Below are 212,928 nucleotides of genomic sequence, written 5' to 3'. Positions count from 1 at the left end.
CTGTAGGAGCCAGGATGGAAATAAAGGACTCTGTCCTCCAAATATGAAGGATCTGTGCTCGGACTGTAGATTGCTATTTCTGATCACAGAGGTGCAGTCCTTGTTGTTGTACCATTCTCTGTTGCAAGCCCCTACCCCTCTGGCTGAAGTGACTTCCAGGGGATTCAGAGGGCTGGCACCTTCCTCCCACCCTTCAGTTTTTTCTTTTCTCCCTTTTGGGAGATAGGCATTGAAAACTAGGACATTTGGGACTCCTGGGTGGCTCAGTGGTTGAGCATCCACCTTTGGCTCAGGTTGTGATCCCTGGGTCCTGGGATCGAGTCCTACAGGAAGCCTGCTTCTCCCTCTGCCTATGTCTCTGCTTCTCTCTCTGTGTCTCTCATGAATAAATAAATAAGATCTTTAAAACAAACAAACAAAAAACAAAACTAGGGCATTCAAAAGCAACTGCATATAAGAAGAAATTAGAAAGTCACTGCACGTGCTCAGGGGAAAGCACAGGCTCATAAAAGACCTAAGAAGACCCTAAGCTTACACCTCAGGCTGATCCTTGGCACAGAGACAGCCTACAACAAAAACGAAAAACAATAAAAACAGCAAGACTTGGGGAAGTGGGGGGATCTGATTCTCAGGGGTATCACATTATCAGATTTAAATGTACTGTTTTCAACAAAAATCACAAGGTGTACAAAGAAACAGGAAAGTATGACCTATTCAAAGGAAAAATAAAACAACCAGCAGAAACTGTCCCTGAAAAGAACTTAATGGGGAATTTGATAGACAAAGACTTTGAAACTATTGTCTTAAAGATGCTCAAAAATTAAAACAAGATGTGGAGAAAATCAAGAACATGATATATGAACAAAATGGAAACAAATAGACACTTTAAACGAAACAAACAAAAATTCTGTAGCAGAAAAGCATGTTACCTGAAATTAAAAATTCGTTAGATGGATTCAAAGGCAGATTCAAACACAAAGAAGAAAGAGTCAGTGAACTTGAAGTGAGGACAATGGAAATTATACCATCTGAAGAACAGAAAGAAAAAAGATTGAAACCAAGCCTGTAGGGCACCATCAATGGATCAAAGAACACATTGTGGAAGTCTCAGAAGGAGAAGAAAGTAGCTAAGAGAATATTTGAAGAAATAAATGGCTGAAACTCTGTAAGAATTTTGGAAAATTCACAAATTTGTAGAAACTAAAGAACTCAACAAGAAATTAGAAAACAGAGATGAATGAATACAAATACACCACATTCCAAAACTTATGGGACACAATGAAAGCAGTACTAAGGGGGGAATGCTTATAGTAAAAACAAACAAAAAACCAAATATCTCAGGGCACCTGGGTGGCTCAGTTGATTAAGCATCCGACTCTTGATTTTGGCTCAGGTCATGATCTTGGGTCACGAGATGGAGCCCCATGTTGGGCTCAGAGCGGAACATGCTTGAGAGTCTCTCTCCTTATGCTGCTTCCCCAGCTCAATGTGCACGTGCGTGCATGCGTGCATGCTCTCTAAATAAGTAAATCTTAAAAAAAAAAAAAGAAAGAAATCAACAACCTCACTTTACAACTTGAGGAACTAGAAAAAGAAGAGCATAATAAACCCAAAGCTAGGAGAAGGACGGGAGTAATAAAGATCAGAGCAGAAATAAACAAAATAGAGAATAGAAAAATAATAGAGACAGAAAGTAGAATGGTGGTTGCCAGGGAGGAATGGAGAGTTATTGTTTAATGGGTACGGAGTTTTGGTTTTGCAACATGGAGAGGGTTCAGGAGATGGATGGTGATGATGGTGGCACAAGAATATGAGTGTACTTAATACTACTTTAAAATGGTTATGATAATAAATATTATGTTTATTTTACCATTAAAATATGAGGAAAAAAAAACTTAAATAAAGGGGCCCAGATGAGATTACAAGGAGACCCTTAGAAAAAGTCCCTGAGAGCCATTGAGTTTGTCACAAGAGAAGGGAAATGGCCCCATGTCACCCTATGGCTGAGTGGCTGGTAATGATCTCCCCATTCTCTGCCTCCTTTTCCTCCTCAATTCCCTTTTCCTGATCTGCTTTTCTGAGAGAATAAGCCCACTTTCTTGAGACCTTAAGTGCCAAGTTTGATGCAATGATTATGGAAAAAAAAAAGTGTGAAAAATCACTTTAATTTTCTGACAGTCACATAGACTAAAAAAAAAATCTCTGGGGACTGGTACCCTAGTAATATTGATACAGGGGCATCAAATAAAAGAGTAAACAATTTTATGGTATTTTGGGATTAATGATCCAGTTTTCCTGAATAGGAATTTTAGGGATAGAATTTTGTTTAATTCCCACCACCCAGCTGCTGTTCACTTATTTTTTCATACAAATCCAGCTTTCATAATAGAACAATTTCTGTTCTTTCAAAAATGAGGGTAATAATGTTACTTGTTTTAGTAACAGTGATATAAAATCTTGGAGAAAAACATAAATGCTTAGGAAAGGTCTGAATACTCCTAAGGTACTATAGAGTCTTTTCCTAAATCTCCACTTAAGTCAGACCTTCCAAATGTATGAATTTTTATGTCTTTACCTTCAACTCTGAATATCCTCTTCCACTACCTCTTCCTCACACCTACTCAGGAAATTAAAGTCATTCAACTAGTTTCATATTTACATACGGGTTATGTGAAAATTGTCACCCTGTCCTTCACCTCTTGGGCACCAGAGGGCAGATAGCATAAATCTCACTTATCCAGGATAGGAATCCTTTTTCCCTCCACAGCAAAGCTTTTCCTCTGGATTTGCTCCAGCACCTTGTAGAAGCTTAAAGGAACAATTCCGTTTTGCTCTTCCTCACAGTTGACATCTTTCCTGTGGCTGGTTCGTTCAACCCACCCATCAGAATCAGAAAGTAAGGATTACTCAGGAGGCAGTCCCACCACCCTTTATCAATCTGTACAATCAAAAGAATCGTCCTTGTAAACAATCAGTTCATAATCTTTTTCGTTCTTGTTAACTTTTCATTGTTTTTAGGCTAAAGACAATCTAAAATTCTATTCATTAGTCTAGCCTTCAAAGCTTATAAAGTAGGAGAAGAGAAGTGAAACTGCTTTAAAAGGGGACAGAAGCGCCATAAAATTGCAAAGTAGGCTACCTCTATGAGATATGTTAACAAGAAGGCCATTTCTTAAAAAAGTAAAGTTAACATTGCTCTGATGCTTGTGAAAGTACTCTTATAGTTTTTTTTTTTTTTTTACTTAGGATTTTATTTGTTGTTGAGCTTCCCTTTTGAGAAATTTTCATTTTCTAAAGCTGTTAACTCTTGTGGACTTATCCTAAACTTCACATTTGGAACAACTCAGATAGACATTTATTCATTTATAGAATATTGTAGATATTAAGAAAACTAGGAATTGGAGGTGGCTGGGTGGCTCAGTTAAGCATCTGCCTTCCACTCAGGTCATGATCCTAGTTTCTTTGGGCTCCCTGCTTGATGGGGAGCCTGCTTCTCCTGCCTCTCTCCCTGCTTGTGCTCTGTCTCTATCAAATAAATTAATAAAGTCTTTTAAAAAAAAGAAATCTAGAAATTAAATTTAAAAAATAAAATAGGATTTTTTGTTTACTGTGAGAAATTGGGTCTCAATCATCAATAAGTAAATAGCTCCAAGAGAAAATGTAGAAGTCCAAATATGTAAAATATCTTTTTTTCTCTAATACCTAATAAGAATATTTTTATTTACCTTTGCACCATCCTTCAATCACAGTATATTTAGAGTAGTTTTAAATTTCTTAGGATTGTTTTTAATCTTTTTGTTTCTTTGACAACTATGATCAGATTTAGCTGAAGGGATGAGAGACTTCAGAGTATCACAACTGGTAGTTTCTAGATTCAACACAAACAGCCCTCACTGGATAAAAAGATTTTTACACTCAATGTTTTGTTGTTTTCTTTGTAAGCAAACTTGGGACCAATATCCCTAGGACGACAATGCTATAAATGTTAGTGAAGCTCCCAGCCTTACCTCTACCTGAAACAAAACAAAATGAAACATTCCTAGTTAAATATGTTGCAGTCCCCTCTGGGATCCCCATTCTTTGTTATTGTTACTTTAACTGTTTTTGTGATTAGTATAAATAGTGGGAAGAGAAATTAATATTTGTACAGCTCTTTATTTATACATATTCATTCATCCATCTCCCAACACTCGCTTGAAATACATCTCCACTTTATGAGATGGACACCTGCCTCAGAGAAGTTAAATAAATTGATAGATTTAAAAATTAAAGATATACATCATTAGAGGAAAATCAGTTTTCTTTGTTTTCCATTTTTTTTAGAATTGGCATGAACCATTGCCTGTATTGCTAATGGCTGATGTGTGAAAAGCTTTTTTTTTTGCTCAAATATTTGAATATGAAATATATTTTTAAATTAATACCAAGTACATGGGAAAATATATTCTGAACTTCGATTCCCCCAACTCCAACCCAACCCCAAATCATAAGTTCCAGACCCCTTCTCATTCTTCAGCACAGCAGTCCCCCACTTATACACAGTTTCATATTCTGTGGCTTTAGTTACCTGTGATCAGCCATGGTTGGGAAGTAGATGATCCTCCTTCCAAGGAATCAGCAAAAGGTCAACAGTAGCCTAACTCAATCACTTCGCTTCATCTCATCCTAGGCATTTTGTCATTCACATCATCACAAGAAGAAGGGTGAGTACAGCACAATAAGATGTTTTGAGGGAGAAGAGACATTGTGTTGACATCACTTTTATTACAGTATACCGTCATAATTGTTCCATTTTATTACTAGTTATTTATTAATCTCTTACTGTACCTACTTTATAAATTAAACTTTATTACAGGTGTCTGCATAGAGGAAAAGGCAAAATATATATAGGGTCTGGTACCATCTGCAGCATAGGCCTCCACTAGGGTTACTAGAACTGATCCCCTGTGGATAACCTGGGAATTGTGTATTACCCTACCCACATACCCTGCTCACCAGAGTAGTCATTCACATTCACAGGATATGTCAAATCTGGATGTTTGCTTGGGAGGCAGTGTGGGTGGAGGGGAAAATGTAGCCCTAGGCATCAGACCCCTCCCTTCCCTACTCTTTGACAGCATGACCTTGAACAGATACTATGATTTGATTGAGCCTCAATTTCCACATCAGCAATCACACAGTAATAACGTATACCTCTGAGAGTTATTCTGAGGATTAAACGAAATACCGCGTGTATTGTCCTGAAGTGTAATTGGTTCTAAAATACTTCTCATCCTCCTTAGTGGTAAATTGGGTAGTGACTATCAGTTAATTGTTTTGCCATTTCAGTTATGGCTTAGAGTAGTGAATACAGTCAGGAAACCTAGGGCTGTTACTATGTTATAGGAATTAGCTTTGGAAAAAAAAAAGGAATTAGCTTTGGATTGGCCTCATATTAACTAATGTCAAATTTTTAAAAATGTCTTATTCATGAGTTTCAAGAATGTGAAGGTGGAGTACACAATCCCAAGTGTGAAGGGAACCCCTATTTTTCCTTTTTTTTTATTTTTAAGATCTTTAAATTTTTAAGTAATCTCCACACCCAACATGGGATTCAAACTCACAACCCCAATATCAAGAGTCACATACTCTACCACAGGAGCCAGCCAGGCGCCTTTGCTTTTCCTCCTGATACAAATTTTTATCAGCAACTAAAACACGCAGCCTGAGTGGTCAAGAAATGGGGTCATATCCTATCACAACACAGGAATTGTTGTGGATTCAGGAAAAGATAATGCTGATGAAATGCCCAGTTGAGGACTGAACATAAAGAAAGCTGTGGCTAGGAGAAAAATCTGACTTGGGGAATGAATTATTAGTGTTTTTGCTCAGTCCTTCTTCCCTTTTCCCTATCAAAGTTCCCAATAGTTCAAGATTTAAAACAAAAACAAAATAAAATCCTGCCTTCCTCTCCTTCCCTTTTCTTGCCTTTCTATTACTTCAACCTTCAGCATTTATTCAATCAAGACATATAAACGGAGCACCTATGGCATGATGGACACTGCTGAGCACCGAGAATACAATACGAAGTTCGTATTGGTTAGGGAGGCAGACAGTAAGTAAGCAACAATAAACAAACAAACAAGCATAAATAATATGCTTTCAAAGACTACTGAATGGTATGAGGAAAATAAACAAATAGAGTAATTGGGAAGCCCGCTTTAGACTGAATAGTCAGAGGAGGCCTCTCGGCCGAGTGACCTTGAACTGAGACCTACCTAACGAGGTCTGAGCCATTTGAAAATCTGAGACAGATGTGGAGGATAGCAGAACTCTAGGCTTTTTGTTGGGGAGGAGCTAACTTTGCTGTTAAGAAACAGAACTGGAGGAGTGATGGGGAGAATGGCAGGAGAGGAGGTCAGAGAGGTAGGCTGCAGGGAAGGACCTTTTGTGAAAGACTAGAGGGTGGTTAGGTTTTAGATTTTATACATAATTATTTTAGCAGGTGGGGCACCTGGGTGGGTCAGTCAACCGAAGGTGTCTGCCATTGGCTCAGGTCATGATCCAGAGTCCTGGGACTGAGTCCCGCAATGGGCTCCCTGCTACTCCCTCTCCCTCTGCCCCTGCTTGTGCTCTCTCTTCTGTGTCAAATAAATAAAATATTTTTAAAGGAAAAATAATAATTATCTTAGAAGGTGACAAGTGTTATAAAAAAGGGAAGGACAAGGAGGATTAGGATTGTTAGGGTGGAGCTGGTTTGTGATTTAAAAAGGGAAGTCAGAGAGGCCTCATTGACAAGGTGAACTTTTAAGATTTCTAAGAAGTGAGGAGTTAACTCTGTGGATACCTAGAAGAAGAGCGTTCTAGACAGAGCCAGTACAAATTGGTTATAGAAACAGCAAGAGAGCCTGGAGAGCTGTGAGCTGGGCACTAGATGAATTCCCTGTGGGCTGTAGGACCCTCCATCTTTAAGAGGTCAGACAGATGGAAGGGAAGCTGTCAGAGAAGACTGAGAAACAGCAGCCTACGTAGTAGTTAGAAAACCAGGAAAAGGCGTGCCATAGAAGCCAAGAGAAGAGGGGCACCTGGGTGGGTCGATGGCTGAGCATCTGCCTTTGGGTCTGCTTGTGATCCTGGGGTCCTGGGATCAAGTCCTGCATCTGGCTTCCCACAGGGAACCTGCTTCTCCCTCTGCCTGTACCTCTGCCTCTGTCTCTCTGTGTCTCTCATGAATAAATAAATAAAATCTTTCAAAAAAAAATAAGCCAAGAGAAGAAAATGTTTTAAGCAAGAGAGACTGGTTGGCTGGTGCTGCTGAGAGGGCAGATGAGAAGAAAACCAGAAGTGACTGTTAGAGATGGGTTTTGGTAACCTGGGTAAGAGCAGGGTCAGTGAATGATCTGGATGGAAGCCCAGCTGGCAAAGTTGAGGGGGAGAAGGCTGCAAAGGACAGAACTAGTGGTCACGTTGTGTACGCCCAGGCTCTGAGGTAGATTTTTCTCTAGGAGATAAAATAGCAAGTTCCAGTGCCCGTCTCTCACAAAACAAACGCATCTTGTAGCTCTCTTGGGTGTAACTGCACAGCCTTTTGTGGCTCTCAGTGAAACATCTGGCCAAGCTGAACCACTTTCATTCAGAATGACTACATCACCAAATTTATCCATGAGCTCATCTTCATGAAAGCCTAGAGTGTATTACTAAGTCTCTCTGAACAAGTCACTTACTTAATTGTTTTGTGTAATTTCCCCATGCGATAAGCAGGGTTGCCAGAAAACTTGTTAGCTACTTCTATGTGTGTTTTTTTTTAGAACCATTGCTATAAAGAAACTTAAGTACTGAGCTTAAAGCTGTGATTTATTTGTAAGACATTATTATAACACATCCTTTTCCCTTCACTTTAGGCATTTATTTCTTATGAAAATGGCCTTCATATAAACCCCTAAGATGGGAAGGGAATGAGAAATAACTACATAGTGAGTGTCACGTGGCTGGTGAGATGGGTAGAGTTTGGACGCAATCATGTCCCCCCACTTCCCAGCACACATACCCCCCTCACACCCCCAACCCTACTCATAGACACACCCCCTACAAGTTGCTGACACCTGGCAGCTCAAAATAAACAGAAATGAATCTACTTGGTTTATATCACTTCTAACAAGTCATGCTAATAATAATAGAATTATTTGTTGTGATTTTACTACTGATCTCCTATACTTTTGTCAGTATATATCAAGATTTTGGTGGTTCTTTTTTTCTGGTATGTAGGGCTCCCTCCCCTCCCCTCCTTAGTTTTCCTCTCAAACTGTGCCCTTATAGGTGAATCAGTACATAATCAGCTTAGGTGGAGTTCATTTGTAAAAGTGTCCTAGAACTGGGAAGTGAAATCACTTTGGCACAGTAGTTAAGAGAACAGACTTCAGCCCTGAGCCTGGGTTAATATCCTGGCTCTGCTCCTTAGGAGACATGAGAACTTGGGAAAGTTACTTAACTTCTTTATGCCTCACATTCTTCCTTTGTTAAAAAGGGATAATTATAATGTTTTATAAGTGCTTTGCAGCTATTAATTCTTCTAATCTTAACAAAAACCCTACAACATAGGTGCTATAATTAAATCTATTTTACGGATGAGAAAACCAAAACACAGATGTTAAGTAATCTACCCTAGGTTGCAATCTATTAAAGATAGATTTACCGTGTAATCCAGCAATTCCACTTCTGGGTGTACATCCATAAGAATTGAAAGCGGGGTCTCAAAGAGACAGTTGTATACCCTATTCATAGAAACATTATTAACAGCAGCTAAAGGTAGACACAACCCAAGTGTCCATTGACGAATGGATAAATATATTGTGGTATACACATATAACGGAATATTATTTAGCTTTAAAAAGGAAAGAAATCTGACACATGCTCTGACATAGATGAACTATGAAGACATTATACTAAGTGAAATAAGCTAGTCACAAAAAGACAAATACTGAATGAGGTACATAATACTGTATGAGGTTCTTAGGGTAGTTAAATTTAGAGACAAAGCAGAATGGTGGTTGTAGAAAATAGTAGGGGCTCAGGGGGAGAACAAAATGGGGAGTTGTTTAATCAGTACAAAGTTTCAGTTTTACGACATGAAAAGAGTTCTTGGGGTTGGTTGTACCACAACGTGAATGTGCTTAAAGGCCAATGAACTATACGCTTAAAGATGGTTAAGATGCTAAATTTATGTTATGTGCATTTGACCACAATTAAAAATAAAACAAACCGATAAAAATCAACCGACCAATAAAACCAAACAAAAATATGAAAAACTAAGACAAGGAACCCATCACAGTGGGGCTGAGAACACTGTGATTCTCTAATTGTTCAGAGGAAGAGAGAATTTAAAAGGCTGCCTGCCCATTGGGTAAGGAAGGCCTGGGTTCAGTCATTGACAAGCTCAGGTACAGTTCCTGAGTGAACCAAATAGGAACGTTTGGGCATCAGCTAGGGATGCATATCTGAGGCTGCTGATCTGTGCCCATGGAGGAGCTAGGAAGATAAAGCAGTAACCCTTTCCTGCAGGGTGGATTTGATGGGGGATGGTAAAGATGAGGACAAAAGAAACATGAAGGATGACTGCCCTAATTCTAGTTTAGGAGGATGGTGATGGTACTGCCATTACCCAAGGAGGGGAAGCTGGAGCCTGAGCAAGTGGAAGAGGCGATTGTGAGTTCAGTAATGTGTGTGTTATGCGGAGCTATCCAGTAGGTGGTTAGTTTGGCATCTGAGAAGGTGATTGGGGCTGAGAAGCCACATCTCCCGTTGTCCAGCATTTTCTTGGGGGACTGTCTTCTGAAAACTGGTTCCCTCTGACAGTGCCAGTGCCTGTGAGCGTATCAGAGGCCCTGAAGCTTGGGAAAGAGAATTGCTTAACTTTGTTTAACCCAGGTTTTTCTAAACTCATTTGACTGCCCAACCCTTTTTTTCGTTAGACATCTATTAATTTACTGAGGACTACACATTGGGGAATTGTTCTCTGGTCTATGCAGATATTTTTCAGTTGAGAAATTAGAGCAAAGGAGAAACTGGTTAAAGGGTTGGTAGATCTGTGGGTATTCAGTGTGGATCTATTAAGTCACCAAAACAGAGTGAGGAAACTTCCAGAAATCCAGTCCTGACCTGGGAACTGAGGACACTGACCTTTCTGTGTAGGGAGTGGTGGTGAAGGCTGCTGGGGGTTTTGATCAAAGACAGCTTGCTATTTTGGCTTTCTACCTACATTACATGTGCCAGTAAAGCCCTGGTCCAATCCCTCCCCGGGTTCTTTTTTTTCCTCTACATTGGCCTCTCTTCCTTGCTTTGCCATTTGCATAACTAATGCACACAACACAGAGTTCCTGCAATTTTAAAGACAGCTGGCCAGCACATCTTGGATGCTGATGTCAGGAAACATCTGGAAGAGGGCTAAAGTTACTGCAGGCCCAACTGAGAACAATGGAAGCACATTAATGTGGAAAATTCAGTATGGGGGGGTGTTGTGTACATGAAAATGGCTGCCTGGCAAACTTATAAAAGCCTTGTGCAAAACACTCTTATAGTTTGGGCATTAATACCACTGAGCAATTGAGTGGTAGGCCAGCTAAACCTGAAATATTGCTACTCTCTTCTGGACCCTTCTCTCCGAGGCTTTCCTTTTCTTAAAATTTTTCCTAGAAATCCTGCTAGCTAACCAAGATACTCCTTTTCTTTTCTTTTTCTTTTCTTTTCTTTTCTTTTCTTTTCTTTTCTTTTCTTTTCTTTTCTTTTCTTTCTTTCTTTCTTTCTTTCTTTCTTTCTTTCTTTCTTTCTTTTAAATTTTATTTATTTATTCATGAGAAACATAGAGAGAATAGCAGAGACACAGGCAGAGGAAGAAGCAGGCTCCCCACAGGGAGCCCGATTCAGGACTCAGTGATCACACCCTGAACCAAAGGCAGACGCTCAACCACTGAGCCACCCAGGTGTCCCAATATTCTTTTCTGAAGAATCATGAACGACTATGTTACTTTGTAATAGTTTTCAGTTAATCTCCACCTTTCCTCTTTGTTCTCTCTCAAAATATAAGGATATAAGATAGAGTTCTGGTACACACAGTTTTGCTGTCTCTAAGAAGTCGCTGTTGGCAGGAACAATTATAAAAATTGTGACTGAAATGTTTAAATATGAACTTTATTCCCCAAGGCTGCATGGCATAGCCATTGAAAGAATGGGTTTTGGAGTTTGGATTCTAGATGCTAGGTTTGTGTGACCTTGGGTAAATTACTTAATTAGCATAACTTAGTCTGTAAAATTGTGGTCATTTCTGCCTATTTAGATTTTTATAAAGAGTATACATGTTGGGGTGCCCTGGTGGCTCACTTGGTTAAGCATCTGACTCGATCTCAGCTCAGGTCATGATCTCAGAGTCATGATCTCAGGGCCCTGAGAGAGGGCCCTGTCCCCCATGCCCCCCCCCATGTAACCTGCTTAAGATTCTCTCTCCCTCTCCCTCTGCCCCTCCTCCCCACCAAAAAAAAAAAAAAAGAAAGAAAGAAAAGAAAAGAAAAGAAAAGAAAAAAGAAAAGAAAAGAGTATACAAGCTAATAATGCGTGTTACAAGTGCTTAGTGAGATGCCTGGCCCAGGGTAGCTATTATGATTGTGGTTTTGTTGATATCCAAGGATCAAGAAGAAATCCTAGCCATAATCTATTTCTCAATCCAACTCCAAACATTGAGCATTTGCTTTCAGTTTCTGGCCTACAAATGTAGGTTTTCAAATGAGAATTTCTCCCCAAGTATTTATTCCTCTAGAGTTCTACCTACTGTTCCACTTTATTTGGTAGAAACTAAAGTGATATTCTGTCTCTTATATGAATTAATAATTACCACTTCATGCAGTTTTTCAATATTCAGACTCCTGGTTCTTTGTATGACACCTGCTTTTCCCCGCTGAAAGTTTGTTGGATTTTCTCCTCTCTTTAGGGTTCTGAAATTTCACAATCCTGTGCGTTGGTGTTGGTCTGTTTAAACCATTGCACCAGGGATTTGTTGGACCCTATCAATCTGTGTCTCCTGGGTTTGGAAGTTTTCTTGAATTGTTGATTTATTATGAATTCCTCCACGTTATTTATTTGTGCTCTCTCTTTCTGGAACCCCTATTTACTAGCATAATGGGCCTTCTAGACTAATTCTCCAGTTGTCTTCTCTCTTTTTCCTCTTATCCTTTTCTTTGTCTTTCGGCCTTATTTTCAGAGAGTCCCTCAACTTTATCACCTTAATCCTTCTGTTAAACTTTTTAATTCTTTTACCATACTTAAATTTTCAAGAGCTCTTTTTTCCTCTCTACTGATTCTCTTTATAGCAGTCAATTCTTGTAATATCTATTTTATTTCTCTGAAGACATTAATATTTGCCTTTCTCTGTTCTTTTTTTTTTTTAAGCTTTTAGTTTGCTCCATAGTCTCTGTTTCCTCTCTAGTTTTTTTTTGTTTTGTTTTGTTTTTTTGTTTTCTGTTTCTCATTGTGTTTTTTGTCTCTATATTTCCTGGTAGAGACTTTCTTCAGATGTCTGGTGATCCTGTAATATTTTAGATCTGATGGGAAGTTCTGTGCCATGGATGAAACTTTAGGATTTCAGTCTTTAGGATGATCTGCGTGGGTCATTTATATGGGGGTGGAAGGAGATGTCATTGTCCTTAGGTCTTTTCTTCTTGGTCTGTTTAAGTTTTCCATGGGTAAACAATGACTCTTTTTCTGTCTACAGGGGGTGGGTTATACCAAGCTGCCAGCATTCTGGAAGTGGACTGGGATCATAATAGTTCATTATATAAACCTTTTTTCTCACATCTCTCTGTTTTCAATATAGTATTCCCATCTTAATCATACTTAGTGCCTCTAATTCTGGCCTAGGGACCTTTATTATACCCTCCTTAGAAGAAAACCTCAAGTCTTCTGGTGGGACGGGGGAGAGGCAGTCAACTAATCTGCCTTTGGGAGGGGACTTTGGTGTGGCCTATCCTGGGAAGGGGTTGCTTCCTGGTTTTCCCCTCTGTTGGTTTAGGATTTAGCTTTCTCAATCTGCTAAATCAGATAACAATTGTCTTATTTTTCAGCTTCTAAAATCTCGTTACTATCATTTCCTCCTTTTAATTTTTAAAAATCTCTTTATTTCTATTTTAAAGAATATTTGGGGGAGGGACACAGATATTTGTTCAATCATCTATCTTTATTCAGCATTTTTCATAGAAGATATTCTTAATTTAACAATTCATTTGAAAAATTAGATTTTTTTTCCTGTCAGAATCCCAGATCAAAGAATTCTGCTGAGATCAACCAATCTATTTGAAATGTATTCATTAATTTCCAACCAGTATTTAATATTTTGGCCACTACAACTGCTGTGTGGTAAATGTTTCTATTTGTTGGCAAAACCTTCTTGGGTTGTTCACCACCTTTTATGTGGTTATAGATGTAAACAACATGTGTGCCCCAGATGGGCTCCGAAATCCAGGCTCCCACTTTGTGACATACTCCTTAACAACACCCGAGTCTTCCAAACACAAGTCCCTAAATCTACTCATTTCAGCTCATGTCCTGGCAACTCTTAAGGGAGAAATCTCCAATGATTCAAATCTCTATAATGAGAAACTTTTACATTTCACTATCTATTTTGGTAGGGAACTTTATATTCTATCATCTTTCTATATAGTAAAGTGTGGGTGGATTTGGACTTAAGGCATCAGAAATGACCAGGTGACTAATAAGATGAGCGAGGATTTAGGTCCATGGTAAATGTCAATACCTTCTATATTTTAAGCCTTGACTTTATTTGCCAAAGTGAGGACTCTTACAATGGATACCCTCCTAGCAGAGCTGATTTTAGGGGTAGGGAACAACTCAGGCAGTGACTTGAGTGGCTCTGGATTGTGTGGCACGTGGCCAGCCTCACAGCAAAACAGAATCAACAGCCCCTGTATTTCAGAGAGGCAATGGCCAGCCTGATAAGTAATAGTCAACACAGAAGTCCTTTTTTTTTTTAAGATTTTATTTATTTTTTTCATGAGAAACACACAGAGAAAGGCACAGATACAGGCAGAGACAAGGCAGAGGGAGAAGCAGGCTCCATGCAGGGAGGCTGATGTGGGACTCAATCCTGGGTCTCCAGGATCAGGCCCTGGGCTGAAGGCGGTGCTAAACCGCTGAGCCACCCAGACTGCCCAACACAGAAGTCCTTTAAGCTAATTTTTGGCCTCCATAGTCAAAGAAAGACTGATCTTGCTTGTTATTTCATTAGACAATCAGAATGTGTTTAGTAGTATTTTTCTGGTTTACAAGAGCAAAGTTGAGAAGAAAACTGCCTTTGAAAATCAAAGAATCATAGTAATTGTTATTACTAGTACCTGCTATTTGCTGGGTGCTTTATATACATGGTCTCATTTAATCTTCCCAAATAATTCTGCAAGTGCTATTATTATATGCATATGAAAGTTTGCATATGAAAAAAGATGAGTCTCTGAGAGGTTGATTAACTTACCTGAGATTACAAAGTTATTGAAACCTGAAGTGCATTTAAAAGCAAGATTTTTAGAATTTTTCTCCAAAGCACAGGTTCTTTGTATTGAGCAAGCCTGCCATGCCCAGACAGACAATGGCCAAAAGACTTTTTGCATCATTTGTTCAGTGCTTCTTTTTGGATGTAGGGCACATTTAAGATGTGCCAAGAGGAAATGTGTCTATTCTTGCTGATATATAACAAAATCAAAGGCAAACTTGTGTATTCTATAATACAAGTATATGTGATTACATGACAAAGATAATGAACCCAGCAAATCACCTTCTAATCCAGGCACACAGATGATAAACACAGGACACAGAAGGGATCAGCAAGAATGCTACTTTCCTGAGTTGCCATTTTGTCTAAAGTTATCCCTGTCTGGTAGAGAAATTGCAAAGACTTGGAGTCCTGTGTTCCAATCCTGGCTTAATTTTTTATGGATTCTCTCCATGATTGATTACAACACTGCCTTGTCTAGTAATTCTACCTTTTACTCCACCCACATAATGATAGTGGGAGCAACCTTGTATATATATAATAAGACTTCTTCAGCAACATCCATTTGTCCTGCCATTTATGATAACATGGGTGAAACTGGAGGGCATTATGATAAGCGAAACAAACCAGAGAAGGAAAGGTAAATACCGCATGGTATCACTTCTATGTGGAGTCTAAAAAACAAAACAAAAAGTTTTAATTCATAAAGAGTAGAATGGTGGTTGCCAGGGTCTGGAAGGTAAGGTTAAATAGGGAGCAGTTAGTGAAATGGTACAAAATTTCATTTATGAGATGAATAAGATCTGGATCAAAAGTATATAATGATGACTATAGTTGATAATACTATTTTGTATAGCTGAAATTTGCTAAGAGAGTAGAACTTAAATGTTTTTGATAACCGCCACGACAAAAGTATACATGTGAGGTGATGGATGTGAACTTGATGGTGAGATCCTTTCACTATGTATACATATGTCAAATTGCCATATTATACATGTAATATTAAAACTGTAATTGTTAATTATACCTCAATACCACTGAAAAAAATTTTAAGTCAACTAGACAAGGAATGACTGCTTGATCCAAGTTGTGTCAGTGAGCCCTTTCATCTGGGACCATGGAACTAGTATTAAGAAACTTCCACTTCATCCATTAGGTGTAATCACCTTCACTTATTCCCTAAGTGAGTAGGGAAACTGAGAAAGCTGACCTTTAAGAGAAAAATAAAACAGAAAAGAAGAGAGGTGAGAAAGGAATTTGGGGGTTCCCTCCAGCACTTCAGACCTTAGATCCAGAGGGGCATGGAGGCCTAAACACACCAACCAAATGCTCTTGGTTTTTGTGAGTTAGCTATGAACCTATGTGTTCATTCCCTGGTTTTTAAAAACTACTCTAAAAATAAATTATTTCAGTCAGAGCAAGTCCAAGTTTCACAAATTTAAGTTGTGTGCCATGATGCAAAAGAAGGTTTGGAAGCATAGGATTAGCGAGATGTTTAGATAGTAGAATTGCATTGGAACAGAGGATGGAAACTGTGAGGATGATGTACAAATTCCAGTTTTCAACCACCAGTTGGCTGTAACGGCACTTCTCAATAGAGGAAATGTAAGGTGAAAAACAGATTGAGGGGAGAGTGAAATGATAAGCTCAATTTTAGACACATTGTTTTTGAGGTGCCTATGGGAGCACCATGAAGAGATGTGATGTCTGGAGCTGGAAATGGTTCTATAGCTATACTTTTGGGACTTGTCAGCATATGAAAAGTAGTAAAAGCCATGAAAATGGATGAGTTTCATCAGCGAGAAGACAAGAAGTCAAGGACAGAACTCGGACCACCAACATCTCCAGTCCCAAGGCTGTTTGCATTTACAGTGGTCTCTTTCATCAATGGTATTTTGGGGGAAAGACATTTTTAGTAAATATGAAATGGCTCCTGAAGTGGAATATCATATTCCCTTGGGACTGTGCTCTCTACGTTTAAGCATCTCAAAGTCAACCAGGTGACTTTGGAGACTGGATAGTGGTGATAAACTTTCAGGTTTAACAACCTTTGGTTACTACTTCTCTGACTTTTCTGCAGATTTCTTCCATTAAAAAGTGTACACACTTCAAGGCCCATTGCCTTCCTACTCTATACTCTCTGCCTTAAAAAAGTCAGTGGTAGGACACCTGGGTGGCTCAGTGGTTGAGTGTCTGCCTTAGGCTCAGGGCATGATCCTGGGGTCCTGGGATAGAGTCCTACATCGGGCTCCCTGCAGGGAGCCTGCTTCTCCTCCCTTCTGCCTAGGTCTCTGCCTCTCTGTGTCTCTCATGAATAAATAAATAAAATATATATTTTTTAAAAGTGGTATGTGGCAAAATGGGTATGTGCCTTGCTAGCAGGAAGACTTGGTTTAGAATTCTAGCTAACTGTGGCCTTGGATAAGTTAATCTAATTCTGTATTTTCCTCATCTGTAAATCTAACAATATCTCCCTGGCAGGGTTGCTGAGAGGACTGGCAACAACATGCAAGCATTCTGCACAAAACCTGACATACTAAACCTAGGGCTATTATCATCAAATAGGGCATCTACTCTAATGTTTTTTTTTTCTCTTGTTTCTCTTTAATGAGAAAAACACACACAAAAAAATCTAATTAAAGAATATTCTGTGATTCGTTAAGAAAGAGACTGAATTTTCTTTCATGATTGGGGATCTTGAATGTTCTTGATCTTCAAGCCCTCTGGTTGTAAGATGGTTGCTGGAGATCTAGGCATCACAACCAGACACCCTAATGTACAGATAAAGAGAGGACACCATTTCCTATATGTCTAATAAGAATGACGAAATCTGTCCTAGAAGTCCCTTAGCAGACTTCTCACATCTCATTGACCGAAACTGGCTCATAGGATCATTTCTAAAACAATCAATATCGGGCACCTGGGTGGCTCAGTGATTGAGCGTCTGCCTTTGATTCAGATTGTGATCCCGGGGTCCTGGGATGGAGTCCCACATCAGGCTCCCCATGCAGAGCCTGCTTCTCCCTCTGTCTGTGTCTCTGCCTCTGTGTTTCTTATGAATAAATACATAAAAATTTTTAAAAATTAGAAAAATAAAACAATCAATGTCAAGGAGTATAGGATTCTCATGACTGATTTAGACCAATCAGGATATGTCCCTGAGCCAAGGATGGAGTCATCCTCCGTGAGATGTGGAAACACAAATAAAAGTTCTACTAACAAGAAAGGAAGAAGAAATAAAAAGAAGGAAGCTATGTCATTCTGGTTTCCTCCTACCATTTAGTCCTTGTGACCTCCCTCAGGGACAAATATAATAGCTTCCTAACTGGTCTCCCAACATTCTTTCCCTCACAGCCCGCTTACACAGTGTTGTCAGATTCATCTTCCAAAAACACTAATTTGCCACATAACCCTTTTGTCAAAAAATGTCATTGGTTCTCGCTGACCTTCAGAGAAACATTAAATCTTACCATAGAATTTTTTAACATCTTTTTTTAATGGAAAGAGGTCCTTAATTAATTAATTAATTTTAAAAATATCTACCCCCAACATGGGGCTTGAACTCATGACCCTGAGACCAAGAGTCACATGTTCTACCCACTGAGCCAGGCAGGTGCCTTTTAACATAAAAATTTCAAAGCACAGATCATAAGAGTTGGAAGGCCTGGGGAGATTGGAATGTCAAATGCTGGCACCAGGATTACTGGCTTTAAACTAGACTAGAAAACAGATGTGTGTGGTCTCACCTAAACATTTATTTTTGTCCAACCAAAGACATAATCTACAGAAATCTCCCTAAAGGAGCAATCTTCAAACTGAGTTAAGCAACTCTCCAAGAGGGTATATACACATGGGTTTATTTTTTTAAGAGAATCATTTCCCAGATTTCCAACTTGTTCTTTCTGAAAACTAGCCATGAAGTAATACAAATTTTTCATTTTCATTGTGCATTTCAAAACAAACAAACAAACAAAACCCTCCCTTCTTCTTACCCATCTTAGATCTTACCTTGTAATATTACCTCCAGGATCTTGAGAACCTCTGGGGAATGGGGGAAAAGAAAAACAAAAACAAAGGGATAATTTGAAGTATTGGTTTGGGGAAAGTCTCCTTTAATGATTAAGCAAAATCACCAGGTAGATCTTTGCATTAAGGGTGAAGTGTGGCTTTAGACCTAGGGTATTTGGGCCTGTGCTGGGAGGCTCTGAATTCAGATATGTTGTGAGAGTGTAGAGGTGGCGTGATCCAGTATCTTTTTCCCTGATTATTGTCAAAGAATGCATAACTCTTGAGAGAGACTCATAATAGCAAAACAAAGGATACTTCAAGTACTGAAAATGGTGTCTTGTTTTTGTTTTCAGTTATTCTCAAAATTCAGCCATAGGAGGTACTATTAGTTGGAAAGAATCATCTATGCATAGTAGAAGTTGTGCAGATTTCTAATGCTCAAACAGGGCTGAGTGGCACAGCTAGATGGGACACATGTCTGATTCTCATACACATTCCTGAGTGTCGTTCACCTTCATTAGAATACGGTGTGAATGATGCTCTCTAAACCTCTGCAACCTGAGGGGGTGATATGCAATTTTTAAAATTTTAATTGAAATGTTTTCTGAGACTACTACATTCTCTAATATACTAAATAAAGCTTATGGACAAAATTTTCATGTGCTTTCTTTATATTATATGGGCAACATTGAATAGAGTAATTAAAACTTACATATATGAAATGACATCAGGGAATATTTTTCCAGTGGTAGTCAATTCTCATTCTTTTAAAACATTATATTTTCTCACTCTTACTAACACAGTATAAAATTATATGCTAACCATCAGGCTAGTTTTTATCTGTTCATACTTTCTCTTTTTTATTGAACATTGGAATGTAATAAGTTAAAACATTTTTTTAAGATTTTATTTGTTTATTCATGAGAGACACAGAAAAAGGCATAGACATAGGCAGAGGGAGAAGCAGGCTTCTCACAGGGAGCCTGATGTGGTACTCGATCTTGGATCCCGGGATCACGCCCTGAGCCGAAGGCAGATGCTCAACCCCTGAGCCACTCAGGTTTCCCAAGTTTTAAAAAACTTAATGGATTATTCTCTGATTTTTTTATGTGTGATTTTTATTTAATCCCCCCAGAATTCATTACCTGCAGACATACACATTTACCAAAGGAGCACCAGGATAAGTCACTTAACATTTCAGCTACTTTTTTATATTATTATAAACTAAGAAATGAAAAATAGTATTTTTAAATTGTTTTATACATATTTTAAATGGATACATTAATTAATTACATTAGCTGTATATCCTGACATACGGCTTTTAGTAATTTATCTTATGTGTTCCGTGATTTTTCAGTGATTTCATACTATTCCTCAAATTACATTTTAGCTTACTTATTGGAATTTATAAATAAATTCAGACTTTTCCAACAGAACATAAGTCTGATTTAGCTGATTGCTTTGACAATGAGGACTTCCTTTTCCAATTAGTCTGTATGGAAAGTATTTCCTATTAAGTTGAAAGAGCTAAATCAGTAGCCCAAGCTTCTGACAAAAATATTTTAAATGTCTTAAAATAAAAGCATTTAAAAAGTAATGTATTGGGAAAAATACATTAAAATCAATATTTTTATTTACAAAGTAAATGAGGCACTTTTAAAAAAGATTTTTATTATATTTGAAAGAGAGTGAGAGAGAGAACAAGCAGGAGGAGGGGCAGAATAAGAGGGAGACACAGACTGCTCGCTCAGTGCGGAGCCCGATGCAGGGCTCTATCCCAGGACCCCAAGATCATGACCTGAGCCAAAGTCAGACACTTAACTGACTGAGCCACCCAGGCGTCCCAACAAGGCACCTCTTCCAATTGGAAGAGAACAGAAGTAGTTGTTAGATAAATCTTTGTAGAAATTTTTAACAAACTCCCTGGAGATTGCAGATGTGAATGGCTTTTACAATTGGCTACCAAGTCATCCTGCAAGTCAAGTTCTTTCTAATAAAAAACTTTCATAAAATTAGAGGAGTCTTTAGCTGGGTTGTTAGCTGATGATTTGAATAAATTTAAATAATTTAGTTAAGACTGCCTTTTAAAAAAACTTCTTCCATTCCTATTTTCTTATTCTTGTGCAATTTTCTTGGCCATAACATTTATAAAAATGAAAAGTAGAAATAAAATTGATGCTCTAATTTGGGACATATGAACTAATTGAAAACACAACACTCTCATCCATTTGATTAAGAACTACACCTCTGGAGTGACTGGATGGTTTAGTCCGTTGAGCATCTGACTCCTGATTTGGGCTGAAGTCATGATCTTGGGGTCTTGGGATCAAGCCTTGAGTCAGGCTCCTGCTCAGTGTGGAGTCTTCTTTTTTTTTTTTTTTTTTTTTTTAAGATTTTATTCATTTACTCATGAGAGACACAGAGAGAGAGAGAGAGAAAGGCAGGCTCCATACAGGGAGCCCGACGTGGGACTCGATCCCGGGTCTCCAGGATCACGCCCCGGGCCAAAGGCAGGCGCCAAACCACTGAGCCACTCAGGGATCCCGTGTGGAGTCTTCTTGAGGAGTTTTCTCCCTCTCCCTCAGTCCCTCCCCCCACCGTCACCGTCGTGCATGCTCTCTCTCCTCTCTCTAAAATAAATAAATCTTTTAAAAAAGAACTGAATCTTTAATAAAATTTTCCTTTTTATGTGTAATGTATGTATGTATGTATGTATTTATTTTTAAATAGGCTCCACACCCAGCATGGAGCCCAGTACAGGGCTTGAACTCATGACCCGAGATTAATACCTGAGCTGAGATCCAGAGTTGAATACTTAACTAAGTCCCCCAGGCACCCTTGTTTAATGTTTATCTTAATCCATCATATATGTGGGTTATTTTGATAAATTTTACACAACTGATAATTATAATGATAACATTCTTTTTTTTAAAGATTTTTTTCTTTATTTATTCATGAGAGGCACAGAGAGAGAGAGAGAGGGACAAAGACACAGGCAGAGGGAGAAGCAGGCTCCATGCAGGGAGCCCGATGTGGGACTCGATCCCGTGTCTCCAGGATCAGGTCCTGGGCTGAAGGCAGACGCCAAACTGCTGAGCCACCCAGCCTGCCCGATAACATTCTTTTTGATGCGTTAGAGCCTGACAAAGGTAGACTCTATTAGTTGCTTCCTAAACTTTGTTCTCCCCTTTTTTGGTGCATAGCTAGCCTACATTTTCCCAATTTCCTTGCAGTAGGGTATGGCCAGGTAATTGTTCTAGCAATCCAATGTGAGTGGAAGTGATGTGGGTCATTTCCAGGACTGTCACCATAAAAATCTCTTTCACATACTCTTTGCTTCTTCTACCAGCTAGATACAGTGAAGAATGAGGCTCTAGGAAAGGGGTTGGCAAACTTTGGTAAAGGGCCAGACAATAACTATTTTAGGCTTGACAAGGCCATATAAGGCCTCTGTCTCATATTCTGCTTTTTTTTTTCTTTTTAAAATAGCCCTTTAAAAATATAAATCTATTCTTAGCACCCAGGGCATGTAAAAGTAGGCCAGCAAGCTAGATCCTTGTTCAGGGCAATGGCAAAGCCATGTAATAGGAGATTGGGTCCCTTAATCACTGTGTGGAGGAGAGCACCTTGTTTATTTGAGCATCACACCAAGACTATCATGTAAGAAAGAAGTAAACTTTGTGTTGAGCCATTATATGCTTGGGCCTACTTGCTACTGTAACTCAGCCTAACAAAAATACATAAAGTTTAAAATTAAATTTACAAACATTTTTATTGCAGAAAAATATAATAATGAATAAGAAGATCTTTGGACACAATAATATAGATAAAAGTACATAGGAGAAGTGGTATAAGAATATAAGCTTAAGGAGAAAAGAGAATGATATAAAATTTCTGATTGTTAAAGTAGTTGTTTATATATATGTATATGCATATATATGCATATATACATATATAATATATATGTATATTAATATTATATATTAATATATATATATTAATTATTATATATATATTATATATATTAATATTTAATTTGAGAGAGCACAAGCAAGGGAGTGGCAGAGGGAGAGGGAGAAGCAGACTCCCTGCTGAGCAGGAAACCCAACGTGGGGCTCAATCGCAGGACCCTGGGATCATGATTTGAGCTGAAGGCAGACGCTTAACCAACTGGCCATCCAGGTGTCCCTATATATGTTTTTAAATGGATGATGATGGGCATCAAATTGTTTGGATTCTAGATTCAATTGGATATTTTTTAAAAAGTATAACTATAATTTAAAATACATATATTAATAATATGCTGGAAATTATAGCCTTTGCAATTACTTAAATCTATGAAATATTTTAGATGTCAACTAGCAATTTGGTGAAGGGATTCATGGTTTTAAAAAATTCTTTCAGGAGGGACGCCTGGGCAGCTCAGCGGTTGAGAGTCTGCCTTGGGCTCAGGATCTGATCCCAAAGTTCTGGGATTGAGTCCCTCATTGGGCTCCTGGACGGAGCCTTCTCCTCCCTCTGCCTATGTCTCTGTCTCTGTCTCTCTGTGTGTGTGTGTGGTGAATAAATAAAATCTTTAAAAAAATAAATTCTTTCGGGAGACATGCCAAAACTCTTTGAAGAGAATTCCAAGAACCTTTAAAGAAAGCCTCAGAACCAAACCTCTTGTGAAAAGCTTCATAGATTCATTGGGCTGGAAGAACAAGCAGGGGCTTTTTGGTCCACCTCTGCTCTTTTCAAAATCCCGTGTCCAGGTCACTTTAGAAAGTGTTCAAAAAGGAATGTGTTTGCATGTCTAGAGTCCTGCTGGTAGTGTCTCTCAGCTAGGTGTAGGAATCTATCTGACCTTAGACACCTCCCTGAATCATGAGAATGAGAGCTGTTTTCTTCCTTCCTTTCAGAAGTCTTCCTTTCTTGGTTGTTGAGAGGATTCCTGAGTTAAACATTTGTGAAGTACTTTGCAGTATTTGGCTGAAACTACAAAGTTGCATTTGTTATTCTTGGAGGGATGAGAAGCATTATGCAAGTGCAAAGTATCATTTTCTTTCCAGGCCTCGCAGCATTACCAAGCTGAACCCCCAGGAAACTCTTGACCCCATCCTCTTGCAAGGCCTCTTCATTTACATAACCGGCCACACAAATTAAGCTAACAAAGGTCTCCTGGGAGAGGATTTGCACTTTCTCCTTTTCTTCAGAGAGTTTCAGTCTGTCTAAGAGGTGTGATAACTTTGTCCTCAGGCACAACTGATAGTAGTCTTTACTTGGTCTTCCTACTCCAGGAGTCAGTAGGAGAGAGGACCCTGGGCAGTGAGTACATCTTGAGGATTGAGTTCTTATTTTGATCTGTCCTTGTCTACTCACAGTGACTCCTAAGTCACTTCACCTCTTCGAGCTTCATTGTCCTGATCTAAGAAATGAAAATTTGGAATTTCTAGGAGTCCTTCACACTTAAAATTTCCTCTTAGCATGTCAAAATGCTGAAAAACCAGCTCTGAAAATTTCAGTACATTTTACCCACAAAACGGGGTGATACGGGGTGCATATCATTTGGTGATATGGAATATATGCCGAGAGAAATGCAACTGAATTAAATGAATGAGAGATCTTGTCCAAATTACTTTAGGGTTAAGTTCTTTATTTAATTCCAATTTTTTAATAAATGTGTTTTAGGGATCCCTGGGTGGCGCAGCGATGTAGCGCTTGCCTTTGGCCCAGGGCGCGATCCTGGAGGCCCCGGGATCGAATCCCACGTCGGGCTCCCAGTGCATGGAGCCTGCTTCTCCCTCTGCCTGTGTCTCTGCCTCTCTCTCTCTCTCTCTCTCTCTCTCTCTCTCTCTCTCTCTCTGTGACTATCATAAATAAATAAAAGTAAAAAAAAATTAAATGTGTTTTATATTGTTAGATCTGTGTGGCTGCTGGTGGTGGTGGTAGTGGTGATGATGGTAGAGATGATGGTGCTGTAGGTGGTGGTGGTGATGAGGGTGGTAGTGGTGATAATGGAAGTGATGATGGTAGAGGTGGTGGTGAAGGTGGTAGTGGAGGTAATGATGGTAGAGGTGGTGGTGGTGGCAGTGATGACGGCAGTAGAGGTGATGATGGTGGCTGTAGTGGTGGTGAAGGTAATGATGGTGATGGTGGAGGTGATGGCGGTGGTGGTAGACACAGTGGTGTAAACTTCACAGTGACCTTGGATGAAAATACATATGTTAATGTTTTCATCACAGAGTCAGTTTATCTTTATAATTCCCACAGTGCTTTAGCCCACTGCCTTGCAAAAAAACCAGGTGATCCATAAATGTTTGATGAAACAGTATCTAGCAGATAACTACAGATTCATCTTGTTCTAATATCTAAGAAAAAAACTAATACTCTCGTGAAGATCTCAGGTTTAATTTCATTTGATATAATAGACTTTCTAAGAAAGCTGTGAAAATATATCACTGAAATTAATTTAATTTTAATGTTATTTTAATACATCTCCAGAGAAGGATGAAAGCTTATGCAGATTATAGGAAGGCTATTTCTCAGTAATGGAAAAAAAAGCCACTGAAATCAGTCCACTCAAAAAGGGTTCAAAACTTCACAGGAAGAAGTTTGACTTAGACTATATCTGATTATTAGAACTAAAAAATTATAAAAATAATTTTATTTTATACATAACCAAATTTAGGTTATTATAGAAACGAAGGGCTAGTCCTTGAAATCTATAAAAACTGGGTCAAGTATTGCTTTTTAAAATTTTTTTTAGGGCACATAATTTTTCTAGCAAAAATTAACAACACACAGAATACCCTTCACTTTAACATGCAGAAATAATCAAAGGGTTTCAATAATTTTCCCTACTGTTTTTCTTAATCTTTGGATTTCCAGGTAATTCCCCTAACATATGATCATTGTTGATTTTTTTTTTCCCAGTTGTTAACTGGTCTACCAGTTACACAAGATTCCAAATCCAGTAGTTTTTCTGGGGTTTCACTTATCCATGGTCAACTGTAGTCCAGAAGCAACTGATCCTTCTTCTGACGTATTATCAGAAGGTCAATAGTAGTCGACTGCTATGTTATTATACCTGTATCATTCACCTCACTTCATCTCATCACAAGGAATTTTATCGTTATCATAAGAAGGGTGAATATAGTACAATAATATATTCTGAGGGAGAGAGACCATATCCACTTAACTTTTACTACAGTTTATTGTTATAATTGTTCTGTTTTATTAATAGTGTTGTTGGTAATCTCTTACTGTGTCTAATTTATAAACTTTATCATAAGTATGCATGTAGAGGAAAGATATAGTATATATAGGATTTAGTAATATCCTTGGTTTCAGACATCCATTGGGAGTCTTGAAACATAGTCTTTGTGAATAAGTGGGGGCTACTGTATACTCTAAAAATAACTAACTTAATGAAATCTTTTATTTTTTGCAAAATTTAACTTTTCATTTTGCATAGTGTAGGTGGATAAATACCACTTCCGATAATCAGAGATACTCACACTGTTAAATGGAGAAAGAGGCTTGAGTATGTATTAGTGAATTTTTTTTAAAGATTTTATTTATTTATTCATGAGAGGCACAGAGAGAGGCAGAGACATAGGCAGATGGAGAAGCAGGCTTCCAGTGGGGAGCCAGATGAGGTACTCCGTGATCATGACCTGAGGCAAAGGCAAATGCTCAACCACTGAGCCACCCAGATGTCCTAGTGAATATTTTTATTATGGTGGCTTTTGCTTTCCTTTATCACAGTGTTGCAGTGAAGCTCCTGAGAATTAATATTCAGATAACAAAGATACCTAGTATTCACTCAAATAGCATGTACTCAACATTATCGAAAGAAACTTACTGTGACAGGTAATATTTTCCAAACGTGGCAGTCTCATTATTTCTCATGCCATCTGCTCATCTTACCATGTGATCTTGCTCTTTTCTGATCAAGAGTTAGCCAGACTGCTTAGGTGGCTTAAGCATCCAACTCTTGATTTCAGCTCAGGTCGATCTCAGGGCCATGAGTTCAAGCCCCACATTGTGTTCCATGGTGAGTGTGGAGCCTACCGAAAAGAAAAGAAAAGAAAAGAAAAGAAAAGAAAAGAAAAGAAGAAAGAAAAGAAAAGAAAAGAAAAGAAAAGAAAAGAAAAGAAAAGAAAAGAAAAAACAGGTGGCATCTATATCCTTCTCATTAAACTTGTGACCTTTTTGCCAACAGAATGTAGCAAAGTGACTCTGGGTGGTGGTTTCAGAGGTTAGATCATAGGATGTTTGTAGTTATAGTTTGTTCATTCTACATTCTACATTCTTTTGCCACATAGTGCCTCATCATTTATGTATTCAATATATCTTGAAGAATATCTGGGTTTTTCAAGTTCCAGTTTTCTCTTCTCTTTTTCTTTCTTTCTTTCTTTCTTTCTTTCTTTCTTTCTTTCTTTCTTTCTTTCTTCTTCTTTCTTTCTTTTTTGAATTTATTTATTTATTCATGAGAGACACAGAGAGGCAGAGACACCGGCAGAGGAAGAAGCAGGTTCCATCCGTCCGTACAGGGAGCCCGATGTGGGACTTAATCCCAGGATTCCGGGTTCACACCCTGAACCCAAAGCAGACGCTCAACCACTGAGCCACCCAGGCATCCCTCAGGGTTCCTTTCTTTCTCCCTTCCATTGGACACCAGTGGTAAGGATCTTGTTTGTTTCTTTAAGATCACAGAACTGCAAATTCAAATGACATGACATTTTGAGAAGAATAGAAATTCCTGATTTAAGTGAGGCCCTCTTGAGTTCAGATGGATTTGTGATAACTGAAAGAAAGAGCAGTCTTGTTCCCAGAGCAGCTACACACTGCTGCTCCATGATGTGGATTCATGAATCTGGCACAGGAATAAACTTGGTTGGGATTTTCTTTGGTGGGATTTTGTGGCCACCAAGAAGTTTCCCTTGCAAGTCTGGGTGGCTATATGCCTATATGTGGGGTTTTTATTTCCTCTCCCAAACCCCCCTGCCCCACACCCCCTGCAGTGATGAAATAGAAAAGATTGACTCAAGGGTAAAAATCTGGACTTCAAACAAAGATTTTTTGGTGATTTTAGGTAAAATGGTCTGGTCTCTTTCATACCAACAGGCTTGCTTTGGAGGCTGTAAAGTTTGGCCTCCAAACTTATTTGGCCAAGTTGTCCAGAAAGTCAAAGGGAGGATTCATGAGCAAGAATGAAATTTACCACCAGATTGTGTCTGTCCTTTTAGCCAAACAGACTGAAACTTATTTCCTGGCAGTCTCTTTCTGGGCTGTTCAAACACTAACAAAAAAGTTTTTGAAAGCCTTGTGATGTCTTTTGGTGTCTAAAGGAGCTTATGTGAAGGAGTCAATATAACGACAGCTCCTGAGTTGTCAGATAATTCATCAAAGGGTCCCCCTCTATTGGTGACGAGTTGTGTTCTAAGAATGGAATCCATCACTTCTAATTTAGGATCTTTTTGTGTCATGTGACATAATAAAGGATCAGTTCTGGGATGCCTTAATATACCTGTCCACAGGACCGATAGATCAAGTTCTCCTTTAAGAATGTGCTTCTTTTTCAAAAAAAAAATGTATTATTTAATTATGTATGTATGTATTTTTTTTATTTGAGAGAGAGAGGGGGAACAAGAGCACAAGTAGGGCGAGCAGCAGGCAGAGGGAGAGGGAGAAGCAGGCTCCCGCTGAGCAGGAAGCCCAATGTGGGGCTCATCCCAGGACCCTGAGATCACAACTTGAGCAGAAGGCAGAAGCTCAACCCTCTGAATCACCCAGGCACCCAACAATGTATTTCAATCAACATCACAATTTGTCCTTTCTCATTGAAAGGTCTAAGTTGCCATATTTAATTAGTGAAGGCAGTAATAATTACAAGAGAAGTGAAAGAATTAAATTCTAGAGCTTTTTTCCTTGAAGGCCATTAACCACTTTTATTTTTGTCGATGCAATGCCAACCAGCTAGTGTCTAAGTTATTATGATCTCTAATATTGAACTCCTGACTCTGCAATCTATACAAGGGAACAGCCTCAACTGACACTTTCATAGGCAGTAGTTATGGATTTTTTTTTGGTAAAGTGGTAGCTAAATCTCAGGGATCTTCTCATTCAGTTTGTCCTTGGCATTTTATCAAGGTGTTTTAAATCTCTTCTCAAATATCTTCAGATTGTTTTCCCTTCTGTGAGACACAAAATTTTGATGGGGGAGGAAATAGAGTGAATGTCTCTCGCCTGAAATCTCTGCTCACAAAGTGGGAGATGATGATTTAGTAGAATTACAACTTGCAGCCTCTAGGTTGGTGACCAGGTAGCCCTAAAATTGTTCAGCTGTCAAGAGCATCATATGGTTCCTCCAAGTATTTTGTTGTGACTCACTTCTAAAAGGTAAACGCTTAAAGACTTGTGTTCATGCTAAAAAATACCAACCAGGGGGATCCCTGGGTGGCTCAGTGGTTTAGCGCCTGCCTGTGGCCCAGGGTGTGATCCTGGAAATCCAGGATCAAGTCCCACGTCGGGCTCCCTGCATGGAGCCTGCTTCTCTCTCTGCCTCTCTCTCTCTCTCTCTCTCTCTCTCTCCCTCCGTGTCTCTCATGAATAAATAAATAAAATCATTTTTAAAAAATAAAAAATAAAAAATACCAACCATATGACCTCAGTCAGTTGTTCCATCTCTGAGGCTCTCTGTCTGCATCTTCTTTTCTGGGAGCTTCCTGTCTCCCTTTAGGGTTATGCTTATTGCATTTATTCTTGAGACCTTGCTCTTCCTCCTCCCCCACCATCAAAAGTGATTGGTCCAAAGATAGACACCTAATTCAAATTAGGCCAATCAGAGACCATTCTCTGGGAATTTAAATTTGAGGCAAAAGTCCATTTGTCTTTCAAGACGAACTGCTTGTAGGGGCACCTGGGTGGCTCAGTCGGTTAAGCATCTGCCTTCAGCTCAGGTCATGATCTCATGATCCTGGGATCAAGCCCCACATCGGGCTCCCTGCTCAGGGGAGAGTCTGCTTCTCCCTCTCCCTCTGCTGATCTCCTCCACTCATGCTCACTCTCACTCATTCTCTCTCTCTCTCAAATAAATAAAATCTTAAAAAGAAAAGAAAAGAAAAGAAGAACTGCTTGTAATATGTGAAATTGTGTGGCATAGAAAACCATGTACCGTGTAGATTGAAGAGCAGAAAAAAGGAGCAGAGAAGGAGAGGGAGGGAGGTATACACTTCCTTCCTTGTGTTCTGTGCAGCATCCTCATAACTGCTCCCTTTTGCTTAAGTAAACATAACTTTTTACCTGCAGCCATGAGGAGTCTTAACTACTTTTCCTCCCACTTCTTGACAAAGTATGATAAAGAAAATGCGAATTTGCTCAACCACATAGTCCTGAAGTCATGGGAAACGCTTTGACCCTGCAAGAACCTCCTCTTGCTGCTATGGTGGGAGAAATCTGCCTGCTTTCTGTGTTCTCCTTCTCCCACACCAGTGTTCAAAGGGTCTAGAAAGACTCCACTTGAGGACCAGGACATCCTGAGGTTCTGGGGCTCCCAAAGATGGCTGTGATGCCTAGCCATAATTTGTAATGTATTTTTCTATAATAAAACACATTCTGAATTTCAAATGACCTATTTATAAAATAGCTCTAGAAATAAAACCCTTTAAAAAAAGTTGGGACTGCCTATTCCATATTAATTAGTAGTGAGAATTCATGTGACAGAAGTGTTCTTTTTTTTTTTTCTAAGACTTTTATCTATTCATTTGAGAGAAAGAGAGAGAGAGAGAGAGAGAGAGAGAGAGAGAGAGAGAGAGAGAACAAGCAGGGTGAGCAGCAGAGGGAGCCTGAGAAGCAGACCTCCCACTGAGCAGGGAGCCTGATGCAGGGCTTGATGCTAGGACCCGGAGATCACAACCTGAGCCAAGGCAGACACTTAACCAACTGAGCCACCCAGGCGCCCCAGAAGGGTTCTTTAATACACGCAAGTACTCCATTAATAAGGGTTTGATTGCATTTTAAGTATCCTCCAACACATTTGAGTTTTCATTTATTTAATGAGAGGGTGGAGACAACTACAATTTAAATTTTAGGAGCCTCGGTGCACTGAATGGCCATTAGATGACAAAGCAATTGTGAAATTACATTAGAGGAATAAGTCAATGGAGGAAAAATAACAAAAAGTATCTTTTTTCTTTCTCTTTTTGAGGGACAGAATTCTGTATCCTCACAAAGGAGGAAGCCATTAAGACTGATTCAGTTAAGAAGTTATAAGAGAAATAGGGGTGCCTGGGTGGCTCAGGCAGTGGAGCGTTCAACCCTTGATTTTGGCTCAGGTCATGATCTCAGGGTCGTCAGATTGAGCCCCACATTGGGCTCTGCACTCAGCGGGGAGTCTGCTTGAGGTTCTCTCTCTCCCTCTCCCTCTGCAAACCCCCCCCCCCAAAATAAAACTTAAAAAAAATAAGTTACGAGAGAAATATAATATGAAGGCCTAAAGTCACTACAGGGTTTGAGTTCTGGCTCTCTTGTTATACATTGATGACCTTTGGCAAGGCACAAAGTTTTATGAACCTTTGTTTTCTTCTGTATGATAGGAGGTCTAGCAAGGTTTGTCTGCCAATTCTCAGAGTTACTGTAAGATTCATGTATAATTGTACAGGTGAAATTGTTTTGCAGTCTGTAAAATATATAAATGTTATTTGCTCTTACTGTGATAATTGAAGTACTAACAACTTTTAATTATTACAACAATGTGGGAATGGTCAAATGGTCAATGGTCAAATGGTCAAAGTGGGACTTATCATGTGGCCGACACTACATGAGACTAAATTCACTCTTTAAGATTATCTGTAAATATATATATATATATATATATATATATATATATATTTATTTTATTATTTTTTAAAGATTTCATTTATTTATTCATGAGAGACATACACACACACACACACACACACACAGAGAGAGAGAGAGAGAGAGAGAGAGAGAGAGAGAGAGAGAGGCAGAGACATGGGCAGAGGAAGAAGCAGGCTCCCCGCAAGGAGCCCAATGTGGGACTCGATCCTGGATCCCGGGATCACACCCTGGGCTGAAGGCAGATGCTCAACTGCTGAGGCACCCAGGCACCCAGGCATCCCATGTAAATATATATTTTAAAAGAAAACTTTTATCTTTTTTAACTGTGACCTGAACTCACATCTATTGGGTGAGTGCTTGTGGAGAGCAGAATTTGTGTCCTGGGCCCTCTCTCCATCCCACAGTGGTTTGACTGCTCCTCTCTTCTTCTTGGCTCCAAAAGGGATTGACCTTTTCCGACCAGGCATGAAAGGTGGCCTCACTTGAGTCTGGACAACGTAGAGACAGAGGGATACGAGTAGAGCTTGTATATCCTGGGCTCCTGTCACCATGACAAATAAGACGGGAGAAGAGCAGCAGGTTGAACAGCTGGTGTAACCAGATCTGGGACTTCTTTGGGTAGAAGGAGGAGTTCAATGACATCGTCAACCAATGACTATCCCATCTGGTGGCAGACTTTTCCAAGTTTAGCTTGAAAGACCACTTCTGGTGTTGCGTGTGGTGGCCCTTCAAACAATATATATATTTCTTGAATATATAAATACTGAGAATCTTGAAATTTACCCCCAAACACTGCTAATTAGTTCTCTCATCAAACCCCAAATTATATTAATAATACACTCTGTGCTTCTGAGAGTGGCGATTCAATTTCTCTATCATGTAATGCATTTATAGATTTACATAGATCTAAGTACATAGAAACATTTATCTTTTTTATTTTTTACATTTTATTTTTTAGCATTTAGCATTTAGGTATCATTTTTAGCATCTTTTTATTAATTTTTTCCCATGTTTTTGAACAAAGTTGTAGCTATAGTGTTCACAGGTACTTGTCTCTGGTTATATTTCTTCAAAAATAATTTTAAAAATACCTTTTCCGCATTAGTTCATGGTCTTCAGAAGTTCTATTTCATATTTTTTTAAATTTTTATTTATTTATGATAGTCACACAGAGAGAGAGAGAGAGAGGCAGAGACATAGGCAGAGGGAGAAGCAGGCTCCATGCACCAGGGGCCCGACGTGGGATTCGATCCCGGGTCTCCAGGATCGCCCTGGGCCAAAGGCAGGCGCTAAATCGCTGCGCCACCCAGGGATCCCTCTATTTCATATTTTTAAAAAGATTTTATTTACTTTAGAGAGAAAAAGTGAGCGGAGGGAGAGGCAGAGAGAAAGAGTGAGAGAGAATCTCAAGCAGACTCTGTACTGATTGAAGAGTTCAATGCAGGGCTTGATCTCACGACCCTGAGATCATGACCTGAGTTGAAACCAAGACTCCGATGCTTAACTGACTGAGCCACCCAGGCGCCCCCAGAAGTACTCTTTCAGATAGCTGCCCAAACCTTCATTCGATGTTAATCTTTCCGAAATACTTAGCCAATCGCTTGTTAAATATTTAGGATGCTTCTAATTTAGATTATGCTGGAATTGACAATACAGCTTTGCAGTATAGCTTGATAGTAAATCTCTATTTTTCTTTTCTAAAAAAAATTATTAATTTATGCTTTCCATTTAAAAGTATCTTCCCCAGTACAAAAAAAAAAAAGGTAAAAATACTAGAGCATAAACCACTTGCACACAGTTACCCAAGTAAAGACTAAATCTCAGAAATCCCCCTTTCCTGTACCTTTCCTGTAGTCCAACCGCATTGCTGAAGCAATAGAAGATAGCATTAGAACACATCCTTCATCATTATCAAAATTACTTTCCTTATGATCATGCCAATGATGCATTTATTAGGAACACCAAAACGAAGCCTGACAATGAGACCTGTACCTACCACCAGTAAGTGCAAAAACGTGTGGCAGGACCAACTCATCTTGAATTTAAGTATTTGTAAATGTGTGGTGTACTAGACATTTGGGATGGAGTAAATTATGAATACACTAGTGTCACCTTTGATTTGTCAAGAAACTGTTCAAATCCTCCTAGTGAAATAAAGAATCATCTTATGCAACAGTTTTCTGGACTCTTTATTATTCAAACCCTTATCTATTCAAGGTCCTTGTCTGTTTTGTTCCTCTTCAGTTGCTAATGGTGATTTTCTCTATACAGGTTCAGCAAGCTCAGGCAGGCTCCGCCTCAAGGGCTTCTGGGCTGGAGTCCTCTAAGGACTTACCCACCCCACCAAGTTTCTGACCATTCGCCTCAGCTGGAATCAGTCACCCATACCAAGTCAGCAATTCAGAGGGGTAAGGCTGAGAAAAGCAGCCGGTGGCTTTCCTGAGGCAAATATGGCAGGTGACAAAGCCAAGACACCAGCCATTGGGCTAGGTGACCACCTGCAGTGAACCAGGCTGTGTGGAGAACACCTTGTGAGGTGTGGGGAAAAAAACAAAAAGAAAACGAAGCCCCTTTTAGACTTGTCCTCAAAGAGCTTGCAATTCTCTTCAGGAGCTGATTCCACATGAAGTGCCAAAACGGTAATGAATGGTGAGAGGCTACCTTACAAACGGTTAGGAGTATGCCAGTGGGTGCTAGAAGAACGGGCAAAATCGTGTAAGGATCATCCTGCCCTCAGTAAGGAATTATGGGCTTCAAGGGAGCACTTCCATACAGAAATGTAGGATTCTTCTAGACCCAGCAGCTGTCGTTGAGGAGGCCAGAGATAACTGAGGTGAAAGTTAGAATATAAGACAGTGTTGTATATGATTATGTGTCACAAAGAAAAAGACAAGAATAATGTGAATTTAGGGGAGAGAGACTAATGGAGGCTCAACCATGGAATATGGAGGGTTCAGCTAGAGATACACGCAGCGAAGGAATAGGCTAAATAAATATGCTTGTGTCAAAGCCTGGCTGGAGTGGATGAAGACACGTTTGTGTAAGAAGCAAGGTCAGAAAGCAATGACGATGGCAGTTGGTTGCAAGTCCTTGGGTGCTAGATTGATAGCTCTGACCTTTCTTCCTGTGGGCAGTTGTTGAAAGCTTGTGAGCCGGGGATGACATCATGAAAATAGGCCAGGAAGGATAGACTGGAGGCAGAGAAACCAGGTAGGAGGCCGCTGCAAGCATTTTGAGATAAGGTCTTGTTGTGGGAGCAGGAAAGGAGGGATGGTTTTGAGGGACACCAGGATAAAGAATCACTTGCTATTGGCTGGATGTAGACAGAGGGGGAGGGGGGATGGGTGCCTCAGGGGAACTAGGAAGTGTATTGAGGGCAGGATGAGGAAGAAGGAATCAACCTCTAGTGGAAAGTCTTTGCAAGTGGAGAGAGAGAAATCGACTTACTCTCAATTATCTTATATCTTATAGAAACTGTGGAGTTTCTCTCTGAGATAGGCAAGCAAGAGGTAGCACACTGATTTAAAATGACAATACCAGGGAACAAATGCTGACTCATACAGGATGGGAGAGTAGAAAAAACACTCTGATCAAGGGTAAATCCTGGGCCGAACTGAGGGTTTTTTCATGAATTCATTTTATGTACTTGGACAAAATAAAGTTCTCTGGGCCAGATTCCTTATCTGTAAAAATGGGAGATTTGAAATATATTATCTATTCTCTGGGTCTCCGTGAGCCTTAAATCATAGTCATTACTTGAGTGTGTTACTATGGAACAGAATTTGTGTGAGGAACTTTATTTGCATTTTCTTTTTTAATCCTTAGCATGTTCATTGTGCGCTTAAAAAAAAAAAAATCCAGGGACGCCTGGGTGGCTCAGCGGTTGAGCGGCTGCCTTTGGCCCAGGGCACAATCCTGGAGTCCTGGGATCGAGTCCCACGTCGGGCGCCCTGCATGGAGCCTGCTTCTCCCTCTGCCTGTGTCTCTGCCTCTCCTACTCTGTGTCTCTCGTGAATAAATAAATAAAATCTTAAAAAAAAAAATCCAAAATTTAGTGGCTTAAACCAATAGCCATTTTATTTGCTCACAGTTCTGCGATCTGGGCTGGGCTAGGCTCTGTCGTTTTTATCCATCTTAATGGTGGTCACTAATGTGTTTGCAGTCAGCTGGTGGGCCGCCAGGGGCTGGGCTCAGCTCAGATGCGGGGTGGCTGGACTTCTCCCTCTCTCCACATATCTCAGGGCCTCTCCCTCTCCATGTGGTTTCTCTAGGAGGGTAGTTGGACTTCTTACCTAGAGCTTTAGGTGTCCCAAAGGACAAAAATAGAAATGTCTATACCTTCCTTGGGGTTAAGGTGGGGGGGGGTGAGGTAGGGCGGGGTGCGGGGAGCCAGCACATATTCAATGCTGTATTTTCCTGCTTAAGGCAAGTCACTGTCCCAGATTTAAGTTGGAAGGGACTCTATGGGGTGTGACTAACAGGAGGGTGGTCCATTGAATGGCAGCAGTGTCACGGGGCTGCCACCATATTATCTCCAACTTGTAAATGAATAATCTGTGACTTCAGGAAGCTAAGTTACCTGCCCAAAATAAAGAGTAGAGCCAGGCACTTCAAAACTTGTGTTCTATCACGGGCCAATGGATAAAATTTGTAGTGTCGTAACCTAGAACCCTGCGAAGTGGGTACTGTTTTTGTACCTCGTTTACAAAGGAGGAACCCAGGAATAGAGAGCTCAAGTGTTTTGTTTGAGGTGACTCAGGTATTTTGCTGCAGGGATTATACATTTAGTCACTACACCATGCTGCCTCGTATGGGTAGTACCTGACACATATAAGGCACCTATAAATGTTGTGTCATTTGAAGCTGTTGTTTGAAGGATGGAGCAAATGTCTTCAACCACCCACTATCGCATCGCAGAACCTATTTGAGAACTGGGAGTTTCCCGTTGAGTTATCCTGTGATCTGGGTAATTTCCTTTCCAGGCATCTACTTCTCTGTCTTCCACAATCTATTTCTTGAGGCTTGGCAAGGAAGGAAGACAGCATCTCTGCTCATCCAGTCCTAACCCAGATTCTCACTGGCTGATTCTCATGGCTCCCTTCAGCATTTTCGTCTTGTCTGGTAGCTGCCAGGTACTCTTTACAAAGCAGGCCTTTCCTTCTTGGGTGAGGACCTTCCTGGAGTAGTGCTGGACTCAAGCTTCCATCCTTTATTTATCAAGGTAGCCTTGTGACTTCTGATTAGTAACCACTGGGACCCTGTCACTTCCTCTGGTTCCATAAGCCAATTTCCAGTGTAACTGTGGTGGCTTCTGATGATAGCTTGCTGACACTATGTCCCGTGGAGTGACATGTAGCTTCCCCCTTCCTTCTGCTGGTCCTATGGGCAGAGGACTTTGCTATGAAGGAAATCTGGGGTTCCAGAGTCTCTGGAAAGGAGCTATGCTCTGCTTATCTTTGAAGGTGACCCATGTGGCTGTCTTTCTCCTTAAGGCAGCTCTGATTTTTCCCACCCTGTGGGGAGTCTGGAACGAAAGCACACCCCAAGTACAGATAATAGGGTGATGGATGCCTCATTTGGGGGGCTCTGTTCTATTGTAGGCAACGATAGGGAGTAGCCATTCAAGGAGTGGCCTCAAAACACTCCCATGCCTTTTCTATGGGGTGGTCTTGTCATTCCTGTAAACTTTTCTCCTTCAAGGCAACTCCAGATTTTGACTTTATTTCACTCTTACAAAAATACTGAGGGGCAATACTTGTAGTTAATACAGTTCTATCTTATTTAATGAAGAGATATACGGATGGGCTCCATGTTGTTCAAAGTGTTTTACAGATCTTCCTCGATGTAGGTAGGATGAGTTCCTGATAAATCCACTGTAGATTGAAAATATCAATTGAAAGTTGAAAATGCATTTAATACGCAACACCAGGGGTGCCTGGGTAGCTCATTCAGTTAAGCATCTGCCTTCGGCTCAGGTCACGATCTCCGGCCCTGGGTTCGAGTCCCCGCACTGAGCTGTCTGGTCAGTGGGGAGTTCGGCTTCTCCCTCTCCCTCTGTGCTCTCCCTCTCTCTCAAAGAAATAAATAAAATCCTAAAAAAAACAAAAACAAAAACCCGATCATCATAGTTTTGCCTGGCCTGTCTTAAATGTGCTCAGAACACTTACATGAGCTTACAGTTGGGCAAAGTCATCTACCACAAAGCCTATTTCATAACAAAGTGTTGAATATCTCAAGTGATTTATTGACTACTGTGCTGAAAGTGAAAGACAATTGTTACATGGCCTCAGAATGGCTGCAAGCCTAAGTAAGTTGTTTGCCCTTCTGATGGCAGGGCGGACTGGGAGCTGTGGCTGCCGCTGCCCAGCATCAAGGGGGTGCCCTACCGCATGGCCCCGGCGTGGGGAAAGGTCAAAATTCAGAATCCCAGGTGAAGTTTAAAGGATATTTGATATTTGATGATATTTGCTATTTGGATGTCCCTCGTGCACCATCGTAAAGCCGAAAAGTTGTTAAGTGCGTCCACCTCTAAGTCCGGACTGTCTGTGCATCTATTGCTCATCTGGCTTAGGCCCGAGCTTCTCTTTGAATCAAACGTCGTGGGGTAAGGGGCTTTGTGAATTGTGACTTACCTCGCAGGCAGCCGCCGGTGGGAGAGGGGACGGGGGGAGGAGGAACTGAGCTGCTCCGAGGGCCAAGGCCGCCGCCTCCTCCCCGCAGCTGTCTCGCCAAGCTACATCTAGGGGCTGGGGGTCTCCACCCCCGTCCTGGATCCAGTCGGTGGGAGGGTGGGAGGTTTTTTCCGGGTCCCTGGCGCACCCTCTCTGCTCCCAGCCACCTGCTCGGGTTCCAGCCGGGCTCCAGGCTCTCTGGAGGGCGTCGGGGACATTCCAATCCTCCCACCACCCGCGCGGATGTCGCGGGGGCCGGGGAGGAGGGGGGGGGGACGCGATTGCTGTCCCTTTCCCGGACCCGGCTCTGGCCAGGTTCCTTCTCCATTTCTAGTGACCCGAGTCCCGCGTAGAGGAGACTAAGGATTGATGAATGGTTTCGAGGTTGTTTACAAGGCTCCCGCCGGCGAGGCCGCAGCCACGGTGACGGGGGCACGCTCTGGGCACCGTCTGCGCCCCAGCAGACAACTGCAAGCCCGACAGCCAAGATGCCTCCTCGCCAGACCAAATATGGTCACAAGCGCCGAGCAGCCTCCCCGTGGGAAGGGCTGGCCTGGGTCCCCGCGGCAGGCCGGGCCGTCGGCTCAGTGCGGCGCTCCGGGCGCCCCGGGCCTCGACCCCGGGCACCCGGCCTGGCCCGGCCTGCGCCCCCGGCTCGCGCGCCCTCCGCCCCCCGCCGCCCCCGCCTCAGTTTCCGTCCGCAAGCCCTGACCGCACGGGCGCAGGCCCCTGGCCCTGGATCCCGCCCTCGGTCGGCGGTGGACGCAGGGACTGCGGGGCCCGGCTCCGCGGAGAGGCGCGCGCCCCCCGGAGCAGCGCCCCGGGCGCCCGGCGGCTCCGGCCCGGCCCAGTACCTGCGGGGCGCGGGGCCTCCGGGAGGCGGGATGGGGGGGAGGGGGGAGGGCGGGGGCAGGGCCGAGCGGGCGCGGGCGGGCTCGGGCGGACTCGGGCCGCGGGGCTCATGCATAATTCAGCAGCTCAGCTTTCGGGCCCGCCTCCTCCGGGCGAGGGAGTCCGCTCCTAACTTTGTTTATGGGACAGTCCGGGAGCCGCGGCGGCCGCGCTGTCTGCGTCTCCTCCGCCTCCTGCCGCGCAGCGCGAGCGCCGGGGGCCGGTGCGGGGCATGTGAGACGCCGGGCCCCGAGTCGGGATCTGCCAGCCCGGCCCCGGCCACAGCCCCGCCAGCCCGGGAGGCGCCCGAGCCACTGAGGCCCGACGGCGAGCGCGCCCCGACTCGGCCCCGCCGCGCGCCCAGGTAGGGCCGCCGCACCCCGCCCCGCCCGGGGGCGCCCGGAGAGGAGGGGTCGCGGGGCGGGCTCGGGGCGGGACCCGGGGGTGGGGGTGGGGGTGGGGTGGGGGGCTGCCCGGGAAGGCTGCGCCCTGCCCTCGGCGCCCGCCGTGCAGGCTGCGCCCGGAGCGCAGCCCCCGCCCCCGCCCTCCTCCTCCTCCTCCTCTCCTCCTCCTCCTCCTCCTCCTCCTTCTCCGGCAACTTCCAGGCTTCGAGAAAGTTGCATAATTCCCCAGGCCGGGAGGGACCCCTCCCCCACCCGGCCGGCCTCACCCCTGGGTGTCTGGGATCCCGAGGCGGACACCTAGCCGTGTCCTCTAGCTCTTTTGTCCCTGTTCTGCTCCCCCCCACCCCCACCCCTCCGCCCTCCACCCCCCACCCCCCACCCCCGCACCCCGGCCCCTCTCCTCCGACTCTTCGTAAAAGCCTCATCGGACCTCGCGTCTCTCCGCAGAAGATGAATCCGGCCTCGGTGCCCCCTGCGCTCCCGCCCCCCGGGCAGCAAGTGATCCACGTCACGCAGGACCTCGACACGGACCTCGAAGCCCTCTTCAACTCGGTCATGAACCCCAAGCCCAGCTCGTGGCGGAAGAAGATCCTGCCCGAGTCCTTCTTCAAGGAGCCCGACTCCGGCTCGCACTCGCGCCAGTCGAGCACCGACTCGTCGGGCGGCCACGCGGGGCCCCGGCTGGCCAGCGGCGCCCAGCACGTCCGCTCGCACTCGTCGCCCGCGTCCCTGCAGCTGGGCCCGGGCGCGGGGGCCGCGGGCAGCCCCGCGCAGCAGCACGCGCACCTCCGCCAGCAGTCGTACGACGTGACCGACGAGCTGCCGCTGCCCCCGGGCTGGGAGATGACCTTCACGGCCACTGGCCAGAGGTACTTCCTCAAGTAAGTCAGCCCGAGGCGGGGGGGCGGGGGGCGGGAGGCGGGGGGGGGCGCACGCTTGCTGCTGGGAGCGTGCATCCTTGCACGCTTGTCTGCGAAAGCCCCGGGAACCTGCAAGCAGGGAGCCTCCGGGGGCTGGGGTGGGAAAGCCTCACCCAGCGGAGCGCGTCGGGTGAGCCGCTTCCAGGGCCCTGGGAGTCCGAGACATTGGGGACGTGCAAATGATCACCGCTTTGGGGGCGATTCTTAGGAAACCCACAGGTGACTTTGCCCCGAATCTGGAATAGTTGCTATAGACTTGCGGGGGGGGGGGGGACTTACGCCCTTACCTGCCCCTTCCCCTTCCCGGTCAGATGGACCAGAGCTTGCTCCATGGGGAGGGGACACCGAGATACATTCTAGAAAACTTTTGAAGCCTGGGAAGCAGAGGGACTCTTGGTTGTGTAGGTGGTCTGCACTCTCTCCGTTCTTGGGGAAAAGCAAGCTGGAAAAGTGAGCCCCGCCGCCCGCCCGGCCCGCCGGGTAGGCCTGACTGCTCCCAGCTGAGTGATGTAATGACCACACAGCACAGTGATGTAATTAGCGACTCGGCCCGTGAAGTGGTTGCGGGCTGGAAAATCAATTGTGTTGGAAATGGGGTCAGGAGTTTTTTGATGTCACACTTAGTAACCGAAAACACCTTGGGATCCGGAGGCCGCTGTGTTATTATTCTTCCCTTCCACACTGTCAGGGCCTTTTGATGGAATGATTTTTACGTCAGATTGACAGGAAGCTATGTTCACAGACATGAGAAAGATATTGTTTCCATGGTGGTACCCTAAGATAATTGTGTTCCAGAGGAGAAACCAAGCTGGAACTTGAAGTGTGACCAGTGAGGTCAAGGGGGCGGGGGTCAGGCTGTTGATGGCCTAGATGGAAGTTGTGCCAGCTGGACCACTTGGTTTAGGGTTGCCTGCACTGGCTGGTGGCTCACTGCCATGGAGGGAAACTCCTCTTCTCAGAACTTGCCTTAGAGTTGATTTTAAAGCCCATATTTCTTTGATGAAGAAGAGCTTTAGTTTAAAATTTCTCCGGAGACATGATGTGCTCTTTTAAAAATATAATCAAGCCTTTCTTTGGCACTAATATTTGATACCCTGATCGCTGTCGGTTGGCTCTAATAACAAATCCGCAGTAATGGATGAGGTTACTGTAGCCAAGTCCTTGACTCATACTGGTGACCAGTTATTCCTTCCCCATCCCACAGCTGTTGACATCTTGTACAAGGAGGAGTTCTTTATTTTGTTTCTGGGATTGGTGTGATGTGGAGAAGCACTTGTCCTGAAGCCGACTTGATGGTCATTCCACAACCGGCCTTCTCCCAGGCTTTGAGTGTTAGTGTAGACCATGTACTCAGTGCTTTGACTTCTAAATGGCTGGTGCAATTCAAGTATGTGAATAACATGACATCTTCCTAAATGTGATGACACTGTTCTGAAGGATGACATTAGTTTCTATGGTACATAAAGCTCCAAAATAATCTTAAGTTTGCTTAGGTAAATGGGGTTTTGAATATTAATTGTGACTTTTATAGAGATGGACTTTGTAATGAATGCAAATACAAAATGGTCTAATTTACAGTAATTTAGGGGGATCTTTGGTGGTCCCAAATGACTTTGGGACCAAACACACGAAAATATATGATACGTGATGAGTATAACTGTGGTTATTTTTTTTTTAATTTTTTTAATTTTTATTTATTTATGATAGTCACAGAGAGAGGGAGAGAGGCAGAGACATAGGCAGAGGGAGAAGCAGGCTCCATGCACCGGGAGCACGATGTGGGATTCGATCCCGGGTCTCCAGGATCGCGCACTGGGCCAAAGGCAGGCGCCAATCCGCTGCGCCACCCAGGGATCCCAACTGTGGTTATTAAAAATACGAAATAAGAGCTAGGCTTGCCTAATATCAAAGGAAAGCTAGGAAAAAAAGACACCCCCCCCCCCAGAAAGAAAGCAAAAAAAAAAAAATAAATCCCTTTTGTGCACAAGTTTTGAAAGATGAAACTAGGACAAAAATGGAAGTTAGTGGGCAGCCTGGGTGGCTCAGTGGTTTAGCGCTGCCTTCAGCCCAGGGCGTGATCCTGGAGACTTGGGATCGAGTCCCACGTCCGGCTTCCTGCATGGAGCCTGCTTCTCCCTCTGCCTGTCTCTGCCTCTCTCTCTGTATCTCTCATGAATTAAAAAAAAAAAAAAAATCTAAAAAAAAATGGAAATTAGCTTTGGGTTTAGAGAAAGTTGCTCCGATTCATTGTCCATTCCCCCAGCTACAACCACTCTGCAGCCCAAGGCAGGGCACCTCTTCAGTCACTTTGGATAGTCAGTGAAGACCACAGCTGAAAAACTGTGTAGGTAGTAGGCTAGCTTGATTTGCTGCAGCCCCTGGAAACTTTCTGGCCAAGTAGCTAAGGGAATTTAAGAAATTAAGTCAGCGTTAACTATTGTCTTTCAAGATAAGCAATCTGCCAGGAGTTCCCTGAGTGTTTTGGGGGGCTTTGTTTAAAGTCGGAGTAAGCTAAATGTTGTATGACATAGCCTCGAAAGGCACCCCGATTAAGTAGAAGCTTGAAAAATCGTGACCACGGACCCTGAATTGTCAAAAAATCCATTTTGCTCCATCATCTGCGAAATGGGATTAGCAGTAGCATCCAATTACCGATTCCGTCAGTCAGGGCCTTTATAAATGAGAAGTTAAAGGATTTTAGATTGGACCAGGGTCAGGTTTGTTTTGTTTTGGCTAGAAAACCCAAGAGCAAGGAAGGGTGGCCACGTGACTTTGAGAAAGTCATATGGGTATTTAATGGTAGACCCTGGACTGGACCTCTAATGTGTTGGCAACTACTTACAGAGCCCTTTTCCATTTTCTTCACTCCTCCCTCTCTCCTGCATGTCACTTCCCCAGCTTTATGGGAAACAAAGCCTGGATAATAAGAGCTTTAGAAAGCTTTTCGTGATTTTCTTAGGTAAGGTTGTTCCTAGGTATATGATGTAATGACTTTCTGTTACCTTTTAAAGGAAGCCTTTCCTGAGTGGTCTCACCTTTCCTGTCGTGTGATTCTTTCGGTAGCGTGGACAAGTGGAGAGGGTTGATGTTAAAACACATGGCCCCTGAAAATTACTGCCCTGTTCCTGCTGCCCTCTAAGGCTCATAAATCAGGCTGGGGGCGTGTAGGTGTTGGGCTCTTAGCCACCTGGCACGTTGACTTTGACTGCTGATCACATTAAAAATTAAAAAAAAAAAAATCCTGGTTATATATGGGATACATGTTTATTACACATAAACCAGAAAACAGAGAATTATAAAGAAGAACATGGCTTGGCTTTAGTGGGACTTTACATTCTAATAGGAAAATTTTATTTGACTAACATTCTATGAGAAAAAAATATTTAATCTCCACTCTTAAATATAATTTCAATAATATTTGCCCGCCACTCCCAATTTTTGGTAATAATTTTAGTGTTTTGCCTTTTCTGAAAAGTGTCATAGAAAATTATTTTTGTCAAAGTGATCTATGCACTTAGTAACAAACCCAATAGTACAGAAGGACTTTTGTTGAAAAACAATGGTTTCCTTCACCTCCTCAAGGCTCACAGAGGGAGCCTTTTAGGTTTTTTTTTTTTTTTTAACTGTTTCTGTATTTAATTCTTAGATTGATACTTCCTTAACCCTAAAATGCTTTTCCCATAATTTTTTGATTTACCAACTTTTAACTTCTGATTGAAAATGAGAATGTAGCTCCTTAAACTGTTTATTCCTCCCCCATTTTTTATATATATGTTATTTTTAGCTTGCCTGTTAGATCACCTTTGTTATTCTTTGTGAACTTTTGATGGCATTTCTTGACTCCCCCTCTTGTAAGTCAAGGAGGTTTGGGTTTCTACAGTTTTCTCTTTTTGATGCTACCTTAACGGTCCAAAGCCCAGAACCCATAACCAATAAAGATTTTGTGCTTTGCTCTTAAATTGACCTTTTTATTCATAAATTATTATTAAAGTTGAAAATCCAAAGACAATATTTGCATTATTACATTTCTGTATATATAATTCATGGCTTCTTATATTAAGATTAAATTTTAGACTTGCTTGTTACATTGAGTCTGGTGTCAGGATTCCTGGGGAATCAGAGGAGGATATATCTGGCATAGAAGCCAAATGGATTCTTTCTTTCCGCCAACCCCCTTTTTTTTGTTAAGGATTTAATTTTTTTAATTTTAGAGATAGAGAGTATGAGAGTGCAGGTGGGGGCGGGGGTGGTAGGAGCAGAAGGAAAGGGAGAGAGAATCTCATGCCTACTAAGCGCTGACCTGAGAGCTGGATGCAGCTCCATCCCACAACCCTGAGATCATGACCTGAGCCCACTGAGCCACCCAGGTGCCCCTCAAACTCTTAAAAAAAGAAGTTGTTTAACTTTGTGTCAACCTTTTTTCATAATAGACCTTCACTTTTGTAAACATTTTTTCTAGTGTTTCTAATTGCCTTTTTGTTTATATATTATTTGCCTCCAAAATGCTTTAGACTCTAAATTCCATCAGTTCTATAAGTCTTGTTTCCCTAAGCCTTTTTGCCCGAATTCCTTTATCTTTTTGTGCCATTCTGGATTCTGATTGTTTTCTAGGCCTCCAGTGGAGCTATCATCCTGGTACTTCTCTTTACTTCTCTCCATGGCCAGAAGTAGCATTTCCTTTTCTCGTATCTTCCTCTGTTTTGGTTTATGCCCTCATTTTGCTGGAGTACATGCTTAAGTAACTTATTGTTTGTGGGAAGTAAAATGTTCAAATCCTTTTTAATTTGAAAATATTTATTTTAGGGACACCCAGGTGGCTCAGTGCTTGAGCATCTGCCTTTGCCTCAGCTCTTGATCCCAGGTCCTGGGATCAAATCCCATATCAGGATCCCCACAGGGAGCCTGCTTGCTTCTTCCTCTGCCTATGTCTCTGCCTCTCTCTATGTATATCTCTCTATGTATATCTCTCATAAATAAGTAAATAAAATCTTAAAAAAAGAAAATATTTTAAAAGTTGCTTTAAATTTATTTTCTGAAAAAGAACTCTTTTTTTCCTTTTCTTTTCTTTCTTTCTTTTTTTCTATTTACCTTTGACTGGCATTGTAATGTAGTTGTTTTCATGAGGGCCTTTTGTCCTTAAAAAAATATTGCCAACTGCCTCAGTTTCCTTGTCTGTAAAATACCTATCAGTAAGAGTAATACTTATTTTATGGTATTTTGAAAGATGAGATAACATATTTAAAGTGTCTGGCACAGAGCAGACTTTCAGTACAAGTTCATTCTTGCCTCCTATTGCCTCTTTCTCCACACGCATGTGTTCTTTACCTGGCCAAACTCAGATGCAGAAACCTTGGCAATAGGATAAAACCTGGTTGAGACTCTTGATTATATTTATGGCTCTGAATGACAACCGGATCTGGAATTGAAAGTCAGCTTTGTAAGTTTAAAATAAAGACTGAGTCAATTTTCCTGTTAAAAAAACCTAAATAGAAATGCCCACCGTGGGTACCTTGTGACTTCACACAGGATACTGTATCCCTTTTGAAGAGGGTCTGCTTTTCATTTTTTTGGAATCTGGCTCATAGCTGCTAGTTGGGCCAGTTTTGTGGGTGTGAGGTGGGGAGTGGGGGAGAGGGGAACGGATCAGGAAGTGGAGAGAGAAGAGGAGGGGGGAGGTAAGTGACATCTATTGATGACCTGCTCTGTACCAGACAAGGCAGGCTGCTGAGTCAGTGCTTTCCGGAGAGGCAACACCAGAATCACCTGTGGAGCACACTCCCAACACGTGTGTGTGCAAACATGTTTCTTTTCCATAACCCTGGGCGCTTTCACATATATTCATTTTTTTTTAACCCCTGTAGTGACGCTGTGAATAGGTACATATTACCTCATTATCTCATTTTGTTCTTGAGGAAACTGAGGCTCAATGAAGTTGAGTAGGTGGCCCAGGGTCACATATCAGGTGAGTGGCAGGGATGGGATTAGAATTACGTGATTCTAAAACCTGTACTCCTTCCCCTGCACCATGATGCCTCATGCCGATTACATGCCCCTAATTAGGCCCTGTAATTAGGTATCCTTGGTGACCAGATAACTCTGGAGTGGTGGATGGAGCATTGGAGTTTGCTTCTGACCTCAGTCTGGGTGGTCAAATTTGGAGCTCTTGGTGCTGGGGAGAGAGAGGTGATGAGAACAACAAACAAACCGGAAACGAAGAGTATATCTGCAGTGCCTCTTGATATTTTATCCTTAATTCTTCCATTAATGAATGCACAGCATTTTATAGGGAACACAGATGTAGCAGGGAAGGCAGATGACCTGATGTCAGGATCCGGTACATTGCGGAGGGCTTGTTAAGAGGGTTAATTAAATAATGTTAGTAAAGTAGTGTCAAGGGAAAAAAGAACCAGGTTGCTTCTCATTCATTGCCTTTGTAATTGCACAGATTGATGAGAAATAAATTGCTGTAGAGGCTTGAGGCAGTACTGAGTCTTGGTTTTTGTTTGTTGACCATTAAGACTGGTAGGAATTACAGCCTGTATATCATTCTCTCCTTTCCCTTCCTCCTTCAATTATGTATCGAACTATAGGAGAAGGTGATGGAAGTAAAAGAATCAGCCGGTCCAGGGGACAGTTTTCTTTTTGAAAGGTGGGTTGGAAGACTGAGGACTGGGTCGCCTGGGTGGCTCAGTGGTTGAGCGTCTGCCTCTGGCTCAGGTCATAATCCCGGGGTCCTGGGATCGAGTCCTGCATTGGGCTCCCTGCAGGGAGCCTGCTTCTCCCTTTGCCTGTGTGTCTCTCATGAATAAATAAATCTTAAAAAAAAAAAAAAAAAGACTGAGGACTGAAGTAGTTCGCTTATTAATGAAGAGTAGATTCTGAGAGGTTGGCCCTTTCACTGGTCTGAGGGTGACTGTGCATGTTTTCGTGCATTGAAATATCAGGAGAGCGGTGTTTTCCAAAGTGTATTCTTTGTCCGTTCAGATGCTTTGTGAACATGGGGTTTTTGGACCAATAAATCTGGGATATGTTGCATGCTGTGTCCCTCTCTTGGAATTTCATAACATACATTTAGGACTCTAAAGTTACTTATCAGAAAAACTAGTTTATTTTTGTTTAAGCTAGTATTTCACAAACTCATGTGATTTGAACATTTTTATTCCAGCGATCATCTGTTGCCTTCTACTTAGGAATGTTTTACAGACTATACTTTGGGAAGTCTTTTCTGTGCCTTTCGTTATTATTTTTATAGTTGAGATTTTTCTATCTGCATCAAGTTAGAGGTTTTTCCAGTGTGCTTTGTGGATACGTAGTATGTTTTCACTTACATTTCTTGACTTAATAATTGTTTCTAAAAGATTTTATTTATTTGTTCATGAGAGACACAGTGAGGGAGACAGAGACACAGGCAGACGGGGAAGCAGCCTCTCTGTACGGAGCCCAGTGCAGAACTTGATTCCAGACCCCAGGATCACGCCCTGAGCCGAAGGCAGGTACTCAACCCCTGAGCCACCTGGGTGCCTCTGATTTAATAATTATTAGTGCTTAGAAATAAGAAGTCCTAAATACCAGAAAGTCAACAAATACAAACCCTTGTGATAATATCATAATCCTGATTTTACTTTTAAAGGTGTGTGTGTGTATATACGATTATACCTGCTAGAAGGATAGATATCAAAATCTTTTCAATGGTCATTTTTTGAATTATGGCTGATTTTTCTTGTTTATACTTTCTGCCTTTCTCTGTGTTCCAGATCTCCTACAGTAAACATATATTTTTCTTTAAATTGGAAGGTGGAGGAGTTATAAAAATTGTAGGAGAAAGAAAAATATTAAGATGAAGTCGTTAGGAGCGCTGACTGGTTCAGTCGATGGAGCTTGCGACTCTTGATCTCAGGGCTGTGAACTGGAGCCCCACACTGGGCGTAGAGATGTTTTAAAAATAAAGTCTTAAAAAAAAAAAAGATGATGTCATAGATTTGGGTAGGTGTGGTGGGGTGTGGGGAGATCTTTGAGCCATAGCTCTGTAACTGAAGCCTGGAGCTTCTGTTAAAGCTTGGAGCTTCTGTTACTTAAATGGGTGCTCTTTAGGAACTGCTTTGTTTTTCTTTTTTGGGGTTATTTTCTTTCCAAATGAACCGACACAGTAATTGCTAAACGCTTAACCCAGAATTCTCCATTGAAGTCACCCCAGGATAAGAAGTAGGATTATCGCAGACCCTTAGGTCACACGAACTTCCTTCAGCTTATTCTTTATTTGCGCGCACTCCTTCCTGGACTTCTCATGTTCCATCCAGGCGCAGCAGATGATAACTAAGAACGGAAGAAATGATGCTCACTTGCTTGGCACTGGCTAGATGAAGTGAGATCAGGAAATGTAGGTAAAGTGCTTAGGGCTGTGGCTGGCACAGTAAGTCCTGCTGACAGTTTATTTATTATTGTTACTGTTCCCAGCCGGGTGGGTGGGATGTGTGTGCCATCTCCCAGGACCTTTCCTCCATGCCCCCTAAAGGATCTTTAGCCACTTGAACATCGAGGGTGAAAAATCCCTGAACTTCCCTTGTGTGCTAGCATGCTGTGCGGGGGAGAAATGTGTGGCAGGTTTCCCCAACCTCAGGCAGCTGACTGCCTAGCTGGGGAGGCAGGGAGAGCACAGACGACATCAGGCTAAATAGCTGCCTCTGGACCCCCTGTGCCCACACAGCCTGGAGCTGCTGCTCGCCGTGTGCTGGAAGCTCCTGGGAGGTGTGTCATAATAAGGCACTTGTTTCTCTTATGGTTACAGGTCTGAAACTTGCAGCCGTGCTGAACGTCTCTTAGTTCTCCCATTGGCTGTCCTTGCTCTGGCCTCAGGAACTTGGCACAACCTGTTACCTGTGCCTGGAACATTACTTTCCTGCTTCTTGCCTGGTTAACTCCTGTGCTACCTTCAGGCATCCGCCTCAATGCCACCCCTGCAGGAGGTTTTCCCTGACTCACAGCCCCCACGCTAATTTAGATGCTCCTGCTCTTTGGATAGCCCGGTGGCTCTCCAGCCGTGGCTCTACTGCCACATTCTGCTACTGCTCTTTGTCACTATACTACAAGCTCCACAAGGGCAAGATTGATATTTGTCTGGCTTGTCACTGTATGACTTGAGCACACTGCCTGGCAAATGGGTGGGTGCTTGATAAGGAGGGAATCCTGTAATACTTTCTTGTGGCCGTTTGTGTTGCGAGCTCGTCCCCTAGAATTCCTCTTAGGAATCTGTCATACTCAGGAATGTGATTCCATGTGTCTGTGCCCCTTGGACCGAAAGTTTAGAATCGTAGTTCCACATACTGTGATGCAGGGGAGAAGAAGATGGAGAGAGAGAGTGGGTGATCCAGAGAAGTCTCTGTAAAGGTGCCTGGACATAAATGGAGCCTTGAAAAATGGGAAGAGTGTGGGTAGGTGAGCAAAGAGGCCTTCTAGGAAAGAGGGAGTAAGGAAGAGAAGTTCGTGGGCAGAAACCGTAGCAGGGTGTGTTTTTGAGACCAAGAAAAGTCTGGCCTGACTTGGGTTAAAAGGTAAGTGATGGTTGGTGGGTGACTGTGACCCATTGGGGCTTTGAAACATCAGCTAGGAGGGGCACACTGACCTTGTGTGAGTAAATGTCAATTTTCTCATTCCTTGATTTTGAGGTACACAAGTCCTAGCTTTATCTGAATGTAGCATAAGACCCCCCCACCATTGTCTCCTATGTTGAGATCTTCCTAGTTGCTTAAGGAACTAAAGGATTTTATACGGATTTAAAGGACTCTGAAGCGATAGTGCCTTTCATAATAGTTCATTCATTTATCTGTCCATCCATAGATCGAGTCATCTTGTCATATATTCAATTTAGCACATGCCATTCCACAGTAGTGGGTGGTCTTTGCTTTCCAAGTCAGTAGGCTCTGAGGCTACCCTTGACTCTTGCCCACCATCCCTGAATCTGCCATTTCTGCTTATAAATGAATAGCTTGAGCATCTGGCTGTTCCCAGAATACTCTATTGTGGTTTTGGATGGTTCCTCAGCTTCTCCGAGGCTAAACAACTGGGCAGAGGCAAAATTGAGATTCCAGAAGCGCCGTTATCCCACCGAAGCTCACCTAGGCCCTGTCCCCCAAAGAAGCCTGGCCTGAGCAGCTAGGGGCCTCCTTCTCAAGCACGTCCTTTCTAAGCTCTCAGTGAAGCCTACTGAGAGCCTTTTCACATGGAAGTCAACCCTGAATCATGTGTTAATGTTTTCAGATAGCCTCTTTGAATAACAACAGTCAAAAAGCTTTTGAATAGGTGATAAATACACATAAATGATAAAAATTTTAAGTAATACCAAAGCATATATTGTGAGAAATTTCACCCTACCCTAATCCTCTGGTCCCCTCCCTAGAGCACCAGATTCTTTTGTCTTTCCGAAGAAAGTCTATGTGTGTATAAGCATAGGTAACTATTTACCCACTTAGACTATTTTCAGTATAGTGCAAATGATAGAACACTATACACACTCATCTGCATCTTTTTTCACTTAGTATATCCTGATGTTTATTTTTCCGTGTGTGTGTTTATGTTTTATTACTTAAAGGACTGCACAGCATTCTATTGTATGCATGTAGTATACATTTTTTTAAACTAGTCCCTTACTGATGGGACATTTAGATTCTTTCTTATTTTCTCTTTAATTATAAAAATAATATATGTCCAAACACTACTGGAGGAATGAAAATGGAGGAAATAAGTTCTTCTGGATCGCTGGTTTTAGAGAACCATTGTTAACACTTTATTCAGATACCCCCCCATTTCCTTTTTTTTCCCCTCTGTTCTTTTTTTTAAGATTTTATTTATTTATTTGAGACAGAGAGAGAGAGCGCGCCTAAGGAGGAGAAGGGGGAGAGAGAGAGAGAGAGGGAGAAGCAGGTCCTGGCTGAGCAGGGAGCCCAATGCGGGGCTTGATTCCAGAACTCTGGGATCGTGACCTGAGCTGAAGGCAGATGCTTAACCGACTGAGCCATCTGGGTGCCCCCCGAGATATTCTTTACACAAAGAGCTGCAGGATGGCCCCTTTCTGTTATATATCTAGCTTGTCGTTATCTAATTTATCTATGATCTACTATCCTGTTAATCATTATACCACCCTTCTTATACAAGGGTGATACATGGTCTGGCAAGTGCACACTGGCCAGTGCGATGGATGCCCTACCGATCAGAATGAATGGCACACCAGTGAAGTGACTGATCAAGTGTCTCAGTACTACTCAAAGTATGATCTCTGAACTGACACTAGTGTGCAGATGTATGTAACTTGCCCATGACAGACTAGATACGGAGGTCAAGAGTGATTAGAAACTCGTAGAACAAAATGATATTGCTGTGACATCTAAGCACGTGATCAGTGGGATTATCTAATGGAACATGGTAGTTTGGGTGTGCCAAATTTGTGTGATGAGTCACATGTGGCTCAAGTTATGTGCAAGACATCCACCATAGGACTACATACTAGTCTTGACAGATTGAAAATAGCAAAACATCGATCCTTTTCCACAGGTAATTTAAGAGGTATTGATATCTTTCTCTTAACTTTTTTCAATTCTTTTTCTTTTCTTTCCTCTTCTTTTCATCCATGCATCCATTTAACCTACATATTTTATTTTTCCATCCATCCTTACAACTGCTTTTTATGTATCAACCAACCAGTCAATTCATTATACTTCTCATTAACTTAACAAAAATATTGAGTCTTAGTATGAAAACAAAGTTTTAATTTTTTATTTATTTATGATAGTCACAGAGAGAGAGAGAGGCAGAGACACAGGCAGAGGGAGAAGCAGGCTCCATGCACCGGAAGCCCGACGTGGGATTCGATCCCGGGTCTCCAGGATTGCGCCCTGGGCCAAAGGCAGGCGCCAAACTGCTGCACCACCCAGGGATCCCCCTGCTCATTGTTTTAAAAACATGCTTTGGCACACTTCAATTCCGAACACTGTAGATGGACCCAAATCCTGTTCTTTTCTTTTCTTTTCTTTTTTTTTTTTTTTAGATCTTATTTATTTATTCATTCATGAGAGACACAGAGAGAGGCAGAGAGACACAGCCAGAGGGAGAAGCAGGCCCTCTGCAAGGAGCCCGATGCAGGAGTCGATCCCAGGACGCTGGGATCACGTCCTGAGCTGAAGGCAGAGACGTTCAATCCCTGAGCCAGCTAGGCGTCCCAATCATGTTCTTTCTTGTGGCTAATCTATCTGCAAGCACTGTCAGCCTTAGACTCAGTGCAAAACATGGTCACTGGAGAAAAATACACATGCTGGATTATTTAGTAAGAATATATCCTCTTTTGTGGTGGCTTTTTTACAAATACTGTGATGTTGAATATTTGTCTTTCTCCCAATTTGTCCATGAAAAACAGTTTGTGGCTTAGAGTTCAGAGGTTGAAAGGCAATTGATAACCCATCAAAAAGTAGAAAATGCAAGCACATGATAAATGTAATTAAAATGAACAGACTTGGGGCGCCTGGGCAGATCAGTTATTTAAGCATCTGCCTTTGGCTCAGGTCATGATCCCAGAGTCCTGGGATGGAGCCCCGAGTCTGGCTCCCTGCTCAGCAGTGAATCTGTTTCTCCTTCTCCCTCTGCACCTTCCCACTGCTCATGCACATGCACTCTCTCTCTCAAAAATAAATAAAATCTTAAGAAAAATAAAATGAACAGACTTAACTGTTACTGACCTGATTTTACATTTAGGTTTATTTTTAAAAGTTGGCTTAAAAAAAAAAAAGATGTTATTCATTTATTTGAGAGAGGGCAGGAACAAGGGGAGGGACAAGTAGACTCCCCCCTGACCTTGGGCTCCATCCCTGAAATCATGATGTGAGCTGAAACCAAGAGTTGGATGCTCAACCGACTGAGCCACCCAGGCGCCCCTAGAAGCTGACTTTTTTTTATTAAGCAGAACTGAAGGATATAAAGTAAAAAGTAAAAGTACTCCACCCACTAGTAACCACTATTCACAATTGCTTGTACATCTTCCAGAGATTTTATTATGCATTACATGACTTCATTTATAATGGCATGGGTTGGTTGTTTTGGTGTTGTGGAAAGCACAGCGTAGGTGGTCTTTGTCCCTTGTTCACCCTCGTATAACCATAGGACTGAGAATAGATGTGGATTAAATTATGAAGAACTAGCTGTGATGCCTGATGGAGAGGTCTCAGGGTGAAAAGCTTGGTGACTTTGGTTCAGAACTGGGATTTAGCTTTGTGGTTCAGGAAGTTGATGTGCTTGGTGCTCCAAAACCGGTCAGGTTTTCAGAGAATTTCTGCTACGAGCCCTACTGGGATGAGATGAGGACAGACATTCTAGCTGCAGTTTCAGAATTCAGGAATCTCCCATTCTGGAATGAAGGTACTCATAAGAGTGCTTTAATCGCTAGGAAATTGCTTTGGTGGTTCTAGTAAAGGGAAGAAGTGAAATCATTTGAACGATATAGTAAAGTCATTTAAGGGATATTGAGGTAATTTGACAGGCTTTGGCAATGGATTAAATAAGAGGAGTGAGGAAAAGAGGTGAGAAGGAAGATGTGCAGGTGGCTGGCTGTCCATGGCATGAATGGAGGTGCCTCAAATTGTAACCAGCAGGAAGTAAGTTTTTAGAGATTTTGTTTATTTGACAGAGAGAGAGAGAGAGAGAGAGAGAGAGCACAAGTAGGGGGAGTGGCATTCAGAGGGAGAGGGAGAAGCAGGTTCCCCACGGAGCAGAGAACTTGATGTGGGGCTCGATCCCAGGGCCCTGGGATCCTGACCCGAGTTGAAGGCTGAGGAGTTGAAGGCTTAGTTGAGAGGAGTTGAGAGGCTTAGTCAGGCTTAGTCAACTGAGCATTCAGGGCGCCCTAGCAGGAAGTAAGTTTAGAAGAGGTTGAGAAAATGTTCGCCATGTCGAGTTTGGGTGAGTTTAATATATCCAGTATATCCAATATCCATAAATATATGCATTATTTTCTGAATTTTGTTATATGTAATATATTTATAATTATTATATATAATTATTCTAATCCAGGGTGGATGAGATCCCACAGAGAGAGGTTACAGATGGAGTGAGAAGGAATGTCAGGACTCTGTAAAGGATAGACAGCCAGAGAGGTTGGATGAAATGCAGAAAATAGTACAAGAAATCCAGGGAAGAAATTGCAAGAAGGAGGAATGGTTTAATTGTGTGTCCTGTTTCTTAGGGCTCCAGGAAAATGAGAAGTGAAAAATTTTCAGTGAATGGTTTTTCCACTGAGGCCACTTTCTTTCCCCAGGGTAGGGCAAGAGCTGGAGCCTAGGGTACTAATTCTACAGTCTAGTTGGTAAAGAGGGAAAAATGAAGAAAATAAGCCTCTCAATTAGATAAGGGGCATCTCCCAAATTCTCGTATAGTCTACAATGTCCCTCTTAAGGAGCATGGTTCTCTCACTGTACAGATCCAATGCCATATGGAAAGACCACACATTTGCTTATTCAAACATCCTGTGAAAACAAGCTTTGAAATCAGTGTTTTATAACTAACTGAGATAAGTTAAAAGACTTGGGGAAAATATTACTCTGATATGATAATCATTTGCCATAATGAAAATTACAGTCTTGGATCCTGACTGTGGTAAAACCTTTGTCACAGTTTGTAGCACACAGGACTGTTACTGCTGCGATGTGTCATACTTAATGGCAGCCATAAAAATAGCAGATTATGTTTGATGAGTATCAGTTAAAAATTTATGGTTCAGAATATTATATAACTGTAGTTTCAGATAAACGTTTATCTTTCCTATCTTTGTTTCTCCATTTGCCAGAACTGATTCTGATACGTGGCAAAGGAGATTCCAAAATTAATGCAGATAAACGCCCGAGGCCAGTTTACCCTTTCACAATATCAGGTAAAGAGAACATGTTTGACGGTATCAAACTGGTTTGAGTTGGAGTTTGGGTTTCGATATATTTTGTAGTCAAAAGGTCATTTTGCTCCTTTCTGCTAATTTGGGAGCACCTGGTAGCCTTGTTACTAGTTTGGGGTTTGTATAAACATGTAAAGTTAGTAGCTGGGATCAAGAATCATAAAAGAAGCAGTAAAGTTCAGAGCTGTTTACAGAAGTACTTAGGTTTTCTAAAGACACATTCTCTACTGCAACTGTTTCCACTTTTATGGGTCTTTGTTTTATATACTGCCTGAAACATTAGTCTATGCATATAGAACTTTTGGCAAATATGAATTCTTAAGTAATTATACCTTCCAACATGTATTTGTCTTTCTGTGCATTTTGACATAAAATCAGGCATAAGTATGTATCGTAGAAAAACTCGAAGGAAGAAAAAGCAGGAGGAGAGAAAGGATGAGTTACTTAAAGCTCTACCCAAGGGTGTCTTACAAATATAGTTGCTTTTTTACTTGGACTTTTCTAAAAGTTTAGTTATCTGTGGTCTGAAAAAATTAAATTTGGTTTTATTGATGTTGCATTTCTGTAAGTGTTAAGATAGCAAGGGCTATGCTTTGGGCTTCGGAAAGTGGAGTCCTCAGTCCAAGGGCTGTAACCCATATGGTAGACAGTGGATCCATTGTTCTCTGTATTTGTCTGTTGCTTACATTTTAATAACTATTGAGCAGTCAGTGATTATTAACAGATATTTAACAGTAGGAGCAGATTAGATTGTAGGGTCAATAATTATGGACAATTTGGAGTGTCAACATTAAAGAAATGATTGTAAAGGTTAGATCCAGAGTTGTTGAAACTTTTGCCTGAAACTTTGTCAGGTGAGCAGCGCAGGGGACGAACCAGCACGGCTTTTTTTTAATTATTAGCCATGGTAAAGCTAGTCAGGTTTTACCACAGTGCTTTTAATTTGACCTAATAGTTGGTCAGCCCTAGTTAATTAGTTGAAAATCATTACAGAATGCAGATTTCCCAGTTGCACATGCTTTGGAATGTCCAGCTCACCCTGTGTGTGGATAAGAGGGCCCATGATCTGGCTGATTCAAGTCCTTGTCCATACTCCCCCTATAGCAGAGCATTGGTAGTAACAAGTTAAGTTTTAAGAGTTCTGTGAAGGTCCTTCTGAGCCCTGGTAAACATCCCGGTTGACTGGTGTATATCTGTTTGGAGTCTGGTTTCCAGAGCTGTTGAAAAAGAGTATTATGAACTTCCAAGTGAGCATGGAGGTGTAAACTGATGCCATGGGGTTGCTTCAGCTGAAGTGAAAGATCGTACTTACTGACATTTATTACAAATGGGTTTTTAAAACAATGTCTGTTTTGTACAGTGAGAGTAAAGTCTGCCAAGTGTAGAACAAAAAAGTTACATTGTGGAACAAGATAAAAGGATGTTGCATAATAAATAATATCTCATACCATTAAAATATAAGGTTTCCTTCCCAAAATGTAAGTAGGAGCTTCTAAATGAATGTTTTAAAAACCTGATTTTTCTTTGATTTGTCTAGTGACTTGATACATAAAGAGATTATGGGTCTGAATATGTCCAGATGTAGACTACTCTAATGAATAATATACATGCATAGCGTGCAAAAGATAAATCAACCTCAAATGGCATTGTGTTTTAGTGATACCATCGAAATTGGGTTTTTTAAAAATTATTTATTTAAAAAGTATTTTTATTTATTTATTCATGACAGACACAGAGAGAGAGGCAGAGACATAGGCAGAGGGAGAAGCAGGCTCCCTTGGGGAGCCCAATGCGGAACTTGATCCCAGGACCCCAGGATCATGTCCTGAGCCAAAGGCAGACGCTCAACCACTGAGCCACCCAGGCGTCCCCAAAATTGTTTTTGTTTTTGTTTTTATAATAGGTCAAAAATACTTCACTGGAAGTAAGCAAAAATGTTTCCATCTATCAGTTTCTAAGACTAGAATCTGATCCAGACTGTATTGGCTCTAACCTTTATTCATTGACAAAATCATTGGTCTATGAAAATCAACAAGGAAACATAGGCCAAGGAGTAAGCTATAGAAACATTGAGTAAATCCCTTAAGATGTGAGTGTGTGGATCTGATCAGTAGTTCAGATTATTTTGCTTGTGCTCTGAATGGATTTTGAACTTGAGAAGAGATTGCATGGAATTACAATTTTTTTTTTTTAAGAAACTTCTGATCCTGGTAGAAAGGTACTTATCTGAATACAAGGAGGAGGACCAAAAGTGTTGATGAAAGGGATTTTGTAAGAAAAATAGGCACAGTTCTTGTGCAAAGTGGACTACATGAGTGAGGGAGATCTAAGGAGTCCGATCAGTGCCCCTGTACAAGGGCAGAATTTCACAGGTGAACTTTTGGGGAGGTGGGTTGTTTAGAGGAGAGAAGGATGATGGGATAGGTTGAACAAGTGTCCAGAAAGATAAGGGTTTATAAGACACCTTGAGATATTGTAGATGGCCTTTCTTACAGACACAACCAGAAATAGTGCCTGAGTAGTTTATAGGAAGATAGAAGAGGTAATTTTAGTCTACTCAGAGTAGCAGAGAAGAATGATTTACTCATTTTAGAAGATGTTTTGAAGAGGGGCCTTTGGAGACCACCAATAGAAACTTTCTTGGATGGGTTGACCTGAAAGCAGAGAGAATGTAAGCAGGTGTCTTTAAGTGGCATGTGTGGTGACTCTTCATGGCAGCCCAAAGATAAACTATCTGACTTCATTTAGACTCACTGGATGTGCAGAGATACCCAGATCTCTGTTTGGGCTAGTACTCCAGTGTTTCTGTTCCCAAGCCTGATGGTGAGTGGCTGGCTTTGATTTGCTTCCTGCCCAAAGCCTGCTTTGGGTGAATTTAAAAACCTGTTTGTTTCGCCCATCATCCGGCTGGGCCTTACCCATAATTCCTGCACTTTGATTATGGGGGTTATTATAGGACAAGAGCTTCTTTGTAAAAGAGCATGTTTAATACTCTGGGGTCTAGCGTGACTAGCGGATATAAATTGTATGGAAGCAATTAAACTCGAAGGAAATGTCATGTGGGCTGAATTTAAACGTACAGGCTTGTGGCAATGATTTTTTTTTTTAACTTACACAGAAAAGGGTGGAGGGAGAAAAATAAAGGAAGAGAAAAGAGAAATGAGCCAAGAGAGTGAGGGAAACACACACAGAGACAAGAGAAACGACTCGTTTTTAACATTTGGTTAAAAATCCAAAGTCTGGAGCCAGTATTATGCTAATGCCATTGCCCTTCATATGAACTCTTTAAAGATACAAATATCAAGGAATTATATTGCACTCTACTTGGGACTTATATCCCTTTCCAGGTGTCACCTTCATCTTAAGGCATACATGTATGTACCCGTGCAGTGATTTTTTTTGGAATATGTTAATAAACAGGCCTGAGGGCAGCCCATTATGATCATGAAGGTGCTTCTGTCTCCAGTTTTCTATTTTATGCTCATTTCCTCTGCATAGTTCATACAGAGTGGCTTGTCTTTGGACTTGCTGCTGAAGAGTAGCGTGTCATTTCTCTCACTGGCCTAGAATGTCTTCCTCTCTTGCTTGGGTTATTAATATTCGGGTAACCCCATCTCCTCTCTAACACCTTACTGGGCCAGCCAGCTAGGAAGGATCACCTCCTACTTCAGGTCCCCAGAGTAATTTGATCTGTACAGGTAATTTGGCACTTGATCTTTTCTCTTCTCCATTAAAATGTTGGGTAAAGCTTGTCATTGAGTGAATGGATTTATTTCATTTCCCTAAAAAGTCAGTTCTTAGAGTATGAGCTGGTATTGTCCTTCATGCCTAGCACTTATTGATACCAGGAAATATTTGTTGAGATCATTACTGATGTTGAACATGCTGTTAAAACAGTCAAAACGTTGCTGGGTGGTCAGAGGCAGAAATGGATGCTTTTAAATTAGACACAATAGTACAAGTTTGATTCGAACTTGAGTGTTGGAAATAATAGACAGCTTTTGATATTTTGCCCCAACAGAAAGTGCTTATGCTTTATTTTCATTCTTTAATTTGTAAACTCTTAAGAACAAGCAAAACCTTACCTTGCCTGTAACTCTCCAGTACTAGGCCAATGCCTGGCACACACATTATGAGTTCAGATAATATTGCTGAAAGAAATGGAAATGATGTTTTACTTTCTCCATTATTTAAGTGACCTGGTACCTCTTTCCTATGCAATAAGTCAGTTAATATTTATTGAGAACATACTGTGTGCCAGGTGCTGGTACTGTGCCCACCGTAGTGGGTACACACTTTGTATATTACACTTTGGAATATATTTTGTTCTCTGCACTTAATTATCAGTCTTAGTATAAATTCTAAGAAATCACATCCTCAAACTGGACAGTGATGATCCGAGAGAGCAAAAGTTGCTGAGAATATTCAGTATATTTATCTATTCCTAGATTATTTCCAATTCCACTCAATGCTGGAAGTATTCCCCTCCTCCCCTTAAATAATCATAAGATTTTAACCTTTCCAAAAGAGCTGGAGAGGTAGTAGACTGTTTAGGTTTCAAAGGACTTTTCAGGATGCAAAGTAAATAGGGGAATTTGAGATATCAACAAAACTGTAATTAAGCAGATTAACTGTGTCAATAGTGAACACAAAGATGTCAGAGGAGCGAGTTGGTTGCAATTACTTAAACACAGCCTCAAGTTCATTCCTAGTGATATCACCATCATCCATCCACAAACTTGAAAGGAAGCTTATTAGCCAGATAAACCCAGGAGAAATGATTCTCCTGGGAACATCCCATTCTAAATCATACATCCATTATTAATATCTTTATTTTAATAAGGTTTGGCTTGGGGACTTTTATTCTTTACATGCTCCTTAAGGTCATACAGCATTTAATATTATTTAATCTTAAAAAAAATAAAATAAAATAATATTATTTAATCTTTTCAGACCTCTGAAGAGTGGAAAATGAGCCCCCTCTGAAGAGTGGAAAATGGGCCCCCTTCTGACCAGAATAAGGGGAAGAAGAATTTAAAATTATAAAACAGATTTGACTTTATTTATAGACGATCATATATTTACATGCAACAGAATCTATTGTTTCTCTTCTTTTTTTTTTCCTTTTTTTCTTTAAAAAAAAAAAACTGTGCAAGTTGTACTTAAACACATTCTTGTTTTGAGAAGTTCAGCCAAAGTGAGTCTCTCTTACTCTCTAGTCCTGGGACTGCCTGTCCCTGAGCCTGAGCCGCCTTCTCGGTTCATGGTCTGCGCTTCAGACATACATACCTGTGCGTGTACAAACCTGATTCAGATCTTTTTTTTTTTACATGTTACTTTAACATTCTTTGTTTATCCTACTTAAAAGTATGCTTTTCCATCACAGTAGCTAGAGATCCACCTTAATATTTATTATCTCGTCGCATGTCAACACTCCCAGGTTGTTTACCCATTTGGATAGTGGGACCTCTTCTGAAAGACCTAGTATAAATTGAATTCTTAACTTCATTTGGATTTTTTAATCCTTTGTAAAGGGAGTTTTTTTTGTTTTGTTTTTTTTTGTTTTGTTTTGTTTTTTTTTTTTAGTAGTTACCCAACGATATGAGACCCAAGTTCAATTACTAAAAATAGACTGCATGTGTATGATGGGCACTTCATCCCCAGAGTATGTGTGTGCACTTGGGGGGGTGGGGGGAGGTTGGGTTGGAGAGACACCACCACTTTATCACAACCACCTGAAGCTGAAGGCAGAATGGAGCCCTGTTCTGATTCTGACCATTCAGGGCTCTGCAGTCAGGATCACACAATGGGATCAGAAAAGACGTGGGTCCCTCCTCTCTCTAGTCTTCAAAGCTCTGCCCAGAGCTTCCTGGCCAGCATTGTCAATTCAGGCTTTGGCCTTAGGGTCTTTGATTTAAATTGTGAGGAGCCTGGCATGGGGAGGAGATAGATACTGTGGCCAGGCCCGGAGGGTGAGCCACCAGGAAGCAGGGCAGGGAAGAGCCTCGGAGGTTCCCTGGTCTGAGGCAGCTCTCCGGTGAAGGGTGAATGCCAGCCGAGCATTACCTCAGGGCACTGGCTGCTTTTTAATAGGAGACTGCAGGCTTGCTTGTGGAACAGCAGCCTGTCCGGTCCAGAGTCTTTCACTTGCTTTTTGGCTGCCCACCAAGCATGTTTGTTCAACCATTTCTTATGCGTGGATTTTGGCAAAGAATAGTCATTGTTCTGTTTTCTGGCCTATTTCTCCCCGGGGGGCCCACCCTCCAGGGCAAGGAGCATGCTTTATTCTTCTAGAATTTCCAAACTAGGGATGAATAAATGGGGGGAAAACTGGAAGAGAAAGGACGCTTGATGGCAGATAATGAAGTTTTTCCTTGTTGCTGTTGTCATCTTCAGAAGTTGGGTTAGAGAATGCTTAATATACATTTGCATGTATTTGCATAGCACTCACTGGCTCCCAGGCATTGTTCTAAGCCTTGTCTGAGTTTAATTCTCCCAGCAACTGTTTGACAGAAACACTACTTTTATTCCCACTTTCCCCAGGAAACTGAGGCCAGAACATTTAAGTAACCTGACCCAGCACAGCGAGGAGGGGTTTAAGGCCAGGCAGTCCGAGCCCACAGTCAGTGCCCTGGCTGTCCCTCTTTCCTCTCACAGGTCTCAACACGGTTGCATTTTGTTGTTTTGCCCCTGCTTGTCTCCCTTCCTCCCCATTCCCATCGCCCCTACCCTGGTGTGTCTTCGTAGCTCGTTTGCAGATTACAGCACACCGGCCCTCCCCTGCCTACATCCCATTCCCCTCGTAAGGAAACTGTCTTGTTATTCAAACCTCATCTGAGAGACCTGGTATAAATGGAATTGCTTGCTTGGCAGCGCCTGTCTCCCTTCCCCAGAGCGCCCTCACCTCTTCTCCAGCCCTCCATCCAGTGCATTCCACACTGAAGGCCCCTTTCAGGCCTCACCTCCTGCCTGACTACTCAGCTCCTGGAGTTTTCACCTCTTCTGAACCCACTGCTACCCATGTTGGCTATAACATCGTTGCAGCCTTCAAAAACCTCAACCACATTTAAGCTCTTAAGGGGCCAGGATGAGGGTCTCCCAAGGTCCCTGGCCTGGCCCAGAACCGACTGCGTAGGGGATGGTGAGTAGTAAGACTGGGAGGCAGCGCACCTTGGGACACTGATTTAGACCCCAATAATTGGGCTCACTGCTAGGTTTCCTTATTTTTGAAAGGGAAACTTGAAAGAGATGGTAGCTAAGGGCTCTTAATTTGTTTAACATGACACTTACTTTTTAAACAGCTTTATTGAAACATAAGTTATATACCACACGTTTCATCCATTTCAAATATATAAGTCAGCGGTTTTTCGTATATTCACAGTTATGTGCAGTCATAACCACAGTCAATATTAGAACATTCTCATCACCACAAAGAGAATCCCTTACTAGCTAGATAACTGTTAGCTATCATCCCCACCCGCTGCGCAGGCTCACACACACACACACACACACACACACGGACACACACACGGACACTCACACACATGTGCCTTTATCATCCCCAGCCTTAAGCAGCCACTAATTTACTTCATGTCTCTGTAGGTTTGCCTCCTTGATATTTCATACAAATGGAATGTATATCATGTGGGCTTTGTGACTAGTTTCTTTTACTTGGCATAGGGTTTACTCTGTTCCTTTTTTTTTGTTGTTGTTTAAGATTTTATTTATTTATTCATGAGAGAGGCAGAGACACAGGCAGAGAGAAAAGCAGGTTCCCTGTGGGGAGCCTGATGTGGGACCTGGTCCCAGGACCCCGAGATCACGCCCCGAACCGAAGGCAGACGCTCAACCACTGAGCCACCCAGGTTCTTTTTATAAAGCCACCTCTGTTCCTTTTTTAAGGCTGACTATATGTCGTTGTATGTATATATGCCATGTTTTGTTTATCTGGTCATCAGTTGATGAGCATTTGGCTTGTTTCCACCTTTTGGCTAATTACACTTATTTTTTCAGGGGAGAATGGTCTTCCCTGCAGTGGTTTCTACAGTTGCCAACTGCAGTTTTCCTTTGTTGCTTTAAAAGTAGAAATCTGGGGTGCAGGGTGCCTGGGTGGTTCAGTCGGTTAAGCCTCTGCCTTCAGCTCAAGTCATGATCCAGAGTCCTGGGAGCCCCGCATCAGGCTCCCCGGAGTCTCTTTCTCCCTCTGCCCCACTCCCTGCTCATGCTTGTGCTCGCTCTTGCTTTCTCTGTCTCTCTATCTCTCAACTAAATAAAAATAAAACCCTTAAAAAAGTAAAAATATATAAAAGTGGAAATCTGGGTCTGATGGCTGTGTTTGCCCAGTGTGACAGACAGGTGGGTTGATGCTTGGTCGTCAGTGGCAGGGAGGGAGCAGTCATAGGGTGTACTCGTGAGCTTTTTTTTTTTTTTTTCCTTCGTACTCGTGAGCTTTGTAGTCAGACATTCTGGCTTGAATCACAGCTCTGCCACTTAATGAGCTTGCATAATTTCAGCAAGCTCCAGTTTCCTTGTTTGTAAAATGGAAACTTACCTTGCCTGCTTCCTTAGAGTCAGGGTCACACTAGAAAGGATATGGAGCCTGGGGCAACTCAACCAGTGCAGAAGGATGTCATTATGACTATAAAAATAATAAGTAAATAAGCAAAAATAAAAGTTACAAAAAAGAAGTGCTCAAAGTTGCCAGTATCAGTAAAGTGCAGTGCCTTGCAGCCTTCCTGCCAAGCAGGGAGCCCAGGGCCATCATTTCATCTGCAGTCTCTTGGGGTGGACCTGCTTAGTCTTGTTGGAACAATTAGAAGTCTTCCCTTATGTGTCTTAATGACCTTTTTTGCTCTTGAGTCTGGATCTGTGCTCCCATCACTATTTCATCATTTAAGAAGAATAGCTATAGGGAGTGAGACCTTTTTAGGTTTTACCTGAAGCTTATTGTCTCAGAATGTAGCTGTGTTTATGCTTATTAAGCATCTGTTGGCTCATATATCTGGAGTTTGTATGTGAAGACTGAAAATGCCTTTTTTGGTAACTGGGTGAATAAGGGATAAAATGTGGATATGATCCAGACTTTACTTGGAGGGTGGTGTTCATAATAATATCACTGGTTTGGCTAGTGCTGTTATTAAGAATCAAGGAGCCCGCCAATTCTAGATTTTAGGCACAGCCTGCCTCCACGCCCCGAATCGCAAAAACATTTTTTATTATTTTCAGTAAGTAGGTTTGAGAGACGTCTAATTCTTGCATTTACCACAGCAGATCTTTCGAAAGAATTTGGAAAGTAAGTCATTTTCCTCATCCAAACTTAGCTTCTGCCCCTGTGAGTTCCGGGGGGAGGTAGAGAAGATCAATCGTAGGGTTATGTGAATCTTCACTCATGTTCTGTTCTGGCCCCAGGTGCGTGGGGACAGGTCTAGTCCCAAACTGTGCACAGCAGCTGTGAACAGGTTGGCATTTTCAGGCTGACATGATGACCACATTTTGTGTGGGAGATCTCGACAAAAGAATACTTGTTTCCAGAGACTGACACCCCTTTTTCCCCATTAAGTCTGACCTTTCCACTATTAGATTGTGACTGTTTTCAGAGTTAAGTAGAGCTTAGGAACAAGGAAGGAATGAGTAAAGGAAATTTGGTGCAAAAAAATGCCAACTGTGCAAAAAAGAAAAAAAAAGGGACATCATTCCTGGGTGACCGCAAGGCCTGTGTCTACATCATGATTCTGGAAAAGGAGAGTGTAAACATCTGGATTACCAGCTCTTTTCATTACATCAAGTGTCATGACTCTGTTCCCAGTTGGTCTTAGGGCTCAGGTGCCTTGACTTACATGCAGACTCCTGCCATTTGTCAGGCCTTGGGCACAGGACTAGGGCCTCACGTGCATTTCTGGCCCATGGCTACAGTAAGATGAGCTGGCTGGAGCTGGTCTAGAGGAAGTGCATGAAGAAATTCTGATCACCTGTCCCTCAATGGAGGCGTGTCTGTGAGATGGCCAGAAGTAAGCATGGAGATAGCAAACGACCTCTGAAAATTTTAGATATTTGTGTTTGGCTGTGGGTCTCAGGTAAGTTGCTGACATTATTTTGTCCTGTGTAGAAGACCTTTTCTCTGTCTCTGTTCATTGCTAGAGCATGATTATGATTCACTTAAATATTAGAATGTTATTTTTTGCAAAAATAACGTATAATGATAATTAGAACTTTTTGTAAAGAAGGATAGAAAGACCCGTGGAAAATCTCATTACTCTAACCTCATGCTCTTGTGTTTTCCTATGTGCTTGTATATATGCTTTTTTGTATTATAATATCTTTTTATCAAATATTCCAGGGTAGATGGGTTGGCTGACTTGAGAAGTATTTTTTTTTTTAATATTCTGATATGTATTGTCACCCAATTTAAAACTTTCAGGAGATTTTCATGCATTATTTAGGATCAGTCTTTGGTCTAAAACAAAAGATACTTCTCAAAGATTATTGTGTTGGCAAGGGTGTCTTCTGGCTTTGTTTTGGACCTCACCAAGACTCTGGACAAGAAGTTACTGGTATTTGGTAAACAGAAGAGAGACACTTTTCTTCAGATTCAACAATGACGAAGCAGAGGCAAGATGTTGGGGAAACCACAGTGTGCGATGGGAAGAATCCTTAGAGGTCACGTTCAAGTCCTCCTTGAGATTAATTTGGCTTAGCAAGTTTCCTAACCCAAGAAACATTGAATTTGATCTTAGATGATCTCTGAGATCCATCTCTGTGAGGATGTAAATAGCCTAAATAAATAAGGACGGGGTACAAATATAAGTCCTTTTGTGAGCCTGAGGGACTCTGCTGTTAAGATCAAAGACAAATACTTTAGTTTGATTGACAGGCGGAGTAAAATTGTTTCTTATAAAGAGCATGATTTATTTAAATAGAGAGGCTCAGGCCTTCTTAAGTCTTTAGACTTGAAAGTGCTATAGTGGTTGGGGAATACTTTTTTCCTTTTAAACCTTTTGCACAATTAAGGAAGAATGTTTTTCCTTTAATCTTTCCTAAAAATATTTGGCGGCTATCACTGCTAGAAGAATGATGTGTAAGTATCATCAGATTAAATTTTTTTCCTTGTGCTAAAGTCTGAAATAGTTGGACTTGGCCTTGGTAGTCATTTTTACAAACTTCCCACAAAGCTCACCTGTTATTTCCTGTTGGTAGGGATCCATACACTCCATCGTATGGAAAAAGAGACTCTTGGAGGAAAGAATTAGCCTATCCTACAAAGCAGTGGACAATACCAGGAATCAAAATTTGAATAAAGTGGAAACTATTTGTTCAAATAATGTTTGTTCATTTTAGCTTCCCTGTGGCAAAGCAGAGTGCCCGAACTGACTTAATAGTGGGAAGTTTTTATGGCTCTAGAATTTTTTTCAGGATAATACTTTCTTTAAAAAAAATAAAAAATCCTCACAGTCTACACTATAGGAAGAAAGGGGAAAGACCTACCGTAGGGAGCTTTGTAAATCGTATCAGTGGATAACAAACTCTGTGGTTCATGGGCCACATAGTATTGGCTGTCTCTGGTTGGTTTAGCGCAAAGGTTAACCAGTTTGATTTTGGGATACCTGCTGTAGCCATAGCTTACTGTCCACTATTACCACCTCTCTCTCCTCCCTGGCTTTTCTGCCCTTTCAAAGGGGTGGGGATGGGCAGGGAAGGGCTTGGTTTAAGGCAGCTGGCATACTTCCCTTTGTCTCAAGCTTCCTCATCCCTTGGGGACTAAAGAATAGTTTTTCCCATCAATAGTTGGTGTTTCTTTGCTCCTTGCATTTCGTTGCTTTGCATAAATTCAGGGCTGACTACCCCACATGACACCCCACATGGCTGAAAATGGGGAAAGAAATTTTTGGTGATCGGAAAAGAAATGGGAGTAGATGATGGGTAGAGAGCAACAGATGTTTATCCTAAGTAGGGCTGTGAGATAAAATACAGATGTCCAATTAAATTTGAATCTCAGACAGTACATAAGTTTTTAGTATATTGTTTATATGAGTTTCAGATTTAATCGGGCATTTTGCATTTTTATTTGCAACCCTAAGTCCTTAAGGTACTTCTTGCTCATTTCTCCTCCTCCTCCTCCTCCTCCTCCTCCTCCTCCTCCTCCTCCTTCTTCTTATTTATTTCTTTATTTTTTTGTTAGCCTCTAGCTTATCTGGCTTGTTTGGAGTGGTGCTGGGAGTGGTACAGTGACAGGATATTACACTAGTGTGAACTAAGAGAGGGCAGGGTAGGGCATAAATAAAGTATTGGCCAAGCAGCTGCTTGGTGGCCTCAGGACAGAGTAGGTGTTCAACTACCTGTTCACTGTAGGGCAAGGTTGGGCAACACCTTGTTTTTGATACTATTCTTGGATGCACCCCTATGTTCTCTGGATTTCGTCATCCCATCTGAACACCCATTCCATATGGGCAGTGTTCCAACTAATGCTCTTAATAGGCAAACACCTCCAGTACCTTTTCTTGAAATTTGGAAATAGGAGTAGAATTTTATCGCTAACCAATAATATTGAGTCTGCTTTTGGGTTTTTCATGTGAGTTATTTAAGTAAAATAAAAATTATTTTCGGGATGCCAGGGTGGCTCAGTTGTTGAGTAGTCAGCTCAGGGCGTGATCCCGGGATCCGATGGAGTCCCACATCAGGCTCCCCAAAGGGAGCCTGCTTCTCCCTCTGCCTGTGTCTCTGCCTCTCACTGTGTGTGTCTTTCATAAATAAATAAATAAAATCTTTACAAAGAAATTATTTTCATTTGTATGCTAAACATCTTATTGTTTCTAGTCAATGTTTTTTTTATTTTGTTTCTTTCTACACACTATACAATATGTATATTATTGTATACAAATGTTTTCTTTGAATTCTGGCTCCAATAAGAAGTTACTGGCTTTGTTTTTTTGTATAGTAACTGATATTAACTTGATAGGTTTTAAGGGGGAAAAAACTCATTCAAAGTATGATCATGACTCATAAAGGATACTTATCTGAGATGGTCTGCCCCTGGATGTTGCATTACTGAGTGCTGGGTTTTTTGGCACCCTTCTTGGAGGCTCTGTTACTAGTTAGTAGGTTCCAGTAATGTATGTGGAGGATTGACAGAGTGGGATTAATTTATTTACAATTGTTCGCCAATGAAGACATCACATGCACAATTTCTCCAATTTAGGCCTGTCCCTGATACCTTGGTTTGACTCAGAAAGCCATCTGTGATGTTTTTATTTCTTGGGCCCTGTAGGAAAACTCATTTGTCATGAGTAACAATTACTTTATAGTCATTATTATGTGGTTGCAGCATATTTATTGCTAAGAATGGTTTATGAGTGTCACCTTAATCCATGAGCTCAGCTGGGTGTCAGACATCTAGGAAGGGAGGGACTTGGTAGGTACTTCAGTGGGAAACTAGGGTGCTGTATGGAGGTGTATTAGTGATTAAGAGGTGGCATTTGGTTTGAGTCAGGGCTTCTAGTGCTGCGCTTAGAACAATTTGTGTCTTCCTTATGAGAAAACACTTGTTTGCATATGGTCCTAATTTCTGCTTCATTAAAAACAAACAGTCAAGGGACGCCTGGGTAGCTCAGTGCTTGAGTGTCTCCCTTTGGCTCAGGTCACGATCCTGGGGTCCTGAGATCAATTCCTGCATCGGGAGCCTTCTTCTCCCTCTGCCTGTGTCTCTCATGAATAAATAAAATTTTTATTTTTTTTAAGATTTATTTATTCATTCAGAGAGAGCGAGGGAGAGGCAGAGACACAGGCAGAGGGAGAAGCAGGCTCCATGCAGAAAGCCCGATGTGGGACTCGATCCCGGGTCTCCAGGATCACACCGCGGGCTGCAGGCAGCGCTAAACTGCTGCGCCACCAGGGCTGCCCTAAATAAAATCTTTAAAACAAACAGTCAAACCGAGTCACTGTAACTCTGTCACAGAAGACAAGGATTAAAAAAAAAGGGCAGACTTGTCTATTTCGCTAACAATAATTTTTTCCTGAGAAGAGAATTTCTATGAAAAATTGAACGGTTGTGATTTATTTACTAATTTTCGTAGGAAACAGAATGAGCCAGTTCCTTTCCTTAGCGCAGGCGCTGGCATTTTGGAAGGATGCAGCAAACTGGATCCCATGTGACCCACACTTCCCGGGTGATAACCCAGTTGCCTAGAGGGCTTGGTGGGCACTGACTGGACCTTGCGGGGGTAAACACAGCACAGAATGTAGAGTCCTATCTCTGGCTTGAGTGTGTGAATGTGGACGGGTCAAGACTAGTCCCAGTTGAAAATGACAGATGACCTACTCATTCTAGTTGGGGGCACCAAGTGGGGCCAAGGTTGACTCCAGATCCAGAGACTACCTGTGTATCAGTGGGACTCCCCTCTGTCTCCTTGGCATCTCTCTTCCCTATGACCACATCTCTTCCTCCATTGCATTGGCAGGAGTGTGTTCTCATGCAGATCTGAGTTTTCCATGTCCCAGGTGGGCAACTCAAAGGTAAGAGAGGGCTTCGTTCTACCCTGGCTTCAGTGTATGGCAGTATGTGCTCAGTTGCCATCTTCCATGCCCAGTGAAGCAGGACACTAGGATTGGTCACCAAGAAACACATAGTTGGAATGGAGAAAGATCTGCTTCTCCATAGAAGTGGTCATGGTGGTGGTGGGGGGGGGTTGTGGGGGGTCCTATGGCCAGAAGAGGGGAAGACATGCTTGGCAGACAGGAAGCAGTTACGTTCGCTATAGTGGGAGATAAGGACGCTAGCTTTAATCGTGTGGTCTATCTGGGGAGGTAACAAGCATACATGGGCGAGAGTGTAGCGTCACCCGCACTACATAAAGGTGATGGAGAGATGCAGAGTTTATAGTGTGATCTGTGTGAGCTGATTTCATTCAGAGAGGACTGTGAAATTTTAGCGTCTTATGCAACTTCCTTTCTGCCTTAAGTAGTAGGCCTCCAATTCGTCAGGATTTTACCTCTTTTCTCTATGGGCTCTTAGAAGATGACTAGTCCTGGGGTGCCTGAGTGGCTCAGAGGGTTAAGTGTCTGCCTTCAGCTGAGGTCCTGATCCCTGGGGTCCTGGGATCAAGCCCTGCATTGGATTCCCTGCTCAGTGGGGAGTCTGCTTCTCCCTCTCCCTCTCCCTCTCCCCATTGCTCATGTGTGCTCTCTCTCTCTTTCTCTTTCTCAAATAAATAAATCTTTTAAAAAAAAAAAGATGATTAGTCCTGAAAGTAATTATATAATTTCTGTTTATATGGATCTACATTTACCTGTAGAAATTATTCTCCCCTGTTCAGGTAAGGTGTCAAAATGCAAGTTCATGAAAAGCGATGTTACTCAATGGATATAAGCTTTCATTCATAAAGAAGAAAGAGAACATATTTTGCAAACATAAATAATTTTAAATGCCTTTCAAAGTAATGGCATCACAGCATGCCTTTTAACGGCTGTCCAACAGCCCATTTTATGGTTGTACCCTGAGTTACGCATCGAGGGTACTTCATTGCTGGTTAGTTAGGTTGCTTCCCATTTTCACACTTGTGTAAGCCATATGAAAATATTTTTACAGATTTTTAAGCTACATCCATGATTCTATCATTAGAATTCATTCTTAGAAATGCAGTTATTGGGTACAAAGCTACTATTGCTGTGGATTTTCAGGGGCTAATGGGGAAAGTATGATGATCAACTCAGAACCATTTTAGTTGGCTATTGAATCAAGTGCACGGATTCTTTATTTTCTTTTGCAATGTGGGAAAATGGAATATGGAGGGAAATACCAAAAGATTGTTATCATCATTTTTATATTATTTATATTTTATAGTATACTATTGGTATACATTCATTATTTAATATCCCTAATATATTGACAGTTGATTGTATTTTCTTGGTGTTTGAAAAATAAGTCTCTTATTCAAATACTAGCTATCTTGATAGAAAAGATATTAGCACTTGGGAGAATAATAACGACAGCATCATCCCAAATTCGCTGTCATCAAGCTAGCTGTAATACTTCATTGTCAGGGAAACATCTTATAAGACGAGGCTAAAACAAGCCCCATGCTGCTTTTGAGATGAACAATTTTATATTTACGAACAAGTTGTTATTACTGATCGTGTTATAAGAAAGAGGGGCTGTGAGTAGTAGCAAATAGATCTACTATTTTTGTAGGCAGAGGGTGTGGGGATTGGATTCATGATTTCTACCAAAATGTTTTTTAGGTAAAGATGAGTGAGAGTTGAAAGAATAAAAACAAGGAAAATAAGGAAAAGTTAAATGATTGATCAAGACATTTTGACTCTCTGGGATCCAGAGCAAACATCCTTATAGCTCTAAAGAAGAACCACATACCAATTTTTTTTAAAGATTTTATTTATTTATTTATGATAGACACAAAGAGAGAGGCAGAGACATAGGCAGAGGGAGAAGCAGGCTCCCTGCGAGGAGCCCGATGCAGGACTCAATCCCAGGACCCCAGGATCACAACCTGAGCCAAAGACAGACGCTCAACCACGGAGCTACCCATGTGCCCCCACACCAGTTTTGAAACTGTGCCAACATGTTAAAATGATAGTAGAGGAATTCAAAGAGTTTAATGTCAGATCCCTGGTCTGTCTTCCATGTAAAGCCTTTTGAGAACACTTGTAATACGTAACATCAGACTAGGACATACGTAGTTTTTAAAAAATAGATCTATAGTATAATTGAGCTGAGACTATAACTTCTGTCTTCTACTGAATTGAGGGTTTTATTTGAATTTCTTCCTCTCTTTAGTTTTTGTTCTTACATATTTTTTTTTCTATCATCTTTGGCAAAAGATTGCTGGTGAAAGGAATTGCACCTGGTTATTTTGGTGAACACATCAAGAGAGCTGGGAAACCTGGCTGCTCGGCTCCAAATAGTGCTGGTCAGGGTAACATACAACAGGCTACTGTGGGGCAGCAGGCTCCTTCTCTGTGGGGCCTTATTTCTGACAGCACTTGCTACCAGCATTAGTCACTTCTGTTTGGGTCCTGTGGTTTTCTGCTTCCTTCCAATAACACTACTTGAGTTAAAAAAAAAATCACAGAAATATAGTTTCACAAAGACTTCTGTGATTAGAATTACTGTCTGGAATTTTAAAAAGTAGACAGTGAAGAAGCAAACTTAAGCTTGCAAAGTTTAAAAACAAGGACCGTTTCTTCCTAAGAGAGGCCTAGAGGCTGTCGGGGTAGTGTTTTTCATCCTTATTAAATCACCATATTTAGGGTGCCTGAAAATAGTTCAGACGAGGCAAAAGGCAAGGTGGAAAGGCATGTCATTCTGTGACATTTTCAGGATCGTAAAGTAAGAATGGCAGCAAATTTGTTTTCAGGGATCTGTGGTTCATTCAGCAAAAATTCATCCCGGTCCCTACCAGGGGTGACATGGATTCTTTTATGAGCCTCCAGATTTCTGGTACTTTGTTTGCACTCTCTCTACTTGTGTCACTCTGAGCAAATAGAGTAGTCATTAGGCACCACAGTCAGAAGCTTGAGATCCTTGTGTAAAAAGGTGATGTGTGTGGTCTCTTGCAGCCTGGAGATTGGAGATTGGGTTTTTTCCTGGATGCGGGGGCAGACGTAGCTGTAAGTTTATGCACGGGCAGTGCTGTTAGTGGAATTGGACAGGTGGGATTTGAACTGGATCTTGAGGTGTGGCTAGATAGGATCTAGATATAAATGAGGTAGACATTCATTTCAGCTCCACCAGAAACCACTCCTGTCCGTTGAGTAGATAAGAAGCTGCTCTTGCTGTAGGTGTGGGGCAGGAAGGGTGCGTGATAAGCAGTTGCATGAGACCCATCTCCCCAAAGGGTCTTCCTTAGGGCGCTTGGAACTGAATGTGAAGGCACCTGATCCCCGAATATCTCTTTCATCCAGACTCGTCAGTCCAGCCGAGCTCTGCGGTTAGACCTGCTATCATCTTGGAAGGTGAATTCTGTTGCTTTAATCTGAAGGCTGACCAAACAGGTTCAAAGAAACTCCAGTTATATCCTTGGGTCTCATACCACCGAGGTTGGGATGTCCATGCATGACTTTGTGCATCTCTTTATGTGCCACATGTTGTGCTGCCACTTGTGAGTGTCTCTTTTAAAACACAAAGAAGCCAAGTTACCCTAAACTGTCTTTAGAAGAGTGGGGCTAGGGTAGTAGTTGAGGAAACCGGTTCTGGAGTCAGAATATTTGGGTTGAGTTCTTGACTCTGCCTTTCAGGAACAGTGTGACTCTGGGCACATTGCTTAATTTCTTTGTGTCTCCATTTCTTCATCTCTAAGCAGAGATGGTAACAAAGCACCTATTCCACGATTAATAAAATCGGCCTATGTCAAGTACTAGGAAAGTGCTCAATAGTGCCGTACAGTGGAGCCTAAGACCAGAAGAAATGGAAAAAAAAAATCGAAGCAAAATGATGGTAAATGGATGTTAAGATGGATGCCATCTTAATAGATGTTAAGTGGAGCCAAGTTCCCAGTCCGATGCTTAAGGGAAGGTGCAGTGATAGAACACTAGAAGCTTCCAAAGGACCACCAATTTGGACAACAACATTTAGAAATCAGATCCCTGATACCTTGAGAGAACTACACCATTGGTGTAACACCATTGGCAGATTTCCCCTATTTTGAGCATTAACCAGCAGCCCCAGCAGTCCATATTGCTGGGTCATCTTGTCTTCAGGCAATAAAGGTAAAGTGTGGGCTTCCCTTTGGCAGTCGTTTCACGCCTGAAGTCAGTTCAAGCTTGAACAAAAGTACCTTTGAGTGCTACAGTGGAGTGTGGGAGTTGAGGAAATCATCAAAGAGTGCTGTATATACTTAATTTTCGATTTTAAAAATACCACCGATAAACACTGCCACGTTAGGAACTGCTGTCAACGAGCGTGCAGAGTTTGAGGGGAAGCAGTGCTGGCGTTCATTCTTCGAGAAGTTGCAGGGGGCTGCCCACAGGATTGCCTTCAGGAGAGCCCCTGCTCCATACCACCGGCTCCGGCCCAGAGAGGTGTGACTGAGGGAATTTCAGCTCTTCCTGAAAGGTGCCGTGAAAACAGAGCAGGGCTATTCCTCTTTGCCACGGTTTCTGTCCGCCTCCCAGCAGGATGAGGTCATGACAGCATGGCAGCCTTATCTTGGATTTCCTTGTTTGGCCAGCAGCCTAAGCATCCCTGGGTTTAATGTCTCTGGGTATCACATAGATATCGTGGCTTGGAGGCCTTGTGGGCTCCTGCACTGCCTCTTTCTGGAGCCCGGTGGCTCTTGGGGGGGCAGGGGGAGGAGAAAAGGGAACAGGTTTGTCCTTCTCAGGTCACTGTCCTCTCAGCTGGCACCTCCTCTGCCTTTCTAGGCTCCCGCTGTTTGGAGGGGCAGCCCAACGCAGTGCAGAACCCGGGCAGAACTGGTTTCCAGTCTCACCTCTGCCCTTCACAGCCTTTCTCTGGTCTACATTCCTGAATCCTCCTTCCTTACCCGTCACTGGTAACGCCTCACATCTGACATGAAGTATCCCTGGCTTTTTCAGCCATTGGGCTGTGAGCTCCAGACGTGTGGGGGCCACATCTTTGTACTTCATTGGTTCGGAGCATTTGCTGGAGCCTGACTTGCCTGGCTTCCAGCCCTGGCTCTGCCGTGTTCTGGCTGTGTGACCTTGGGTACCTTATCTCGCTTCTTGCCTGCCTTGGGTGTCATCGTGAGGATTAGAGATAAACATGCATGGGGCCTCTGGCACCGCGACTGGCACAGATGGATGCTCAGGGATGGTGACCCGCCCACTCCCAGCTTGGGACCAGCGCCGAAGTGTCTGCTGACCCACCAGCACGCCCGGACGTATCTGTCGTCTGCATGACATTGTAGCCCCAGGCTTGTGGCCAACTTGGGCAAGCAGCCTCCTGGCTCGAGGAGCCCCTCATGCCATGCTCCAGTGCCTGAAAGAACATGCCTACAAAGGACACAGACTTGGTCTTTCACATCTCTTGTTTCAGTCCATCTGTAAGAACTTGATAGTAGCCTTTAAAAAGTAACTCTTAAAAATTATTTAAAAAATAATCATAGTTCTGTGAGATAAGGGGGGGAAATCTCCCATAACCCATATGTGAATATCCATTGTCCACTAAGGTATATATTCTCATAGGTTCTTCTTCTTCTTCTTCTTTTTTTTTTTAAAGATTTTATTTATTTATTCATGAGACACACAGAGACAGAGAGAGAGAGAGAGAGAGAGAGAGAGAGAGAGAGAGAGAAGCAGGCTCCATGTAGGGAGCCTGACGTGGGACTCGATCCCGGTTCTCCAGGATCAGGCCCTGGGCTGAAGGCAGGCGCCAAACCGCTGAGCCATCCGGGCTGCCCCTCATAGGTTCTTCTATGTAACATGTATTGTCATCATAGTTATTTTTATTTATCCAGTGATGGAATATTCTACACATATTTTCATATCCATGGGAGAGGTTTTCAGAGTTCATGAATAATAGCGATATGGTTTATGGAATTTGAAAGGGCTGCAGGTAAATCCTCTGTTAGATTGAGGCAGCTAGAAATACGAAATGCACCTAATCCATGGAAACCCATTAGCCTCTAGTAGTTGTGAGCTTGAAGAAGCACAGTGGAGTCGCATTGTGTGTGCATTGGACGCACCCATAGGCAGCCATGTGAGCATGGAGAGAGAGGGGGAAGGAGAGGAAGTGAAGATGGGTTGCAGAGTGCTCTACTCTGGCTCAAGGAGTGTATGCCCTGGATAGAGTGTGAAATGAGATGTGAGTCTGCTTTTCCTTCTGCTCCTCTTAGTTCCAAGGAGACCCTTGGAGGGTGACCACAATAGGGTGCCTAAGAGCAAACCAGTTATTTCCCCCAGCTGTCTGTCCTAAAGCCGGAAGGCAAACGGGGTATGCTGGCTTGATTAAAAGATAGAATGTTTAAAGATGGCACAGCAAACTTAAATATTCAGTTAGAGTTTCAAAAGTAGTTTTCCTACCTCAGTTTTGCCTTTGCCAGGTGACCTTAGAACATCTCCCCCTTACTAGACTCATTTCTGGCCTGTATATACAAAGCAACATTTCCTCCCTCCTTCCTTCCTTCTTCTTCTTCTACACTGAGCTGCTGCTATGTGCTGGGACTGTGGAATGTAATAATAAATCAATACATGGCTTTTGCTCTAAATAACTGACATTGAGTTTTAGAGAGAAATATGAAAATGCCTTATAATACATGGTGGTTGAAGGAAATTCGTTAAAGGAGATGACAGCCATCTAATTGAGAAAGTACAGTGGAGGGAACACTTAGTTCCAGCCACGGAATTACATGGGGCCACAGAGGAGCTTGCTTCCTGGGCTGGGTTTTTAAGGATAGGGTAGTTTTGATAGGCAGAAAAGAGAGGTGGGGAGAAGGTGTCTTGGCTGGAGGAAAAGAGATCTCATGGAAGCTTTAAAGCAGAGCCATTTAAAGAATAGCGTTCATGGAGTAAATCTGAGAGGAGATGGGAAAAGCAGTCAAAATTTCAGTTGGTGAGTGCAGACAGAGTAGCTCCTACTGAACGGTGTGGATGTTTATGCTTATTTGAACCCCGTTGGAATATTCCTGGTTTGTTTTATGAAGGGATGTCTCTCACTGAGGATATTGACTCAGGGACGTTTCCTTTTACAGTCAGGATGGCCTCCATCAGACCAATATTGTTCTCGGGCCTTTTTTGTTTTGTTTTGTTATCTTGGATAAACAGAGAGAGGCTGATTCATTTTTCTAGAAAAACAGGATGCACTAAAATACTGCAAGTGACAATGAAACAGACATGCTCACGTACAATAATATTTATAAAGGGACCAAACAATATGTGTAGCAGATACCTCCATGGTGTGGCCGATCTACCTCTTCCATCTCGATTGCCTTGAGTCCTTGGCCAAGTTGCTTGTTTTGTTGGGTCTCAGTGTCTTAAGACATCAGGCCAGGACCAGTAACACCTACCAAGCAGGGATGTCGTGAGGAATAGATGAAGATAAAGTGCTAGGAACAGTGGTGGGCACATAGTCGCCACTCCAGTAAAGCTTAACAATCTTTACGCTGGCTATAAAAGACATATTCATGATAGGAATAGTATTTTCACAGTGATTTATTTTTATTATTTTTATTATTTTTAAAGACTTTATTTATTCATATGAGAGACACAGAGAGAGAGGCAGAGACACAGGCAGAGGGAGAAGCAGGCTCCATGCAGGGAGCCCGATGTGGGACTCGATCCTGGGACTCCTCCATCACGTCCTGAGCTGAAGGCAAGGCAAATGCTCAACCACTGAGCCACCCAGGCGTCCCTTCACAGTGATTTAAGAAAAACTTTGTATTGTGGAAAAATGTTCAAATGTGCATAAAAGTAGAATAGTGTCATCCATTCCCAAGTACCCATCATCACCTCACTTGAGCAGTTACCAGCATTCTGTGGGTGGGGGGCAGAAGGAGAGGGAGGAGCAGACTCCCCGCTGAGCAGAGAGCCTGACTCAGGGCTCCATCCCAGGACCCCAGGATCATGACCTGAGCCCAAGGCAGACGCTTAACCAACCCTGAGCCACTCAGGTGTCCCAGCATTCATCAGTCTGCTTTCTCTCTTACAAACAGTTTAAAGTTTTTAATGATTCATTGCCAGCAAAATTATTTTCAAGCAAATTCCGGATAGCTTATGATTTTGCACCTAATTTCAGAGTCTGAGAAATCAGTGGGCCAAAGAAGAAACTCTTAAAAATGGCAGACACTAGTATTTTGAGCCTGTTTCCGAGCTGAGTTTTAGGTGTTTCCACATTAAATCAGAGGATGTTTGCTTTTTTTTTTTTTTTTTTTTGAAAATATATGCTTGCCTTCTATTTTTTAAAGTGTATTTTGATAGCAAAAGAAATTATTATAACTAGAAGTCTAGAAACAAGCCAAGACTATGACATCTTTGATACTGAGGTTCTTAGGTGGCTAATTATTCTGAGGAAAAAAACATGCATCAACAGAGGAAGTCAGTCTTAGCAGACAACCTGAATGGTTATAAATTTCATATTTTGGGGGCAATTGAATCTGGTGGGTTTTGTTGTTTGTTGAGTGGGATCTGTAGGGTGCTCTGGTATTGGTAAGATTCCTAGAGTGTATGAACGTAAATGGGAACATTTTTGTTTTCTTAATTCCCTTTCACCCATTTGGTCAATGCCCTTCATTCCCCTCCCCTTTGGCCACCACTAGTTTGTTCTCCTATATTCATGAGTTTGCTTCCTTTTTTTTTTTTTTTTAAAGATCTTATTTATTCTTGAGAGACACAGAGAGAGGCAGAGACGTGGAGGCAGAGGGAGAAGCCAGCTCCCGTGGCGAGCCTGATGTGGGGACTCGATCCCAGGACCCCGGGATCATGACCTGAGCCAAAGGCTGATGCTCAACCACTGAGCCACCCAGGCGCCCCGAGTTTGCTTCTTTTTTGTTGTTGTGGTTTGGTTTGGTTTTTAGATTCCACATAGTAAGTAAATCATATGGTATTTGTCTTTCTCTGACTTATTTCACTTAACACATGTTTTCTAGGTCCATCTATATTGTCATGAATGGCAAGATCTCATTCCTTTTTGTGCCTGAGGAATATTCCATTTTGTGTGTGTGTGTGTCTGTGTGTGTGTCTGTGTGTGTATACCATTATCTTTTTTATCCATTTATCTTTTGATGGGCACTTAGGTTGCTTGCAGATATTTTATTCAAGAGTTGTACTTTGAAAGTACAAAGTTTTGCTTATTTCATTTAGTGAATTCACATATTGGTCTGCACATAAAACAGCCCTTAGAAGCATTTTTTATAATGGAAGATTTCAAACATAACATAATACTAATAGAGTAGTATAATGAACTCCCCTGTATCCATCACCTAAACTGTCTCTCTGATGTCTCCTTTTGAAAGATGATCATGTTATTTGTAAAAGACTTCTGGATCAATGGTCTTATTAATTTGAAAAAAAAAGGGTGTAGAATCAAATTATATTATACTAGATGGGAAAAAATTCTTAGTCATCAATGCTATTGGCTTTGAGAAGTATGTCAGTGATAGCCTCAGAAGAAATGATTTTTTTCCAGATGGAGTAAAAGCAAAATCTGATGTTTGAAAGCAGTTCAAGAAAGACCCCCTCAAAAGACACGTAAGCAAGAATAAGCTTGGAAGATAATACTGAAATATTAGCAGTGGGTTCTTCCGGTGGATTTGCTCTATTTTACTTTTTTTCCCCATCCATTCATCTTTCTCTCTCATTTTTGTTTCTCTGTATTTTACAGTTTTTTTCACCATGAGCCTAGATTATTTGACTGGTTAAATAATCGGAGGCAGAGACACAGGCAGAGGGAGAAGCAGGCTCTTCTGCGGGGAGCCCGATGCGGGACTCGATCCTGGGACCCCGGGATCACAACCTGAACCGAAGGCAGATGCTCAACTACTGAGCCACCCAGGCGTCCCAAGCACTGTTTTCCACTTAACCTGTTGTGAAAATTTTGCCACATCATCCATTACGTATTTGAACATAGCATGATTTCTCTTTTTAAAAATGTATGTATAATTACACTGATGCATTTGCACGATCATATCATATGCACCTTAATTTTTCCAGGGCAGTCCTTTATTCTCCCCCCTTTAGTATGGCTCCCCGCCCCCCTTTCTTCTGATTCCACTCAACCACTAAGCCAGCCAGGTGCCCTGATTATTTGTTAAAAAAAATACTTACTTTTATTTTTTTAAAAATGTTACTTTTAACTACAAAGTTTTTACTCTTGGTCTCGCTGCTTATCTCCAGTCCTGTACTTGGTCCGGGGCTCCTGCCTGTTAACTTGTTCAGGGAATGATACTCGCCTACGTGACATCATCTCCTTAGGCCAAGTGGGAGAACAGTTAACCGCACTTCCCAGGCCTGTCCCCTAAGCTGTGTTTCATTTCATGCTCATTCTGTTCTGTCCTGGCCCTCACATTTCCTGATTTGCCTCCTGGGGCTGCTCTGGCTTCAAGAGATGGGTATCCGGAAAGGCTCAGAGATCGCGGATGCTGGGAGACAGGACATTTAGCAGGATGACTGGGACAGGGACCTCAAAGAGCCGGGGTAGTGCCTCCTCCTATTCTGAAAGCATAAAAATGCATCTCTGCTCTGTCGCCAGCCTACCCACCCCTACTTTGATTTTTCAGAAGGATTTTCAGTCTGCTTTAGACCTATTATCTATTCTGCGGTTAACTATAAGAGAAAGGATTTACTTAGAGAGGACCCTGAAGTAGACGGGCTGCAGTAAAAACAAGCAGTTAAAGAAACAAAACATCAAAAGTTGTGCAGGAAAAGGTGTTCTGGGGGATCAGTGGAGGAGTGATCAGTGGAGGATAGGAGTGGAGACACACGAGGAAGGGGTTGAGAAGAGCCATTTATTTATACAAACTCAGTGATTGTGGAACTCTGACCTCCGGAATGACAAAGAGGAGGGAGCAACTCTTTTATTTTCCATGGTAATTTGCTCATCACACTGAATATCCTGCTGGTGGAGAAATTCGGTGCTAGAGCCTCATATCCTCTTCCATAGGAAATACTTAGCGACTCTAACGAGTATTAGAATCTCTTTTATGGCACTTCCCTGAAAAGAAGATATTACTCAATTGACAGGCAACTGGGCTTTCTAAGGGACTTATTCAAGCCCTGTTTATTGTGTACTTGCCTGTATGGAGTGACCGGGAAAATAATTATTAACACTGCCTTTCTCTTAAAGATCCTGTTTGCCAGCGCAAAGTAAAATGATTCAACTGCCAAGGTAGATATCGGTAGTTGGTTTGGTTAGGGGTTCAAGTTAATCCGTGTGGACGTACGCCTAGTGTCTGTCGTTAACAAAACAGTGGGCATTGATCAGAGCTCGTTATAACACAGAATGAATTTACCTCAAACTCTTGCTCTTTGATCTAGATTTTGAGTAGCACCAAGCTTTAGCTAACGCAGCTAGCAGGCCGCACTTTGGGTTTGGCAAGGCTATGTCCAAAAAAATGGATTTTTCTTTGACTATTTGGTGTTCGATTATTGAATTTCTAGTCTCAAATGTAGTCCATGTGGCAACCCCTCCAGTATTTCAGATAGTATATACTAGTATGTGATGGCAGATGGCAAATATTTCGACTTTGCACACTACGTGGTCTCTGCATCTACCCATCTCTGCCACTGTATCATGAAAGCACGCGTGGACAAAACATAAATGGATGAGTGTGACCATGTTCCAGTAAAACTTAATTTACCCAAACAAGCTGCCATCTGCACTTGGCCTGTAGGCTGTAGTTAGCCAATGCCTAGCATATGCCATTGTCCACTGCATAGCCTTTATTGGTTTTTGCACACATTTTTACCTTAATCTGCATTGGTAGTCTTCTTACGGGCGAAGTTCAGGCCTTTTGGCTCTTTGTAATCCCCTGGATGTTGTATAGGTAGGAGAGTGTTCATCTGTTCTGGCAAATGAGTGAACAGTGACTGAATGGCTACTGGTTTTTGGCAAACGAGTGAACAGTGACCGAATGGCTGCTAGATTCAGGCGTTGGCAATTTTCGTGGATGGCCTTATGGATGGCTGAGCTCTTCCAGACTTCTGGCGTCCTGTTCCCTCTCCCTGCCCTTCTGGAAAGGGAGAAGAGAGGCCCTTTAAGCTTTGTGTCCATCCCTTGTCTCTGTCTTTCTTAGCCAGCCTTCCACTACTTTGAGCAACTACTATTTACAACTCAAAGAATTCTTTATTTATACAGTGTTGGAGACTGTTTACCCATGTTGAACTAACATTAGGTTTCTTTAAATGTACTGTTAAAACGAAGAGTGGCCGTTTGTAACTTTAGGAGCATAACAGCTGGGGTCATGATGTAAGAGAACATAGACACCCTTAAAGTTATTTCCAAAGGTCTTGGGAATGGGATTTTCCTAGTTTATGCATTGCAAGGCAGTCTTTTGTATATTGGTGGAGGAAAGTAATGTGAAACAAAATCAAACAAGATTCATTACGTGTTAAAAATCATTTGCAGCACTGAGCAGGTATGAATTTGGTACTTTATTTTCATCCAGAAAACAGGCAAGTCGAAAATTTTAGCATGAACATTGTAATTTTCAACTTTGAGAAGATGCATCACATTATGAGGGCACTTCTCACATTTTAGGGTTAGAAGAATAGCGTCTCAAAGGAAGAGAAAAATGTTTTCAGTTCCAGCTAGTAAACATTTTTTTTTCCCTTAGTGTAAATTCATTTTTGCTAACCTGGCTAATTTTTTTGTGTGTGTGTTCTGTTTCTTTCTGCCTGAATTGGGCATTGTAAAAAGTGACCCACCGGAGTCCTCTGGATTCAACTGGGGAAAATGATACACACAAACCTGTGTGTGAAGCATTGCTTTTAACTTCACTGGAAGTGAGGCAGAGGAGGACCTTGGAAAAGGAAGGTTATTATTTCCTCTGTGGAAACTTTTATCTTTGTGTTCTGAGTAACTGGTAAAAACAATAGTTTGCTGTGGAGTTTCAGTAATCAAAGAAAAGGAAATAGCATGTGAGTGACTGCAGCTGGTTGGCGGGCTCGTTCGGAAGATGAAGTCTACCAAAGTCACATTAACTATCTGCTAGTGCAAGGGTCACCAGCCATTTTTTGTACAGGGCCAGATAATAAAAATGTTTCAGACTCCGATCATGTAGTCTCTGTCACAACTGTCCAGTCCTGCTGTTGTAGCACGAAAGCAGTCATAGACAATACACAAATGCGTGTGGCTCTGTGCCAATAAGACTTTATTTGTGGACACAGATATTTGAATTTTCACTTGTCACAAAACATTATTCGACTTTTCTTTGAATTATTTAACAGGGTCAAAACCATTCTTAGCTTGCTGACTGTACCAAACAGGTGTGGGTGGTCTTTGGCTGCAAGCTGTGATTTGATGACCCTTATGCTGGTGGATTTGCAGGATAATTGCTGGAAGGTTCTGGGGTGGTGTAGTAGCGAACATATTGCATATCCATACTTATAGGAGTTAATCTGATTATGATTATTTAGCACAAGTTTGTGAAGAAAGTCCCTGGTGGAACGTGGATGACTTTTGAGGAGTCTGGTGTTCTTGTCCTTGTTCTACTAATACAAAGTTGAGGGGCATTTCGGGCCTGATGCCCCTCTAGTATATGATAAGCCTGGACCAGATGACATCTAAGGCTTCATGTGGATCTTAACATTTTTAGACCTTTTATCATTTGTACTTCAATTGTTTTTTTCTTATGATAATTTGTACAGTTTACCTACCTCAAAGCTATTTAAATATTTCTTGAGAAACAGATATGTTCCAACTGTACAGGGCATAGTGGTGGTGATGGTGGTTGTATATGCAGAAGGGGACGGAGGGGTAGTCAGATTACAAAAATGTGCATTTTGGTATTCCAGATGAATACTCTTTCTATATTGTATAAAGTAGAAAAATAGTCTTTCTTATAGTTTAAAAAACAGTACAATGGGTAATTACATATGCAAAATATTTATTAAAATAATAAAATTGTGAATAATTCAGAATTCGCCAGAAATATCAGATACCAATATTTGCCATTGTGACTGTAGTTCCTCATTTATTCGTTAGTGCAACATGTATTTTGTGAGCACCTACTGTGTGTCTAGGCATTGAGGACCAAATTGCCCTTACAAAGCTTAGGTTTGTTTTTTTTTTTAATTTTGTTTATTTATTTGAGAGAGAACATGAATGGAGGTAGGGGGGACACGGAGAGGGAGAAGCAGACTCTTTTCTGAGCAGGGAGCTCCACAAAGGGCTCCATCCCAGGAGGGATAATGACCTGAGCTGAAAACAGACGCTTAACCAGCTGAGTCACCCAGGCGCCCCCTCTTTTTTTTTTCCCATTAATTTTTTTTTTTTTTTTAGAATATAAAGCTTATGTTCTAATGAGAATCTTTTGTTAAAGATGATGGGTGGGTGGCTTTATTTGTACTTTTCACAAGTATACTTACTCACCACTTGTTTTTCAGGTTTTTTTGTTTCAGTTATCTTGGCAAATCTCTGAGTAATGTTTTTGAATTATCAGAGGAAATTTTACAGTCACACAGGTCTTTGTTGACTCTCCCAGTCTCCTCAAGTTGTTAATCATGGAAGATAACTCTGATCCTTCAATGACAGAAAACAAATTCATTCTTTTTAGTTATGTTAGCTAATTTGGAAAGCACTTCAGTTAACTTAAAAATTTAGAGAAGGTCAATCAAATAGGTCTTTTAGAAAATCACTATGTCACATTCTCAAAGGACACTTAAGTTAACCCATACTTTCAGATTTCTAAGCAACAATGGTGAATTTATATTTGTGGTATGCAGTACTTCTTATAAAAATATTCCACATGCATTTATTCAATGAATACTAAAAAGAAACATTGGAGGCAAAATTAAAGTAACTGAAAATATTTAGTCATACCTGTTACAGCTTTCTCATGGCTTTGCCTTGATGTCACAAATTCTGTTCATTTTTTTAAAATTCTGTTCATTTTTATGAGAGGTTGGTGTTCTTGGACTTTACAACTAAAGAAAAAAACCATTATATTTATAGTGTGATAATAATAATAATGAATAACCCCAAAATAGTGAAAGCTGTCACTCCCCATCACTTGCCTCTAGACCACTCGCCTTCTGTTCTTCTAGTCAGACTGGTCATTCTCCTTTTTTCTAATAAAGGTAAATCTGACGTCAGACGTTTTGCACACTCATTGGCCACTCCTTAGGATTCCACTCACTCTAACCACCTAGTTAAGTCCTGAGAAGTGTCCCTCATCCCCGCTCCTGAAGTATTCCCTGACCTTCCTGGGAACAGAGGGCTTCCCTTGGTTATATGTCCTTTATCCTCTCCTTCTTTAGAGCGACTATAATTAATTATTTGTCCTTATCTGACAGTAAGCTGCGTGAAGATACAGTCTTATTGTCTGCCGGCACTCGCTATGCGTGGACTCAGTTATGTATGCCCATCCTCCCCTCGCAGAGGAGGCTTTTGAGGCACAGAAAGGTTAAGCAACTTGCCCAAGGTTCACCTCTAACTGTGTTGGAGCTGGAATGCCAACCCAGGTTTGTGTGACCCCAGAGCCTGCCTCTCTCCTGGACAACTTCAGTTTGAAAATTGTCAGTTTTAGCTGCCACTCATGTGATACAGTGAGAAATCTTGATGTTTTCTCAACGAATGGTTCTGTGTGTCTCTTGTGGGTCTCCACCTTTCAGGCCATGTATGTCATTACAATGTTTGCTGGCCAGCTTTGTTCAATTACAGGGGCATCCATTGAGGAGATGCCTTGGAAAAATCAGAGCATATACCAGATACCTCTTTGTCTTTAAACAACTTAAAGGTGGGTGACACAAGAAAATAGATATGCGTGAAATAATTAGTGTGTGACCAACCGTAATGTCTTTCTGTCTGTACTCCTATCTGATCTTTTCCCCCAGTACCTCAGGGACACCGTACAGGCTAGTGAGTTCAGGAAAGGAATCCAGAATAGCAACTGGTGGTAAGAAAGCAGCTTTGTGGAGTGATTGAGGCTTGATGGGCTCCGAGGCGTGGCCTTTCTCAACATTTCAGTTGAGAAAGGGTTTAAGCAGCTGTATGCACACAAGTCCCCAGTCGAAACCCCAGCTCCAAGTCCTGAGGTGCATTTGTCCATTAGATGTGTCCACTTGGTGTGTGCCACAGTCACCTCAAAGGCAACGTGTCCGAAGTGGGGACTCTAAAACATACTTCCCTCCCATTGTGCTGGAGCTCGTACGTGTTGTTCAAGCTGGATCATCACCCAGCATTTCTTCCTGGCCCATCACATCCAGTCCTTCTCCAAGCCTCTCAGTCCCACCCTATGGATTTCCCTGCTCTCATTCCCCAGGTGCTAGGGCTCCGGCATCTCTTGCTCAGTCTTTGGCAGTGCTCTTCTAACTGATTCCCCTCCTTGTGGACAGCCTTACTCTCAGACTCATTCCCATGCTGTGGCCAGAGTCATTCTCTTTAAAGACAGATAGATGTCCATATCAGGCCGTCTGCTTGAAAGTCTTCGTTTGGCTTCAGGATGACATCAAATGCCGGAACTGAGCTTCCAAGGCCCTTTCATGACGTAGCTGCTCCTTCCCAGCCATACTGAGTTTCTTCCAGTTCTTCCCACTCCCTGGCCATGTCGAACTCTCACAGTTCTCCATAGTATATCCTGTCCAGTCTCTGGACCTTTGCAGTGCTGTTCCCTCTGCCTGAATTGCTTGTCTCTTCGAGTAATCCTCAAGTGATCCTATCCTCCTCCGTTGTGCCGGCCTGAAAGCCTTTCTGGGAACCCGAATACCCTGAAATCTAGTGAATAAGGAGAGCCTCAGCAACTCAAGCCTTCACTGACATTTCCTCATCTGTGCTTGGTGGGTGAGAATGCAGAACTGAAGGCCTCAGCTTCTGTGTGGGCCTTTCCTTGTGCTGGTTTCTCCTGACACCTGTCTTCACACCTGCTTTCTGGCCTGCCAGTGTGTCTGATCTAGGAAACTCGGGACCGGGGGGGGGGGGGGATAGAGAGGGGGTGAGGGTGGGTCAGCAACGCTCCCGCAGGAAGGGTAGCATGTGGAGGAGGCCCAGGAGCCTTGGGCTTGCCTGCCATCTGCCCCCCAACACTCCCTACACAGAAGCCCTGAGCAGCTGGTCAGCATGTGGGCTGGGAGGAATGGGGCTGGGCCAGGGACCAGGGATTAAGGCAGCCCTTGTAGCAGCAACTGTAACGGAGGGAGCACCTGGCCCTCCTGGAAGTCCCAGGGCTCTTTCTTTGACCTCCCTCCTTCACTTCCTGCATTTTCTGAATTGCAGCTAAAAGTTGAAGAGTTGGACACTGAGATCGGCTTCTCTTTTAGCGAAGGAGCTCCTCTGGATGATGAGAGCCACGCTTACTCTGGTGCCCTTGCAAAGCCCTGTGGTGAACCCTTTCTTCCCAGCCTGCCCTGAAACTCACACACCTTGTGCCAAGATGAGGGGCCCATCCCGGGCAGCAGGGTCTCAGCCATCGTCTAGCAGCACGATTTTAGGCAAATTATAATTTAACTTCCAATCCTGCGAAGTGGCGATGGTAATACTTATCTTCCAGGGTTGGAGCATGAAATATATAGTAGGAGAATCAAAAGCAGAAATGCTTTGCATGTCATGAAATGTGAAAATACTTTGCATATGTTATTTATAGTCTTATTACTATAGCAATATTATTATTATTGCGTGTAAAGTTTTAAAAAATCTGCCCTGCCCATGAGTATATTTCATGAACTCACAGTCTCAAATTATCCCCGTATATTATGAATGCAACATAAAACCCATGACTGTGGCAAAATACCATCACTGACCTCGGATGTGGGAAATGTGTTCCTTACTGAGATGTGTGCTGCTTCACATGCTGTTTCTTTGTATGACATTTACGTAGCACCAGTGAAGCATTTTACCGTGGCAGCATTTTTTTTTCATTGACATTATCTCATAATCCAATCATTATTAGGGGAAAATGTCAGTTGATTTTCTGCATTACTAAGAACATGAACAAAGAAAACTGTGTAACACAAAACTTTCTGTGTGGAAGGGAGAAATCTAATCACTCTCATGATTTCATCAGTGGGGCAGTTCACAGCTTTCGGGCCGGCTGATGAGCTATGCCACTTCAGAGTTAACCAAAGAAAAGAAGAAACAGCGGAGCATAATAGGGGGCGGGGATTGTAATGAGAGCAGAGAACAGAAAGAAAAACCCTTCTCAATTCAATTATTAGGATTATTATGAAGGAACTGTCTTTTGGATTGTTTTTAAGCTAAAGAACTCATAAAAACAGTATTATTATGTGACCGTTTCTCATTGCATTTGAAGTTTGCATGCCAAAAATTCTTCATAAATCTTCATTAAGATGTCAGAATTCCTTGTGAAGCCTGTCTTCATTTGCATTCCCTTGTACAGTCGTTAACAAAAGACCCTCTATGTCTCCGCCCGGCTTGATTTCAGTCATGAACTCCATTTTCCTTTTATTATTTCATAGAATCTAGTTACTTGACTGAACTTAGTAAATCATTCTTGAGGACTTGGTGGGAAGCCAGGGAGTGATAGTGATGAGGGCAGTGTGTGAGCCCAGGGTGGGTGGGGACCTAGCGGGGCAGGTCCCCAGTGACACTGGCTCCTTAAACTAGGACCAATCAAATGATTAACTCAGAGTCTCGTTGGATTTTAAAAATGTTTGTCCAAAATGAATAGGTTTTGCAGTTTGAGAATAGATTTCTACAGCTGAAGCCTGAAGTTGAATGAAGCTGGGGCTATTATTATTATTATTATTTAAAATGTGGCTTTTCTCATAAATTATCTGAACATCAGCACAGTCATTTTAAGCAATGATGAAAATACGAAACTATTTAAGGAGTTCCATGATCCCTTAAAGGCTGTGTCATGGTAATGCCCTACTGCTGGAGTGGAAGTGCCTCCTGAGATCTTGTGCTTCATACCTTTGAAGTCTGTGAGATTGAGTCAGGGGGTCTCCAGGCATTTAGGACACTGTGCCTGCTGGGATTTCAGAGTTGCTCAGGGCTCCTAGTGAAAGGAGGGGGGGTTGCTGCTACTGAAAGCATCATCCCATTTCAGGTTGCCTAAGTTCACAGCCTTTGCTCATTTTTTAATCCAGATCCTCAGCTCATTCCAAATAATTGTTAGCAAAAGTATATGCAAATGCTCATTTAAGAGTATAACAGGTATATCTTTTTTACACTGTGACTTTGGGAATAAAAAAATCTAACTGGACTCTGCCTTGACTTTTCCTAACATTCTTTCTGAACCCTCCATAGATACGGTTTTCTCCTTTGGAGAAAACTTTTTTATTTTGGCCTCATCCCTCCCCCCAGCACTATTCTAGTGCCTACATAATGCACATTGGTAGTTTTTCTGGTGGAGCCTGGTTTGTGGTTGTGAGTGGTGAATGTGAAGATTAGATGTGGTCCGGGCTCAAAAGGAGTTTAAAATCTGATAGAAATGAGACCTACCGCAACCACTAGTATAAATCTCTATGGATAAATGTATCTGCAAGTATAATGCACCTCATCTCTCCCATCTTGCTGACATTGAATTCCGTCTGTATTAAGACCTCCATGCTATCCCATATGCTTACATGGCTGCTTACTGCCTTTAGGACTGTTTGCTGGGTGTTATAAACATGCATTTCTTATTTCTCAAGTAGACTGGAGGATTCTTAAAAGGTACACAAGGACCAGGATCTTGTAAAAAAATAAATCTACAGAATTTTTTTTTCATACCCTAGGTCATGCTGCTTTAATTTCCAATGACATTATAGGATGAAGAATCTCGGGATCTATTGGTTTGAGGGTACTTGGGCTGGTTAACTGGAGAAGTATTAGGTATTAACTGTGGGACGTTCTCAAGGGAGGATTGACCTTGCAGTTTTAAGAAAAGGAGAAATAATCACGTCTGGTCCTTTTCTGATTGCTTCTTTTGAGCCTTAAAAATCTATATTATTTTTGAGTTCAGAAATATTGATTAATTAGAATGAGCATGACTGTGCTTTACTGAGGTAATGTGATTTTTTTTTTTTTTTTTTTTTGCTTAAAACATACATCATTTATTTTGCTCGGATCTGCAATTTGGACACAGCTTAGCAGAAACAGCTCATCTCTGCTCCATATAGTGCCAGCTGGAAAGGCTTGCCTGGGGGCCAAGGGAATCATTTTCAAGGCAACTCACTCACGGGTCGTGTTCGCTGTCAGCTGGGTCTATCAGTTTCTTTCCTTTTGGTTCTCTCTTGACTACTTGAACTTCCTTATGGCATGGTGGCTGGGTTCTAAGAAGGAGCCTTCCGAGAGATGGAAAGTGAGGCTGTGAGTTTCTTAAGACTTCAGGCTGGAAACTGGCACCATATTCTATTGGTCAAGCAGTTTATAATGGGGATTTTAAGTAGGCAGTTTCATGACTTACAGAAAATCTTTATTTGAACCTCATCTAACGTATCAAATGAATACTCTCCAAGTGGCTCCTGCTATGGGGAAGGTGGCCTTATTTCTACCAAGGAATAAAGGAAGGAGTCAAGTCCATGAGGTGTAGTTAATGCTTCTGATAGGTGAATAGAGGGTCAGGGACAGATGATTGGGTCCCAGCTTGAGCTTCTTAGAGGGATGAAGAGGGCACACTTGTGTTAGGAATGGGGTAGGGAAGTTGGCAGGCTGGCTTCTCTTTTCCCTTTTGGCCCTGTGATTTTAGTTAGCTTAGTTAATAATACTCATAGAGTGCTTACTCTATACTAGGCACTTTACATGTAGTAATTTAATTATATTTCCATAGAAGGCTGTATTATGAGTGGACTCTTAGAGTACTACTGTTGATTCTCAATAATGACATTACTTTTTGAAGATACTACTATTAATAATCCCTTTTCCTATTTTGTTACTCTGTATAATGTATACCTTATTGCTATTTAAAGATGGTCTAAGGATATTTTGAAATTTTTTGGAATTTTGTTTTTTTTGAACACATAACCTAAATCCTTTCTTGTATAGTTTCTCTTAACACTGGAATAGATATTATCTTTTTGTATTTTGCTTTTAAGTTAAAAAAATCTGATTTAATGAGAATCTGAGTATTTTAGTTTGGGATATTACCAGTACTGTCAGAATTGGCAGGGTCTTCCCTTGACTAAGTCTTATTTCCACTCAACACCATTTAATAGTATTGAGATTGAGTATAATGAGCACCAGTGCGGGACTGTCCCCTCTTTTCAGCCAAGGTCAGCTGGCAGCCAGCATACACTGTTTCTTTATTTTGGAAAGGTTTTGCTTGGGCAAAGACTCACTCTTTTAACCAAATCCTGCTTTTCATCTGTTTTTGATGGCAATGAACCATATTTCCCAGCCATTTGCAAACAGTGCCTGTCTGGCGGGATTTCCTGGACACAGAGCCTTGACGACCATTATGGGCCAACTTTTTTTTGAACTTCAGTGATTAACCTGGTTATTTGTTCTGTATTTTCTGCCATGGGAACCAATAAGCTTATCCTTTTGAAACTAGCAAAAGGTCTAAGAATAATCCATTTGCTAATTAGAGCCATTGTTTCTCTCACCCTGTTAACTTTGTTGAGTGAAATCTTCCTTCCAATATCCAGCTTTTAATCCACAAGTCCATACTATGCAGAGTGATGTTAATTTCTGAATAAGATTGCTATGATAGACCTTGGTCATTGAAGTTTTGGAATCCTTACCTTATAGAATGACATTAACAAAACACAGCAGGAACAGAACATTAGTGCAGTATGACTGAAAAGTGGTTGGTTAGTTAAAGATAATTTTATAGTGCAAATATCGTTAAAATGCCCTTATATACAAATAATAATGTAAAAGTCCATATGTAATGAGTTATCCTCAATAATAGGGTGATTGTTTTTTTTCACCCTATAAAATAAGCAAAAAATTAAACACAGTTGCTGCCACTAGTCAACTATGGATAGTGCCAGTCCTTAACAAAGGAGAACAAAGCCCTCTAACAGTGGAAAACTGGAGGGGTCCACCAGTCTGGCACCCAGAAAACAATGATACTCATGCCCAAGTCACATTCTTTTTCTTCTGTGGGGTTCACTGAGATGGTCTGTGAGATGAATGTGATCCTGGTGTGTCTTGCTGTCTCTTGGGAATGTGGTACAATGAAGCAGATGACAGATTAACAAGGAGGTTAGATTAGATGATTTCTATGGTTTTTCCATTTCTTTCTTTCAGCAGGCTCCATGTCTGATGTGGAGCTTGAACTCAGGACCCTGAGATCAAGAGTCAGATGGTCTACCAGCTGAGCCAGCCAGAAGCCCCCTTGGTTATTCCATTTCTTAACACCCTAGGTGGTCATGGAATGATGCATACATTTTGTCTCCTAGGAATACATTTTTTTGATCATAGTGAAAATGAAAGGAAAAGGTACTTTGATTTTCAAGAATTTTATTTGAAGATAGCTTTCGAGAAGCACAGCCTTTCTGATAAGCCATAAACTGCTACATACATATTGCTGGATACTAATAGTTAAACCAATGTTTCAGTAGAGTGAGCCTGCCCCAAAGATACCCACAAGTCTCATCTGCTCTGGAGGCTCCCTGATGGCTTTAGGTAACACAGGCAGCTTGAGGAACATGGGAGTTCTATTGGGAAAAGTTACTTATATCTTTCTTGTAGTAGATGCTGCATGATTTATGGTTGTTGTAGTCAATGACTGTACAATTGCCAGAGATACCTAGGATGTATTTTGGGTGAATATTTAAGAATCCCGATATTTCAATGATCAATATATTTACTGGTTGGGAATGGGGTTGTACAAGGCTTGTTGGGAATGGGGTAGGCTGATCTAGGTTTGGAACATCTTTGCAAGACTCTTTTTTGAAAATGATAATACTGTTGTCTGCATTTGGAAGTATAACTTTTAGTCCTTATATATAGAAAAGTCTGCTTGAATGTATTTTTTCCTCAAGGGCTCGGAAGTTAAATATAAGAATGCTAAGAGTCCTGGCTTTGATAGTCATAAATGCCATTATATTGTCAAGAATGTATCAACATTTTATTTGTTTTTGTTTAGTTAAAAAAGCTAACTTTTTGAATACATAAAACTATGGGGACAGCACAGTCAAAAATGTCATGAAGCCTTACACCTCTCACGCCCTCACTGAGAGGTTGGATCTGCCACTGCAGGTCACAGTGATCAAACACACCATCCATATTTTATTTTGCTGGGGGAAGAAAAAAAAGGAAAAATCCTGGATGATTCGGCTCCCAGCAGCTTTTCCCTTTTGGTGGAGTTTTATCTCCTTGAAGAAGTCTGGGAGGAAAGCCTGCCAGTTGGGAGGTAAAAGAGAACAAAAATGTGGAAAACAAAAAATTTCATCTAAATGCAAGTTTCAGAAATTCAGCTCTGTGGCACAAGGCAGTAGCTAGAAGTTTGGGTTACTTTTCTTGAACTGAAGCCCAACTTCAGACTATAATGGCTGTCAACTGCTTTTCTCCCCCTTGCTGCTCAGCGTTGGAATCACATTCCTAAGTGAGAGGGAGTGCTTCCCGCCTGCCTATTTTTCCCTCTCTCCCTCTCTCTCTCTGTCTCTCTGACTCTGGCTTCCTTTTAATGCCTCATCAACCTCTCCAGGTATTACTGGACCTAAGAATGTTAATCTTAATGAGTAGTGAGGTGGGCCTCTCTGCTAGGGGGCCCCGGGATGGCCAGTAGGAGACCAGAGCCTGTGGTCACCACTGTGACTCCCCCTCCTCCTCCTCACCCCCCACCCCCCAACCGGGCAGGAGGCAACATGCGCAGTAAGCAGAGCACAGGGGCGGGAACCCAGCCGCCTGCATTTGTTTGGAAAGTGATGTCTTGCTCTGTACAGAGCCCATGGGGGAATTCTTGGACTCTGCTGGGCTTAATTCTTTAAAATATTTATTTTCTTTTAATTTTGGATTCGGATTCTTAAGATTCTGAGTATCTTCTTTTTTTTCTTCCAAGGGACACTAACAAGGAGATTAAAGAAAATTTCAGGAGTGCTTGGCTTTGGCGCCAGGCAGACCTGGGTCTAAATTCCTACACTATTTATGAGCTGTGGGGCTTCAGGCAAGTCTCTCATCAACTTTTTGAACCTCTTGTTTCCTCATTCATACGGTGGGGATAATAATTTCTCTTTGCAGGATTATGGTATTAAATAAGATAACGGCGCAAGTAAAATTCTTGAGATTCTATAGGAGACCAACAGCTGGGTGGTAGCTAGTGCTAAGAGCTTCAAGAAGATGCTCTTGAGTTGTCTTCTTGACTTTGGCGTTGTGCTGTGATTTTAGCTCCTCATCCGACATGCGACTGGGAAACCGATGATATGAAGCATCTACTGGGAGAATTTGCCACAGTGGCTTTTCTGGCCCACTGCGGGTCAGGCATGGCATCTGCATTAGGCACTGCCACATGTTATGGGACCATCACTCTGCCTGAGATGGACCAGCAGTATCCACCTGAAGGCACGTGCTCTCTTGAATACAGGTGCTGATTGTTTTCAGTTAAACAGGTACAGAAGAAAGCTTTATCTACACTAATAACATTGACAAAAGGGGGCTTATTTCTTTAGGGAAAATAATCACTCACTTTCCAAAAGGATTTGTGACAAACATTTTTCAAAGGGCACTCTCTCTGTGCATTTATAATGTGATTCAAACAAACTGGCATAGGGGCGCCTGGGTGGCTCAGTCGATTAAGCATCTGCCTTCAGCTCAGGCCATGATCCCAGGATCCTGGGATCCACTCCAGGGGTCAGGTTGGGCTCTCTTCTCAGCAGGGTGTCTGCTTCTCCCTCTCCCTCTCTTCTCTCTTGTGCTCTTCTCTCTAATACAAATAAATCTTAAAAAAAACAAAAACAAAAACAAAAAAACCCAAACCAGTATAAACTTTCAATAGGACAAAGTAAAGGGCACTTCTGTCCACATCTTCCAGGCATCTTTCTCAGGGCAGTCTACAATTATTCCCAGCACTTAATATTTTATATTTTCTTATTATTTAAAAAAATATTTATTTAAATAATCTCTACACCCAACGCGGGGCTCAAGACTATGACCCTGAGATCAAGAGTTGCACACTTTCCCTACTTATCCAGCCAGCCACCCCTATTTTATGTTTTCAACTTAGCTTCAGGATACTTAATGCTGACATCATGAGTATATCTTCAGATGCTATTTTAGTTTTTCTCTCTCCTTCATGGTGGATCCTTGAGGCACAGAGAATTTTAAGAAGCAGAATGCAGTAGTAGACATTGGTGTCGGCAGGTAACAGAAGGAAAATCATTGAGTCTTTTTGATCGTATTTTCTCATCAGTAAATTACTAACACTGGCATTGCTTGCCTAGCAGAGTTATTGGGAAACCCAATAATAATAATACCAAATATTTATAAACGATTGTGATGTGCAGGCATGATGCTAAGAGACTTACCTGCCTTAGTAACTTTAATTTCAAGATAACTTTGGTGGAAATACTCTTTTCCTAATAACAATAAAAATGGTAGCGGATGCCTACTAAGGGTTTTCTACCTGCTAGACTTTGTTTTAACGTCTTCGTATGTCATGGGTTTTGGTGGAAAATGGAGTCATGGAGCACTTAAGTAACTTGCCCATGTTTATACAAGTATTAAGTAGGAGCTAGGATTAGAAAACAGAATGGCCCCAGACCTCTTTTTTTTTTTTTTTACTATTAAATTTTTTTTTGAATTAAAAATTATTTCTAGTTTTATTGAACTGTCATTGACATATACCATTACATAAGTTTAAGGAGTGCAACGTAATGATTTCATAGATGCAGAGCAAAATGATTACCTTACTAAGTTTAGTTAACATCTATCACCTTATAGTTAGACTTTTTTTTCCCTCATTCTGAGAACTTCTAAAATCTCTTAACAGCTTTCAAATATACAATACAATAGTGTTGACTGTAGTCACCATACTGTGCCTTTTATTCTCATGTTTCATTTAACCTCTAACCGAAGTTTATACTTTTGACCACCTTTAGTTATTTCCTCCACCCCTTCCAAATCTATTAACCAGTATTGGATATCTCCATTTTACAGATAAACTGAGAAATAGAGAGGCTGAGTGACTTGACCAAGGTCAGCTGACCTTCAAACCAGATTCTTTCTGGCTCCACTGCCCACACCGCTGCCTGTGTGCAATATAGCCCAGAGGCTGAGGCTGTGGGATTAGGTACTATTCTGAGGACTTTTTCTTGTCCTAACCACAGAGAAAAAGCATTAGAGGGGCATGTATCCCTCGAAGGCCCATTTTACTGCCTATTCCCTTGTGCATTAAAATCTACAATTACTTGATTTCAAGGTTGGAGATCCACAGAGAAATGGGCTCTCCTTTTCGAAGATGATCTGTGTACTGTCCTAACAGCAGGTTACAGAGTGATTTTCCTGGGACTGCGGTGGTGCTAGGTTCTGGGGGTCCAGCAAGGACATTAGAAATACCGGAGCTAATTCCCCAATGGAGAACGATCCAGAAGGAAAAAACAGAATTCCTGAAAGCTGCTGTGTTATGAATGGCAGCATCTAAGAAAGCAGGGCAGGAATGTGATGGCTTGTCTTTGGAAAATGTCCAAAGAATTTTCAGGTTTCAGAACAGATTTGAGAATTTCCTTTAGGGCACTAACCATCCCTTTTCCTATTTACTGTCGTAACTGGAGTTGAGTGGGAAGCATGCTATTTGACTTTGTTTACAAAGAATGAGAATTCTAGGTCCACTAAACTAATGGTATCTCCCCAGGCTCTACCAATTTATGAAAAACTTTGAAAATTAATTGAGGAGAAAGAAATTTATGATGATAACTTGAGACCAAAAGGATGTGGAAAGGATTTTACTGTTAAACAGAGGAGGAATATCACAAAACTTGATATTTTTGACATTTTAGTGTGCAAAATTTCAAACGCGCAAGTAGAGAAAACAGTATTAAAGATTCACCATAGTGATGAATATTAAGGAGGGCACTTGATGTAATGAGCCCTGGATGCTATATAAGACTGAAGAGTCCAAAAAAAAAAAAGACTGAAGAGTCATTGCCCTCTACCTCTGAGGCCAATAATACAGTATATGTTAATTAATTGAATTTAAATAAAAAATTTTAAAAAGGCTCACCATATAACCCTTAACTAGATTTAAAAATGATTAACATTTGCCATATTTGTTTCATATATTTTCTAGTGAAAGTATTTTTTCTTTTTCTTTTTTTTTTAGTGAAAGTATTTTCAAGCAAATAACAGATGTGTTTTAATCTTGGATACTTCAGTAAGTATCTCACAAATAGAATTAGCATTTTTGTGCCTAACAAAATTAATTAATTAATATTGATTAATTGATTTCATTTTGAACATTTTAAAATCCGAACTAGTGTTTAGAAAGTGTATTCTTTTTTGTCTAGATTCAGTCATTCTTAACATTTGGCCACATTTCCCTCTGTATATTCCTTTTTTTTTTTTTTTAAGATTTTGTTTATTTATTCATAAGAGACAGAGAGAGAGAGAGAGGCAGAGACACAGGCAGAGGGAGAAGCAGGCTCCATGCAGGGAGCCCGACGTGGGACTTGATCCCGGGACTCCAGGATCATGCCCTGGACCGAAGGCAGGCGCTAAACCACTGAGCCACCCAGGGATCCCCTCCTTTTTTTTTTTTTTTTTTCTTAAACTAAACCATTTAAAAGCAAGTTACAGGTAACATGAGTTTTTGCCCTAAATATTTCAGCATTCATCTAAGAATAGGGACATTCTTTTAGACAATAACAAATACCATGTTTGCACCCAGAAAATTAACCTTAGTTGATTAATATAACCTAATATGCAGCCCTTATTCAAATTCTCCTAGTTGGTGTGTGCCCTCACTTGTGCCCGCACTCATGCCCAATCCAGGACCCAATCAGGACTCACATACTACATTTAGTTGTTCTATCCCTCTCTCTCTCTTTTTTTTTTTTTGTAAAGATTTTATTTATTTATTCATGAGAGACACAGAAAGAGAGAGAGGCAGAGACACAGGCAGAGGGAGAAGCAGGCTCCATGCAGGGAGCCCAATGTGGGACTCGATCCCTGGACCCCAGGATCACACCGTGAACCGAAGGCAGGTGCTTAACCGCTATGCCACCAAGGCGTCCCTCTATCCCTCTTTTGATCCAGAACAGTGCCCCTCTGCCACTTACCATTTTGTTTCTTTTTCACAGCATTAACTTTTTTTCTTTTAAGATTTAAACCAATATCCCCCATGGGTTCCTGATGATTAGGTTAAAACTTGAACAACAACGTAGCTTAAATCATTTTGTGAATTTCATTTTGCGTCACACCAAGATATATACAGTAATTTCTTAATATCATCTAATACCCAGTACATGCTTAAATCTTTTCAGTTACCTCAAGTGTGTGTATTTTTTTATACTGGTTTGTTCAAATATTGTGTGCTATTTTTTTTAAAGATTTATTTGTCCATTTGAGAGAGAGCAGGGGGAGGGGAAGAGGGAGAGGGAAAAAGAATCCTAAGCAGACAATGTACAGAGTGTAGAGCCCCATGTGGGGCTCCATCCCACAACCTGAGACCACCACCCAAGACCACCACCCAAGTGGAAACAAGAGATGGTCGCTCAACCAACTCTGCCACCCAAGCACCCCGGTTGTGCAGTATTTTTTAAAAAAAGAAGTCAAAAATTAAACTACGGTCTTGATTCTATTCCTTGTAGACACCTTATGTTAACTCATATGTTTCTGCTAGATGTTAACTATGTCCTTTTTTCTTTTGTGGAGGTTAATTTTAAAAATTGGAGTAATTTCTCTTACTTCAAAGATTTTAGTTATTTATTTGAGAGAACGCTTGTGCAAGCAGGGGAGGGGCAAAGGGAGAGGGACAAGCAGACTCCCCGCTGAGCACAGAACCCGATGTGGGGATGTGGGGCTCGATCCCAGGACCCCAGGATCATGACCTGAGCCGAAGGCAGATGTTTATAACCAACAGCGCCCCTCTCTTAAGTACTTTAAAAAATGAAGTGTAATTTTTGTAGAAAAGTGTGCAGATCCTAAGTGTACTGCGTGATGAATTTTCACAAGTTGAGCACACACCAGCGGCTTTCCAGAAACAGGCATTCCCAGCTCCAAGAAACACTCTTCCTTTGCTCTTCCAGACCCTCGTGTCACCACCCTGAAGGTGGCACTCTCCTGATGGCTGGTGTCATGGTTCCGGTTTCATTTGCCTGTTGCAAATCACTTCTAATTTCCCTGAAAAATGGAGCATGAGTTAGAGAAGCCATGAAAGACGATGTAGATTTCAGTTAGGAATTCATGAAACCACCTCCAATCAAAGACATTTTAAATGATATCCTGTATATATTTTCACACAAAATAATTCCCACAACAATGTTTTTACATAATCGTTTCATTCACTTGGCTCTCCCTGCTTCCCGAGAAATGGGATTTCATCCAAAACCCTAAAGGTTAAGTTATCAATAGAACTCAAAGGGCATTTTGTTTCCATTTGTATAAGTCGTTTAATGTTTTTTAAGTCCACGCATATGTTAACAATGGGGGCAGTCAATTACAGGGGAGCTTAGCAAGGCATTCTTAGAGTTCTCCTCAGTTGTGAGCAGTGTCAGGGCAAATTCAGGAAAAGAGCAACTCTCTTCAATGAAGGAAATTATTTTAATTAGTAACTCTCAACGGATAATAAAGAGTCAAATAATTCTGAAATCTGGCTTTGGGACAAGTAATTACAATGAGCATGCAGTTTAAAAAAAAAGAAAACTAGAATGAGGGCATGTATAATCAATTAAATGCAAGTAATTACATTATGAGGGCTTCATGACAATTTTATGGTACATTAACGGTGTGGAAAAGCATGCATCCTGCATTCTAGTAAGAAAGTCGACAGATGGTACAGTGTATGCCAGTCTCCTGACCGGATGTTGGTGTTCACGGTCTTCCAGACTCTAGGCTGTTGGGCTCTGCAGCTGCTAATCGGTAACTTTATAATGGGTTGAAGCAGGGGTGGGGGAGGCGGAGGAGAGATGGAGGCCCTGCGGTTAGTAATGTCTAGTGAGGTTTTCTTAGATCATGTAAATCAGGTCATGTGGGTCCTGCATTCTGCATCGGTGCGATTGTGCTGTAAGCATCTGAGTGTGACTTCGTGTGCCTGGAGTTTTTGTAGTGGGCATAGGAATTTACCTTCACTGGTGTGGTTTTCAGCGTGGCATGCCCCAGTGACATGAGTTGTGAAGTGACTTGCTAAAGTTAGAAAGTGAGATTGAACAGCTGGGTTGATGGCCTAGTCCTAGGTTCCCACCAGTTGTTTCAAGGGGATGGAGAGGAGCCACCCTGAGTGTTTTGCTGCAGCTGTGACCCTGAGCCGAGGGAAACTACATTTTGAAAGCGCACTAAGAATAGACACCCACAGGCTCCCAACTTGAAAGTTAGGAGGAAGGTTAAAAGCTTCTGGGTGCAAACAACTTTTTAAACAGGGAAGCTTAGTTTTAAACTTTCACCTATGGGAATGGCATACATATATGTATATAGGTATATATTTTCACAGATGAAAGCTTGAAATTAAACTTGTGTTCAGCACACACACACACCCCCCACACACACATGCACACCCATATCTGTGTACATGCCAATATATGCCTATGTCTTGATCTCCGATCTCTAACTCTGATTTGGATAAACTTTGTCATTAGGGTGCTTTGGAATCTTGGCGTCATAGCAACATACTAAGTGACTCTCTGTAGGAACCATCTGTAAGTTTTCACTTTTGGTAACTTGGGTATAAAAATATTGCCCTAGGGATCCCTGGGTGGCGCAGCGGTTTGGCGCCTGCCTTTGACCCGGGGCGTGATCCTGGAGACCCGGGATCGAATCCCACATCGGGCTCCCGGTGCATGGAGCCTGCTTCTCCCTCTGCCTGTGTCTCTGCCTCTCTCTCTCTCTCTCTCTGTGTGACTATCATAAATGAATAAAAATTAAAAAAAAAATATTGCCCTAATGTCTGAAGCATACTGTGTGTCCAGACTATGCTGCTGAGCTGAATCTGAAGCTATACCTGCCATAAATACCACAAATGGTATATTCCAGCTCCTAAAATGTATTCTATTGCATAGTAATAAAGTGTAAAAAAAAAAAGATTATGTCTAAAAGAATTTAGAGACATGTTGGGTTAAGCTTATTTAAATCCAGGGCCTTTTACAACAATGTGTATATATTATGTAAATTTTAGGAGGGAAATAGAACTGTTCAGTGTTGGGAACAACTCTTTTGGGTGTGGGTGTGAGGGACTAAAATCCTTTGGATACACTTGAGGCTACTGCCCATAACCCTGTCTCCTCACAGATAGTGACTGAGCCCCAAAGCCTTTGTTACTTGAGGAGTAGATTTGAGGTTGAAGTGCCAGATGAGGTCCTTCCATGCAGTGATGAGACTGGCAGATTCTGGAGTGTCTTTCCTCCCAATTACCTCCCAGCGACTTAGTATCCACTACCCTCTGCCATGCCCCCAACTGAGGGCACACTTTCATCTTTTAATCAAAATAATGATTGTATTGTTATACTATTGGAATTTATATTAGAAGAAACTTTTGGAGTTAGGGTTTACTTCATTTTAAATGACTTTAAGAAAAGTTTCATGTTTGCATAGTCAGACACATAAATATGTTAATACGGAAGTGCAGGAAAATATACAAATATTAATTATCATATAATGTCAGAAAAGATAGAGGCCTTCTAGTGCATTGAAATGTAATCAAGAAGAAAATGATAGAAACTCGACTTCTTGTGACTATGTAAATAAACTGTATTTTCTTCATTTTCTCAAATGTTCCTTTGAACATTTTTTTTTTCAGCATGTTCCTACATAAGGAGGTTATGATAAGCCAGGCAAGTGAGCTTTAGTCTGAAAAATTCTGGTAAGATTAATGTATGTGTTGAATTCCAGTTATAGTCATATATTGTAGTCTAACATATTATAGAATGAACACCTTTATTTTATGGAACACCATCCCTGTTTTTCCTTGTAATCAACATTAATAAAAACTAAGGATTGGGATGCCTGGGTGGTTTAGTGGCTGAGCGTCTGCTTTTGGCTCAGGTTGTGAGCCTGCTTCTCCCTCTGCCTGTGTCTCTGCCTCTCTCTGTGTGTCTCTCATAAATAAATAAATAATATCTTAAAAACAAAAATAACCTAAGGACAAGTCGGACTGAAGCTGTTATTGTCACAGACTTCTTTCCAAAGGAACAGACTTTCCAGGAGGCAGGGCCTTTAAAATCATGCCCTCACCCCCCTCCCAGTTCTGGCTCGGCTTTCCAGCAATGCTCATGGCAGGTGCATTCAGTTGCTATCTCTCCATCTCCAAATCTATCTTCAGGGTCCATTTACCTCTTCCTTTTAGGTCATGGCAGAGAGTTTGGCTTCTGCTTTGTATTTGGTTTATATTTTTAAAGTAGTATTTATATTTCTTCCTCTCCTTTCACCCCAGCATCAACTTACAAGATCACATGGAGCTAGTTTGTTTTACCGTCACGAGAGTCCCTTTCCTTGACAGAATGGGCCTGATTAAAACCAGGCAGTTAAAAGGTCAACCTCACAGGCAAGTTTGCACACGATAGTACATGCCTCAAGGGCTCCTGGAGGGACGAGGAGGATGGTGGTGTGTTATTGAAGCAAGAGGGGGATGAATTTCCTCCAAAGGACTGAGTCTACAGGAGACGGTCTTCAAGGATGAAGTTAAACTCAGCAGCACTGACTGTTCTTACTCTCCTTTCCTTCCTTCCTAATGATCTGAGTTACGCGCATTGGCCTTTTTGGTTCACGAGGCATTTTGTAGAAGAAGCCCCAGACTCAACTATGAGAACAAGATTGTACTCTCTCGTGTGCCTTATAGGACCAACAGGGATCTGAAGCCATTTAACTTGTCTCAACTCAGTTTCTGGATCTTAAAAATGGAGATTAATAAATCTATTATGTAAAGATCAAATTAAGATCATTTTGAAGCTAGTGATTTCTATATAAATGTCAGTTGTTACTATCAGACGCTATATTGCCATCGTTATTGTGAATATTATGATGTCTGACTAATGTGAATTATTGTCCTCTCAGTATTAGTGAATATTAGTACCAGTTCATTCAGTCATTCCACCCACATTTATTGGGTGTCTAGTATATGCCAGAAGTGGTGTACTTTTGGGGCCCGTGGTGAGTGGCACCTGATAGAGGCCCTGTTAGTTTGCTGAATGGAGTAGGGATGGACTAATAGTTTTCATCTGTTCTAGAAGATGTAGCATCCTCTAGCATTCATGTCCTTTGTGGGGGGGGGGGCAGGTAAAGAACAAATCTCCCAGGATGAGCTTTTTGAATATTTTGGAGATAAAGATACATCAGATATGCATAAGATTCATTTGATACAGACACTGAGAAGTAAAATGATTTGCTAAAGGAAGCCCATTCATTCAATGTATTCATTCCTTTCTTTCTTTTTTTAGTCATTTGTTCCATGAGTAGTTTTTGAATTCTCTGCTGTTTGGTCAGACCTTCTACACTCATTCCACAGGGGGAGCTAACTGAGAAGTTGAAGGCATAAAGTCTCGATCAATTTCAACAGCATTTTAGAAAGCCTGGTGGGGGCGCCTGGGTGACTCAGTTGGTTAAGCCTCTCCTTCTGCTCAGGTTCCAGGGCCCTGGGATCGAGCCCCCGCATCTGGATCAGTGGGGAGCCTCCTTTTCCCTCTCCCTCTACCTGCTGCCCTGTCTTCTTGCGCATACACACACTCTCTCTGTCAAATAATAAATAAAATCTTAAAAAAAAAAAACCTCATGGAAAGGAAGAATCTAAATGCATCCTGTAAAGAAAATTCCATTTCCTCTGACAATATCATGATGTGTATCCTGTTCATTCCTTGCGGAGTTCCTCTCCAAGTCAATGGCAATTGCGTAAAGGGTCTGAAGGCAGGAAGTGCCTTGTAGTGGCATGAGAAGGAGGCTTGTGGTTGGTCATCAAACTAAATTTAAACCATTATTTGGAGTGAATATATAATCAACATGGGGCTTAAAAATGAAAAATACAGCTGCAAGGGTAGGTTTCTTCCTTTAAAAAAAAAAAGGAAAAAATTCAGGAGTGACAAGAAGAAAACAAACACGGTTATATGAGTTATGCATTCTCTTTCATAAGAACGATCAAAGATAGTTTCATCGTAATCTTTCTAGGTACAACAGATGCTTCTCCCCCCTGGGTTAGGTAGATGACAGCAATAACAGCGCTGCAGCTGAGAGTCTCCAAAGCGGACAGGTGCTGGATCTAAGATGACTCAGATTGTCCTGTGAAGTGTAGACAGTGCTCAGGATGATAGGCCTCGCTTGATCTGCCCAAGGAGAGAGCTGTTCCTGTCTGTTGTCACCTCGTTCAACTTCTCCCCTTTGCTCAAACACCTGCCAGAGGCAGCCCTAAAATCTTGCTTAATTATAGAATGTTCGTTGATCCTCTTTATCCCTTCCTTCTACTGCTTCCCCCCCGCCCCCTTGTGCCCCTCTCTGGTTCAGAGCTCCTTTAGGCTAAGTACTCATACGAGTATTACGGTGGCGCCTTTTCCAACTCACAGTCAAGGGACTGACGAGATTTTCAACCCTGCACTCCTAGCTGTGGAATTATTTTAGGCCTGTAATTAGCAGTTGTAGGTTCAAATGTGGAATGCCATGTTATTTTTTAAACAGGAGGTTAAAAAATTTGGGGGGAGGACAGCTTTTCTCATTCTCTTTTTCTGATTGAAAAAAAATGATGCTAATTGTATAAAATGTAGAAAATACAAAGAAATCTAAGGATATGAATAACGCTTACTTTCCCCTCATAGATATATATAACCAAAATGGGATTCTGTTCACATTAGTAATATATTGTTGAACATCTTTCCATTTAAACAAATATAGATCTATGTCATTTATTTATTTTTTTAAAGATTTATTGTTATTATTTATTTATTTATTTATTTGAGAGAGAGAGAGAGAGAGAGAGAGAGAGAGAGAGAGAGAGAGAGAAGCAAGCACCCTGCTGAGCAGGGAGCCCGACATGGGGCTTCATCCCAGGACTCTGGTAGATATTTAATCTACTGAGCCACCCGGGAACCCCAGATCTGTGTCATTTATGATGTCTGTTCAGTCTTCTGTCATCTGACTGAACCATAATTTATTTAACCACTTACCGCATTTAAGATATAAACAAAACTACGACGGACATCTCTGCTGATACATTTTGTAGTGATTTGGAGTTCGGTTTGTGATGAACAGGGACATGGAAGGAGATTGCTCATCCATCTATAACATTAAAGAAATCTGAAATAGGGCAGTCAAGGGCTAGTTTGATGGCTCCACATGCATTTATCTTTTTTTCCTACTTTTTTTTTTTTAAGATGTTATTTATTCATTTGACAGAGTAAGCAAGCACAAGCAGGGGGAGAGGCAGAGGGAGAGGGAGAAGTAGGCACCCTGCTCAGTGTGGGGCTCCATCCCAGGACCCTGACATCATTATCTGAGCCAAAGGCAGATGCTCAGCCCACTGAGCCATCAGGTGCCCTCTTTTTTGTACGTTTTTGACCATACTGCATGACTTTCATTCCTCATGATTCAAGAGGGCTGCTGTAGCTCTGGCCATCATGTTCACATTCCAAGCTGGAGGAAAGAACATGGGGAGAAGCAGAAAAGTCTGTACCTCTTCATTTAAAGAACTTCCCTCCAGAATCCCACAAAGCGCTTCTGTTTCTTGTCTAGAACTTAGTCTCCTGGCCATACCTAATACCTAGAAGAAGGGGAAGGCAGAGACTCAGAAGCAGGCAGGTAGCTCTGGCTTATCTATCGAACTGTTTCCTTGGTGTAAGCTTTGTGGAAGTACAGCAGCCAGATCAAAGCTTTTTCAAGGATTTTGTTACGTGTTGACAAACTGCCTTCCAGAATCATGGTACCAATTTGAAGTGTACTAATGTGCCAGGGTGAACTTTAGTGAGGCTGTGGTTCTTTTGTGAGCATCTTGTTTAATAAATTCATTAATTTATTAATTAATTAATTAATTTATTTAAATTATTATTATTTTTTTATTGTAGTTCAATTTGCCAACATACAGCATATCACCCAGTGGTCATCCCGTCAAGTGCCCCCCTCAGTGCCCTCTACAGGCAATTTAAAAGGCATTTTCCTGAAGCTGTGTTTTTTCTTTTGTTTAAATCACACATTCCACAGAGAGTAGTACGTGGATTTTTGATATATTTACAATTTTTCTTCAGAATATATCTATTTACCGTTTTTTTTTTCTTCAAAATGCACATCTGTATAAGTAGAGGATTCATTCCAAATACTGGAAGGACATTTGCCTGAGAATTTAAATGTTTTTCACATGTATTCCTAACTTACTTGTACGTTGAATTAATAAACTAATCAAACTAAGGTGGCTTTCTCCCAGGTTCAACAATCTGGCCAGTTTAAGTAAAAAGCATAGTGAAAAAGCTGCTCTGCCCAAGTCAATGCTTAAAGATAAATGTTTGATTTTGGTTATACCATGGTGTGGCCATCAGCAGCTCAGAAAATAAAGAACTCATCTGCCGGTGGTTTTCTTCTCTTAGGTCGGGTCTATTCTCTCCTTCAGTGAGAGGGTATTAAAGATAACGATTATTGCCAAATCGCTATTGCCTTTGTTTAGATGTTATCAAATGTGGTGTCCCTTTGTTTCTTGACTTGGTTATTCAGACTGGTTATCTTAGCTTTTTTCCCATCTTTTTTTGTTTGTTTGTTTTATGTTGCATGTGTTACAGAACAAGATTCACTTCAAAGTTCAAAAAAGACCTGCCAAAGTACTATCATTATGGGATCACATAAAAACAGATGATTATTCTAGTTCTACTTTTCAGTCAGAACCAACTTTGAAAAAAATACGACAGCTGGTGCCTTAGTAGGTGGAAGTACCTTGAATATTCTTGCGTGTTTCCTGTAAGTTTAAAATCATACCAAATTTAAAATCATGTACACATAAATGGATGCGTATTTTATCTGAGAAGTAATGCCAGCTACTCTAGTGAAGAACAGTAGGATTTGGATGGGGAAATGAGTCATAAGAAATTGAAACAGATACATGTGTCTGTTCTTTGTTAAGAAAAGATTAAAGCAATAGTAGATTTTTTTTATTAAACCTCCTCCACCTGTGGGTACCAAGTTTACTGTCTTTGGAGTTTGCGTAAACATATTTTATCTAAAACTATAGTACTTTTTAGGTTAAATTTGTTTTTCCATTTGTGGAGTCATAGAAGCTTCGTGTCTTCTTGGATTTCTACACCTGACCTCTACCTACATTTTGTTGTGAACTGTGGGGGTGAACCACTGTCACCTTGTAAATTTGATTACAAAACTAAATTGGCCTAATATTTCCTGAGCTTTTTTCTTAGGAAAAATGGAAAGCCATCGGGTATTCTTTTTCTGGTGTTCAAACGGATCTTGCTTTGCACTTCAAGCTAAAATCTCGGTCTACTTTAACCATGGGCAGAAAGTCTTGTGCTGACACGGGATGCTCCTCACCACCACAAACACCTCCCTGACAAAGACACTGAAGGACTGTAAGCTCTGGCTTTCTCTTACACTGGATCTGAGAGTTGATATTAGTGCAACGCAAAACAAACAAAAAACCAAACCAAACAGAAGGAGCCACCTGAGGGCTGTGGTTAACTTGTCCTTTTGTGTTTTTGACAATATTTTTTTCTCTAAATCAATTATTACTTAGCCACTCCATGTGAAATAAGCCTATCTGTAGTTTTTGCCGTGAATTGATGTCTGCTGTTATTTCCAATCCGTTTTCTTGGGTTCATTGTACCGTAGCGTGTTTGCTGATTTTTGTGCATTTGAAATCCTCAGATCCCTTTAAACCTTTGGGCTAGATTTTCATTATATATAGTGTCATGGGGAACCTGGGTGGCTCAGTTGGTTGAGCTACTGGCTCTTGGTTTTGGCTCAGGTCATGCATGGTCTCATGGGTCGTAGGATTGAGCTCTGCTCTCTGTGGACTCCGTGCTCATCAGGAGTCTGCTGAAGATTCTCTCCCTCTGCCCCTCCACGTGCTCTCTCTCAAATAAATCTTAAAAAAAATATTTATAGTGTCCTGTATGTCTGGCACTGACCAGGCGCTCTACTTTTGTCATATTTTTTTTTTTTTTTTAGATTTTATTTATTTATCCATGAGAGATACAGAAAGAGGCAGAGAGGGAAGCAGGCTCCCGATGGGGAACCCGATGCAGGACTTGATCCTAGGATTGCAGGATCACAACCTGAGCCAAAAGGCAGATAGATTCTCAACCACTGAGCCACCCAGGTGCCCCTACTTATGTCATTTGCTGAAGTAGTCAAAACAACCTCCTGAAATGCATGTTTTTATGCCCATTTTACCAGTGGAGGACACCAAGGCTTGGAGATGCTACAAGAAGTTACAACGTTCTCTTAGCTGGTTAATTGCTGAGGCAAAGTTCAGAAATACTGTGGAACACTCTGCCTAATTTGGGTGATCCTTTCAACCAAAGATGCCAAGAAATACATGTAAAAGGATATGTGGGCTGGGTTTAAAGCATGAAACCTAAGTAGTGTTGTGCAGTGATTTTCTAAGTCTCCAGTGGTCCTCTCCCTTCCCTGCCTCCGGAGCTTAACTCAGTCTCTTTTTAACACCTCGGTTTTTGTCTTGGATCCTCCAAAATCATTTCTGGTGAAATGGGACACTAGCTCTGAAAAGCACCTCCGGTCTTTCTCCAGATGGAGGCTGGGGTTCATGCCAGTCTCTTCTCTAGCGCCAGCTGAGTCATGTCTTTCAAACATGTGCACAAAGTGGCTCCGATGACCAGAGCACACTGTGGCTCATCCTCTTCTCAGAATTTAGAAAAACAAAACCAACAAAAAGGGATTGAATCTCTTCGCCTGAATGGAAGTGAAGCTAGACGAATTCAAAGGAATTTTTGGTTTTAAGGAGGCCTTGCCCTCTTCTTTTGGGCAAGTGACATTTAATTCAGTTGGCCCCATTAGAAAGAAGAGAAAGGAGGGCATTTGCAGTTCAGTTGAGCTTTCTCCTGTGCAAAGTGGCTCAGGAGCAGGCAAGCAGTGTGTCAATTAAGACACACTGGAAGACCAACTGGAAAAACAACACGTTGAAACATGTGTTGGGCACGGAGAGCCTGGAAAAACAATTTTCAAAGTATTTTAGCATTTAAAGTAACTCAGTGGCTTAAAAACAAACTTCTTTTAAAAAATGATTGCGAGATTAAAGCTGCTTCCCAGATGTCAGGCGCAGCTGATACGGGGAGCATGTCTAACACATAGCTATCAAGATGGAATGTCAGGCTCTGGACCACTTATAATAACAGTAAAAGTAGGATTTGTGTTCTGTTAACCTCCACACCATTCATTATTTCTTGGCCATACCTCCCCACCAATTTGATTGTCGACTCCTAGGGCCCACACTGGATCATCTTCTGATACGTCCGTGTGGGAGCAGAAGATGACATGGGCACTTAGGGCTCTAAGCCTATTTAAGTGGCACGAAGTCAACACTATGTGCTGAGCAGATCCCAACGTAAGTATTTGAGGACAGCATCACTTCCTCTGGAGCTTGGCTGTAGAAGCAGTACCGTGTCTTAACCCTGGAGGGAACTGGCTGCCTTGGACTTCCTGAAAGACGGTATCACTTACACAAAGCCTAGTAGACTGCACATCATGGGCCATTTAAAGATTTTCAGTTGTACTTTTCACCACACCCTGCATTTTCCAAAATTGATTTCGGGAACTGAGGCCCCATGGAAGATACAGCCCGGTTGTAAACTCTTGTCGAATGAATAAATGGATGGACGCAGTCCACTGCCTATTGATAATTCTAGAATTCACCATTCTTAAAGAACCTCATCTTTTCTCCACTTCTCATTCCCATTCCCTATTTTTGTTGGTGAAAAAGGGAAAAGTGGGATAATATACTTGATATCTGGAAATAATAAAACAGTGAAATAAACTCTTACGCTGTTTGGTTTCAAGAGAAGGAATTTGACATGGTTTATGTAAATCTTTTATTTTCCTTTAATTTTTTTATTTTTTAAAGATTTATTTATTCATGAGAGACACAGAGAGAGGCAGAGACACAGGCAGAGGGAGAAGCAGGCTCCCTGTGGGGGAGCCTGATGCAGGACTCGATCCTGGGACCCCAGGATCACAATCTGAGCCAAAGGCGGATGCTCAACCACTGAGCCACCCAGGCGACCTTGATTTATTACTCTTTTAATAGCATTGAAAAGAGGAAAAAATGCTAAGCGCTGATGATAAAATTGCAGAATAGCGAAGTTCTCTAATGGGGCTCTTGGCCTATGGTGAACAAGCAAAACCCAATCCCAGTCCTTCTCTTGTTCTTGCTTTTTTTAGGGAATTAGGGAAAATAAGGTTAAGTAAGAGTTTGGCTTAGTGTGCAGAGGTGAAGTCAGGTTTGCCCGCGTTGGGTGACGTTGGGGACCTCGGCAGGGACGTCGGGGTGCCTCTGACACAGTGGCTCACCCTCTGGAGCGAGGTGGGCGAGTCACACACCGTGGGGCTGAGTCGATGAGTCACTTGGTGTCCCCAAGTGGCTTTTCTCCTGGAGGGGCACATTCCCGGAGTCCCCTTCTTTCCCGGCCCGGCAGCAGAAGGCTGGACCCAGCCCAGCCGGGACCTGCAGGTGTCACAGTCTCCACAGCGGGGTTGGGAGGGGGAGTGGGCAGGAAAGGCGGGGGCTCGCGTGGATCTCTGGCCACGGCTGGCCGCGACGGAAGCGCGAGTGGAGGTTCAACGGAGGTTCAACGGGGGAGGCTTCTGGGCTCGGCTGTGATGCACGTCGAGGGGTAGAGCCCGGTAGTTCAAGCTACAATCCCTGCCATTCCCTGAGCATTCCAGAGGACTCCGAAAATGTTTTTGAATTGGCAAGTGAATGGTCGAGACCGGAAACATGCACCAAAATAATGCTTCTGGTCTCGTGTCATCTTTTATTAGAGGATTTTTGAAAATCCCCTATTTGTCTGTGAGTTATTATTCCTGGGTCGAAGACTGCAGCGCCGTTTGATGAGCTGCCGAAGTGAAAATCGGACCAACTGAATTCCTTGTGGCTTCAAAGAAGGACGGGCTTTCTCGGCAGTACGCGCACTTCCATCCTGCGAGCAGTCACCTTTATGGAATGGCATGAGACGGCCTGGATGGTTTTGGGATTTAGCCCGTGGATGGTCCGAGTGCTTCGCCAGTGGCCGTGTCGGCTGTGACCCTTGCCGCCCAGCTTGGACCTCGCTGTAGCTTCTCTCCGGCGCCGGGGACTCGCAAGAGGTGGCCCGCTGCAGGATTTGGGCAGAACAGAGAAATAGAATAATCGTAACCACTTACAGTGTTACGAAAGCCGCTTTGTTGTGGCAAAGAATCATCGATTAGGGTGACAACAGGAGGGAGGAAAACCTGGGAAGGAGTTTGAGGGCTTTGGAAATAAAATGTCTATTCAGCCAGGGGAAATGCTGGCAGTTTATTTCCCATCATCAGTGTATCGCAGTTCAAAAGCCCACGTCCCACTATCCAACTGGATGGATAGGGTTAAGCAGAGGGACACTTGCTCGATGGCTGCTAGTCCCCCCTGGGCTGCCAGTTCAGAAGTGGGCTGTGAGCTGTCAGGTGATGGTGGCTACCCCTGCCAGAGGCTCCCCCCTGCGGTGGGGCTGCGGGTGGGGGGCACCTATGTGATCAGTTTCCACTACTTTCTGGTTTTAGGTGACAGCAGAGGAAGTAACTGGAGAGAGTGTACATCTGGGCCTGGGAGAATTAGTAAGTGTGTCCGCCAGCTGTCTTTGTTCCTGTGGCTAGGACCCACCTCTGGTGTCAGTTGGAAGAGCTAAGTACCATTGGCACAAAACAAAACAAAACAAAAGGCTCCTCTCAAAGAAATGCAAGATATGAGTAAGATATGATGTGTCATTTCCTAGGTCTTGAAATTTAAATAAGAGCATACTGCCAGCATGTTTAATGTAACTGAAACACAGGCAGCCTTTATCCCCAAAATGCAACAACAACAAAAAAGCAAACCGACTTCTTGGGTATTTGTATTTTAATTCTAACTGGGGGAACATTTCAGCATGGAACATGGCAGCCCAGGGGGACTAGCAGCCATCGAGCAAGTGTCCCTCTGCTTAACCCTATCCATCCAGTTGGATAGTGGGACGTGGGCTTTCATGTGAGCCTCGGACAAGTCTTCCTGCCATCTGGTACAGGATTAAACACTGGCATGGCGTTTGTTGTCTGCTGACAGTGGGTCAAACTTACTTGGCAGGTCCCCTCTTGGAAATTATCATCGTCACGCAAATCTGTTTCAATTTTCATTGTTAACACTGATGGGTTTAATCAGACTGGTTCCCAGCGAGCCAGTTGCCAAGTTCGTTTAGCGCTTTTTAAGCAAATAGTCTCCGGTATGTCGTGTACGTTTGTTTGTTACAACGTTAAGAGGGTGGTGAATTGGTCTGGTAAATCCAAAGACATTTTAATGTCTGATTTTTAAAAAATAAGACGGTTTACTTACGCCCTAAATTGGGTTTGTGAATATTCCGGTTGCCTCAAGGGTACTGTTTTTGCAAATGCTGGCTGTATGCAGAGCACCTTGCTATGCCCTCTCGGGTCATTTCTGCCATTGAAAGAGCTTCTGTTCCATTGGAAGAGATGGAGCATTAGCACCCCCCAAAAAGAGAGAGTGAAAGGAGAGCTGGAAGAGAGTCTGGGATTGTCCGGGGACTGGAGCCAAGTGGTACTGAATGTGACTTGAGTTTAGAACCAGCCAGCCTTGATTTTATGACCCCAGGCTGCCTTTAAATTCCCACCTCATTGGTGTTCTCTTTGACCACCTCTAGCTGGTTTGTGGTAGAAGAGAAGGGGCAGGTTGGAGGCTACTTCTAAGTCCTGTCCTAACAGCTCTGTTGATGGCAGGGAGCCCTGAGTAACGTGACACTAACGTGAAACTCAAACATATTAAAGTGAGGGTGGTGAGAAGGAGGAGCAAAAAAGGCAAAAACACTTATGCTGAAAGATGAAATCTTTGCCCGTGGAAATAGGCAAGCAGCTTATGTTGCTAAGAACTCTGAATTCTTTCAAAATCAAGCGCTCAGAATCATTTCTATTTTTATATCTTTGTATGCTTCCAGCAATACAAAATGTATTACATAGACCTTCTCTATTTCAGAAAGTCTTTGTTGTGTGGCTTCCTTCCATGAAGTTAGTGTAATAGGTCATGGGCTGGAGGATAAATTCATCTCCAAACACCAGGCCTTTTCCTGGGCTTTAAGATGCTGGTGGGTTCTATTTTTACGGAGAAGATTTTATCTTTGCCTTTAATGGTTCTGCTGCTAGTCCGGGTTTTATATTTACAAAATGCTTTTAATTTTTGTCCCTACCTAGTACATGGTGCACAATAGGCGAACAATTCATGCTGTTGAGTAAACCTGAACCTACGCTGTCAGCCTTGGGCTTTGGGGAGGGAGCAGCCTTCCACACATTCCCTGCTGGGGAGGTGAGCTTGGGAAGCCCAGTAAACTGGTCATGAAATCTGCGGGTGACTGTGGCTGTCGTTAGTTTCCCTGATGGGGAACCCGTGCGTGTTTGTTAGCTTCTTTTGCTCCTGTCCCATGGATCTGGGTGCCGAGACCAGGATGGGAGAAGTGGCTTGTCCAACTAGGTCAAACAGGATCAGAGGTAACGTTAAAACTCAGGTATGCGTGACGCAAGACTTTGATCTTTCCAGAACACACAGTGTCACACCAGTAGGTTGTCGACCTGGAAGGTGCCTGTGTGCGTAGTACTTTTATTGAGACCAAGGACCCAGGGTGACTTGGATCCCCGCTATCCTTGGATATGAGTCCAGAGGTGGGATGGAGAGGGGATTGTCAGACGGGGTGGGGGAAGGGATGACGGGCGGAGGAAAACCACAAAGACTGGAGGAGGGGAAGCCTGGAGGCCCCTGTGCTCCTCAAGGTGAAAGGTCACGCAGGAGGCTGGAGAGGAGGAAATAAGAGCTAAGTTAAGGATTCCCTGGAGGCTGATGGGAGGGACCAGGCAGAGAGGAGAGGGAGACCAGGAGGGTAGAGTGTGGCCAGGCCGCCTCCCCTTCCGCTCATTTCAATGCCGGTTCAGCCTTAAACACAGAATTTCCCTGGAAAATAAGCTGGCTTTCTAAATTCATGTGTCTTTTGAAGAACATATTAATTCAAGAAGGAAAAATTAGTTCACACAACAGTTTTCCAGCCAAACACCTTCTCAGAGAAGCCCCGACCTTTTTTGCCCCTGAGCAAAAACTGTAGCTCCTAACAGCTGAAGCTCTTTTTGAACCTGGAATCTTCTCGGAGCCCAGACTCCTGACATGAGTGGAGGTGAGGAGTTTTCTGTGACTGTGAAATGAGGCAGTCTGGGAAATAGTGGTCAAAAGGGCCCCCAAAGAAAGAGAAGACCACTCCCATTATCTTGGTTAGAGAGGCACCCTTTCTTTGCCACACACACCACCTGGGGGTCTCCCTGTGAAACCCTTACAGGCTCCCTCCCACCCCTACCCCCACCCCCACCCCCAGGGAAAAATACCTTTTGGTGTCAGGAAAGGTTTTCCCTTTCTTGGGAACTGTCATTCTTTTTCTTTATAAACAACCGGGGGCCAGGTGATCAATTCCATTTCCCTAATCCTTGGCCCCATGACGGTGACAAGTCAAATCTACAGTTTATCTTCAATCACAGTTTAGTACCCTGTGGCCTGCATGACCATGCATCATTTTCCTTTTTGTCATGTTGTACCTTCATGAGTATTTCTGTTTTTTCCTGCCCATGGAAACAACACATAGTCACTTACAAACCTAGGAAGTACAGGAGCATTTTGATAAGGGGGGAAAAAAGCGCCAATGGGCCTCTTATTTGCCTGGATCACCATAAATAGTTTGATATCTTTTTTCCCATTTTGTTCCAATTTTCTGAGGACTGTACAGTATATGTAGTCAGCGGAGACACATAGGTAGGTAGATTATATATATATGTATATATTGATATATATAAATTTTCGGGAGAGATTAGACTTTGAAAAACAGCAGAGACATTTGGTTGAAGTAAGACGCGGGCAGCAAGGGAGTGAAATCAGGAAAGAGGTGGGAGTAGCAGGGAAGTGGGGATTAATCCAGCTCAACTGCGGGTCCTGGCAGACAGTAAGGTTACACTGAGAAATCCGAGAAAGGAAATGAGTCAGTAACTCAGAGGGAGCGGAGATGAGACAGCAGTGTGAAAGGGCCGGTGGCTTAGCCTGCATTCGGGAACGGGGTGACAGGAGCTAAATGATTTGAACAACAGCAGAATGTAGCTTTCAGATCAAATCATCAGCGATGTATTAAGTTCTTGTGAGCAAAGGCCTTGCTTTTGCTTTTGGACTGGGAGCCACCCTGGACATCTCAGAAGCCGAGCTTTAGGGCAGAGCTGGTGTGGGGGCGACTGGTGGGCCTGCAAGAGGCTGGGAATTCGAGTGGCTTTCTTCTCAGGGCTGTTTCCGAGCAATGAGAACCGCTCACTTGAGGCTCCCTCTTGTACTCTAGTCTTTGGGGAATACCGTGAGTGACACTTTTAATTAACAGATCTGCTGGGAACAGAACTCCTGTAAAAGCGTTGGCTGGGCATGGGGTTTGAAGGGTGGGCCGAGGAGGCTCCCACGGTCCTGGGGGAGCTCTTGGACTTGGAAGCCACGACTGAGTCGCACCTCTTTGGGGTCAGACCTCTCTGGGATGGGGCCCCCGAGTGTCCTCCCAGAAAGGCCCAGCGCTCTGTTCCAGGGGAGGGAGGCTGGCCAGCTGTGGCGACAGTCCTTAGGCAAGCTGGGCTCATTTACCACTTGGGGGTGCGGGCCTTTCTACTCTCCCCAGATTCGAACAACCCACTGGTTCAGAATGGGAGAGGAGAATGGGGACCAGCTTTTGGGAACACATCATTCCGGCTCCTGGGTCCTTCCTACCACCGACCCGTAGCTGCATGTGTGACCACAGCAGTGACCTTAGATGTCTTCCACCACACGATGTGCATCAACTCTCTCTCACCCTGCCTGTGCCCCTGCTGCCTCTGGTGCAGCATCGAGATCCTCGGTATCAGAGCGTCTAAGGAAGGTTCAGGAAAGAGAGAAAGATTCCTTTCCTTCTGGTACCCTTGTGGAAAGTAAGCAGGACGTCCCTACCTTGGAAAACATGCTTTCATCGTGTGGCACCTGAAGTAATGGTTGGTCAAAGGGTTTCTTAGCTCTAATTACTTTGCTAAAGGAAGTTTACTTAACTCTGACATCCTCATCAATTGGTTCCTCACTTTGAAGGGCTTTGACAAAGCCCCTGAGGTTGGTGATGAGTTTCCACTTGACCAGAAGTTGACAAAAACGGTTTTATGAAAGCTTTCAACAGAATTTGATTGTTAAACTGAAGGTGTAACTAAGACCATTGTTTCTTTCTCTTTCATCTCTTTGTGCTTGAGTCAAGTGTTTCTCATCTCTTTGGTTGTCTTTCCCCATCTTTTTGGGTTGTTCTTAACAAGACAGTCCTGGTTTTAACATTTTTATTCCTCCCAGTTCATTTTTGATTATGTTTTGAAGGCTTGATGTTTTTACAGTATGGAAACTCAACAGTTAAACTTAATTATGCTTCCTTTACCAAGCCTGACTTTTTTTTTAAAATAATATTTATTTATTTATTTATTTATTTATTTATTTATTTATTTATTTATTTATTTAAAATCACACTTATTTAAAGGCCTTCTTGGGAAAACATCCAAGTTTTCAGTCAAGGCAGCGGATGAGTTCTCTGTGGCAATAACTTGCTGTATAGGATAAAGAAATCTGAAAAAAAAAAAAAGAAATCTGAAGAAGTTTAGCAGTGGCAGCATTCAAATGCAAGGAAACAGATGCAGAAGAAAAGACAAATACAATTCCATTGGGGGCGGGGAGGAATTGCACTGATTTAGGATTAAATTTAAGGATTGTAATAGTGTCTTGCTATGCTAACAAGGATTCAAAGGAGGCTATTGTTATTCAAAATTAAGGTGTGGTTAACCTAAAGGACGCTCCTTTTCAGGTGGACCTAGGAGGGTCTCTTAACGTGTGGAGGTTGACAGCCACAGTTGCTTTGAGAGAGGCAAACCTAGTTGCAAGGCCTCGAACAAAAGGCTTGACAGCATTCAATTTCGTTATCAGGGTTTGTTGCATAGAAATCTAGGAAGAACTCCGATAACAGTTCATAAAACAAAGTTATGGCACCAGATGAACATGCTCATCTTTAAAAGAAAAATATAATAAAATCTCAGAAAGGAGTTGATGGCATGGGTATAGAAGGCACCAGGAATGATTTATGATGTGGTTTGGGAGGAGGAAGACAAAGCTGGAGGTCCTGCCCATCTTTCTAAGGACATACGGAAACTCTGCGCAGAAGCTTATATTGTGCCAGTTTCTCTGAGATTAAGTCACAGTGACAAATCCTGGAAGTTGTGTGTAGCGAAAGTTTAATCATGTTTTTCCCTGCAGAAACCTTCATGCCTTGACATTTGGGTTTCTCCACATATCTGGCGCTTGCCTATCTTCCTGCTACTCTGTCCTCTAGCTACACGGTTGTTACCTTGTTGGGTGGAACATAAGCTTCTTGAGGGTTTCATGTCTTACCTATGTGACCCTCACGGGGCCTTCCTTGCTCTTAGTAAGAGCTCAGTAATGTCATGTTTACGAGGTTGGTGTCAAGAGCTCTGTCTTTGGCTGAGATCGGCAGAGGTGTCCTCATTATGTCAATTATGTGAGTGTGGGAGGGCTGGTGGGGCAGGAGAGCTCAGTCCTGCTTTGGGGGAGGAGTTCACACCATGGCATCCCAGTGACTGCATGGTGGGGAAGCACCTGAGGAGCTGGGAAGCAAAGACTCTTTGTCCAGGAGGAGATACACTGGTGACGCAGAAAACCTTTAAGAGGGTTTTTTGGGGAGGCTGGGACAGCTAAGTCCTGGGGTGGTATTCAGAGAGTCCCTGCTGGGGCCCTTGAATGGAGGGCTATGTGGGCAAGTGTGACCTTGGGTGGAAACAAACACAATGTGTCAGCCCTTTGTCAGCAGGTCCTAAGGAAGAAGAGCCAGTGTCATTTAACTCTTGCGCTGTTATTGGTGATGGTGATAATGATAATCACGCTGACAATTAAAAAGATAATTGTTTTCCTTCTTTTAGTCACATAGAAAAAATCACCACATGGCAAGACCCTAGGAAGGCGATGAATCAGTCCCTGAATCCTATGAACCTCCACCCTGCTGCCACTTCCACCCCAGCATCCCAGAGGTCCATGGCCGTGTCGCAGCCGAATCTCGGTAAGCCCAAAGCTTCCAGTTGGACTGAATGAACAAGTATTTAGCCAAGGGGCTCTGGAGCTCGGAAGCAGCTCTGGCTGTCTCCGTGTCTGCTTGTGCATCCAGATGGTTCTTGGGCGCATTACCCTTCTGTCACCTTTGCCTTTTTTTTCTTGGCGCCTTTGCTACCTGGTCATGGTATTGCTACCTGGGTTCACCCTACAGTTTCCATGTCTCCTTCAATTGCCTCAATTGGAGTTTTTTAAAAAAATAACTTTTTAAAAAATCACTCCTTTCATCCAGTCTATTCCCGATTCTGTGAATTTAGTCCTGAAGACTTGCAGAGGTGCAATTCTGACCTCTCATCCCATTCCTTCCTTCTTTTATTACGATTATTTTGCATCATGTGCGACTGACACCAGGCTGGGTGCTTTCATGCCTTATCTCATTCAACTCACCACAACCCTACAAGAAATGATAGCATTCCCATTTTATGGAGTAGGAAGATTTTTTAAGGTCACACAGCTTGCGTTTGGAGTTTGAACTGAGCCTGCCCTGGTTTAAAGGCATTCAGCCTTTACCTAATCTGTGGGAGCCTTCTCGAGATGCCTACCTCAGGACACTGTAGTTCACTCTTCACCTCACTGAGAATGTTTAAATGTGATTTTAGAATTGAGAAGAGATTATTTTCTGCTCATTGCCTTTACTAGAGAGGAACTAAAACTCTGCCCACTAAAGAAATCAGATGTGAATTAAGACACTGCCGCGACATTACTAATCAGCCTCTGTTGTCAGTCCAGACACACACACAAAGGCTAAGAAGAAAGGGTACTTTTAAAGTTTTATAAAGGATAAACTTTCAGATAACATTTCCATTTAAGATCAGATATCCAGATACTGCTTTATACACAGAATAGTTAATTTTAGAGTGAAAAGAATCTCCTGTTGGATTTTTCAGGAATGAACAGGATAAAAATGGAAGCATTATTCCCAGACACCTTCCCTCATACTGTGACTTAGCCAAAGTGAGTATGAACTCAAGTAAACCCGAGTCAGCCTCAAGTAAATATATTGTCTGTTCTTCCAGGAAGTCTGGATCTGCCATTTTAAAGCTTGCAGATGTAAAATATATCCAAAAGCAAACGACTTGGAGTAACTTCTGTGGTGTCCCATATCTAAGAGGCAGATCAAGGAAAATGGTACCAATGCTTCTACCAGCAGTGGTAAACCAAAACTTCCCATGACTCATTTGTCCCAAATATATAAGAGCTCAAATAGAAAACAGTTGCAAGTGTAGTAAAGAAACCACAAATTAGGTAGCATTAGACTAGTTTCGAGGTTTCTTTTAGCCATTTAATTTTCATCAACAATTCTAAAGGTTGATTATTAAAGTATTAACTTTAATTTTATAATTCATTATAATTGGGGGACAAAAGTCTTTCATGGACTCGGCTAAAAAAATTAAAACACTTTTTCAAAGCATTGTTCAAAAAGTAAGTCTTTCTCGGATCCCCATTCCTGGAGTCCTCTAGTGCTTTCTGGTCATGGATTTGTGTTTTTTCACATGAGTGCTAGCACACTCTACCTACTGTTCTGTCCCTCGCCTTGTCTGCTGTAATATCTGTACACACAGAGCTGCTTTATTCTTTTAAAAGATTTCCTCATAGCCTCAACATAATGATATGCCATAATTAGCGTATTTAACTGGCGGACCCCATCTGATGGATATCTAGGTTGTGACTAGTGTGTTGCTAGTACACACAATACTGGAATGAATATCCTTGTTTATGCTGTTTTATGTACTTGCCTTCATTTTTAAAAATTGTGCAATAAGTACAAAGTGGAGTAATTAAAAGGAAACTTGAATGCTTGAAACTCAGCATTGAAGGCATTTGTGAATCCGTCTGCGCTTGTGCTCCACCTCCCTCCCTGCAAAAGCACCATTGCCGGTAAAGGATATCTAAAGAAACTGTGATCTGAATGTTGGAAACATGTTTACCTATTGCTGAGTTAAAATACCTTACTTTCCAGATTTCAAATCAGTTGAAGCAGTAAATTTCTCAACACATTTCTGTTTTTTTCCCTCACGGTATTTGAATATTTGTCCATCACAACATGTGTTGCTAGCCTATGGCGAATCACAGATGTATCCCAAGGATAGACATGTAACAGGGAATGCCAATATCCCAAAGACTGGGGATGATTTAGAGGGTCACAGTGGTCACAGTGTGGTCCTCATAATAAATGATTTATTCAGAATATGTTATTTCAATCTATAGCTCTCTCTGTAGTGTATACTATTTATTATCAATTATTTTTCAATTTTGTTTTATTTGCTTAGATACATCAGTACATACTTGGAAGGTCAGTTTAAATTGCATATCCTTTTTTTCTTGTTTCTTTAAATTCAATTTGCTGACATAAATAAAGTACAACACCCAGTGCTCGTCTCATTGCGTTATTATCAATTTTTAAAACCATGAAGAGCAGATCCTTCTACTTCTTAAATCTGAATTTTGGTCTTTTCATTGGCTGTAGCTAAGTGAACTTAAGTGATCTGTCTCCTTCACAGGGAGGTATTTATGTACATGTGAAAATGTCAAAATACGACTAATAATAGTATTACAAGATGATTAAAATTAGTATCTTTTATAGGCTAATTTTCTATATTTCTAGGGCCGTGATATAATCTATGATATCACTACTTTCAGAAATAAATCCTCTTATTGGGATTCTGTGTTTTACTAGATTGGGTTCATGGATTTTGGGAATCAGACTGTCAGAATTTGAAACCTGGCTTTGCCCATTACTTAGCTTGGTGACTCTGTTAATTAATAATAAACTAATTTTGCCTTAGTTTCCCTATATGTAAAATGAAGATTATTATTATAGCACGAAGAGATTATGTGAGTTTATCTATGTCAAGTACGTAGATCTGATGCCTGGCACATAGCAAGCTGTCATTGTTTTATTCTTATTATTAACATTATTTTTAGTGGGGAGAAAGTTTTATATTTAATTCCATGTTAGATTTGAAGATAATTTCATTGTTCATCATAAAAGCTCTTAAGGAAAAAAAAAGTTATTTGGGGCAGGTTAGAGCGCAAAGCTCTTTAAATTAGGAACAATGTTTATTACTTTCAATGAATATAGTGCCCTCTGGTGGAAATGTTTCAGTGCGTTCCCCTCCCCCCAGGAGAAGCTTCTCCGTGAATATCTGATTTTTTCAGTGCGTCTATTCCTGAAATGTAGCTTGCAAGTTAAATCATATTTTAATTGGCAGAGAAGAGACCTGTCACTTAAAGGTGTCCCAAAGCAAGTGACTTGTAAAGTGGAGTAAACTTTTGTCGGGCTGCATCAGCATCCAGTGAAAAACCATCTATGTAGGACTGCAGATCCGTTTGTATCTCTAAACTCAACTAACTTTTCAAATGCCCAAGTAAAATGAAATAGACTCTGTAGGGGAAAAATGCAAAAAAAAGGTTGTTGGGTTTTTTTAAAAAAATATTTATTCATGGGAGACTCACAGAGAGAGGCAGCGACACAGGCAGAGGGAGAAGTGGGCTCCCTGCAGGAAGCCCGATACGGAACTTGATCCCAGGACCCTAGGATCAATCATGACCTGAGCCGAAGGCAGATGCTCAACCATTGAGTCACCCAGGCGCCTACCCCTCTGTCCCTTTTAAAATTTTTTATTTCAAAGACCCATCTCTGGCTTGGTCTAGTTTTTAACTGAAATTTTTGTTTTTGTGTTTGCCAAATCAGATTTTCTGTCAGGTTTTGTCCCACTTGATTCTGTTTGAGCAGATTGGTGACTTTCGTGTCTCAGTCCCCAGAAATGCCCAGTGAATGGAAGAAGAAAGGAAGACATTGGAGAGCTTCAGGAGTTGAGGGGAGATGATCTCTGGGTGGAAGCTTGGGGCCGACAACTTGCTTAGAGCCCTCGCTTTTATGTAATAGTGAAGGGGGAAAATGTACGTGTGAAAGTTGATTTTTTTTTTTTTCCATAACATGAACCTTTTTGTTTGTTTCATAGTACAAACCGGGTTGGACCTCGTATCTTTGAATTGGCTCACTGGTCTCATTAACCAGTATTAACACTTACTGAATTTTTTTGAAGGGGGAAAAAAAATGAAACAAACAGGAAAAAAAAGGACTCTGCGCAGGCCCTATTCTAATATATAGGACAATGAGCTTGGGGGGTGGGTGGGAATAAGGCCTGTTAAGGAAATCAGTTAGGGTGTTAGGGAAGTGAGGTGGGTAGGGTAGAGGCGGGGCGCCTTTTTGTATAGTGGTTGATGGGAAGAGTTTGGGGTCAGAGTTGAGTTTCTCTTGGGTTAGACATTGACTAGTTTTGTTTGCTATCACCCTCTCTTGGTCTCCTTTGCCTTCTTTGTAAAGTGGTGATAATGACAGCAAACATACCCAGCTGCTGTGATGCCTATCTCCCAAAACATTGTCTTAGGTACTTAGGCCTATAGAAAGCCACCAAAGGTTTTTTTTTTAATTTTTTATTTGGGCAGCCTGGGTGGCTCAGTGGTTTAGTGCCACCTTCAGCCCAGGGCATGATCCTGGAGACCCAGGATCGAGTCCCACATCGGGCTCCCTACATGGAGCCTGCTTCTCCCTCTGCCTGTCTCTCTGCCTCTCTCTCTGTGTGTCTCTCATGAATAAATAAATAAAATCTTTAAAAATAAATAAATAAATAAATAAATAAATTATTTAATTATAAATTATTATAAATTATTTATTTATTTATTTATTTATTTATTTTAAAGATTTTTGAGACACACAGAGAGGCAGAGACATAGGCAGAGGGAGACACAGGCTCCCTGCAGGGGAGCCGGGTGTAGGATTTGATCCCAGGGCCTCAGGATCCCCACCTGGTAGCCTTATTTTTTTCCTCACTTTTCTGGTCCCTGTGTCCTTTGGGGGGCGGGGTGTGAAGAGCTTGTGGTGTGCAGTTTCAGATAGACGTGCTTCCTATAACTTGTATCCGTTTGGGCACTTTTGCTTCTATATGGCAAAAATACGTTTGCAGAGGACAGACAGACAGCAGTCGGGAGGAGATGATGAAGAGGCACGTGCTCTGACCCGGCTCTTTCCCCATCAGATTATTAACAGGGCGTCTGTGACAAGCAGGCACACTCAAGTTCCACATGAAGGACATTTCCGCCCCTGCAAGTGTGCCGGTGGCAAGGTTTTCCCGTTTCTCAGCACACAAATACTGAAATCATGCAGCAATTTAAAATATCCCCGCGTTTTAAAATGTTATTGCCAAGAGAAAGTGACATGCAATTTTGCCCTTTTGGTGATAATCCTAGTGATCATAAACCATGGTGTGCTGGGCTCCTGTCACACATTAACAGACCTCTTTGTTGGAATGAGGCCCCAACCTGGGGTGCCAGTATCCTCCCAGACAGAACAGGAAAAATAAAGCCTGTATAACAACCTCACCAGACTGCCAGCCCTAGCCGGTTCAGAAACTTTTGGTAAAGTGCAGCCAGAGAGTATTTTTAATGCTATAGGAATTTTAAAAGTATCACACACACACACACACACACGCACGCACGCACACTTTCCCCTTTGAAGATGTGCCGTCCACCAGGCCAGAGTCTAAATTCTCCAGGTCTGTCTTAATCTGTACTTCAAATTATAAACACGTGTGTGTGTGTGTTTTTCTTTTTTGCAGGGCCTGCTTTTCAAGACAAGATGGAAAATCTTGTCTGTGCTCAGTTTGGTAAGTTGGCTTATTCCCTCTAGGAAGTGCACAAAGCACTTAAAAACATTTTATCAAAAGCGAATAAAATAGCTAAGGGACGCTGCAACCCAGTGTTGCTTAAAGCACAGATGCTAAGGTTTGCTAAAAGCCAGATTTATACGTAGGCTATTTTTTAAAATTCTTTTTCCAATGGTTTGTTTTGTTTTGTTTTTTCTAATCCAATTTATGTGGTGAGTTTGTGGCAGACACATCTAGCTACTGGGATTTTTCCAGCTTGGATATTCTCTCTACTTTTTGAATTTTGTGTTTCTGCAGCATAAATTAGCATGAGGTGCTTAAGCACACACACACACACACACACACACACACACCCAAAGACAAACTGAAAAAGCGTCACAACTTTACAGGAGTGGGGTGGTTGAGTGACAGGATGTTGGTAGGAATGTGGTGATAGAAAGTGGGTGGATATGGCAGGGAAGGAAGACTGGTAGGCACGGGGAAAAAGGGAGGGGTTCTGGTTAAAAAGCCTTTTTTTCTTCCCTTGGTTAGAAAAAGGAGAAACAGTTTTCTAAATACTGTAGAAATCATTATTTTCATCTTGGATTTGCAGGAAGCTATCAGTTGTCAAAATTCACTCTATCTAAGCAACATTATTGAAGACTGTTCTTTGGAATTTCCAAAAAGAGATTCATTGCACTTTTTTTTTGTTTTTCTTTGAAGGCTTCTAAAGATCTATGAAATGGGAGCTAAAAACATGAAATCAACTGATTCAATTCCTCTCATGCAATAAAGTGAGATGTAATAGTATATAAAGAAATGAAAAAAAAAGAAATGAATTTGGGGTTTCCATGTGTATATTCCATTTATCTTAATGTGGATGAATCTCTTATCTAGATCTGGACAGTTATCTCTTGAACAACGCAAGAGGTTGGGGAACAGACCCCTGCACTGTCAAAAAGCCACACATAACTTTGATTCCCCAAAAACTTAACTAATAGCCTACTCTTGACCCAAAGCCTTACTGTTAATACAGTCAACTAACACATATGTTGTATGTTATATGTATATTACTGTTTTCTTACAATAAAAGTAAGCTAGAGAAGAGAAACTGTTAAGAAAATCACAAGAGAAAATACATTTACAGCACTATTCTGTAAAAAAATTGGTGTTTAATTGGACCCATGCAGTTCAAACCCATATTGTTCAATGGTCAACTGTTTTCATTTGTCTGGATGAAGTAAGATGAGGTGGTAAATGCTTGTAGACTTTATTACATGAAATTTAGAAATTTAGGTGGAAAATCTCTTTGATAGGAAGTCTTAAGAGCCATGAAAGATGTTTGATGCCACATTTTCCTAAGAAAATCTTCTCAAAGATCAAATTCCTGTGTATATGCCCAATAAACACTTTGGAAAATCGTGCACACAAAGATGGGTTATTTATAACAAAGCACCCAGTAAATGCATGCAACACGATAAATATATTTGTAACCATTAAAATAATAGTTATAAGGGCTATGTGGCATATGGAAAACTTTATTATTTCAGTCTAATTTTATGAAGCAGAAAAAATTATTTGTGCTATGACTATAATTTTGTTTTTTTAAGAAAAGACTCTTTAGCTTCTCCTTTCCCACAGACTTTGCTCTCCATCTGTGTATTTCTAAGCCCCAGCCAAGTGCATTATGTATCACAGGTGCACCACTTTGTAGAGTTAATGTGTTAAGTAAGTCAATTACATATTTTTGAATGTTAATAGTGATTTATAGTAAGCTTTTTTGACTGGGGGTGATTCCCTTTATTTTCCCTGTGATGTGGTTATACTCCTTTTACTTTTTTCCTAAAAGAAAAAAAAAAAGGAGAACCAGTTGATGTCTTGAGCTTTTTATAGAAGGAGAGGAGGAAGGGGTGTTGGGAAGAAGGAAGCAGGCCCCATGTGCAGTCCAGACAATACCATGAATCTTCAAACTTCTGCAGTTGACTGAATTTGCCAGTGGCAAACAAGTTATTCTCTAGTCTCTAAGATCAAGGTTTCTCCTGGTGGGGATCCACATCTAGCATGGGGTAAGATCCTTGGGGCATTTGTTAACCGTACATCGCCAGGATCCAGTCATGTGATTGCTCCTTAAAGAACAGTGTTAGGCTGCTGCTGGAATAATGCCTGGGCCCCCACCTCTAGGAAATCCTGTTTCAGATGGTGTCAGTTGGGGTCTTGGAATGAGTGTTTTCTTCAAGTGCCCAGTTGACGCTGGTCATCAGCCAGGTGTAGGAGCTGCAGCAAGATTATGTGTTTTTTTTCTTAGCACAGTGATTTGAGAAAGCCATCATAGTCAATGGCAAAAACTCCCTTAGGCTATCCATTCTTTAACTTGAGGTATCTTAAAAGAACTCTGAACGTGCTCGCCAGCTTTTTGACTGGCTTCTTTGTCCAAAGTAGACATTTATTATTATGGCATTGGCATTTGTCATTTCGGCACTTGTTAGTGCTGATGCACGGGTGAACATTGGGTGCATGATCGCTGAGGCCACTTTCCAGAAAGTTTTGACCCCAGTCATACCAAATAAACTTCAAAAAAACAAGGGGAAACTTTGCGGTTTAAGATCCAGGTTATTGCACTATATTGTCTAAATTCACATGGTAAGTGTGTAAGCTCACCTTGAACTTTGCTTGCTGAGAGTTGACCAGAGAATCAGGCCATTGCAGGCCTAAACTGCAGAAAAATGCCAGAGAGGCACCCCATACCCCAGAGAGGAGCAGAGCCTCTTGGGAAGGAGGTAAAGGCCAGGCCAGGCTTTTCTTAAGTCCCTTCTTTGTGTGTACTACCTCCCTTCTTTACTTACTTTCGATGGATTCTAATTTCTTCACCAAGCTGTGGGCCTTTGTTGAGAGTTTAAGAAATCATTATGACAGTTTTAATAGTATCTTCTGGCTGACTTCCAATAGTATGCCCTCAGGAACTTCCTTGTTGTAGGGAATTTCACCCAGCTAGTTGGAGGTGAAGGGATTCTGGGATGGTTTGTCCTTTGGCCACTTGTTCCAAATTAATAAGTGCTGAGTGACATTTGGACACTCTTCTTTCATCTCCTTGTTGGGGCGCCTGGTGGTGTCCCGGCCTGTGTGTGATCATCACGTCTCCCACCCCATATCAACTGGAAGATTGATTTCTTCTTCCTTTCTGGAAGTCTAAATTTATTCCCTGGGTGTTTTGCAGTTGCTGGTGGTCAGGGACAGCTGTTCCACCATGCTTGACTCTGAATAATTCTCTGTGATGAAGTCAGCAAAATAATACTGTAAGAGAAGCCAAGAAAACAAAGGCCTTCATGGTCTTTTCTCATTAAGGGCTGAGGAGAGGAAGATCACCTCCTCTTCTTGGTTTAAAAAAAAAAAGGCAGGAAAAGATAAGATCCTAAACATATTTGAGGCAACAAGATTCAAAAATCCCCCCCCCTATTATATAATTACTATTTGGTCATTCTAGAACAGCTGATCAGCAAAAAATGAGAAAATTAAAAAAAAAAACATTGTTATCTGATCATCAAAACCACACTAACATTTTCTCATATATTTGTCTTTTTTCAATATAAATGTGAACAAAAAAGGTTGGAAAACCTTCTATATTCTTTTTTTTGTAGCCAGCTTTTCCATTTAGCATGTCATGAGCATCTTTCCATTTCCATTAATATTTGTCTACAATAATTTTTGATTAGCTGTTATTATTGGAAAAGTAACACACACACGACAAAAAATTCAAACAGTTCAAAGACTATTCATGGGAAGTAAGTCTCTTTCACACCGAGACCCCCAGCCTTTCTCTCCTCTTCCTCAAAAACATTGCTACTGGCTTCCTGAGTGTTCTAGAAATACTCTACATACATATGTTTGCTTGGGTGTATAGGTCTTTTTTAAATTTAACATATCCTAGAGAGCTTTCTAAATTCACACTTAGAGATGTATTCATTCTTTGCCAGGATTATGTAATATTCCACTCTATTGATGTACCAAATTTATTTAAACAGTCCCTTATACTGGATATTTAGATTCCTTTTTGATTGTACAGTTATTAAGCTGTGCTACAATATGCATCCCTGTACGTAAATCTTCATGCCTTATGCTGTTAACGTATAAGGTCATTTTGCAGAAGTAGACTTCCTGGATCTAAAAATTACATGCATTTGAAGTTCTAATAGATGTTCTACTGCCCTCCAAAAAGGTTATGTCATTTAACACCAGTCCCAACAGTGCATCAAAATGTTCCTTTCCTCCTACTCTGGCCAGTGATGTCCATTATCAGACATTTTAGTCTTTATAATTCTGATAGGTAGAGACTGGATTCTCATTGTTTATGAATGGACTTGAGCATATTTCTGTTTGCAAACACCCTACAATATCCTATAGGGGGCTATACTATAATTTATTTATCCAGTTCTTCTATAGAGAGACCTACGGGTTGATGCTATTTTTCTACCGTTAATAAATGATGTTGCAGTCAATACTCTTGTACGTAAATTTTTGTGCCTTCCTTTAGCTTTCTCCTTTCTTCCAGGTTCTTTGGAATGTTTGTTAGTGAAGTATAGGAATTCCTTAAGAAGTACAATTTTGACATGGTTTGCTTTTATCAAACGAAACAAGTAATTGCCGATTCACCAGGTGTGTTGCAGGGGGTGGGGTTGGGGGGTGGGGATTTGTTTGGGGCGCTACTTTCTTGTGCAATAAATGATTTAAGGTTGTCATAAAAAGTGTATTTTTCACCAGGCACCTAGTGTTCCCAACCAGCTCGTTTTTCAGCTTGCATATCCATATGTTTTTGACTAAGCCATAAATGGAAGTTTCATTTGAAGTTATTTTGCTTCCCAGTACATGTCATGCATTTCATTCCATATTATTTTAGTCCTTTTCCTTTCCAGCATTCTATTTCTCAGACACCAGTGAAGATCGAGTTGTGAGTTTTCAGTTCTGCCAAGAGTTACAGATTTGCAGGGCTGGAAGAAAATAAAGTAAAAAATATTGTTTAATGTGGGTGACTTCGTCCTGGCTCACAAAACTTTCATTTAGCTGCTTCAAAGCTCACACTTCAAATATCAAGAAAAATATTCCGTTTCTACTTCTGTCAACTGCTGGAATGCCTGAATTAATTAGAATGGAACTCTAATCGCTCCCCAAGTGGAATTGGATCAGCCCATCCTAATAAAATGAACACTCAGAGCAGCCACAAATGGGAAGGCTTCTGAGCTCCTTGCTTCTGTAGTTGGTCTGTCTCTATGGCCTGAGACGCTGCCATCGAAGGATATTCCACTGGAGACCTCACTTCTCCAGTCTACAGCATGTCTCAGTCTTTTGTGCATGGTCTTCTCCTCTGTCTCTGCCCTAGTTTTAAACACAAAACTCATTTTCCCTGCAATTTGAGGGAGTCCCAGGGCCCAAACTGTATTAAAATACCTGGCTTTGGCCTGACACATTTCTTCCTGAGACATACTTCCATATCTGCCTTTGCTAGTGCCTTCTCCAGACCCAACTCTGCCCTTTGCGATTGTCCAGTTTTTCATCTGTCAAGAAGGCCAACGTGGAATAACTCCTCCAGCTCCAACTCTGGAAAGTCAAGGGCCTCAAGCTGTACAGTCAGTTAACTCTTAGGGCTCAGATTCCCCTCCGAAGCAAACTTAATTCTTTAAAGTCCGGTGTCCTGTTGTCAGGTACGGTTGTCCAGAATGTTTCTTCTGTAAGACTGTTCTGACCAGTCCCATAGAGCAATTCCTCATCCTGCCTTCCCAGCTGCCTTGTTTGTTTGTTTGTTTGTTTGTTTTTGAACATGAGATTTTCCCCCCTTTTCCAAAAACTTGAGATAGAATTGACATAACATTATATTAGTTTCAGTGGTAGGATGTGATGATTTGTTACAGGTGCATGTTGCGAAATGCAACTGTAAATCGTTAACATCGTCACCACATAGTCACAAAATTCTTTTTCTTGTGATGAGGACAATCGAGATGTACTCTGATAGCCCCGTTCAAATATATGATACACTACTGCTAACTGTACATTACATCCCATGACTAATTTATTTTATAACCGGAAGTCGGTACCTCCTGACAAACTTCACTCAGTTATTTCTAAGTAACAGTTGGGATCTGGTGTGGGGGTGGGGAGCTGGGAGGAACAGTGGGTGTGAAGTCTTAGAATCCTTAGCACCTGGGGTTCTCTCCCCTTCAAACCCTGGTCAGTTCTCAAAACCATTGTTTATCTGGGGGGGGGGGTTGTTCCTCAAAGATAAAAATGTTACTGTACAATGGCCCATACGTGACGCAGTTTCTCCTGACCCTGCCAGACTGAGATTTTTCAGTCTCCAGGGAGTTTAGGGTGTGGATAGGGAAGTTTTTCTTGTTTTTTTTTTTAATACATTACCTTTTATTTTCAAATAATATTAAACTTACAGAAGAGTTTCCAGTACAAGGAACTCCCATATACCCTTTGTCCAGATTTGCCTTTGTTAATTGTTTATGATTTGCCACATTTGCTTATCTCACTTTCTCTGTATGTTCATATATCTTTTCCTTTCATTTTTTTTTTCCTGAACCTTTTGAGATTAAGTTGGAGACCTCATGCATGCGCTTTTATCCCTCAGTACTTCAGACTGTTATTTTCTAAAAGGGTATGTTCTTACATAAGCACAGTATAGGTATCCAGATCAGGAAATTTAACACTGGGACAAATATTATTGTCTAATCCACATCCGTGTTTGCAAATTTCTTCATTTGCCACCACAGTGTCCCTTTCGGCTATTTTGGTTTGTGGTCCAGGGTCTATCACGGACCATGCACTACGTTTAGTTGTCCTGTTTATTTAATCTCTTTTCACCTGGAATGATTCCTGGGTGTCCCTGCCCCCCATGTTTTTGGATCGTGACATTTTGGAAGAGTATAGGCCAGTTATTTTGTAGATTGTTTTTTAATTTGGATTTGTCTGGTGTTTCCTCATGGTTTAGATTTAGGTTATACATTTTTGGCAGGAATGCCACAGAAGTGATGATGTCTTCTTCTCAATGTCTCCTCTATCAGGAGGCACATAATGTCAGTTTGTCCCAATCTGGGAGATGTTGGCTTTGATCCCTTGGCTAAGGTGGTGTGTGTGGAAGATGGGGGAAGAGCAGCGTTTGCTTGGGTCAACTGGCTCCTCTACTGAGTATGTTCTATAAAGACAATGCAATATGATGAGACCCTTTTTGTTCCACCGAGTCTCTGTAAGGTGTGGCCTTAGGTCAAGTGAACCCTTCTTGGGACGATGAGCAAATGTCACTGCCAGCATGCTCAGTTAGCTTCACGGAACGTTTTTAAATTAACCGATAACGGTCTGTATACCCTGATACACAGAGGTAGAGTTTTAGAATGAAACTCTGATGCCTGCATTCATTTATTCCCTGTTATTGCCTCTTACAAAGTAAATACATAATGCGAAAGGATACATACAAATAATTAAGTTGTGGTAAAGGGAGACCATGGCTGAGGAAATAGTAAAGCCAGGAAGAAGAATGTATATACCCCAGGCCCTATGTGGTTGCTAGAGGTGCATGTGTGCATTTTGGTTTTGAGATTTGGGGGCTCTCACAAAGAGCAAGGCATGTTCATTTATGGAAGTCAAAGCATTTATGAGGTCAAGCCTCACCTGGTGTCGAGGAAAAAATGTAGTTTTTCCATATATAGATACCAAAGAGGGAGTTCTCCCTTCAATTCCCCATAAGCGATCTGGACACTGCTCCAGGCGGCAGTGTTCAAAACTCACAGCAGTGAACACCAAGAGTCTTGGAGACTTTCCTGGGTCATGGCATGATCTCAGCACCAGTCAGGAATACCTGAAGACCCAAACAAGGGTACACCCCAGACCCAGTTTGATTCAGGATAAACTTAGGAAAATCCAGAGTTGTAGCTCTGTTTGTTGTTGCTGTGTGTTTTTATTTGTTTTTAAGAACAAAACCCCCTTGGGGGAAAAAAAAAAAAAAACCCTTGGCCTGCCCTCCCAAATAAAACTTAGAGATACAGGTCTTATTTTGTTTTGCCCAGGATCAGAATCTCCTCTTGTAAGTTTTTAAAAGCAGAGCTGCTCTGGTTTCTAGCTCCCCTGACCACCTCCCCCCTCTAAAGCTTATTCTCTTCTTCCTCAAAGGTAGTCCTGAACACCTCACAGGGCCGAGAGACAATAGCCCAGAGACATTAATCTCAGGGAGGGTACCCCCACAACTTCTCTGAATTTCTTCAGAATTTTTCATTTTCTGGTGGTTTCCCATGTAGTCTGAGCAGTGAGCCAAAAAGAGATGTCTATCACTCTGGACTGAGGTCAACTGCAGTGCTGGCCACAGCCATGAGGCCCCAGGGCCCTGGTCCCCACCCCTCCTACTCTGCTCCTCAGCCACGTGGGCCACCCTATTTTGCACAAGTACTCCAGACCCACAGGACAGGCAACTTCCCACCTTAGGATTGTGTATTTACTGTTCCTCGTCCTGGAATGGCCCCCACCCTGATTTCTGCACTTCATTCAGATTTCTTAGATCACACATCACCTCCTCATAAAGGCCTTCCTTAACTTCTGTGCCTAATATAGTTCCACATTTGTTTGTACAAAGCCCTTATCATCTGTCTTCCTACTAGACTAACCTCTCAGAAGGCCAGGACCTTTCCATCTTGTTCCCTCTAGCACCTGGAAATAGTGCCTTATACCTGGCTGGGGCTCAGCAGATATTTAGTGGGTGAATAATTAAATGAACTGTAGAACACTGGAGAGAAAACGTCAACTCTTGTCCTAATACCCAAACACTACCATTACTAATTCTTTGGTACTTTTTCATTTCAAAGGTAATTAATTTTTTGGGGGGGGAGTGTCACTAGCAATTTTATAAGATCTAGGGGTACAGTCCTCAAAATTTGCATATATTCCCAAAATTTGACATAAAATTTTTACCAGATTGCCTAATCCTGCTACCCCTGGTTAAATTCTTTTTTGTTTGTTTGTTTTTTCCACTGAGTAGTCCTGGCCTGATGCAAATAACCCACCCGCCTCGCATTATTTTTGCTAATCTGATTGCTGAAAAATGGCTCTTATTTTCATTTGCATTTCTATGATTCCTTGTGAGGTTGATAATTTTTCCATGTTTGATTTCTAATTGCTTGTTCTATTTCATAATTGTTCTTTCACTATTTCTTGGAGTGACTGTTGTATGAGCTCTTTAAATAATAAAGATGTTTACTAAAACGGTACATTACAGGAAGAAAACAGATGAAAAATTAGCCTTCCACGCTGACAACTTTTTCTCTGCCTCTCGTGGAACACAGCTGTAGATTCCTTTTCTGTTATTTTGCTTGGGTTGCCACACTTCGCACCTGGAGTAGTTTTAAAATCATTCAGGAAAGCGAACCAATAAAAAGCTACAATAAACTCTCTCCTGACTAATGAAAATAAATGCATGAATCAGAGTTTCCATTTCCTGCTAGGATAAAAGTGCACCTATTGTCTGAAGATAATAAAACAGTTTTGGTTTTGCTATTGCCAGGCCATTGAATTAAATTCAGAGACACAAAGATAACTTTGTGGAGAACAGTGAAGCGCCCAATTTCCTTTTTTCCAAGTTATTTGCCTGCGTTCACTAGCTATGTTCATAGATGTGCTTCCTGTCACGGGCCACTTTTGATAAATCTTGTGACATCCCATAAATCAGATGGAATCTGAGTAGCATATGGTGGTCCTGCTTTAGGTAGAAGAAATAGGATTTCTTTACAGCAGAAGGATCCAGAAGAAATCAGCAACCCGATTTGTTCTGGACATATTACATGTGACTTGTTCTGGATGTTTTATAATGATGAAAAATGATGTCTAAATCTTTTAAATGTCAATAAAATATATATTCTACGTAACACATGTGCTAGGAAAGTATAAAAACCAGTGTTACGGGCATTTCCATCGCGTACACCAAGGAGAGCAGAGTTGCCTGGATCCTTGCACACTGGTTTGTCAACTGCCTTACTGTGTAGATGAGTAGATGGGATAGCAAGTAGGAAAATCATCTTCTGGTCCTAAAAATTCAGGGTTTTCTGTAAAGTTAATGCAGCTTGGGTTAGCCTTCGAAAACCATAGGAGACGGGGTATCTGGAAAACCTAAGATCCACCTGTCAAATACAGAGGCACCTGGAAGTGGTTTTAAGGCTTGCCCCAGTGAGGCCGGGAAAGTGGATGAATGCACACATACCCCAGAGCTCGGTCCTTATCAACCGCGCCGGCTGAGAAATTGCCTTGTGGTTATTCTCACCCAGAATTGGAATAAAAGGCTCAGTGTGAAGTTGGGAAAGTACAACTTCTTGGTTTAATACGTTACAGATTTTTGGAACCAAATGCACCCTGAAGTGAAGAGTTGCTTTTTTTTTTTCTTTCTTTCTCTTTCTTTCTTTCTTTCTTTCTTTCTTTCTTTCTTTCTTTCTTTCTTTCTTTCTTTCTTTTTTTTGCTGACCTTGTTGGACGGCTAATACTGTTTCTGGGAAATAAGAGAAACAAGCGGCTCATTGTTGGCAGGAGCTAAGAGAGACACAAGAAGGGCAAGAGACGTGTCTGCAGCCCTTTTTTCCTCTTCTTTGTATCGTGACTGAGTCAAGGCTGGACTGTGGTGGGTTTTTCTTCCTACCTCGGTAGACATGTGTTTTCCATCAGACAGAGCTGCGTGACACCTGACATTGGCCAGTTCACATGAGTTAAGCCATGTATGGCCCATAAACAGAGAGGAAAAGACCCACAGCTGCACTCAGACACTCTTGACGCTGAAATATTTTTGAAGCTTGGTGTGGCTGGGTCTGCACATATGTCAGAAACGATTTACACCTGTATGTTTTGGCTTCGTCCGGTTGCATATCATTACTTTCTGAAAGCCGCTGTGGCCAGAAGGTCTAGTATTGCCTGATGCCAGCCCCTCTTCTTGTTTAAACCTTCCTGAATTAGGAAATGTAGTTTTTAAAAAGTTACCTGATTTGCCTTTTTTTTTTTTTTTTAAGACTGAAGAAGAAAGCCCCATACCATTTTCTGTAAAACCAGATTACACAAATGGGGTCATCCTAACCTGTGATTCATGGCGATTTCATCATTTTGTAATAATAAATAAGTTAATTACACTAGTCTGCATCGGGCTTTTTCATGAAATAGGGAAAAGGAAACACATCCTTGCCACTGAATTTAACTCTGGGCAGCGATTGATGATCAATGCAACTGATGCCCTCTGTGACACTCTAGTATATCCTCTGGGCTTCCTACGATTGTCACAGAATGTGCCTGTGATTTGTGCTGAGTCATTTATCCTTCCAAGGATCGTTTCTAAAATGAGTGAATTGGCTGCAGTCATTGGTTTTAAATTGTGTCCCAAGGTCCCATGCCAGGATTTTAGGGTGATGTGAAGAGGAGCTAAGCTTAGTTAGTAACCAGACTCCGAAAGTGGTGTGTGTTCAGGTTTTTAAAATTTGTTTAATATTTTCATACAAGAGTTGAGAAATGCCTGTAAGAAAAGCAGAGTGAAAGCAAGACCAGGGGTGCCTGGGTGGCTCAGGTTGTGATCCTGGGTCCTGGGATTGAGTCCTGCATTGGGCTCCCTCCAGGGAGCCTGCTTCTCCCTCTGCCTATGTCTCTGCCTCTCTCACTGTGTCTCTCATAAATAAATAAAATCTTAAGAGAGAAAAAGAAGAAAGACCAGAGGATTTAGAGAAGACGGTCCAAGGGACTGCCATTTAAGTGCTCCTTTACCCACTGGCACCAGCTCAGGCTCTAAGCTTGCTTTGAACTGAACCCCTGCGTATGAGGATTGCCTCTGCTTCCTGCCATACATGGACTCTAGGGAAGGATCCTACTGCTAAGGAAAGATTTGAGAACCCTGGTCTCTTTCAGCCTGAACCTCTATGGTAGTGTTACAAAGTAGGGTGAATGCATGACCCCACCTGTAATGAGCACTGTGGGGAAATTGAGTTTGTAAACTACTAATAATAAAAGAGAGCAAAATGAAATGGATGTTGAGCAGAGAGCTATGTTCTAGAAGTTAAGAGAAAATAGTCATAAAAACCGAGTATTCATTAAATTTTCACTTGTAAGATTATGGGAATGATGGTTACTATAAGTTTCTGACCCATAAAGCCTGAAACTGAGCATAGTATTTAGTGTCTGTGCATCAGAGGCAGATCTGAAGTGCACTAAATAATTTTTGTTCTGTGTTTGTAAAGGAAATCCATATCATTGGGGTTGGTTCCGAGGGGTAGGGGGTCACTTGGCTCCTTCTCAGCTCTTTTATATAAAGAGCACAAATCCAGCTCTCAGGAAGACAAGAATTAGTTCAAATCACAGAAAAGAATAGTTCGGTGTTTCTTTTATTTTTTTAAAGATTTTATTTATTTATTTGAGAAGGAGAGAGAAAACATGAGGGGGAGGAGAGACAGAGGGAGGGAGAAACAGACTCCCCCCGAGAAAGCAGCCCTTCTTGGGGCTCGATTTCAGGACCCTGAGATCAGGACCTGAGCCAAAGGCAGACACTTAACCAACCGAGCCACCCAGGCAGCCCCAGTTCAGAATTTGTTAAAAGAGCTTCTCTTCAGCATGTATGGCCCCAACCAAGACTCCAACAGGAGAGATTTCCTGACATTCAGACTTAACCAAGTGCATGCTTAGGAGTGACGCAGTGCAATGTCATAAATAGTGCTCGACCTCCCTAAAAAGTTACAGAGTAAGTGGAGGAGGAATATTTCCTGTCTGATTATTAGGTAATGTGGGTACAAAAGGACAGTCAGCTAGTTGTAATCCATGGAGGACAGACACACTGAGAGCTAGTCTGGGCTGCCGGACTGTGGTTCTAAATTTCGAATGGCTCCTTCATACTGACATTGGTTCTCTTTGTAAGGGGATACGTTAGGATGGAGGCAGGAAACTTGGTGGTGGTGGTGAGGGGTTTCTGCTGCCAGGGGCTGTGACAGTCACAGGCCTAGGGTGACCAACCACCCCATCTGCTTGGGACTCTTCCATCTAGACTTTACTCTGATATCCCGTGTTCCAAGAAACCCCTCAATCTCTGTCAGACCAGGACAGCTGGTTGCCCTTTTAGCATTTGCAGAGTGGGGATGGAAAAATGAAATGATGGCTGAGCTTTGATTTTTTTTTTTAAGATTTTATTTATTTACTTGACACAGAGAGCGCACAAGCAAGGAGAGTGGTAGAGGGAGAAGCAGGCTCCCTGCTGATATGGGACTTGATCCCAGGACCCTGGGATCATGACCTGAGCCAAAGGCAGACCTTTGAGCCACTCAGGCACCCCAAGCTTTCAGTTCTAACAGTCATGACTCGGGAGCCCTTGTGCTCCCCTCTTATAGGCTACTTGGGTTTCGGGAAGGTGTTTCTCATGCAATCTATATAAGCTTATTAGCCCAGACATCAAATTGAGGAAGTTTTTTCCTAGATTCCAAATCAAGTGTATTACCCAAGGTGTGTATTGGCATGTTGCATATTCACCTGTTTTGTGAAAACTGCAACCAGGAATTCAAAGTAAGTCAGTCTCTTTGAAGCTTTCCCCACTCTCAAAGGATGATGTTGGAAGGATTCTTTGGAACATTTAATGTGATTTTATCACAGAAGCAAGTTAAAAAAAAAACACACACCCTAAAAGATAGGTTATTTTGAATATATGGAAGTAAGGTTAATGTAACAAGGTTTTACTCACCATCTGTGAAAACTGACATAAAAGTTAAACTATGGTGATGCCTGGGTAGCTCAGTAGTTGAGTGTCTGCCTTGGGCTCAGGACGTGATCTTGGGGTCCTGGGATCGAGTCCCGCATCAGGCTCCGCACAGGGAGCCTGCTTCTCCCTCTGCCCGTGTCTCTGCCTCTCTCTCGTTAAACTAACTTTGAAGCTTTCCTGTTAAATCAGCACTTGCTTATGGAGAAGGTAAAGCAGATACTCTGGCAGGCTTTTCTAACCCTTGCCTTCCCTTGTGTTTTGTTTCTCTCCATTTTTACATTCCTTTGTATCTTGAACAGCAGTAGGTAACTCTAGGCAAGTCAGACTACTATGTTCACTCTTCAGCAGGCTGCTGTGTTCCTTTCTCTGGCTCCACGTCCTCCTACACATCTGCATAGTTGATTGTAAAGAGCTTAGCGCATAGTAAGAGCTTAATAAATAGTAATTCGTGGGGATCCCTGGGTGGCGCAGCGGTTTGGCGCCTGCCTTTGGCCCAGGGCGCGATCCTGGAGACCCGGGATCGAATCCCACATCAGGCTCCTGGTGCATGGAGCCTGCTTCTCCCTCTGCCTGTGTCTCTGCCTCTCTCTCTGTGTGTGACTATCATAAATAAATAAAAATTTTAAAAAATCTAAAAATAAATAAATAAATAAATAAATAAATAAATAAATAGTAATTCATCTTCGATTCAGTTCAAATTCAGTACTGCCAAGACATCTGCTAAGTTGCAGTGGACCAGCATTTCCCAGTGTTCCTCCTCAGGAGAACACTCGTCTTCCAAGTCTGAGAAGTGCTGCATTTTCTATCTCCTCCTTGGAAAGTCTCACTGTCTGTTAGAGCCTTAAAGGCTCTGAGGAATCCTGCAATAAAATAGATTCTTTTCACTTTGGTTAGCCCAACATTTCCCAATCTTATTTGACCATGGGACACCTCTGGAAGCAGCTACCATTATATTTTTATTCTATCCCAGTATGTATTTGCTCCCATGGAACACACTAGAGACCATGTTTTTTGGGAATATCTATCCATTTTTTAATATAGCCTATAAAAACGTGTCCATTTATATGTACCCTATAAAAATGATAGTATAGAAGATAGAGTGTCCTGCACAGTTCGTGGTATTTATTGAAGATATGGTTACTACACAAACACATACACACAGAGGGTTTATTTGTTTTGTTTTGTTTTAACAATTTCAGATTTACAGAAAAATTGAGAAGATGGAGTTCCTATATGCACTCTTACTCAATTTCCCGTATTATTAACATCTTATATTAGTGTGCTACCTTTGTTATAATTGATGAAACAATATCGATATAGGGATTTCTTTCATTTTTACGTACTGTCTTTTTCTGTTCTGGAGTCCCATAGAGAATACCTCATTACCTTTCCTTGTCATGTCTCCTTAAATTGGTCTTGGCCATGACAGCTTCCTAGACTCCTTGTTTTGATGATCTTGATCGTTTTGAGGAGTACTGCTTAGAGATTTTGAGGATTCCCCCCTGTTGGAATTTGTCTGATGTTTTTCTCTGATTAGACTTGGGATGATGGGTCTTTGGGAGGAAGTGCTGTTTTTGTCACATCTTATCAAAGGTTATGCTATCGCTACAACTTACCATTGTTGAGGTTGACCTTGATCATCTTGCTGACACACAGGAGTTCTTCCCTCTAAAGTGACTGTTCCCCCCTCCCATTCAGGACTGTACTCTCTGGGAGGAGGTCACTATACACAACCCGCTGTTAAGGAGTGAGAGTTTTGCTCCCCCTCCTTGAGGACAGTGTATCTACATTAAATTACTTCAAATTCTTCCATTCAGGAGATTTGTCTCTTCTCCCTCTATTTATTGATGTATTCAGCCTTTTGTTTATATGAATGTGAACCCATGGATATTATATTTTTATGCAACGAATGAACCATAGACAGCAACATGTGACACTTTTCCATTATTGATAGACAGAAGCAGTGTTGGGGAGTGGGTGCCGGGGGTGGGGTGGTGGAAAAAGTCATGGAGTGCTTGGAGAGGCCTTCTTGCTCACTTAAATGGAATTGTGCCTCTGACATGTTGACAGAACCGTGCATTTTTAAAGGTTCAACTTTAAGTGCCAGGTATAGTGATCTCTCAGCTGAGAAGTGTGTCCCAAGGAGAAAGGAGGCTGGGAATGAGATGAGAGATGCATACCAGCCACAGACATTCCTCTTTTTCCTCCCCAGACACACATGTGAATTGAGAAGGATTTGAAGGGAATAAAGTAATTTCTGTGTCTTTCTAGGGCTTTGGTGTGGCGTCTAGCCATCGGCAAGCTGGTTGTTCTTTCCATAACCTGCTCAGAGCCAGCTCCATCCAGGCCTAGGTTCATAGCTGAACCTAACCCCTTAAGATTTTGTTTCCTTGTGGTTGTGTGTGAGGGTGTACACATGTGCATTTGTGTGTTGCTGTGTGTCTTTGCGTGTGTGTGTGTGTGTAACTGAGCCTATTTTAAAAATGTGGGAAGCAAGCCCAGGACACAAGAATAGCAAGTCACCGAACCTCTCTGAGGCCAAAAAGACGTTTGTCAAACATTCCAGGAGGCGTACTGGGCAGCCTCTGATTCACTGGCCTCCCTCATCGTCTGCAGCTCCTGGCTTGGAGAAGCTGCCAAAGCACTTTATGAGCTGTTGCTCCCCATTCCCTTGTGCTGCAAAAGGCAAAAGTTCAAGAGTGAAGCCTTTACCTTTTTTCTTTCTTTAGTCTTTTCTTTTCTTTTTTTTTACATGTTTGTTAGCAAACAACAACATGTTTTTTTTTTTTTTTTTTTTTTTTACATGTTTGTAGCAAATGACATGTGGGCTTAGAACCGAGTTCAGGGACCTTCCTGGCCTGGCCTGAGCCTACTCTTGGGCCTTTGTAGAAGTGACCAAGTGTGTTTGCTGGAGCAGTCCAGAGGGTGCACCAGTGTATGTTGCTCGGGGTAGCATTAACTAAAGGGTCGTATCCAACAGGGATGGTCACCCCCACCCCCGGCCACACCTCATTCCTGTGTTGACTGTTTATTTCACCAAGGACACGGTCATTGAATCAAACGGGTGTCCGGATCTCAGATGCTGTGGAGTTTGTTTGACTCTGTGTTTTCTTTTATACTGAATAATAGCAATGAAATATTTCTGGCCACATAGCTGCAGAGCATGGTTATATTGATTTCCAGAAAAAGAAGAGAAAGCCAATTATTGAAAGGGGAAAAAAAAGAAAAGGAGATGAAAACAATGAAAAAGATAAATGTGGCTTTAAATTTAAGTTCTGACTCTCTTGGAAGGAAAAAAAAGACGTGTCTGCTTTAGTTTTGGTACATTCCTGCTTCAATGGAGAAATCTTCTGTTTGGGTTATTCCTTTCTGTGGGGACTGGCAAAAATCTAGAGCTGATGAGGTCTTTAGCCTTTTTGAGGCATTTAATGGCAACCTACTCTTAACTGGTTTGGCCTCAGAGACTGCATTTGTGAAACTCTGACTTTTTTTTTTTTTTTCCCTTAGCTGAACTATTGTTCTCTCCCTAAAATGTCCTGGCATATTATCCCAAGTTGTGTTATATGTGTTGCAGATTTACATGTTTTACCTTCCTGTGCTCTCCTGAGATATGTGTTGCAGATTTACATGTTTTACCTTCCTGTGCTCTCCTGAGGACCTCCTCTCTATTTCTCAGTCTTGGACCTTCTCTGCTCCCATTTTCTCTGAGTAGCTGACAAAAGCAGTGGCTTTAAAGAACCTCAACTATCAGTAACATGAGCCATAAGCTCCGAGAAGGTTCAATAATAGTTTGAAATCAAATGACTAGAGGGAGCAGAGTGGCGGGTTGAGTCACGGGCACCTCAGTGGACCTGGGACACCTGGCTTCTAGGCCCCTGACCATTTTATGACCATGACCAAATTCACTTTTCCTTTGGGTATTGATTTTTGTCATTTCTGCAAGGAGGAGTTGTACCAGGACGGCTCTCAGTTTGGATGATCTTGATTACATTCTTTTTTTTTTTTTTAAGATTTTATTTATTTATTCATGAGAGACACACACACACACACAGAGAGAGGCAGAGACACAGGCAGAGGGAGAAGCAGGCTCCATGCAGGGAGCCCGGTGTGGGACTCGATCCCAGATCTCCGGGATCGCATCCTGGGCTGAAGGTGGCACCGAACCGCTGAGCCACCTGGGCTGCCCTCTTGATTACATTCTTAAGCTATATTTGTTGCTTAGCAGATAATTCTGGGGTCGCCTCCTTTCAGTCCATCAAGAAAATAATTGAGTTTAAAAAAATAATTGAGTTTGATGCATGCATGACCACGTTTTTATGTGTTTTTTTTTTACTTCTGTATCTTTATGTTTTAGATAAGTAATAAATGCACATAGGAAAACTTCCAATGGTACAGAAGAAAAAAAGGAAGATCTCCTCCCATCCCTGACCTGTTTTTCCTCTCCAGAGGAACCCACTGTTACCAGTCTCTCATGTATCCTCCTTGGGAGATTCGCTGTATACGTATATATGTCCTCCCTTTCTAACTACTACAGGCAATGGCATGCTCGTGTATATAATCCCATCCCTTGGGTTTTTTTTCCTCTCTGAACTGTGTTTCCTAGAGATTGTTCTATTTACATACCTACAGAGCTCCCTCATTCTCGGGAACAGTCATATAGAATTTCTGAACAGATGGATCATAACTTCTCACTGGTGGGCTGAATGTCTTAGTCTTTTGCTATCGTACACAATACCGTGGTGAATCTTCTCAGACCAAAGTTCTGTCGGCGGGTGTGCTTTATTTTGAAAGCAAAACCATTGTCCAAGTTCCATTCTTTTCTAGTCTCTTTACTTAATAGCTGGAGATGTTTCAGTCTGCACGATTGATTCAAAATTAAGTGGGGGAAAGCAACGTCTCCCTCATTCCTCCCTGTCGGTGTCTGTGTGAGGCCTGGTGTTTGGAAGACTAGCAAGGGTGTGGCTTCAGAAGAGCTCCTCTACAAGCCTCCAGCTCCCCCAGATAAGGAGGCAGACACTAATAAACTCGAGCAGTATTTGGTGGTTGAGCGGAGTTGACGCACAGAGTCCAGTTGCAGGTTTTGTACCCTGACAGGGCAATCTCCCCAAGTCACTGAAGATAGTCTTGTTCCATGTTTGTGTCACATCATTAAGTTCCCAGAACCGAGGCAGTTTTTACAATTAATAACCTCTGTGCTGCCAACAAACAACTAACTTTTTAAAGCTTTTTCCGGGACGCCTGGGTGGCTTAGTGGTTGAGCATCTGCCTTCGGCTCAGGGTGTGGTCCCGGGGTCCTGGGGTCCTGGGATCGAGTTCTACGTCCGGTTCCCTGCATGGAGCCTGCTTCTCCCTCTGCCTATGCCTCTGTGTCTCTCATGAATAAATACATAAATAAATAATCTTTCAAGCTTCTTTTTCCTAGTCTGGGGATTTCTGATATTGAAAATATTTCAATTTACAGCAATTTACAGACTCGTTTTCTAGACACAATTGGGCATCTTTTTTTGTCTATAGTAGTTACGTCAGAAAAAAAAATAAGAGCATGCTTTTTCAGAAGTTCAGAAATGTCTATCCCTGGAAATAATCATTCTTCTTCCATGTTGGCTTCCTTTTGGGCTGAAAGAGGGCTTGATTCATGAAGACTTTGTCTTGACTTTGTCTTACCTTTCATCTGTATTTAAGAGCACTCCCCCCCCCCTCCCCGCCCCAGTGATCACAGTGTGTGTACAATCCCTGACTTCCTACCCAGGCCTTCCAATAGAGGTTGTAAAATGATCTGACCATTTCTAGAAGGCCATGTGATCAACAAAACGCTCATCTCAGTAATTCTGCACCCACGGGGGCTGTGCTTTTTTTTGGTTCTCAAACCGAGAACATATAAGGAATTGCCAACTTGTCTCATTCATTCGTCTCATCATTTAGTGAGCCTCCCTGTGTGCCAGGAATGGTGCCAGAAGGCGAGGGTTCTGCAGAAAGGAAATCCTAGGCTGGTTAGGCGCTGGTTAGCCAAAACGTGCCCAACTATTCTTACCTCCCCTTCAGGAGCAGACAGTTGTCTATCCAGACCTTCCTTGAACCCTTCTTCCTGTTTGTAAGATGAGCAGCTCTGGGCCCAAGGCCCTGTTTTGATGACCTACTGTTTAATTGGTAAGCTTCTTGCTACTGCAGGCAGACCGTTCAGAGGGTTGCTCTCCTTTCAGCAGCTGTCTCTGTGCCTCAGCGGACGGCGTGACAGAGGGCGGCCGAGGACAGTTGGGAGAGCGGGTGGACCGGACGTCAGGAGGCCTCCTCTTGGGCTTTGGTTCTACCTGGCGCTCACCGGAGCACAACCCTTTACCGCCCTCGGGTTTCAGTCTCTCTCCCATAAAATAAAGGGATGGGCTGGATCATTCCTAAGAATCCTGACAAAACCTAACATTCTGGCCTTCCGCAGCTCCACATGTAAATTCACCTCATTTCTTCACACATTCCTTCCAAGAGCCTGTTAATTCCTGTGAGGGCAGGAGCTATTTATCCAACTCCAAACCCAGTGCCTGGCACACAGGAAATGCAGTCAAGATTTGAGTGAGTTATAAATAAATTTTTTTTAAAAAGAATGTTTTTGCCCTACCTCTACCCCCATCCAGAGGAAGTTCCTGCTATGGAATTAGTCGTTCCTTAAGGAAACCAATTTGTCCACAGAAAGTCCTCTGTGTTGGTGCTGTCTTTCGAGTGTGTGTGTGTGTGTGTGTGTGTGTGTGTGTGTGTGTGTGTGTGAGAGAGAGAGAGAGAGAGAAGGGCCTCTATATATGTTTAATGTGTATAATAAATACACACTAAATGAACATGTTACATCTATGCATATGTTACATAAAGTAGCATAAAGCTGCATATTATATATTACGTAAGGTAACTTTAAAATTTATTTTAAAATTCACTTAAGAAAATTTAATTATAAAACCTGTTTCTACAATATAAGAAATAGTGAAAGGGACTCTAAGGGAAAGGAGGGAAACTGAGTGGGGACAAATTAGAGAGGAAGACAAATGATGAGAGACTCCTGACTCTGGGAAACAAAGGGTTGCAGAAAGGGGAAGGAAGATGAGGGGATGGGGTGACTGGGTGACAGGCACTGAGGAGGGCATTTGACGTGTGAGCACTAGGTAGGTGTTCTACTATATGTTGGCAAATTGAATTTAAATGTAAAAAAGAAATGCAAAAACCTGTTTCCACACGATGTCCATGTCTTCCCAATGAAAGGTCTAAAATATTTAACTTTTAGACTTTAAATAAATGATGCTAATAGTTTTCTTTTTAAAGACAGTGTTACCAAATACAGCAAAAATTGAGTTTTTCCTTAGAAATGGAGTATACAAGACTATATATTGTTTTGGGCCCTGGCGTAAGAGCAAATAGACAGAAAGGCATGGTTTTCCTAATTATAGGATATTGCCAAGGCAGAAGTTAAGCAAATTTGACTGGTAAACGGTTTTAAGAAAAACTAGCACTTTTTTTTTTTTTTAAGATGTGGGGTTTTTTTTGTGCCTGGGGATACCAATTATAGAATTTATTAAAGGATTTTAAAATGCTTTCCTCAAGTGAAGCAGTACTGCATGCTAAAATTTAAGATGTTAGAAATGCAGATAACTAGAAAATCCTTAAGACATCTAAAACACTTCTAGAATGCCTTTATCCAATCACAAATGTGATTATCATTTTTTTAAAGATCCATTTATTTATTTGAGAGGGAGAGTGTTAAGTGGATTCCATGCTGAGCGTGGAGCCCCATGCAGGGCTTGATCCCAAGACCCTGAGATCACAACCTCAGCTGAAACCAAGAGTCCAGTGCGTAACGGACTGCACTGTGATTATCATTTTTTAAAGATTTTATTTATTTGAGAGAGGGAGCATGTGTGCAAGAGCAGGGGGAAGGGCAGAAGAGAAAAGGAGAAACAGACTCCCGCTAAGCGGAGAGCTCCACGGAGGACTAGATCCTAGGACCCTGAGATCGGGATCTGAACCAAGGCAGACGCTTAACCGACTGAGCCACACAGGTGCCTCTATGATTATCATTTTCATGTAATTTCTTTCGCACTAATTTTTCCCTTTGCAAAAATTAAAACATTTCTTTTTCTCAATAAGATATTTGTTTCTGAGCTTAGCTCATGCTTCTTTGGGGTCCCCTTTTGTAAGAAAGCATCAGTGGGTCCTCCTGTGTAGGGGCCTGGTCTAGATGCTGTGTTTTATATCTTGCTTGTCTCACTCATCACCATAGATATTATCGTCCACCGCTGTATATCTGTAAGGTCATGCCCTCCTTAGCTCTGCTGTAAACATGCAGGTTGTCTAGAAGGTGCACACACACCCACGTGTCCTGCTGAAATTACATCCTATGTTGTGGTAACCTTTTGTGGAATTTATTTTTGACCACTATGTTCTTAAAGGCTTAAAATGTGCTCTAGACACAGGGAAGGTGTGAAGTAATTTTTAACAGGGCACAAAATGCCAAGACTAGATGAGTCAGGAATGGGGCCAGTACCTGAGTCTCCACGAATTGAATTAAGGTAATAATGACTTAAACAGTAATGATTAACAGGAAAGTACTTTGGAAGGAATCTCAGGAATCTATATGCCAAAGCACAGAGCATTCTGATGGTCTCTTTTTGATAAGGTATTGTAGGACCTGTTCATTAATCCCCTTATGTTCTTCCCTCCTATAGTGATGAATCACCAGCACCAGCAGCAAATGGCACCCACTAACCTGAGCCAGCAGAACCACCCTACCCAGAACCCACCAGCAGGGCTCATGAGCATGCCCAATGCTCTGACCACTCAACAGCAGCAGCAGCAGAAGCTCCGGCTTCAGAGGATCCAGATGGAGAGAGAGCGGATCAGAATGCGTCAAGAGGAGCTCATGAGGCAGGTATGGCCTTCTGTGGTACCTGCTGGAGGCTCCATGATCTTGGGTGCCAAGGCTAGAGGGTAGGTAGCTGCTGGCCATTGGGGCAAATCTTTGTCTAGAAGCATTCAAGGCCCAGAGCCTACTCCAGACCATATGAGTTAAGAATCCGGTTTTTTCTCCCAACATCTACCTGCATTTGTCTTCAGAGCCAAACGTATGTGTATGAGGACTAGCTATGTTAGCATGCTGCCTTTGGGTTCTACTGCTGATCTCTATAAGGAGAGGAATACTGTGTTCCAATTAACTATTGCTGTGTAATATATTATCCCAAGACACAGTGGCTTAAAACAGTTTTGTGGGTCAGGAATTTGGGCAGGGCTCAGCTGGCCTGTTCTTCTGCTCTACGTGGTGTTGATGAAGGCCAATTTAGTAGCATTCACCTGGTGGCTGGGTTGGTCTGGAGGGTCCAAGATGGCTTTATTCAGGTGTGTGGCATCATGATTAAGGATTACTGGAAGACTGGACCCAGTTGGAACTAAAACCTAGAGTATCTATATATGGCACCTCTAGCTAGCATGCAGTCTCACTAGTGTGTATAGCAGCTTGGTTTTCCCAGAGAGAATGTTCCAAGAAACAAGACGTAGAATCTGCCAGTGTCTTAGGATCTGGTTCTGGAAAGTGTCACAGAATCACTTCTTCCATATGCTCTTAATCAAAGAAATCACAGATTTGCCCTAGATTAAAGCAGATAGCAGAAGAGATGTCCGTCCCATGGACACAATGACAAAGGATTTGCAACCATCTTTGGTCTGCCACAGAACATGAAAAAGATTGAGGGAGAAGGAGAAAGGAAAAATGTTTGCATACAGGCTCTGATAAAGTGGGTATTGATCAGGCATCTTTTGCCATACTCCATTCATTCATTCATTCATTCATTCATCACTTAGTCAGTGGACGGAATGTTGGTGGGTGTCCTCTGTGGGTCAGGGTGGATGCAGCACTTCAAAAAATGAATACAACAGAATCCCTGAAGGAACCCACAGTTTTCTGCCTCCCTCAGTGGCTCCATCTGTGCAAGAACAGGATATTTCTTCTGTGTTGCTAAACTAATGGAGCCTGTGTTTTTAGATCTCATAAATTTTGCTGACTACATTTTAGGGAGGAAAGCCTCAGTTTATTGTTCTAATTCTTGAGACTTTGCTTTATCACTCACATGAAGCAAGAAACATGAGTGTCCTCCTTTCACTAGTTTAAGGGAAATAAGTAGTTTTAACCATTCCAGAGAGCTTTCTTGTAAGAGCCCAGGAGTGTCACAGTAAACTTTGCTTCTTTCCTTTTAGTTATATCTGATCCTTTCAAAAATATACATTGACTTCTATAAATGAATATTGTATTTCTCATCAAGTTCTAGGATGTAAAGTATCTATATAATGTGAGGTCTTAAAGACGTGGCGATTTAAAATAAGTCCTTAGACATAGCCTTTGACGAGAGAAATGAATATAAATTGTGCTTTGTTGTTCAGTGGAACTATCCTCTGAATTTGAGGAATACAGCTTTATAACATTAACTACAGTTGTGCCTTTTTCCCTGAGGATTTATGTCTGAATGTTTATGGTTATTTCAGGGTAACAGTTGTTCATGCTGTTTTTAGATATACAGTATCATGTTTCCTAACAGGAAACAATTGTATTATTATTTTTTTGTCTTAGGATAATAATTCCATTTGGAATATTTTTTTCTGTTTCATAATATAGAATAAATTAAACAGTATTAATGGTAGCATTTATAACTTTCTTTTAGTTTTATATGTAAATGAGCCTTTCATGCATTTTTCCCCCCTTTGCACAAGGCTGTGGAGGTTTCTGCAAAGAATGATTTATTTCTCAGTTTGTGCCACTTTCTGTGTTTCTTTCTCTTGCCCCACCTCCTCCTTTCCCACGGAAAGTATTTCTGCAGAGGGGTGGGGAAAAGTGCCCCAAATTGTTTCCTTTATTCCAACCATAGGTGCCTTTGAACCAGAATGTAGTATTGATGGTTCATATTACAGAAATGCCAACCGAGTTCATTAAATGCTGATCCCTAGAGGCTGTGGAACTTGGAGCATTTTGCTGCATCATATTGTGCAATCCTACTGTATAGGACAGTGGGGAGGAATGTCCAGATTTGCTCGCAGAGGCTCCCATAGTTCAGCTTCTGTGTGTGTGTGTGTGTGTGTGTGTGTGTGTGTGTGTGTGTCGTTAAGAGGAGGAGAGGGAGGTGGAATGGATGGTTCTCATGTCCTTTTATTTTAGTTATAGAATACAGGAAAAGAGATCTAAAGGGATTTCTTAATCATGGCAGGTTTTTACCCCCCATCCAGAAGCAGCCTGCTCCTCAGTGTCAAAGATACTATTTAAGGCTCTACGGTAAATAGTGTTGGAGTGTTCGCTGATAGTTTTCTGGGGTTTTTGCCAAGATGCCTGATTGTTCAGGTATGGATTATATCTATCATCTTAGTGGGATTTTTTTACTTCTTTCTTTTCTTTTCTTTTCTTTTCTTTTCTTTTCTTTTCTTTTCTTTTCTTTTCTTTCTCCCTTCCCTTCCCTTTCTTCTTCCTTTCCCTTCCCTTCCCTTCCTTCCTTCTTCTTCTTCTTCTGATGATGATGATGATTTTCTGCCTCAGTATTTACACTTAAGCCAGGGACAGGGAAATGGACTATTAGTAAAGGTAATATTTGGCCAACCTGTTTAGCTGCCTTATTTAGAATCTGGTAGAAAACTGGAATAAGGGTAGAGGAAATGGTGGTCCTGATGAGGTCTGAAGATTTGTTTTTAAAAGACTTATTTATTTATTTATGTATTTACTTGCATATTTATAGAGCTAGAGCATGAGCAGAGGGAGGGGGAGAGGGAGAGAAGCAGAGCCCAATGCAGGGCTGGATCCCACGACCCTGAGATCATGACTTGAGCTGAAATTAAGAGTTGGATGTTTAATCAGCTGAGCCACCCTGGTGCCCCATGATTACGAAGGCCTGAAGATTATCTGTAGACTTCCATTTCTTCATCCTGTCCCACTCCCATGCCCACGATGGTCAACAAGCACCTGAATCTCCTTTGCTCACTGGGCAGTCTGTAAGGAGCATGGCTTTCCTGTTGCTCACACGTGGGCCTAGCTGTGCAGGCTGCCTTCTCAGGGCCCCTGCCTTGCAGGCAGCCTTGACTAAGGCTTGACCAGCAGTTCTACCAAGAGAGAATTTCCAAGAGAGAGGCCCCATCCTATTTCTATCTCCACAGCGAGAAGGGAGGTTGGTAAATTTAATGAGTAGATGAATTTATTCCCTAGTTCTTGGGAAAATGATCACCATTCCGAAAATTGTGGTCATCCTTAAACATATAATAAATATGAAAGCTCCTTATCAATTAAATACTAAGTAAATATTTGGTTTTGTCCCTCCGCCTACCTCTTCCTTCCTCATGCCATCATCCTCCAGGTGTGTCGTCTGACAAAGTTGCCCTATGGAGAAAGAAGCTCCTCAGTTGGTATCGCATAAACTGACATACATCTCATGATGCCAGCGGCTCACATGTTAACTCGTGGTCACTGAAATCATGTAGAGTATCAACAAATGGGTGTAAGGAAAACTTGATTATAGATCTGAGGTGAACCTTCATTATTTCAGGATGGAAAATTGTGTTTTTCATTTTTTTTTAAGATTTTATTTATTTATTCATGACAGACACAGAGAGAGAGAGAGAGAGGCAGAGGGAGAAGCAGGCTCCATGCAGGGAGCTGATGTGGGACTCAATCCCGGGTCTCCAGGATCACATCCCGGGCTGAAGGCGGTGCTAAACCGCTGGGCCACCAGGGCTGCCCTGTATTTTTCATTCTTTTCTTTATCTCATTCATTTATCCAACCAGTGTTTATGTGTTGGAAAATAACAAAAAGATAAATGAGACTTGACCACCCTTGGATAACTTGTATCTTTTTTTAAAAAAAAGATTTTTATTTATTTTTTTCATAAGAAACACAGAGAGAGAGGCAGAGACATAGGCAGAGGGAGAAGCAGGCACCCTGTGGGGAGCCGGATGTGGGACTCAATCCCAGGACCCCAGGATCACAACCTGAGCCAAAGGCAGATGCTCAACCACTGAGCCACCCGGGTGCCCCGGATAACTTAAACCTTAACAGACAAGCAAAATGATGAGATCAAAATGATTACAACTAATCCAGATTTGTGGCCAGATGGGTAAATTCAAACTCTTTCCTACTTTCATGTTCTGGAGCTGAGGGCAGACACACCACAGCACAGAGTTCTGTGATGAACAGAGGGTACTTCTTTATTGTGTTCAGTGGCCCCTCAGGCCAACAGCAGCCACAGCCTTTAGGATCAAAGGGCCAGTCAGGTATTTGGTATCTCCCTCGATTAGGAATCTTCTGAAGTAGGAGCATTTCATTAAAAATGGTCCCTACAATTTAGCATTGGCCGCAGTAGCCCCAGTTGAACTTCTTGTATCTCAGGATGTGGCAGGTGCACCAAGCTAAGGGATGCCCCGAACAAGCGCAGGGGAATCCTAGCCAGGTCTGCAATATGCAGTCTTCTTAGGAGCATGGATGTTTCCCTGCTTCTACAGGCATCTATTGCAGACATTGTGGAGAGTGAGTTTTTGGGAAAGACCTTTTCAGTTGTCCATGATAATGAGAAAAATGGTTTGTTTTTGTTTTTTGTTTGTTTGTTGTATAATGAGAGTTTTGTTTTTGTGAAATTTCCCAAACCTGGAGAGGCAGCTTCATGTTCGTTAGAGAAATGGCAACTGTAGAAAAGAAAGGTGTGTTGAAGGTGTGTCTCCTGGTATCTTCATGTTCTTTAAAAAGAATTTTGAATTCAGTTTGACATTTTTTCTTTCTTTCTTTCTTTCTTTTTTAAGATTTATTTATTTATTCATGAGACACACAGAGGCAGAGACACAGGCAGAGGGAGAAGCAGGCTCCATGCAGGGAGCCCGATGTGGGACTTGATCCCAGGACTCCAGGGTCACGCCCTGGGCCGAAGGCAGGCGCCCAACCGCTGAGCCACCCAGGCGCCCCAACATTTTTTTCTTTTTAATTAGAAAAATAAAGTCTTTAATTTCTACAAATATAACTGAGTAGGGTTTTTTTGCTTGTTTGTTTTTTCCTGATTGAGACGAAAGAAGCATTTACTTAGCGAAATAAGCCAGATCTTTATGATTCCATTTGTATGATATTCTGAAAAAGACAAAACTATAGGAACGGAGAACAGGTAACTGGGTGCCAGGGTTGGAGGTCGGGGGGGTGGGAGCTGCCTACAAAGGGGCAGCGCTAGGGAATTTTGGGGGTAGTGGCACTGTTCTGTATCTCGATTTGTCAAAATTCAGAAATGTATACCACAGAGTGGATTTTACTGTGTATCAATTAAAATAATAAGAAAGCAAAATTATCACCCAAGACAAAACATTTATTGCAAAACAATTTTGAGATACTAAAAAATAAGAACATAATAATCACTCATAGTCTTCAGAGAATGGCTATGATGGATGCTGGTGCTTTCTCTCCGGTCTTTGTGTGTATCTGTGTGTATGCTCTGTTTTCAAAACACAACAGGTAGCATATACTCCTGTTTTATTATCTCTTCATCTTAATATATGGGGACATCATTTGATTATTCTGTATCGGCCGTGGAAGTCGTGCTGTGACTTTGGATATATCTATTGTAAGCTGCCTCGGATCCTTTCTACAACAGGGCTGGACATAATTTTTAAAATACCGTGAGCCACGCATGCCCACAATGACTGTAGACCATTCTGCTGTTACAGCTTAAAAATCAACACAGTATTTGCTCAGTATCATAAAGGGCATGTTTGCAACTTTACCCAGAGAAATGGAAAATTCTGGTAACTGCTAAGAAATTGAGAAACAGGCTTCTCAGTCACTATTTACTCATCTAAAAGAACAATTTCTTGACACGAAAACAGAGTCATGGCTTTATCTGAGCGGAGTATTTCTTTTCATGTGTGTTATTCATTTAATTAGGAAGCTGGGGGGCCTTCTGCCTTGAAGATGTTAACCTCAAGGACTTCCTGTCAGCCCCCGGGGCCTGGAAGATTCTGAAGTGGAGAAGCTTTAGCTCCCCCTGCCCCTTCTCAGGCCCTGTCTTGTTGAGAAACCGTTATTATTTCTAGACAAGTCCGGCGCTGCTTTTACCCTGGGCTTTCTCTTAACTGGGGCTCCGTGGACGCGAGAATGCAGCTTGTCAAACAAAACTGCTGACTAAGCCTGGCCTCTAGTTGCCAGGGCAACGGGGACGGGGACAAGGGTTTGGGCGGGAGGCCTCGGAATTCTTCTGGCAGGGCCCACAGATTTCTGTTAGGCCTGAGCGCCACGACGGGGTCTGGCCAGCTGGCCGCCCCGAGCAGCCATTCCTGACCGTGGGCCGGGGAGGGACACGCCCGGCTGGGAGCAGCCCTGCTCTGGGAGAAGAATCTGGAGTCTGGTATTTGTCATGTGAAGAATAGCTATTTAGAGAGGTTAAAAGTGCCGTATTATAGCAGCTCATGAGGCATAAATGGTGGCTATTTCTCTGTCTTTGCTTCAGAAGCTATAATTTAACTTCCAGAAAAGCATCTCATGGAATTAGGTTTCCGGGTTGACTGGGACGTCAGAGGTCATGTCGTCCAACCAGTACGTAACTCCATCTCTGGTGGCCTGGCTACTTAAGTTCAGTCATTGATTGGTCCAAGAAATGCTCTGGGCACTAAATGCACAGCGGACAGACGGACTTGGTCCCTGCTCTCCAGAGAGCTTCAGTGCTAGTTTCCATCAGTGTTTTATTTGTCTACGAGTCCCAGAAAGAATCCATTTTCTGAAAGGACCTGGGGTTCTCATGCTGCTGAGGAATAATATCAATATAAGACTTTTTCCAAAGACCCCCCCTTTTTTGTAATTTTTACTTATTTATGAGAGACATAGAGAGGCAGAGACACAGGCAGAGGGAGAAGCAGGCTCCATGCAGGGAGCCCGATGTGGGACTCGATCCTGGGACTCTGGGATCATGCCCTGAGCCAAAGGCAGACGCTAAACCACTAAGCCACCCAGGCGTCCCTACAAGGACCCCTTTTAAAAATGCTATAAACTGAACATGTTTTTACAATAGAGGGTCACCAAGTTTGCACAAGGAAAAGCAACTTCATATCATATTTGTGATCTTCAGAAGATCACCAAGGCACAAAGAAACAGACCGTTTCAGAATCCGTTCAGCTATTGTGTGTGTGTGTGTAGAGAGAGAGAATATCTAACTTGTAAAGTTTTCCTGAACGTGATCCTAAGGGACAACAGAGATTATAGCCTAACACCAGATTGTGATCTACATCCCGGATTGCGAGAGCAGCAGACACACCATGGGTAATCATCCTGGACTCAACGAATGTCTTCCCCAAAAAGCGTTAGAGGTTTGACGCTTCTTTCATACCAACAGTCTGGCAGCTGAGCATGTGTGATGAGGTATTTGAAAAAGGGAGGCTCCAGGAAATGTGACAATGAATTTCTAGAATCTGTTGGCACAGAGTTAAAAAGAAATTTACATTGGGAATTTTTTTTTTTTTTCTATAAAGAAGGTAAGTAATTCAGCCTTCTGCCTCTGCAGTCCCTGAGGGTTTTGGCAGAGGCAGCGACTTTTCTGCACCAGAATAACTATTTTAATGTTAGGATTTCAAAATATTGTCTTTATTTTTTTTTTCATTTGTCTGTACTCACCCCACCCTTTATAATTAAAACAATCCAATCTTCCAGTTTTGTTGAACCCCTGGCCACACACGCTTAAGTCAAGCAGAGCCCCCTCAGGAGGGTTATTGTCATTTCACTTCTCTTTGAAGCCCATTCCAGGGAGGGCAGGAGCTGGCTGGCTGCATCCTCGGCCAAGGACAGACCTGGCTGCAGGACAGGACGCTTTCAACTGCTGTTTGCTTTCTCACCTCCTCTGTTGATTTATTCCACAGGCAAGCTGCAGGCCAGTGGGGAGCTGGAAGGAAGGGAGGTTTGAGGTTGGCTTCCAGGGACATCTTCAACTTACAAATCAGCATTTGTCTTCACATCCTCCTTGCTGTTTTATACCCCACCCCCTTCCCCAGCTGCTAGGAAAGGGGTTTGGTGTTGTTTTTTTATTTTTAACCCACATATAATTATTCGTTTCAGGGACCTAGATGGACAACCACAAACTCTGAAAGAGATTCTCAAGCCTTTATTTTGCAAGTCTTTCCACCCGCAGCTTGGATAGAGAAAAAAAAAAAAATACAGTTGTGTGGGGAGGGGGAGAAGGGGAGGGGTGGGGCTACTAGAGGCAGCTTTCCAGATCATTCTGAAACTGGCCTTTAAAATCTGAACTTACAGCTTTGCTTGGTGTGTTGTGAATTCCCAGGACACTAACTCCACCCATATACATTGAAAAGAACCATAGAATATGTCCAATTCAGTCTTTTTCCCAATTTGGCAAGGGAAACTATGTTCAGGACAGCTAAATAGGCTGTATCATCAGGTCTTCCTCCATGCTACCTGAAGGAGGAGGGCTGGTATTTCCATTTGATAACTGGGAAAATAGGCCCAGAGAAATGAGATAACTTTGGCCAAGTCCCATGGCCAGTTGATGAAAGAGCTGAAAATTTTAGGTCTCCTGACCTCAACCCTTGGTTTTCTTCTCTCTGCTGCACTATGAGGACAGCTATGAGAACAGACTCGAGCCAGATCTTGGGAAGGTTGCTTAACTTCTCTGTGCTTCAGTTTCCTCATCTGTAAAATGGAGATGGTTGGGTTGTCATGAAGATGAAATGATAGAGTGCTTAGAGCAGTGCTTCCCACACCGTAAATGATATGCAAGCTTTAGCTGACATCTCTGCCTCCTAAAACATACAACTCTATCAGGAACTCACTCTGTTGACTGCCTCTCTGGGCCAGGTTCTTTATAAACATGCTTTTAAATCTTCATAACAGGGACGCCTGGGTGGCTCAGCAGTTGAGCGTCTGCCTTCGGCTCAGGGCATGATCCCGGGGTTCTGGGATCAAGTCCCACATTGGGCTCCCTCCAAGGAGCCACCTTCTCCCCCTGCCCATATCTCTGCCTCTCTCATGAATAAATAAATACAATCTTTAAAAAATAAAATATAACAGCCTAACAACGTGACTTTTATAAGCTGTCTCTTTTTTTTCAGATGAATAAACTATCAAGGGAGGGTAAGAGTCTAGCCCAAGATGTTATAGTTAGAGAGTAACTGACCTGGGATTTGAACTCCAGTCTTTCCGATTTCAGGGACGCCTTTTCTCCTGTGCCAAGCTCTGGACATGTCTAATAGCATTTAACCTTCAACAACTGCTTGAGAATTCCAGTGGCCAGTAGCCCAGAGAATTGAGAGAGCCAGTTCTACCACTCAACAAGGCTACTAGCTAGAAAGCCCTTCCTCAGATCTGTCTCAGCTCTGTGGTAGAGGGGCACCTGCGTGGCTCAGTGGTTGAGCATCTGCCTTCAGCTCAGGGCGTGATCCTGGGGTTCTGGGATGAAGTCCTGTGTCAGGCTCCCCGCAGGGAGCCTGCTTCTCCATCTGTCTATGTCTCTGCCTCTCTCTCTCTCATCTGTCTCTCATCAACAAATAAATCTTACAAAAAAAAATCTGTGGTAGAAGGAATCTGCCTTTCTGTGTGTTAGCCCATTAATAGTTGGAGAACCAAGGTATACCCCTCAGCTCTCATCTGGTTAAACAGTTCCCTGCTTCTCCAGAAGACATGACACCTGGATCCCTTCCAGCCTGATTTTTCTCCTCTGGTCACTCTTTGTAGAGTGTAGAACAGGGACCTGGATGCAGACTTGCTTGTGGCGGTTGACTAGAGGTAGGCACGTCTGTTGAAATATCTAGAGCAGCAATGCTGATCTGCTACTTGGAATGGAACAGAGGTTTGGAACATGGAGCTATCAAGGAGATAGAACCCACAAGGCCTGGCTTTTGTCCACATCTGTCTCCCTCTCTAGAATCCTCCGTGATGTAAGGCACTGTCTGTGCTCAGTGCTATATCCCTGTGTCGAGGACAGTACCTGGCATCTGGTAGTTTCTGTAGGATCTTTAAAAAAAATAAATACAGGTACAGATGAATGAGTTGTTCTGGGGGCTGAGAGAATCAATGGACTTGGAATTTTGCACTAGGATAGGTGGTGATAGCATTAAGAGAAAGCTTGAAGTTGGTAGGAAGAGCTGCTTGGGGCCAGATGAGGAGTGGATTGTGACACGTAAGGTATCAGACCCCAGCTCGACACAGTTTTTTAGGAGTCCAGAGCCAGGAGAGAGGAAGCTGGCAGCTCGATGTGGTTCTGATGGTCAGGGAAGGCGTTCTGGAAAAGGTGATACAACAGAACTTCCAAGGGTGGATAAGACACGGCTAGATGAAGAAGGACTCAAAGTATGAGAAGTCTAGGAAACTAAAGGCTTATTTGGGGGAGCCAGGGAAGGGGGACCTTGGGAAGGCACCTGTGAATAGACCTACTGGACTAGAGTGGAAGAGAGAGATGAGAGTCAGACCAAGGGGCTCAGATGTACCTTCAGCTTAGCATTTGTTCTCCTGCCTAGATGAGGAGGTGCTGGGGTCCCCAGCAGTGGTTAGAGCAACTGCCACACACTCTCTGAGTTGGAGACCTGAGTCTAGTCCTAGACCAGCCTTGGCCGACTGAGCCTCTGTTTCCACATCCGTTTGCTTTTAGTCCAGCACCACCATCTTCTGCCTGTGGTTGAGCTATTTTACCTTCATCCGACTTGACTGCTGCTTCTTGGTCAAACCAAAGTCAGGCGTGTAGGGCAGCATATGTTGTGTGGCAGCCAAAATCATACCGAGTCTGGGATTTAATTTTATACCTAAATTTAGCAGTTATTTTTGAGAAAATCCTCCCCATGTTTGGATTCGGATGTGTTAATGATGTTAATCCTTTTATTTCCAAACTTTGGGTTTTGTACTATTTTTCTCCTCCAGTTCATGAGCAGAAATAGGAAAATATTTTCAGTCAAGAAAAAAAAGGTACTTCTAAATATGGAACTATTACATTATAAAATATAATCAAGTGAAGTGAAACTTCTTACTGTTCTCCATGTATATTAAAAACTGATTTTATATTATGCAAAAAAAAAAGCTTACAGACTTGTCTTTATTTTAAAAAGAAAGAAACAAAAGAAAAGAGTGAAAATTGTTTTCTTAGCCTTGCTGACTCATCATGATGAACTTCACGCTTGGGTTTAATCCATCCAAAGTGAAAGGTAACCACGAAGAAATGTCAAACCACTCAGTATGGAGAAGGTTCCACATGGTAACGTGGCTTCTACGATTGCTTGGTTTCTGCTTTTGTTTTCTGGGATTGGAATACAGAACAAGAGACGATAATAATTTTACTAAATGAGCTCGTCTGTGTAGATGCTGTCAGTATCCCTACTTTATGGATGAGGAACAGAGAATTTCACTGGCTGGGAGATGGCCGAGCCAGGGTTCACATCCAAGCAACTGGCCCCAGAATCCTTGCTTCTGACCACTCTGCCCTCCTGCCTATCTACTGTTTTAGGAGCAGTGAAGAGAGCCGTGGGATCATCACACAAGGGTGGAGTTTGTGCCTGGCTAGTTGAGATGTATACATAGGCTGTTATTTTAATCATATTTGTGGTTAAAGATGAGAATGGAATGTTCTTAGTTTATTTTTTTCTTTCATTACCTACGACAGTTTAAAAAATTCCCATTTAAATTCCAATAATTTTCAAATATTCATTAAGCAGATACTTTATTGAGTACCTGCTGTATGCCTAGAGTATTATAGGCAGCGAGGATAGAGTTGTGAACGTGACAAAGAAGATTCCTTTGTGGAGTTTTCTAACATTCTGATGGGAAAGACACAAAAATACTTAAGCTGCCATGAAGAAAATTTAATTCAATCTCTGAAGAGATAGCATTTGTAGGAGGCAGACCTTAAGTGAGGTTTATAAGCTTTAGGAAGATCCAAGGAGGAGGTTCTAAGCAGAGGGTACGCTTGGGGCAGATGCTGGCAGTGGGGGGAGCAGCGGGAAGGGAGTGAGTGAGGGAAGCATGTCAGAGACATGTCAGAGACAAAGGAGGGAAGTGGACAGTGCTGTCACATAGGGCTTTTTGGGCCCAAAAAGATGGGCCTACTCAGATGAACATAGGGCAGGGAGCCAACATTCTCTTCATGTTGGCAGCTGTGTGGAATGACTTGTAACCCAAGAATAATCGTGGAAAGAGTGTTGCCCCCTATAATAACTTTCTAATTCACACTACTCTGATTTATATTTCAAAATTACTATTCAGGTCTATTCAACACCTCTCCCTTTTTCAAAAAAATTTTTCTTTATTTATTTGAAAGAGAGAGAGACCATGAGCTGGGGAAGAGGCATTGGGAGACTCCCCAGTTAGCAGGGAGCCTAACGTTGGGCTTGATCCTGGGACCACGACCTGAGCCAAAGGCAGAGATTTAACCAACTGAACTTCCCAGGCACCACATTCAACACCCTTTCTAGAAAAGTATTCTTTCTCATTTGTTAGTCATTAGAAGGTGGAAAATGATAATGTGAGCCCCCTACAGACAGAACGTAGCACTGCCTCTTTTGATGATGGGGTCAAGCCTCCAAAATAGTTGGGGAAATAACGATGCTGAGGAATGGAACTTCAATTATCTTTAATTTAAAATAGCGGGAACAGATGTGAATTGACAGATGTGATTTGGCAGATGGCACAGTGAAACGTTTTCCCCAATATAGTATGGGTTCTCTCAGCTTTGGTTATTCTACTCTTTTGAATTTTATTTATATATTTACACACAAGCTTTCTCTTAAAAATACATGTTGTATCTATGTGACATTTGCCAGGAGTAATTTAAATGAAGGGGAAAGTTTAGAACTAAATATTTTATAGCTAGTTTCTGATTTTTTTCTTATAATTTAAACATTTTACTTCCACCTTGTATGTTATTATAGATGGAAAAGAAATCATATACATATATATATGTATAGTGTGTGTGTGTGTGTGTGTGTGTATTTTTTAAATTTTATCCAGTGAAGTTTCAGAAATAATTCTCATTATATTTACATTCAGACCACCTGGATATTAGAAATTGAACCAGTATTCTTAAGACTTACAGTGAGAAAATTTTGTCAGATATAGGAAAATGCAGCAATCTCTTCAACTTGAATGTTTAAAAGAGCATCTATCTAGAGGAAAATAGGGCAAGGGAGGGAAAAGTAAAGCAAGATGAAATCAGAGAGGGAAACAAAGCATAAGAGCCTTCATCCTGAGGGTTGCTGGAGGGGGTGGGGGTGTTGGGGTAACTGGGTGATGGGCATTAAGGAGGGCACATGATGTAATGAGCCCTGGGTGTTGTATGCTACGGATGAATCATTGCCCTCCACCTCTGAAACTAATAATGCACTATATGTTAATTAATTGAATTTAAGAAAATAAACCAAACAAAAAGAGCATCTGTTTCAGGGTAAATTCCACATTGATTCAGAATGGTTATAAAATGAAATGTTATTTAAAGTTGATTTTTTTTAATGTAATGAAGGTTATTGCCCAGAGGATCTCTGCATTTACAGTTTACAAAGAGTTAGATACTATATCATCGCCTAGATGCTTCCAGACAGTGATTTGTGTGTATGAGTGTGCTTGGTGGACTCTGGGCTTCTCCCACCAGCTTCAGTCTTTGTCATTCTTCTGTATGAAGCCTTCAGGTGAGCTTTGGTTGGAGAATAAGGTGTCTAATGCACACTGCCTACCATGTAAAAAGAACTATCAATCAGGAAGTAATTTAATTTTTCTAGATTTATTCAGAAGGTACTTCAAAGATTGGAATTATAGACTTCAAAGATTGGAATTATAGAATTAAAAATCACCTTTAAAAAACTATCCATTGTTGTTGTTGTCGTTTTTCGCTTTTTATGGATAACTGAAGAAAATTTGTTAAGTATTCTGGTTATTTGCAACCTGGATGAAGAGAAATGAACCAGAAGCCCTTCCTAACAGGATGTTTATTGCAATATAAATTAGCAGTGCAATTTCTTATCAATCAGGTGTCTCACGTTTTATAAGAGTCATGCTACCCTAACTCCTCATAACAGTACAATGAACTCTAGTAACCGAAAGTTTTTATTGCCGATGACTTCACTAGACTTGTCTAGACAGCAGTTATTCTCTAAAATCACAGCATGTTAGGGCTGGAAGAGATTTAACAGAGATACCGTAATTTAAATGGCCTAAATGTTCTGTCTGCCATTGTAGCCATGGTTTTGGGGTTTGAGGGATGGTGAGACCAATGACTTCAGGCTGGAAAGTGGGAAACTGATAGGCATAAATATAGGAAGGGCCTAACTTTGGTTTTGGATGCAAATATAAACATATAAAAGTATCTTTCTCTGGAAAGGGCAGCAAATTTGAAGGGAATTTGATGTCTGCTTCTGTTTGTCAAAATGGGAGACTCCCTGGAGGTTCTACCTAGAGAAAGTATTGCAGTCAAATTCATAACCTTTTGGATTGACTCTCTTTGGCAAAGTAATGCCAGCTAAAACAAAATAATTCCTAGCGTTCTAATTTCTGCTAATGAAATCCATATGCTATCAGTTTTGTTGTCAGTGGGATTTGGATTGGCTCTGCATGGTTCCCCACCCTTCAGCCATTTTAATCCGGTCAATAAAATGAGCAGTCAAGTAGAAAAACTGATTGACTAACAAACCTTTTAACTGGTTGTTTTGTTCTCCTGGCTATTGACATAGGGCTGCCAGCTATGATTTTTTAAGATTTTATTTATTTATTCATGAGAGACACACACACAGAGAGAGAGAGAGAGAGAGAGAGAGAGAGAGAGAGAGAAACAGGTTCCATGCAGGGAGCCCAACGTGGGACTCGATCCCGAGGTCTCCAGGATCAGGCCCTGGGCCGAAGGCGGGGCTAAACCTCTGAGCCACCCAGGCTGCCCTGCCAGCTATGATTTGATGTAAAGCCTGGGTCTCTAATTCCACAGCTTTATGGGCCCATTGGTGGCAAAGACCAGAATGGAGATACTAGGCCAAAGGAGTTCAGCTGCTTTGATTGACTTAGATTTGGTCTGAGCACCTGGAATAAAAAATAGCCTTGTCTTTGAGAAAGTGTCTTGACACCTTTCTTTGACTTGGGTATTTAAAAAATTGAATGGGTGGGACACTTGCTACCTAAGTGTCCTGAGGTAGATATTAGCTGAGCTTCTCGTTAACTTTGTGAATGTCAGACAGTGACTTATGCCGGTAAGACTTTCTCTGGAGAAAGAACAGTAATGATTTCCTGGTGATTTTGACTGGTTGGGAACAAACATTAAGTGCTCTGTATTTGGTGAAAAGTTTTCATGTGAAATGTATTTCGCTGCGATCCTTGTGACAAGGAGTGAATAACTTGCATCTCCCTCTGACTGTCCTATTTCTGTAGGAAGCCGCCCTCTGTAGACAGCTCCCCATGGAAGCCGAGACTCTGGCCACCGTTCAGGCTGCTGTCAACCCGCCAGCCATGACCCCAGACATGAGATCCATCACTAATAATAGCTCTGATCCTTTCCTCAATGGGTAAGTTAACGTTTTGGAGCGACTGACTTATTTTTGCTTTCTTTATTATGTGGTCTGGAGCATAATGGGTCTTTGTTTATGTCGGGGAAAGGTAGGGAGCTTGGAGGTTGGGGTGGGGATACAGGCAAGCTGTCCATTTCCTGATGTTGGCAATTGTACTAGGATTATGTAAGATGTCCTTGGGGAAGCTGGGTGAATGGTGCACGGGAACTCTGTACTTGTTTTACCTCTTCTTTGGGGGTCTAAAATTATTTTACAAAAAAATAAAATAATAAAATAAAAGTATTTTACGATAAAAATTCTAATTAAAACAAAGGGATGCTGTTTTAAAATATGAAACATATGAACAGAAGGAAAGGATAATTTGCCAGAAATATGTTCATGAGTTAGAAGTAGTCAAACCTTAATTGTAGCTTTTGAAACCCAACTAAAGGGCAGTTGTCTATTTCCTGTGCCTTTTCTGCCCTTGCAGAGGCTTGTAGCAAACAAATACAAGTATGAAAGTTAGTGAAAACAGAAAGAGAGGTAAAAACAAACAGTAACTGAAATAATGAAGAAAAGGAATTTTTAAATTGTTGATTTAGAAGTATTACAAATATACAGGAAAATACAAAGAATATCCTAAGATTTACCCAGGTATCCAACACCCAGATTTGCCATTCTTCCCTAGATCTTATTTTTTATTAACATATTATAGTTGATATTGAAACCATCCCCACCACCACTGAAATCTGTTTCTTTCTCTTTTTCCCTCCCTCGTAGAAGCCACTATTCAGAAATTGGTGGGTGGGGGCACCTGGGTGGCTCAATGGTTGAGTGTCTGTCTGCCTTTGGCTCAGGGCGTGATCCCGGGGTCCTGGGATCGAGTGCCGCATCAGGCTGCCCACAGGGAGCCTGCTTCTCCTTCTGCCTCTCTGTGTCTCTCATTAATAAATAACTAAATAAAATCTTTTAAAAAATAATTTAAAAAAAGAAAGAAATTGGTGTGTGTCCATCACACATTTTTATACCGCCTATTGCTCATTAGCGTGTGCATTCATAAGCAATATTCAACATTGTTTTCTTTTTTAAAAAATTAACATAAATGGTATCATATATGCAGAACAGTGTTCACATTATTATTTTGAGATAAAAAAGGAAGTCAGTGTCAATTTACTACAACGGCCAGGGTTATTTGCCTTGTCTTTTAATTTCATTGACGTTGGTGTGCAGGTTTTACAGTTAAGGGGAGGTGCAAAGTCGGCCTCCGTCCATTGCCTGGAAAGTTGGGCAGCATGACAGGAGTGCACCAGTTTAGGGGTTTCGTGACTGTGTTTTAATTTTGGAATTTCTTGGTGTGGGCTTGCATTGAAGTTTCTCCACCCTTTGCTCCGCAGGGGGCCCTATCACTCAAGGGAGCAGAGCACTGACAGTGGCCTGGGGTTAGGGTGCTACAGTGTCCCGACGACTCCAGAGGACTTCCTCAGCAACGTGGACGAGATGGACACAGGTGGGAGCAAAGCCTGCGAGTACCTGGTGTTTGCATTTTTAAATCGTCCCTTTGGTCGTCTGAGTTCTAAGTCCAACCAAAAACACCTATTCTCAGCAGTGACACAAAATGACCACTGAAAAGCCACCCAAACCCCAGGCACTAGTAATAAATTCTAGTCCCTTCTCTCCATAGTTGATACAAATAGAGTTTTATATGCAGGCATAGAATTTGAAATTCTTTTCTCCCTCTTTCCTTCCCTCCCTCCTTCTCTCTCTTTTCTTTCCTTTCTCTTTCTCTCCCTTTTTCTCTCCCTCTCTTTCTCACTTTCTCTGTCCTTTATTCCTTTCTTCCTTCCTTCTCTCCCTCCTTTCTTTGTCTCTTCCTCCCCCCTTCCACTCTCCTCTCCTCTCCTCTCCTCCTTTCCTTTCCTCTCCTGTCCTTGCTCCATATAGCCTCCTGCTTCCACAGTGGGATATTATGCTGTTCTAGCATTCAGTTGTAGTGTATGGGCCACTCTTTCTCTTGAGAAGTGGGACTGCTTTATAATCTACCATTGTGCTAGCTAGCTAGCTATTTATTTATTTATTTATTTATTTATTTATTTATTTATTTGGTGTCATTCGCTGCATTCGGGAAGCAATTGGCAGCAGGCATTTGGAAAGCTAAGCCCCTCAAAAATTCTGAATTGTCAGCTCCAGGTCCCAACATGGTAACTATGTCCTCCTTCAGCAATTAAACAGAAGAGTCAGGGTACCTTTGACCTGGGCCCCAGGCTGCCCCCCTCCTTCAGGCCAGGCCCAGCTGGCTTCTGGTCCTGTCCCCCCTCCTCTTCTCGAGGAGTGAGGCCTCCAATTGCAAAAGCCAAATTTGGCCTTATTAGTCAAATCTAAATTTAATTGTAAAGTCTTAAACTCCCAGAGGATAGTTTAGAACCAAAAATAAATGATGGCTGAGGGGTCCACTATTTGAAATGATTCATGCGAGTTTCTCTTACGCCATCATTAATGACAGGAAATTAATTGTCCTGTGATGAAAAGAAGTCCCTTCCCCGATGCTGTTGTCCACAGTGCCTGTGTTTGTTAACTGTGTTCTTAGATGAGTACTCTTTGTGCTCTGAAGCTTAACCACCGGTCAGACATGAGTCAAAGTCAACCAGGCCCCTTGGGAGGTTGGAGTAGGTGCTTTGGGGTCTCTCTGCAGGTTGTCATCTGTGTGTTTAGAGGATAGCACAGACTGTCTTGTGAGGAGTCACATGGGAATAGTTTGAAGTGTTTGTTTTGTTATTCTTTGATTTATTACTTTGGTTTTCTTTCCCTCTGGCCTCCCTTCCTCACTTTATTCATCTCTCTGTTTTTTGGTGTGAGATTTATTTTGTCCTCTTTGGAACAGCCTTATGAAGTGGCTCCTTCCTATATTTAATAATTGTTTGCTTTCATCTTTTAAACACTGGGAAGCCAGTAAGTGTGTGTGTATATATATATATATATATATATATATATATATATATATATATATAAAAGTTAAATAAAAAAAAAAAGACTCAGGATATTTAAATCTCAGGCTGACTGTGGCTTTTAAAAATGGCCTCAAAGTAGGGAATATTTTGAAACCAAAATGTGGAATGAAGTGGTGTCCTGGAAAGAACATAGGCTTTGTAGATAGGCAACCTAAATTGAATCTGTGTCTCCACTTGTTGATAGTGACTTTGAGAAAATGACAGAACCTACAAGGGCTTTGGATTTCTCACCAATAAGTGGGAGTTACATGCTTCCTTCATGGAGTTGTAGGGAGTCATGAGATCACACAGTCTGGCCCCAAATTCTCTTCCTCCCCTTCTGAGAGGCTGAAGTCATGGACAAATTGAACTTGATAAATGCTAGACATCCAAGTTTAACCTGGTTAAGTGAGTGTCAGCCCGTGGAGTTTAGGGTCGTGTCTGTGAAGTCTTTCTAGGAAGTAGGCATGAACCTTCTCAGGAAAAGACATGAAATACAGTAATAGGATGAGGAAAAGCTGGGGGGTGGGCACAGGTTCCCGGTGTGGCTAGAAAGGGTCTGTTAGATTCACTGACCACAGGTTGAATGGAAACAAGCCAGCTAAGCACTCCCTTTGCAAATCACACATGGAAACAACAGCTGGATGTGGTGTGGAATAGCAAGAGCAAAGGCTAAGAGGTCGTCCACTCTTCTAGAATATTCTGCAATAACCATACCCTTTTCAGAACTGCCTGGTTTTTGTTTCACCTGCTTTTTATTTATTTTTATTTATTTATTTATTTAATTTTAAGATTTTTAAAAATTTATTTATTCATGAGAGGCACAGAGAGAGGGAGAGAGAGAGAGAGAAAGAGAGAGGCAGAGACATAGGCAGAGGGAGAAGCAGGCTCCATGCAGGGAGCCCGATGTGGGACTCGATCCCGGGACTCCAGGATCACGCCCTGGGCCAAAGGCAGGCGCTAAACCACTGAGCCACCCAGGGATCCCCCTCTCCTGCTTTTTAAATGAATAAAACTTTTAAAGACCAAAAAGATCACTAGGCGATTACCAAGTTGATCCAAAGAGAGTTATTTTAAGATTGTAAACCTTAACGAAAAAATCTCATAATTATTCTCCTCATGGTTTCCGTGTCCGAGGAGAAAAGATAGAGAAATTCTTTAAAATAGATTTTGTGTGGCTATATATAAAAAAAAAGTATTCTTGAGTTATTAGAAAATTTATATGGGAAATCAATAGAGATGAAGGGTTCTAACTGGAGATGAGGAAAAAAAGACACGTTGCGATCATAGTTTTTCAGGGCAGATTTTTTTTTTTTTTTAAGGCTCATTTCCATCTGTTACATTCTAGTGGGTAGTAAAAGTTATTTTGGATTTTCTGTTCTATTTTGATGTTGTTTTCTAGTATCAGTAACACTATGTTGAGTTCATGTCAAATTTCATTTAATTTTCAAATTACTGCTTTTTGTGATGAAAATCCCCTAAAATATTGCCAAGAGTTGTTGATATTGTACGAGTTACAGAAGAGCTACTGAGCGTTGCTATCACCAAAATGCAAGTTTGATCACGTTTCCCTCATCTCTTGGAAAGATGCAATGCATATGGTTAAAATGAATTTTCTCCGATTTTCCTCAGAAAAATGAAATTTTTATGCACAGTTTCAGGAAGGCTACTGATACAAGGATACTTATAGGACACAAAAGCTAATTACAAATTACAAATGATTCTAGGGTGGAAGCTGGTGTTAGTTACCAATGCTCCTCAGCCTCTGAGGTATATTTTATCCCTTCAGAAAATTGATCAGGGCTATTTGAATTAACCAGTTGTTCTGATATTGGGTGCTCAACAATGAGCATGGTTCTTCTTTCTCTCAGCACAGTCAGCATTCATTGCATTTTTGTATTTATATGTTTGTTGGTGTGAGCGATGCCCAGAACTGTGGATGTGTGGCAGACATTATACGGTTCTTTACTCCAGCGTGTGAAGAATGTGCCCATAATCTCAGTTTCAGTTGGGTACACTGGGTCAGACACGTTAAGTGTGTTTGAGGCCTCACAGCTAAAAAGCCCAGTCCACTGGCACAAAGGTCAGTATGTTTTCTCCTACACTATTATGTATAAAGAACATGTATTCTTGGGCCACCTGGGTGGCTCAGTGTTTGAGCATCTCCTTTGGCCCAGGGCGTGATCCTGGGGTCTGGGGATCGAGTCCCACATTGGGCTCCCCGCAGGGAGCCTGCTTCTCCTTCTTCCTTCTGCCTGTGTCCCTGCCTCTCTCTGTGTGTCTCTCATGAATAAATAAATAAAATCTTAAAAAAAAGAAAGAACACGCATTCTTCATGTCATAGCCCAGACATCTCATTTTCTTGGAACAGTATTTTCTCAACTGTGTTCTGTGGACTCCAGTTCCATTAGGATATCAATTCTACCAGATTAGGGTTGGATGATTAAAAGAGTTTAGATAATAGTGGCCTAAACAAAAAGTAAAACAGATCTCTTTACAACTTGACTTCTTAGAACCTTCATATGCTCACGTAGGTTGTGACTTGTACTCATTGTGAGAAAAGTAGATAGTTATATGGTGCCAGGTGTGCGTGTGTGTGTGCGCGCGCGCGCACGCATGCGTGCGCAGGTGGGGGGGGTGATGTGCAGAATTTGCTTTATAAAATACTTTGAAAATGATCCCTAGAGCCATCGATGAAGACAGCTCTTTAATAACAACATGGTTAAAGGAAACTCCTAAGTGTTGTTTTTGAACATAAAGAGGAATGACATGGATAAATATAAGCTTAACAATTAAGTCCTTAGAGTATAACTCGATGATAAGGTATTTATTACGGGGGGGGGGGGCCCTCTACTCTTTCACAAAACCGCTCTTCATGCAGCTGTCATGGGAGGGCATAGACCACAGGTCCCATCCACAGGGCCTTCCCGTGCTTTTCTCCTATCTTGGGCTTATCCCTTCTGGGCAGTGTCTTCCCAGGACAAATAAAGATTGACCCGGCATCTCTGCATGTCTTATGAGTGAGGATCACCAAGTCAACCCTAGGAAGGTGGTAGCTGGAATTTTTCACAGAGGTGAAATATTTTAGACCTGCAGTGATAGAATCTTCTGTTTAAATGTAAGCACTGTGGAAATGAAGATGAGAGTTGTGTTAATGCTTCAGGAGCTTAAAAAAATGGAATTAAAATGATCTTCCTTTGTTCTGTTATAGGAGAAAACGCAGGACAGACACCCATGAACATCAATCCTCAGCAGACCCGTTTCCCGGATTTTCTTGATTGTCTCCCGGGAACAAATGTTGACCTAGGAACTTTGGAATCTGAAGATCTGATCCCCCTCTTCAATGATGTAGAGTCTGCTCTGAACAAAAGCGAGCCCTTTCTAACCTGGCTGTAATCAATACCATTGTAACGTGGATGCAGCCGTGACCTGACATTTCCTGGGCCTCTTGGAAAAAGCAATGGAGCAGAGTAAGTCTGCAGGTGTACCACTTTCTGCCTCCATGACTCAATGCTCCCTCCTTTCCATGCGGCCAGTTTAATCATTGCCTGGATTTGATTGACAGTAACTTAAGTTAAACGCAAATGAATGCTCTATTTTCATTTTCTTCAGGCCTGCATCCCTGTGATGGGCTATATGCAAGAATTGCTTCTGCAGAACTGAGAATGCAGAATTGCTTCTCTGTTTTTCTCTCTGCTGCCCCATAACTAAGCTTTAGGGGTGTTAGTTGAAATTTGTGCATCCATTGATTATAAACCATAAAAAGCCGACCACAGGCAGTGACTTGTGACAGGCAGCTCGGTCCAGGAAATGTACATGAAATTAGACCTGATTTTCAGTTTTAAAAACTGTATTAATGACAGTAGTACCAAATGCTTTAAAAATATTTAACGTGAGCTTTAAAAATCATTGTATGGATAGTAAATCTCTGCTGTATGGAATACAATGTAGTTTTGAATCCATGCTGGTTCTGATGGTTCTTTTACTCTGTATCTGCAAAGGCACACATGGTCTATTGTAGTTTGGCCTTCCTCATTACTTTACTGCGTAGTGTCTAGACAACTCTTCCTTCCAGCAGGAGAGGAGCAGGAACCTGAGTCACAGTTCCTACACTTACAGATCTTATGAAAGAGACCAGTTTGGTACTAATTATGAGCATTTGTTAAACAAAACTTTTATTTTTTAATTACAAGTTGGATTTTTTCAAAAAATTGCAGCTTAGAGTTTGATGTTTATTTTATAAAGCTTTGTAGCTGATGACAAAGGGCAGCCAAATATTTTTGATCAATCAGTGGCAACTGTATTTTTGTCTTTTGAAAACTGTTCTGAAAACATCAGGACAACATAGCTTCCAGCCTGACAGCACACACAGTAAACTGTTGCTTTTTAAATGCTGAAGCCTTATCAGTTTTGCTTTCCAGATTTCAAGTGTTTAAAATACTCTTATCTATGAAACTGAAGGATGAAGCAGATCTCTGACTGACGTTTAAAAAAAAAAAAAACCCTCTGAGGGGTGTATGGTGGAGACACGTGTTTCTGAATTCAGCAAAATTGATTCCTAAGTATGTTATCCTAACCGTGTTTGCTACAGTTGGTATAAAAAGGCATGAAATATGTACTCAATACCTCTTATGTAACCAAAAACATTTTTTTTTTATTAGCTTTTAAGGACTGAGAGAGAGCATCAGGTTCCCCCAGGCATGCAACTCTGTCTGCATTGCCAATGAAGTCCTCGATTGTTTAATATTTTGAACTGACATTATTTATAATCTATGAATTTAATATCTTTTTGGAAAGACATGAATAGTTCAGGTCTCTGAGAGGAACCTTCAATTCCCAAGGGGGCTTAGATCTATTGGGGAATCCTAAGTAAGATCCTCTTCAATCTACCAGAACATAGACAGGCAGAAAATATTTTTAATCTTGTTGGAAAGAAGGCAAGTGAAAAGGTCAGAGATGAGGTAGTCAAGTCACGGTATGCAGTGGAAGGATACTAGTTGTGAAATGGAAACAGACAAGTGATAGTCCCCCACAAGCAAGACAAGCAGGAGGTAGGAGAGGTGCCCAAAAGAACAAAGCAACAAGTTCCTACAACTTTTATACCAAAAGACTGTTGTGGAAGAAAGGGCTTTGGTGCACTTTATATGGAAGAAGGGAGGGGCAGGGCTGGTGTTGCCCTGAGCATGTCTGTGGACAAGAGCATAAGCCTGCTGTTGCTTCCAACACAATGAAGTGATTTTTTTTTTTTCCTGAAGGACCCATAGTTTCTGTTCCTGACTCCTTTTCTCTCCCTGAGCGCTCTGAGAGAGAGGGGGGTGGATGTTTATGTTGCTACTAAATTGAAGGGAGCACTATTTCTTTTTCTCTTTTATGAGCAATAATTGCAAAAAGAGTTGTACATTCTTTCTAAGAAAAACAAAAAACAAGGGACCTAACAAAACTGAGCAGTGTTACTGTATTTTTTAAAAATATTTTTATAGACTCCTTTTCAGGTTATTAAGTGTAAAAGAAACGGATACCCCTCTTTTTTTAAAGTAGCTAAAACATCGGTGATTTGTATTATCAATTTTTAGAAGTAATTTCCTAGTAAGCTTGTGGCATTAGAAAATACTAGAAGATTTTTTTTTAGTGAAATTAGTTGAAACATTTATTAATGAACATAACAAATATTTTTCCAGAATTGAATATGAACCATGACTGCGTGTTTACTAATAGACAAAGCCAGATGTAATTTTTTTGTTTTGTTTTTAAGGCCAATAAAATAATGGCCTTCATTAAAGAACACTAAAGCTAGAAATCTAAAAGTAAGAACAACTTTTTAAAGGTTTTTTTTTTTTTCCTATCATTGTAAGTGTTAAGAGCCCTACAGAATCCATGATAAGGTGCTATTTATATTTCTTATTAGAATAAGAACTGCCAGCATATCTAGTCTTCTTAGTCCTCCATCAGTAAATGTCAACATTTCATCCATTTGCTGTGCCACAGAAAAGGCATATTAAAAATTTGAAGTGGAAAACTCATTGCCGAGATCTTTCTTACATGGTATTGTTTTCCTGATAAAACAATTTTCTTGAAGTGAATACATCGTCAAAACCGATTTGCAATTCTCCTAAACCCGAGGAATTGTTCGTGTTTCACCGGAATATTTAGGATGTGAAAGGCAGTTTCTTTCACTGATGGGACAACAGGTGGGAAGCGCACAAAGCCTGTAGCGTCCCAGGCCTGATAGAAGCGCTCTCTGTGGAAGACAGTGAGAGAAGTGTTGCTAATTTTAAGTGGTGTTCTTATGACATGATTAGAAAGTAACTTCTAAAGGACAACTTTTATGGAAAAAATAAGCTGTTAAAAAAAAAAGGAAATGTAGATTAATTTAATTGGGGAAAATGGGCGATTGATGGAGACCGTTTCCCTAACACACTACATCATTTATGTGCTAGTACTTTAACTTTTTAAGAAAATGTACTTCTACGTTTTGTACTCTGACATATGTGTGTTTATTTTTTAATTGAGAATGCTCTGCCTCCAGAAGGCATGCAGCCAAATCAATCCTATCAAACCATTTTACCTGGAGTTTGGTACTGGTTTTTACTTCTCTGATTCTGTATAAGAAAAATAAATACAATTGAATTTCCACTTGGAGCCTTTGTCTTTTCATGGTTTGTGTGTGTTCCTTTTACTGGAGGCTTTGGGTGGTACTGAAGAAGGGCTTATGTAACCCTCCTGGCAGACAATGAAAGAAAGAAAATTTTGTAGGCCAACATTGTCTTGGCTCAAACGTCTGGTCTCCAATATTCTAAATATCCACAGAATTCTGGTTTCCCCTTTATTTGAAGGAACCCACCGAGATTTTTTTTTCAAGTGTGTACACATGTAATTCATATATTTTATATATATAGTTTACGTATAATACATATAAATTTTTTTAAAAAGTCACACTGTCCTTCTAACACCCTCACAGATTGGACTGAGATGTCCGAACTATAGGATTCTCAGTCCTTCCTCAGTTGTTAAAAATATCGTGTGGCTTCTTGTTGTCAAAGCTAAGGACAGCTTACCATTTATTCTGAGTGTGGGCTTGTGACAGGATATTTTCTCTGTCCCTTGAGTCGTTTGATTCTCACTGTTGTAATACCTTTGTCCAGTCCACAGAAACATTAGGTGAGAGCAAGTGAAAGGTTGTTTTCAAGCAGAAGCTAAGCAACAGAAAAAAGGGATCCTGGTGGGAACAGCTTACTAACATTGCAGAGCCTTAAGTCTCATGCATTCTTTTTTAAAAAATTAATTTTTTTTAAATTCCAGGATAATTAATTTACAGTGTTTTATTAGTTTCAGGTGTACAATGTACTGATTTAATGATTCTCTACATTACTCCGTGCTCATCATCATAAGTGTGCTCTTAATCCCCATCACCTATTTCATCCATTCCCGCCACCCACCTCCCCTCTGATAACCATCAATCTGTTCTCTAGAGATAAGGGTCTGTTTTTTGGTCTTTTTTTTTGCTTTGTTTTGTTTCTTAATTTCTACACATAAGTGAAATCATATGGCATTTGTCTTTCTCTGACTTATTTAACATTATACCCTATAGATCCATCCATGTTGTTGCAAATGGCAAGATTTCATTCTTTTTTTTATGACTAATATTCTAGCGTGCGTGTACACCACCATTTCTTTATCTACTCCTCTATGGATGGACACTTGAGCCATAGAGTTTTCCACAGTGGACGTACCAGTCTGCATTCCCATCAACACTACCCAAGGGTTCCTTTTTTCCACATCCTCATCAACACTTGTTTTTTGCGTTGTTGATTTCAGCCATTCTGACAGGTGTGAGGTGGTATTTTATTGTGGTTTTGATTTGCATTTCTCTGATGACGAGAGATGGTGAGCATCTTTCATGTGTCTGGCCGTCTGTATGTCTTCTTTGGAGAAATGTCTGTTCATGTCTTCTGCCCATTTAATTGGATTATTCGTTTTTTTGCTGTTGAGTTGTGTAAGTTCTTTATGTGTTTTGGATACTAACCGCTTATCAGTTGTATCATTTGCAAATATCTTCTCCCATTCAGTAACTTGTCTTTTACTTTTGTTGGTTATTTTCTTTGCCGTGCAGAAGCTTTTCATTTTCATGTAGTCTCATGCGTTCTCTTTAAAAACCGTATTTCATCATCACTGCCAAGTTAACGTACTCATTATTGAAAATGTTATAAATACCAACATGTATAAAGTAAAAAGTGAAACTTCTCTATCTCCCAAGTCTCATACTTTAAAAAAATATAGAAGATTTTTTTCCTATAGTGTAAGTTGGATTTTTTTAACAGAAGAAAAATAATTATGCATACTATTTTCAGTCTTTCATTTTTTTCTCTTAATAGGAATGATATTACTAATAGTTAACTGAGCATTTACTATGTGCCAACCACTACACAGAACACTGATATGTATTATCTAATCTAATCTGTATATTGACCCGCACACACTTTAATAATATTATCCTTACTTTATAGATGAAGAATTTGAGAGGTTAAATCTTTTGCATAACATTACACAGTAAGCCACAAACCTATCCAATACCTCATGGGCATATTTCCATGCCAGTACATATAGTCGTATACTGGATTACTTTTTTAACAGCTAATATTTTGCATGGATGTCCCCTCTTGCTAGCCAGTTGATTATTTTTAGTTTTTGCCTTTACAGATAGTGCTGTACTAACTAGCCTATTCTTGTGTGAAAAGAATAGGGAAAAAAATCATTATATCATGTGATCTTAAATTTTGATAGATTCGGTCAAATATTTTTGAAAGAAAGGACTGTACAAATTTATACTTCCAGTAACAACAAATGCAAAGGCCTGTCTCACTGTTAGCAGTCTGGTGCTGAATTTTGCCTCTTTTTTGTTTTGTTTTGTTTTGAAGATTGAGAAGTTTTCCTATAAACATGCAGTTTCAAAAATAAATATAGTCAAATTTGATTGGAGTAAGAGTTAACAACAGTTCTGGATTTTTTTTCCCTCACTGTACATTCTATAAAATATTTGGGAAGATATGTAGAATATATGAAGTTCAAAAATTGAACGAAAAATGTATCTATGGGACACCTGGGTGGCTCAGCAGTTGAGCATCTGCCTTTGGCTCAGGGCGTGATCCTGGAGACCTGGGATCGAGTCCCACACTGGGGTCCCTGCGTGGAGCCTGCTTCTCCCTCTGCCTGTGTCTCTGCCTCTCTCTGTGTGTCTCTCATGAATAAATAAATAAAATAAAATCTTAAAAAAAGGAAAAGTGTATTTGTATGTATATATTGGAAAATGATGACTGCAATAAAGTTAGTGAATACATGTATCACCTCATATTGTTACTAATTTATTTATTTATTTACTTATTTCTGTAGAGAGAACTATTGACTCACTCTTAATTCTATATGGGTGGAAAATGTCCTGTTACTGTCCTGTTGTATTTCTTTTTATTTTCAGTTTGGATTTCTTAATAGCGAAACGGATTGATTTTCTCATAATGCTATTGTCTCTAGTGAGTGATGTCAGTTCTCCACCTAGATCACCTTAGATTCCTTTTTACTGTGTTAGACACCCCATCCCCCACCCCGGTGTGTTTTTGCTTCCAACAGCGAACATCTGTGGCTCTTTTAAAAAGGACTGCAGTCACTTTGCAGTCACATGCAGAGAGCTAGGTGCATAGGCATTTACATTCTACAGCATGACCTTTAGCCAACGACAGGTGGGTATGTAACTTAGATTGTCAAAGTCCCCTGTGGGTAGAGACTGCCTTGTGCAGGACTTGGCCCCGAGAGCACATTCTTGTTTTCTTTCCTCCCTCTTTCCTGTTTCCCCCACTCTCCTACCAGTTTACTCTCTAAATACCCAATTCCTTGAAAATTCCTTTCTTGAATATCACTTCTTTAGTAAATCACTTGTACATGAGTCCTTGTATCAGGGTGTACTTCTGAGAACCAGATCTAAGCTAGTATCTGGAATATACAACAAACTTGCATGTCAATGAGAAAAACAAACAGTCTAATAGAAATATGGGCCGAGGATATGAATTGAAAAGGTATAGGACAGGGAACTGAGTGCCAAATAACTTGCCAACTTTATTCCAATCAGGAAAATGGAAATTCGAGAGTAGTGATGGACCATTTCATTTCTAGCAAACTGCAAAATTAAAAAGACTGATGACACCAAGTGTTAGCTAGGGTGTGGGGAGACGGGAATACTTCACACACTGTGGCAGTGTAAATTGATAAAAGCCTGAAGCTGGTCACTGGGTCTGTTTTGCTGACCACCATATCCCCGTTGTATTCCCCAAGCAAGGGAGTAGTTTCAGAGGGGACATGCAGGGAAGAGGGGCTGCAAAATAGGAGAGAGGGAACTTTCTAGATGATCTAGCTGAGTAAACAAATCTATCACTAATCAGTGGGGTGACAGGCATTGCAGCCACGCTCGCTCAGAGCTGGGACTTGTACATTCATAGGGTATCTGAGTTCCCATTTTCTTTTCTTTTAGGATTGCAATCTTGAAAATTTACGTACTTGTATTTTCAATTAAAACAATTACAGCTACCAAATTTCAGATTTTTTTTTCCTTGGGACACTGGTTTTTTAAAATTATGACTAATATTGTGTGAATATCAAAGCTCCCAGATATATAATTGACTTATCTTCCATTCGGGGCACATATGAAGGTGTTAGTGCAAGGTTAACATCTAGAGAATTTCTGATATCTGCCTTGCTGCCTGGAATAGTTCAATACATGTAACGCTCGCTCTAAAATGAATGTAAAATTAAGATCAGACCCATTATGTCATGTTAAAGACTTTTTGGATGAGTTTCTGGTCACTAGAGCTACAAGGGTCTGTGAATTCTGGCCCTAAAACAGAATGCGTTTATTCCAGGGATGCCTCAGAAGGTCGGATATATTCAAGTCCTCAAAGGAGAACTGCTTACAACTTTCTCTGGAATACCCCAAATTTCAAGATTCACCCAAACAATTAGCCAATGCATTTTATTTTATTTTTTCACTGTCTCTGAAAGTTCTGAGAAATTGATCCCAGCTTTAAGCGTTGTTCCCAGTAAGTTTGCTCACACACATTTTACACCTAATTCCAGTTGGCTCATAGATTCACCAAGACTCTTCTATTGACCTTAGACTTTGCAATTCTTTCCTATAGGCTGTCCTTTGAAATACGTCCCATGTAGTAATTTAAAAGTGTGAGACGATCGATAAAGCCGCAACTGTAGTTCACGCAGATGTATAAATTATGTTTAGAAATAATAATTTGCAGGGGTCACAGCGTTTACCATAAAGTTTTCTATGTCCTAAAAGGACTCTTCTGCTTGTAAGTCATTAGCTCATATTTGTAATTGAACAAAGTGATGCATGTCTCATGTTTACAGTTTGAGGACCAGAAATAGGATGAACAAGTGTCCTGGTTTGCTTCGGACAGAAGGGTTACCCTAGATTCTGGACTTTCGGTATTAAAATTGGGAAAGTCCCAGCAAACTGGTAAACTTGAAAAGTGTGCATCATGTACTCATTGGCAGGACTGGCTACATAATTTGTGGGGCCCAGTGCAGGATGAAAATATGGGGCCTTTGCTCAAATGTACTAAGAATTGACAATGGAGCATTAAACTGTGGGGCTCCTGGGAGGGTGCAGCCCTCTGTAATTGCATAGGAAACATCCTGAAGCCAGCCTCATTCATTGCAATCCTGCAAAGCAAAGGATTTCCTGTGCTAGGATCTCTCTCTGTAAGAATAAGAAAGAAGAGACTGACATTAAAAAAGAAATAATTACAAGAATTGAGCTGGGAAATTGTCAACGTTTTCTTCTGAAACAACCTCTTGTCAAATCTTCCAGATAGTTGTTTTTCCAGTAGTAGAGAGAGTTAAGGTAGGTCTGAGGCCCCTGGTCCTAAGCCAGATTTAGTTTCTCCCAAGAGTGTTAAAGAACATAAGACTCTTAGGATCTTCTTTGATATCTCCTGACATTGTCAGGGTCAGTAATAGTCAACAACCACCAAATATATATTTCATTCATTCATTCATCACTGTACTTGTTGAGCCCCTGCCATCTTGAGGGTACTGAATAAGCACTGGACAAAACAAGGATGAAGAAAACTCAATCCTTTTTCTACAGGAGCCATATATTTAATCAGGGCCCTATATTATGGGGCAAAGAATAATGTATTCTTTTTATTTTCAGTTTGGATTTCTTAATAATGAAATGGAATGAATAATGGGAACCCAGAGTAGGGAAGGAAGAAGAGGAATGAATAGCCTCAAAATGGACATGGAGTGTCAGTCTTAGCTTCAAGGAGTTTCCCAGGCATTTCAGGGAACAGCATATATGAAAGCCCAAAATTTTGAGTGCTGAGAAGTTCCATGGCCCTGAAAGGACAGTGTAGGAAGGCAGTGAGGCAGGAGAACGTGAGTAAACAAATAAAATAGATGGATTTAACCCCTCAAAGGGGTTTGAATGCTTTGTTCCGGGGTTGGAGAAGCTGGTGGCCTTCTCTGAGGACAAGGGCTATTTGGTGCTGTGAGGATAGGAAGAAATTGAAATCACAGCCTCTGCCTCCAAGCAGATAACATACTACCATGTATTTAGCATCAAGCATATGCCAACATTGTTTAGGAGCGGAAGAGATCACTTAAGGGCCTGCTGGTGAGGCAAGATCATGGCAGTGGGCAGAGAATCCTAGGACCCGGAACTGGTAAACAAAGGCGTGGAAGCACAAAATGGAAGAGAAACACAATATATTTTTACAACCCATTGTGTTCCAGGAGCTAGTCTCTGAGTTTCTCTGTGTATCTGTGTTTATTGCGGTGCCATGACACTTTTAAAGTCATTTAAACAGAATTGAAATCTTTGTAATATTGACTCTTTGTACTCAAGTCCATTTATTTTCTTAACATCCTCAGAGAATGAGGATGAATAGACAAAAGGCAAATGAATAAATCCCTAAAACCTCAGTCTTGGAAGTCATGCACTAGGGCCAGCTCCATCAGAAATGACAGATATATACTTGACCCTGGAACAGCACATGGGACTAGGGGTGCCAACCCCTAGTTCAGTCAAAAACATTTAAATGGTTTAAAACATTTGACTCCCCCAAAACTTAACTACTATTAGCCTACTGTTGACTGGAAAGCCTTGCCAAGAGCAAAAACAGTGAATGAACACATATTCCGCATGTTATATATACCCTATACCGTGTTCTTACAATGAAGTAAGCTAGAGAAAAGAAAACAGTATTAAAGAAAATCATAAGGAAAACACATTTACAGTACTATACTGCATTTATAAAAACAAAAAATGAAAGAAACAAAACCATGTATAAGTGGACCCATGCAGTTCAAACCTGTAGCATTCAAGGGTCAAGTGTAAATGTGATCTCTGGAAATTCACTTAACTTTCCTGGGTATCATTTCTTATTTTCCTTAGCTATAAAATGCTCATTTTCTCATGACACTAAAATCCTCCCATTCCATAATCTTCCTTAGTGTTTGAACAGATTTTCTACATTGAGGAGATAGGTCGATTTGTGTCATGTACACAAAAAACACACTCTTTTTCTTATAGCTTTTTTTTGAGAGTCCAATAGTTATAACATATTTTAACTACAACTCTAATCCCCCAAAGTAATATAATTTCAACAAGCATGTTCATCACTGCTGGACCAGAGGCTCTGACATTTCCATCATTGAGATTTAGGGACTATTCCTAGAAAAAGATCTCACTCAAGTCTCTCACTTGGGTAATGAGGCTGTGACTAATGGGGCTCTGGATGGAGAAAATTAATTTTCATGATTAGTAAACGATTAATAATCAGTAATCCCCTAATGCTGTGGGAAGAGAATCCATTTATGGAATTAGCATAGAGTAAAATCAGAGTTTCAGAGAATGAAAGCAGGGAAGCCCTAACAGGGAAAGTTGAAGTCCAGCACATCCCACGCAGCATTGCAAGTCCTGGAGAAGGTGGGTGTGTGAGCATTAAGAAAGGACATGTGTGGGCAATCTCCTTTACAAATTTGCCGGGGGCTTCATTCCTCCAACCAGTTAAGAAGTTCCACGCCATGTAACTATTAATTAACACCGTGGCCTTAGCCAAGTCTCTTACAGTTTTGAAACTTTGGTTTCTTTACATGTAAAATTGGCTATTATAATAAAAAGGAGGGTACAGTTAAGAGAGAGGTGAAGATTAAGACAATTGACTTCTATAGAACACCCAGTAAATAAATAGCTGGTGGTCAATAAATGTTCATTTTTCTCCTTTGGGGGGAACTTCTCCCTTTCTTCTTCCCAGGCCATATTTTTCTTCATGGCACTCACCACCATATATAACAGTAAGAGGTAATTCTCTTCGTCATTGTCTCCTCCTGTTAGCCTATCAGTGCTGGAAGAACAGGGATTTTTGTTTCTTTTGCGTCTAGCACCGTGAACAATGCCTGGTAGTCTGTTCAAAAGTATTTTCAAGGTAGTTGTTAAATGGATGAAAATGTTTGAGAGCATATTGTTTTTCACACTGCAACCCCTCCTCTGGATAGTGCCATCTTTGGTTGACTTGTTGGCTCACACTTCCAGGTCTTGAATTGATAAAGGCCGTTGGAAAATACTTCTTTATGGGGGGAAATTTAGAAAGATGGCCAAATGTGTCTGCTGAGAAGCCGCCCCCTGAGGGAGCTGAAGGGCAGAACCGCCACTAGAGGGTAGCAGCTGGCTCTGCAAGGGCGTGAGGACCAGCCCCTCTCCCAATCCTCCCCTCCTGAGCACTGGGTGAGGGCTGGGTTATCCTGGAGGGGGGAGTAGAAAGACAGGCAGGTGAGTGCTGTTTTTGTTTCCCTCTCTGCAGTCACCTGTATATATGTTGCTAGGAAGATCTGTGGCTTTTGGGTGAGAATTAAGTGTTTTTTGTTTTTTTTTAAGTATAGAGCAAAAAAAACCCAAAAAACAAAAAAACACCAGGAAAAATTAAGGCATTCTCAGAAGAATATTTATGGGGGAGGGGGGGTCAGTGGATCACCTGCCTCGGAGTATACTAAGATGTTAGTGTAAAATGTGAATTTCTCTGACTTCCTGAATCTGAAGGAGGGTGAGGGCTGGGAATTTGCATTTACTTAGCAAGCTTCCAGGTGATTCTGGCTCACTCTCACCTTTGATGATCACCACACCTGGTGCGTCTCTCCAAACTTTTCATCATGAAGCCCCAGTATATGTATATTTACCTGTTTATTTTATTTTATTATTTTTATTTTTTAAAAGATTTTATTTATCTATTCATGAGAGACAGAGAGGCAGAGACACAGGCAGAGGGAGAAGCAGGCTCCAAGCAAGGAGCCTGATGTGGGACTCGATCCAGTGTCTCCAGGATCACACCCCCGGCTGCAGGCAGCACTAAACCGCTGTGCCACCGGGGCTGCCCCTACCTGTTTATTTCTTGATTTATAAGTTATATGCATAGATGACTTTTCTTATGTATTGTGTATATCATAAAGCATTCACAAAAATAGAAAATTTGAAAGGATGACAAATCACATACATTAAAGTTTATAGATGAACTTCCCACGCCACGTTTTGGATGAGAGGATGAGTATAATTCATGCAGATGAAATGTTATTTAACTGATCCTCAGGGTGATTGTTATGGCACAACACTCATTTTCTCAGGGTTATGGCCCGACGTCAGTGGGCATGAAACAGCATGATTATCTGTAGAGGTTTTATTTCTGTTTTATTAGTATCACTGGGCAGCTCCCTCCACCTCCCCACAGAATTCACATTTGGTTTTCAGGAAAGTTGTCATAATTATTCTTTTCCCCAACCTGGTGTCCCAAGTACAAATTCTGGGTGGGAAACCAAGTGTAGACTGGCCCATGTGTTGGTATCATACACCGCAGCGATGCCCTGGTAATTCATGAACACACATATATGCACCTGGGGCTACATTAAGCTGAAAATGTTACAAAATCCTCTCCTATGAAGCCCTGCCTGCAAAAAAGCTTTAAATGTAATGATTTGACTCTACTTTTGGCTCTTAACCTTTCTGGGGTCATGGGTCTCCTTGAGAACCTAATGAAATCTATGAGTTTTCTCTCCAGGGCAGGGAAAAAAAAATACTCATCTGACTATATATACACCATTTCAGAGGGTGTGGAAACTTTTGGAGTTCTCAACATGCGGACTCTGAGCCAGCAGCATCAGCATTTCCTGGGAACTTATTTGAAATGCCCCACGCCCAAGTCTACTGAATCAGAAACTTTGGGGTGGGAATAAGCCCTCCAGGTATTTTTGATGAATACTCAAGTTTGAGAACACTCCAGAGCAGAGGTTCTCAAACCAGCCTCCTTATTAAAATCACCTGATGATTTATTTTTTATTTTTATTTTTTGTAAGGCACCCATGCTGCCTGGGTTCCAATCTCCTTTAATGAAATCAGTATCTCTGGAGGTAGGGCCTGGACATTGGGATTTTTGAAAGCTCTCCAAAGGAGCTAAGCTCTGTGGACCAAGATGTTAATAATTCAGGCTCCTTCTGACGATCCCCAGCAAGAGCATGACAGCCCTAGAGAAGAACTTAGCCACAGCCTGACTCATCACTTTCATTTACAGGGGAGGACGCTAAGAGATTTTCCGTGCTGCAGTTACTGAGTATCTAGGCATCCTGGTTCTCCTTCTTCCCCTGTCCCAGGAAGTGCCACACACAGAAATAGCAAGCCTAAAATACTCCTGAAGAAGCCTGGTCATCAAAGATACACATATTTAAAAGTAGCCTAGATGATGTTATTTTCAGCTACAGATCATTGACATCAGCGTCCAGTGGTTTTTCCTCCTTTGGCTCAACATTTGCCATTGGTTTTCTTTGCACTTGGTTTATTAGTTTTGTTTTTTTTTTTTAAGATTTTATTTATTCACGAGACAGAGAGAGAAAGGCAGAGACACAGGCAGAGGGAGAAGCAGGCTCCCTGTGGGGAGCCTGATGCAAGGACTCTGATCCCAGACTCCAGGATCACGCCCTGAGCCCAAGGCAGATGCTCAAACCCTGAGCCACCCAGGTGTCCCTATTAAGCTTTCTTAGGAAGGAGCCAGAGCCCTGCCAGGCCAATGGAAAGCAGCAGAGTTGAAGTGCCACAACACAGCCTTTCTGCGGAGGTGTGGGGGGTGAGGCAGGGGAGTGTGCCCTGGGCTGGGAGGGGAGGCTCAGGCCCTGGAGCCAGGAATCCTGGTTTTGAAGCCAGCTATGTCACTGACTCACTCTGTGACCTTAGGCTTCTTGCTCAACTTCTCATGCCTCAGTTTCTTTACTTCTCCATAAGGGTGATGATGATAATAGCACAACCACCCCATGGGTTGTGACTGCTAAAAGGGGTTTGAGGCATGTCAAGACGGATTTCCACATTAGATCTCATGCTCTGCCCCTGTAAACTCCCCACGGGATGGTGGCACTGGTGAGCCAGTGGTGGGGGGTGGAGTGCCTGGTGGAGGCCTGGTGCGGGGGGGGGGGGGGGGGGCTTGCTGCTGCATGGGAGGCAGAGAGCTTAGGACCCTGCTTTTCTTTCCTCTTCATTTTTTAACCCTGAGGATTATAGAAATCTGCCCCTGCATTCCAGCTTCTTCCACCAGAAGATTGTCTTCCTATAGGTACTTTGAAAGACTATATAAAAATGCTGATTTTGCTCATGACATTTTAATTGATCATTTGTGTTCATTCAGGTTAGCCTGAATGAACAAACAGGATAAATTGGGACATTTTATTTTATTCTTATTATTTAAAAAAATTTTTTTTTAATTGGGACATTTTAAAAAAATAACAAAATTTTAGTAATTTTAGGGCTACATAGGAGCTTGAAATTAGCATAACGAAGCTTCCCTTCCTGGATGCTGTTAGCAGAATCAGTGAGATTTGTGGCAGAGTAGCAGGGAGTGCGACTCTTACCCTATTTTTGTTTATGGGGCCCTGGGAAAGTTTATTTTTTCTAAGGCTCGTTTTCCTTTTACATGCAAGGAACGAATCATAGTTTCTATATCATAGGGTTGTGTCAGATTAAAAAAAAAGCGGACTTAGATAAGGAAAAACTTTATTCAAAAGGACTATTGCAACATGAGAATCTCCAATCTCAGGAATCTGCAGGCCTCTCAAAAACAAACAGAAAAGGCTTTTCTTTTACAGGCTGGGGTAAGCAGACCTTGGCAGCGATGGGAAGTTGGGCAAGCCCATGGCATGCTCGCAGGGGTCTGACAGGAAATGTGTCTCCCTGTGGTCAGCCGATTCCCCGGCTAAGCTAATAAAGGGACACTTTAGTGCTTGCTCAGGCTTGGGGGCAAGCAGAGGTCAGGGGCCTGTGGGGAGGAGAGAAGCCTCCCTGAAGTTTGGGGAAGACAAAGCAGCATGTGAGGCACGGCCAGTTGTGAGCACCTGGTCTGTTGTTTTGAGGACCAAGTGAAATCCTACATGTATTATCACTTAACCCAGGTTTCTGGGCATTACCCATAAGTGCTGGGGTTATTTTCTTTTTATTACAAATGCTTCATTCTTCAAATGCTGGAGAGTAGCTTTTTCTTTGTTCTGAGCAGAATCATTCAGTCACACCTCTGCGACAATGCTAGCTAGCATCCATCCAGTGCACATCTCCTATGTTCCGGGCCCAGGGGTGGGGAGAGGTCTGAACTTTGATGAGATGCAGTTTCGGAGCTCAAGGGGTTCTCAGTCCAGAGGGAAAGAAGGATATAACAGGGAAGGGCAGCCATTCGGACGTAGACAGGATGCCGTGGGAGAATGCGGCTGGGGAAGGGGCTATCAATTAACAGGGGGAACTGTTGAGAAAGAAGAACCTAGGTGAGATGAACCCTGAAAGGCGTCTGGAAGAAGAAGTTTTGCCCTGATACACGAGAGAGAACGAGCATTCTCATGTGCACAGAACAACATAGGCAAGAACAGGATCTGAAAGAGCGTGTGGGGCCAAAGACAAGGATCCCCAGGTTCCGGGGCAGAGCAATGCTGGGTCTGCAGGGGTCAGTTGGGGTTGGGTGACAAAGGCCCCTGAAATGGGACACCAGGGTGCCTCAGTGGTTGAGCAGATAACTGCCTTGGGCTCAGGGCATGATCCCGGGGTCCTGTGATCTGCTTCTCCCTCTGCCTGTGTCTCTGCCTCTCTCTCTGTGTCTCTCATGAATAAATATGTAAAATCTTAAAAAAAAGAAAGAAAGAAAGAAAGAAAGAGAAAGAAAGAAAGAAAGAAAGAAAGAAAGAAAGAAAGAAAGAAGAAAGAAAGCCCCTAGAAGGGTAGGGGCGCGTAGGTTCTGTGGTTAGGATAGTCATCTAGCATCATTCTTGTACTTCTGTGTCTGCTCAATGCAGCTGAGACCAGGGTTTCAGGAGAGCCAGGACTGGAAGAGTTCAGCCCGGAATTGTCGCTTTGAGATGCCAATGAAACATTCCAAAACAGATATTTAGGGGTGCCTGGGTGGCTCAGTCGGTTAAGTCTCTGGACTTTTGGTTTGGGCTCAGGTCATGATCTCAGGGTCTTGAAATGGAGCCCTGCACAGGCCTCCGCAGTCAGTGCAGAGTCTGCTTCTCCCTCTCCTTTCCCCTCTGCTCCTCCTCCTGCTTGTGTGCTCTTTCTCTCTCTCAAATAAATAAAATAAATACAATCTTATAAAAACAAACAAAACAAACAAACAACGAAAAAACCCACACCAAAACAGGTATTTAGCAGGCAGGGCAGTGGTCTGGGCTGGAGATAAAGATACAGGAGTCATGAACATAGTCATTAAAACCGTAGCAGTGAAGATCATCTGAGAGAGTATTTAGACCAAGCAAGGCAGTGCTCCGAGGTCAGAACTCAAACATTTAAGGAGCAGAGCACCTTCTTTTAAATACATGTATGTCATTTTGGTGATAGATAAATATTTGTTTATGCACATATGTGTGCATCCACCCAACAATTACTAAGTACTTTCTACATGCAAAACACCATGTTGGCTTCCAGGAAAAAGAACTAATGATTCTTCTTCTCCGCAAGCAGGACATGATCAGGCCAGTGATTCTCAACTATGGGTGAGTTTGTCCCCCAAGGGGATATCTGGCCCTATCTGGAGATATTTTTGGTTGTCAAAACTGAGAAGAAAAGGTTGCATCTCCTAAGTAGAGGTCAGGGAAGCTGCTCAACCTCCTTTAGGGCCCAGGGCCGCTTTCCCCACCTAGATAAAGGATATTCTGGTACCAAATGTCAATTGTGTAGAAGCTGAGAAACCCTGATCGACACTAAAGCAGTACATGTACGCACACAAGAAATCGCAAAAACCATTCCTTTCTCCAAGCTGGAGTTGGTGGCTGTGTAATGTGTCAACTTGGCTAAGCCAAACTACATTTGCCAAAGTCTGTTTTTCTGTGTTTCCTGTTAGGGCACCCCGCGAGAACAACTCTCGCAAGCTTTGGGGGACAGAAGGGAGGCAGCGACGTTTTGTAGCTCATACACACTCATCTCATTGACACAAGGCAGCATCTGGGCCCTACAATTGCCCTACAACCTTCGGCAGAACCTCCTCCCTGACCGTTGGGGTAGGTAGGGTGTGTTTAGCTCCATGACGAAAGGCCCCAGCTTCTGCAGGACACCCGTGCCACCAAAGGCAGAGGCAGCAGGAACTGACACGGATTCGGTCCATCCTCCTGGGCTTCAGCTCGTGTGGGTTCCAGCGTGTTCTTGCTCTCTCACGCTCTGCATTCATCTCTTCCTGCCGGCCTGTCCTGTGGACCTCAGGCTACAGCCTCAGACACAAAAACCATGCACTTTCAGAGATGGCTACTAGCTCCCACAATTACAGAGGGCGAATCCTTGTGAGATTATATATATATCTGTCCCCTCTACTGACACAACACATTTATTGATCGCCTACTGTGTGCTGGATCCCCTATGAAGCACTGGAGGTGCAGACTTGAATCAGATACTGTCCTTGAATTTATAGTCTAAAGTCCAAAGAAATAAGTCATGTATTTGTGAACTCAACACAAAGTCGGCAACTCCCAGCAGAGAAGTTTCTAGACAGTCTTATGACCAAACGTGTGTGTATGCGTGTGTGTGTGTGTGTGTGTGTGTGTGTATAGGAGCATCAACCAAGGGAGGGGCCCATACATCTTTACCTTTTGCTTCCTGTCTCTTCTTTTTAAGTCCTCTAATCTATGGTAAACTATTTTCTTTAATTTTACATTAATTGGATTTGAAAAATGGCCTTTTGTGTGAAAACTTGTCAAAGAATTGTTTTAATTCCTCATCTATATAATAATGAGACTAGGTTTGATGATGAGTATAATTTCTTCATTTTTAAAGTTCTGAATCAATGAAAACCCCCGAGTAAGGAATTGATGCTTCTTATCTACATCCTTATTTGCTTATCAGAGAACGTAGGTGAATTAGTTCTAGTGGCCTGATGTCTCTGAGCCTCTGGCCCATCATTGCCTGTGTCACCTTCTAGGATTTAGTTTGTACTGCATCATATTGACTAATATTAATCAGTAGAGTGTGAGATCCCTATGGGCTATAATGGGGTCTGACTCACTTTTTATCCTTGGTGCCTGTCAGTCCGTCAGTCCGTAGTCTAGGTCAATGGTTGCTCAAACTGGCTGGTTTTTAGCATCGCCTGGTAGGCTTTTAAAACGAGGTAACAAGACAGGCTTTTATGCCTTATGCTTGGATTTTCAGATGCAGTAGGTCTAGGCTGGGGCTCAGGAATCATAATTTTAGGACAATTTTAAGGTGATTCTGATGACCATGTTTGAGAATCAGCATTCAGCACTGACTTGAAACTGTGTGTGTGTGTGTGTGTGTGTGAGAGAGGGGGGGGGATGGAGTTGGGTGGCGGGGCGGGATCTTAAGTGCCTATCTGCTTGCCTTTCTTCCTTCTGCCCATTAAGTGCCAGATGTGGTCTCTGATCTGACTTCTCACTGTAGTGGGCAAACATGACAGCATGTAACCTCCAGCCTTCAGTGCCCAGGCCCCATGGCCAGTACTCAGTAGGTGATCATTAATTACTTTACTGATGACTGTGAGAAACATTTCCTCAGTGTGCATAACCTACATGGTGCAGCCCATCCGCTTAGCAGGCACAGAAGTGAGGCTCTCTGGCGTGTACCTCTTCTGAGACCCTTTTGTGCACATTAGTCATGAGGACAATCCTACACGCTTCCTTATCTCACTATGGGGAACTTCAAAATTTCTTGGATGATGGGTTGCCGTTCAGCAGTGCTTTTGCAGATGGGGAAACAGAGACTTGGAAAAAGTAACTTGTCCAGGATCTCCACGCTGGTATGTGGTGGAGCTGGGGTTTGAACTCACGTCAACAGAATGGATTTGACTCCTAATTAGCACCTGACTCATAAAACCAAAGTTAATGTCTTCATATAACACAGAAAATTAATAAGACCTATTACCTTAACCCTGGTCCTATGCTGACAAAAAATTATTACCCAAGGCAACTTTTCTAAAACATTGTTTTTTGTTTCATCAAAAGAAGCCATTTGTAGAAAAGATGAAAAAATGTGGCATTTGTTCAGTCTTTTCCTTTCCCACCCAAACACACACAATCTTTATTATATCACCTCTAAATTATGATTTTAATTTAATATACACAAGAAAACCTTACAAATATAAGCAGGCTCAAAAGACTAGTCACAAGTACCTCAAACACATCAGCCCAAAGACACCAAGTAAAATTATTTATGATACATCAGTCATTCTATGTTTCTCATAAACCTTGAAAACCAAAACGGGTCGTAGTTTCTTTTTTAATACGCTTTCCTCCGTTGAATTATGTAAAACTTCCAAAGATATGAACATCTCTATATACAAAGAAGTGGTGTGGCAGTAGGTGTGACCTTACACACTTTTCACTGAAAACAAATTACAAACAATTTGCTCTGAACCTATTCTTCAATTCTGGAAGGAAGGGAATCTGAAAGATAAAGAAATCTAACTTCCATGACCAAACTATTTTTCATTTGAAAAAAGCATAAAAATCTGAGTTGAGCTAAGCTGCTTGGAAAGTAGAAGGAATAACTCTGCTGTCCCTAAGCTTTGTTAGTTAGGAAGCAGGTAGGAATTGCCAACCCCAGGAAGAAGTCTAATGTAGTGTCCCATACGCCATCCAGTTAGAGCAGCTCTTCAACGACATTTAAACTGGTCCATCTCCCTAGAAGACAGAAAAATTAATTATGAAATTATTCTTTTTTGTGTTTTGGGTTTGTTTTTTTTGCTTTCTTCTTTCCCCTTCCCCATCCCCATCACCCTCCTTCTTCTTGATTACTCCTGCCTCATATTGGTTACCGGTTGAACATTTTCAATACCTTTCTGACTATTTCAGAGCTTTCATCTGTCATTTACCTGTGTTTAGCTTACAGGAGTTGAGGCTTCATTTTATTTTGCATAATTTATTATTATTTGTTTAAAGATTTTTGTGTATTTATTTGAGAGAGAGGGAGAGAGAGCAACCACGAGCAGAGGAGAGGGAGAAGCAGGTTCCCCACTGAGCAAGGAGCCCGATGTAGGACTCCATCCCAGGAACCCTGAGATCATGACCTCAGCTGAAGGCAGATGCTTAAGCCACTGAGCCACCCAGGTGCCCCGTATCATTTATTATAAAAAAAAACTATTTGATAAGAAGCACAGAGAGCTCAAGTGGTATATGCAAAGTCACTGACTGATTAGAGGAGTCAGGATCTGAGCCCAGGGAGGCTGAACCCGGACACTGTGCTCCCTTCCTTAAAGCTGCACCAATGTTTATATCTTAGCAAAAAACAATCCGTACAATGTGCTGAGCCTTCTAATTGTTGATATGCATACATATTTATCACCCCATGTTAGACCCTCAGCGACCTTAGGAAATAGGTTTAATAACTACATTTTGCAGACAAAGAAACAGTTGCGTGCAACTGACTTTGCCAAGACTGCGCAGCTGGCACTCAACCCAGGTCTCATAGTTTGTATTTAAGGCACGTTTCCATCTATTACCTCATGTAAGGACTGTGCCAGGCTCAGGAATCTCTCAATAAATACTTTCTGCTTGAATGCAATGGATCTGCACACTCTGTAAAAGGTCTGCAAGAGGCAGACGTGGTAACTACGACTGGAGAAGTGAGGAAGCTTGCTGGGGCCACTCAGCTAGGAGGCTGTGGAACTGGGCTGCGAGCCCGAGTCCCCCCACCGGGTCCCCCCACTGGGGGGGTGGGATGCTGACCAGCTGTATGAGGGGCAAGCTGCCAGCAAGAAAGGAATTCTCAGCAGACCGATTGTTAAAAAATGCAGCTCTCGTGTGCACTGAAGTATCTGGTAGTGAAGCTTCCTGATTGTGTCTGCACATTACCTTCCAGTGATTCAGAAAGAGGGAGCGAGCAAATATGAACAGTTTGTGGATCTAGGTGAAAATATATAGGTGTTCCTTGTACCGTTCCTTTAATTTTATGTAGATTTGAAGTTTCCTAAATAAAAAGTTGGAGAAGGAAGAAAGGGAAAGAGGGAGGAAGAAGAAAAAAGGAAGGAAGGAAGGAAGGAAGGAAGGAAGGAAGGAAGGAAGGAAGGAAGGAAGGAGAACTCAGGAAGTATATTCACCCTCTGATTCTCTAGTTTGCACGTGTGTATTGAAGACTGTGGAGTCCTGACTTTTGACTATCAAGTGATTTATTTATTAAAATTGCTGAAATACAGTATCTGTATAGATGACACTCACTGAAAAGAGTCTACGTACTGGCACCTATGGGTATGTTTTAAAATGTATAGATAATCCTTCTATTCAAAGGGCAGCTATATTTCTAATATATCCTGCAATGAAAATTTGCTTCCTAATCAAATATATGATTCTCTTCTGCATAAGCAGAAAAAGAAATAATGGAAGTGTTTGAAATGAGCTGATTTAGCAAGCATGAATTCATTTTGGACGAATTACAAGATTTAGATGCTCAATATTCTTAACTGCTATCATAAAAATAATTTTGATGGATTGCTGACCCCTGGTTTTCTCTTCTTCTCATTTGTGTTTAAGGACCAAAACATTTAAACACAACACAATAGAACTGAAAACTTATAGCATAAGGTGGCTTGGTTAAGTGTCCGACTCTCGGTTTTTAGCTCAGGTCGTGATCTCAGGGTCGTGAGATGGAGCCCCAAGCCAGGCTTCTGTGCTCAGGTGGGAGTCTGCTTGAGGTTCTCTCTCCCTCTGCACCCCTACCCCCCTCACTCTCTTTCTAAAATAAATAAATACATCTTTGGGGGAAAAATTTATAGAACAAAAAATCCAATAGTCAATAAAATTTATTTGTAATACATGCATTTTATAATTGATTTGGGGGACCTTTTTGTTTATATTTTGTATATTTTAAAATTCATGATTTTTAAACTTCTTTGAATAATATAAGCTAGAAGGAAAGAAAAAAGTCAAAGTCTTCTTACTGATCATTTAGCATTGAGTTGGATTTCCTTTAGGTCTTTTTTTTTAAATTCATAGTATTTGTTTTTTCTTATATACATTCCTATTTATTCTGTCTACTTCTTTTGTATCTTGCCTTTTTGATTTTTATCTTTTTATAAGATTTTATTTTTAAGTAATTTCTATACCCGAAGTGGGTCTCGAACCTACAACCCAGAGATCAAGCATCACATGTTCTTCCAAATGAGCCACGCAGGCACCCCTATGACTTACCTTGCTCTTTTGAAGTAACACTATCTCATAAGCATTTTCAGTATTATTACAGTTTTAAACATATTTTTTAAGGATTTTATTTACTTGTTTGAGAGAGAGAGCCAGAGAGAGAGAGCACAAGCAGGGGGAGCAGCAGAGGGAGAGGGAGAAGCAGGCTCGACCCCAGGACCCTGGATCATGATTTTAGCCAAAGGCAGATGATTAACTGACCAGGTTACACCCAGGTGTTCTCAGTTTTAAAAATACTTTTAAGGTAAGAAGAATAAAAATAATAACAAAGTAACTCTGAGAGGATATAGAAGAAATTAGGTAGAGATCGGGGCAGCTGGATGGATAGTTGTTCTGGGCAGGACACAGGCTTCCCATTGAACTCTCCTGTATATTTCTCACATAGTTTTTGACCTGTCTACATATAACACTTGTTAGAAATTCAGAGAAAAAGGGATCCCTGGGTGGCTCAGCGGTTGAGTGCCTGCCTTTGGCCCAGGGCATGATCCTAGAGTCCTGGGATCGAGTCCCGCATCGGGCTCCCTGCGTGGGGCCTGCTTCTGTCTCTGCCTCTTTCTCTGTGTTTCTATGAATAAATAAACAAAATGCTTTTAAAAAAAATCAGAGAAAAGGATTAGAATCATTTAAAATTGGGGCATGATGTTATATAAGTAGATAGACCACAATTCATATTTATTTGCATAGTTCTTCCTTATGGAATTCTCAAGTTCTGTTTAATTTTTTCCTCATACAACAGTTTGTGTTTTTAACTATTTCCATGTGTGTTTGAACAATTGCCCAATCTGGTCTGGTCACCAGTTGAAATAATCATCCTGTCTTAGTGTCCATAGGTATATTCTTGGTTTTTTGTACTGTTGATAATTTACAATCATGTTTGGAGACTAAATCCTCAGTAATTTCCTTTTATGCTCTCCTCCTCCCCCCATTTAAGAACCATTTCTCTCTTCTGTATCAGAGATCTCGTCAAAATATAGGCTTTGCATTGGTATGTTCCATTCTTTTCCAAGGAGAAGGCCATACCCTGACATATGTTCCACATATTTCTTGGCAACTATTTATTTATTTACTTATAAATTTATTTGTTTATTTGAGAGAAAAGGAGAGCAGAGAGAGAGAGAGAGAGAGAGCACAGGATTGGGGGGAGGGCAGAGGCAGAAGGAAAGGGAGAAGCAGACTCCCCACTGAGCAGGGAGCCCGACGCAGGGCTCGGTCCCAGGACCCTGGGATCATGACCTGAGCCTGAGGCAGGTGCTTAACTTACTGAGCCTCCCAGGCACCCAATTCTTGGCAACTTTAACCCACTGTCTAGGTCTATTAGGGAATAGTGAGAACATTTGGGGCGGGACCATGACGTGTTATTGTGGTCAATCCGTGCATATGACAAATGCCCAATTCCTGGGGATCTTCATAGAGATAGTAACAAACATTATTGTAAACTTCTACAAGTATTTGGAGTCCTCTGCTTCCAGGACTGTGGGCCTCTGGGTGTCAGACTGAAAAGTCTGCCAACCTCACCTCACCCTGTGCACCTCATGTACGTCAACGTGCACGGACAGCAGAACCGGGTTCTTGGCCACACGATGTCATGGTTCCCCTGAGCCCATGGAGAGGACTCCCTGGCCTCTCCGGCTGGGTTTCTGCAGCTGCCACCCTGTCCACCCTCTGCAGTGGCGCTGGTGGCCTGCCCTAGCCTCCTGCACGGTGAGAAGAAGGCACCAGGACCTCAACTTACCCCACAGCAGCCGCAGCATTGACAGTCTCCACACAGGGTCCCCAGGAGGCCGTTGACCACCTGGATGACACAGAGAAGCATCTGGATTGCTCCTACGACCAGCAGGATGGAGAAGAGGGTCAGATTCCAGGGCACCACATCCTCAGGCTTGAGGCACTTGCTCCATAAGGCCTCATCATTGAGGTAATCCCTGGGGGGGGGGGGCATGGAGGAAGAAGGAGACATTGGTAAACTGTGTGCAGTACCCCAGGCTAGAGAGACACCACCATCATTTTTCTTTTGCCATACTTTCCATCCCAAATATAAGCTCCACAGGAAAAATATCCCGTAATAACAATTTTAAAAACAACACCTAACTTTTTTATTAAGTCTATACTATGTACCAGCCAGACCCTGTTCTCGACACTATACACGTACCCACTTTTTTTTTTTTTTTCTTTCTCAGAGTGACCTTATGGTTCGTTTCTTCCATATCACAAGTAAGGACATAGGGGCACAGAGAGGTTAAGCAACTTGCCCCTAGGCCACATAGCTACTAAGTGACAGAGTGATTTTTTATTTTTTACTTTTGACAGAGTGATTTTTGTGAGCTGGCCAAAAGGATAGGTAAATCCAGTATCTATCATGGGGCCAGGAAAATGAAGGCTCCCCAGGAATAGACTCTCACCAGTGTTCCCGGCCATTATCCTCCCCACTGGGAGGGACCATCTGGACTTTTTTTTTTTTTTTTTCCAATCTGGACTTTTAACAAACTTTCAAGTCTAGTGGCCATCTGAAGCCATGTAAAGTATAATCACGTCCCATGGCTAAAGAGAAGAGCTTAGTTGTTTAAGGCCTAATTCTAGCCAAACTGCGCATCTGTTAACAGAAAGATTTAATGGCTTCCTTCAAATTCCTTTATCCCTACCTTCAAAAAGGAAAAAATAATCTGCTGCCTAAATACATAGTTTGTAAAACTTTGAAAGAGGAGAAACCGCAGTATATTCATAAGCTGTATACATTAGGGGTTCACTACAATATAAGAGGCATTGCGTCCTGAAGGAGAAATGTGAAGTATATTAAGACACAAACAAGGGTAAAGTAGGTCAATGTGGATTATTATAATTTCTTCTCACATTCTTAGAGCTACAAATTGGTCTCTCCCTCTTCCTTTATGTATCCTCTATCGTTTTCGCGGGCTCAGTGGGAAACTCCACCTGGCTACTAAAATAACATCTACCTTATTGTTTCCAGATCTTTTTGATGACTCCTGTTTCTGACAAATTCTCCAGTGCATCAGTACTCATTTTTAAATACGTTCTGTATTAAGATTTTCAAAAGTCTTTGGAACGATGGAAGATACCCTGGAGTTTAGCGGAACAGAAGGAACAAAGGAAAGAAGGAGCATGTTGCTCTTGATTTAAAAAGAAAACATTGCATTGTGTGTAGCATTGATTCACTTTTCCATAATCGCACAGTTTCTACAGCTGCTCATTAGCCGCGTGACTTGCGTGCTTATCTGTAAAGTGGGGATGACATCAAATCGTAGGGTTGCTGTGACAGTTACATGAATTAATGCTGGTTAAGTGCTTGGAGCAGTGTGTAGCATGTAGTAAGTGCTCAATAAACACTAGCACTTTTATTATTGTGCTTGACCTGAGCAGCGTGGTCTAAAGGAAAGAGCCTGGTATTGTGGATTCAGTTGGGCCTGGCTTTGAGGGCAAGCATCCCTCTCACTAGCTGTGCATTCCTCCTACAAGTCTCAGCATCAGCTCATCATTCAAAAAATGGGCTGAGAACAACCTCACAATTGTGAAGCCTCGTGAAGGTAACACACCTTCTGTATTGGATGCAACTTCCCTTTTTTTTTTTTTTTTTAATTTACTCGATTATTTTTGAAAACTCATCTCTCTGGTCTGCATTTTTCTACGCGGTCCTTGCTGCCTTTGCAGCTTTCAAACTTGGTCATAGAACGTCACAAAGGCACAGTATTTTCCAGGCACATTTTATAAAAGAAAAGATTCTGAGATGAAGTCATTGGCCAGCCCGGGCCCTTTCGCTCGGCGACAGTCTCTGCAGAGATGGGACGACAGCGCCCCCTGGTGGCGATGTTGGAAAAGCGCTCTCGGGGCTCTTGGAAGCCAGGGTGCCTTGGAGTCTGGGTACCTTGGAGGCATCCTCTCAGTCCCACTCCTGCTGCTGCTTCACCGCTCACGAACCACCACGAATACCCATTCCAGACCCTTCTACTCTCCCCCCAGACTCAGGCCCGAGACTCTGGGATGCTGGCAATGATTGCTGTGTGCGACTCTCCAACCCCAGGGGAGGGGGGACCCTAATGTTTCACCTCCTCGGGAGTAATCCTGCTTCCACCTTCTGTGAAGCAAGGAGAGTGGAGGCAAGTTTAAAGCCACCCAACTGGAGTTTTCAAGCATCTCGATATTGGGAAGGACATTTCCACCTGACCTGCTGCCATCCTATCCACACCTGGATGGAAAGCCTTGGATCTCCTGAAACTGCCTTGCAAGCAACCAAGGCGGCCAAGGCAAGGAAAGGGGGGGGGGCCTCAATGCTCTGCCTGGCTCACTCAGGGGCCGTTTCCTCCAGAACGGACTCCCTGCTGTCCCCCCCTGCCCCGTGCCCTCAGCTGGCTTTGGTGGTCCTCCTGTGGCTCTCAGCACCCTCTGTTTCCTCTGGAGCAGAGCCCCTAGGACCCTGAGCTGTCATTGTCTGTCCATTTGCCTGTCTTCTTTTCACGACTGCACACACCAGCCCAGCCCAGCCTCCCAAGTCTGTCCCCAGTTCTAGCACTGGGCGTGTCAGTCACTAGCAGCAGCTGCGGTGTCCCGGTCCCGGCTGTGCGCTGGGCCCTGGCCTACCTGCTGCACACCCTCTTTCCCAATCCTACAAGGAGAGGCTATCTTATTGGAACGATGCTTGGCATGGAGTAGCCTCACGGAACATTCACGGAAAAAATGGACACACACACAGATTAAGAGCTCGAGGCTAGTAAATGGAAGTGCCCGGATTTGATCTTGGGTCTGCCTGACTCCACAGCCAATATTCTTAATCATTACACAAGCCTCGTCTGTTTGAGCGATGATATCCCTTTGGTAGATTTGAAATGTGGTTTATTGATGAGATGTGATTTACATGATATAGTTACAATTGCATGCCAGGTAAGTTTCACCCGTAGCACGGTAAAGAGAATGTTCTCTTTGAACCTTCACGGTTCTGGTTGAAAAAGAGAAATTAAAGCACTAAGTCATAATAAAAGCGTAACATTTCCGAACGTTCTAATGCATAATGATGAATTCCGTTCACAGTAATGAGTTATACTCATAAAAATGAATCCTATGGCGGAATGGTTTGCAAACAGCATGTGGCAGTAATTGTGCCAAGTGCTTTCTGTACCTCGGGTCTTTCATTCTTCCCTGGAGCTGTGAGGCAGAGCTTGCTGTCACCCCCACTGGACAGAGGAAGAGCCCAGAGGTTAACGCATCGTCGAAGATCACACCACTGGGATGTAGCAGGGTGTGACCGGACTACGGTCTGGTCCCTAAGGCCCATCAGGCCAAGAGCAAAGCTTCTTAACCTCCCTGAGTGTTTCCTGCTTCGGGAAAGCTGGAAAGCCAGGGTGCAATCCCGTGTCACTCTGTCACTGTGGCTCTCAGCTCTAGGGAATGTGTTCAAGAGCAGCTGATGGGTAATCTTTGAGGCCCAAGTGCAGATGGTCTACACGGAAGTCCAGAAGGAACACTGGTCGTACTTGACTTCCGTGTTTCGGTGTGAGGGAGCTCGCAGGGCTGTGGCCCGACTGGGGAGGACTGTGCTTGGCCCTGTCCCTGGTCCCCCCCCGCCCTCCACTGCTAACCGTCCTTGGCCGGCCTCTGGCTCTCCCTCCTGTAGCGCCCCGTGCCCTGTGCAAGCTGCTTCCCTTTCAGCAGCTCAGGGTCAAGGTAGAGGTAGCCAATTGTTTCAGAAAGGAAGACCTTGGATGGGAGGAGGTCCCACATCAAAGGAAGCCAAGAGGGTGTTTCCCGAAATGTCCTAGTCTTCTTTTTCCTTCTAGAATGCTTCGTTAGTATGACTCTCATGGCAGAAAAAGGTAACTGTCCTTGCTCTTTTACTGTGATTGCCAGCCAACATTTCCAAGGGACAGATGACAGGCTACATTCTATGGCATTGAGGAGTCCTGAATTTTGTGTCCCCGGGTGGACATCTCAGAGTCCACCTTAATGACCTTTGTCCTGTCTCCTCACACCTAATCCTGATGATTTCATCTCAGAGGGGCTCTGAAGTCTGTGTCCTTTTTTTTCGAGTCCCAGTTCCACTGCCTCGCAGGTGTTCATAATCTCATCTGGATCATTACTCCGACCTCCTACTTTTCTCTCTTGGTTCCTGAGCACTCGTTCATCCTCCACATCACTGCCATCACGATCGTCCTAGAGATCCTAAGTGCTGGTGGCATGTCCTGCTCGAGGTCCTCTACTGGTCCCTGAAATCCCAAAGTTCTGGCCTGCCTGTCAATCACACCCCTGCGTGGTGTCCCCTTCTCTTCCTCTCGGCCACATTTAACTTGAGCTTCTGGCTCATGGTGATGGGACATTCTCTGAGCATGCTGGCCCTTCCCGTGGTTGTCTCAGGACCTGCTCTCCTCTCCGCCTAAAATGTGCCTTCTCCTCCCTCTCTGGAAGGCACACCTGTGCTCATGTCTCCAAACCAGCCCGTCCGTGTCAGCTCGTCAGAGAGGTTTCCCTTCTCCATTTCATCCCTTTCTGCCTTGTGAGGGTCTGGCCCGTGTTGTCACCCTAACCGGCCCTGTGCTCACTGGGGCAGGGGCATATCTATCCTCTGCTCCATGTCTGGCCCAGGCTTCAGCACGAAGTGGGGTACCAGCCAAGTGTTTGTTTGCTTTTAAAATTTTCCTTTTACTAATTACTAGCTATGGAGCCCTGGGCAAATTAACCTTTTTGAAGTTCATTTTTCAACTCCAGGGGTAAGAATTTGTCTCAGATTTATTAGCGAGATTAAGTAAGAGAATGCATGCAAAGCCACTTGGCCTCTAAACATTAAAAAGGGGAAGGAGGAGGGAAAAGAGAAGGAGGAGAAGAGGGGAAAGGGGGAAAGGAAGAAAGGAAGAAAGAGAGAAGAGAAAGGAAGGAAAGAAAGAGAGAAGAAAGAAAGAAAGGAAGAAAGAAGTAGCAGTGGCTTCCACTGCCGTTTGGTGACAAGGAAAGAGCGACAACTGTCCTGAGTCCTTTCACTGGGGCTCATACATGCCAGTGATTCATCGCTGCTCCTCACTGGTAACTGTGCACGTGCGTTAGGTCTGCACCTATCACCACAACTGCTACAATGCTCATGTTCTGGAATCCCCTGGATAAGAAGAGTCCATGGAGGCAGAGGCCCCTAAGCTATGCTAGATGGAATCTATAACCTATACAAAAAGTGGATAATGCAAATCAATGATCACTTGTGTTCTAGAAAAGAGATGGTGACTTGGACTCAAAAAGATTGGATTTGGGGCGCCTGGATGGCTCAGTGGTTGAGCGTCTGCCTTTGGCTCAGGTCATGATCCCAGCGTCCTAGGATTGAGTCCCACATCGGGCTCCCTGCATGGAGCCTGCTTCTCCCACTGCCTGTGTCTCTGCCTCTCCCTCTGTGTCTCTCACGAATATATAAATTAGAAATATTAAAAAAAAAAAAAAGATTGGCTGTGAGCTTCAGTCCTCAAGAGACAGCATTTCTCTGCGAAAGCGGCCTGTCCCTTCTGGGCCTCAGCTATCTTCCTCTAAAGGAGAGGTAATCTCACATGCTTTTTGTAGGGATCAAAGGAAACATGTGGGCGAAAGCCCTTTGTGAACCAAAAAACACCAAATGACAGAGGTTCAATTATTGTAAGAAATTCAAGATGAGCCCCTGCAGTCTGCGGGAAGGCTTGGAGCTGGTGTGGGCGATTAGGTCATAAAGGAATGTGATTTCTTGCCTCACAAGAGAGGACACAGGATGTAGGAGACAATGGAATGCTGAGGAAAGCCTGCCAGGTGGCAAAGAGGATGCTCCACCTAGAGCCCCTCCTCCTGAGAGCCCTTCCTGTGCCAGTCGGGGCACATGTCATGCCTTGTACAGACAGAGGGCTTGGCACCTTCTGTGGGATTAAATTCCAAAGTCAGAGCACGAGGGAAAAAAAAAAAAAAACTACAACCAGGAATAGTCAAAGTCTCTCTTAAATATCCTACAAATCACCTGGAAAGTGTAGCATCCATGGTTTTGCAATGACCCCGACACAGCGAGATTTAATCATATTTTAGTTTGAAGCCACTACGCAGATATTGTGGCTTGAATACCTCTCTCCTCTCGGGTAATTATCAGAGCCCAGCCACGAACAGAGGAGGGGGGAGAGTGCAGAAATGTCCCTGCTTGCCTGCAAAGTTGACTGTCTTCTGTTTTTATTCGTAGACCTCTCTAATCTGCTAGCAGGTGATGAACGGGTTCGTTGTTGGGAGAAGACAGGATAACACACATGAAAGCATCCATCGCTGAGTGACGTGCATGAAAACTCGCTTCATCAGAAGGACAGAGCACTTTGGAGGGTAGGTTCCTGTCCTTCCCCCACACTGGCATTTCCTCTACTGGCCCACAGAGCAGCTGTCACTCTCCTGACCTTGGGCATCCGTCCCATTCCATCCCAAGCAGGGAGCGGCTGTGCCAGGGGAGGGCGTTAGGCCTCACGCCATTGTGCTGTCTTGGGGTGGTACTGGAGGGCCAGGGTTGTGTTTCCTTTTCTCCCTCCTTTGTTTTGGACATAGACCTGTCCTGATTAATTTTAAGGTCATCATTCAAGGACCAATAAACAGAAAAGCACGTCTAATCCTGCACTGATGCTGTTGACGGAAATAATAGGAGAAGAGGCCTTGAAAGGAGACAATCTGGAGTTTCATAAACATGGCCCTGGGAGGGAGAGTGTGAGCCATCGGGGAAGAACCTCCAGAAACGGGTCTGGTGTCTGATTTCTATGCTCATGTAGGCCAACCCCATGGCAGTTGGACATTTCCAACAATCCCCTGCAAGAAAAGGGGGCTTTCCGCAATATAATCAATACCTCTGGGACTCCCTGCATGTGATGAGGATAGGAGGGGCCTGTGCTCCTGTTTAACTCCAGGTTAGGGATGAGATCTTACCTGAAACCCTTGTGACCTGTATCGTCACAGAGCCAGCGCCCTCCACCTCCCCATCTAAAGTCTGCTCTTGAGTTTCTTTAGACTCTACAGATTTCTTTAGGCATGGACCCTTCCTTCACATGTAGGAAGGCCCTACAACTGCGTTTCATGACCCCCTAGGCGTGTCAGTCACCGTGCCAGGCAGGGATGGACAAAAGAGAAGTGGGCCCAGGCCTCCTGGAGGTCACAGGCTGGCGCAGCCCTGCCTCACAGACTGTGATGGAAATGTCCTATATCTGTGAGTGTCAGTGCAGTTGCTACTAGACACACGTAGCTACTGGTACTCAAAATCTGGCTAATGTGATTGAAGAGTTTTTAACTTTATTTCATTTAAATGAATTTAAGTTTGAACAGGTACATATGGCCACTGGCTACCGCACTGGACAGTGCAGTCTATGGGCAGAGGGAGGTGTAATGTAGAAAGACTAGAACTCAAAGTCAGAAGACACGAGTTTGAGCCCCGCCTGTGTCCTCAACTAGCTGTGTGACTTTGAGCCAGCCGAACTTAGTAAGCCTGCCTTGGCAGGGAGTAACTACCTCTTGGGGTTTGCTGTGGGGATTCAATTATAAATTTGTGGGGAAAAAAGTTCTTTATCAGCTTACAAAGTTCTATGAAAATATGAAATGTTATTTCAATGGGTTCTATTAACTCTCATGAAGAATCTACAATATCTCCAACGTCATTTTTCCATAAATTTGTGCCTTAAAAGATTGTTTAGTCATAGAGCATTTGGGGTATTAGTGAAAACCTTTGAGTCCTGTTAGTGAGTAGTCATTCTCATTTTCTATTAAAAGATTTTCCATGGAAGCCACCACTTTCTGTTTCCTAATATTATTAGTTGCCTCATGTTGTGGCTCATAAATGTTCGGGTGTCAGTAATGACACTGCAAACCTCCTTCTCTCAGGCCAGCTGAGGCACCCTGTCTTGTTATTTCCCCTGGTGTCTGTCAAGAGAGCACTTAGAGGTGAGCTCTTGGGCAACTTCACACCACCCACGTGTCCAGCTCTTCTCCCTCAGAGGAGCAATGTGCCTGAGACTCATCAAATGACAAGGTGACAGGACCTGGGCAGGCTGCCCTGGTGGGGACACATGGGCATTGCAGGGTGTACCTTACCCGTCATGGAAGGGGTAGCCCCACGTGCTATTGTCCATGAGACACTTAGGACCCCTGTTGATTGAGATGGCCGAGATGACAAATGAGTATCCAGCACCCAAGAATCCAATCACAGCAAATATTGTGGAGGTGAACATCTGAAAGAGAAGGAGACAGGCAGGTTCCTAAGGTGTTCTCGAAGTTACCCCCTGCACCCCTGACCAGCTGTTGTCGGGCGTGGGGACTCCAGGGAAGTTACGGGGTAAGAGCCAATCTTCTCAAGTAGGTGGGGCCTGTGGGCTCTCCCAGGATGAACTTTGGTATCTTGTGACCCCTTCTTCTCCCCCGTCCCCATAGCTTTTCGTACCTATTCACTGATGACTGAAGTGCGAGTCGTCGGTCGACCCCTCTGAGTCATGGTTTTTCACCTTGTGAAGAATAGAATCTCTCCCTAATTTCCCCTCTTCTCAGAGCTAATATGAAAGGCCAAGCTATTACTGCATCAAAGGATCTTAGAATTGGAAGTGATCTTAAAAATTTTCTGGTCTAGTCACCTCACTTAAGCTAAGCCATGGGCGGGGGCAGGGGTGGGGGTGGGGATCCTATTTGGCCAGCAGGCTCTGCTCATGAGAAAGAACAGAGGTCCCAGACATCTTCTCCTGGCTCCAGTTCCATGTCTCAAGGTCAGAAAGATGAAGCCCAACTTCTCTTCCATGTGGCAGCAGCCTTTAAAATAGCTGAAGATCTTTTATATTCACATAAACATATTTTATATGTTACATCTCTCCACCTTTTCTATCCTCTGAAGGTTTTCTCTTCTTGGGGTTAAACAAACCCCTAAATTCAAGTTCTTTTAAATGTTTTCATATGACAGGGATTAATTAGTAGAAGACATAGATGGCACTAGCATCTTTCTTTTTGTGATTATAAAAGTAAAAGAATTATAGAATGTGAAAGGCAGGAAAAATCCTAAAGCCCATCCAGGCTAACCACCTCCTACAGATGAAAACAATCAGGCCCAGAAATGCAATGTCCGTTCTCTACGGGCGTTAGAGGATAGCATGGCAACGTTAATGCTTTTGGAAACAGAGGTGGGAAATGATCACCAGTATTACTTTGGTCACATGAAGGTGTAGTGCAAAGCATATGAGTTTCAAAGTCGGGAGGCCCAGGATCCAATCACGGCTTTGCAGCGTTTCTCTGTGTGATGACTCTGCATAAGGGTCGGGTGCTCAGAATCGATAGGATGGACATGATAACGCCTGCCTAAAAGGCCTGTTGTGAAAATCAGATGTGGTAACCTCAGTTAAATGTCACTTACTTCCCCTCTTCCTCTTCTGTCTATTGCGAACAATCTCACCGCAGAATATATTTGGGCAGGGGGTGGGGCGGGGGTGGGTTTGAGGGTGGAGAGGATCCGAGAGTGCCTGGATAATTGGAATCTGTGGGGTTCCATGTTAGCTTGTATTTGTTTCCATGTTATGTATTTATATATTCTTGTCACAACTTTGCAGGCTCAGTCTTGAGCCTTGTTTGACTTCCTATGTCACACTGACCGTCCTCTCCTTCATCTCTTACCCTCAACACTCTGGACTGTATAAACTTCTGTCTCAGTGCAGTGCTCGGAGCACAGCCATGGATAGCTTTTTATGTCTATCTTCCCCAGCCAGGGCATAAGCTCCTTGCAGTCATGGACAATGAGTTATTTGAAGATAGTTAGGACATTGTTCTATCCCTATTACCATCTGCCTAGTTTTTCTTCTTCCAACTTCTTCAAAGGCACTGGGTAACTACTTGTTGGATGTTTTCAAAGGCAGTGGTTTCACATTACTCATTATTTAAATTTTCCCCCTCAATTTTTGTGTCTAGTTCCATTCTCACCATTAGGAACATTTGTGAATTCAATCTAGGTCAGAAAGAAATGAAAACATTGGTCAAGTCATCATGTTAGAACAGGCAATATCTTTTCCAAAGAACGTCTAGTCTGGACGCCTGGGTGGCTCAGCGGTTGAGCGTTTGCTTTCAGCTCAGGGCATGATCCCGGGGTCCTGGGATCGAGTCCCACATCGGTCTCCTTGCGTGGAGCCTGCTTCTCCCTCTGACTGTGTCTCTGCCTCTCTTTCTCTCTGTCTGTCATGAATAAATAAATAATATCTTTTAAAAGAGGGGTATCTAGTTGAATAATTTTGGAGATTGCTGGGTTATATCAAGTTAAATAGGTTTCGCTCCTGTTTTACTTCTAAAAAGTCTTTGTGACATGCTAAAGTCTGTGAGCCTTCAAGAAGGGTATTCTGGAATATGCACAAAATTATTAGCTCTCATATCATCCTTGAAAAGTAAGGGAATTGCCTTGGAGTTGAGTCCTTATTTTATCTAACAGGCAATAGGGCACTTCCTCAAACACTTTATTTTGAACAACTGAGTCCTGTAGAAACAACCCAACTAATGTTAGCCGACAGACTTGTTGAACCAAAGTTTTCTGAACACAGATATATTAATTATTCTAGGAAGGCTGACCTCATGATTTCTAGCTCTGAATGTTATAGTTAACAAATCCTTGAAAGGACATTCTGAATGAGCATACCTAGTGTTTACAATTGTGGGGATCATTATATATAACTGCAAGAGATGTGTTCAAATATTGCTTTTGTCTTTTGTGAATTGATATTTGTGACTGAGTGAAATTTCCACGGACAGGATCATAAACACATACAAAAATGTTGCATCCAGACTCAATGGAAGAGAAGAGAAGATGTACTATGGAAAAGAATCATCTTTCTTAAATCCCCCTCAAGCTGGCTGTCGTTCCAAAGAATGCAGAGGTAAATGTCAGAGCCCGGGCTTCTGACCTCAGAAAACACTTCTTGAGATTAAATATTTTCATCTAGAAAACTTCTGACGGCTCAAAATGTGTCTTTAGTTGTAGCAGAGGCATTGATGTCAAAAAAGCACGAATATATTAAAAATAAATGAGTAAGGGAAAAGTCTTACTTCAAAATCAGTGTATTAAAATTTTATAGAATGTGATTAAAATATGTGTTATTCAAAGTTTGTATATTGATGCCAGTCGAAGAGGTTTTTTTTTTTAAACCTCTTTATGGGAAAATAAATAGTTTTATATTCAGTTTTGCTTATATTTGGGTATATATGGTGACTTGCAGAGTTTTCCAATCTCATTGGAATATATAACTTTTCCATGAGTTCTTGCAAGAACACACCTTGAGAAATGCTGCTCTAATTCTTAGAGACAGTTTGTCTGCCTGGCTCTTGTCTCTGAGCTACCTCCATGCTCCAGTCAAACTGCTGTTCGGTAAGACACAGCTGATACAACTCTACGATGGCCAGAACGTTCCAGTCCAGCAACTGAAAGCTTACACTCAGGGCAGTTTCTTCTAACGTTACCTCTTGTCCTTTCAGAGTGAGACTCTGAATGGTCTGGAAACACTTGTTAACATGAAGTCCTTTGCAATATTGAGTTGTCTCAATGAAAAAATGGATTCTATAGCATCTTAAAACTGGGTTAAAAGTCTTCAAAAGTCAGAATTTCTACTATATCAGTATTTAAATATTCTTATAATTAATTTTAATACATAAGCTCTCAAAAATCATCTGATGTAATGATCTCACTTTTTAGCTAATAAAAATATCTCCCTTCAATGAGAACCTTAGATGCCTTATCTCATTTTATCCTCTCAACGAACTAGTGAGGTGAGTATTATTATTTACAATTTCTAGACAGAAAACAGACTACTAGTAATTAAGATAATTGCTCTAAATTAAATAGTACAGAGGTAAAATTGGGATCAATCCATGGTCACTTGTTCCCAAACCCCATGCTCTGAACTTGTAGCTTTCTCAAGTCACACATCTAGAAAGTGGCTGAGCTAGATTAAGAACGGGGATCTCCTCCCTCCCAGCCCAGTGTCCTGTACCCTTTACACTCTCTCTTTCTCCCTTCCCCTCACCCCCATCCCACCCCCACATATCCAGAACACACTGCTACTAGCACAAGAAACTCTGTCATTTGCAAGTTTCCCTGTGCATGGCATTGGTTCTCTCACAGAAATAAAACAACATATATATATATATATAGTTATATATATATATATATATGTATATATATATATATATATAAATGGCTTTTTGTTTACTTGACATTCTGATTTTGAGTCCCAGTTATTAGTCAGGAATCATTACCCCAGGGGTGCCTGGGTATCTCAGTTAGTTAATCATATGCCTTCCTCTCAGGTCACCATCCAGTGGTCCCCAGAGTTGGGCTCCCTGCTCAGTGGAGAGTCTGCTCCTCCTTTTCCCTCTGCCCCTCCCTGTGCTCCTTCTCTCTCTCTCTTAAATAAATAAAGTCTTAAAACTTAAAAAAGGAATCATTACACTACTAAGAATACAAGAGTATCTAAAATTGCTGTAATGAAAAAGAAGATACATTTCCAGGAAGGCAGTTTGGAAGGCTGAAGAGCCCCATGTTCTCACCCTCAGCGTCACTGAGGCCCCACCTCCCTGGCCTCAGCTTCCAGTAAATAGACGAAAGAAGGCAGTTCTAGAAGGTCCTCTCAGCTAAAACAACCCAGGATTTCAACATCTGCTGACCAGTAGTAAGAGGAGAAATCTGACTCATGCTATTCCTGCTGTGTAAGCTGAATAAAGGATTTTAGATATTACTCCTGGAATATTTTCACAGGCAGATATTTAAAGATACAGAAAGTGAGTACAAATGCACACATTCTTTGTGTTAGGCAAGTCTGAGTAAACGAAAATCCAAGTTAACATAAGATATCAATGAGATAATATTCACTTTAGGAGGAGTCCCCATCGTAAGGACCTCCAGACCAGAACAGTCCAATGAAGTTGTGTGTGTGTGTGTGTTTTTTCCCCAATGGAGTTTTAAGGAGAGCCATATATGTAATTTAACACTTTCCAGTAACTACCATTTAAAAAGTTAAAACAAATCAAACAAAACCCCCAAAAAACAGGAACAGTGAGATTAATTTTAATATATTTTCTTTAACTCAACATATTCAAAAATTATTATATCAATATATAATCAATATAAAGATTACTAATGAAATGTCTTACATTTTTGTATTAATTCTTTGAAATCTGGTGTATATTCTATACTCATGATACACCTTAATTTAGGTTAGCCACATTTCACTGCTCAGTAGCCACATGTGAATTGCGGCTATACTATACTGGACAGCACAGTCTAGACTATTTGAAAAATTGATTTTTGGTAGTAAAAGTTTAAAAAATGCATGGATATAGTCTGCATTGAATTTATGATTATGGTTACTCTCAAGGAGGAGGGAATTACAGAAGAGAGGAACACAGTGACTCAATTGAATCAATAATGTTTTATTTCTTTATAAAACTATCTGAATGAGCACTGGGTGTTATTCTGTATGTTGGTAAATTGAACACCAATAAAAATTAATTTATTAAAAAAAAACTATCTGAAGGAAACACGGCATCAGCTTACAATTCAGAAAGCTTACAGGTGGCGTGTTCTGATTTTCAGTTTTGAAATGTCAGAATAAATAAAATAAACAACCCACACTGATTTTCCATAACTTTTCCAGAACGGATGAACCACATGAAGCAAGGTATACTTTATATCACTTTGCTCTAAGTAATTTCACATTCAGAAGTCTTAAAAAATTATCAAATTCACTACTCAGAGATATCATCAGTCTTAAAACACTACGGAATAACTTTATCATGGGTTTCATGACAAAAAGATGTTTCAGGTTAAAAGTAAAGTTATTGAGCCTCTGAAACTGATAATATACTATATGTTAATTAATTGGAAAAAAAGGGTAAAGTTATTGGGATTAAGTTGAATATTTGAGGGTAGACACTCTAAATCGGTGTTATTTAAAGTGAACAGCAAAAGGCCTGGAAAAGGCCTTGTTCCCTGGAAGGAGACACAAAATTGGGAACAGAGGTAACCTCTAGAGAGGAGTTGCCAGACTTTACAGCCAGAAAAGTGAGGCTTCCTTTGTCATTCCGATGGTAATGTTCCCCAGTCTCGATGAATAAACAGTAAAGAGGGGCACTACTGTGCCGTGGTTAAGGGCACAGGTTATAAGCAGATTGATCTGGGTCTGAGTCTTCGTTCCTTCCTCAAGACCTTGGCAAGTTAACCTTTCTAAGACCTCTGTTTCCTTTTCTGTAAAACAAGGCTCCAAAATAAGTACCTGCTCCGGGAGATCATAATAGCCTAATCAATAGTAAAAAGGGAATAAAAAATACGCATCTCTACAAGATCAGATAACCCCCCGGGGGGGGTAGGCACCCCATTAGATAATGCTTAGTACTTCACTGATAGGCTATTCAGGAATCTCTTTTGCTGCCTTCTAAGTTTTGGATGATCTCCCCTGACATGAATAAGTACTTGATAAATGTCATTATTATATTGTAATATTTTTATTACCCTGTCCTCACACACTCTTGCTTTCCACAAATACTGAGAGCATAATGCTGGGCAGAAAAACAACAGGCCGACACACATTCTGTTCACATGGCTAAAGAAATGTGTTTATGTATGTGCTGTACATGGGGCGCCTGGGTGGCGCAGTCTGTTAAGCGTCTGCCTTCGGTTTGGGTCATGATCTCGGGCTCCTGGGATCAAGCCCCACATCGGGTTCCCTGCTCAGTGGGGGGGAGTCTGCTTCTCCCTCTCCCTCTGCTGCTCCCCTATTGTGTCTGCATGTGTGCTCTCCTTCTCTCTCAAATGAATAAGTAAAATCTTAAAAAGAAAAAAAAAAGAAATTTACATGCTGTAAATACTTCCCTGGAAAAAAGAAGATAAAAATGCCTTCTAATTAGATGCCCTCGAATCTGCCATTTGTCAGCTTTAAAACCTTCCTCTCTGTCAGGTTCTGGAGGCAGAGGACGTGAGATCAGACCCCTGCTCGGCCACTGCCATGTCACGGTCTTAGTCAGCTGTGTACCTAGGTTGGCTGCACCAGATGGTGGAGGTACTGGGGCCTGGGAAGGGAAGAAGACGGGGTGGTTTGGGGACACGGCTTTTAGAGACTTGGGTAGTGCAACATGTTGGGCAAACATGTTCTGATGGGCATGAAGGCTCCTCCTTAACAATTATCCTGGGAGACATAGAGATTACCTGAAGCATTTTTTCCCTTAAGATGTGAACCTTCTGGATTTTCTGCCTTGGCCAGGCTTGGGAAGGGGAGAGGACTGGCGGAGTGGGTTGTGGCCATAAGAAACTTAACTTGCATGTAACTTCTGTATTCACAAAACCGGGTAGTTTAATGCCTAACTCAAAGGTTAGTGTTAGAGAATTGAGCCTCATAAAGGATGGACATCACCTGAAATCCCTCCTGACGTTCGTTTGCTTCACCCATTCAATGAGCATTTATGGAGGATCTATGTGTCCTCACTACCCAGCCACTTGGTGCTACTCTCCCCTCTGGGTACTCTACTGCTTGTACCATCTTCCCCCATCCTCATGATTTTCATAGGAGAGGATTTTGAAGCATAAAAGAAAAAAAAACACATTTAGTGAAGAAATAGGATTCCATATTGTATTTCTCCTCTCAAGATAATCTATTATTTCGAAAGAATTATCTTTCTTAAATCCCCCTCAAGCTGGCTGTCATTCCAAAATAAGGCAGAGGTAAATGTCAGAGCCCAGGGTTCTGACCTCAGAAGTGCTCACACAGGAGGTGTCCCTAGGGGGCACTGGTGAGCCGGGCACGAGAAGGTGCTGACCCTACATAGAATAGACTGAGTGAGGTGATCCTCCTTGGCACCAGGTCAGTCAACCATCTGGCCCTGCCTGTGGGTGGGGTGGGCCTTTATCTGCCTGATAGGCTTTAAGGATGTTGAAATGCCTGATTACCCCTAATATCTCGTTTATCAATTTACCTCAGTTCTACTATTAGTCCTTTGCGTCAAGGCCCAAGGTCTTCAAATGGCTCTTATTAGAGCACAGACTTAACACGAATGAGTGGATAGAATTAATTAGTTGTTCTTTGGACTCTGAGAGTTTTTTTTTTTTTTTTTTAAGGGATTAGGGCCCGGAGACCCCGACACGCCACAGGTAAACTGCCGTGAGGCCACTGAGAGCCTCTGACAGGGGAAGAAGAGGTTGAGACCCAAAAACGAACCCAAGTCTGGGCTTTCAAAGCCCATTTTGGAAGTCATCCTTCTCTCACAGCGCTTGTGCCAGGGCTCACTTTTCTTGGGTCTCCAGGAGCCTAATTTATTTAAGAGCGTGCAGGCCCTGGGGCTGGGCTTCAGGCTTGCTCTGCTTCAGGGGAGGGCTGGCCTCCAGCCCCTAGTTTCACCAGGAAACTACCGGTTAGGTGAGCTCAAGATTTTTTCCAGCTCATTGTCTTGCTTTATCTTTACAACCTCCATATCCTGCTTCTATCTATTGGCTATTATGCCCTGTTGTTATATACCCAGGGAAAGGGAAGAGAATGGTGAAGCTGACCTCTGAAAAGTATTCCCAAAAGACGTGTAACAAAGAAGGGAGGAGAGAGAGAGAGAGGCCAGGAAGCAAAGGAGAGCAAGGCTATGGAGACAGCAACAGGATGTAGCCCTTGGCCTAGTGTATTTTTGCCTCCTAGGACTTCGTACCCAGCTGGATTTCCTAAACAGCATTCCACAGAAGCCTGGTGTTCCTTAAACACCTGGAGGGGAATGCCATAAGCCCGTGGAAAAATAATTTGAATTAACATTGAAAATAATTCAACGTTATAGTACTGATCGAAATATCCTGCAGCTTTTTCCTTTTTTGTCTGACAAAATATTTGTAGATAACTTTCTTTAAAAACGATTATTGCTTAGTCTCCAGAGCCTCAGAACATGAAGGAAACACAGCCCTGCAGCAGGAGCATGAGCTCAGTGGCCCTTTGGGACAGGGCAGGGACCTGAAATGAAGCACTCAGCCGTGCCCACTGCAGGCCATCATGTGTCAAAACGCAGGCCCATGAGTATCAGGTCAACCTTTAATTTTTTGAAAAAAAAAAAAAAAGTAAAACATCTAAGTACCTCCATAAAACTCTCATTTTAATACTGGGTAATCATCCCAGTATTAAACGTCAGCCTTCTACTCAGCACCAGAGAATGAGCTGTTAGATCTCTAAGCAATGACTTTGTTCCCTTTTTGTCCAATTCCTTAATTGCCAATTTCTTTTCAAATTCTCATCTTCAACTATTTCTCCAAAAGGAGAATAACAGGATTACATTTCAAGGGGCAAATGAGTTGTAGATGTCCTCCTTTCCTTTATAATTAATTATGTAAACATATCATATATAAAACACATGTTACGGAACTGTATCAGAGAAATTGTGGTTAATTTTTACATCTCTTTGCTTTTAAATATTAAAAGGAATAATCAGTGCTTACTTGAGACTCACAATGGTGCTAAGAGGGTAAGAACATTCTCTTTGAATGACCTTTGCACATAAAAAAATGTAATTGTATGTCTAGTGCACTAGCTTCAGCCTTTCCTATGTGCTCAATAAATATTTTTTTTGATTGAATGAATGACTGAGCAAATAGTAATGGGAAAGGAATGTTAGAAATGATACTATTTCAGAACAGATAGCTCTACCTTTTCCTTTAGAAATTAAGGTAAGCTTGTAAAATTCATCATTGGGGTTCACGAATCTCCCAGATGGACAGTTGAGCCTCGGGAATTAGAGCAGGAACTAGTCTCACTCATCAGCCAGCCAGTAATTCCAGGTCAACCTTCATTTTTGCCATAGCTGTATACCCAAACTCTTAATATTTTTCTTTAGGTCAACTCTTTCATTTATTTATATCACCACTATGAGTAAAGTGCTAGAATCATTGATAAAGATCATAGAGTATTCTTGAATTTTCAGTTAATGTCGCTTGCATTCCTGGGACCTGAAACTTGCTCTCCCTTTTTCAGAAAGGGAGATTATGAGGCCCTTGGGATGGTAAAGACTTAATTCCATCAACTCTTGAGTTTCTTTTGATAAAATCAAAGGGATAGAAGGAGAATTGGCAAGGGAAGAACTTTCTATGTTATTGAAAGATAGAGCACACTTGTGGGCCAGCAGAGCTTGTCCCACACTTGAGAAATTCTGATCTACTTCAACTTCCCCATTTTACGGATGAGCGAAGAACGGAGGCAGAGGGCAGTACGGTGACTTGCGCAGGGGCAGAAATGAGACCCGACCCCGCTCCCCAGGCTGTAACAGCGCGACCACATCTCTCTAGCTCACCTGCTAAGAGCTGCATGAGAACAGAACAAGAGACACAAGCCCTGAGGCAAAATCTGAGCATTGATGAGTGAGGCTGGCAGTGGGGGTGGATGGGGAATTGAGGGGGGCTCGAGGGGAGGAGCTGTTATCATCTGTTATGCTGCCCTGCTTCCCTCCACAGATGAGACAACGCATGGCCAGAGAAAGGAAATGACTTGCCCAAGGTCTTAAGACCTCTCCATGGCAGAGGGAGAGTTTCAGCCCCCATCCCCTCCTTCCATGCCTGCCTTCTTTACATGGCACCCCTCGTTTTCTAGCTCCAACATCCCTTCCTGTTTGCATAAGCTGAGATGATACTCACACCCTAGAAGTGTGGGCCTAGGGTATTTTAAATTTTCTTATGAGTGTTACTTTGCACCAGCAAGCAATGCATATTTATCCAGGCCCCAGGTGTCTGCTGAGCGGCCCCTTGCCCGCTGCCCAGCCCAAGGAGCCGGTGCCCCCTGGAGTCACCCCGGCAGGTGGCTGCCTTCTGGAACTTACAGCAAAGCGCTTCCCACAGCTCTCGTTGCCACAGCAGCCACAGCAGTCATTGTTCCTCAGGCCCAGGAACACCAGTGCAGGGAAGATCATCTGCCGGCGAGAGAAGGGCCTCAGTCGGGGTCTGACACGGGAAGGGGGAGCCCGCACCGGCCACGGCCACGGCCATCCTGTGGGACCCGGGACCCCGTGGTGGAGGGACCTGCGAGACCCCGGCCAGCGCGGCAGGTGTGGTCGCCCAGTGCGACCGGTATCTGGGTTCCACGGAGCCCACCTGCGGCTCCAGCGAGGCCAAGTTTCAAGATGTGACACCCCGAGTTTCCATGTACCCGGTGGGTTCCGAGAGCGGTAAGAAACTTGTCCTCGACTCTTATGAAGAGTGGAAACTCTACTGGACACCAGGGGCATATAGATCATTCCTGAAGGAGTGGAGGGGGGATCCACTCGCACCTGGTTCTCTTGGTGGTTTTTAATCAACTTGCTGGAAGGTGTGTGTCTACCCCCGCACCCCCAGCACTATAGGGGGGATAGGATATAGAGATTAGGATAGGAAGCACATGGAAATTACATAGCCCTCGGTTTGGTTGGTGGAATTCAGCTGACCCACAAAGACTGCCCGCCCAGCCTGGGGAATTTGTTGCTAAGTTTAATGGACATGTCTGTGTCAGGGCCTAACAGAGGAGGAGAAAAAAATATCAAGGCACTGACTTTTCATCATGCAACACCTGGGCTTTTGTTAGCAATGAAATATCTTCTTGTTCCCAAAGTACTCAATTTTAAAAGGATTCTGCAAAAATCTTTGGGGGGGGGGGTTCTTAAGGCTTCCCTACTCACCAAGACCCCGCTTCCTAATATTCCTCCGAAAAACCAGACCTCTTCCGAAAGGTGGTCATTATTGTCTATCACTCTTCCTCCAGGAAAAAATAACAGAATGTTGGCCAAAAAGCCAAACAAGGCGAGGGGAATGAGGGTGCTCCCCAGGCACTTGGCACAGCCCCCAGTGCACATGGTGGGGGAGTCCAGTAGAGGTCGGCGATGCAAGGCGCCTCACTGTCTCCTTCACAGGGTCTCTTCAGAGTTAAGCAGCCAGAGCGTCCCAGTAATCGTCCCCAGTTCAATCTGGATTTCGGAGCTGAGAACCAAATCAGCCTGTGAGCTGTGTCCTTGGAATGGTTCCTGCTTCTCCAATGTGGCTGAACCCTGATGGCGATGGACATTTATACATCCTCCCTGACCTGAAGTCCTTTTTTTTTTTTTTTTTTTGCACTCCATAAATGAGATTACATTCAGAGCAACAATTTTGCCATGGCGACCAATAACCTCTGTTAATAATCCACCAGCACAGGCAAGACGCTCCCATTGCTGCAATCGAACACAGGGCTGAAACAAACAGCCTTTAGGACTCCGGCACCTTTAATCTGACAGTGCTCCTGCCCAGC

General features: G+C 42.1%; 3 protein-coding genes across 4 annotated transcripts; 1 reads left to right on the top strand and 2 right to left on the bottom strand.

Annotated features, from left to right (window-relative positions):
* Positions 1 to 31,715: 31,715 nt before the first annotated feature.
* Positions 31,716 to 39,016, bottom strand: LOC129506972 (basic salivary proline-rich protein 2-like). The gene is made up of 3 exons (XM_055321050.1): positions 38,603 to 39,016; positions 38,011 to 38,379; positions 31,716 to 32,104 (listed from the first exon to the last, which is right to left on the bottom strand). The coding sequence occupies exons 1-3, from the start codon at positions 39,014 to 39,016 to the stop codon at positions 31,721 to 31,723; spliced, it is 1,167 nt and encodes a 388-aa protein (XP_055177025.1). The 3' UTR covers positions 31,716 to 31,720.
* Positions 39,017 to 39,035: 19 nt separating this feature from the next.
* Positions 39,036 to 171,634, top strand: WWTR1 (WW domain containing transcription regulator 1). Of its 2 annotated transcripts, XM_055321116.1 has the most exons (8): positions 39,036 to 39,304; positions 39,792 to 40,225; positions 117,970 to 118,106; positions 123,778 to 123,825; positions 146,239 to 146,441; positions 161,896 to 162,029; positions 163,406 to 163,518; positions 168,207 to 171,634. In XM_055321116.1, exons 2-8 carry the CDS (start codon positions 39,795 to 39,797, stop codon positions 168,389 to 168,391), a joined length of 1,251 nt encoding a protein of 416 aa, XP_055177091.1. In that variant the 5' UTR covers positions 39,036 to 39,304; positions 39,792 to 39,794; the 3' UTR covers positions 168,392 to 171,634. The 2 variants fall into 2 exon arrangements, with proteins under 2 accessions (XP_055177091.1, XP_055177092.1); XM_055321117.1 differs by lacking the exon at positions 123,778 to 123,825 and having other exon boundaries at positions 39,046 to 39,304.
* A 15,915-nt stretch (positions 171,635 to 187,549) lies between these two features.
* Positions 187,550 to 212,676, bottom strand: TM4SF4 (transmembrane 4 L six family member 4). The gene is made up of 5 exons (XM_055321781.1): positions 212,324 to 212,676; positions 211,493 to 211,582; positions 200,750 to 200,886; positions 192,432 to 192,621; positions 187,550 to 188,188 (listed from the first exon to the last, which is right to left on the bottom strand). The coding sequence occupies exons 1-5, from the start codon at positions 212,495 to 212,497 to the stop codon at positions 188,171 to 188,173; spliced, it is 609 nt and encodes a 202-aa protein (XP_055177756.1). The 5' UTR covers positions 212,498 to 212,676; the 3' UTR covers positions 187,550 to 188,170.
* Positions 212,677 to 212,928: the final 252 nt, after the last annotated feature.

The sequence above is a fragment of the Nyctereutes procyonoides genome, unplaced genomic scaffold, assembly GCF_905146905.1.
Source record: "Nyctereutes procyonoides isolate TBG_1078 unplaced genomic scaffold, NYPRO_anot_genome, whole genome shotgun sequence".
NCBI classification, from domain to species: Eukaryota; Metazoa; Chordata; class Mammalia; order Carnivora; family Canidae; genus Nyctereutes; species Nyctereutes procyonoides.
Note: the sequence above shows the minus strand (reverse complement) of the source record. Positions and strands in the feature narration are given on the sequence as shown.

What these genes read in the sequence shown, in the direction of transcription:
- LOC129506972 (XM_055321050.1), bottom strand. Translation starts at nt 39,016, where the DNA reads ATGCATGAGCCCCGCGGCCCGAGTCCGCCCGAGCCCGCCCGCGCCCGC. An exon ending in GGCCTGCCGCGGGGACCCAG is followed by an intron (nt 38,380 to 38,602) that starts GCCAGCCCTTCC and finishes TCGGGTCACTAG; the next exon opens with AAATGGAGAAGGAACCTGGC. An exon ending in CACCGGCGGCTGCCTGCGAG is followed by an intron (nt 32,105 to 38,010) that starts GTAAGTCACAAT and finishes TATTGTTTGAAG; the next exon opens with GGCCACCACACGCAACACCA.
- WWTR1 (XM_055321116.1), top strand. Translation starts at nt 39,795, where the DNA reads ATGAATCCGGCCTCGGTGCCCCCTGCGCTCCCGCCCCCCGGGCAGCAA. An exon ending in TCTGATCCTTTCCTCAATGG is followed by an intron (nt 162,030 to 163,405) that starts GTAAGTTAACGT and finishes TTTGCTCCGCAG; the next exon opens with GGGGCCCTATCACTCAAGGG. An exon ending in CGTGGACGAGATGGACACAG is followed by an intron (nt 163,519 to 168,206) that starts GTGGGAGCAAAG and finishes GTTCTGTTATAG; the next exon opens with GAGAAAACGCAGGACAGACA.
- TM4SF4 (XM_055321781.1), bottom strand. Translation starts at nt 212,497, where the DNA reads ATGTGCACTGGGGGCTGTGCCAAGTGCCTGGGGAGCACCCTCATTCCC. An exon ending in TATTAGGAAGCGGGGTCTTG is followed by an intron (nt 211,583 to 212,323) that starts GTGAGTAGGGAA and finishes TCTCGCCGGCAG; the next exon opens with ATGATCTTCCCTGCACTGGT. An exon ending in GCTGTGGGAAGCGCTTTGCT is followed by an intron (nt 200,887 to 211,492) that starts GTAAGTTCCAGA and finishes CTTCTCTTTCAG; the next exon opens with ATGTTCACCTCCACAATATT.